A 270,058-nucleotide genomic window follows, 5' to 3' on the forward strand; every position below is an offset into this window, starting at 1 on the left:
GTTAATCTCACGAAAATCCAGACAAGGACGTAAACCGCCGTCCTTTTTTTTTACAAAAAAAAATCCAACCGCCACAGGAGACTTAGAGGGCCTAATGTGACCGGCGGCCAAACTTGTCTGTATGTATTCCTCCAAAGCCTTCCTCTCAGGAATAGTAAGGTTAAATAAACGACTTTTAGGAAGAGTCGCTCCAGGGACAAATTCAATAGAACAATCATAGTCTCTATGGGGAGGCAAAACCTGCGATTCTTTCTCAGAAAAAACTCTCCAAAAATCCTGAATAGGAACAGGCAATTCTCCCCTATCCAAAGCTGCAATACGCCCGTTACAACACTTGTCATAACATTTATGGCTCCAGGATTTAATTTCACTGGTAGACCAATCCAGTACAGGATTGTGACATTTTAACCAGGGCAATCCCAATATTACTGGAGAAGGCAAGTTATTCAACACTACCAAATCCAATTTCTCATGGTGAACACCATTAATAGTGAGAGGAAATTCACAGACCTTGAGAGTAATATTCTTCAAAGGGGAACCATCCACAGAAACCACAGCAATGGGGGATGATAAAGGTTCAGGTTTTAAATTGAGTTTTTCCACGAATCCCCCATCAATTACATTCAGTGTAGACCCGCAATCAACAAACACCCGAAATTCCATTAATTTTTCCTGAGCAATCGTGGAAGCAGCTAAAAATATACCCTTGGAATTTAAACAGGCAATACGGGCGTGACTGACCATTTTTTTTTCTTTCTTCATACGAAGCTCACAGCCTTTAATCAAATGACCAGATTTTCCGCAATAGAAACACAAGCCTTTCGAAAAACGACGGTCTTTTTCTTGAGAGCGAGGTGCCACCGATCCAATCTCCATCGGTTCACCACTGTTAGTACACACATTATCATAACCAGAAACTGACATAGCAGAGGATTTGCTCTCATTAACCCTAGCACGCAGTCTTCTATCCACCCGTATAGCTAATTGCATAGCCTGTTGCAAATCCTCAGGTGTAGGATAAGCAATTAGCAGGTCTTTAACCCTTTCACTGAGCCCAGCAAGAAATAGACTTTTCAGAGCAGAATCGTTCCACCCTGTTTGAGTGGACCAACGACGAAAATGAGTACAATATTTTTCGACATTACCTGATCCTTGTTTTAAACGTCTCAACTCAGTCTCAGCTGATGCGACACGGTCAGGATCATCATATAATAGTCCTAAAGCAGAAAAAAAACTATCCACTGATCTGAAGCATGTATCACTAGGTTGCAAAGAAAAGGCCCACTCCTGAGGCTCTTTGCGCAAAAGTGACATTATGAACCCTACGCGCTGGGATTCATCCCCAGAGGACTTGGGTCTCAAACGAAAATACAATAAGCAAGCATTTTTAAATGAAAAAAATTCTCGATGTTCACCAAAAAATAAATCCGGCAAACATACCTTAGGCTCCAAGAAATGTGCTCCAGAACAGTTACTCACGTGCTGACGGAGCTCGGCCACTTCCAGAGAGAGTCCCTGCAGGTGTTTAGCCAAATCCTGAACCGACACCATGATGGAACAAAAAAAATCTTTCCTTAGAGAATTTGCTGGCTGGACTTACTGTTATGTTCTGCTACCAGAGCTAAGGAAAGAGAGGAGATCTGTCCCTACGATAGAACTCAGCTGAATCCCTACGATGTAACAGGGAACCTGATCCTGCGATCAGACCTGCTAAAGTCCTAAGCTAGTCTGTACGAAGACCTATAGATGTGGGGGAGGAATCCCTACAAGTACTAAGGACTGGGAGGAATATGGGACACCTCCTAACAGAAATAGTAGCAGACAGACGAACAAACAAAATATATAGAACATAGAGGTCAGTAAACCAAGCAAACTAACAGAGCAAGACACAGAGCACAGGCTAGCTAGAAAGTAGATATACAATGAAGTCCAGCAAAGCCAGAAGGGCGGAGCAGGATTAAATAGGCCAACAAGGTCATGTGACCAGCAAAGGAAAAAAAACCTAACAGCAAGGTTCTAACAGCAGGGTGGCACTATGTCACTTTTTTTCTTCGACTGATGTAGTGTAGAAGTCGGGGGAAAAGTGGGAATGTGCTCTAGAAAAGATCAGTTACTAATTATTGTGTGTTATTTTCTGCAGAGATGAGTCATGGCTGGAAGAAGTGATGGCGGTCTGTGTCAGATGAAGAAGAAAAGCGAATATGAAGGACTTAATCTAGAGACGTTACTGGTGAGTCAGTGTATTACACGTGCACTTACACTATATAGTATATCAAGAGCTCCTGTGTATGTCACTGGTGACCACTATATTAGCTATACACTATATACAGAGCTCCTGTGTATAATGTCACCGATGATCACTGTATTACCTGTACACTATATACAGAGCTCCTGTTTATAATGTCACTGGTGATCACTGTATTACCTGTGCACTGACACTATATACAGAGCTCCTGTGCATAATGTTGCTTGTGGTAATAACAGTGTTGTTAGTATTGTGGTTTGTATTCATGATCAGTATTGTAGTATTTGGTCACTATGTGGTGGTAATATGTGGTCTGGTCAAAGTGTGGCAGTATTTGTTCCTTGTATGTGGTATTGTTCGGTCACTTTGTGGTGGTAATATGTGGTCCGGTCATGGTGTGGTGGTATTTGTTCCTTGCATGTGGTATTATTCAGTCACTTTGTGATGGTAATATGTGATCTGGTCATAGTGTGGCAGTATTTGTTCCTTGTGTGTGGTATTATTTGGTCACTTTGTGGTGGTAATATGTGGTCTGGTCATGGTGTGGCGATATTTGTCCCTTTGGTATGTGGTATTATTGGTGTTGGTATAGTGGATTGTGTTGTGTATGGCGGTTATTTGTTCTCGCTGATATTAACTAGGAGAAGATTTTTTTCCATTAGGACACAGCCCCCCTATCAGTATATGGTCAGTATTCAGTCAGTATGTTTTCTCAGGAGTGGGAGCCAAAACCAAGAGTCCGTGATAAATGCAGAATTGGTGACTTGTTTCTATTATACCTTTTCTCTGATTGTTCCTCACCTGGTTTTGGCTCCCACTCCTGAGAAAAAATACTGACTGAAACTGACCAAATACTGATAGTGGGGCCGTGGCCTTAGAGATTAAATACTTGGACCAGAGTGGCAGAGATGCACTTACAAAGGAAATTGGAAGAATGTGGAGCTTTTCTCCTCATTAGACTGGAGCTCATTTGCGACTCGACCGCTGATCCATTCATTCCCTCAGTGGCTGTGAGAGCTGCTCTTTTTGGAAGCCTCAAAGAGAATGAATGGAGCTGCGGTCAGACGTCCCACCTGTCGCTGCATTTTAAAATGGGGATAAGTGTCCTGTCAGGGATAAAACTTCCCCATTCTTACAATTGGTGCGGTTTCCAATGTTAGGACCCAAATGACAAATAAGTTATCACCTATCCTATGTAGCCCATGGATCGGGGATAACTTGTTTTAACCAAAGAAGCTCTTTAATGCAAACTACCGTAATTGTACATCCCAGTTATGGTGGTGCACAGTAGATGTGCAGGAGCCGCCAGTCAATGCTCCACTATAACAGGGATAGCGGATAACAGATATTTGTATATTGCTGTAGGTGAGCCCCAAGAGTCAATTCTCCCTGTGGGCCCCAGACATCCCAGTCCGACCCTGTTCAGGACCAACTTTGAGCAGTGGGTCCAAGGACTGTCAGTCACCACCTTCGAGGGCCTGAAGGATCTGATGGTGAAGGACCAGTTTCTTCGTCTTTTCCCAGTGGAAGTGCGAGTTTGTGCTTGACCAGGAGTCAAAGGAAGCTGCTAAAGCAGCCCAGATCACAGATGCCTATGAGGCGTCGCTAGCTGGAAAGGGGGTAAACCGACAGCCACCCCCAGTGTTCCAGCCAGCTGGCTCTCAGGGGGTTCTGCCCCATATTCCAGCACCCGGCCTACATTTGACTCCTGTAAGTGTTATATTTGTGACCAAACGGGTCACATCAGCCTTGTCTGCCCAGAGAGGCAGAAGATGAACCCCACACCTGAGGCCCCAAGGCCTACTGCAGCCATTCTTTTTGTGGGTGGGGAGATTTGGAAGGGCCCGGGAGAACTCACAACCAGTTACGATGGGCAACACCATTACTGTTGGGCTTAAGGACACTGGAGCCGAATGGACCCTCATCCGCCCTGAGTTTGTGTTACCAGAAGAACTCATTCCTGGGAAGACCCTGAATGTCACCGGGTTTGGGGGTATTCGCTGTCCCATACCGATGTCTTGAGTTTTACTGGACTGGGGTGCAGGTAGGGGGTTAAGGGAAGTGGGGGTTTTGGAGAATCTCCCCACTAATGTGCTATTGGGAACTGATCTGTGACGGTTGGTTGCCCGATACATCCCTGACAACCCTCCCAGATCTGATATGTCATGTAATGCCACTGTCAGTAATGTCAATGTGATGCATAATGAAAATGTGTGCTGTGGTAAAAGAGAACTAAGCCACATCACGCCATGGGGTGATGCTGCTGAGGATCCCCTAAAACGAGCCAGCATAAGTGCTATGGGCAATGGGAGCAGGCACGGACACCAGGAAGCAAATCGTCCCGTGCAGCTGGCCGGTGTCATGACAGATGGTAACATGGTCGGTGGTAGCTGCCCCATGACTAGCACGGCTCCTGAGGTAACGGGAAAGAATGGGGAGAAACATGGGGATCATAAGGAAAATGGTCCCGTGCAGCTGACCAGTGTCACGCCAGATGGGGACGTGGTCGGAGGTAGCTGCCCCAATGAACACGGCTCCCAAGGTAAAAATGATGGCAGGAAAGGTAGGCCCCACAACCGGGCAAGGTAAAAGAAATGTGTGTTCCACAGTCTGTCAAGAGTATGGGATTAAGGTACCCACAGCCTGTCAGAGGAGTGGGAAAAATGTACCCCGAACCGGTCAGGGTGATCAGAAAGCTGGATCCCCAGTTGGTCAGGGTGGTGGGCTAGTTGGGTCCATGGCTTGTCGGATTAGCAGGAAGGAGGAGCCGTGAGGTAGGCTTAGGGGGCGATCAGTAAATCGGCCCCTATGCTACCTCAAAGAGGAGGAGATGCCATAGAAAATATTAAGAATTTCTCTCCCCCCACCAAACCCCTCCCCTCCTCTATATTATTTGTCAGAGTAGAAGAGCTGGCAATCTAAGGAGCTGTCTCTATGCAAATCGCCATACACAGGAGAGGTGGCAAGCTCAGTGTCCATTCTAATTAACATATGAATGTAGTTGTAATAGCTGAGGCCTGTGATAGACAAATTAGCATATGGGATTGAAAGAAGAGGAAATCGCTCCTTTAAACTTCAAAGGAATGCTGTCACAAGACTCAAAATAGCTAGGACAGTCCCAGCTGCAATCTCCAGACCTTTAGGCACCGAGACGAAATATGGAATATCGGAAGTTCTATTCTTCCGATAATAATGGGACACATATTTTTAGTGGAAGGGTCAGCTAAGGAACAATACGCCTAATTTTCCGAATCTGTACGCCCTTCCGGTGAGCTGCAATGCAAAAGTACAAAATAACTGACCGCAACTATGCCATGTGTGGTCTCTAAAGAAAGGTAAATTCGTAATGGAAAATATATATCACTTGCGAGCTTCTGCGATCAACCCGCGAAAAGTTATACTAGAAGTTAGAGTTTTTAATAAAAATATGAAGGGTGGAGCCCTGCCCACATGAGGTCATCACATGGGGGTGTGTGGGCAGGTCCCCCCTTTGGCATAAAAGACCCAGCTGAAGATGGGTCCGTAGTCATGTTGGAAGTTACATATTTATGTGTAGCACGGGTCCCGTTCGATAACGGTCAGAATTGGAGTGCTTCCTTCCAGCTAAACTGAATCGTCTCTGCGATCTTTCTAGCAAGTTCTTCTTTAATCCCATTTATTTTGTGTCACTGTATACACCTACAGCCCTGCCGTGCACCCAAACAATAGTTTTACCCCACATATGGGGTATCTGCGTGCTCAGGAGAAATTGCACAACAAATTTTGGGGTCCCTTTTTTCCTGCTATCCTTGTGAAAATAAAATAATTTGGGACTAACAGAACTTTTTGGTGAAAAAAGGTGATTTTTTTTTTTATTTTCACGACTCATAGTTATAAACTTCTGTAAAATACTTGGGGGGTTCAAGATGCTCATCACACATCTAGATAAGTTCCTTAAGAAGTCTAGTTTCCAAACTCAAAAAATCAAATGGCGCTCCTTCCCTTCCAAAACTTTGCTGTGCGCCCAACCAGTAATTTTCCTTCACATATTGGGTATCGGGGTACTCCCAAGAAATTGCACAACAAATTTTATGGTGCAGTTTCTCCTGTTACCCTTGTGAAAATGCAAAATTTGGGGCTAAAAAACATTTTTGTAGGAAAAATGTAATTTTTTTACTTTCATGGCTCATTGTTAGAAACTTCTGTGACGCACCTGGGTCTAAAGTAAAATTTGTGTGAAAAAAAGTCAAATATTCATTTTTTCCTTCCACATTCCATTAATTCCCGTGAAGCACCTAAAGGGTTAACAAAGTTTTTGAATGTGGTCTTGAGCACCTTGAGGGGTGTAGTTTTTAGAATGGTGTCACTTTTGGGTATTTTGTGGTCCCTAAAAAAATGGTTTTGTAAATTTTGTTGGCCAGCTTTTAAACCTTATAACTTCCTAACAAAAAAAATTATGTTTCACAAATTGTGCTGATGTAAATTAGACATGTGGGTAATGCTATTTATTAACTATTTTGACTGACGTAACTGATTTAAGGCATAAAAATTAAAAGTTTGAAAATTGCAAAGTTTTCTAAATTTTCGCTTTTTTTTTCACATATAAATGCAAATCATATCGAATACATTTTTACCACTATCATGAAGTACAATATGTCCCTACCTGTCAGGGTAACACTAACGGCCCTATACACATGAGATAAGTGTTGGCTGAACGATCATTCGGCTGACGGCTCTCTCTCCTGACTCCCCCATACACACAAACATTCATATAGGCGACTGGTGGTGATGTAGTCAGTGATGGACTCTGGTCAAATATGTTTAGAGTTCTGTAGTAAAAAATTAAGATGTCGTCCTCATCATGAAGTAGTTATTTCTTATGTCACGTGTAATGAATATCTCCTGCTGTATTGCTAATGCTGATTCCAGTGTTGGTAATAACACTAGATGTTAGGAAACATTCTTTCCTGTATAATGATTTGTATATAAGGCAAAATTAAAAAGACGAAAAAAAAAACGTCTCCTCCACCCCTAAATAGCCTGGCCATCTCTCACCGTATTTCCCTGTCACCTATTACTACAGTAAATGACATAGTAGAGGGGGAAATAAAACTACACCAACCAGTAAATGTAATTTTAACATTTTGCTACCTTTTCTGGGCATGTGGTGTGTGTGAGATGGTCAAACATATCCTGTTTAGTTTATGAAGGAGAGACTCTGAAACTCACAAAGCCTATTCGGACAATGCAAAAACTGTCAAAAATTAGGACGAAGAGGGACTCCGATACACACTGGAATAAATGTAGAGAAGGGCCTCCGAAAATGTTTTTTTCCCATTTTTAAGGCCTCCTTTACACTTCTATGTGTCCGTTATGTGTGACAGTTTTCACACAAAGTGAAGACACTTACACACATAGACCCATTAAAATCTCTGGGGCTGCACAGGGATATGACCGTTTTTTCTGCCAGCACGGCTGTCAATATGTCCTGCACACGTGCACACGGATGACATAAAGTGTTAGATGTTTAGGTGGTAGATGTGCATAAATTAAGTTAGATAAATTAATGATAGATAGCTAGATATGGAGTAGATAGATAGCAAGATAGATATTTGTGAGAGATATAATTAGTGCTTTGGGTGTCTATTTTACTGTACCTATATTAAGCTAATAAATAAATAATTAAAAAAAACGATGTGGGGTCCTTCCTATTTTTGATAACCAGCACAGGTAAAGCAGACAGCTATGAGCTGATATTATCAGGCATGGTAAGTCTATGGATATTGGGCCCTTCCTAGTTTAAACATGCAAGCCCGCAGCTGCCCCAGAATTGGCGCATCCCATTAGGATTTTGGCACTTTGCCTGGCTCTTCCCAATTGCCCTGGTGTGGTGGCAACACCTTTTTTATTTTGGGAGCATGAATGATGATTGACCCATCTCAGAAGTACATTTGTAGATGGTGGCTTCCGGTGTTGAGTGTACCATTCTCGGATTTCGGAATCATGACGTCCAAAAATGGTAATTTGGTGGCATTAATCTCATAAGTGAACCGAAGTCCAAAAGAGGAGTTGTTGAGTGATTGTTCAAAATGCATAAACATGTCCTGTGTGTCCCTCCATAGGATAAACACATCATCAATTAATCTGACCCACAGGTCAACATGTGAGGTAAATTTAGATGTGTCTTTGGTAAAAACCACTGTATCCTCCCATCAGTGAGTGGGCTGTCCATGGCTATGCCCCTGCTGGTGATGGATTGTCCCTTTTGTGTAAATCTTATCATTTGATTTATTTGTCTTTTTTTAAGCACTGTACTTTATTTTTTATATATTAAATCTAAATATTAATACATTTGTCCCTTGCTGTTCTATATGTACCCACATCATAGAAAAGTATAGCTTGTTTTTTTTACCCAGTGTATGCCAAAGTGCAAGAAGGACCTATCTGGTGCTTTGAAAAGTTATCTGTGCATGCAAGCTAGTGTGCCACCCAGGGCAGGCACACTAGCTCACAGGTGGCCTGTCAAAATGGCGAATGGTGGCTGCAAGAAGTGTGGTGTGGATGTGTGTGATGACTGTGGGATGCATTTAGCTAATTTTCAGCCTATTGTGGTAGTTGAATGGACAAGTGATTGTGAGAAGTGGAGTCCCCCTTTGCAATCAATCACATCCAAGTCATGTGTACAGCAAGTGGGTGATGTTTATACGATCTGAGAATACATCTACATGTTCTATCTCCTCAAATGTTCTCCTTATTATCTCTTGTAATTGTGTTATTACCAGGGCTCTGGAGTCGGTAAGTCAAACCTCCCATTCCTCAATTTTTATGACACCAACTTCGACTCCACGACTCTGACTCCCTCATACATGGCTTATGTTTAAGTGATAAATTTACTGTAGCACAGATTCATCTCAGCTAAAAGTCTAGACCAGGGGTCTCAAACTCGGCTGGGTATATGGGCCGCACATGGAAAAAATTTGAATTTGGGGGGCCGCATTCTTTGTTCAATGTGACATTTTTAGTGATACCAATTTTTTTGTATACACCTTTTGAACATTTTTGCCGTGTTTATTTTTTTATGGCTTGGGTCGTTATGGATGTGGCGATAATAAACGTGCACTTTTTTGTGTTTACTTTAGTTTACATATAAAACAGCATTTTTAGTGCCCAATATTTTTTCATGCTTTATTTTATTTTTTATTTTTTTTACAATTTTATTTCCCCCAATTGGCCACATACAGTAATATTGTCTTACAATTAGCATCATATAGTAATAATGGAAAACATCTTGTAGTAATGTTCCCCATCCAAGTCCCCATCTTGTACTAATGTGCCCCATCCAGGTCCCCATCCTGTGGCTATGTGCCCCATCCAGGTCCCCATCTTGTGGCTATGTGCCCCATCCAGGTCCCCATCTTGTGGCTATGTGCCCCATCCAGGTCCCCTCTTGTGGCTATGTGCCCCATCCAGGTCCCCATCCTGTGGCTATGTGCCCCATCCAGGTCCCCATCTTGTGGCTATGTGCCCCATCCAGGTCCCCATGTTGTGGCTCTGGTCCCCATCTTGTGGCTCTGTGCCCCATCCAGGTCCACATCTTGAGGCTCTGTGCCCCATCCAGGTCCACATCTTGAGGCTCTGTGCCCCATCCAGGTCCCCATCCTGTGGCTATGTGCCCCATCCAGGTCCCCATCTTGTGGCTATGTGCCCCATCCAGGTCCCCATCTTGTGGCTATGTGCCCCATCCAGGTCCCCATCTTGTGGCTATGTGCCCCATCCAGGTCCCCATCTTGTGGCTATGTGCCCCATCCAGGTCCCCTCTTGTGGCTATGTGCCCCATCCAGGTCCCCATCCTGTGGCTATGTGCCCCATCCAGGTCCCCTCTTGTGGCTATGTGCCCCCTGTGTTGTTCTTCACACACATAAAATAGAAAAAAAAAAAGATGATTCTCACCTGTCCTCCGTTCCCTCGGCGGCCTTCCTGCAGATGTGGCCCGCAGGCACCACAGAGTCCGACCCCTTGACGATCCCGACCTGGTCCAGGAGGAGCCGCCGACAGCAGCGCTGAATTGCCACACAGAGACTGTCTCCCAGCACTGCATTTCCAATGCCAGCCGCTGGCCAATCAGAGGCCAGCAGCTGACATCTGCATATGGCAATGACGTCATACTCGCTGCGCCGACACGCAGATATCAGCTGCTGGCCTCTGATTGGCCAGCGGCTGGCATTGGAAATGCAGTGCTGGGAAACAGTCTCTGTGTGGCAATTCAGCACTGCTGTCGGCGGCTCCTCCTGGACCAGGTCGGGATCGTCAAGGGGTCTGTGCCTGCGGGCCGCATAAAGCAGCCTCAGGGGCCGCATGCGGCCCGCGGGCCGCGTGTTTGAGACCCCTGGTCTAGACCCTTAGATCAGGAATAGGACAGACATTTATAGGACATTTCATAACTTTCCCAAATTCTTATGAAAAAATATTCCCCACAAACTGCATTGAACTACTGTACCCAATTTATTATATATTTTAGGAGTCGGAGTTGGTCCATTTTATACCGACTCCGACTCCACGACTCCGACTCCACAGCCCTGGTTATTATATGGGATCTTTATGATGTTATATCGTCATCTTCTCCCCATTCAGGTCCCTACAATATTGGATCCTCTCAGTGGAGATCTTCTATATAAGAGAATTTTTCTGATTGACCCTACAAGGATGGATAGGGACAGGGACAAGATGGCGGAGAGGATATTACACCTCACCCTAGAGATCCTCTTCCTCTTACTGGAGAGGTGAGAGATTCTGATGACGTCACATTACATCATTCTTACCTATGGGAATAACAGATGGACAGAACTGGAGAGGTGAGGCCTCTGGAAATGTCTGTAGTGAGATTTATTAATGTCTCTCCATAACCAGGATTACACAGTAGTAAAGAAGACCTCTAGTGAGCGCTGTCAGGCCCCTGTGTCTGAGGATTTGAGAAGACCCGTGAGCCGAATCACGGGGCCTGCACCTTGCCCACTGATACATGAGGACATCAATGACCAGAAGATACGAGAACTCACCTATAAGATGATTGAGCTGCTGACTGGAGAGGTGACACTGCTGGGAATGCTGGGACATTTTATAGTAACGCTATGAAGGGATCGAGGGGATGACAATATCATTGTATGTGTCAGTTTCATATAAGGTGTCAGGATGTCACCTTCTATTTCTCCATGGAGGAGTGGGAGTATTTAGAAGGACACAAAGATCTGTACAAAGACGTCATGATGGAGGTTCCCCAGGCCCTCACGTCACCAGGTAATAGACAGGACTAAATACACACGGCCTATAATTATCTGTATGTAAAGAATGAATTCAGACCCAGTATGTGTTTTCTCTAGTTCTGTCCAGTAAGAGGACAACAGCAGAGAGATGTCCCCAACCTCTTCTTCCACAGGACTGTAAACAAGAAAATCCCAATGTTCCTCAGGATCATCAGGTAGATGGAGAGAAGGTGTCATGAGATCTCCCCTATGATGTGTAGACGGCTGTGAAGGTCTTGTGCTCAGTCTTGTTTTATCCACCAGTATTATATGTTTTATACTTGTGTAATGAGAATGGTGGAGATGGCAGGAGTAGAGCTGATCATAGATGTGACTTCTCCATCTGTCTGTGACTATTACATAATTAGTTTCAGTGTAAAAAACTGAAACCATAAGACGTTTCAGTATTTAATTCATTTATTTTTGTACTGTTTTTTTTCCGTGTGTGTAAATCTTAAATCATGTGTTATTTTTTCAGCACTGTACTTTATTTTTTTATATATTAAGCCAAAAGTTTAATAAGTTTGTTCCCTTGCTGTTCTAAACGTATCCACATCAAAGAGGAAAAGTATAGCTTGGTTCTTTTATCCAGTGCTGAGTGCTTTTCTACCCTGCTGAGTGCTTTTCTACCTGTTTAGTTTTATTGGGCTTTTTAAAACCTATTTTCTCACTACAGTTTTACAGTTTCTAAGTTTACTACCTGTGTATTTAAGGGTTAACTACATTGCACTAAAATCCTGAGGTGTAGCTATAGTCACAAGGGGTTAATTAAAGGGGAGGGGTCATAATTAAGGGTTTATAAGGGGCAGCTGGTTGGGCATCCAGTCCTTTGAAGTGCATTGAGCTGTAGGCTGCATTGCTGGAAAAGGGAAAAAAAAACAACTCTTTAAATCTCTTAGTTTGCGAGTGTGAACAAGCTGAGTGGGACCGGAGTGTAAGTGCGAACAAAAGTAAGTGTGTGACTTGTTTTTCAGTGACTTTGGATTCAGGGAGTTTGGAAGGGAGGACTTTGGACTGAATTGCAGTTTGTATTTTATTAACTCTTTACTTTTCTTTTTACTTAACATTCAGTCTATTGCAATCCCCATTAGAAAATGAGCTCCATTATTGACAATGCTATCCAGTGTACATCTTGCCACATGTATGCATTCCTTGAACTGCCGGTCGGGGTTGCTTACTGCTGCGCGAGATGTGTGCACGTTGTGCGTTTGGAAGCCCAGGTACTGGATCTAAATGAGCAGCTGGCAACACTGAGATCCATTGACAATATGGAAAGGAGTCTGCTGCTCACTGAGCAGCAGCTCACTGGGGTAGATGTGGGGGAGGGTGGTAGTCGGGAGCTGCAGGACAGTGAGGCCGCTAGTTGGGTGACAGTTAGAAGGGGGGGTAGAGGGAAGAGTGCCAGGGAGGCTAGTCCTGATCTGGCTCACCCCAATAAGTTTGCAAAGTTGGCAGATGAGGGGAGTGACGGTACAGGGGTAGCACTGCTGCAGCAAGGCATGTCCCCTGAAAGCCGGGGAAGTGTCAGCTCCAGTAAAGAGGGAAATAGGAGAGCAGGGCAGGCCAGGCAGGAGCTGGTAGTGGGGGACTCAATTATTAGGGGAACAGATAGGGCAATCTGTCACAAAGACAAGGATCGTTGAACAGTGTGCTGCCTACCTGGCACTCGAGTCCGGCACATCGCTGATCGGGTTGACAGATTACTGGGAGGGGCTGGTGAGGACCCAGCGGTCATGGTGCACATTGGCACAAATGACAAAGTTAGAGGTAGGTGGAAGGTCCTTAAAGATGATTTCAGGGAATTAGGCTGCAAGCTGAAAGCAAGGACCTCCAAGGTGGTATTCTCTGAAATACTACCGGTACCACGTGCCATGCCAGAGAGGCAATGGGAGATTAGGGAGATAAATAAGTGGCTCAAGAACTGGTGTAGGAAGGAGGGATTTGGGTTCCTGGAGCACTGGGCCGACTTCTCAGTTGGCTACAGACTCTACGCTAGGGACCGGCTGCACCTCAATGGGGAGGGTGCAGCTGTGCTGGGGGAGAAAATGGCTAGAAGGTTGGAGGAGTGTTTAAACTAGGGATTGGGGGGGTATTAATTTTATAGGTGGGGAAGATAGTGCAGATAGTGACCTGGGCACAAATAAAGAAATTGGGGGGTGGGGTTAGAACAGTCAATAAAGTAAGAAGGAATAGAGGTACAGAGAGATACATAAAATGCATGTACACTAATGCCAGAAGCCTCACCAACAAAATGGAGGAATTAGAATTCATTTTGCTGGAAAATAATTATGACATGGTAGGGATATCTGAGACGTGGCTGGATGAGAGCCATGACTGGGCAGTTAATTTACAGGGCTATAGTCTGTTCAGAAATGACCGTACAAACAAGCGAGGGGGGGTGTGTGTGTTTATATGTAAAATCATCCTTAAAACCCATCTTGCGGGAGGATATATGTGAATCTAATGAAAATGTAGAGTCCCTGTGGGTGGAGATAAGGGGAGGGGGAAAAAATAATAAATTACTGATAGGGGTTTGTTATAAGTCTCCATATATAAGAAGTACAGTGACAGTGTTGCTTACTGTACTTGTCATTTAGTGTAAAGGATTTATTTAAAAAAATAATAGTGTTTTCATGCACCGTCTCTTTAAGAAAGCCGGCCGGCAATTCAGCATCTGTACCCGACAATTTAGAATAGAAAGAATAGAGAATCACACATAGATTAGATAGATAGAAACATGTCAGTCACATATATATGAAGTACAGTGACAGTGTTGCTTACTGTACTTGTCATTTAGTGTTAAAATAAAGGATTTATTTAAAAAAAAATTGACGTGGGGTTCCCCTTAATTTTAGGCTCTAGCGGAGGTTAAGCAGACAGCTGGGGCAAATGTTTGAAGCCTGGGAAGGGGGTAATACCCACGGAGCTTCCCAGGCTACTAATATCAGCCCCCAGCTGAATACCTAGCCTTTACTAGCTATTAAAATGGGGGAACCCCCCCAAAAAAATGACGTGGGGTCCCCCCTAATTTAATAGCTAGCAAAGGCTAGGCAGACAGCTGGGGGCTGATATTAATAGCCCAGGAAGGGAGCCATGAATATTGGCCCCCTCCCAGGCTAGAAACACCAGCCGTCAGCCGCCCCAGAAATGGCGCATCCATAGGATGCGCCAATTCTGGCACTTAGCCTCGCTCTTCCACGCTGCCCTGGTGCGGTGGCAGGGGGTAATAGGGTTGGGGTTGATGTCAGCTTATAATGCCAGCTGACATCAAGCCCAGGTTAGTAATGGAGAGGCGTCTATAAGACACCCCCATAACTAACCCCATAGTCAAAGTTAAAAGAAAACACAAACACCCAGAATAAAGTCCTTTAATTGAAATAAAGACACAATTCTTTATTGTTCTAAATTAAACCATACTTACCATCACGCCCATTCCAGCTGAAGCCAACGATCTCCTGCAATAAAAGTAAAATAATAAAGCAACCTCATCCTTACCTTTCCATGGTTCCCACGACAGCTTCAGCTCTGCTACATCGAGATGACAGGCTGGACCGCAGCAGAACGCTGCCATCCAGCCTGTCATCCCGCAGACACTGAGAAGCGCAGGCATGCTTGCGCTCCTCAGTGTCTCTCTGTGACGTCATCCAGATGAGCCGAGTTCATGTCCAATGAACTCAGCTCACCTCATGCACGTCACTGACAGCGTGGGAAAATTCTCCTGCACTCAGCGCTTCAGCGTGAGAATTCTCCCACGCTGTCAGTGACATACATGAGGTGAGGTCATGTCCAATGAACTCAGCTCACCTCATGCACGTCACTGACAGCGTGGGAAAATTCTCACGCTGAAGTGCTGAGTGCAGGAGAATTTTCCCACGCTGTCAGTGACGTACATGAGGTGAGCTGAGTTCATTGGACATGACCTCGGCTCATCTGGATGCCGTCACAGCCAGACACTGAGGAGTGGAAGTATGCCTGCGCTTCTCAGTGTCTGCGGGATGACAGGATGGATGGCAGCGTTCTGCTGCGGTCCAGCCTGTCATCTCGATGTAGCAGAGCTGAAGCTGTCCTGGGAACCATGGAAAGGTAAGGATGAGGTTGCTTTATTATTTTACTTTTATTGCAGGAGATCGTTGGCTTCAGCTGGAATGGGCGTGACTGTAAGTATGGTTTAATTTAGAACAATAAAGAATTGTGTCTTTATTTCAATTAAAGGACTTTTTTCTGGGTGTTTGTGTTTTTTTTAAATACTTTACTAGAAATTCATGGTGGTCATGTCTAATATTGGCGTGACCCCATGAATTTCGGGCTTAGGGCCAGCTGATAATGCCAAGCTGGCCTTAACCCCTTTATTACCCAGTGAGCCACCGCACCAGGGCCCTGGATGAGTTGGGTACAGCGCCAGAAGATGGCGCTTCTATGAACGCGCCATTTTCCGGGGCGGCTGCGGACTGCAATTTGCAGCGGGTGGGGCCCAGAAAGCTTGGGCCTCCCTGCGCTGCGGATTCCAGCCCCCAGCTGCCTTGTTGTACCTGGCTGGACACAAAAATAGGGCGAAGCCCCACATATTTTTTTTTTAAATTATTTCATGAAATTCATGGAATAATTAAGAAAAAAAGGGCTTCCCTATATTGTTGTGTCCGGCTAGGTACAAATAGGCAGCTGGTGGTTGGGGGCAGCCCGTTCCTGCCTGCTGTACCTGACTGGACACAAATATAGGGCGAAGCCCCACATAATTTTTTTTTAATTATTTCATGAATTTCCTGAAATAATTAAAAAAAAATTGACGTGGGGCTTTGCACTATATTTGGGTCCAGCCAGGTACAGCAGGCAGGAACGGGCTGCCCCCAACCACCAGCTGCCTATTTGTACCTGGCCGGACACAACAATATAGGGAAGCCCTTTTTTTCTTAATTATTCCATGAATTTCATGAAATAATTAAAAAAAAAAAAACGTGGAGCTTCTCCCTATTTTTGTGTCCAGCCAGGTACAACTAGGCAGCTGGGGGATGGAATCTGCAGCGCAGGGAGGCCCAAGCTTTCTGCCCCCCGCTGAAAATTGCAGTCCGCAGCCGCCCCGGAAAATGGCGCGTTCATAGAAGCTGGATGCTGTACCTGGCTGGCATACAAAAATATGGTGAAGCCCACGTCAAAAGTTTTGGGAAAAATTAATTAAAAAATAAATAATAATTTAGGGACTGCATCTTTATTAACTCCTCAAATGTCATTTAGTGTTAAAATAATGGATTTATTTAAAAAAAAAATAGCGTTGGATCCCCCATAATTTTAGTCTCTAGCGGAGGTTAAGCAGACGGCTGGGGCAGATGTTTGAAGCCTGGGAAGGGGGTAAAACCCACGGAGCTTCCCAGGCTACTAATATCAGCCCCCAGCTGAATACCTAGCCTTTACTAGCTATTAAAATGGGGGACCCCCCAAAAAAAAATGACGTGGGGTCCCCCCTATTTTAATAGCTAGCAAAGGCTAGGCAGACAGCTGGGGGCTGATATTAATAGCCCAGGAAGGGTGCCATGAATATTGGCCCCCTCCCAGGCTAGAAACACCAGTCGTCAGCCGCACCAGAAATGGCGCATCCATAGGATGCGCCAACTCTGGCGCTTAGCCTCGCTCTTCCACGCTGCCCTGGTGCGGTGGCAGGGGGTAATAGTGGTGGGGTTCATGTCAGCGCCAGCTGCCATGAAGCCCAGGTTAGTAATGATGGGCGTCTATAAGACACCCCCATTCCTAACCTACAAAGTGTTAAAAAGAAAAAACACAATACACCCAGAAAAAAATAATTTATTTGAAATAAAACACACAATTTTATTTAATTCTTAGTTTACTAAAAATAATACTTACCTGTCCACGTTCCTGCGCTGATCTCCCATGCACAGCTGTCACATCTGGAGATGGTGACAGCTGTGCATGGCTGCTCTAAGCTCGCGCTGCCGGGAACACGTCCGCTCCCGGCAGCGGGAGCCACTGACTGAGGTCACCGGAGTGCATTCAGTCAGCGCAGCTCCGGAGACCTCGTTTACGGCAGTGCTGTACCGTGGGAATTTCTCACGATACAGCAGGGCCGTAAAGCAGCTAACCGGAGCACCGCTGCCTTAACTCTGGTGAACCCTTACGGCCCCGTCATTCTAGTGGCGGCAGCGGTTCAGAGCGGTCACATTCTATGTGGCTGCTCTGAACTGGAGATCTTCGTGGGACACTCGTGGACTGCTACGGAGGGGTAAGGATAAGGTTGTGGTTTATTATTTTATATTTTATTACAGGAGATCGATGGCTTCGGGGAATTAGGTGTCTTGGTGAGTATAGGTGTAGTTTTTTATTTTTTACTTTATTTTAGGTGGCGATCGGCGGGGACAGGTAATGTATGAACTAATTTCTTTTAGGTAACCACTGGCCACCAATGACATGTATTTAACATTTATTGGGGACACAGTAGGGCAATTTAAATAGCAGGATCAGGCTGATGGGAACTACTGCTCCCATCGAGCTGATCCTGCTGGCAGGAGTGGACGGGGGACAGACATAGGCCGATGGGAGTAGTAGTGTCACATCGGCCTATGTCTGCCTGCACGCACAGACACCGCGCACACCCGCACACATCGCACAGACACCGCGCACACCCGCACACATCGCACAGACACCGCGCACACCCGCACACACACCCCGCACACACACTAATCATGACGGGTCTGGGAGGTGAGGCTGACCTGGGCGGCCGTGGGAAAGTTCATGTGAGTTCATGCAGTCAAGCATGAACTCACATGAACCCTCTGAGGGCAACGCGGCGACTTCAAATGAACAGCTGATCGGCATCACCTGATACCTCAGCTGTTCATTTGAAATAACCGGCGGGAAAGCGCAGCACAGAACGGGAAAGCCGGCGGTGAAGTCTTTTCACTGCCGGCTTCCCCGCCCGGGTCCTTCGCTCCCCGCTCCTTGGAGCTGCGCTCCCCGCCCGGTCCTAACTTACTATCGGGATGGGAGGTGGCGAGGGGAGCGGAGGATCGGGGTGGGAGGCTGCGGGGAAGCAGTATGGGGCTGTGTGATTGTTTAAAAGCCGGCGGCTTTATACCGCCCGCCGGCTTTTAAACAATCAGGAGAATTCTCCCCCGCTGGGATGGCATTCTGATGACAGGCTGGATCGCGCTGCCATCCAACTTGTCATCCTTCACAGACACTGCAGAGCGCAGGCATTATGGGAACTTCCGATTCCGGTATCCGATATTGTAAAAGTATCGGAATTAAGTATCGGAATTCCGATACCGCGAATATCGGCCGATACCCGATATTACAGTATCGGAATGCTCAACACTAGTGATGAGGCATTAAATAAATATAGAAAATTAAATAAATTATGTAAAAACCAAATCAAGGCAGCAAAGATTGAGGCAGAGAGAATCATTGCCAGAGAAAGTAAAAATAACCCCAAAATATTCTTTAACTATATAAATAGTAAAAAACTAAAAAATGATAGCGTTGGCCCCCTTAAAAATAGTCTGGGTGAAATGGTGGATGAGGATGAGGAAAAAGCCAATATGCTAAATGATTTTTTTTCAACCGTATTTACACAAGAAAATCGCATGACAGAAAACATGATTAGTGATAACAAAAATTCTCCATTAAATGTCACTTGCTTAACCCAGCAGGAAGTACAGCGGCGTCTAAAAATCACTAAAGTTGACAAATCCCCGGGCCCGGATGGGATATACCCGCGAGTACTGCAGGAATTAAGTAACGTCATACATAGACCATTATTTTTAATCTTTAAAGATTCCATAATAACAGGGTCTGTACCACACGACTGGCGTATAGCAAATGTGGTGCCAATATTCAAAAAGGGGACAAAAACTGAACTTGGAAATTATAGGCCTGTAAGCTTAACCTCTACTGTGGGTAAAATCCTGGAGGGTTTCCTAAGAGATGCTATAATAGAGTATCTGAAGAAGAATAACCTCATGACCCAATATCAACATGGGTTTACGAGGGACCGTTCCTGTCAAACTAATCTGATCAGTTTTTATGAGGAGGCAAGTTCTTGACTGGACCAAGGAAATGCAGTGGATGTTGTGTATATGGACTTTTCAAAAGCTTTTGATACGGTTCCACACAAAAGGTTGATACATAAAATGAGAACAATGAGGATAGGGGAAAATATATGTATGTGGGTTAAGAATTGGCTCAGTGATAGGAAACAAAGGGTGGTTATTAATGGAAAACACTCAGACTGGGTCTCAGTTAACAGTGGGGTACCACAGGGGTCAGTATGGGGCCCCCTTCTTTTTAACATATTTATTAATGACCTTGTAGGGGGCATACAGAGTAATATTTCAATATTTGCAGATGACACTAAACTCTGCAGGGTAATCAATACAGAGGAGGACAATTTTATATTACAGGAGGATCTATGTAAACTAGAAGCTTGGGTTGATAAATGGTAATGCACTTGGGCAGAGGAAATAAAATGTATAATTATATGCTTAATTGTAAAACACTGGGCAAAACTGTAACTGAAAAAGACCTGGGTGTATTGGTGGATGACAAGCTCACGTTTAGTGGCCAGTGTCAGGCTGCTGCTGCAAAGGCAAATAAAATAATGGGATGCATTAAAAGAGGCATAGATGCTCATGAGGAGAACATCATTTTACCTCTATACAAGTCATTAGTGCGACCACACTTAGAATACTGTGTACAGTTTTGGTCTCCGTGTATAAGAAAGACATAGCTGAACTAGAGAGGGTGCAGAGAAGAGCGACCAAGGTTATTAGAGGACTGGGGGGTCCGCAATACCAAGACAGGTTATTACACTTGAGGTTATTTTCTGTGGAAAAAAGAAGGCTTAGGGGTGATCTTATTACTATGTACAAGTATATGAGGGGACAGTACAAAGACCTTTCTACTGATCTTTTTACTCTGAGGCCAGAGACGGGGACAAGGGGGCATCTTCTACGTCTGGAGGAAAGAAGGTTTAATCATAATCACAGACGGGGATTCTTTACTGTAAGAGCAGTGAGACTATGGAACTCTCTGCTGCATGATGTTGTAATGAGTGATTCACTATTAAAATTTAAGAAGGGCATGGATGCCTTTCTTGAAAAGTATAATATTACAGGTTATATATACTAGATTCCTTGATAGGGCGTTGATCCAGGGAACTAGTCTGATTGTCGTATGGAGTCGGGAAGGAATTTTTTTCCCCAATGTGGAGCTTAGTGTTTGCTACATGGGGTTTTTTGCCTTTCTCTGGATCAACATGTTTGGCTATGGGTTGAACTAGATGGACTTAGTCTTCCTTCAACCTTAAAAACTATGTATGTAGTGTATGCCAAAATGCAAGTAGTACCTGTCGGATACTTTGAAAAGTTAGCTGTGTATGTGAGCAAATGTGCCACCCAGGACAGGCATCTTCGTGGCCTATCAAAATGATGAGTGGTGGCTGTGAGAAGTGTGGTGTGGATGTGTGAGATGACTGTGGGGTGCGCTTAGCTCAGTTTCAGCCTATTGTGGTTGTTGAATGTACAAGTGATTGTGAGAAGCGGAGTCCCCCTTTACAAACACATCCAAGTCACGAGTGCAGCAAGTGGGTGATATTTATAACATTCCAGTTTATACAATCTGAAAATACAACATCTACATGTTATATCTCCTCATATGTTCCCTTATTATCTCCTGTAATTGTGTTATTACATGGGAGCTTTATGATGTAACATCGTCATCTTTTTCCCATTCAGGTCCCTACAATATCAGATCCTCTCAGTGGGAGTCCGGTAAATAAGAGAATTTTCGTGATTAATCCGTCAAGGATTGATCTGGAAAAGGACAAGATGGTGGAGAGGATATTACACCTCACCCTAGAGATCCTTTTTCGACTTACTGGAGAGGTGAGAGATTCTGATGACGTCACATTACATCATTCTTATCTATGGGAATAACTGATGTACAGAACTGGAGAGGTGAGGACTCTGGAAATGTCTGTAGTGAGATTTATTAATGTGTCTCTCCATAACCAGAATTATACAGTAGTGAAGAAGACCTCTAGTAATCGCTGTCAGGCCCCTGTGTCTGAGGGATGGGAAAGACCCCTGAGCCCAATGACCGGGCCTCCATCTCACCCCCTGATTCATGAGGACATCAATTACCAGAAGATCCTAGAAATCACCTACAAGATGATTGAGCTGCTGACTGGAGAGGTGACACTGCTGGGAATGCTGGGACATTATACAGTAATGCTATGAAGGGGTCGGGAGGAATGATAATATCATTGTGTGTGTCAGGTTCCTATAAGGTGTCAGGATGTCACCGTCTATTTTTCAATGGAGGAGTGGGAGTATTTAGAAGGACACAAAGATCTGTACAAGGATGTCATGATAGAGGTTCTTCAGCCCCTCACATCACCAGGTAATAGACAGGACTAAATACACATGGCCTATAATTATCTGTATGTAAGGAATGAATTCAGTCCCTGTATGTGTTTCCTCCAGTTCTATCCAGTAAGAGGACAACACCAGAGAGATGTCCCCGTCCTCTTCTTCCACAGGACTGTAAACAAGAAGATCCCAATGTTCCTCAGGATCATCAGGTAGATGGAGAGAAGGTGTCATGAGATCTCCCCTATGATTTGTAGAAGGCTGTGAAGGTCTTGTGTTCAATTTTGTTTTTGTTTTATCCACCAGTGTAGATGACAGGATTAGAGCTGATCATAGATGTGACTTCTCCATCTGTCTGTGACTTTTACAATATTTGTTTAAGGGTAAAGATCTGACCCATATTAATACTACAGAGACATATGTGAGGGGTGATGAGCGGTGTAAAGAGGCGATTCCTACAGATAACAGCCCTGGTGAGTAGTAACCTCTAAATGCAGAGGAGTCACAGTTTCTCGTCACTGGCTGTCACTGCTTCATCGGCGGTCTAGTCTGACCATGTCACCATTCTGCCACTATCCCACTGCATGCTCCTCCACCCAAAACTGTCCCTTTTAGTTTGAGCATTTACTTAAGAAATTGTATTGGAGCCATCCATTGTTGAATCTGCAAGGCCAGAAAATAAAAATTCCCCCTTATTAGTAGAGTAAATTAAATGTAATAATTTTTCATCTTGGCCAAATGTGAATCTCAGTACAGTGACTATTCAGTTTCTGTGAGAAAAGACGCGTCCAACTTCGAAGAGGTTCACGATAAACTACAATAAAACACATTACACCTAAGCCAGGATATATTTCTAAGTTGTGCGTGGTTGATGGCTGTAATGACTCCATTTCATGAATTTCATGAATTTCATGATGTTTTCTATACTAAGGAATGAAAATTAAAGAGTTTGTCCACAACTATTAGCAATGCCCCCATAGATTTAAATTGTGGCAACACGTCTTTTTGTAAATATCTTGTGTGTTCTTTATTGCCTGTGAGCGGCGCTATCGCTGGCTGCTCACCAGGCATCACGTGACCCCGACTGCAGCCGGCTCCGACATCTTCTAATGTCACGTCAAGTTCTGGCTGCAGCCGGGCGTGATCCAGTGATGCGCACCCTCCTGATTGATTCACCATGCGTCACAGCCCAGCATCCACTACGCACTTTCCGTCTCCTTTGCTTTCATTGGGAAAGCGCGCAGTGAATTCTGGTTTATTGCCACAATTTAAATCCATGGGGGCAATGTTAATTGTTGTAGACAACCTCTTTAATGCACAATCTCTCCTAAAATGGGAAGCAGTAATACTTTTTCTACCTTTCTAGTGAGGACTTATAGTCGCTCCAATGGTTCATCATAAATGAGAGCAACTCTGGTTTAGTGCACTATGTTGAAAAGTTCTCTCTAAATGTCTAATATGTCTTAAAGAAACGATCAAGCAGAAAATATTGTTACCTATGATAGTTTGGATTGCCAAATACTAGCATGTCACATACTCGAATTCAGGTGCACAAAATTTTTTGCTCCAACGGCCACATTGTCATACTGAACCTATCCCAAGGGCCACAAAAAAATTTAATGGGGTACTTACATGAATACATCACTAGAACCACCTTCCATTCTGCTCCAAAAAAAAATCAGTATGAACACACGCTAACTTAAACTGAGTTTTTGCGGCAGAAACTTACCAAATTCTCATAATTTCAGATGTTTAAGTTTTGAGGATTTTTAAGTTTTAACATAGCCATGAAGCACATTATGGATTGTTACATGTGTACAAGATCAGAATCCCCAGTACATGAATGCTGCATCGGAACCACCATCAGTACATGTATGCAGCACCAAGCTTAGTACAGCGATCAATTGTAATGTCAGGTCAGCCCCATATATAATTTTATTGCTTGAACCTACAATTCCCAGTAAGTCCTTAACAATGGTAAGAAAATATTGGGAGATTTTGTAACCAGCCATCATCAAACTGTGGACCATACAGGAGCCACAGTACTGAAGAGACACAGGCAGGATCACAAATAAACATTTACATCCAGGTACCTTATAGGTGACATCTTTTGGGGTCCATTTTTTCCTGTTACCCCTGCGAAAATAAAAAAAATTGGGTCTAAAGTAACATTTTTGTGAAAAAAGTTAAATGTTAATTTTTTTCATCCACATTCCAAAAATTCCTGTGAAGCACCTGAAGGGTTAATGCAGTTTTTTGAATGGTGTCACTTTTGGGTATTTTCTGTCATAAAGACCCCTCAAAGTGACTTTAAATATGATGTGGTCCCTAAAAAAATGGTTTTGTAAATTTTGTTGGAAAAATGAGAAATTGCTGGTCAAGTTTTAACCCTTATAGCTCCCCCATAAAAAAAAATTTTGGTTCCAAAATTGTGCTGATGTAAAGTAGACATGTGGGAAATGTTATTTATTAACTATTTTGTGTGACATATCTCTCTGATTTAAGGGCATAAAAATTCAAATTTTGAAAATTGCAAAATTTTTGCAAAATTTCCGTTTTTCCCACAAATAAACGCAAGTGATATCAAAGAAATTTTACCACTATCATGAAGTACAATATGTCACGAAAAAACAGTCTCAGAATCAGGGGGATCCGTTGAAGCGTTCCAGAGTAATTACCTCATAAAGTGACAGTGGTCATAATTGTAAAAATTGGCCTGGTCATTAACGTGCAAACCACTTTGGGTTGTAAAGGGGTTAAGGGAGGGTTATGAAAGGGGGCATAGTATAGTGAATGGTAAGGGAAGACTTTATGCATAGAGGCAGTGTAGGGAGATATTATAGAAAAGTGTAGTTTGGGGGGGACATTATGGAGAGCAGAAGTGTGACGGAACATTATGGAGAGGGGCAGAATTGGGTGAATAATATAGAGGGCCAGATATTATGGAGAGGGCCAATTTGGGGGAGACATTATGGAGAAGGGCAGTGGGTGGGGGACATTATGGAGAGTTGCAGTGGGATAGACATTATGGAGAGAGGCAGTTTGGAGGGGACATTATGAAGAGGGGCAGTAATGTGGAGATATTTTGTGCAGGAAGCACAATGAGGATGCAATTATATATTCAGGGGGCAGCATGAGAGATATTTATGTGTTTTTTTGAGAAGATGGAAGTCTGCAGAAACAAGCTCTGGGCCTGAAATCCCATCACAGCGTCAGTACTACATGGAGACAAAAAGTATTAGAATGACTTGAATCGATCGCAGCATTGCGGGGGTTAATGTGCCGGGAGCCGTGCGGGACCGCTCCCTACACATAGTACCGGGTGTCAGCTGTGACAATCAGCTGACACCCGGCGGCGATCGCGCCCGCACAGCCTGTGTGCGCGCGCGATCACTATGACGTACTAATACGGGTCAGGCTCTTAAGTCCCAGGGCACACACGCGTATTAGTACGTCATGGGCTTTAAAGGGGTTAATTGCCCCATAATGTATACTATTGTTCCATAATGTCCCTTGGAAAGTAATAGCGAACATAAAATAAACACATTTCACGTTTGGCTCCTTCTGGAGCGCTTACTGGTGCCCGCCGCGTCCTCACCACCTCTGTGGCCTGGTGCCAGCAGCAGTGTGTTAAAGGTCAGTAGCGGTACTGCTGCGCTGCTCCTGTCCTGTCCTGCTCTCCTATCCTGTCCTGTAAAGATGCAAATACATTTCTATATAAGAAAGGAGTGGCATCTCCCGGTCAGCTCCACAGCCCGCCCAACGTCCTTTGGTGTGCCATATGCCGGGCGTTATGCTGTGCCGGCCTGCTCTAATTATACCAGAGATGTCACAGTTTTTCTCTACAGTAGTTATTGCACAAGACACTCTGTTTTCTGCCCATATTTCTAATCTGACATGTCCCTTTATGAAGTAAATATCTTTAAAATGCTTAACCCCTTTACAGCCTGGGACGTATTAGTACACACCAAGCTGTCACCCCCTGTTCAGTGCGGGCTCCGGCGCTGAGCCCACACTGAACCGGGCACATGTCAGCTGATTATTACAGCTGACATGTGGCCGCAACAACCGCGGGTGGAATCGCGATCCACCCGTGGCTGTTAACATGTTAAATGCCGCTGTCAATCTCTGACAGCGGCATTTAACATTGCCGCGCCGGAAGTGCGTCACTTACCCCGCCCATTGGTGACCCCGTCACGTGATCGCGGGTCACTGATGCGTGGGCATGACAACCCTGGGTCTGCAGCAGACCCCAGTGGTTGTCATGTGCTGATCGCTATGAGCACCACCTAGTGGTTGGCGCTGATAGCACAGGAGCATTTCTGCTACATAGAGGTGACCTGCTCATCACCTCTATGTAGCAGAGGCGATCAGACAAGTGCTGCTTCTAGTCTCTTATGGAGACTATTGAAGCAAGCAAAAAGTGAAAAAAAAAATGTTTTTAAAAATATTTAAAAAATATGAAAGTTTAAATCACCCCCCTTTTGCCCCATTCAAAATAAAATAATAAAAAAAAAACAACACATACACATATTTGGTATCGCCACGTTCAGAATCGCCCGATCTATCAATATAAAAAAAGAATTAATCCGATTGGTAAACAGCGTAACGAGAAAAAAATTCTAAACGCCAGAATTAAGTTTTTTGGTCGCCGCAACATTGCAATAAAATGCAATAATGGGCGATCAAAACATCGGATGTACCCCAAAATGGTATCAATGAAGACTTCTGCTCGGCACGCAAAAAATAATCCCTCACCCAGCCCAAGATCCCAAAAAATGGAGACACTACTGGTCTTGGAAAATGGCACCATTTTTTTTTTAGCAAACTTTGGAATTTTTTTTCACCACTTAGATAAAAAAGAACCTATACATGTTTGGTGTCTACGAACTCGTAATGACCTGGAGAATAAGAATGGCAGGTCAGTTTTAGCATTCAGTGAACATGGTAAGAAAAAATCATCTGTGGTATTGCACTTTTTGCAATTTTACCGCACTTGGAATTTTTTTCCTGTTTTCCCATACACGATATGGTAAAACCAGTAATGTCGTTCAAAAGTACAACTCGTCCCGCAAAAAATAAGCCCCCACACGGCCATATTGACCAAAAAATAAAAACGTTATGGCTCTGGGAACAAGGGGAGCAAAAAACAAAAATGGAAAATCCCAGGGTTGCGAAGGGGTTTTAACCCCTTAAGCCCCGCGGGTGGTTTGCACGTTAATGACCGGGCCAATTTTTACAATTCTGACCACTGTCACTTTATGAGGTAATTACTCTGGAACGCTTCAACGGATCCCCCTGATTCTGAGATTGTTTTTTCGTGACATATTGTACTTCATGATTGTGGAAAAATTTCTTCGATATCACTTGCGTTTATTTGTGAAAAAAACGGAAATTTGGCGAAAATTTTGAAAATTTTGCAATTTTCAAAATTTGAATTTTTAAGCCCTGAAATCAGAGCGATATGTCACACAAAAGAGTTAATAAATAACATTTCCCACATGTCTACTTTACATCAGCACAATTTTGGAACCAAAATTTTTTTTTGTTAGGGAGCTATAAGGGTTAAAAGTTGACCAGCGATTTCTCATTTTTCCAACAAAATTTACAAAACCATTTTTTTAGGGACCACATCACATTTGAAGTCACTTTGAGAGGTCTTTATGACAGAAAATACCCAAAAGTGACACCATTCTAAAAACTGCACCCCTCAAGGTGCTCAAAACCACATTCAAGAACTTTATTAACCCTTCAGGTGCTTCACAGGAATTTTTTGAATGTGGAAGAAAAAAATGAACATTTAACTTTTTTCACAAAAATGTTACTTTAGACCCAATTTTTTTTATTTTCACAGGGGTAACAAGAAAAAATGGACCCCAAAATTTGTTGTGCAATTTCCCCTGGGCACGCAGATACCCAATATTTGGAGAAAAAACACTGTTTGGGCGCACGGCAGGGCTCGGAAGGGAAGGAGCGCCATTTGACTTTTTGATTGTAAAATTTGCTTGAATAATTAGCGGACGCCATGTTGTGTTTGGAGAGCCCATGTGTGCCCAAACATTGGAGCTCCCCCACAAGTGACCCCATTTTGGAAACTAGACCCCCCAAGGCACCTATCTAGATGCATAGTGAGCACTTGGAACCCCCAGGTGCTTCACAAATTGATTCGTAACAATGAAAAAGTGAAAAAAAAAACACTTTTTCATTTTTATGAATCAATTTGTGAAGCACCTGGGGGTTCCAACTGCTCACTATGCATCTAGATAGGTGCCTTGGGGGGTCTAGTTTCCAAAATGGGGTCACTTGTGGGGGAGCTCCAATGTTTGGGCACACAGGGACTCTCTAAATGCAACATGGTATCCGCTAACAAATTGAATGGAAAATCGGCTCAAATTGTTAGCGACACCATGTTGCGTTTGGAGAGCCCCTCTGTGCCCAAACTTTGGAGCTCCCTCACAAGTGACCCCATTTTGGAAACTAGACCCCCCAAGGCACCTTTCTAGATGCATAGTGAGCACTTGGAACCCCCAGGTGCTTCACAAATTGATTCGTAATAATGAAAAAGTGAAAAAAAAAACACTTTTTCATTTTTACGAATCAATTTGTGAAGCACCTAGGGGTTCCAAGTGCTCACTATGCATCTAGATAGGTGCCTTGGGGGGTCTAGTTTCCAAAATGGGGTCACTTGTGGGGGAGCTCCAATGTTTGGGCACACAGGGACTCTCTAAATGCAACATGGTATCCGCTAACAAATTGAATGGAAAATCGGCTCAAATTGTTAGCGGACGCCACATTGCGTTTGGAGAGCCCCTCTGTGCCCAAACTTTGGAGCTCCCCCACAAGTGACCCCATTTTGGAAACTAGACCCCCCAAGGCACCTTTCTAGATGCATAGTGAGCACTTGGAACCCCCAGGTGCTTCACAAATTGATTCGTAATAATGAAAAAGTGAAAAAAAAAACACTTTTTCATTTTTATGAATCAATTTGTGAAGCACCTGGGGTTCCAAGTGCTCACTATGCATCTAGATAGGTGCCTTGGGGGGTCTAGTTTCCAAAATGGGGTCACGTGTGGGGGAGCTCCAATGTTTGCGCACACAGGGACTCTCCAAATGCAACATGATATCCGCTAACAATTTGAGCCGACAATTTGTTAGCGGATATCATGTTGCATTTGGAGAGTCCCTGTGTGCCCAAACATTGGAGCTCCATCACAAGTGACCCCATTTTGGAAACTAGACCCCCCAAGGCACCTATCTAGATTCATAGTGAGCACTTGGAACCCCAGGTGCTTCACAAATTTATTCATAAAAATGAAAAAGTGTTTTTTTTTTCACTTTTTCATTTTTACGAATCAATTTGTGAAGCACCTGGGGGTTCCAAGTGCTCACTATGCATCTAGAAAGGTGCCTTGGGGGGTCTAGTTTCCAAAATGGGGTCACTTGTGGGGGAGCTCCAAAGTTTGGGCACAGAGGGGCTCTCCAAACGCAATGTGGTGTCCGCTAACAATTTGAGCCGATTTTCCATTCAATTTGTTAGCGGATACCATGTTGCATTTAGAGAGTCCCTGTGTGCCCAAACATTGGAGCTCCCCCACAAGTGACCCCATTTTGGAAACTAGACCCCCCAAGGCACCTATCTAGATTCATAGTGAGCACTTGGAACCCCAGGTGCTTCACAAATTGATTCATAAAAATGAAAAAGTGTTTTTTTTTTCACTTTTTCATTTTTACGAATCAATTTGTGAAGCACCTGGGGGTTCCAAGTGCTCACTATGCATCTAGATAGGTGCCTTGGGGGGTCTAGTTTCCAAAATGGGGTCACTTGTGGGGGAGCTCCAATGTTTGGGCACACAGGGGCTCTCCAAACGCAACATGGCGTCCGCTAACAATTTGAGCCGATTTTCCATTCAATTTGTTAGCGGACACCATGTCGCGTTTGGAGAGCCCGTGATGTGCCTAAATAGTGGAGCTCCCCCACAAGTGTCCCCATTTTGGAAACTATACCCCTCAAGGATTTTATTAAGGTGTATAGTGAACATTTTGAACCCAGAGGTACGGCACATTATTTGTTTACATTAGGTCATCATATTGAATAAGTTGTCATTATTCTTGAGCGCAAGTGCTCGCTACTTGAGTTTGCATCGGGTACTCAGGTATGCACCATGTACAGCGTGTGCTCGAGTGACATGCTCGAGTCCCTGCTCCGCATGTTTCACGGTTATTAGACACCCAAAAAAAAACATGCGGGGATCGCTCGTGCATGGCAGGCAATCCCCGTAAAGTTTTTTGGCCGCGAAGCATATGGGGCAGAGACTCGAGCATGTCACTCAAATACCCACGATACTCAATGCATACCAGAGCACCCGATGCAAACTCAAGTAGCGAGCACTTGCTCTCAACACTAGTCGCCATATCGTCATCTTTTTTTCTTACTTTTGAAAAAAATCCCAACCCCAGCCCTAACCCTAGCACAACCCTAGCCCCAGCACAACCCTAGCCCCAGCACAACCCTAGCCCCAGCACAACCCTAGCCCCAGCACAACCCTAGCCCTAAACCCAGCCCTAACCCTAGCCCAATCCTAACCCAAGAGTTTATTTTTGACGCCGTTCCTTGTGCGGTATAAGTGATTAGACGACTTTATTCTTCGGGTCGGTGTGATTACAGCAATGCCAGAATCATATGGGGTTTTTATGACTGACAGCTGTCACACACTAAAAGACGCATTTTTTGTAAAATCTAGTTTTTGCATCGCCATATTTTGAGAGCTATAAATTTTCCAGATTTTGGCAGACAGTCATGTGACGGCTCGTTTTTTGCGGGATGACTTGACGTTGTTATTGGTGCCATTCTCAGGCACGTGACATTTTTTGATCGCTTTCTATTCCGATTTTTGGGAGGCAGAATAAACAAAAACCAACAATTCAGGAATTGTTTTTTTTTTTTTATTCTGTTCCGCGTGTGGTAAAATTGATGAGGTAGCTTTATTCTTTGGGTCAGTACGTTTACAGCGGTACCACATTTGTATCATTTTTCTATGTTTTGGCGCTTATACACAATAAAAGCTATTTTATAGAAAAAAATATTTTTTAGTATCGCTTTATTCTGAGAGCTATAACTTTTTTATTTTTCGGCTCATGGAGCTGTATGGTGGCTTGTTTTTTGCGGGATGAGATGACGTTTTCAGCGGTATCAATTTTATTTATATGCGTCTTTTTGATCGCGTGTTATTCCACTTTTTGTTTGGCGGTATGGTGATAAAGCATTGTTTTTTGCTTCGTTTTTTTTTTTTTTTTTTACCGTGTTCACTGAAGGGGTTAACTAGTGGGACAGTTTTATAGGTCAGGTTGTTCCGGACGCGGCGATACCAAATATGTGTACTTTTATTGTTTTTTTTTTATTTTTTTTATAATAATATTTATTGATGGGTACATTATATTTTTATTTTTGGTGTATTATTTTTTTTATTTTTTTATAATATTTTTGCACATTTTTTTTTTTTTTTTTTTCCACTTTCACACAGTTTATACACTTTATTACTTTGTCCCACTCTGGGACTTTCACTTTTTTTTTTCTGATCGCCTGCATGGCACAGGAATGGAGCACCATCCCTATGCCATGAAGGCTGTCAGAAGTGCACAGTGTGAAGATTGCTTGGAGATGCACTGCGCATGTCCAAGCAATCTTCCTGCTCTCTGGTGACCCGGATGTTGTCATGACGACATCGGGTCGTCATGGCAACACCCGGGAAGCCTTTGCAGACTGCGCTGGAAGCCGGAAGAGGAGGTGAGTATCGCCGATCACCTCCCCTTGCCCCCGCAATGCCGCGATCGACTTCGATCGCAGCATCGCGGGGGTTAATGTGCTGGGAGCGGTGCAGGACCGCTCCCTGCACATAGTACCGGGTGTCAGCTGTGATAATCAGCTGACACCCGGCGGCGATCGCGCCCGCACAGCCTGTGTGCGCGCGCGATCGCGATGACGTACTAATACGGGTCAGGCTCTTAAGTCCCAGGGCACAGACGCGTATTAGTACGTCAGATGTTATTAAGGGGTTAACCTGATCCAAGTGTTTCTAAGATTGTTTTTCCCATGACACTGTGTATTTTTAGTTAGTTGTAATTTTAGGTTAATTTGTTTTGCGTTTCTTTATGAAAAAGCCTGAAATTTGCCAAAAAGTTTGAAGAATTTGAAAGGTTTGCATATAGGGAAAATATATATATTCTTGTACCGTGTTAACCAGTAGATAGAAAAATATTTAGATTTGAGAGTCCTCAGTGGTTGCACATACAGGGTCGCCATTAGTGTTGAGCCACCCCCGTAGTGTTCGGGTTCGGTTCGGTTCGTCGAACACCGGGATGTTCGAGGAACTGTTCGTCGAACTGTTCGTCGAACACCTTAGAACACCGTCGAACACCGTTAAAACCAATGGCAGGCAAACAAAAACACATAGAAACACATAGAAAACACCTGCAAAGGTGTCCAAAAGCTGACAAACTGCTCAGAAGACACTCTCTTTAAAAAAGCCGGCCGGCAAATTCAGCAGCGGCATACACCGGTACCCGACAATTTAGACAAGAAGGAATAGAGCATCACACATAGATTAGATAGATAGAAACATGTCAGTCACACATATAAGAAGCACAGTGACAGTGTTGCTTACTGTACTTGTCATTTAGTGTAAAGGATTTATCAAAAAAAATAATAGTGTTTTCATGCACCGTCTCTTTAAAAAAGCCGGCTGGCAATTCAGCATCTGTACCCGACAATTTAGAACAGAAAGAATAGAGCTTCACACATAGATTAGATAGATAGAAACATGTCAGTCACATATATAATAAGTACAGTGATAGTGTTGCTTACTGTACTTGTCATTTAGTGTAAAGGATTTATTTAAAAAAATAATAGTGTTTTCATGCACTGTCTCTTTAAAAAAGCCGGCCGGCAATTCAGCAGCGGTACCCGACAATTTATAACAGAAAGATAGAGCATCACACATAGATTAGATAGATAGAAACATGTCAGTCACATATATATGAAGTACAGTGATAGTGTTGGTTACTGTACTTGTCATTTAGTATTAAAATAAAGGATTTATTATTAAAAAAATTGGCGTGGGGTTCCCCTTAATTTTAGGCTGTAGCGGAGGTTAAGCAGACGGCTGGGGCAGATGTTTGAAGCCTGGGAGGGGGGTAATACCCACGGAGCTTCCCAGGCTACTAATATCAGCCCCCAGCTGAATACATAGCCTTTACTAGCTATTAAAATGGGGGACCCCCCAAAAAAAATGACGTGGGGTCCCCCCTAATTTAATAGCTAGCAAAGGCTAGGCAGACAGCTGGGGGCTGATATTAATAGCCCAGGAAGGGAGCCATGAATATTGGCCCCCTCCCAGGCTAGAAACACCAGCCGTCAGCCGCCCCAGAAATGGCGCATTCATAGGATGCGCCAATTCTGGCACTTAGCCTCGCTCTTCCACGCTGCCCTGGTGCGGTGGCAGGGGGTAATAGGGTTGGGGTTGATGTCAGCTTATAATGCCAGCTGACATCAAGCCCAGGTTAGTAATGGAGAGGCGTCTATAAGACACCCCCATTACTAACCCCATAGTCAAAGTTAAAAAAAACACAAACACCCAGAATAAAGTCCTTTAATTGAAATAAAGACACAATCCTTTATTGTTCTAAATTAAACCATACTTACCGTCACGCCCATTCCAGCTGAAGCCAACGATCTCCTGCAATAAAAGAAAAATAATAAAGCAACCTCATCCTTACCTTTCCATGGTTCCCACGACAGCTTCAGCTCTGCTACATCGAGATGACCGGCTGGACCGCAGCAGAACGCTGCCATCCAGCCTGTCATCCCGCAGACACTGAGAAGCGCAGGCTTGCTTGCGCTCCACAGTGTCTCTCTGTGACGACATCCAGATGAGCCGAGTTAATGTCCAATGAACTCGGCTCACCTCATGCACGTCACTGACAGCGTGGGAAAATTCTCCTGCACTCAGCGCTTCAGCGTGGGAGAATTCTCACACTGAAGCGCTGAGTGCAGGAGAATTCTCCCACGCTGTCAGTGACGTGCAGGAGGTGAGCTGAGTTCATTGGACATGAGCTCACCTTATGCACGTCACTGACAGCGTGGGAAAATTCTCCTGCACTCAGCGCTTCAGCGGGAGAATTCTCACGCTGAAGCGCTGAGTGCAGGAGAATTCTCCCACGCTGTCAGTGACGTGCAGGAGGTGAGCTGAGTTCATTGGACATGAGCTCACCTTATGCACGTCACTGACAGCGTGGGAGAATTCTCCTGCACTCACCGCTTCAGCTTGAGAATTTTCCCACGCTGTCAGTGACGTGCATGAGGTGAGATGAGTTCATTGGACATGAACTCGGCTCATCTGGATGTCGTCACAGAGAGACGCTGAGCAGCGCAAGCAAGCCTGCGCTTCTCAGTGTCTGCGGGATGAGAGGCTGGATGGCAGCGTTCTGCTGCGGTCCAGCCTGTCATCTCGATGTAGCAGAGCTGAAGCTGTCGTGGGAACCATGGAAAGGTAAGGATGAGGTTGGTTTGTTATTTTTCTTTTATTGCAGGAGATCGTTGGCTTCAGCTGGAATGGGCGTGATGGTAAGTATGGTTTAATTTAGAACAATAAAGAATTGTGTGTTTATTTCAATTAAAGGACTTTATTCTGGGTGTTTGTGTTTTTTTTAACTTTGACTATGGGGTTAGTAATGGGGGTGTCTTATAGACGCCTCTCCATTACTAACCTGGGCTTGATGTCAGCTGGCATTATAAGCTGACATCAACCCCAACCCTATTACCCCCTGCCACCGCACCAGGGCAGCGTGGAAGAGCGAGGCTAAGTGCCAGAATTGGCGCATCCTATGAATGCGCCATTTCTGGGGCGGCTGACGGCTGGTGTTTCTAGCCTGGGAGGGGGCCAATATTCATGGCTCCCTTCCTGGGCTATTAATATCAGCCCCCAGCTGTCTGCCTAGCCTTTGCTAGCTATTAAATTAGGGGGGACCCCACGTCATTTTTTTTGGGGGGTCCCCCATTTTAATAGCTAGTAAAGGCTATGTATTCAGCTGGGGGCTGATATTAGTAGCCTGGGAAGCTCCGTGGGTATTACCCCCCTCCCAGGCTTCAAACATCTGCCCCAGCCGTCTGCTTAACCTCCGCTACAGCCTAAAATTAAGGGGAACCCCACGCCAATTTTTTTAATAATAAATCCTTTATTTTAATACTAAATGACAAGTACAGTAACCAACACTATCACTGTACTTCATATATATGTGACTGACATGTTTCTATCTATCTAATCTATGTGTGAAGCTCTATTCTGTCTGTTATAAATTGTCGGGTACCGCTGCTGAATTGCCGGCCGGCTTTTTTAAAGAGACAGTGCATGAAAACACTATTATTTTTTTAAATAAATCCTTTACACTAAATGACAAGTACAGTAATCAACACTGTCACTGCACTTCTTATATATGTGACTGACATGTTTCTATCTATCTAATCTATGTGTGAAGCTCTATTCTTTCTGTTCTAAATTGTCGGGTACAGATGCTGAATTGCCGGCCGGCTTTTTTAAAGAGACGGTGCATGAAAACACTATTATTTTTTTTGATAAATCCTTTACGCTAAATGACAAGTACAGTAAGCAGCACTTTCACTGTACTTCGTATATATGTGGCTGACATGTTTATATCTATCTAATCTATGTGTGAAGCTCTATTCTTTCGGTTCTAAATTGTCGGGTACAGGTGTATGCCGCTGCTGAATTGCCGGCTTTTCATGTTTCACTGTTGGCACTGTTCCCATCGATTTGGGCAATCACTGTAATGCCACAACCACCATGGCTGTGGCATTACAGTGAGTGGCAGACAATCCCTGCATGATTGGTGCTCTAAATAGCGCCAGACATGCAGGACACGCTTTTGGCGCACGAACAGTTATCGAACATAACCTCGAACAGCCGAATTTTTTGCAAATCGTTCGGGTTCGTCGAACAACTCGAACACCGCCCAAAACAGCTCGAATTTGAGATTGGCGAACAGTTCTAGTCGAACACCGCTCATCTCTAGTCGCCATGTCCAGATCAGGTCCGACAATCAGACGACAGTAGCTTATATAAATCACCAGGGAGGAACAAGATCACGCTCCCTTATGGTAGTGGCAAACAGAATCCTGCATCTAGCAGAACAGCATCTCCTATCCCTCAGTGCTCTTTACATCCGGGGAGTAGAAAATTCTAGGGCAGATTTCCTCAGTCGCCACACTTTAAGACAAGGAGAGTGGGCTCTAAACCCAATAGTCTTCCAACAGATTATCCATCTATGGGGGTCACCGGACATAGATTTGTTCGCCACCAGGGCGAACAGGAAAGTGGAGAGGTTCTGTTCACTAAATCTAACAGAGAATCCCTATGCTGTAGACGCTCTCCAGATACACTGGAAGTTCAGGAGGGCCTACGCTTTTCCTCCGATAGTAATGATTCCGGCAGTTGTGAGGAAAATTCGGGAGGAGGGGGCGAGGATAATTCTGATAGCCCCCTTTTGGCCAAAAAGACCCTGGTTCTCCCTGCTTCACATAATGTCGATCTCGGATCCCTGAGTCCTGCCGGACAGGCCGGACCTTCTCATCCAGGGGCCGATGTTCCATGCACAAGCCAAAGGTTTCCATCTGGTGGCTTGGAATTTGAAAGGTTGTTACTGAGCAATAGGGGGTTTTCACCAGGCATAGTTTCCACTCTATTGGGTAGTAGGAAGCCCATAACAACTAAGATTTCTACCAGAATCTGGGGAATATTCCTGGATTTCATAGACTCCCCATTGTCAGATAAACCTCCAATTAAAGATGTCCTAGAATTTTTACAGAAGGAACGTGACCTGGGGTTAGCTACGGGGACACTTAAAGTTCAGGTGTCCGCCCTAGGGGTGCTCTATAATTGCAACCTGGTGGGGAACAGGTGGGTCTCTAGATTCATTAAATCCTGTTCCAGAGCTAAACCAGTTCGGGCTCTCAGAGTTCCTCCTTGGGACCTGAATTTGGTTTTAAACGCATTGTCTGGCGACCCATTTGAACCCCCGCAGGTTATCTCTCCAAAGTTCCTCACCCTCAAAACGATTCTCCTAGTGGCCCTTACGTCGGCCCATAGGGTGAGTGACCTGCAGGCCCTTTCTGTTGATCCCCCATACACCCAAATTCATGATGACCGGGTCGTCCTACCTACAGATCCGGCATACCTTCCGAAAGTAGTTTCCAGATTCCACTGAAATCAAGAGATTGTGCTTCCCTCATTCTGCAGTAACCCAAAAAACCCCGGGGAGGTTAGATTCCACAATCTAGATGTTAGAAGGGCGTTACTACAATACATAGACATGACTAGTCAGTGGAGGAAGGACAAGCCCTTGTTTCTGGCCTTTCAGGGGAGTAGGAAAGGTCACGGGGTATCAAAGGGAACTATTTCTAGGTGGCTTAGGGAGGCCATTTGTCTATCTTACACATCTATAGGTGTTCCGGCACCGGATGGTATTAAAGCTCTTTCCACCAGAGCTGTAGCGACCTCCTGGGCAGAGAGAGCAGACGTCTCAATTGACCAGATATGTAAAGCTGCTACTTGGTCTGCACCATCCACCTTCTACAAGCACTATCGGTTGGACCTATCCTCCTCTGACCTTACCTTTGGGAGAAGGGTACTTCAGGCGGTGGTCCCTCCCTAGGGTGCTCATATTCTCCAAAATTCTCTCAAGGTGTGCTGTCATGGGTGAGGGGAAAACACCAAGGTTACTTACCGGTAGCCGGTTTTTCCTGAGCCCATGACAGCACCCGTAGTTTCCCCCCCCTGTCTTTCTCACACCCTGGTGAACCACTTTACGTTTTGGTTGATAATATATATATATATATAGTATGTGTTGGTTATGTGTCTAACCTTTTCTGGAGGTCCTCTCAATGCTCTGCAATCCAACTGAAGCGAGCGAGAGGTATCGCCCTTTTATTTCAGACGGTTTCCTGTCCTTGGTGGGGCGGATCCCTCTCTCAAGGTGTGCTGTCATGGGCTCAGGAAAAACCGGCTACCGGTAAGTAACCTTGGTGTATCAACAAATGGAGTCTTACTAAACATCAAATATCTCACAAAGGGAGAAGCCATTATCATACGTAGAAGATGGGAAATGTTTTACTTGAAAATCATATTTTGTTGACCACAAAGGAAAACTCACACAGGTATAAACAATATATTTTTGAGAAACTTTACACGAAAACACATATCAAATTAACAACAAAGAAGTAAACGAGAAAGTAAGTTAGAACTTACATTTGAATTAAAATATATGAAGTTATTAATATACATCTGTTATCTAAAAATCTAATTAAATGAAATATTCCTTTGAATATTTCAGTTACATATTTATATATTCACTATATGGACAAGAGTATTGCAACACCTCCCAAAAAATACCCAATATTTACTTCTTCTTCCTAATGTAGTGCCGGCATCCCTTCACGTGGTCCCTTTTCCCCAGCAGGGATGCCAGCTCACTCACCGCTGAGGCCCCTGTCCTTCTCCTTCTGGGTTGGGTAGTGCCTGAGGTGCGCGCATGACACACAGTTTCCCGGGCAATGCGCTTAGGGTGTGCGCATGCCCCCGGCTCTTAAAGGGGCCACGCGTGCAGTCCTAAAGTGTCCCCAGCCAATAACTGGAGGACACTTACTATTTAATGCATCTCCTCCAGCATGGAGGTGCCCGAGCAACGTTGTATGTTTGTCACTAACACGCTTGCTAGTTCTCAGGTACCAGTGCTCGTATCCAGTATACCTGCCTGTCTATCAGCCGTGCCCGCCTGTGCTTGTCAAGTCTACCATTCCTGGCCGTTCCTGCCTCCTGTCCCTTGGGGATCAGCTGCCATCCACCCGAGTTCAGTCCTGGTGTAGCACCTGGTTCCGCCTCTCTCGTCTCTCCTCGAATCGCGGTATCGTCAGTCGCCATGCATCTGAGGTCGGACATGGTGAGGCACCTAGTCACACCCCTCCAGGCTCTCCTCGGATCATGGAAGAGTGGTTCCACCACCCAGTCTATTACAGCTAACTTGTAATCTCAGCGATCTGCCATTCATCAGTCTCTTTCAGTCCACAATCTCTGTGTGTGAACAAAGTCCTTAACTTTTCTACACTACTGTAACACTAATGCCGATTCCCCAGCATGTTACCCACTCCTCCTCCTGGCAGGGACACAGACATACTCACCACTGCAGTTGCTTGGCACCGTCTCCCTGTCTCGCCTTGGTCCCTGGCTCCCAGGTACTGGGCAATGCATGCAGGTCTTCCAGCGGCATGCCTAGTGTGCACGAATACTCCCCTTCTCTTGAAGGGGCAGCGTGCACATTCTGAAAATGCAACCAGCCCATAGCATCTAGTATTTAAGGCACACTCCCCAGCAGGGAGTTGTCTGCACAATGTCCTTGTGACTACACAGCGTTTATTCTTAATTATGCCAGATGTATTTTTCAGTAGGTCAAGGGATATGAGCCATTGTTTATATGAGCCTGTAAATTGACTCTTGTACAGTCATGGCCAAAAGTTTTGAGAATGACACCAAAATTATATTTTCACATGATCTGCTGGCCTCTGGTTTTTATTAGTGTTTGTCAGATGTTTATATCACATACAGAAATATAATTGCAATCATATTATGAGTACCAATAGGTTATATTGACAGTTAGAATGAGTTAATGCAGCAAGTCAATATTTGCAGTGTTGCCCCTTCTTCTTCAAGACCTCTGTAATTCTCCCTGGCATGCTCTCAATCAACTTTTGGACCAAATCCTGACTGATAGCAGTCCATTCTTGCATAATCAATGCTTGCATTTTGCCAGAATTTGTTGGTTTTTGTTTGTCCACCCGTCTCTTGATGATTGACCACAAGTTCTCAATGGGATTAAGATCTGGTGAGTTTCCAGGCCATGGACCCAAAATCTCTATGTTTTGTTCCATGAGCCATTTTGTTATCACCTTTGCTTTATGGCAAGGTGCTCCATCATGCTGGAAAAGGCATTTTTGGGCGCCAAACTGCTCTTGGACGGTTGGGAGAAGTTGCTCTTGTAGGACATTCTGGTACCATTCTTTATTCATGGCTGTGTTTTTAGGCAAGACTGTGAGTGAGCCGATTCCCTTGGCTGAGAAGCAACCCCACACATGAATGGTTTCAGGATGCTTTACAGTTGGCATGAGACAAGACTGGTGGTAGCGCTCACCTCTTCTTCTCCGAATAAGCTGTTTTCCAGATGTCCCAAACAATCGAAAAGGGGATTCATCAAAGAAAATGACTTTGCCCCAGTCCTCAGCAGTCCACTCCCTGTACCTTTTGCAGAATATCAGTTGGTCCCTGATGTTTTTTCTGGAGAGAAGTGGCTTCTTTGCTGCCCTCCTTGAAACCAGCCCTTGCTCAAAGAGTCTCCGCCTCACAGTGCGTGCAGAAGCACTCACACCAGCCTGCTGCCATTCCTGAGCAAGCTCGGCACTGCTGGTAGTCCGATCCCGCAGCTGAAACAGTTTTAAGATACGGTCCTGGCGCTTGCTGGTCTTTCTTGGGCGCCCTGGAGCCTTTTTGACAACAATGGAAGCTCTCTCCTTGAAGTTCTTGATGATGCGATAGATTGTTGACTAAGGTGCAATCTTTGTAGCTGCGATACTCTTCCCTGTTAGGCCATTTTTGTGCAGTGCAATGATGGCTGCACGTGTTTCTTTAAAGATAACCATGGTTAACTGAAGAGAAACAATGATACCAAGAACCAGCCTCCTTTTAAAGTGTCCAGTGATGTCATTCTTACTTAATCATGACTGATTGATCGCCAGCCCTGTCCTCATCAACACCCACACCTGTGTTAATGGATCAATCACTAAAACGATGTTAGCTGCTCCTTTTAAGGCAGGACTGCAATGATGTTGAAATGTGTTTTGGGGGTTAAAGTTCATTTTCTGGGCAAATATTGACTTTGCAAGTACAGTAATTGCTGCTAAGCTGATCACTCTTTGACATTCAGGAGTATATGCAAATTGCCATTACAAAAAATGGAGCAGTAAACTTTGGAAAAATTACTATTTGTCTCATTCTCAATACTTTTGGCCATGACTGTATGTTAATCTGTGGAATGCTTGCTGATAATGTATTGTATCAGCCCCCTGCGATTTACAAGTCTACACAATTTAGGACAAATAAGCAGGTTAATTGAACAATCGAACAATAAGGGTTTACGTCCACCCACCTTCCCCAATCCTGTGGGAGAATGCCCTGAATGGGAGCTGTGGGTACAAAAGGGGTCTGTTTCCCTCTCCAGAGAGACTCTACAGGATCAGCACAAGGAACCATGGATCCAGCTGGTGGAATATAGATCTGCTCCACTGCCCATCACTGAACTCACAAAGAGAACCCCTGTTTGGAGAACCCCTGTTGGGACTGTACTATATGTTGTTGCCGACTGGAGCTGGATATATGCGCTACGGTCATGGTAGCCTTCGTCTGGAGGAGCATGGGCTGTGACTACAGACTATTCCAGTGAAAGCTACAAAAGCTGTGGGCCAACCAAAAGTTGGGAGACAGTGGGTATTGCCTGGCATGGGTGCAGTGGAACTACCGGTTTGGGATCTTGTGAACTGGGGGCATAGCATTGTGACCGTCTACCCAGAGTTGCTGTAAGACTGTGGGCGTAAAGAATTAAAATACTTGCATTGTTTAACCTGCCTAAGTGATTATTACAATCCACAACCTCAGATCTTCACAGTCCTCCTTAGTATTAGTTGAGTAACCCTTGGCAGCTATTTGTCAGATTCCTTGATCCGGAGCCCCTGGGTCTGTGTGGCCAGGGCCTGAATCCGATCCCCTGCTGCTGATGATTCTTGTATGGCCAGGGCCTGAACCTGAAACCCATGGTCTTTGTGTGGCCAGAGTCTGAACTTGAAACCACATCTCTTAAGATCCACAATATGTTTCACATGTCCCTGCTCAAGATGTATGTGGTACTTCTTGAGTCCTCCCCCCTGCCGCCAATCATACTTGAGGGCAATTTGGAGTTACAAATTTCAAAGATTGTGGATTCTCGTCTTCAACGTCGTTCCCTTCAGTACTTTTTGTACTGGAGCGGTTGTGGTTCAGAGGAAAGGATGTGGGTTTAAGCATCAGAGGTGAAAGCCCCTAGGTTGGTTCATTCTTTCCATGCCTCTCATCCAGAGAAAACTGTTCCTGAGTGTCCGGAGGCCACTCTTAGAAGGGGGGGTACTGTCACGGGTGTGACAGCCAGTCATTCTGGATCCGGCTATAGAAGGTCGCTGCGCTTGGCCTTGCAGATACCTTCTTGATCCTTTCACCATCCCTCCCTCTCTAGGACACAGGGGTGAGCTTCACTTTCTGCTGCTAATTAACACACCCTTGCTGGACCTTTTAAATAACACCCAGTCTCTCCAGAGAATCGCTGGTGATAGCAGTATATTTCTCTGTTCAGACCTGGAGTTCTAGTAGTCGGCTAGTTTCTTCTTGGCATTCCTTTGTGATTGTTGTCGTGATCGCTCTGGTGTCTTCCCAAAGCTACGTGTATCCCCTTGTCTGTTTATCTTGTTTGTCTTTAGTTGCAGTGGGGCTGACTAATGCTCACCCCTCCCCCTTGCTACCTAGGGCCTAGCTCTAGGGTCAGTCAGGGATTTAGTATCCTGCTCGGCGATAGGTGAGGAACCTATTTAGGGACGATAGGGGAGCCAGGGTCTTGTAAGATCTACCAAAGGGTCTCCACTCTCCCTTTCCCTAGTTGCTGGGCTTCCCCCCTCTTCCCATCGTCGTACGCTGGGTCCTTCCCATACCTAGCATGACAGTACCTGTGCCTGAAGTCGCACCAGTGGCACCTGTACCCTGACACCTCTCCCTGTGGTGCCTGAAGCCGCACCAGTGGCACCTGAATCCTAACATCACTCCCTGCATTACCTGTGCCTGAAGCCGCATGGGCTGCACCAGAACCCTGAGCCTGAACCCACAGGGGTGGCACCTGAACCCAGAAGCCGCACCGGCAGTACTTAAACCCTGAAGCTACAACCCCTGTCAAAAATTATGGAATCACCGGGCTCGGAGGATGTTCATTCAGTTGTTTAATGTTGTTGAAAATAAGCAGATCACAGACATGGCACAAAACTAAAGTAATTTCAAATGGCAACTTTAGAGCTTTAAGAAACACTAAAAGAAATCAAGATTAAAAATGTGGTACTCAGTAAGGGTGATTTTTTCAGACCAAGCAGAGGGAAAAAAATATGGAATCACTCAATTCTGAGGAAAAAATTATGGAATCACCCTGTAAATTTTCATTTCCAAAACTAACACCTGCATCAAATTAGATCTGCTCGTTAGTCTGCATCAAAAAAGGAGTGATCACACCTTGGAGAGCTGTTGCACCAAGTGGACTGACATGAATCATGGCTCCAACACGAGAGATGTCAATTGAAACAAAGTAGAGGATTATCAAACTCTTAAAAGAAGGTAAATCATCACGCAATGTTGCAAAAGATGTTGGTTGTTCACAGTCAGCTGTGTCTAAAATCTGGACCAAATACAAACAACATGGGAAGGTTGTTAAAGGCAAACATACTGGTAGACCAAGGAAGACATCAAAGCGTCAAGACTGGAAACTTAAAGCAATATGTCTCCAAAACAGGAAATGCACAACAAAACAAATGAGGAATGAATGGGAGGAAACTGGGGTCAATGTCTGTGACCTAACTGTAAGAAACCGCCTAAAGAAAATGGGATTTACATACCGAAAAGCTAAACATAAGCCATCATTAACACCTAAACAGAAAAAAACAAGGTTACAATGGGCTAAGGAAAAGCAATCATGGACTGTGGATGAAAGTCATATTCAGTGATGAATCGCGAATCTGCATTGGGCAAGGTGATGATGCTGGAACTTTTGTTTGGTGCCGTTCCAATGAGATTTATAAAGATGACTGCATGAAGAGATCATACAAATTTCCACAGTCATTGATGATATGGGGCTGCATGTCAGGTAAGGGCAATGGGGAGATGGCTGCCATTACATCTTCAATAAATGCCAAAGTTTACATTGATATTTTGGACAATTTTCTTATCCCATCAATTGAAATGATGTTTGGGGATGATGACCTCATTTTTCAAGATGATAATGCATCCTCCAATAGAGCGAAAACTGTGAAAACATTCCTTGAAAGAAGACACATAAGGTCAATGTCATGGCCTGCAAATAGTCCGGATCTCAGTCCAATTGAAAATCTTTGGTGGAAGTTGAAGAAAATGGTCCATGACAAGGCTCCAACCTGCAAAGCTGATCTGGCAACAGCAATCAGAGAAAGTTGGAACCAGTCCACTTGGTGCAACAGCTCTCCAAGGTGTGATCACTCCTTTTTTGATGCAGACTAACGAGTAGATCTAATTTGATGCAGGTGTTAGTTTTGGAAATGAAAATTTACAGGGTGATTCCATAATTTTTTCCTCAGAATTGAGTGATTCCATAATTTTTTCCCTCTGCTTGGTCTGAAAAAAATTACCCTTACTGAGTACCACATTTTTAATCTTGATTTCCTTTAGTGTTTCTTAAAGCCCTAAAGTTGCCATTTGAAATTACTTTAGTTTTGTGCCATGTCTGTGATCTGCTTTTTTTCAACAACATTAAACAACTGAATGAACATCCTCCGAGCCTGGTGATTAAATATTTTTTGCCAGGGGTTGTACACTGGCGGTATCTGAACACTGAAGCCATTCCAGCAGTACCTGAACTAGCACTAGTGTCGCCGGGCTTACCTAGGAGGGGCATGGCTAAGCAGCTACCTTGTTTTTGCTAGAGCTCCTGATCGTGGAGTTAGACTTGAGCTGCAGGTGGTCGCCAGGTACCACTCCTAGGCAGTCCCTGGTACTGCAGTGGCTGACCCCAGGGGTCATGATCACAGACACAGTCTTGGGATTCACTGACAGGACTTGGACTCTGTTCAGACAACTGAGGTTCAGGGTCATTAGGCAGAACAGATACCTACACGGAGTCAGGTAAAACTGGATTTTTGAACACTAACCACCAGGACTTACACTGGTGCTGGTTCAGGTACCGCCAGAACGGCTTCAGGGTTCAGGTGACATGGGTGCGGCTTCAGTGTTCAGGTACCGCTGATGCGGCTTCAGGCTCAGGTACTGCAGGGAGCAGTGTCAGGGTTCAGGTGCCGCCGGTGAGGCTTCAGGCACAAGTACTGTGGGGAATGATGTCAAGGTTCAGGTGTGGCTTCAGGCACTGATACCGCAAGGAACGGTGTTAAAGCAGGATTGTGCTCAGCAAACTACATACACTGTTAGGTGGGCAACATTACACTGATTAAAATTATACTTTGGTTGATGAAATCCATCTTGTGGTTCTTGTGTAATCTTTACTCTCAGTTTGGAGATAATTAGATGCTCATTCTCTGGGGGCGGGCTTGTGGGGTGGGCTCTGTCTGGTGCTCTGCTTACATATTCATTTGTATGGTCTTATGACAGGTCACAGATCGTTCAGTGACCTGCCTCCTATTTTACATGATGATTCTAGTAGTGCAGGGCTAGGCTCAATAGGAGGCAGGTCAGTGAAGGATCAGTGACCTGTCATAAGAGCATACAGATGAATAAGTAAGCAGATACCAGATAGAACCCACCACACAGACCAGCCCCAAAGCATGGGCATATCATTATCTCCAAACTGAAAGTAAAGATTAAAACCACAGGGCGGATTTCATCAACCAAGGTATCATTTTAATCAGTGTAATGTCACCTACCTGACAGTATATATAGTTTCCTGAGCACAATCATGCTGACAGGTGCGCTTTAAGGTTCAGGTGTCGTCAGTGCGGCTTCATTTTCAGGGAGCGGTTTCAGGGTTGAGGTTCCGCTGGTGCGGCTTCAGGCTCAGTAAGCAGGGAGCAGTGTCAGGATTCAGGCTCTGGCTACACAAGGACCAGGGGGTTCAGGTTTAGGCTCTGGCCACACAAGGACCAGGGGGTTCAGGCTCTGACCTTACAAGGACCAGGGGGTTCAGGTTCATGCCCTGGCGCACAAGAACCAAGGGAATTCGTGTTCTAACAGGATAACCGCAGGATCCAGGCACCTGAAAACTAGATTGCAAGGGCTACTCAACTAACACTAAGGAGGACATTGTACAGGCTAAAAGGGAGTTTGCCTTAAATACTAGATGCCTCCCAGCTTATTGGCTGGGGACATATTCAGAGTGCGTGCGTTGCCCCTTTAAGAGACGGTGAGCGCACGTACTAAGCGCACCGCCGGAAGAGCCGCATGCCGTGGACAGGAAATGAGAACCGAGGACCGCGGTAGGACAGAGAGACTGCGGCGGTATGTCTGCATCCCTGCCAGGAGGAGGGTGTAACGCAAGGTGTGGGAAAGACTTGGTGCATCTCAGAGGGAAAGGGAGCCTAGACTATAGGGAAAGGGGGGAAGTGGAGATCTCCTCGGTTGATCTAGCGTCACCCTGTCTCCCCTAACGTCCCTGTATTGGCTCTTCACCAATCGCCGCACGCGTACCTCACCATGTCTTTGCCGGGCGTATGGCTCAGGCTAGGGAAGGGAGGAGATGAGCACTAGTTGATCTCCACTAAACACTATAGACAACAAGGAAGGACAAAAAGGGGGAAAATGCTTAGCTTTAGACGACTTTAGACAAATGCGCACACGTCCTCAAGCTCTAGAGAGGACGGAGGTAGCTGCTGGGTCCTAGAGACAGCCTCTAAGAAGATGTCTGTAATGCCCAACGTACAGATCTGCAACCAACTGAAGGGCGACTGTCACTTCTCACACACCTGTGACAGTACCTCCCCCCTCTTTGAGTGGCCTCCGGACACTCAGGACCGGGTTTTCTCAAGATAAGATAAGAGTTATGGAATGAGCGAACCAACCTGGGAGCGTTCACCTCTGACGCTGAAACCCACATCCTCTCCTCTGGACCATATCCTCTCCAGTGCACCAAGTATTGTAGAGAACAACATTGGAGACAAGAATCTACAATCCTCGAATTCTGGAACTCCAGATTACCATCAACCATTACTGGGGGCGGTGGTAGAGGTGAGGGTTCAAGAGGTTCCACATACTTTTTGAGTAAAGACCTATGGAACACATTGTGGACCTTAAGGGCCTGAGGAAGCTCAAGATAAAACGTTAATAACGGCTTTTATTTTAGAAGGACCAATGAACCTAGGTCCCAGCTTCCAAGAAGGAACTTTCAATCTTATATTCCTGGTAGACAAAGTCATTCACATTCAGGTCCGGACCTGGCAAGCGTTTTCTGTTAGCCATACGTTTAAACCTGTCTCCCATGATCTTTAAATTACTCAGAGCACCCTGCCATACCAAGGAGAGTGACGAAGCAAACCTTTCCTCCTCAGGAACTCCTGAAGCTCCTCCCCCACTAAAGTTACCAAACTGTGGGTGATAACCGTATGCACCGAAGAACGGTGACCTGCCAGTGGAATCTTGACGATGATTATTAATGGCAAATTCTGCCATCGGTAAGTAGAATGCCCAATCCTCCTGATTTTTGGAGACGAAACACCAGAGGTAGGTCTCCAAATTCTGATTGACACGCTCGGTCTGTCTATTCGACTGAGGGTGGAAGGCAGAGGAAAAGGACAGCTGCACCCCCAGTCAAGAACAGAATGCCTTCCAGAACTTGGAAACAAACTGGGTCCCCCGATCTGACACCACATCGGAGGGAACCCCGTGAAGTTTCACGATCTCATTTATGAGCACCTGAGCAAGTGTCTTGGCATTTGGAAGTGCAGGCAATGCGGTGTAGTGAACCATTTTACTGAACCTATCTACTACCACCAAAACCACCGTTTTGCCTGCAGATACCGGTAGGTCAGTATTAAAATCCATGAACAAGTGTGTCCATGGCCTACTAGGGATAGGTAGCAGAAGAAGAGTACCAGACAAGCGGGTATGCGAAACCTTACAACACTCACAAATACTACAAGCAGCTACGTGTTCAATCACATCCCGATGCAACCCCGGCCACCAAAAATGAAGAGAGAGGAGGTCCGCGGTTGCCTTACCACCTGGATGCCCAGCAAGCACAGAGTTATGATGTTCCTTAATTACTTTTCGGCGCAGATTAGATGGTACAAATAACCTTCCTGAAGGGCAGGAGACAGGGGCGTCCTCCTGAGCCTCCAACCCCTCACCCTCTAGTTCAGGAGACAGTGCCAAAATGACTACCCTTTTCTATAATATCGGGGTAGGGTTCTCATGGTCACCACCACCAGGGAAGCTCTGGGACAAAGCATCAGCTTTGACAATTTGGACCCCTGGACGAAAAGTGACTACAAAATTGAACCTAGTAAAAAACAGGGACCATCTGGCTTGCCTAGGGTTGAGACGTTTAGCTGACTGGAGATAGGACAGGTTCCTATGGTCAGTAATAACAGTAATAGGATGGAAAGCCCCCTCCAACCAATGTCGCCATTCTTAGAACACCATTTTGTTAGACAAAAGTTCCCTGTTACCCATGTCATAATTTGTCTGAGCCGAAAACAATTTTTTAGAAAAGAAGGCGCATGGATGCCATTTACCAGGGACGGACCCTGAGACAACACAGCCCCAACCCCGACATCCGACGCATCAACCTCCACAATAAAGGGATGACAAAACATCGGGTTGACTGAGTAGAGGTGCAGTGGCAAAATGATTCTTTAAAGAAGAAAAAGCCTGGAGGGAAGCATCCAACCATTTGGAAAAATCAGACCCCTTCTTAGTCATGGCAGTAAGGGGTTTCACAATAACAGAGTAATTTTGGATGAATTTCCCAAAAAACTGCACCTCCTGAACAGCGAAAACACATTTTTCCAGTTTGGCACAAACATTGTTATCCCTTAATATCTGGAGCACCTGCTTAACATGCCCCCGATGAGTCTCAAAATCAGGTGAGTAAACCAAAATATCGTCCAGATAGACCACCACAAATCTCCCCACCAAATGATGGAAAATATAATTTATGAAATGCTGGAATACCGCAGGTGCATTGGTTAAACCAAAAGGCATAACCTGATTCTCGAAATGTGCTTCCGGGGTATTGAATGCTGTTTTCCATTCGTCCCCTTCTCTGATTCTAACCAGATTGTAGGTCCCCTTAAAATCAACTTGGAGAATACCTTAGCTCATACAACCTGGCTGAACAAATCAGGAATCAGAGGAAGAGGGTATGGATCACGGATGGTAATTTGATTTATTTCCCGGAAATCTAAACAGGGGCGTAGACCGCCATCTTTTTTCTTCACAAAGAAGAACCCTGCCACCACGGGCAAAGATGAAGGTCTGATATGTCTCTTCTCTAAACTTTCCGCAATGAAATCCACTGGCTTGTCTCTCAGGGCCAGAAAGATTATACAGTCTGGACTTTAGTAGTTTAGCTCCGGGGGTCAGGTAACAAGACAGTCATAAGCACGATGAGGAGGCATATCCTGACACCCGCTCTCACGAAATACGTCCTTAAAACCAGACAGAAAAGCAGGTAATATTTCCGTAGAGACAGTAGCAAGGGAAATATCTAAACAGTTCTCATGGCAGTAAACTTCCCATTCAATAATCTCCCCGTCTTGCTTATCCACCAACGGATTATGTTTAACAAGCCAAGGAATACCCAAAACAATCGGTGTGGGAAGATTGTCCAGTATATAGTAAGGGATTATTTCACAATGAACTGAGCCCACCCTCAGTTTTACATTATGTACAATCTGAGGAAATGCTTTCTGTGCAAGTGGCACCGAGTCGATGGCAATGATGGAAATAGGTTCAGCTAAAGCACAGCAAGCAAGACCATGAGTTTTCACAAACTCAGCATCAATCATGCTGACTCTGGCTCCACTGTCAACAAACACAGAAATTTTCTCGGTTTTGCTCTCTAGCACCACCTCTGCTGACAGTATAAAACGGGAACTGCAGGTTGGTGACAAATACACCCCTTGTTTATCCAACTCCAGACTTCCAAGAGTAAATCGAGACTCCTTTTGTTTAGGAATTGAAGGACAAGTCCCAACAAAATGTCCTTTTTTCCCACAAAAAAAACATACGCCTTTTCTCCTGTGAATCTCCGGGGAGATGTATGATGTAGAGACACCCCCTAACTGCATGGGTTCCTCCACCTCCCTTAGTACCGGCTCAAACCCAGACTGCTCCCCCGGCAGAGGTACACAACCCCGACAAGAAGGCCCAGGAGAAGGTGGTCTCACCCGTCTATCCAGAAGGTGTCTATTAAGACGTATGACCAACGACATGGCAGCCTCCAAGGACTGAGGGGTTTCATATACTGCCAAGGCATCTTTCAACCTTTCCGTAAGCCCCTCACAAAATTGACTTCTAAGGGCTGAGTCATTCCATTTGGAATCCGTTGCCCATCTACGGAATTCTGAACTGTACATCTCCACTGACTGATTCCCCTGCTGAAGGTGACGTAGCTTATACTCAGCCAAGGCGACTCGGTCTGGGTCATCATAGATGAGGGCCAGAGCTCCGAAAAACCCCTCCACAGATTGGAGACAAACAGAGTCCTGCGGTAAAGAAAACGCCCACAATCAAGGATCTCCTTGCAGTAGAGAGATCACAATACCAACCCGTTGCTCTTCATTTCCGGAGGAGTAAGGACGAAGTTTAAAATACAGTTTGTAGGCCTCCTTGAATACAAAAAACTTGTCCCTACCTCCTGAAAACCTGTCCGGGAGGGCATCCTTGGTTTCAGGCTGGGCAGGCCTACCTGCAGAGACCCCCATATTAGCGACTTGTAGCCGCTGATGCTGCTGTTGAACCTCACAGCGGAGGTCATTCATCTCCAGAGACAAACAGCGGAACTGCTCTGCGAGCTCTGCAACTGAACCCATGCCTAGGGAGAAAGGAAAAAAAAGTCCACACCCAAAAACACACAGAGGGAAAAAAAACAAAGTGTTCATTTGTGTTTGTTTTTTTTTCCTTTTCAAAATATGCACGACCGGCGATAATGTCACGCAAGGTGTGGGAAAGACTTAGTGCAACACAAAGGGAAGAGGGAAAGGGAGCCCAGACTCTAGGGGAAGTGGAGACCTCCTAGGTTGATCTAGCGTCACCCTGTCTCCCCTAACATCCCTGTATTGGCTCTTCACCATTCGCCGCACACGTTCCTCGCCCTGTCTTTCTCTGGCGTATGGCTCAGGCTAGGGAAGGGAGGAGATGAGCACTAGTCGATCTCCAATAAACACTACAGATAACGAGGAAGGACAAACAGGGGGAAATTGCTTAGCTTTAGACGACTCCAGACAAATGCGCACACGTCTTCAAGCTCCAGAGAGGACGAAGTACTGCTCTTGCTAAAGCCTTCACAAGTAGTAATGAATATCGCTGGCACCTCTCTCTGGACACAGCAGGTATTTATACACCCATGCCAGGGTGCTAATTAGCCAGAGGAAGGTAGCCGCTGGGTCCTAGAGACAACCTCTAAGAAGATGTCTGTAATGCCAAACACAGAGACCTCCTGCAACCAACTGCAGCGCGACTGTCTGTCACTTCAGACACGCCCGTGACAGAGGGAGAGGCAACGTGCAGGGACGCCAGCATTAGCATTACATATGGATCAGCCCAACAGTAAGTGGTCTATACCTAACTACATTAAATATTCAATTTTCCAAAGAAGATAATAAATCTGTATACTTGATATTGAAAGATGTCACACCTATACCTAATCCCTCTCGCTAACACCTTAAAAGCTGGCTTTGTGCTGCAAAGTAATAAGGCCACGGGTTTAAAAGGGGCAGTCCTGCAACATTCTCTTTTCCATATTTAATCTCTGAATACATAGACGAGCCTAGTTAGGTATAAAACTTGAATGGCAAGCAGCCCTGTATATTCCACTCATCCTGTGCCCATCTTCTCTGTGGTTAATGGTTCCCTAAGCTTTGATGTTCTATCAGAGGAAGACGTCTGCATTGTGAAACAGGTGCACAGCATTTCCATGAACTAAGTGAATCTTGGTGGGATATAGCATGGCGTATTTGATATTCAGGTCTCGAAACTTCTTCATAGCTGCTGTGAATTTGACTCTGTCTTTCTGAATAGCCACTGAGAAACCTGGGTGTACTGGGATGTCTGCATTTTGCAGTGAAAGGTTGCGCAGTTGTCTAGTCATGTTGAGCACTGTATCTCGATCTCTGTAACTGAGCACTTTAGCTATTGTGACAAAGTCACTGGCAAAGTACTGGAGGGGAGATATGTTTCACTGAGGCTATTAGCTTCAGTGATGTGAAACCTAGAAGTTTTCTCCAGCACACTATGTGCTGAGAGGGGTTAATCAGACATTTTTAATGAGGCTAGGTTTTATGTGAACAGCTGTAGAGCGGGTGGGAGGCTGTTCACCATATCGCCACCCTGGGATGTGGTCTAGGATATAAATAGCCAGCCTGTTGAATCATGTTTTGTTCAGTATCTGGAGAGGCAAGCTTCAGGGAGACAGGAACTTGTGTTTGTGCTCACCTGAATCGTGGGTTTTGTTAAACCTGAGTGGCCGGACCACGGCCAATATTAGAGCTATGCTGTCTATTTTTATTTAGCTTTGCCGTTATGCCAGAAGGGCCGTGTTTATTTTTATGAACTCTGTATTGGTTTATGCCATCTTTTTAATAAACCAATCAGAAATTGAAAGAGACATCGTACAGTGTCTACCTCCATGTGCAACCGAGTGAACCTATCTACCACACTATGAACATGTGGGACACGGCCCCCAGAGGATTTAGTTTTGTCAAGACTCTGTATATGTTCTACAGTAAAGCTTGTAAACAACTTGTCTCAGCCAAATACTTCTGCACACTCAAGAAGGCCAACAAATCATAAGTTTGAGCTCCTCCGGTCAGTTTCCTGGTCATTAAGTTTTGCAATAGGCTCATTACTTGTAAAATCCATAAAGACATCTCCGAGGAGGAGACCTATCACCATCATATTGAACAAATGGGATTAATTCTAACTGGGGAAGTAACTATAGCTGAGGAAGTGAAAAGAGCTGACACTTCAACCTCCATTGAAGTAGTACCTCCTGCTGTGAACACGTAATTACTACAGCAGATTTGATGAAAACCAGCTAAAAGCATAGAGTTCATATAGTCAAATGCGGAGAAGTACAGGGGCTTCGTCTGTTCAAAGGAATTGTGTCAGATGCTCTGGAGCCAGTGGTCACCGATGAATATTGAGGTTTGCATTGATCCGATATTTATAGGAGATATATTTTTGACATTGTAGAGAATGAATGAACAGAACACATTTAGTCACATCACCATAAGGCCAGCCGAAGACCAACTTCATATCTTCATAGAAAGGTAAAATCGTGATCGGAAACATGACAACAATATCTCCTGCCTGAAATCTGCAGGGGCGAAGATATCCTGAAAGTTGGGGATCTCATAAAATTCTAAAAGACCTAGCACATTCTACGACATCCCACGACCAGCCCCCATATGAGTTCACCAAGAGGAGGTATGTGGGTGAAACCTTGATCTAATGAAAATCAGAGTTTTGGTTTTGGTCATTTGTCAGTCCTGGAAGGTACAGCTTGCTATATTTCTGTTTGTTTTCCTAAGGAGTACCGCTAAACTATGAGCCATTTCCATGACACAGGTATAGTACTTTTCTTTTGTTATCCCTTTTATTCTATTTAATTATATATACCATATTGTTTTGTACCCTTTTTTATCATCTTTGTATATTTTTTAAAAAAAAACACTTGTCTACCTTTTCGGATTAAATATATAAAATTTAATAGCTCCGTTCCTCTTGCTCTGTAAATTGCACCCCTGAAGCCATACGTTACCTGTAATGGGTGTCAAATCGGCCTGTATAAATGATTGATGGTGGCAGCTAGTAGTTCATTTTGTTATTGTGAAGTTGGCTATGATCGTATCAGGGTATATAAATATTCCATGCATTGGAATCGGAGGTGTATGTACCATACACTCACTGTGAGTTCCCCTATAACTGGCCTAGAAGTGGAAACAGCAGTGGCCTCATCCATCACTCGTCAGTCAATTGCGTAATTGTCCTGAGGCAGCGGAGTTGCGTCTCTTGACAAAGTGGTGGCAGCGGTGGGATATGTGCGAGCTCTTCGGTGTTCTCCATGCTAATTCTAGTTTCAGTTTCCAGGACTCATTAATGCAGTTTTTGCATATCTTGCCACATGGAAGAAATATCCATTGTGACCTTGCCGATTCTGTCAGTAATGAACGTACGGCTTTTTGCTATGGCTCTCTTGTAGCTGTTTTTCTCTGGCCCAAAGTCAGATTCAGGAAATCACCACTGAGGTCCAAATTGACAACTAAGCCCTCCAAATATCAAGCACTCGGAGAAAAGAATGCACACTTATGAGCAAAACAATTCGGTTTATTTCCATGAGTAGTTTTTATACCATTTACAGACAATGTAGTTCCCATTTGGAAATCACCTGTCGCCCCCTTCTGACAAACATCTTGTGATAACTTTTATTTATCTTTCTTTTCGCAGTACACTATCCATAACACAATCTTCTCAAAACAGTGCATATGAGATAGGAAAATATTAGACCAAGTATGAAACCTTGAATATGAGTTTAGTACTGTTACAGAGACCCTCTTTGTTTTAAGGAGAACTTTGGAATAGACAGTTAAGGGTCTTCACATTGCCAGTGAGATTCAAATTAAGATACTTCATCGATGAAGGAAGAGAGACAGAATACATGTGACATGCATTGTCAGCAGGTAGAGTCTTCTGGTGTGGCAACAAAGACTCACCATATTTATTAGCTAGACAGGACAGAACTTCATTGTTATATACAACTGAACAGAAAACCAAAATAGACTTATAAGTAACAAACACATATCCCTTGGCCAAGCGTAAACCTTCTTGTCAAGGACTTCACAGGAAACAAGTATCTTAGTCAGACATTCCACAATGTAAAATCAGAAAACATTCAAGCAGACTTCAGACATAGCAAAAATATAATTTTTTTTTCTAAATTAATAATGATATCTAGATATTAAAAAATTAAGCATAACAACTCCTCCCTTTTTATTATTTTGCAAAACAATTTATTCATCAGCTACTTCCCCATGCTATAAAAGCCTGGAGGGGACGAATCCCGTTCACCGACAAATATCTTGCTTGCAAATCTAATCATTTATGTTTATAGAAGTGGCATTATATTTTGCAGGCCTGTGATGCTTAATCTTGTGTGTGTTCTTGCATAGTCTCTTAATCTAATAGGAAAAGTGTAGTTACTTAAGTAAAACATTTTATTCAAAGTCACTGGAATAGCTAAATAAGGCATAGTATTGGAGGATATTGGACTATGGGTGCATATCCAACAGTTCTTAGGATGGTCATTAGAGTTCATGTCTTGGAGTAAGACTTGGTGATGCTTTAAGTACTTCATGGAGAGTTAAGGCAAAAGGTACGGTTGCTATCACCATAGTCCAAACAAACAGGGTCATCATCTTTGCTGCTGCTGGGGTTCAAAATCTTTTTTACAATGGCTGGCGTGGATCCAAGTGTCCTTGCCTTGAAGCTTGACCGAAGTGGCAGTGGTTAACAGCACTTGGAATGGTTCACTGTATCTGGGCTCCAGTGGTCTCCTCATATGTCTCTTTACCACGACCCAGTCTCCTGGTACCAAAGTGTGAGTGCCGCTGAGGCAATTGGGGTCTGGGATAGAGGAAAGAACACGATTATGAGTAACAGTCAAATGTTTATGCAACTCCAGAACATATTCAGTGAGAGAACCATAGGAGGCCTGCAGCTGCTGTGGGAAATACAACCCTGTCTTAGGGACACTACCAAACAGTATTTCATATGGGGACAGCTTCTCCCTCCCCCTTGGGGCGGTCCTCACTGAATACAATGCTATGGGCAAACAATCTACCCAGGACAAGTGTGTTTCTTCCATGCACTTTTGAATTTTTAGTTTCAATGTACCATTGAGACGTTCCACCTTCCCACTACTTTGTGGATGATAGGGAACATGGAAAGCCTGTTCTATCCCAAGAGTGACCATGATTTGTTTCATTAGTTCCCCAGTAAAGTGGGTTCCTCTGTCACTTTCCATAGTTTCGGGCACCCCATATCTACAAACCACTTCACTGATCAATTTTTTAGCAGTAGTTTTTGTGTTTGCTTTAGTCACCGCCCAAGCTTCTGGCCACCCAGAGAAAAGGTCAATGCATACCAGGGCGTATTCATAATTACCCACCTTAGGTAGCTGTATGTAGTCCACCTGCAGTCTCTGAAATGGGTAATCTGGTTTTGGTGTGCATTTTCGTGGGTCTCGAATAGGCCTACCAGGGTTATGTTTTGCACAAACTAGACATTCTTGAACATACTTTGCAGCCGTATTCGGGAACCCTGGGGCACACCAGTTTTGTAGCACAACTGTACACATAACACCCTTTGAGTTATGCACCGGAGAATGTTCAAGGGCAGCCATCATGGGGAACAGGCAGCGTGGAAGGCAAATACGTTTGTTTACCTGCCATACCACTGACACTGACTGTACGGCGCCCGCTTTGACACATGCATTCTGCTCGTGGGGGGGAGCCTGGGTCTGGAAGACCTGCAGTAGTTCGAGGTCCACGGCCACTGGGACCGGTGCAGGGGATGTCTCCTTATTTGAAAGGGGGCTTCTTGCACTCCCTGACTCTGAGTCTCCTGGGGTTCCCGCACTTGCGATAGCCAGTATCTCTGTCAGAGGTAATCGTGCTGCTTCCTTAGCCGCCTGGTCGGCCAAAGCATTCCCTACTGCAAGGGGAGTTTGTTCCCGAGTGTGTGCTGACACTTTGACTATGGCTGCCCTTCGGGAAAGGGTGAATGCTGTGAGTAGCTGCTCTACCACTTGCGCATTCCTTATAGGTTTGCCAGCAGAGGTCAAGAAATTATGGCTTCGCCAAATGGCGCCAAGGTCATGTGCAACACCATAAGCATATTGCGAGTCAGAAAATACATTAATTTCTTTATCTTTTCCCAGATTACACGCTGCAGCGAGTGCTTTAAGCTCTGCCTCTTGCGCAGAGCAGCTGGAGGGGAGTGGTTCTTGTATCACTGCCTTACCATTGTGGACTACCGCATACCCGGTGATGAATCGTCCTTGTTCACTGTCCCAAGCTCTGGATCCATCTACAAAATACTCAGCAGAGGAGTTAGTGAGTGGTACATCAGTAATATTTGCCAAGCCCTTTATTTCAGCTTCCATCTATGTCTGACAATCATGTTAATGTGCCATATCAAACTGAGCTTCCTCATCTGCTAATTTGAAAAACAGGGGCAAATCTTGGCTCATGGTCACTCCCTCTTCCCCATCCTGATACTTTCCTCCCTTTTCTAAATCCACTGGTAGTGTAGCTGGATTTACAACATTACAGCGTTTGATAGTTATATGGGGAGGTGTAAGGAGTGAGACTTCATATTTTGTCAACCTTGATGCTGAGAGGTGACGGGTCTGAGCCTGTTGAAGTATTTCAGATACAGCATGAGGAACTTGAAGTGTGAGGGGGCTTCCTAACACTATGTCCTCTGTCTTTTTAACAAGTTCTGAAGCAGCTGCCACAGCTCTAACACAAGTAGGAGAACCCATAATGACTGGATCAAGGGTTACAGAGTAATACCCTAGAGGGCGCTGCCTACCACCATGTTCTTGGGTAAGGACACCAGACGCATGTCCAGCCTGTTCGTGGCAGTACAAAGTAAAAAACTTGTCATAATTCGGTATACCTAGAGCTAGTGAGGTCAAAAGAGTGAGCTTGAGGGTCTGAAATGCATCAATAGCCTCAGAATTAATGGTGAAAGGCTCAGTTTTGAGGCATTGAAACAATGGGGCCGTAATACTAGAGGCATTTCGTATCCAGAGACGGCAGTACTGGACTAGGCCCAAGAATGCCCGAAGGGACTTGGTAGATCTTGGAAGGGGTATTTTTAGTATAGCCTCAATCCTCCCTGGGCTGAGATGCTTAATTCCTGGAGACAGGCAATGCCCATGGAAAGTGACTGTGGACTTGCACAATTGGGTGCAAAGCTTCTTTTGAAGCTTTGCACCCATTTTCTGCTAAGAATATCAGCAGAGATTGAGATTCATTGTGGCATATCTGGTCAGTGGTGCAGCAAAGGAGAAGGTCATCCACATATTGTAAGAGTATGGTGGATGAATCAAAGGGGCACCAGTTATCGAGTACAGTCTTTAGGGATGTGGAAAATAAGGAAGAGGAGTTAGCAGCTCCCCGAGGAAGGACTGCCCATGCATACTGGGCACCTCTGTGAGTGAAGGCAAAATAAGAGGTACACTCCGTTTACAAGAAGACAGAGAAAAAAGCATTGGCCAGATCAATCACTGTGAAACAGGTGGCTGTGGAGGGGACCTGATTCAGGAGAGTATGGGGGTTGGGTACAAGTGGAGTATGCACTATAGTTACTGCATTAACTGCCCTAAGATCATGTACCATACGATAGGCTACTGGCTGTCCAGGTGGGGTTTTCTTTTTGACGGGGTATAGGGGAGTGTTAAAATTGGGAGGTTATAGGAATAACTAGACCTCTTAACAAAAGCTCCTGGACATTCTCATGTATTGCTGCATCCTGATCAGCACTTAAAGGATACTGCTTTATACAGGGGGGGTTGGGCACCTGGTTTAAGTTTTACAGTCACCAGAGGGATGGGTAGTTTTCCCACATCAAGTTTGCTACATGCCCACAATTGACTGGGTATATCCTCAAGCCAAACAGGATGGGAATGAGGTTTAGAGTCTGTATTGTCTAGAACTGTGGGAATTGTTAGGGATAGAAGACTACACAATGTGTCATCATCCAGGGGGGTGGTCATCTTGGGGCCATTTGGAGTGAATTCTATGCAGGCCCCAATTTTCTGCAACACATCTGTTCCCAACAAATTAAAAGGCACATCAGGGGAAACTAAAACCTTGGTTACAATTGAAATTGAGTCATGCAAATTTAACCGGAGAGGATGAGTCATTTGTAATTTAGTAAGTCGTCCCTCTACTCCTTCACAAGTCACATAGTCGGGGGACAAAATGCCCTCTGGAACATGTTCTTGCATTAATACTGTACGGGCTGCTCCAGTGTCTACCATGAATGAAATAGTTTGTCCCTCCCCCAGGGACACGGGGACAGTGAGTGTGGGTCCCTGGGGGGTGACAACGGGGCAGAGGGAGATATCTGGATTGCCAGTTTCCTATGGAGGGGGCTGGGCAGTGGCTGTTGATTTTGCGGGGCATTTGATGGATAGATGTCCTTTTAGCTGGCAAGACCAACATTCTACATTGCTGTAATCTCTATTTCCTCCTTGGTGGTTACTTCCTCCTCTCCCCCACCCCCCATCTTCCCTTCCTGGGCTGCACAGGAGCCAAGTTAACCCTTTTCTTTGACAAGCTTTTTAGTTCAGCACCTCGGGCTATTTCCTTTAAATCAACCCATTGCATATTGCGCCACTCAGGGCGACTAGTGTGTTCTGCAGTCTGAACCGTAGGTTTAAGACCACTCATAAAACACTGCAACAATAATCTGCGATCCTTGTCATCATTATGCTCATATCCAAAATCCAACCATGTTTGTTCTAATACAGAGGCATATTCTGAGACTGACTGAGCGTTATCCTGTATTACAGTTTGTAACAGGTCTTGTTTTTTATCCTGCTCTGCCCGTGCCCAGTTTTGCATCCTTTGTAGAAACACCCGACCCGACTCTGATGTATTTTTAATGGCTGGTTCCTGGCCTGGAAGCATCTGAGTAATTTCCATAAGTAAGGGGTCACTGCCTTTCTGCAGAATGACAGAAACTAGATCATCCCATGTGGCCCGATATGCCTCCTGAACACCCTGGAGGCGCATTCTAAATGTTAAGGGTTTTTTTCAGGGATCTGGGAGCTGTTTAGCGAGGGCAATAAGTTCACTGGGGGACAAAGGCCGATATGTTTCTATTGGCCATACTTGGGGGGGGATCGTGTACCTGAACATTATCAACCATCCTAGGAGGTTGAAACTGTACATGACTAGTGGTCCTCATAGGGAACAGAGGCACCCTGGGTGTTGTCCCTGGGTGTGAAGACCCACAGGACCTGCAACAATTAACCCCAGGGGGATTCTGATGACCACAATGTCTGCAAGTCCATGCCATTGACCCAGCATAAGGCTGGGGTGCTGAAGGGGGTGCAGAATTTACATCAGTTACAGAGACTACAGGAGTTTGAGAGTTTTTCAAACTATCATAGATTACATAGACAGTTCCATGCCTGGTTTCCTCTGATTTATGTTCACCCATTGAGAGACGTTTTGCTACTTTTAACCACATCCTAGCCTGCTCTAGTTTGTTTTTTTCTTTCAACCATCCTTCCCAATTGCAGATATATTTCTCCCATTCCTTCTCCTCCAAAGTTCCCCACTTTCCCGTACCAAATTTCCTCAATATTATTTCACATCCCTCTACTGCTTCTTTCCCTTTCAGTCTCTCCACTATCTCACATGCTGGAACTGGGGCCACGCCCTTTAGGTTAGTCAATTCCTTAATGTTGCCAGTCCCCATGACTGCAACCACTGTGCCAGAGTTACCGCAGAACTCTCTTCAGCACACCTAGAGCCTCTAGTCTCAGACTCTAAATTTGATCCTGTCCCAGTCTCCTCTGATCCTCGAAAGACGGATCTGATCCTGTCCCAGTCTCCTCTGAGCCTCGGAAGACAGATCTTTAACCCCTTAAGCCCCGAGGGTGGTTTGCACGTTAATGACCAGGCCAATTTTTACAACTCTGACCACTGTCACTTTATGAGGTAATTACTCTGGAACGCTTCAACGGATCCCCCTGATTCTGAGATTGTTTTTTCGTGACATATTGTACTTCATGATTGTGGTAAAATTTCTTCGATATCACTTGCGTTTATTTGTGAAAAAAACGGAAATTTGGCGAAAATTTTGAAATTTTCAAAATTTTTATTTTTATGCCTTTAAATCCGAGAGATATGTCACACAAAAGAGTTAATAAATAACATTTCCCACATGTCTACTTTACATCAGCACAATTTTGGAACCAAAATTTTTTTTTTTAGGGAGCTATAAGGGTTAAAAGTTGACCAGCGATTTCTCATTTTTCCAACAAAATTTACAAAACCATTTTTTTAGGGACCACATCACATTTGAAGTCACTTTGAAAGGTCTTTATGACAGAAAATACCCAAAAGTGACACCATTCTAAAAACTGCACCCCTCAAGGTGCTCAAAACCACATTCAAGAACTTTATTAACCCTTCAGGTGCTTCACAGGAATTTTTTGAATGTGGAAGAAAAAAATGAACATTTAACTTTTTTCACAAAAATGTTACTTTAGACCCAATTTTTTTTATTTTCACAGGGGTAACAAGAAAAAATGGACCCCAAAATTTGTTGTGCCATTTCCCCTGGGCACGCAGATACCCAATATGTGGGGAAAAAACACTGTTTGGGCGCACAGCAGGGCTCGGAAGGGAAGGAGCGCCATTTGACTTTTTGATTGTAAAATTTGCTTGAATAATTAGCGGACGCCATGTTGTGTTTGGAGAGCCCCTGTGTGCCCAAACATTGGAGCTCCCCCACAAGTGACCCCATTTTGGAAACTAGACCCCCCAAGGCACCTATATAGATGCATAGTGAGCACTTGGAACCCCCAGGTGCTTCACAAATTGATTCGTAAAAATGAAAAAGTGTTTTTTTTTTTCACTTTTTCATTTTTACGAGCTAGGGAGATTCTTACACACAACCAAACAAATAACAATACCAAACCTACTGCTCCACCTACTATTGCAATTATTTCTGCATGATCATATAACATTTCCTAGTTCAAAGGTTCTCCTTCTACACCTTGTAAATGCACTGCGTGACAATTATATCTGCATTAAGTGTTACTTTTTATACTATATGTTTCCCAGTCTTGGTATACAGGCTAAGCAAGAACTCAGCTACTATGATTTTCCCTCTCTTGAGCTTACACAAAACAGAACACAGACACTGAGGACAGCGATTCTTAACAATACGTCAATCATTCAATGCACACTGCTCAATTGCTGATATTAATCCCCCTGGGCTAAAAACTGCATTCAGTTACCCCTCTCTTGAGGGTGCCCTTATCAATTTACAGGGGAATTCAATACCCTCAGAGTACTACCTTACTGTGAAGGATTCCTCTGTTATAGGTAATCACACTTCCCTGATCCTCTTACGGACCGATTTTCCTCTCCGCCACATGTGAAGGAACACACCTAACGGGATCCCTTATCAAGCAGAGACCGTAGTCCCTTATTGGTCAATCAAAAATCATTCAGTCCCATATTCAAGGATCCTCATAGTTTACAATATCATACCAGACATTTATGACGTAGACAAAACAAACAACATTAAACAATCCTCCGACTCCTGAAATGTACAGAAGAACTGCAGAGGTGCCTAATCCCGACACGCTGGGCAAGGTTGGTTACTTGTCACTTCATTCAATTATCATTCAACCATCATTCAATCGTCAATCATACATCTAAAAACCACATTGAAACATATAAGACAACAAATTCAATCACTGGCAAGGGTTCAAAAATGATTGTCTTGTTAGGACCACCAATTACCCATCCTGGAGCCCTCTAGGTAGTACTGAATTAGTAGTAATACAAGGGATTACTTACCGTGGATTTTATTCAGTAATTCCCAGAGAGCTCCTTGTTGACAGGTCCAGAGGAGGTCCGGTTATGACAATCCCGGGTTTCAGGCACCATGTACTGTTACGGAGACCCTCTTTGTTTTAAGGAGAACTTTGGAATAGACAGCAAAGGGTCTTCACATTGCCAGTGAGATTCAAATTAAGATACTTCATCGATGAAGGAAGAGAGACAGAATACATGTGACATGCATTGTCAGCAGGTAGAGTCTTCTGGTGTGGCAACAAAGACTCACCATATTTATTAGCTAGACAGAACTGAACTTCATTGTTACATACAACTGAACAGAAAACCGAAATAGACTTATAAGTAACAAACACATTTCCCTTGGCCCAGCGTAAACCTTCTTGTCAAGGACTTCACAGGAAACAAGTATCTTAGTCAGACATTCCACAATGTAAAATTAGAAAACACTCAAGCAGACTTCAGACATAGCAAAAATATAATTTTTTTTTCTAAATTAATAATGATATCTAGATATTAAAAAATTAACCATAACAGTACCCATAAGGAGGCTTCCTACCTGCTTTGCCCATCCACCCTCAGTGTGGACACCCACTCCCTGTTAGCAGTATTCATCTGGGGTCTATAATACACTACTGAAAGAGGGTTCAGTACTGGAACTCTCAATACATACGTTACTCAATAGCTTGGATAATACATAATTCAACGCTTTTACAGCTATGTAGAGCAATAAACAGAATGAAATTTGCATGTAAATCTGTACATTGCCAGAAAACCAACCTCCTAGGTCCTTAAACCAGTTGTATGGATTCAAAAAGGAGAATCAATTTTCTCACCAGGAGTCTTTGCATTGTGTTCTTGTAACTATTTATCCCTAAGTTCCTTTATTTTAAGTATATCTGCTGTGACCTGGAGATTGCCTGCAGGGTTAATAGCAACAGCAATTCACACATTTTCGCCTCTTTTACGGTTTTTGATCATCCAGTCAGTGGTCTCTACTAGCTTGTTCCACGTTTGTATTATGAAGGGGTATATGAAAGTAGCACTGAATATTTGCTTTCCCCATTTCTACTATATGAGGCTTACCATTTGGATGGGGTGTATTGTCTCCTTCATGCTTATACAAGGTGTGAATTGGGACCGCTGCTACATCTATTTTACTATGAGAAATTATGAAAGTGGCTGGTGTTACTTTGGCAAGTGTGCAAACCCCTCTTATGTCTAGGCTCACCCACTTGTAAGCCTGAAGTCCACAACTGAAGAATACTCCTGGGAGAATAAAAAAGTGCTTTGGAGTCTATATACAGTAGAATAGATTCAAAAGCCCCATCATGGTTTTATGGGCTCATCAAGTATTATTCATTTGTTTTCCCTCTATACGAAAGGTACACTTACCTCTCTCTCTCCTCATTAATTTACTGTTAGATGATGTTTTACCGTCTTCAACACCCTTTTTGCTTCAACACCGTTTTTGTACACTGTCTCAGTAACCTGAGTCAGATCATGTGTGTACATAAGAAAGCAATTGTTGTCTTTTCCAAAGGTATCTACACCAGTGTGTTGAAGACTTAAACATAGTCCATCATGGGAAATGGGGCCAGAATGAGGGATCTTAGTCCTTATTTTAGAAACTATACCCTCTGTGTTCGGCTCGTACTCCCACCACCACGTCTGTCCCTTAAGCTGTGTTACATTTAACTGGAACCAGAGATTAGTGACCCATACAGCTATAGTCAACGTGGCAGACAAATCACGAGGTCCATCTTTTCCTCAAAACCTAGACCAGTGGTTCTTAACCTTGTTTGAGGTACCGAACCTTCCAGTTTCAAATGCACATTCACTGAACCCTTCTTTAGTGATAAATCAAATATGATTTTTTTCCAAATTCAAGACATAGGTATATGTTTTTTTACTGGTACACAAAATGAACCGTGCATGAACATCACCTTAATCAAAGAACAAAACCAACACAGTGCATGAACTCACAACAAATTACATACCTGCAAATCAGTGTGACTTCTGCTGTTGTTTTTGAGAGACCAGTTCAGATATGCGTGGCTTCACCTTGGCAAGTGCTACTCTCATGTAATTTTCACAGCAAAGTGTGTTCCTTTTCTTTGTTTTTATGTTCAGCATCCTCAAAAAGGATTGTTCACAGAGATATGTTGTCACAAATGGTATAAAAAATTCCAGGGCTTTCTTAGCAATAATTGGGTACTTTTCCAACTGTCGACACCAAAACGTTGAGAGTGTTGTTGTTCTGAAGAGTTGTTGTTGAACCTGGCTCTGCTGAATTTCAATGATTTCGTCGAGGTATTCATAATTGACATCTGCTGTCTCAACAGCAAACGTGAACGGCTGTCTCACCCATGCTGGATATGACTCTCTTGTGGGGAAATATCCGTCGAGAGACTTTGCAAGCTCATCTAAGTGCGTGGCAATTGTTTGCTTCATTTCCATGGATACAGAAATGTCTCCGATTCCAGACACATCTTCGATTTTACTTACACAGTCGTCCAGAGGGGAAAGTTTGCAAAGTTATTGTTCTCTGTTCGTCGTTTCCATAACCGTAGGTTTTTTTGAAAAGTCTTCAGGTTTTCTTCTGCTTCCATGATGTTGACTCCACCACCCTGCATCTGTTGATTGAGATGATTTAGAGCTGCAAATATATCAGCCATGTACGCTAAAATGAGAATGAACTCAGGATTTTTGAAGCAATCTGCATGACAATGTTGGTGCTCTTGCAAAAACAGGGCTAATTCCACACGCATGGCAAAAAAACAATTCAGCACCTGTCCCCGGGATAACCACCGAACATTAGAATGGTACAGGAGTACCTCGAATTGAGAGCCTATTTCTTTACACAGCTCACTGAAGATGCGGTGCCTCAGAACACTATTTCGCACATAGTTCACACATTCCACTAGTTTTTAATACTTCTGCCATTTTTGGAGGCAAGGTTTTTGTTGCAAACGCATGCCTGTGCAGAATACAATGCGTAACAATGATGTGTGGTGCATCGGCTTTTACTAGCGCACCAAAACCAGACTTTCTTCCCAGCATGACTGGAGCTCCGTCCGTACAAACTGCAGAAACCATATCCCATGAAAGATTGTTGTCTCTGAGGAACTCATCCACAAGCTTCTTCACATCGGCTGCCTTAGTTGTAGTTGTAAGAGGCTTACAAAATAAAAACTCTTCTTTTATCATGTAGTCTTTCACATAGCGCACGAAAACAGCAAGCTAGCTTAGATTAGAAACGTCTGTGGTCTCGTCGAGTTGAAGGTTGAATTTTGCCGGACTTGAAATTAGATCTGCGACTACTTGAGCCAAGATGTCTCTACTCATGCACTCTATTCTGTCACTGATGGTGTCATTTGAAAGAGGAATTTGGGATAATTTACCTTCAGTCGCTGTTCCGAGTATCAGATTCGCCATCTTTAACACTGCTGGTTTTATGAGTGTTTCACCGATGGTGTGCGGCTTGCCCTGCTTTGTGATCAGGTAAGCAACTTCGTATGATGCGGTGAGGATCGGTTTGTTCACGGGTACAAATCCAAGAGCAGGCATAGTGGCCCTTTCATCGAATCTGGCTCTTTTCACCTTGAATTCAGCAAGCGTTGTGTTCTTGTATTCCCCATCTCCATGCAGCTTCAAGAAGTGTTCCTTCAGTTTTGCCGGTGCGAGACTAGAGTTGCTCAACTTGGCATTGCAAATCATGCAGATAGGACGCTGACTCCCATCACGTTCCGTGATACATGTGAATCCATGTTGTACATATTCGTCCGACCACTTTCTTTTTTTGCTCGACATAGTTAGTATGGATTAAAATATTAAGAAAGAAACCACACAACGTACGACTACGACAGTCACACGGTGACTACTGAGCACACTAAATTCCCCGCAGCACTGATTGGCCAATTAATGTAACGTGATCATCTGCAGCAAGTGATGGCCAAGCGGGGCGTGTCATCACGAATTTACTTAATGAGTCGGGTGTGTCTTGACCTCCGTGGCGGAGGCTCCGCCGAACCCGAGACCGACTCACCGAACCCCTAGGGTTCGATAGAACCCAGGTTAAGAACCACTGACCTAGACTGAGTCCAGATTTCACTGTATAAGCCGCGTGTTATTAATACCTCCCGCAGTTTCAGAGGTAAGGCTAAATAAAGCACAGTCTTTGAAGATATTGGACTGTGCGTGCAGATCCAACAGTCCTTTTGGATTTTCTCCTTCCATGTCTTCAGTAATGGAAGTTTAACGTCGAATAAGTTTATTGTCGCAATCCGTATGTAAAAGTTTATTCAGGTGCAAAAAAACAGCTACTTCCAGCAAGATAATTAGAAGAACAGTCATTCTGCCGGTGGAGTGACTGGGGTAGATCCAGCTGGGCTTTCCGCTCAAGTTTCACTGAGATGCATGTAGTCAGCTGGAGTTGGAATGGGCCATTGGATCTAAATGTAAAATATAAAAATAGTTGACACTCCGTTGCTGTTTTTATTCTTTCAGCGGTGCACGTGGAAAGGTAATATGCCAAGGTGAGAAAAGGTCCCAGCACTCACATATAGCGAATCAGTCATTATTCACATCAATTGACAAAAGCTCTGGTAGAGCTGAAACATTTTGTTGCTGATGTGAATAAATGACTGAGTGCTGGGACCTTTTCTGACTTTAAACTGTGGATCTAGGTTCCTTCTCACATGTCTGCCTATAAGCACCCAACCACCCAATTACCTGATGCACATTGGCACTTGCATTTGGATCTGAAATGGATGAAAACACATGTTTATGCACCACATTAAGGCTGTGTGCCCACGAAGCGTTTTTCAAGCGTTTTTGATGCGGAATTTCCGCAGCGGAAACGCTTGGTAACTCGCACCCCATGGTCCCCAATGGGATTCCGCAAGTTCTATGCACATGCTGCGGATTTTTCCGCAGCGTTCATGCTGCGTTCAAAAATCCGCAGCATGTCATTTAATTTTGCGTTTCCGCATGCAGAATTGCCTTTGTCCAATGCATAAAAAACGCAAGGCAATTCCGCATGTGGAAAACGCGTGATAAACGCGCGAAAAATGCGCGATAAACGCGTGCAGAATTCCGCATGCGTTTTTCCGGGAGAGGACTTGCAGAAATGAAGCAGAAATTTTCTGCTTCATAAATGCAACGTGGGCACATAGCCTTAGTCTTTCCTTCACATAGGCTGTCTTATTGTGTTGCATCTATAACACTTGCGAGAAGTACAGGCCTGTCATTGAGGCACTACCAAAAAGGACTTCAAAAGGGGGCAAGTGTGTGCGTATGTGTGTCTCTGACAGAAAAGAGTGCAAGGGATAAGCACTCTAGCAGTTCTTTCCTGTGTTTGCCATGGCCTTTTGAATTTTTAGCTTAAGTGTTCCATTTAATCTCTCCACTTTCCTACTGCTTTGTGGGTGATAAAGTGTATGAAATGCTTGCTCTATTCCCAGGGCCTGCATAATTTCCTTTATTATTTCTCCAGTGAAATGTGTACCCCTATCACTTTATATTGTTTCTGGGACACCATATCTGCAGTCTAAGGGTATGTGCCCACATAGCGTTTTACAAGCGTATTTGATGCGGAATTTCCGCAGCGGAAATGCTTGTAAAACGCTTGGTTATCCGCACCCCATGGTCCCCAATGAGTTTCCGCAAGTTCTATGCCCATGCTGTGGATTTTTCCGCAGCGTTTTTGATGCGCACAAAAACCCGCAGCATGTTAATTTTGCGTTTCCGCATGCGGAATTGCCTTTGCAATAAAAAAAGCAAGGCAATTCCGCATGTCGAAAACGCGCGATAAACGCTTGCGGAATTCCGCATGCGTTTTTCCGGGAAAGGACATGCAGAAATGAAGCAGAAATTTTCTGCTTCATTTCCGCAACGTGGGCACATAGCCTCATTCCTTCATTAGTTTGTCTGCAGTCACTCTAGCTTTGGCTTTTTTTTTTTTACCAGATAAGCTTTCAGCCCTGCAGAAAAGAGATCTACACATACCAGGACATATTCATACACTCCTACCTTGGGTAGTTGTATGTAGTCAATCTGCAGTCTCTGAAATGGAGTGGCCTGTGTGTTGCTTTCTTAGGGACTTTTTATTGTTTCACCTGGGTTGTGTTGTCCACAGATAAGGCAGGATTGTACATGTTTGGAGGCCACGTAACTGAAACAGGGAGCCATCCAGAAGGCATCTACCTGGTTACACGTGTGACTTTTTGAAGCGTGAACGGGGCCATCATTGGGAACAGGGACCTTGGTAAACACAACTTATCCTTGTTTTCCCATACTCCATTTGAGTTCAGCTTGGCTCCTAATTTTCCCTATTGTTCCTTCTCTGTTTGAGCAGCCTGATGCTGGAGGGATTTTAGAACATCTAGACTCACCATGGCTGGGACTTGCTGACTCCCCGCCACTGTCTTCTGCTCCCTAGGACCCACTGCCGCTGCTTTTGCAGCCTCATCCACCTTTCTGTTGCCCTCTACATCCAGGGAGTCACCTTTTGTGTGTACTTTCATTTTGATTATGCCTAACTGGACTGGTAACATCAGTGCCTCCATTAATTGCTTCACCAGCTCCGCATGTTTAATGGGCTTACCAGCTAATGTAAGAAAAGCTCTGCTTCTCCAGATAGGGCCATAACCATGTGATATAGTCCATGCGTAATTCAAATCTGTATAAGTAATAGCGGTTTTACCTGCAGCAGCTCTACACACCTTGGCTGTAAGCCATAATCATTAACAGAAATAAACACTTGAAATAGATCACTCTGTTTGTAATGACTCTATATAATATATGAGTTTCACTTTTTGTATTGAAGAACTGAAATATATTAACTTTATGATGATATTCTAATTTTGTGAGATGCACCTGTATATACAGAGCGCCGGTGTATAATGTCACCAGTGATCCCTGTATTACCTGTACACTGACACTATATACAGAGCTCCTGTGTATCAATATCACCGATCACTGTATTCCCTGTACATTTACACAATACACTGTATACTATGTATAGAGATCCTGTGTATGATGGCACTTATGGTAAGATTAGCATTGCGTTGTTTTTTTTATTAATGACCGAATAATACAATACTGATCATTATGTGGTGGTAATATGCGGCAGTATTGGTTCCTTAGGAAAATCAAAGTAAATTTTGTGTTCCAGCTCACCAGTCCTTTAGTATGAAGGTTTTTCTGGCTGTGCACGGACCAAATGGCTTGTGTCAGCAACAGTTGCATGCTCCTGACACAGCGCTTTTTATCATGAAATAATTAAAAAAAATTTCAATACATTTTTTTTTTTATAATTTTTTTTGCTTTTTTTCCATAGTGGGGGTGCTGGATCATACTTTTCCTTTAGTATTTGTTCCTTGTATGTGGTATCATTCGGTCACTATATGGTGGTAATTTGTGGTCCGGCCATGGTGGGATGGTATTTGTCCCTTGTATGTGGTATTATTCAGTCACTATGTGATGGTAATACGTGGTCTGGTCATGGTGTGGTGGCATCTCTTCCTTGTACATGGTATTATTCGGTCACTATGGTGTGGTAATAGGTGGTCTGGCGGTATGTGTTCCTTAAGCAACAATCAAAAAGGGACCCTCTACATATCTCACAGCAGGAAAGCAGAAAAAAAACAAGTGACAACTATAATAATTATTATTTCTATAGTGCCAACATATTCCGCAGCACTTTACATTTTAGAAGGGACTTAGACAATAAAAGACAATACAGAATAACGATAATCACATAAATCAACAAATACCAATAGGAGGGAGGACCCTGCTCGCAAGCTTACAATCTATGAGGAATAAGGGGAGACGCGAAAGGTGGATGGTAACAATTGCTTCTATTGTACAGTCAGCCATCAATGTAATAAAAAGGGTAATCACATAATGCTAAATGAACCGGTCACCAAACAGTATTTGAACAAGCACAGACACAGTAGTGTAAGTGATGGGGTGTGTGAACAGAAGATGTGGTATGTCGTATTATTCAGTCACTATGTGGTAATATGTCGTCCGGCCATGATGTGGCGGCATTTGTCCCTTGTATGTGGTATTATTCTGTCACTATGTGATGGTAATATGTGGTCTGGTCATGGTGTGGTGGTATTTCTTCCTTGTACAAGGTATTGTTTGGTCTCTATGGTGTGACAATATGTGGTCTGGTGGTATATGTTGCTTGTATGTGGTGGTAATATGTGGTCCGGCCATGGTATGACTGTATTCGTCCTTTGTATGTTGTTCATTTTAAAATGTATTTGACGCATTCCCGTAAATAAAAATAATCAGCACTAGGGTCCTGGGTTAAAATCCCACCAAGGATAACATCTGCAAATAGTTTGTATGTTCTCCCCGTGTTTGCGTGGGTTTCCTCTGGGTTCTCTGGTTTCCTCCCACATTCCAAAGACATACTTATAGGGAATTTAGATTGTGAGCCCCAATGGGGACAGTGCCGATAATCTCTGTAAAGCGCTATGGAATTAATGGCGCTATATAAGTGAGTAAAATAAATAAATAAGAGAGTATTGGATTTTTTAAGAAATTTTTAATAGGTTAGAGTAGAGTAGAGCCCCGCCAAAAGAGTCTACATTGTCATGGCCACGGCTTATAAAATCTTTTGGCCAAAACAAAAGCTGATGGCTATGTATGTGATATGGTGTTGGATGGGAACTGTTAATGTGTGATTGGTGAGAACGTGGTGCAGAAGTGGCGTTTTTCCAAGAGTGGGCGGTGAGACTGTGGAAGGTTTGAGGGGGTAGAGCCTAGGCGGAGACTCAAGGGGGCCCAAAAGTTTTGCCAGTATGGGACCCTGAAATTTCTGGTGCAGCTCTGACCCCATTAACCCCAAGCTGGGGAAGGATTAAACTGGTATCATGCCACCCTATAGGATGAACAAAATCTAGTTGCGATAAAAGCTTTATTTTGCAAGACTAATGGCAACTCTGCACCCTTGGAGCAAAAGCTAGGGGAGGTTGACCAGAGCCTAGAAAAAGAGGCCACCGGTCAGAAGAAAGGGGACCTGGATGGGCCCCATACCACGGATAACACTTCCTACGCCGAAAAATGCCATAACCCCGACAAAAAGCCATAGATAAGCATCAAGAAATTAGAAAGGGGCTGTAGAGGGGGAAAAGCGGGAAGAGGCGTCTTTTCCAGTCTTCTGCTTTACAGCCCCTTTGTGTATTTTCTTGACACTTCTCTATGGTGTTTTTCTGCGTCATCCTAGGAAGCGTTCTGTGGTATGGGGCCCACCCAGGTCCCCTTTCTTCTGACCGATGGCCTTTTTTTCTAGGCTCTGCTCAACACCCACTGGCTATTGCTCGGGATATGTCAAGTTGCCAGGTAGTCTTGCAAAATAAGGTTTTTATCGCAACTAGATTGCAATTTATACTTCTACTAGATGGTGGCCCGATTCAAACGCAACGGGTATTCTAGAATATGTATGCGGGCGACCGGGCGCAATCAGCACAGCGGTGTTTAAATTTGGCGCCAATATCGCTGATTGGTCGCGACCAATCAGCGAACCGTGTTAGTGAGGACCGGAGAGCGGTGTTTAAATTTGGCGCCAATACCAGCTGTTCGCAGCAGAAGTATCCCGACCGGCGGCGGCGCTCCCCGGTCCTCCCCTCACACTTGCCGTCGGGAGAGCAGCGGCCCTAGCCGCATGGAGGTCAGCGACGCCGCCGGTCGGGGTACTTGTGCTGCGAGCAGCCGGGAGATGACCGCCTAGCGCCGGTCAGCTCCCGGCTGCATCGCCGCTGACCTCTGTGCAGAGCGATGTTTAAATTTGGCCCTAACACGACCAATCAGCACAGCGGTGTTTAAATTTGGCGCCAATATCGCTGATTGGATTGTGGGGACACAAATACTCCACTTGGTGAAGAGATGACCAGTGGTGGAATGGCATCTGCAGGGCGGTGCTCTACTGTGGAGGCATGGGGAAAAAATGGTTGGGGAAATCCACAATACCCAGAATAAAATAGAAATAAAAACCATGCAGAAGACTCAATACAAGTCGTGGCAGACTCCTATGGACGCGAGGATAAAACTGAGCAGCACAGTGTCCGAGGAGAGGACACAGCTCACTATGGGGAGACAATGTATTCTTATACGCAGTGTGGAGCCTCCTGGTGGCCGGGTGTAAACCTGCAACGTGTGTCCCCCAATACTATTAATGAGAAAAACAGATTTATGTGCAAAACAGGAGTCAGTCCTCAGTGCAGCCCCCCAGGAAGAGGCTCATGGAAGGAATAGCAGCCCCCCACATCACAACCTTCCCTGTTCAGCCCCACACAGGTAACACTGCGCCCCCCACATGCAGCCCAATGCATGGGACAGCACACGTTATCCATGTAGCATCACTCCTTCCCCAGCACGCAGCCCCACACATACAAAATCCCCCTATTCCCTTTGCAGCCCCCATAACCCCTGACACCTCAGCAGCAGAACAATGCGACTTCCTGGTATCAGGTCTGCACTGGAAAGGAGACCCGCCCCTTCCGGTGACATCATCCCCTCACAGCAGCTGCTCTAGTCTACATGCTAGAATGTATAGGCTCCTGCCCGGGCCGGAGTGATGTCATTTCTGACACGTGTTGTGGGCGTGTTCCTGTTACCTCAGAGAGCCCCATTGAATGATCGTAGTAGAAAGTCGTGAGACGCCGGCTCCATCACTGAGCAGCAGTCATAGGTACAGAGGGGCGAAGTGTGGGGCCCTGAGAGTAGGGTCAGATTTGTGGGGGGATCCCTGTGTGGGATTTGGGGGGTGTACAGTGCTGGGGGATTTGTATTGTTTGGAGAGTTCATAAAGGGGCTTTTCCTCCGAAGGAGGCCTGCAGTAAGGTCAGCCTCAGTTATGGGGTCCTTAAGGGGAAAGTACTGCGATTTTTTTTATTTTTTATTGGTGTATTAACCCGTTCACGACCTTTGATGTATTGGTACGGCATGGCCATCGTGTGGGGCACAGCAGCTGTGAGCGCATTGTCGCATGACTTCGGCCATTTTAACCCCCTAAATCCTGCAATCTATATCAATCGCAGCATTTAAAAGGCGGCAAGAGGGAGGGTGCTCCCTCTCCCGTCCAATCAGCATCATCGCGAGGGCCCGATCGTTGTCATGGCAACCCGAGTTCGTCATGACAACATCCGGGTCCGCCGACTACGGCAAGCCTGTTAGATCATGCACAAGGCATGGTCTAAGAGGCTTCTGTTAGTGCAAACAAAAAAGTACACCTTTGGTATCGCTGCATCCGGAACTATAAAACTGCCACATTAATTAATAACTTCAGTGAACACCGTAAAAAGTGGCAAAAAACTGCTTTATCATCATACCGCCAAACAAAAAGTGGAAAAAACGCGATCAAAAAGTTGAATGGAAATAAGAATGGTATCTCTGAAAATTACATCTTGCCCCTCAAAAAACAAGCCGCCATACAGCTCAATCAGCGGAAAAATAAAAAACTTATCGCTTTAGCAATGCAAAAAATAATTCATTTTTCTATAAAATAATTTTCATTGTGTAAAAGCCCAAACATAAAGATATAAATGTAGTATCGTTGTAAACATACTGACCCGAAGAATAAAGCTGCCTTATCAATTTTACCACACGCGAAAGGACATAAAAAAAATCCTGGATTGTTCATTTTGTCTCCCAAAAATCAGAATAGAGAGCAGGACTGTGGAGTAGGTAAGCCAAAACTCAGACTCCTTAACTTGCCTGACTCCCGATTCCACAGCACTGCCTCAATATTGAGCATGTACATAAAGTGCAGCACAGATTCAACACAACTAAAAGCCGAGATCCTTAGATCAAGAACAGCACAGACTTTTATAGGACATTTCATAACTTTCCTAAATTCTTTTGAAAATTTTGTACAGCCCATCCTGCTTTGTACTACTGTACCAATTTATTATATGTTTTAGGAGTTGGTCCATTTTATACCGGCTTCACAGCCCTGATTAAAAATCGATAAAAAAATGTTATCAGACCAAAAATGGTACCAATAAAAATATCAACTTGTCCCGCAAAAAAAAAAAGTGCTCACATGACTGTCTGCAGGGATATAGGAAAATTATAGCTCTCAAAATATAGCGATGCGCAATAAAAAGCGTCTTTTAGTGTGTGACGGCAGCCAAACCGAAAAACCACTATAAATCTGGTATCGCTGTAATCACAACGACCCAAAGAATAAAGTAGTCTAATCGCTTATACCGCACGAGGAACGGCATAAAAAATGAATAAAAACAATTCTTTACCTGCTGTTCATTTGTTCATTCTACCTCCCAAAGATCGCAGTAAGGCTCAGCTCACATTTATCCTGTGCTCTGCACTGAGTGATTACACCAGGGTTTCCGTGTAAATCTCTGAAATAATACGTGATTCAGACAGAACCCCCAGTGAAAGATTCCCTAAAATGAGGCGGTTCGGGACACTGTGGACTCTCTCTGGCCTATGATCCATCGGTGTCCGTCTTTTTAAGCATGTATAAAAGCACAGTTGGCTACTCTTAAAAGAAGGACACCGGAGAACAGAGGCCACACGGAGGCCAGAGTAACTCTACTGCCTCATAGTGAATGGATACCTCGTGGTTTCATCTGAATCACGTCATTTGGAGATTTAGATGGAAACCTCGATGTAAATGCTCAGCGTAGAGCGCCGGATAAATGTGATCCAAAATGGTTTGTAAAATGTTCCCAACAAAAACTTCAACGCAGTCCACCAAAAAAAAACAAGAACCTACTCAGGTCTGTCATCCGTCAATAGAAATATAGAGGGCTTCCACATTACTCGTAGTAAAAAGGTTCTGGAAAACTGAAATTGCTCCCCCCAAAAGAAATCCAACGAATTCAGCGCTCACAAATCTTAATATATCTCCCTTCTGAGCCCCATAGTGTACCTAAACCACATTTAGCATAAGCATGTTTGGCATTTCTGTAGCGAAGAGAGCTCACCTAATTTACGGGGTCCATGTCTCCAGAAGCATGAGCTGGGCACTACAATGTGCTGGGCACAACACTGGTGGATTTGCAATTTTCACTCCGCAACATTCACTCCTGCTTGTTTCTGGAAAACACCCCGGAGTCAAAATCATCACTACACCTCTACATAAATTCGCAGAGGGGTGCAATTGTCAAAATGGAGTCACTTGAGGGGGGGGGGGTTCTGCTCTTCAGCAGAAATTGTGACATTTTTTTTTGCCAGTTTTACCCATTTACCCGTGTGAAAATGTTAAATTTGGGGCTAAAACAAAATTTTTGTGGTAAAAAATGTAATCATTTCCCAATAGTATAAAAGTTTTTCAAATGGTGTCACTTTTGGGTATTTTATGTCATGTATGCCCCTCAAAGTCACTTCAAATATGATGTGGTCCCTACAAAAATTGGTTCTGTAAATTTTGTTGGAAATTTTAGAAATTGCTGATCAATTTTTAAGCCTTCTAACTTCCTAACAAAATAAAGTTATGATTCAAAAATGGTGCTTATATAAAGTAAACATGTGGTAAATGATATTTATTAACTATTTTGTGTTATATAAATATTTGGTTTAAGGGCATAAAATTTAAAGTTTGAAAATTGCTACATTTTTGTCAAAATTCTGATATTTTCACATAGGCAAAAATATCTGCTTAAATGTAGCTCTATCATGAAGTACAATATGTCACAAAAAAAATCATTTTTAGAAACAATGGGATCCGTTGAAGCGTTCCAGAGTTATTACCACATAAAATGACACTGATCACAATGGTAAAATTTGGCCTGGTCAGGGAGGTGAAAACAGGCTGGGTGGTGAAGGGGTTAATAATTATTGATTATAAAATCAATAATTTTTAATACAAAATGAACTGCACTTTTTTAACAGTTTTTCATTAGTTTTTTTCACCAGCCACTGGGGTGCAATTCGAAATAGCTGGTGTGTAATTGTCTGAGCATGACACTTACCTCAAATACAGCAGCTCCTGTACATAGGAGCCTGCAATCAGTGTCTGACCGCATCTCCTACAATATGGCTGCCCCCTGCCGTGACCTTGGCACGCCCTTTGGGCTGTCCAAGTCACAGCTCAGAGGAGATCAGCGCCATCTTAAAGTCTTCAGCAATGCTGCGAGCTTCACCTCTTCCTGTCATTGCTCAGTGCCAGGAAATGTAGAAAGATGCTGAGATTCGGCGTGAGGCAAGTATCCGCAGTGGTATTCACAGCCTGACTCCAGAAGTACAGTACAGGCTGCTGATCCCCGCTCCCCAGCGCCACTGTGTTCAGAGCACATCAGTGTAATCACGCTGCTGTGCACTGATCACTGACTCAGCTCTGATATGTCACTGCCAAGACTCTGAATGGGGCTTATAGTGACATAACAGACCATGTATCTTATCCCATCACATGTGATGCCCCCCCAGAGCCAAGTATATAATCCCCATTGTAGCCAGTTTAAAGCAAGGGTCTCAAATACACTTATTGCATGTACCCCATTAGGCGGCATTCTGCGGCCATCGGGGCATCATACCTCCCGGGGGCATAACGATCGGTGCATTTGCAAGCCTGTGGAGGAAGATGACCGCCAATGCCAGTGACCTTTCAGATGAAATTTATTGTGGTGGCACTGCAACACCTATACAAGCCACCGACCAATGAGAAGTCGGCATGACCGTCACAGGTGCCACCGTGCCATCACCCGACACTTGCTTTGGACAAGGAAGACAACGATGTGGGAGTGAGGACAGGTCAGAATTTTTATTTTTTTAAACTGCATCTTTGAAGAGCAGGGTGTGGTATATTATTACAGGTTGAGGCTAGGATGGAGAACATAATAAAAAACATTAAACAGAATGGGGAACATTATAAGCGTTACACGTTTTTAGGAGCAAATGGGGGCCATGATTACTGTAGTGGGCAAATTAGGGGACAATACTACTGTAAGGCCATCTGGAGGGCAAAAATAAGGGAAAAAATATATAAAAACTAAAAATAAAGTATGAAAAAATAATTGAAAAACAATTTGACACTAAAAATGCTGTTAAAAAAATGAAAGCAAGCCAAAAAACAAACACATTTAGTATCAATGTGTCCGGATCAATTCAAGGATATGATGAACACCATAAAATACACCAAAATTGTAGCTTTTTAATTATACAGACACACAAAAAGTGTAATAAGTGATCAAAAAGTTGCATTTGAAAAAAAAATGGTATAACGGAAAATGTAATGTCGTCCTGTAAAAAATGCGGCCCGTCCAGTTTAAATTTTTTCTATGTGCGGCTCATTTACCCTGTCAAGCTTTGAGACTCCTGGTTTAAAGGGAACTTGTCATCAGATATATTCCCCATTGGTTAAAAATGCTCCTTAAATTGAACCTCACACGAAACTTATGCTGGCCAAATCTAGGCCACGTGAATCATCGTCTGCCTGCATTATTGTAGCCATGTATGTGTTACTCTGAAACATACCGTATTTTAAAAAGCTGACCAGGAACTAATGGGCCAATTTATTAAGCATGACACACCATTCTTAATGAGGGGCGTGCTGGAGTAAGATGTGCCTAATTCATTAAGAAGGACACGCCACTTAATATTTTAGTTGCACCTCAAAGCTGTTGTGTGCCTCTGCCGGAAATGTTGCTCCAATCAGGGACTTGAGAGTGTTTCTGGCGTTTAGTTAATCAAAAATTTTATTTCATTATTCCAGCCCTGACTCTCCCCATTTTGGTGAAGCTAGCCAGCTCTAGAGTAAAAATGCCAAAAATTGCTACATTTTTACACAAATTATGAGTTGTTCAAAAATTTCGTGACTTCACGTGTTTTACGGCAGAATTCTGACATACAACACCTTAATGGGATGTCCAGGTTTGGCACTAAAGTTTGCAGTCACTGTATGTGACTGCAGACTTGTGAATCTTCACAGCGCGAGCTGTCAGGATTCTCTGGTGCCAGGAGCAGGCAGGTAAATGTAACCACAAGATATGCATACTCCTGGCCACATTCCGACTAGATGTGCGCTGCCTCGCTCAATCCATTTGTATTGAACGAGGCCGCGCTTGTTGGAATTTGGTCGGGAGTATGCATATCGCATACTTGCGGTCACATGACCGCTTGCTCAAAGTTCCGGAGAATCCTAATGTGTGGATTAACAAGTCTACAGGCACATAGAGTGACTGCAAACTTTCCTGTCAAACTTGGACAACCCTTTTAATGACTCAAAGCCGGTCCCTGGCAGGTTCTCCCAAATCTGTCTCCCTAAACTCTGTCTCTCCCTATACATACATGCATGGCGCAGCTACTGTCTGATTCATGTTACTTGTGATTTGGACAGTATAAATCTCAGGACAAGTTCCCATTAAAAATGCTAAGAGAAGTGTTATTACTTTTCTAATGAACATTAAAGGGGTGGGTTGCCTGGTCGTATGATGACATTGATGACCTATCCATTGCATAGTTCATCAATATCAGATACTCATCACCTCCACAAATCAGCTATTATCAGCCACTGCCAAGTATTGCACTTCTCCTCCAAGTCAAAAGAGCTGATAACAGCTGGTTGTTGGGGGGTGTCAGAACTTAACTAATCGGATATTGATGACCTATCCCAAGGCCAGGTCATTGATATTATATTATTGGATCCTGGGAACTGAGCCATACAGAGCCTTGAATTGAGCGGTGGTGTGTATGCTTGACCTCCACTCCAATCTTTGCCTGTAGGATTGCTGGAGGAAGTCAAGTACAACACTTGTTTATCAACAATCCCATACACAAAGACAAATTCCAAAACAAGAGACCTGACATCCAATGAGTCCTAGAGAGCCATGAATAGTGATCCTAAATACAGTTCCCTCAGCAAACAATGTCAACTTATACTGTGTCAAAGTCATAGTAGCCCCATCAATAGGATCCTTTAGTTAAGTTTTTCTATTTTTTCTGGTGCACTCACGAAGATCATAGTACACGGCAGACTGGCTTCGGATAGTACACGTCGGACTGGCTTCGGTAGCAGCAAGACTTCAGAAGACACATCCTTTCCATAGCAGACAGCGGCACTTCTATGAAGCTAAACAGTGTTGCCACGAGCCAATGCCACTGCACATGGTGTCCATAGTGTTACATAGGCTTGCTGGAAACAATTACATTATCTGTAGTCAGAGCATTATCACTGTGTTATCTGTGGTGTTAAATAGGACTGCAGGTGACATCTACAACATTATCTGTACTCAGAGAGTTATTGTTGTGTTATCTGTGCGTAATTTTTTATTAAGGTGAGGGAAGGCACAAAATATGCATTGGGGCTTGGGCCCCTGATCTTTTCTGACCCTAGTAACGCTCCTGCAGAGCCGTGAATCTCAATCCCCATCATGTGTGATACGACCAGGGTCCGTGTATCTAATGCCCGTCACCTTGCATTACGACTCCCATAAAGTGGACGGAACTGAGTCACATATTAAACTACTGATCCCATGGAAGTGTACGGAACGGTGGACTGTTTTTTTTACCCAGTGTATGCCAAGTGCAAAAAGTACATATCGGGTGCTTTGAAAAGTTAGCTTTGCGTGTGAGCTAGTGTGCCACCCAGGGCAGGTGTCTTATCAAAATGGTGAGTGGTGGCTGCGAGAAGTGTGAAAGTGTGGATGTGTGAGATGACTGTGGGGTGTTGTTGTGGAAGTTAAATGGACAAATAATTCTGAGAAGCGGAGTCTCCCTTTACAGTCACATCCAAGTCACGAGTGCAACAAGTGGGTGATGTTTATGACATTCCAGGTTATGCGATCTGAGAATACAACATCTACGTTCTATCTCCTCATATGTTCAACTTATTATCTCCTGTAATTGTGTAATTACATGGGATCTTTATGATGTTACATCATCATCTTCCCATTTTGGTCCCTACAATATCGGATCCTCTCAGTGGAGATCTTCTGTATAAGAGAATTTTCCTGATTGACCCATCAAGGATGGATAGGGACAGGGACAATATGGCGGAAAGGATATTACACCTCACCCTAGAGATCCTCTTCCAGCTTACTGGAGAGGTGAGAGATTCTGATGACGTCACATTGCATCATTCTTATCTATGGGAATGACAGCTGGACAGAACTGGAGAGGTGAAGAGTCTGGAAATGTCTGTAGTGAGATTTGTTAAAATGTCTCTCTATAACCAGGATTACACAGTAGAGAAGATGACCTCTAGTGAGTGCTGTCAGACCCCTTTGTCTGAGGGATTGGGAAGAACCCTGAGCCCAATCAAGGGGCCTCCATCTGACCCCGATACATGAGGACATCAATGACCAGAAGATCCTAGAACTCACCTACAAGATGATTGTGCTGCTGACTGGAGAGGTGAAACTGCTGGGAATGCTGGGACATTATACAGTAACGCTATGAAGGGATCAGGGGTTGACTGTATCATTGTGTGTGTCAGGTTCCTATAAGGTGTCAAGACGTCACCATCTATTTCTCCATGGAGGAGTGGGAGTATTTAGAAGGACACAAAGATCTTTACAAGGACGTCATGATGGAGGTTCCCCAGACTCTCACACCACCAGGTAATAAGACAGGACTAAATACACACGGCCTATAATTATCTGTGTGTATGGAATGAATTCAGTCCCTGTATGTGTTTTCTTCAGTTCTATCCAGTAAGAGGACAACACCAGAGAGATGTCCCCATCCTTTTCTTCCACAGGATTGTAAACAATAAAATCCCAATGTTCCTCCTCCCTCAGGATCATCAGGTAAATGGAGAAAAGGTGTCATGAGATCTCCCCTATGATGTGTAGACGGCTGTGAAGGTCTTGTGCTCAGTCTTGTTTTATCCACCAGTATTATATGGTTTATACTTGTGTAATGAGAACGGTGGAGATGGCAGGATTAGAGCTGATCATAGATGTGACTTCTCCATCTGTCTTTGACTTTTACAATATTTGTTTTAGGGTAATATTAATACTACAGAGACATATGTGAGTGGTGATGATTGGTGCAAAGAGGAGATTCCTACAGATAACAGCACAGGTGAGTAGTAACCACTAAATGCAGAGAAGTCACAGATTCTCCTCAGTCACTGTCTGTCTCTGCTTTATTGGCGGTGTAGTCTGACCATATCACAATTAAAGGTCACCATTTTGCCACTGCATTCTCCTCCACCCAAAACTGTCCCTATTATTTTAAGCATGTACAGTATGTAAGAAATTGTACTGGAGCCACCCATTGTTTTATCTGCAAAGCCAGAAAATAACAATTACCACTTATTGGGGCACGTGGCAGAGCTCAGAAGGAAAAGAGCACAATTTGGCTATGGAAGTTCAGATTTTGCTGGAATAGTTTACCGGCACCATTTGTAGATCACCAAAGGCGCCAGAACGGCGGAAAAATATAACAGTAAAAACCTGCATTCAGTAACTGTATTACCCTCATGGAATTCATCTTTAGGAGGAGTGACAATTTTGACTCCACAGGTAATTTCTGGAAACTAACAGGCAGTGGATGCTGGAAAGTGAAAATTGCATATATGCCATTTCAGTGCCCAATAAGTGGTGCCCAGTTTGTGCTTCAGGAGACATGACTACAATACATTTTTAAGTGGCTTCTTCCTGCTACAGCAATGCTAAAAATGTGGACAATAACAGTATTTGGGCACACAGCAGGACCCAGAAGAGAGTGGAATACTGGGCTTTGGGAGGACAGAGTTTGCTGAATTGGTTCATGGAAGCCATGTTGCTTTTCAAGGTCTACTGTTAAATTGTTAACTGATTTTGTCTTGGTAAATAATCTAATTTTGCTACATAACTTGCAATTTCTTTGGGTATTTTAGAAATATTATAAAAATATAATTCAGCATAATTTATTAAAAAATAATCTGTACTCTTGGCAGGTGACTGCACCAAGAGATCAGAGGGACAACTGACATCTTCAGTTTTTAAATCAGATGACCTTGAAATCATTCAAGATATAACTGATGTCTATGCCACTATTCCAGAAATACAGTCCCCTTTTCACAGCAAAGATATATCATTTGATCCTTTTAAACAGGTACTATCTTCTGATTCATAAGACTATTAAGAAAAATAAAAATAAAAAAGAGGCATTAAAGATCTAACTGCTCTTACAGCAAACAAGCCATTTTCAAGTGTAGAATGTGAAAAACGTTTTTCCCTCAAAATGTCTTTTGTTACACATCCAAAAATTCACAAAGTGGAGAAAAGATTTTCTTCTTCTGAGTGCGAGAACTATTTTAACCTGAAATTAGAGACTGTTAGGCTATGTGCCCACGATGCAGAAATGCTCCGGATTTTTTCCTGAGCGTTTCTGAATCTCCCTGGCAGAAAAAAACGCATGCGGATTGTACATGCGTTTTTCCTGCAAGGGACATGCGGAAGTGAAGCGTTCTTCACTTGCATTTCCGCATGCGGGTGTCAAGCGCTTTTAGCATCACTTGGAAAGTGCTTGACAACTTGGTCACACTATATAAATCCATGCAAACATGGATTTATATAGTGTGACCCGAGAGAATGGTAAAAAATAAAAAATAAATATATACTTACCTTCTGATGGCCCCTGCAGTCTTGCTGCGCTCCTGTGCTGGCTGCCGGCAGCTCGCTGTGCCCTGTACTGAAGGACCTGCCGTCACATGACTGTGACGTCACCGCAGGTCCTACAGTCCTTCGCGATCTGCCAGCAAGCATAGAGAAGGAGTCCGGGTGCCGTCGGAAGGTGAATATAATCTTTATTTTTTATTTTATTCTTTTTTTTACTGGTTCTATGGTACCTGGGTGTGGAGGAGAGTCTCCTGTCCTCCACACCCGGGTACCATCCGCACATTAGAACGTATGGAATGCGCATCTGCAGATGCAGTGATGCGCTTTTCATGCGTTCTAATGAAAGTCAACGGCGGCGAAAACGCAGCGCTTCCGCAAAATTAATGGACATGCTGCGGATTTTTGAGCGCAGGATAAACGCTGCGGAAAAATCCGCAGCATGGGCATTGACATTGCAGCTTGTCATTGGGGACCATGGGGGATGGATTACCAAGCGTTTCCGCAGCTTAAATTCCGCAGCATAAACGCTTGGAAAGCGCATAGTGGGCACACAGCATTAGACAAACAAGAGTTCACGCAACGGGGAAACCATATTCGTGTTCAGAATGTGGGAAGTGTTTTGCAAGTAAGAAAAAACTTGTTACACATCAGAGAACTCAAGCAATAGAGAAGCTATATTCATGTTCAGAATGTGGGAAACATTTTAACAAGAAATCACTTAATAAACATATGATAACTCACAGGGAGAAGACATTTTCATGTTCAGAATGTGGGAAATGTTTTGCAGATAACTCAAATTTTATTAAACATCAAATAACTCACACAGGAGAGAAGCCGTATTCATGTTCAGAATGCGGTAGATGTTTTACAGAGAAATCATATATTGTACACATCAGAGATCTCACACAGGTGAGAAGCCATTTTCATGTTTAGAATGGGGGAAATGTTTTGCAGATAGATCACATCTTGTTAAACATCAGAGAGCACACATAGAGTAGAATTAATTTTCATTCTAAATGTGAGAAATATTTTATCAACGAAAGGAATCTTACTAAACATCAAATATCTCACAAAGGGAGAAGCCATTATTATACCTAGAAGGTGGGAAATATTTTACTTGAAAATCATATAATATTGACCACAAAGGAAAACTCACACAAGTATAAACCATATATTTTTGACACACTGTACAAGAAAACACATATTAGAGAGTCAAAGTAAGTTATTACTTACATTTGAATTAAAAATATAAATTTATTGATACACATCTGTTGTCTAAAAATCAAATAAAAAATATAACAATGGGACTACCAACCATATAATAGAAAATCTAGCAGGGTAGAAGGTATAATAAAATATAACTTTTAATGAAAATATATATTAAAAATGACCATATGGCTCAAATTTAAAACCAGACAATGAACAAAAAAACACAGAAAACGACACATATCAAATAAGGTCATAGACCTGATGGGTAGGGTAAAAGAACCCTAATATTGTGACCCCCTTACAGTGCGGCCATGACATAAATGTAAATGAGAAAGGAACGATCTCACCATTTGTTGGAGTATAGCCTTACTCAGAACAGAAAAAGATCCCCAAATAGCCGGTAATTCATCCGGAGAGACACGATCCACAGAGGAGATGCAGACAGATGGGGGGGGGAATAAAATACTCACACAATACCCAAAAGAAAAATATCTCATGTATAGATAATGTTCAGGGGATCCATTGCACATGTCCCAAAAAGTTTCCCATTCCCTACGCGTTTCGTTAGTTACTCATCAGGGGAGAGTGGGGGACAGGGGACCGCTGCACTGACTCAGCAGGAAAAAATTCCCAAAATTAGAATAAGGAAATGCATGTGCCCATGAACATTATCTATACATGAGATATTTTTCTTTTGGGTATTGTATGGGTATTTTATTCCCCCCCATCTGTCTGCATCTCCTCTGTGGATCGTGTCTCTCCGGATGAATTACCGGCTATTTGGGGATCTTTTTCTGTTCTGAGTAAGGCTATACTCCAACAAATGGTGAGATCGTTCCTTTCTCATTTACATTTATGTCATGGCCGCACTGTAAGGGGTCACAATATTAGGGTTCGTTTACCCTCCCCCATCAGGTCTATGACCCTATTTGATGTGTGTCGTTTTCTGTGTTTTTTTTGTTCATTGTCTGGTTTTAAATTTGAGCCATATGGTCATTTTTAATATATATTTTCATTAAAAGTTATATTTTATTATACCTTCTACCCTGCTAGATTTTCTAAAAATCAAATTAAATGCAATATTCCTTTGAATATTTCAGTTACATATTTATATATTCACTATATGGACAAGAGTATTGCAACACCTCCCCTTAAACCTCCCAAAAATGACCCAATATTTCCTCCTCTCTCTTCTTCCTAACTCCCAATCTGAGCGATCTGCCATTCATCAGTCTCTTTCAATTCAAAATCTCCATGTGTGAACAAAGTCTTTATCTTTTCTATACTACAATAATAAACATGTTCATATTGTAAATTAATATTTACTTGTACGATCCATTCCTTCTTTGTTAGAACATCTGATGTTATCCATTCCAATTAAAATAAAATATCTCCCTCTCCTCACCTCTATTATCTAAATTTGTAATGCTGGGGTAAGATTATCTATACAGAGACCTCATGTACGGAATTATTAGGGTTACAGCAACATCACATATTTTATACAGAAGAATAGCGCTATCTCCATAGTTCTTTATACAATTACATATAGTTTAGATAAGGTCCTCGTATTTAGGCAGTTTCTATTTTACTTGAGCGCTCTGTATATCAACAAGATCAGTGAGTCTCATACCCAGTAGAGAAGCTCCAGGGACAAAGACCCCGTCTCGCACTAACACATTGGAGGCCAGGCCCGAAGTATCCAGCCATGGTGCCCGAGTCTTCTCATTTTATTCTAGCGTTTCTTTTAGAATAAATCACTTTCTCATACAGTACTGTAGTTAATGAATTTGTTAATCACGTTTTGTAGGAGGATTCATCTGAATCAATCTAAATGTTATCAATTCATGTGCAAGAAACAATAAATGTCCTACTACAGTTTTACCATGTGTGTCCAGTGTCAGTTCTTCTACATTCCCTAATATATAAAATACCTGAGGGGAAAAAAAAATCTAGTCTGAACCACTGTCTGAAGCACAATCATATTTGGAAGAGAAGCTGTTACTCCAACTGAATGAATAGTCAGATACCGATGTAGAACTGAGAAATTTTAATAATTAAAAAATCATTCTTGTAGTTTATTCCATGAGGTTGCTTGGAATTGAGTTTGAGTATCCACAAAGCTTCACATAATGCTAATTGTTTCTGCCAATCCCCTCCCCTTATTGAACAAAAAATGTTTTCTATAGTATGAAACAACAACTTGAAGAGTTGCTTCATTGTACCAGAATAACTGGCACTACCACTCTTAATATTAGGATGGCTGAAGGAGGTGGTAAGGGTGACGGTTACGATGATGTAACATAATTTTTTTTAGCAACGATCTATGAAACACATTGTGGATTTTAAGTGCTTGCGGTAACTCAAAAGCCACAGGATTAATGATGGCGACCATTTTATACGGACCAATGAACCCAGTTTCCAGTAAGGAACCTTTAACTTAATATTTTTGGTAGACAACCACACATAGTCATTTACACGCAGGTCTGGACCAGACATACAATTTTTATCAGCTACACGTTTATATGTGTCCCCCATAACCTTCAGGTTGTTCTGTACCCATTGCCATACAGAAAAGAGCAATAAAGAAAAACGTTCCTCACCAGGAATCCCCGAAGATCCTTCCCTAACTAAGGGTGAAAACCATATGCACCAAAAGATGGTGACTTACCAGTGGACTTATGACAACAATTGTTTAACAAAAATTCTGCCAAAGCGAAGTAAGATGACCAATTTTCCTGGTTTTCTGAAATGAAACATCTAAGGTAGGTCTCTAAGGTTTGATTTATGCGTTCAGTCTGACCGTTCGATTGAGGATAAAGGGCCAAGGAAAAAGATAGATAAACCTCCAGGCAGGAACAAACAGCTCTCCAAAATTTAGATATAAACTGAGCTTTGTATCTTCACGATCTCATTGATAAACACACTGAAGAGGAAGCGTGTTCACAGCAGGGTGACACTCAAAACAGCTCACGGGCATCCCAAGCGTGGCTTGGGGGAATACAGAGTACCCAGACGATACACCTCTCACAGAGGACAGCTTGTTGTTGCCTCTGACCAGCCTGGCACGCATGAGCCAATACATGCTGCGATGCCTGCTCAACAGCCGCCGAGTTGCCCGGATTGTTACCAGTACTATTATTGGGTGGCCACCATGCTGCATCCCTGCTACAAGGACAATGTACCATCCTTCTGTCATTGGAGTGGGATTGGAAAATGCTTGAATACAAGTGCACATTGTTAGACGCACTACTGAAGGCATTCCCACCAGACAGCAGGGGCTCAGTGGAAGCACAAGGCAGAGGCGGTGGAGGAAGTCGCCAATGCAGATGTGGCAGCCGCATCTCCTCAGAAGGGAGGGTTAGCACAGCTGAAATGTAGAAAACCTTCCTCAGCACACAACATCCGGCACCACAATCTAATATGGTCCGTATTAGCAGATGGCAGCGTTTCAGCAACATGGTGGAAGAATAAGGGTTCACATATCTCCACGCACTAACTGATGGGTCTGCCCCATTTAACTTCTGGGTCTCCAAATTGGACACATGGCCTGAGCTTGCCCTTGAAGCCTTGGAGGTGCTGGCCTGCACTGTGACAAGTGTACTGTCAGGACGTGTGTTTAGCATGGCAGGGGATGTGATCACAGACAGGCACATCCGCCTGTCCACAGCCAACGTGGGCAAGCTCTAATTAAAATGAACCAGGTGCGGATCTCACAGGACTTGTCCATTCTTTTGGCTGACTAGAGAAGTAGACTAGTCACATACTCGTCCATTGTTATACTGCACCACAGTTTGTTCGTTTGAATTGCCATTCCCAATGTTTTGGGGCCTTCCCAAATAAAAAAAAAATAAAGTGTTGGCTACTTACTCCTTGTCTTTTCCATCTACACTGCCACTTCCTCCTCAACCTACTTCTCCACTTGGACTTTCGCCTACTGGTTCAATGTTGTTATTTTTTTTTTTATTCTATGTTATTTTAAAGAAGTCCCATGAACAAAGTTGATTTTAATCAGCACATCTTGGAATAATAATAATTTCCACAATTGGATGTGATTAAAAAATGTTTCTGTGCTGAGATAATCTTATAAATGTGCCCCTGCTGTTTACTGTGTAATGGCTGTGTCTGACTGTACAGGAACATGGTCTGATCATACCACAGCTCCTGGGCAGGGGAGGAAGGAAAAAAGTATACAGACAGGACAGCAGGGGATTCTTTCTTTGAGGTAAAACATTTTTTTAAAAACAGGCAGGGAAATGCTTTATCTCACAAAAAGAATCAGCTGTGATCAGGGGTGGATTAAGAGTAACAAGGGCCCATGCAGTTTAGAAGGCGTGGGCCCCACCACACACACACACACCTGATGTATCACGTGACATGTCACATGATCCCCTTTGATAGGTCATGTGATAGTTCATGTGAAATTAATTCTGAACAATATTAATATATTAATTATATTTTTTTTTACATTAATTGTATGACTTAATATTGAGCACAATTAAGTATGCTGACATTCCCCTATATACAGTATAAGACCCTACATACTATATAAGCTGCAACATAATCCTCCTATACACAGCAGGAGGCCGCGCGTAGCCATCTATACACAGCGGGAGGCCGCACGTAGCCATCTATACACAGCAGTAGGCCGCACGTAGCCATCTATACACACAGCAGTAGGCCGCACGTAGCCATATATACACAGCAGGAGGCCGCACGGCGCCATCTATACACAGCAGGAGGCCGCACGTAGCCATCTATACCCAGCAGGAGGTCGCACGGAGCCATCTATGCACAGCAGGAGGCCGCACATAGCCATCTATACACAGCAGGAGGCAGCACCCCGCCATCTATACACAGCAGGAGGCAGCACCCCGCCATCTATACACAGCAGGAGGCAGCACCCCGCCATCTATGCACAGCAGGAGGCCGCACGTGGCCATCTATACACAGAAGGGGGCCGCACATAGCCATCTATACATAGCAGGAGGCCACACGTAGTCATCTATACACAGCAGGAGGCAGCACGGCGCCATCTATACACAGCAGGAGGCTGCACGGAGTCATCTATACACAGCAGGAGGCCGCACGGCGCCATCTATACACAGCAGGAGGCCGCACGGCGCCATCTATACACAGCAGGAGGCCGCACGGCGCCATCTATACACAGCAGGAGGCCGCACGACGTCATCTATACACAGCAGGAGGCCGCACGGCATCATCTATACACAGGAGGCTGCACGTGGCCATCTATACACAGCAGGAGGCCGCAACCGCCATCTATACACAGCAGGAGGCCACATGACGTTATCTATACACAGCAGGAGGCCGCACGGCGTCATCTATACACAGCAGGAGGCCACACGTAGCCATCTATACCCAGCAGGAGGTCGCACGGAGCCATCTATACACAGCAGGAGGCCGCACATAGCCATCTATACACAGCAGGAGGCAGCACCCCGCCATCTATACACAGCAGGAGGCAGCACCCCGCCATCTATGCACAGCAGGAGGCCGCACGTGGCCATCTATACACAGAAGGGGGCCGCACGTAGCCATCTATACATAGCAGGAGGCCACACATAGTCATCTATACACAGCAGGAGGCCACACGGAGTCATCTATACACAGCAGGAGGCAGCACGGCGCCATCTATACACAGCAGGAGGCTGCACGGAGTCATCTATACACAGCAGGAGGCCGCACGGCGCCATCTATACACAGCAGGAGGCCGCAAGGCGCCATCTATACACAGCAGGAGGCCGCACGACGTCATCTATACACAGCAGGAGGCCGCACGGCGTCATCTATACACAGGAGGCTGCACGTGGCCATCTATACACAGCAGGAGGCCGCAACCGCCATCTATACACAGCAGGAGGCCACATGACGTTATCTATACACAGCAGGAGGCCGCACGGCGTCATCTATACACAGCAGGAGGCCACACGTAGCCATCTATACCCAGCAGGAGGTCGCACGGAGCCATCTATACACAGCAGGAGGCCGCACATAGCCATCTATACACAGCAGGAGGCAGCACCCCGCCATCTATACACAGCAGGAGGCAGCACCCCGCCATCTATGCACAGCAGGAGGCCGCACGTGGCCATCTATACACAGAAGGGGGCCGCACGTAGCCATCTATACATAGCAGGAGGCCACACATAGTCATCTATACACAGCAGGAGGCCACACGGAGTCATCTATACACAGCAGGAGGCAGCACGGCGCCATCTATACACAGCAGGAGGCTGCACGGAGTCATCTATACACAGCAGGAGGCCGCACGGCGCCATCTATACACAGCAGGAGGCCGCAAGGCGCCATCTATACACAGCAGGAGGCCGCACGACGTCATCTATACACAGCAGGAGGCCGCACGGCGTCATCTATACACAGGAGGCTGCACGTGGCCATCTATACACAGCAGGAGGCCGCAACCGCCATCTATACACAGCAGGAGGCCACATGACGTTATCTATACACAGCAGGAGGCCGCACGGCGTCATCTATACACAGCAGGAGGCCGCACGTAGCCATCTATACCCAGCAGGAGGTCGCACGGAGCCATCTATACACAGCAGGAGGCCGCACGACGTCATCTATACACAGCAGGAGGCCGCACGGCGTCATCTATACACAGCAGGAGGCTGCACGTGGCCATCTATACACAGCAGTAGGCCGCATGTAGTCTTCTATACACAGCAGGAGGCCGCACATAGCCATCTATACACAGCAGGAGGCAGCACCCCGCCATCTATGCACAGCAGGAGGCCGCACGTGGCCATCTATACACAGAAGGGGGCCGCACGTAGCCATCTATACATAGCAGGAGGCCACACATAGTCATCTATACACAGCAGGAGGCCACACGGAGTCATCTATACACAGCAGGAGGCAGCACGGCGCCATCTATACACAGCAGGAGGCTGCACGGAGTCATCTATACACAGCAGGAGGCCGCACGGCGCCATCTATACACAGCAGGAGGCCGCAAGGCGCCATCTATACACAGCAGGAGGCCGCACAGCGTCATCTATACACAGGAGGCTGCACGTGGCCATCTATACACAGCAGGAGGCCGCAGCCGCCATCTATACACAGCAGGAGGCCACATGACGTTATCTATACAGCAGGAGGCCGCACGGCGTCATCTATACACAGCAGGAGGTCGCACGTAGCCATCTATACCCAGCAGGAGGTCGCACGGAGCCATCTATACACAGCAGGAGGCCGCACGACGTCATCTATACACAGCAGGAGGCCGCACGGCGTCATCTATACACAGCAGGAGGCTGCACGTGGCCATCTATACACAGCAGTAGGCCGCATGTAGTCTTCTATACACAGCAGTAGGCCACACGGCGCCATCTATACACAGCGGGAGGCCGCACTTAGCCATCAATACACAGCGGGAGGCCGCACTTAGCCATCTATACACAGCGAGAGGTCGCACGTAGCAATCTATACACAGCAGGAGGCCGCACGTGGCCATCTATACACAGAAGGGGGCCGCACGTAGCCATCTATACATAGCAGGAGGCCACACGGAGCCATCTATACACAGCAGAAGGCCACACGGAGCCATGTATACACAGCAGGAGGCCGCATGTAGCCATCTATACACAGCAGGAGGCAGCACAGCGCCATCTATACATAGCAGGAGGCCGCATGGTGCCATCTATACACAGCAGGAGGCTGCACGGAGTCATCTATACACAGCAGGAGGCTGCACGATGCTCTCTATACACAGTAGGAGGCCGCATGATGCCATCTATACACAGCAGGAGGCCGCACGGCGCCATCTATACATAGCAGGAGGCCACACAGCACCATCTATACACAGCAAGAGGCCGCACGGCGCCATCTATACACAGCAGAAGGCCGCACGGCGCCATCTATACACAGCAGGAGGCCGCACGGCGCCATCTATACACAGCAGGAGGCCGCACGGCGCCATCTATACACAGCAGGAGGCCGCACGTAGCCATCTATACACAGCAGGAGGCGGCATGACGTCATCTATACACAGCAGGAGGACGCACGGTGCCATCTATACACAGCAGGAGGTCGCACTACGTCATCTATACACAGCAGGAGGCCGTACGGCATCATCTATACACAGCAGGAGGCTGCACGTGGCCAACTATACACAGCAGGAGGCCGCACGACGTCATCTATACACAGCAGGAGGTCGTACGGCATCTATACACAGCAGGAAGTCGCATGGCGCCCCCCAGATACAGCAGGAAGCCACACGGCACAATCTATACACAGCAGAAGGTCACACGGCGCCCCCCAGATACAGCAGGAGGCCGCACGTAGCCATCTATACACAGCAGGAGGCCGTACGGCACCCCCCAGATACAGAAGGAGGCCGGACGGCGCCCCCCAGATACAGGTCACTGCATGATGACACGCTAGCGGACACAGCTGCGCACAGGGCCGTGTCTCCTAGCTGTGATGTGGCCGGGCTAGCACACAAGCAAGTTTACAGGTGCAGTGCTGGCCCAGCCGAAGAAGAAGCAGGGCCCCTGCGCAGCAACTGGGGGAGCGGTTCGGGAGCCTCTGCCTGCTGGGATATGTATGCCACATTGGCGCCGCAGACATTATAATGAGGGAAATCTGGCCATGGGCCCCCCTGGATCCTCGGGCCCCGGGTGGTAGCCCTGATTGCCCTCATTATAATCCACTTATGAGGGGCGTGTCTGAAGGCCGAAGGAGACGGACGTGTGGAGCGGAGCTCCTGCTGATACCCGCATCCTATCTTGGCCCTACCTGGCTGCTTACCGCTTCATCCTCCGGGAACAGCACCGAGTGGACGTCGGGAGTCGGTGGAGACGTCGGGCATGGGTCCGGAGCTCTTGAGGGGCCGTTGTGGAGCACTGCGGAGTCGGAGGCCTGGTCGGGTGGCCTCCTGGATCACTGCTTCCGCCCGCTCTCCCCCCGGAGCGGTCCGTCACTCGGTGAGCTCTACGGTCTCTGGGAGATCAGAAGTAGCGGAGGTGACTGCGGGGACCGACACCGGAGTCCTGTGTTCGGAGTCGGTGGTGGTGAGTGAGGAAGTCAGCCGGGGAGAAAGAAAAGACGGCTGCCATCTTACTCGGTCCCTCTCCTCTGGATGCGGAGAGCGGGGTTTGCAGCACTCAGCTCCCCATTCCTCAACAAGGGCTAGACGGGCCAGAACTGTAAGCGCGATTTAACCGCACATGGGTTGGACCCCCACTTTGTTTGTTTTTTTAATTTACTCCGTGGTTCCATCCCTGTGGAGACAGCTGCGTGGAGTTGCCTATGTTGTGAGCTATAGTCTCTACGCTATTGCTGTGAGACTCTCTCCCTGAGTTTTCTAACACAAGTCTGCCATCTGCTGGAGCTTTTGGGAATAGTAGATAATACCAAGACATTCCCAATATATAGTAACATGACTTTGTCCAGCGCTTAACCCACCATGTTAGCCCCAAGATGAGGTGACTCCTACTGCATAGACCTCTAAAAAAGCGGCACGACGCATTTCTTCTCACAGAGAACAGTGAAGCTAAGCTAATTCTCCAAGACAGAGAACACGTTTAATATTTTTATATCTTGATCCCATTAATAAAACCAAAAATGACCAGGGGCAGACCTCGTAAAACAGCGTCCCCTACTAAACTGACTGAATTTTTCCCACGAGGAGCGGCACATTCTACATCCAATCTGAGCGAATCCCAACGAGTCTCCTCGCCACCCTCTGGTTGCTCCTCCTGTGAAAGTTCAACTACGGGAGAGGACCCAGGGACTGCAGATGCTCCATTAACCAAAAACACGATGCAAGAACTACTGAGCACTCTGCGTAAGTCTTTAAAAGATGACATGAAACAAATGGTGAGTGCCTTGAAAAAAGATGTGAAAAACCTGGAGGAACGTACCTCATGGTTAGAGGACAAAATGGTGGATTTTGCAGATTCTCACAACTCTCTGGTCGATGCATATTACGAACTAAAAGATACCTCAGAGTATCTCAGAAATAAAATAGGAGACCAGGAGGACAGGTCTCGTAGGAATAATGTGAGACTTCGTGGGATTCCTGAAAGCGTTAAAAACTCTGATTTATCCCAATTTTTTTACAATCTTCTGCAGTCCGTACTCACAGACGCATCAAACTCTGAGTTGGTAGTGGACAGAATTCACAGGGTTCCTAAACCTAAACATGTAAATCCCTCACTGCCTAGAGACACTCTGGCAAGGATTCACTTTTTCACCATCAAAGAAAAATTTCTACGCTGCATCAGAGATAAACCAGATCTACCTGCTCCGTTTCAAGGGATTACTATTTTTCAAGATCTATCAGCCGCCACTTTAGCAAAACGCAAAGAGTTTGCTCCTTACACAGCAATTTTGAGAAACGTCGACATTCCCTACCGATGGGGACACCCAGTCAAATTGTTAATCATTAAAGATGATGATGTGGCGGTCTGCCTATCACCGCGACATGCAGAAAAACAACTCGCCAAATGGAAGCTCCTTCCGGAGGGGGTTGTTTCACTTCTCTCCTCAGATCAACAGTATAAAAAAATCCCAACTGATTGGATCACTGTAAATCGTTGAGGTCTGCAATTTTTCCTTTTTAGGAGTTCACCTCTAATCTCGGAATCTGTACTTGCTGTTTCCTTTGTTGCCTTCCGGCACGGGAGTACGGTACTGACAACCTCCGTTGTCCTCTTCTGTTTTGGCCGTGCTCTTTGAACACCCCCACTCGATAGCGTATATCCAGATGGTTCGCTATCATTTGAACATTTATTCCATATATGTGTTTTTAGTTGCTCTATGTTATTTTTTCCCTAAATGTGTTTATGTTTGGTTAATTAACCTTCAACCATTGGGTCCCTATTCTCCAAATACACAATATTGTATTGTTCTATTTCTCTCCATGTCAGTAATATGTATTGATGTTCAAATGCTTTACTCTTTGATCATATTCGAGAACTTTGAGCTCCACCATGGGTATTAAGATCTTATCTCTTAATGTAAGGGGTTTAAATTCCCCCTTTAAAAGGTCTCTCCTTTGGAAAGAGATAGGATCTTCGAAATGTGAAGTTATCTGTTTACAGGAGACCCATTTGCTTTCCCAAGACGCACCTAGATTATCTAACATGCACTTCCCCACAATAATTCAGGCTAATGCTCCACATAAAAAAAGCGGGTGTTGCGATACTCATAAAACATCATCCTCCATGTTGTCCCTTTATACTGATCCCAGAGGGAGATATATAGTCCTATCCTGTTTACTAAATAATTCCAAATACACGATTGTGACCTTATATAGCCCTAATGATAAGCCCCAAATTTTCTTCTCTAAAGTTCTTAAAAAAATTCGTTCCGTTTCTCAGGGAACATTGATAATTTGCAGAGATTTCAACGCCTCTGTATTTAGAGATTTAGACACGGATTCGGTTCGAAATACGGGTCGGGAGGAGTTAAAAGGTATTATATCAGAAGAAGCTCTCCACGATGTCTGGAGATACCATCATGCTAACGAAAGGGACTATACGTACTTTTCCCCTAGATTTTCATCACTTTCTCGAATAGACTATTTTTTTAGTAAATAAAACAGCCTTACCATTATGTAAATCCTCACATATAGGTTCAATAACCTGGTCTGATCATGCCCAAATTACATTGGAACTCGCTGATGGCGGCTCTCCATCCTCTGCGTTTACTTTTCTTTTAAAATCTGCTCATAATGGGGAATATCTCTCTAATGAACTGAACCATTTTTTCAAAATTAATGACAATGGAGAAGTTTCCAATGAAACTTTATGGTTATCGCAAAAAGCATTAATGAGAGGTTTATGTATAAAATTGGCTTCACGAGAAAAGAGGCGCAGAGAGTGCGAAGTGCAATCAGTCATAAATAAAATTAAAATCTTGGAGATCAACCAAAAACAAAACAAGTCCCCAGCACTTAATAATGCTTTGCTGGAGAGTAGAAATGACCTTCGGAAACTCTTATTATTCAACTATGAACATAATCTAAAGCGGGTTAAAGCAAAATACTATGCTTTGGGTGACAGAGCAAGCGCTGTACTGGCCCGTAGAGTGAAAATACTGACTGCTAAGGGGAGGATTGACCATTTGCTACAGCCAAACGGGGATAAAATTTATGACCCAATAGAGATTGCCAACGCATTTGCGGACTATTATTCTCATCTGTACAATCTGAACTCGGACCATACCATCCGTTACCCCTCGACTCCACATATAGAACAATTTCTAAAATCTATAGATTTACCGAAAATCTCACAATCCCAACTTGAATCTTTGAACTTGCCTATACAGATTGGTGAAATAAAAAGTGCAATTAAAGCGTCTAAACTACACTCCACTCCAGGGCCAGATGGCTTTGCTAACAAATTTTATAAACTGTTTTCGGAGCAGTTATTCCCATCATTGCAACGTCTATTTTTACACTGGAGAAACAAGGGTAAAATCAACCCATTATTCTTGGAAGCAACTATTGTTACCCTCCCAAAACCAGGCAAACCTCCAAATAGACCTGAGAATTTTCGACCTATTTCACTACTGAACTGTGATCTTAAATTGTATTCTAAGATCTTAGCTCAAAGAATTAATACGGTCCTCCCTCAGCTGGTAGCGCCTGATCAAATGGGTTTTGTGCCGGGGATGCAAACTAGAGACGCCACTCGACGGGTTCTAAATCTGATCCACAGAGCAGAAAAATCTGGGGTCCCCAGTGTGCTCGTTTCGTTAGATGCAGAAAAGGCATTCGATCGAGTACACTGGGGATACCTCCAAGCAGTCTTGACTAAATTCGGGTTAATTGGACACATACAGAAGGATATAATGGCGTTATACTCCTCCCCGAGTGCGAAGGAATTAGCAGCAGGCTTTAGCTCAGATCAGTTTCATATCTCGAATGGAACCCGCCAGGGGTGCCCGTTATCGCCTGCAATTTTTGCGTTGGTAGTGGAACCCTTGGCGCAGGAAATTCGTACTTGTAAAGATATCTTCGGAATAAAAATAGGGTCTGTGGCTCACCCAGTTGGTCTGTATGCAGATGACGTAATTATCTCTGTAACACACCCCGAAACTTCCCTCCGAGCACTGCTTTCCATTTTTTATCAGTTCTCAGAAGTTTCCCTTTACAAATTGAACTCCGCGAAATCAATGGCCCTTCCAATTGATTGTCCCCCAGAATTAATTTCAAATTTAAAAAAATCTCTGCCATTTACATGGGCTAAAAACTCTATTATCTACCTAGGAATTCACCTAATCTCCCCCTCAAAAAACTTAGTCACTAAAAATATTTCAGAGCTACTAAATTCAATCAAGCCAGAGCTCAAAAGACAGAGCACCTTAGAACTTTCTTGGATGGCCCGTATACAAACGTGTAAAATGACCTTTTTACCCAAAATTCTATATCTTCTAAGATGTATACCACTTCCCATACAAAAAAAACTACTAGACGAAATCCAAACTCTACTACTTCGTTTTATTTGGGGTGGCAAAAAATCTAGATTCCAGAGCTCCTTGCTGTTTTATAAATTGGGAGAGGGAGGTTTGGGACTACCGAATATCCACCTTTACTATAAAGCATGCACGATTGATGCTCTTAGAGAGTGGTGGGACACTAAGTCCAATCTCTCTTGAGTTCAAATGGAAAAATCGGATACCAAATCTCATTCCACTAGACTCATGTTGGAAGCGGAATTTCTGCTCCCGAAGTCTCAATCTTGCTCCCTCCCTACAATGACACATGCTCTTAAAATGTGGAGAGAGCTGATTTTTAAAAACATTATACACATTCCGTTGAAATATATCTCGCTTAGGAGCGTTGATTTGGTGATCCCATTCTCCCACTTCCACCGTTGGGAATATTACGGCATTCCTAATTTACAATCTATGTTCTCAGCTAGTTCTATCAAAGCGTTTGACGAATTATCCTCCATATATCAACTCCCCAGTAATTTTCCTATGTTCAACTGAAGAGTTTTCTATCTTCTTCTCCAACAATTGTGCCACGGCTAGCTCCATCCACAATACAACACTTTATTTTGGGGAAGAAAGGATTCTCCAGGGGTGTTTCGGTAGCATATAACTTTCTCAATTCTCCTACTAATAATACTAAGCTCCCGTACATGGTTAAATGGGAATCGGATTTGGGCACTTCATTTACTTTTGATCAATGGCAATTAGCTTTATCATGGCCCCTTAAAAGTTCATCATTAGTGTTGAGCGATACCTTCCGATATCAGGAAATATCGTATCGGATTGGATCGGGCCGATACCCAAAAAGTATCGGATATCGCCGATTCCGATACCGGAAACCAATGCAAGTCAATGGGACACAAATATCGGAATGAAAATAAACCCTTTCTTTCCTTGTAGGTTAATTCTACATGAAGTAAAACAACTAAGAATAATGTAGAATGACATGAAAAGCCGGCAATTCATCAGCGGCATTCACCGGTACCCGACAATTTACAACAGAAAGAATAGAGCTTCACACATAGATTAGATAGATAGAAACATGTCAGTCACATATATATGAAGTACAGTGACAGTGTTGCTTACTGTACTTGTCATTTAGTGTAAAGGATTTATTAAAAAAAATATTAGTGTTTTCGTGCACCGTCTCTTTAAAAAAGCCGGCCGGCAATTCAGCATCTGTACCCGACAATTTATAACAGACAGAATAGAGCTTCACACATAGATTAGATAGATAGAAACATGTCAGTCACATATATAAGAAGTACAGTGACAGTGTTGCTTACAGAACTTGTCATTTAGTGTAAAGGATTTATTTAAAAAAATAATAGTGTTTTCATGCACCGTCTCTTTAAGAAAGGCGGCCGGCAATTCAGCATCTGTACCCGACAATTTAGAATAGAAGGAATAGAGAATCACACATAGATTAGATAGATAAAAACATGTCAGTCACATATATATGAAGTACAGTGATAGTGTTGATTACTGTACTTGTCATTTAGTGTTAAAATAAAGGATTTATTTAAAAAAAAATTGGCGTGGGGTTCCCCTTAATTTTAGGCTCTAGCGGAGGTTAAGCAGACAGCTGGGGCAAATGTTTGAAGCCTGGGAAGGGGGTAATACCCACGGAGCTTCCCAGGCTACTAATATCAGCCCCCAGCTGAATACCTAGCCTTTACTAGCTATTAAAATGGGGGACCCCCCAAAAAAAATGACGTGGGGTCCCCCCTAATTTAATAGCTAGCACAGGCTAGGCAGACAGCTGGGGGCTGATATTAATAGCCCAGGAAGGGTGCCATGAATATTGGCCCCCTCCCAGGCTAGAAACACCAGCCGTCAGCCGCCCCAGAAATGGCGCATCCATAGGATGCGCCAATTCTGGCACTTAGCCTCGCTCTTCCACGCTGCCCTGGTGCGGTGGCAGGGGGTAATAGGGTTGGGGTTGATGTCAGCTTATAATGCCAGCTGACATCAAGCCCAGGTTAGTAATGGAGAGGCGTCTATAAGACACCCCCATTACTAACCCCATAGTCAAAGTTAAAAGAAAACACAAACACCCAGAGTAAAGTCCTTTAATTGAAATAAAGACACAATTCTTTATTGTTCTAAATTAAACCATACTTACCATCACGCCCATTCCAGCTGAAGCCAACGATCTCCTGCAATAAAAGAAAAATAATAAAGCAACCTCATCCTTACCTTTCGATGGTTCCCAGGACAGCTCCAGCTCTGCTACATCGAGATGACAGGCTGGACCGCAGCAGAAAGCTGCCATCCAGCCTGTCATCCCGCGGACACTGAGAAGCGCAGGCATGCTTGCGCTCCTCAGTGTCTCTCTGTGACGTCATCCAGATGAGCCGAGTTCATGTCCAATGAACTCAGCTCACCTCATGCACGTCACTGACAGCGTGGGAAAATTCTCCTGCACTCAGCGCTTCAGCGTGAGAATTCTCCCACGCTGTCAGTGACATACATGAGGTGAGGTCATGTCCAATGAACTCAGCTCACCTCATGCACGTCACTGACAGCGTGGGAAAATTCTCACGCTGAAGTGCTGAGTGCAGGAGAATTTTCCCACGCTGTCAGTGACGTACATGAAGTGAGCGGAGTTCATTGGACATGACCTCGGCTCATCTGGATGCCGTCACAGCCAGACACTGAGGAGTGGAAGTATGCCTGCGCTTCTCAGTGTCTGCGGGATGACAGGATGGATGGCAGCGTTCTGCTGCGGTCCAGCCTGTCATCTCGATGTAGCAGAGCTGAAGCTGTCGTGGGAGCCATGGAAAGGTAAGGATGAGGTTGGTTTATTATTTTTCTTTTATTTCAGGAGATCGTTGGCTTCAGCTGGAATGGGCGTGGTGGTAAGTATGGTTTAATTTAGAACAATAAAGAATTGTGTGTTTATTTCAATTAAAGGACTTTTTTCTGGGTGTTGTGTTTTTTTAAATACTTTACTAGAAATTCATGGCGGTCATGTCTAATATTGGCGTGACCCCATGAATTTTGGGCTTAGGGCCAGCTGATAATGCCAAGCTGGCCTTAACCCCTTTATTACCCAGTGAGCCACCGCACCAGGGCCCTGGATGAGTTGGGTACAGCGCCAGAAGATGGCGCTTCTATGAACGCGCCATTTTCTGGGGCGGCTGCGGACTGCAATTTGCAGCGGGGGTGGCCCAGAAAGCTTGGGTCTCCCTGCGCTGCGGATTCCAGCCCCCAGCTGCCTAGTTGTATCTGGCTGGGCACAAAAATAGGGCGAAGCCCCACGCATTTTTTTTTTAAATTATTTCATGAAATTCATGGAATAATTAAGAAAAAAAGGGCTTCCCTATATTGTTGTGTCCAACCAGGTACAAATAGGCAGCTGGTGGTTGGGGGCAGCCCGTTCCTGCCTGCTGTACCTGGCTGGACACAAATATAGTGCGAAGCCCCACGTCAATTTTTTTTTAATTATTTCATGAAATAATTTTTTTAAAAAAGGGCTTCCCTATATTGTTGTGTCCGGCCAGGTACAAATAGGCAGCTGGTGGTTGGGGGCAGCCTGTTCCTGCCTGCTGTACCTGGCTGGACACAAATATAGGGCGAAGCCCCACGTCAATTTTTTTTAAAATAAGTCCTTTATTTTAACACTAAATGACATTTGAGGAGTTAATAAAGATGCAGTCCCTAAATTATTATTTATTTTTTAATTAATTTTTCCCAAAACTTTTGACGTGGGCTTCGCCATATTTTTGTATGCCAGCCAGGTACAGCATCCAGCTTCTATGAACGCGCCATTTTCCGGGGTGGCTGCGGACTGCAATTTTCAGCGGGGGGAGGGGGGGGGGCAGAAAGCTTGGGCCTCCCTGCGCTGCAGATTCCATCCCCCAGCTGCCTAGTTGTACCTGGCTGGACACAAAAATAGGGAGAAGCTTCACGTATTTTTTTTTTTAAATTATTTCATGAAATTCATGAAATAATTAAGAAAAAAAGGGCTTCCCTATATTGTTGTGTCCAACCAGGTACAAATAGGCAGCTGGTGGTTGGGGGCAGCCCGTTCCTGCCTGCTGTACCTGGCTGGACACAAATATAGTGCGAAGCCCCACGTCAATTTTTTTTAAATCATTTCAGGAAATTCATGAAATAATTTAAAAAAATTGATGTGGGGCTTCGCCCTATATTTGTGTCCAGTCAGGTACAGCAGGCAGGAACGGGCTGCCCCCAACCACCAGCAGCCTATTTGTACCTAGCCGGACACAACAATATAGGGAAGCCCTTTTTTTCTGAATTATTCCATGAATTTCATGAATTTAAAAAAAAAAAAACGTGGAGCTTCGCCCTATTTTTGTGTCCAGCCAGGTACAACTAGGCAGCTGGGGGCTGGAATCTGCAGCGCAGGGAGGCCCAAGCTTTCTGGGCCCCACCCGCTGCAAATTGCAGTCCGCAGCCGCCCCGGAAAATGGCGCGTTCATAGAAGCGCCATCTTCTGGCGCTGTACCCAACTCATCCAGGGCCCTGATGCGGTGGCTCACTGGGTAATAAAGGGGTTAAGGCCAGCTTGGCATTATCAGCTGGCCCTAAGCCCGAAATTCATGGGGTCACGCCAATATTAGACATGACCACCATGAATTTCTAGTAAAGTATTTAAAAAAAACACAAACACCCAGAAAAAAGTCCTTTAATTGAAATAAACACACAATTCTTTATTGTTCTAAATTAAACCATACTTACCATCACGCCCATTCCAGCTGAAGCCAACGATCTCCTGCAATAAAAGAAAAATAATAAAGCAACCTCATCCTTACCTTTCCATGGCTCCCACGACGGCTCCAGCTCTGCTACATCGAGATGACAGGCTGGACCGCAGCAGAACGCTGCCATCCAGCCTGTCATCCCGCAGACACTGAGAAGCGCAGGCATACTTCCACTCCTCAGTGTCTGGCTGTGACGGCATCCAGATGAGCCGACAATGAACTCGGCTCACCTCATGTACGTCACTGACAGCGTGGGAGAATTCTCCTGCACTCAGCGCTTCAGCGTGAGAATTTTCCCACGCTGTCAGTGACGTGCATGAGGTGAGGTCATGTCCCATGAACTCGGCGCACCTCATGCACGTCACTGACAGCGTGGGAGAATTCTCACGCTGAAGCGCTGAGTGCAGGAGAATTTTCCCACGCTGTCAGTGACGTGCATGAGGTGAGCTGAGTTCATTGGACATGACCTCGGCTCATCTGGATGACGTCACAGAAAGACACTGAGGAGCGCAAGCATGCCTGCGCTTCTCAGTGTCTGCGGGATGACAGGCTGGATGGCAGCGTTCTGCTGCGGTCCAGCCTGTCATCTCGATGTAGCAGAGCTGAAGCTGTCCTGGGAACCATGGAAAGGTAAGGATGAGGTTGCTTTATTATTTTACTTTTATTGCAGGAGATCGTTGGCTTCAGCTGGAATGGGTGTGGCGGTAAGTATGGTTTAATTTAGAACAATAAAGAATTGTGTCTTTATTTCAATTAAAGGACTTTTTTCTGGGTGTTTGTGTTTTTTTTAAATACTTTACTAGAAATTCATGGCGGTCATGTCTAATATTGGCGTGACCCCATGAATTTCGGGCTTAGGGCCAGCTGATAATGCCAAGCTGGCCTTAACCCCTTTATTACCCAGTGAGCCACCGCACCAGGGCCCTGGATGAGTTGGGTACAGCGCCAGAAGATGGCGCTTCTATGAACGCGCCATTTTCCGGGGCGGCTGCGGACTGCAATTTGCAGCGGGTGGGACCCAGAAAGCTTGGGTCTCCCTGCGCTGCAGATTCCAGCCCCCAGCTGCCTAGTTGTACCTGGCTGGACACAAAAATAGGGCGAAGCGCCACACATTTTTTTTTTTAATTATTTCATGAAATTCATGGAATAATTAAGAAAAAAAGGGCTTCCCTATATTGTTGTGTCCGGCTAGGTACAAATAGGCAGCTGGTGGTTGGGGGCAGCCCGTTCCTGCCTGCTGTACCTGGCTGGACACAATTATAGGGCGAAGCCCCACATAATTTTTTTTTAATTATTTCATGAATTTCCTGAAATAATTAAAAAAAAATTGACGTGGGGCTTCACACTATATTTGTGTCCAGCCAGGTACAGCAGGCAGGAACGGGCTGCCCCCAACCACCAGCTGCCTATTTGTACCTAGCCGGACACAACAATATAGGGAAGCCCTTTTTTTCTTAATTATTCCATGAATTTCATGAAATAATTAAAAAAAAAAAAACGTGGAGCTTCTCCCTATTTTTGTGTCCAGCCAGGTACAACTAGGCAGCTGGGGGATGGAATCTGCAGCGCAGGGAGGCCCAAGCTTTTTGCCCTCCCCCCCCCCCCGCTGAAAATTGCAGTCCGCGGCCGCCCCGGAAAATGGCGCGTTCATAGAAGCTGGATGCTGTACCTGGCTGGCATACAAAAATATGGCGAAGCCCACGTCAAAAGTTTTGGGAAAAATTTATTAAAAAATAAATAATAATTTAGGGACTGCATCTTTATTAAGTCCTCAAATGTCATTTAGTGTTAAAATAAAGGATTTATTTAAAAAAAAAATGGCGTGGGATCCCCCATAATTTTAGTCTCTAGCGGAGGTTAAGCAGACGGCTGGGGCAGATGTTTGAAGCCTGGGAAGGGGGTAAAACCCACGGAGCTTCCCAGGCTACTAATATCAGCCCCCAGCTGAATACCTAGCCTTTACTAGCTATTAAAATGGGGGACCCCCCAAAAAAAAATGACGTGGGGTCCCCTCTATTTTAATAGCTAGCAAAGGCTAGGCAGACAGCTGGGGGCTGATATTAATAGCTCAGGAAGGGTGCCATGAATATTGGCCCCCTCCCAGGCTAGAAACACCAGCCGTCAGCCGCCCCAGAAATGGCGCATCCATAGGATGCGCCAATTCTGGCACTTAGCCTCGCTCTTCCACGCTGCCCTGGTGCGGTGGCAGGGGGTAATAGTGGTGGGGTTCATGTCAGCGCCAGCTGCCATGAAGCCCAGGTTAGTAATGATGGCCGTCTATATGACACCCCCATTACTAACCTACAAAGTGTTAAAAAGAAAAAACACACTACACCCAGAAAAAAATAATTTATTTGAAATAAAACACCATTTTATTTAATTCTTAGTTTACTAAAAAAATAATAGTTACCTGTCCACGTTCCTGCGCTGATCTCCCATGCACAGCTGTCACATCTGGAGATGGTGACAGCTGTGCATGGCTGCTGTAAGCTCACGCTGCCGGGAACACGTCCGCTCCCGGCAGCGGGAGCCACTGACTGAGGTCACCGGAGTGCATTCAGGCAGCGCAGCTCCGGAGACCTCCTTTACGGCAGTGCTGTACCGTGGGAATTTCTCACGATACAGCAGTGCCGTAAAGGAGCTAACCGGAGCAGCGCTGCTTGAACTCCGGTGAACCCTTACGGCCCCGTCATTCTAGCGGCGGCAGCGGTTCAGAGCGGTCACATTCTATGTGGCTGCTCTGAACTGGAGATCTTCGTGGGACACTCGTGGACTACTACGGAGGGGTAAGGATAAGGTTGTGGTTTATTATTTTATATTTTATTACAGGAGATCGATGGCTTCGGGGAATTAGGTGTCTAGGTGAGTATAGGTGTAGTTTTTTATTTTTTACTTTATTTTAGGTGGCGATCGGCGGGGACAGGTAATGTATGAACTAATTTCTTTTAGGTAACCACTGGCCACCAATGACATGTATTTAACATTTATTGGGGACACAGTAGGGCAATTTAAATAGCAGGATCAGGCTGATGGGAACTACTGCTCCCATCGAGCTGATCCTGCTGGCAGGAGTGGACGGGGGACAGACATAGGCCGATGGGAGTAGTAGTGTCACATCGGCCTATGTCTGCCTGCACGCACAGACACCCCGCACACACACCCGCACACACACACCCCGCACACACACACACCCCGCACACACACACACACCCCGCACACACACACACCCCGCACACATCGCACACACACCCCGCACACACTAATCATGACGGGTCCGGGAGGTGAGGCTGACCTGTGCGGCCGTGGGAAAGTTCATGTGAGTTCATGCAGTCAAGCATGAACTCACATGAACCCTCTGAGGGCACCGCGGCTACTTCAAATGAACAGCTGATCGGCATCACCTGATACCTCAGCTGTTCATTTGAAATAACCGGCGGGAAAGCGCAGCACAGAACGGGAAAGCCGGCGGTGAAGTCTTTTCACTGCCGGCTTCCCCGCCCGGGTCCTTCGCTCCTTGGTGCTGCGCTCCCCGCCCGGTCCTAATTTACGATCGGGATGGGAGGTGGCGAGGGGAGCGGAGGATCGGGGTGGGAGGCTGCGGGGAAGCAGTATGGGGCTGCGTGATTGTTTAAAAGCCGGCGGCTTTTTACCGCGCGCCGGCTTTTAAACAATCAGGAGAATTCTCCCACGCTGGGATGGCATTCTGATGACAAGCTGGATCGCAGCTGAGCGCTGCCATCCAGCTTGTCATCCTTCAGAGACACTGCAGAGCGCAGGCATTATGGGAACTTCCGATTCCGGTATTCGATATTATAAAAGTATCGGAATTAAGTATCGGAATTCCGATACAGTGAATATCGGCCGATACCCGATATTTCAGTATCGGAATGCTCAACACTATTCATCATGCATAAACCACCTAGAAATTGCAAAAAAAATCAAAGTCCGTTGGTATTTACCACCAAACCGCATAGCTCACCTTTCCCAGGGAACATCTCCCTTATGCTGGAAAAAATGTGGAGGAATGGGTTCACTTTTGCACTCTTGGTGGTCATGTCCTAATCTAAATAGCTTTTGGAAAGATGTATTTAAGATATTATTATCTTGTGCGGGAAATGACGTCCCAATAAATCCAGCATTGGCCCTACTGAACATTGGCATTACCGACCTCCCGTACAAGAACAGATGGCTTTGCTCTTTTGTATTAACTGCGGCCAGACAAGCCCTCGCTTCCAAGTGGAAATCCCAATCTGCTCCATCAACGGATGACATCTGGTGGAGAATGGACTCATATAACTCTTATGAAATGATTCTGTCATTGGACGCTTCGAAAAAAGACAAGACCCAACAACGGTGGTGCGCATGGCCGGAAGTTAAAGCATTTTTTCTTGGCCAAAAATCTTAGGTGTAATTTGTTCTCTGTTACCGGTATACCATATTTTGCTTTTCCATGGAAACTAGTTCTGACGGTATTTATTTTGGAAAATATACCCTTTCCTGTTCTTCCCCCTCCCTTCCCTCCTCCTCTGCTGAGAGGTTGGTGTACATTTTGCCGCCTTTCCTCTCTTGTTCCCCAGGTTCATAACTCTAGAAGTTTCTCGGTATTTTCTCTCAGATGCGTTATTATACTCTAAATGTCACATGTGATGTACCTGATACCCTTTTCCCATGTTATGTTGAAAAATTTCAATAAAAATTTATTGTTAAAAAAAAAAAAAATTATAATCCGCTTATGGCTGTGATCCCCTTCTGTAATGTCTGTATACTCTCTTTTGCTTACCCCCCTGCACTGGAACTGGGGTCTGATCAGACCATGCCCCTATATGGTTAGACACAGCCATTGCACAGTACACAGCAGGGCACATTTATCAGATTATCTCAGCACAGGAACATTTTTTAAACACATCCAATTGTGGAAATTATTATTATTCCAAGAGGTATTGATTAAAATAAACTTTAAAATTAACTTTGTTTTAAGTCATTTGCCTATTCACATTCTTTGCACCCCAAAAAAGTGTAGAGTATTACATGGCCTGTATACAGAGTGGCTAGCAGATTACACTGCCTGTATGTAGAATGCCCCCACAGAGCCTGTTTACATAGTACCCCCAAAAAATGAAAACAAAAACAGAGTTGGCTACCTCCTCTGCCTCTTCCACCTACACCACAATCTTCACCTCTTCCTTAACCTCCTCCTCCACTTGGACCTCCGCCTCCTGGTTGAAGATTATTATTTTTATTTTTTTTTATTCTATGTTATTTTATGTAATTTCCCTATCATCATTTGTTTGCAGCAATTGTCCTGCTCTTACCCCCTAGCCCACTGACAGGCTGTATCAGATGGCCTCAGATATAATGGAGGAGGCTCTATCTCTGTCAGTAACCTCAGATATAATGGAGGAGGCTCTATCTCTGTCAGTGACCTCAGATATAATAAAGGAGGTTCTATCTCTGTTAGCGACCTCAGATATAATGGAGGAGGCTCTATCTCTGTCAGTGACCTCAGATATAATGAAGGAGGTTCTATCTCTGTCAGTGACCTCCGGTATGATGGAGGAGGCTGTATCTCTGTCAGTGACCTCAGATATAATGGAGGAGGCTCTATCTCTGTCAGCGACCTCAGATATAATGGAGGAGGCTCTATCTCTGTCTGTGACCTCAGATATAAAGGAGGAGGCTCTATCTCTGTCAGTAACCTCAGCTATAATGGAGGAGGCTCTATCTCTGTCAGTGACCTCCGGTATGATGGAGGAGGCTGTATCTCTGTCAATGACCTCAGATATAATGGAGGAGGCTCTATCTCTGTCAGCGACATCAGATATAATGGAGGAGGCTCTATCTCTGTCTGTGACCTCAGATATAATGGAGGAGGCTCTATCTCTGTCAGTGACCTCAGCTATAATGGCGGAGGCTCTATCTCTGTCATGATCTCAGATATAATGGAGGAGGCTCTATTTCTGTCAGTGACCTCAGATCTAATGGAGGAGGTTCTATCTCTGTCAGTGACCTCAGATATAATGGAGGAGGCTCTATCTCTGTCAGTAACCTCAGATATAATGGAGGAGGCTCTATCTCTGTCAGTAACCTCAGATATAATGGAGGAGGCTCTATCTCTGTCAGTGACCTCAGATCTAATGGAGGAGGCTCTATCTCTGTCAGTGACCTCAGATATAATGGAGGAGGCTTTATCTCTGTCAGTGACCTCAGATATAATGAAGGAGGCTCTATCTCTGTCAGTGACCTCCGGTATGATGGAGGAGGCTGTATCTCTGTCAGCGACCTCAGATATAATGGAGGAGGCTCTATCTCTGTCAGTTACCTCAGATATAATGGAGGAGGCTCTATCTCTGTCAGTGATCTCAGATATAATGGAGGAGGCTCTATCTCTGTCAGTGACCTCAGATATAATGGAGGAGGCTCTATCTCTGTCAGTGGCCTCAGATATAATGGAGGAGACTCTATCTCTGTCAGTGACCTGATATAATGGAGGAGGCTCTATCTCTGTCAGTGGCCTCAGATATAATGGAGGAGGCTCTATCTCTGTCAGTGACCTCAGATATAATGGAGGAGGCTTTGTCTCTGATACCCCAGATATAATGGAGGAGGCTTTGTCTCTGTTAGCTCAGATATAATGGAGGAGACTCTATCTATGTCAGTGACCTCAGATATAATGGAGGAGGCTCTATCTCTGTCAGTGTCCTCAGATATAATGGAGGAGACTCTATCTCTGTCAGTGGCCTCAGATATAAAGGAGGAGGATCTATCTCTGTCAGTGACCTCAGATATAATGGAGGAGGCTCTATCCCTGTCAGTGACCTCAGATATAATGGTGGACGCTCTATCTCTGTCAGTGACCTTAGATATAATGGAGGAGGCTCTATCTCTGTCGGTGACCTCAGATCTAATGGAGGGGCTCTATCTCTTGTCAGTGACCTCAGATATAATGGAGGAGGCTCTATCTCTATCAGTTACCTCATATAATGGAGGAGGCTCTATTTCTGTCAGTTACCTCAGATATAATGGAGGAGGCTCTATCTCTGTCAGTTACCTCAGATATAATGGAGGAGGCTCTATCTCTGTCAGTGACCTCAGATATAATGGAGGAGGTTCTATCTGTGTCAGTGTCCTCAGATGTAATGGAGGAGACTCCATCTCTGTCAGTGACCTCAGATATAATGGAGGAAGCTCTATCTCTGTCAGTGACCTCAGATATAATGGAGGAGGCTCTATGTCTGTCATGATCACAGATATAATGGAGGAGGCTCTATTTCTGTCAGTGACCTCAGATCTAATGGAGGAGGTTCTATCTCTGTCAGTGACCTCAGATATAATGGAGGAGGCTCTATCTCTGTCAGTAACCTCAGATATAATGGAGGAGGCTCTATCTCTGTCAGTAACCTCAGATATAATGGAGGAGGCTCTATCTCTGTCAGTGACCTCAGATCTAATGGAGGAGGCTCTATCTCTGTCAGTGACCTCAGATCTAATGGAGGAGGCTTTATCTCTGTCAGTGACCTCAGATATAATGAAGGAGGTTCTATCTCAGTCAGCGACCTCAGATATAATGGAGGAGGCTCTATCTCTGTCAGTTACCTCAGATATAATGGAGGAGGCTCTATCTCTGTCAGTGACCTCAGATATAATGGAGGAGGTTCTATCTCTGTCAGTGACCTCAGATATAATGGAGGAGGTTCTATCTGTGTCAGTGACCTCAGATATAATGGAGGAGACTCCATCTCTGTCAGTGACCTCAGATATAATGAAGGAGGTTCTATCTCTGTCAGTGACCTCCGGTATGATGGAGGAGGCTGTATCTCTGTCAGTGACCTCAGATATAATGGAGGAGGCTCTATCTCTGTCAGCGACCTCAGATATAATGGAGGAGGCTCTATCTCTGTCTGTGAACTCAGATATAAAGGAGGAGGCTCTATCTCTGTCAGTAACCTCAGCTATAATGGAGGAGGCTCTATCTCTGTCAGTGACCTCCGGTATGATGGAGGAGGCTGTATCTCTGTCAGTGACCTCAGATATAATGGAGGAGGCTCTATCTCTGTCAGCGACCTCAGATATAATGGAGGAGGCTCTATCTCTGTCTGTGACCTCAGATATAATGGAGGAGGCTCTATCTCTGTCAGTGACCTCAGCTATAATGGAGGAGGCTCTATCTCTGTCATGATCTCAGATATAATGGAGGAGGCTCTATTTCTGTCAGTGACCTCAGATCTAATGGAGGAGGTTCTATCTCTGTCAGTGACCTCAGATATAATGGAGGAGGCTCTATCTCTGTCAGTAACCTCAGATATAATGGAGGAGGCTCTATCTCTGTCAGTAACCTCAGATATAATGGAGGAGGCTCTATCTCTGTCAGTGACCTCAGATCTAATGGAGGAGGCTCTATCTCTGTCAGTGACCTCAGATATAATGGAGGAGGCTTTATCTCTGTCAGTGACCTCAGATATAATGAAGGAGGCTCTATCTCTGTCAGTGGCCTCAGATATAATGAAGGAGGTTCTATCTCTGTCAGTGACCTCCGGTATGATGGAGGAGGCTGTATCTCTGTCAGCGACCTCAGATATAACGGAGGAGGCTCTATCTCTGTCAATTACCTCAGATATAATGGAGGAGGCTCTATCTCTGTCAGTGGCCTCAGATATAATGGAGGAGACTCTATCTCTGTCAGTGACCTGATATAATGGAGGAGGCTCTATCTCTGTCAGTGGCCTCAGATATAATGGAGGAGGCTCTATCTCTGTCAGTGACCTCAGATATAATGGAGGAGGCTTTGTCTCTGATACCCCAGATATAATGGAGGAGGCTTTGTCTCTGTTAGCTCAGATATAATGGAGGAGACTCTATCTATGTCAGTGACCTCAGATATAAAGGAGGAGGCTCTATCTCTGTCAGTGTCCTCAGATATAATGGAGGAGACTCTATCTCTGTCAGTGGCCTCAGATATAAAGGAGGAGGATCTATCTCTGTCAGTGACCTCAGATATAATGGAGGAGGCTCTATCCCTGTCAGTGACCTCAGATATAATGGTGGAGGCTCTATCTCTGTCAGTGACCTTAGATATAATGGAGGAGGCTCTATCTCTGTCAGTGACCTCAGATCTAATGGAGGGGCTCTATCTCTGTCAGTGACCTCAGATATAATGGAGGAGGCTCTATTTCTGTCAGTTACCTCAGATATAATGGAGGAGGCTCTATCTCTGTCAGTTACCTCAGATATAATGGAGGAGGCTCTATCTCTGTCAGTGACCTCAGATATAATGGAGGAGGTTCTATCTGTGTCAGTGTCCTCAGATGTAATGGAGGAGACTCCATCTCTGTCAGTGACCTCAGATATAATGGAGGAGGCTCTATCTGTGTCAGTGACCTCAGATATGATGGAGGAGGCTTTGTCTCTGATACCCCAGATATAATGGAGGAGGCTTTGTCTCTGTTAGCTCAGATATAATGGAGGAGACTCTATCTATGTCAGTGACCTCAGATATAATGGAGGAGGCTCTATCTCTGTCAGCGACCTCAGATATAATGGAGGAGGCTCTATCTCTGTCTGTGACCTCAGATATAAAGGAGGAGGCTCTATCTCTGTCAGTAACCTCAGCTATAATGGAGGAGGCTCTATCTCTGTCAGTGACCTCCGGTATGATGGAGGAGGCTGTATCTCTGTCAGTGACCTCAGATATAATTGAGGAGGCTCTATCTCTGTCAGCGACCTCAGATATAATGGAGGAGGCTCTATCTCTGTCTGTGACCTCAGATATAATGGAGGAGGCTCTATCTCTGTCAGTGACCTCAGCTATAATGGAGGAGGCTCTATCTCTGTCATGATCTCAGATATAATGGAGGAGGCTCTATTTCTGTCAGTGACCTCAGATCTAATGGAGGAGGTTCTATCTCTGTCAGTGACCTCAGATATAATGGAGGAGGCTCTATCTCTGTCAGTAACCTCAGATATAATGGAGGAGGCTCTATCTCTGTCAGTAACCTCAGATATAATGGAGGAGGCTCTATCTCTGTCAGTGACCTCAGATCTAATGGAGGAGGCTCTATCTCTGTCAGTGACCTCAGATATAATGGAGGAGGCTTTATCTCTGTCAGTGACCTCAGATATAATGAAGGAGGCTCTATCTCTGTCAGTGACCTCAGATATAATGAAGGAGGTTCTATCTCTGTCAGTGACCTCCGGTATGATGGAGGAGGCTGTATCTCTGTCAGCGACCTCAGATATAACGGAGGAGGCTCTATCTCTGTCAATTACCTCAGATATAATGGAGGAGGCTCTATCTCTGTCAGTGATCTCAGATATAATGGAGGAGGCTCTATCTCTGTCAGTGACCTCAGATATAATGGAGGAGGCTCTATCTCTGTCAGTGGCCTCAGATATAATGGAGGAGACTCTATCTCTGTCAGTGACCTGATATAATGGAGGAGGCTCTATCTCTGTCAGTGGCCTCAGATATAATGGAGGAGGCTCTATCTCTGTCAGTGACCTCAGATATAATGGAGGAGGCTTTGTCTCTGATACCCCAGATATAATGGAGGAGGCTTTGTCTCTGTTAGCTCAGATATAATGGAGGAGACTCTATCTATGTCAGTGACCTCAGATATAAAGGAGGAGGCTCTATCTCTGTCAGTGTCCTCAGATATAATGGAGGAGACTCTATCTCTGTCAGTGGCCTCAGATATAAAGGAGGAGGATCTATCTCTGTCAGTGACCTCAGATATAATGGAGGAGGCTCTATCCCTGTCAGTGACCTCAGATATAATGGTGGAGGCTCTATCTCTGTCAGTGACCTTAGATATAATGGAGGAGGCTCTATCTCTGTCAGTGACCTCAGATCTAATGGAGGGGCTCTATCTCTGTCAGTGACCTCAGATATAATGGAGGAGGCTCTATTTCTGTCAGTTACCTCAGATATAATGGAGGAGGCTCTATCTTTGTCAGTTACCTCAGATATAATGGAGGAGGCTCTATCTCTGTCAGTGACCTCAGATATAATGGAGGAGGTTCTATCTGTGTCAGTGTCCTCAGATGTAATGGAGGAGACTCCATCTCTGTCAGTGACCTCAGATATAATGGAGGAGGCTCTATCTCTGTCAGTGACCTCAGATATAATGGAGGAGGCTCTATCTCTGTCATGATCACAGATATAATGGAGGAGGCTCTATTTCTGTCAGTGACCTCAGATCTAATGGAGGAGGTTCTATCTCTGTCAGTGACCTCAGATATAATGGAGGAGGCTCTATCTCTGTCAGTAACCTCAGATATAATGGAGGAGGCTCTATCTCTGTCAGTAACCTCAGATATAATGGAGGAGGCTCTATCTCTGTCAGTGACCTCAGATCTAATGGAGGAGGCTCTATCTCTGTCAGTGACCTCAGATCTAATGGAGGAGGCTTTATCTCTGTCAGTGACCTCAGATATAATGAAGGAGGTTCTATCTCTGTCAGCGACCTCAGATACAATGGAGGAGGCTCTATCTCTGTCAGTGACCTCAGATATAATGGAGGAGGCTCTATCTCTGTCAGTTACCTCAGATATAATGGAGGAGGCTCTATCTCTGTCAGTGACCTCAGATATAATGGAGGAGGCTCTATCTCTGTCAGTGACCTCAGATATAATGGAGGAGGTTCTATCTGTGTCAGTGACCTCAGATATAATGGAGGAGACTCCATCTCTGTCAGTGACCTCAGATATAATGGAGGAGGCTCTATCTCTGTCAGTGACCTCAGATATAATGGAGGAGGCTCTATCTCTGTCATGATCACAGATATAATGGAGGAGGCTCTATTTCTGTCAGTGACCTCAGATCTAATGGAGGAGGTTCTATCTCTGTCAGTGACCTCAGATATAATGGAGGAGGCTCTATCTCTGTCAGTAACCTCAGATATAATGGAGGAGGCTCTATCTCTGTCAGTAACCTCAGATATAATGGAGGAGGCTCTATCTCTGTCAGTGACCTCAGATCTAATGGAGGAGGCTCTATCTCTGTCAGTGACCTCAGATCTAATGGAGGAGGCTTTATCTCTGTCAGCGACCTCAGATATAATGGAGGAGGCTCTATCTCTGTCAGTGACCTCAGATATAATGAAGGAGGTTCTATCTCTGTCAGTGACCTCCGGTATGATGGAGGAGGCTGTATCTCTGTCAGCGACCTCAGATATAATGGAGGAGGCTCTATCTCTGTCAGTTACCTCAGATATAATGGAGGAGGCTCTATCTCTGTCAGTGATCTCAGATATAATGGAGGAGGCTCTATCTCTGTCAGTGACCTTAGATATAATGGAGGAGGCTCTATCTCTGTCAGTGGCCTCAGATATAATGTATGAGGCTCTATCACTGTCAGTGACCTCAGATATAATGGAGGAAGCTCTATCTCTGTCACTGACCTCAGATATAATGGAGGAGACTCTATCTCTGTCGGTGACCTCAGATATAATGGAGGAGGCTCTATCTCTGTCAGTGACCTCAGATATAATGGAGGAGGCTCTATCTCTGTCAGTGGCCTCAGATATAATGGAGGAGGCTCTATCTCTGTCAGTGACCTCAGATATAATGGAGGAGGCTCTATCTCTGTCAGTGACCTCAGATCTAATAGCGGAGGTTCTATCTCTGTCAGTGACCTCAGATATAATGGAAGAGGCTCTATCTCTGTCAGTGACCTCAGATATAATGGAGGAGGCTCTATCTCTGTCAGTGACCTGAGATATAATGGAGGAGGCTTTGTCTCTGATACCTCAGATATAATGGAGGAGGCTTTGTCTCTGTTAGCTCAGATATAATGGAGGAGACTCTATCTATGTCAGTGACCTCAGATATAATGGAGGAGGCTCTATCTCTGTCAGTGTCCTCAGATATAATGAAAGAGACGCTATCTCTGTCAGTGACCTCAGATATAATGGAGGAGGCTCTATCTCTGTCAGTGGCCTCAGATATAAAGGAGGAGGATCTATCTCTGTCAGTGACCTCAGATATAATGGAGGAGACTCTATCCCTGTCAGTGACCTCAGATATAATGGAGGAGGCTCTATCTCTGTCAGTGGCGTCAGATATAATGGAGGAGGCTCTATCTCTGTCAGTGGCCTCAGATATAATGGAGGAGGCTCTATGTCTGTCAGTGACCTCAGATATAATGGAGGAGGCTTTATCTCTGTCAGTGACCTCAGATCTAATAGAGGACGTTCTATCTCTGTCAGTGACCTCACATATAATGGAAGAGGCTCTATCTCTGTCAGTGACCTCAGATATAATGGAGGAGGCTCTATCTCTGTCAGTGACCTCAGATATAATGGAGGAGGCTTTGTCTATGTTAGCTCAGATATAATGGAGGAGACTCTATGTCAGTGACCTCAGATATAATGGAGGAGGCTCTATCTCAGTCAGTGTCCTCAGATATAATGGAGGAGACTCTATCTCTGTCAGTGACCTCAGATATAATGGAGGAGGCTCTATCTCTGTCAGTGGCCTCAGATATAAAGGAGGAGGATATATCTCTGTCAGTGACCTCAGATATAATGGAGGAGGCTCTATCCCTGTCAGTGACCTCAGATATAATGGAGGAGGCTCTATCTCTGTCAGTGGCCTCAGATATAATGGAGGAGGCTCTATCTCTGTCAGTGACCTCAGATATAATGGAGGAGGCTCTATCTCTGTCAGTGACCTCAGATCTAATAGAGGAGGTTCTATCTCTGTCAGTGACCTCAGATATAATGGAAGAGGCTCTATCTCTGTCAGTGACCTCAGATATAATGGAGGAGGCTCTATCTCTGTCAGTGACCTCAGATATAATGAAGGAGGCTTTGTCTCTGATACCTCAGATATAATGGAGGAGGCTTTGTCTCTGTTAGCTCAGATATAATGGAGGAGACTCTATCTATGTCAGTGACCTCAGATATAATGGAGGAGGCTCTATCTCTGTCAGTGTCCTCAGATATAATGGAGGAGACTCTATCCCTGTCAGTGACCTCAGATATAACGGAGGAGGCTCTATCTCTGTCAGTGACCTCAGATATAATGGAGGAGGCTCTATCCCTGTCAGTGACCTCAGATATAATGGAGGAGGCTCTATCTCTGTATCTGACCTCAGATATAATGGAGGAGGCTCTATCTCTGTCAGTTACCTCAGATATAATGGAGGATGCTCTATCTCTGTCAGTGACCTCAGATATAATGGAGGAGTCTTTATTTCTGTCAGTTACCTCACATATAATGGAGGAGGCTCTATCTCTGTCAGTTACCTCAGATATAATGGAGGAGGCTCTATCTCTGTCAGTAACCTCAGATATAATGGTGGAGACTTTATCTCTGTCAGTGACGTCAGATATAATGGAGGAGGCTCTATCTCTGTCAGAGACATCAGATATAATGGAGGAGGTTCTATCTGTGTCAGTGACCTCAGATATAATGGAGGAGACTCTATCTCTGTCATGATCACAGATATAATGGAGGAGGCTCTATTTCTGTCAGTGAGCTCAGATCTAATGGAGGAGGTTCTATCTCTGTCAGTGACGTCAGAAATAATGGAGGAGGCTCTATCTCTGTCAGTAACCTCAGATATAATGGAGGAGGCTCTATCTCTGTCAGTAACCTCAGATATAATGGAGGGGGCTCTATCTCTGTCAGTGACCTCAGATCTAATGGAGGAGGCTCTATCTCTGTCAGTGACCTCAGATCTAATGGAGGAGGCTTTATCTCTGTCAGTGACCTCAGATATAATGAAGGAGGTTCTATCTCTGTCAGCGACCTCAGATATAATGGAGGAGGCTCTATCTCTGTCATGATCACAGATATAATGGAGGAGGCTCTATCTCTGTCAGTGACCTCAGATCTAATGGAGGAGGCTCTATCTCTTTCAGTGACCTCAGATCTAATGGAGGAGGCTTTATCTCTGTTAGTGACCTCAGATATAATGAAGGAGGTTCTTTCTCTGTCAGCGACCTCAGATATAATGGAGGAGGCTCTATCTCTGTCAGTGACCTCAGATATAATGAAGGAGGTTCTATCTCTGTCAGTGACCTCCGGTATGATGAAGGAGGCTGTATCTCTGTCAGCGACCTCAGATATAATGGAGGAGGCTCTATCTCTGTCAGTTACCTCAGATATAATGGAGGAGGTTCTATCTCTGTCAGTGATCTCAGATATAATGGAGGAGGCTCTATCTCTGTCAGTGGCCTCAGATATAATGTATGAGGCTCTATGACTGTCAGTGACCTCAGATATAATGGAGTAAGCTCTATCTCTGTCACTGACCTCAGATATAATGGAGGAGACTCTATCTCTGTCGGTGACCTCAGATATAATGGAGGAGGCTCTATCTCTGTCACTGACCTCAGATATAATGGAGGAGGCTCTATCTCTGTCAGTGGCCTCAGATATAATGGAGGAGGCTCTATCTCTGTCAGTGACCTCAGATATAATGGAGGAGGCTCTATCTCTGTCAGTGACCTCAGATCTAATAGAGGAGGTTCTATCTCTGTCAGTGACCTCAGATATAATGGAAGAGGCTCTATCTCTGTCAGTGACCTCAGGTATAATGGAGGAGGCTCTATCTCTGTCAGTGACCTCAGATATAATGGAGGAGGCTCTATCTCTGTCAGTGGCGTCAGATATAATGGAGGAGGCTCTATCTCTGTCAGTGGCCTCAGATATAATGGAGGAGGCTCTATCTCTGTCAGTGGCGTCAGATATAATGGAGGAGGCTCTATCTCTGTCAGTGGCCTCAGATATAATGGAGGAGACGCTATCTCTGTCAGTGACCTCAGATATAATGGAGGAGGCTCTATCTCTGTCAGTGGCCTCAGATATAAAGGAGGAGGATCTATCTCTGTCAGTGACCTCAGATATAATGGAGGAGACTCTATCCCTGTCAGTGACCTCAGATATAATGGAGGAGGCTCTATCTCTGTCAGTGGCGTCAGATATAATGGAGGAGGCTCTATCTCTGTCAGTGGCCTCAGATATAATGGAGGAGGCTCTATGTCTGTCAGTGACCTCAGATATAATGGAGGAGGCTTTATCTCTGTCAGTGACCTCAGATCTAATAGAGGACGTTCTATCTCTGTCAGTGACCTCACATATAATGGAAGAGGCTCTATCTCTGTCAGTGACCTCAGATATAATGGAGGAGGCTCTATCTCTGTCAGTGACCTCAGATATAATGGAGGAGGCTTTGTCTCTGATACCTCAGATATAATGGAGGAGGCTTTGTCTATGTTAGCTCAGATATAATGGAGGAGACTCTATGTCAGTGACCTCAGATATAATGGAGGAGGCTCTATCTCAGTCAGTGTCCTCAGATATAATGGAGGAGACTCTATCTCTGTCAGTGACCTCAGATATAATGGAGGAGGCTCTATCTCTGTCAGTGGCCTCAGATATAAAGGAGGAGGATATATCTCTGTCAGTGACCTCAGATATAATGGAGGAGGCTCTATCCCTGTCAGTGACCTCAGATATAATGGAGGAGGCTCTATCTCTGTCAGTGGCCTCAGATATAATGGAGGAGGCTCTATCTCTGTCAGTGACCTCAGATCTAATAGAGGAGGTTCTATCTCTGTCAGTGACCTCAGATATAATGGAAGAGGCTCTATCTCTGTCAGTGACCTCAGATATAATGGAGGAGGCTCTATCTCTGTCAGTGACCTCAGATATAATGAAGGAGGCTTTGTCTCTGATACCTCAGATATAATGGAGGAGGCTTTGTCTCTGTTAGCTCAGATATAATGGAGGAGGCTCTATCTCTATCAGTGTCCTCAGATATAATGGAGGAGACTCTATCCCTGTCAGTGACCTCAGATATAATGGAGGAGGCTCTATCTCTGTCAGTGACCTCAGATATAATGGAGGAGGCTCTATCCCTGTCAGTGACCTCAGATATAATGGAGGAGGCTCTATCTCTGTATCTGACCTCAGATATAATGGAGGAGGCTCTATCTCTGTCAGTTACCTCAGATATAATGGAGGATGCTCTATCTCTGTCAGAGACATCAGATATAATGGAGGAGGTTCTATCTGTGTCAGTGACCTCAGATATAATGGAGGAGACTCTATCTCTGTCATGATCACAGATATAATGGAGGAGGCTCTATTTCTGTCAGTGACCTCAGATCTAATGGAGGAGGTTCTATCTCTGTCAGTGACGTCAGAAATAATGGAGGAGGCTCTATCTCTGTCAGTAACCTCAGATATAATGGAGGAGGCTCTATCTCTGTCAGTAACCTCAGATATAATGGAGGGGGCTCTATCTCTGTCAGTGACCTCAGATCTAATGGAGGAGGCTCTATCTCTGTCAGTGACCTCAGATCTAATGGAGGAGGCTTTATCTCTGTCAGTGACCTCAGATATAATGAAGGAGGTTCTATCTCTGTCAGCGACCTCAGATATAATGGAGGAGGCTCTATCTCTGTCATGATCACAGATATAATGGAGGAGGCTCTATCTCTGTCAGTGACCTCAGATCTAATGGAGGAGGCTCTATCTCTTTCAGTGACCTCAGATCTAATGGAGGAGGCTTTATCTCTGTTAGTGACCTCAGATATAATGAAGGAGGTTCTTTCTCTGTCAGCGACCTCAGATATAATGGAGGAGGCTCTATCTCTGTCAGTGACCTCAGATATAATGAAGGAGGTTCTATCTCTGTCAGTGACCTCCGGTATGATGGAGGAGGCTGTATCTCTGTCAGCGACCTCAGATATAATGGAGGAGGCTCTATCTCTGTCAGTTACCTCAGATATAATGGAGGAGGTTCTATCTCTGTCAGTGATCTCAGATATAATGGAGGAAGCTCTATCTCTGTCAGTGACCTTAGATATAATGGAGGAGGCTCTATCTCTGTCAGTGGCCTCAGATATAATGTATGAGGCTCTATGACTGTCAGTGACCTCAGATATAATGGAGTAAGCTCTATCTCTGTCACTGACCTCAGATATAATGGAGGAGACTCTATCTCTGTCGGTGACCTCAGATATAATGGAGGAGGCTCTATCTCTGTCAGTGACCTCAGATATAATGGAGGAGGCTCTATCTCTGTCAGTGGCCTCAGATATAATGGAGGAGGCTCTATCTCTGTCAGTGACCTCAGATATAATGGAGGAGGCTTTGTCTCTGTTAGCTCAGATATAATGGAGGAGACTCTATCTATGTCAGTGACCTCAGATATAATGGAGGAGGCTCTATCTCTGTCAGTGTCCTCAGATATAATGGAGGAGACGCTATCTCTGTCAGTGACCTCAGATATAATGGAGGAGGCTCTATCTCTGTCAGTGGCCTCAGATATAAAGGAGGAGGATCTATCTCTGTCAGTGACCTCAGATATAATGGAGGAGACTCTATCCCTGTCAGTGACCTCAGATATAATGGAGGAGGCTCTATCTCTGTCAGTGGCGTCAGATATAATGGAGGAGGCTCTATCTCTGTCAGTGGCCTCAGATATAATGGAGGAGGCTCTATGTCTGTCAGTGACCTCAGATATAATGGAGGAGGCTTTATCTCTGTCAGTGACCTCAGATCTAATAGAGGAGGTTCTATCTCTGTCAGTGACCTCACATATAATGGAAGAGGCTCTATCTCTGTCAGTTACCTCAGATATAATGGGGTAGGCTCTATCTCTGTCAGTGACCTCAGATATAATGGAGGAGGCTTTGTCTCTGATACCTCAGATATAATGGAGGAGGCTTTGTTTCTGTTAGCTCAGATATAATGGAGGAGACTCTATCTATGTCAGTGACCTCAGATATAATGGAGGAGGCTCTATCTCAGTCAGTGTCCTCAGATATAATGGAGGAGACTCTATCTCTGTCAGTGACCTCAGATATAATGGAGGAGGCTCTATCTCTGTCAGTGGCCTCAGATATAAAGGAGGAGGATATATCTCTGTCAGTGACCTCAGATATAATGGAGGAGGCTCTATCCCTGTCAGTGACCTCAGATATAATGGAGGAGGCTCTATCTCTGTCAGTGGCCTCAGATATAATGGAGGAGGCTCTATCTCTGTCAGTGACCTCAGATATAATGGAGGAGGCTCTATCTCTGTCAGTGACCTCAGATCTAATAGAGGAGGTTCTATCTCTGTCAGTGACCTCAGATATAATGGAAGAGGCTCTATCTCTGTCAGTGACCTCAGATATAATGGAGGAGGCTCTATCTCTGTCAGTGACCTCAGATCTAATGGAGGAGGCTCTATCTCTGTCAGTGACCTCAGATATAATGGAGGAGGCTCCATCTCTGTCAGTGACGTCAGATATAATGGAGGAGGCTCCATCTCTGTCAGTGACGTCAGATATAATGGAGGAGGCACTATCTATTGTCAGTTACCTCAGATATAATGGAGGAGGCACTATCTCTTGTCAGTTACCTCAGATATAATGGAGGAGGCACTATCTCTTGTCAGTTACCTCAGATATAATGGAGGAGGCACTATCTCTTGTCAGTGACCTCAGATATAATGGAGGAGGCTCTATTTCTGTCAGTGACGTCAGATATAATGGAGGAGGCTCTATCTCTGTCAGTGACGTCAGATATAATGGAGGAGGCTCTATCTCTGTCAGTGATTTCAGATATAATGGAGGAGGCTCTATCTCTGTCAGTGACCTCAGATATAATGGAGGAGGCTCTATCTCTGTCATTGTACCTCCAGATATAATGGAGGAGGCTCCACCTCTGTCAGTGACGTCAGATATAATGGAGGAGGCTCTGTCTCTGTCAGTGACCTCAGATATAATGGAGGAGGCTCTATCTCTGTTAGTGACCTCAGATCTAATAGAGGAGGCTCTATCACTGTCAGTGACCTCAGATATAATGGAAGAGGCTCTATCTCTGTCAGTGACATCAGATATAATGGAGGAGGCTCTATCTCTGTCAGTGACCTCAGATATAATGGTGGAGGCTTTGTCTCTGATACCTCAGATATAATGGAGGAGGCTTTGTCTCTGTTAGCTCAGATATAATGGAGGAGACTCTATCTATGTCAGTGACCTCAGATATAATGGAGGAGGCTCTATCTCTGTCAATGTCCTCAGATATAATGGAGGAGGCACTATCTCTTGTCAGTTACCTCAGATATAATGGAGGAGGCTCTATCTCTGTCAGTGGCCTCAGATATAAAGGAGGAGTCTCTATCTCTGTCAGTGACCTCAGATATAATGGAGGAGGCTCTATCCCTGTCAGTGACCTCAGATATAATGGTGGAGGCTCTATCTCTGTCAGTGACCTTAGATATAATGGAGGAGGCTCTATCTCTGTCAGTGACCTCAGATCTAATGGAGGAGGCTCTATCTCTGTCAGTGACCTCAGATATAATGGAGGAGGCTCTATTTCTGTCAGTTACCTCAGATATAATGGAGGAGGCTCTATCTCTGTCAGTTACCTCAGATATAATGGAGGAGGCTCTATCTCTGTCAGTGACCTCAGATATAATGGTGGAGGCTTTATCTCTGTCAGTGACGTCAGATATAATGGAGGAGGCTCTATCTCTGTCAGTGACCTCATATATATTGATGGAGGCTGTATTTCTGTCAGTGACCTCAGATATAATGGAGAAGGCTCTATCTCTGTATCTGACCTCAGATATAATGGAGGAGGCTCTATCTCTGTCAGTGACCTCAGATATAATGAAGGAGGCTCTATCTCTGTCAGTTACCTCAGATATAATGGAGGAGGCTCTATCTCTGTCAGTGACGTCAGATATAATGGTGGAGGCTCCATCTCTGTCAGTGACGTCAGATATAATGGAGGAGGCTCTATCTCTGTCACTGACCTCAGTTATAATGGAGGAGGCACTATCTCTTGTCAGTTACCTCAGATATAATGGAGGAGGCTCTATCTCTGTCAGTGACCTCAGATATAATGGAGGAGGCACTATCTCTTGTCAGTTACCTCAGATATTATGGAGGAGGCTCTATCTCTGTCACTGACCTCAGATATAATGGAGGAGGCACTATCTCTGTCAGTGACCTCAGATATAATGGAGGAGGCTCGATCTCTGTCAGTGACCTCAGATATAATGGAGGAGGCTCTATCTCTGTCAGTGACCTCAGATATAATGGAGGAGGCTCTATCTCTGTCAGTGACCTCAGATATAATGTAGGAGGCTCTATCTCTGTCAGTGACCTCAGATATAATGTAGGAGGCTCTATCTCTGTCAGTGACCTCAGATATAATGGAGGAGGCTCTATCTCTGTCAGTTACCTCAGATATAATGGAGTAGGCTCTATCTCTGTCTCTGTTACCTCAGATATAATGGAGGAGGCTCTATCTCTGTCAGTTACCTCAGATATAATGGAGGAGGCTCTATCTCTGTCAGTGACCTCAGATATAATGTAGGAGGCTCTATCTCTGTCAGTGACCTCAGATATAATGGAGGAGGCTCTATCTCTGTCAGTTACCTCAGATATAATGGAGTAGGCTCTATCTCTGTCTCTGTTACCTCAGATATAATGGAGGAGGCTCTATCTCTGTCAGTGACCTCAGATATAATGGAGGAGGCTCTATCGCTGTCAGTTACCTCAGATATAATGGAGGAGGCTCTATCTCTGTCAGTGACCTCAGATATAATGGAGGAGGCTCTATCTCTGTCAGTGTCCTCAGATATCACGAAGGAGGCTCTATCTCTGTCAGTGACCTCAGATATAATGGAGGAGGCTGTATCTGTGTCAGTGACCTCAGATATAATGGAGCAGGCTCTATCTCTGTCAGTGTCCTCAAATATAACGGAGGAGGCTCTATCTCTGTCAGTGACCTCAGATATAATGGAGGAGGCCTTGTCTCTGTTACCTCAGATATAATGGAGGAGACTCTATCTCTGTCGGTGACCTCAGATACAATGGAGGAGGCTTTGTCTCTGTCTGTGACCTCAGATATAATGGAGGAGGCTCTATCTCTCTCGGTGTGTTGATTTGAAGGATTTTCTATCTTCGTGCTTTACTGTTATACTATATAAATGGAACCTGCTTTTTTCTGTCTTCATCAAGAATGGAAAATGTTCTTTTAGTTCTTCTAAGTCAGAACAATAGGCGAACAGTCAGGATAATGTGGCGTCCTCTCTTCTATTATCTACCTGAAAGGACTGACCGTCATGCGGCTTACTCTCTTACATCACTTCTCAGTCTCCTTCCACTTCTTGTTTCACTTCCTGTTGTTAATATGAGATGTAGTTTTTCCACATGCAGGTTTATTTAACCCTTTAATAATCTGGCTAATTTGTATTTTATGGGCTTTCTTTTTTTCCTCCTTGTGCTCCAAGAACCATCATTTTTTTTAAACTATTTTTCTATCGATGCCTGGCCGCATCCTGCAAAAAATGTGCAAAAAAAGACGAAAAATAGTGTATAAGATATATACAACACATGAGGTATTGGTCGATATTTTAGCCAAAAAACACAAGCTCGCAACCCAAACATCAAGGGTCCTCATACTTGCGAGTCCTAACACTAAACATTAAAAATGGTGAACAATGGACATAATTTCCAAAAATATCACAGTAAAAGATAATGCCTTACCAACACCAGGTCAGATTACCAATGCACTGCAGGATGCAGACTCCATCTTTGTGCATGTATAATACTACACAGCCACCCCCTCCATGAATTGGTAGGTTAGTGAGTGGCTGTCTGCATCAGTATTTTGCACATGTGCTGCCCCGTCTTTATCATGGAGGCTTGCTGCATCCTGCAGTGCTTTGTTAGTCTGACCTGGTGTTGGTAAGGCATTATCTTTTACTGTGATATTTTTTCCATTATTATCAGAATTATGAAACTTCCAATATTCCATATTTTGTGTCTGCTTCGGCCCGTCTTCCAGACCTCTGTTTAATTCCCTTTGACGTCCTGGGAATGAAACTTCCTCAGCTAGATGTAAATTGGTGCAGGTCTGTGCCAGAGGAAAGCACACTCACATTTTAATTGGGTTTGCAGCACCTCTAGGCTGGAATCTGCTTACAAGGCATTTCTCATGTGTGTGTTAATTTGCTTTCAGACAGATGATTGACTGTCAGCTTTCCTCCTGTGGCAAATGGTGGATAAGGGAGGGGAGATAGGGGCTTCAGGGGGAGAAAAAATATTTTCAATATTTCTATGACAGGCTGACTCTCAGGACCCGAAATATTATATAGCCTGCTGTTTGGCAACTTGGCTCAACAATTAATTGTGCAATCATAAAGGTGGTGAGGTGACAGTTCCTGACACTCTTGTTCCAAAAAACATCCTTGAAATCAGACAAGTACTCCAGTAGGGACCTGTTAGCTACCATGGATATATGGGTGTTCATGCAGTTATTTAGACAGTAATTGCTCCACCTCACTACCTCTTGTGCCTGCCAATCCACTACAGGATTGTGTAGCGTCAGCCAAGGAAGGCCAAGAACCATCGGGGAGGGCAGACCCTCTAGCACATACATTTGATGGATTCAGTGTGCATGGCCCCTACCTAACGACGTAAATCCTGAACGACCTGAGTGAAATACCCCTGACTCAGGAGTGCAGAATCTATAGCGATTATGGAAATAGGCTTAGGCAATTTATGAGGAGTAAGGCCCTGGGTACGGATGAACTGGGCGTCAACAAAATTAAATCCCACCCCACTATCTAAAAGGGCGGAAACAACCACCTTTTTTCCACCTAACAGACCTCGACTGGCAAGGAAAATTGCAACATACCAACGGAGTACATATGTACACCCAGGTTGATAACCTCCAAACAACCTGGGCTCCTTAGTTCTTTTGACGACTGTTTATGGTTATGTATTAAGGGGCAGATACCAACAAAATGACCCATACGGCCACAAAAAAAAAAAAACTTCTGTTTTGCGCCGAATGGCTGATGGACCAGTACAATGAGTTGCCCCACCATCCCCCAACTGCATTGGTTCCTCAGTGGGCTCCAACCTAGGTTTATTAAGCTCAAGTTCCCAGTAGATAACAGTATTTCCTTAAATCTTTCATGGAGATGGCAATCCACACAGATAGCTAAGGACATGGCGGCCTCCACGGAAACAGGTGCTTCGTACAGGAAGAAGGCGGCATTTACGCTCCCAAAAAGACCTTGACAAAAATTACTCCAGAGGGCAGGGTCATTCCACTCGGTGTCTGTGGAACATCGGCAGCACTCCTCTCCTGGCCGGTCTCCCTGCTGAAGCTGACGTAGTTTGGATTCAGCCAGGGAGACATGGTCGGGATCATCATAAATGCGTCCCAGAGCACTAAAAAATTCCTCAAGCATTTGGAGTGACAGAGACCCAGACAGAAGCGAAAAAGCCCAGGCTTTGGGGGTCCCCCTGGAGGAGGGAGATGACTATCTACACCTGCTGCTCCTCGGTACCTGTGGAATGCGGTCACAGCCTAAAATACAGTTTGCAGGCCTTCCTAAACATCACAAACTTGTCCCGACCTCCAGAGAACCTATCTGGCAAAGCCAGTCTAGGTTCAGACGGGAGTTGCCCAGTAGTAGCAGCCGCTAAAGCCGGAGTCAGAGGTAGGCGCTGCAATGCCACAGAACACAGGTCTGCCACCTCCACACATAGCTTTTGCAACTGCATTGCCACAGAGTCCATTGTAGAACCAAATAAGGTGTGGCCAGTGACAATGTCATGCTCCACTAAGGAGCCACATGGCACATGGCGAAACGGATGAGATGGGAAGCAATGCAACTAGGGAAAGATTATAGGGGCACCCCTGAATCTTGCCCTGTGTAACCCTGAGCTGCCTGACATCCCTAGATGGGTTCTTTAACCCCATGTGGCATGATGTTCCTAATCCCTGTCTTTCCCTTAGCACAACCCTGGCTAGTGCGTGGGGCAGCAGGAACGCTAGTCATGATCTTTAATATAGACACATAAGGAGACAGACAAGGGTAAAGAAAACAGCAATCACTCTCAGTGCACACAGACTAAGGAATGGTATATAACGGTAGAGAAAGGATGAGGCAGTGAAGGTCTTGTGCTCAGTCTTGTTTTATCCACCAGTATTACATGTTTTATACTTGTGTAATGAGAACGGTGGAGATGACAGGATTAGAGCTGATCATAGATGTCACTTTTCCCTGTCTGAGCCTTTTACAATATTTTTTTTCAGGGTAAAGATCTATCTAGATGCAAAGTGAGCATTTGGAACCCCCAGGTGCTTCACAAATTGATTCGTAAAAATTAAAAAGTGTTTTTGTTTAGGCACATCAGGGGCTCTCCAAATGCAACATGGTGTCCGCTAATTATTCAAGCAAATTTTACAATCAAAAAGTCAAATGGCACTCCTTCCCTTCCGAGCCCTGCCGTGCGCCCAAACAGTGTTTTTTCCCCACATATGGGGTATCTGCGTGCCCAGGGGAAATTGAACAACAAATTTTGGGATCCATTTTTTCTTGTTACCCCTGTGAAAATAAAAAAAATTGGGTCTAATGTAACATTTTTGTGAAAAAAGTTAAATGTTCATTTTTTTCTTCCACATTCCAAAAATTCCTGTGAAACACTTGAAGGGTGAATAAAGTTCTTGAATGTGGTTTTGAGCTCCTTGAGGGGTGCAGTTTTTAGAATGGTGTCACTTTTGGGTATTTTCTGTCATAAAGACCTCTCAAAGTGACTTCAAATGTGATGTGGTCCCTAAAAAAATGGTTTTGTAAATTTTGTTGGAAAAATGAGAAATCGCTGGTCAAATTTTAACCCTTATAGCTCCATAACAAAAAAAAAAATTTGGTTCCAAAATTGTGCTGATGTAAAGTAGACATGTGGGAAATGTTATTTATTAAGTATTTTGTGTGACATATCTCTCTGATTTAAGGGCATTAAAATTCAAATTTTGAAAATTGCAGCATTTTCAAAATTTTTGCCAAATTTCCATTTTTTTCACTAATAAACGCAAGTGATATCGAAGAAATTTTACCAAAATCATGAAGTACAATATGTCACGAAAAAACATTCTCAGAATCAGGGGGATCCGTTGAAGCGTTCCAGAGTAATTACCTCATAAAGTGACAGTGGTCAGAATTGTAAAAATTGGCCTGGTCATTAACGCGCAAACCACCCTCGGGGGTTAAGGGGTTAATATACAAAAATTAGCACCCACGATACGCTGATTTAATCCTTTCCCACAGCCAGTTTTGTGTTCCTAACCAAGCCCCATTTTTTTATATCAGACATGTCCCTTTATTTGGGAATAACTTTCATGGTGTCCCTTCATCATTTTTAGTACGTTAGAAGGATTAGATTGTTTACGAGCCTAAATGAAAAAAGATAGGGAAAGCTAGCTCACCGTAGATGAATGTAATCCAGCATGCATGGAACCACGTTCTGACAAGACGTAAGCAAAAGTAGGAAAATGGAAAAACACATATGCAAGATAGGAAAACAGAAAACAAGCCACGCGTTTTGAAAGCAGTACAGCGCTCTTTATCAAAGCCTGAATACCATCGTGGACAAATCCATGGGGAATTAGCAATCACATGATATACTAATTAAATAAGGGAAGAGAGGAAAACAATCAACAAGGAGAAAAATGCAAAGGATAAAAATAAAATAACCAGGTTAATAAAAAAAAAGAAAAATTAGAAAAATAAAGAACGACCAAGGTCAATGAAATCAAACAAATTGGTAATACATTTTGTACATTAAATATTAGTAGTGAAACATAATTCACGGTGGCTCAGTGGTTAGCACTGCAGCCTTGCAGTGCTGGGGTCCTGGGTACAAATCCCACCAAGGACAACATCTGCATGGAGTTTGCATGTTCTCCCCATGTTTGCGTGGGTTTCCTCCAGGTTCTCCAGTTTCCTCCCACACTCCAAAAAAATACTGATAGGTACTGATAGGTAATCTAGATTGTGAGCCCCAATGGGGACAGTGATGATAATGTCTGTAAAATGCTGTGGAATTGATTGCGCTATATAAGTGAGTAAAATAAATAAAGATAAATAATTTCACGGTGCAGGTTAAGGCAATCGGGAAACCTGGTTCCTAGGTTAAATATCCAGAAGGCTTTTCGAATTAACAGCCATCTCTTTATATCTGACGCGCCCCCTGGGCCAGTGTTGTTAGGGATACCCGGAGCTGGATCAGATGGGGGTTGTAGTCTCCGAGTGGCTGTGACCCGGTCCGTGCCCAGGGTGTCAAGCTCAGTGTGTGGCAGTCCTTACTGATGTTACTAAAGTTCTTTATGTCGACTACGCCACCCGTTGAATTGTGGTCACTATGGCCGCCGCTGCAGCAGGGTCCGCTGAGGCTGATGGTGTTTGTGCAGCTTTGGTAGTATAACCCCCAACGGGAGGGGTATAGCCTCAGGGGGGTCAGGTGCAGAGGATGGTGGTTGTGGAGGTGCAGGGATGATGGTAATGAGAGTCAGAGTCGGGTTGTGCAGTTCAGGGTTCTTTACTTACTGCAGATGTTCCGGTCACTCCGGCCTTGAGTGACCACCCGAGCCGTGCTGCGTCCACCAGGTCCTGGACTCGGCCAACCCCCAAGTAGTTCTGGAGCGTGGTTCTGAGCTCCCGTTCTGTCCTGTCCTCGTCTCTGGCCTTCCCCACCAGGGATCCACCTATGTCCGGCTCCCTCGGGCCTCTTGTTGGTGAACCCTTGTTTCTGGGCTCCCTGACCCTATTCGTGGTCTGCCTTCCGGGTGGATATAGTGGGTGGCCGTGGCAGATCAGTCCTGCCCACGACCTCCGGTTCCTGGCTAAGGTGTGCTGTAGCCTCTGCCAGCTTGGGATCCGGTACCCTGTTGCCAACTCTTCACCCTGTGGTTGTATTTGGGGTCTCAGAGTTCCTTCTTTCTCCCCCTCTGGGTCTTTCTTGCTCTCCTCTCTCACTCTTGGGCTGGGGCTGCTCTGCTCTTCTGCTCTCTTCCACTGCTCTGCAAAAGGCTGACTTCTCACAGACTGACTGTGGCTGACTGACTGTGGCTGACTGACCCTGATCTTAGATGGTGCCCACCTTATATACTCCCTCTATGTGTGAGCTCAGGTGACCAGCACCCAATGAGCTCCTACCTTTACCCAGGCTGCTCCCCCTATCTGCCCCTACACTACTGGGATGTACCACCCCCCTCCCACTCCAGCCAGGAACAGACTCGGTCGTACCTGCACATTTCTAAGTGGGAGTACCGTTGGTCTGCTCCTCGGAAATGGGATGTGTGTAGTGCATGCAGCTTTCTGAGCTCAGTTCCACACTCCATCCTTACCCGGGAGTGGAATATCACACCTCTGGGTTGAGGTGCAATACCCCTGTAGCAGCCGAATCCTCAGGGTGCTACATTCCCCCCTGGTAAATCACAGCACGTCCTCGGGCTGTAAGATATAAAAAACACCAAAACATACAATTTTTTTTTTTTTATAAAACATAATAAACATCATATATACTATCAGCATAAAACTTTTTATAAATAACATTCTTGTTTCTGGTACCTCCGGTCACGGTGCAACTTGTGACCGGGTAAAGTGCGACAGTCTCTTGAAGAAACACGGTTTCCTATAAAACCGGTAGGGGGCGCTTTAGGAAGCGCAACTATATACAAGGGAATTATGGCCGCTCTCAGTCCTCGGCCAGGTATTAGGAAGGAACGACCGCTCTCAGTCCTCGGTCAGTGGGATTAGGGACACACGGGTTAACAGTTCAGTTCTCTGGTCCCAACGGGGACTATATTAGCAGCAACGGTTCACTGTGCCCCGACGGGCAACTATATACAGTCTCTATACTACCGTACTCAACGACGGCGTCCTCCTGCTCTTTCTTTGTGATTGGTTCCAGGTTCTGGTTCAGACCCGTCCGGGTCCTCTTGCTCCTCCTCACACCGCAGCTCCTCCTCCGTCAGGCGATGCACATGGAGAGCGTAGGGTCCTTTGGCACACTTGTGCCGGGTGAAGGTGACCTCGTTCCCTAAATACAGGTCACGTCCTCTGTGTCCCTCCGGTAGGTGGGACTCAACGTCTCTCCTGGTCACGAAGACGTCGCCTGGGGTGCGGTGATCCCTGATGAAACCCCACCCATGCTGCAGATTAAATTTTATCACAGTCCCGATGGTACGGGGACCATGCGCTGCACGGGGGTCTCTCCTGGTCCGGCTCTTCTGCTCCGCGCTCCTGACTTGGGCTTGCTGTTCCCGGACCCGCCTCTCTCTCCGCTCCCTCTCAAAGACCTCGAGCTGCTGGCGGCAGCACTCTGCACGCTCCGCTGCGGCTGCCCGAGTCTCCTGAGTGAACCCCATGAGGTCTTCTCCGGTGGGATCCCACTCAAACTGGGTCTCTTCTAGCGGGGGCGAGATCCTCTTTATGGGCTTTGGAGCCGGGATCAGGGGTTCGTCTAGGGGTCTCTCTTTCCGGAGTCGGGGATGGTGAAACTCCGGTGGCCATATGAAGGGCTGCCCATCCGGGCACGTATGTTGGGTGAACAGGTCTTCACCCAGGGGCGGCACTCTTGATGTTACGGGCGCTGTGGTGGTAGCGGCGCCCGGGTTGACCAGGCCTTGCGACCAGGCCTGGGGCACCTTGAAAGTAAAGGGCACCGTAAGAACGGCGGCGCCCTGTGTTACTTGGCCCTGCGACCAGGCCGGTGGCTCCGCGGAGGTAGGGGGCGCTGTTGGTATTGCGGCGCCCGGGGGTACTAGGCCTTGCGACCAGGCCGATGGTACTTCCTGCTTGGCCACGCTCGAGGTCGAGGCGTGTGACGTCACAGGGGTCGCGGCTTCCATTTGAGGCCTAGTCTGCGGCGGTGACGTTGCAGCGACGGGCACGGCAGGGGGTACTTCGGGCTCTGCGACGGGGAGCTGGGGCAGGCACGCGGTTTCCCGGCTCGGGGTAGTGACGTCCCCTTTACCTGCCTCCATTCGTTCGGCTCCCTTCTCGGCGCCATCTCCGGCCTTCAGTACTCCTGCGCCATCCTCAGAGGCGGTCTGTCTCCTCGTCTCGGGTGGCGTGCTCCGCTGACGGGTTCTTGTCTGCTGGGCCATCTCACGGCTCCATTCTGCTAACATCTCTCGCTGCACCCGGGCCATCCTCCGTGCGAGGCCCTCCAGCGCAGTCTGTGCACACTCCCGATCTCGGGGGAGCTGTGCCAAGACCTCCACTAAGCCTAGTGGGGTCGTTGCTTCTAGCAGGCTCCTGACCAACGGGTCGGTGCTGCTCTGCTCTCCTCCCGCTGTCTCCAGCCGGCCTTCTGGAATGGCGACCGGCAACAGGCTCCTGACCACTGGGTCGGTGCTGCCTGGAGTGGCGGCCCGCATCAGGCTCCTGACCACGGGGTCGGTGCTGCCTGGCTCTCCCTCCATCTCCGGGTGTGCTTTCTCTGGACTCTCCAGGCGACACCCATCTTTGCTCTCTTCTTCTCAGTCCTCCCACTTCGAGGGCGGTCCCGGGGCCACTTGGTGATTGTCAGCTCCAGGGGCAGTTCTTTCACGCTGACAGACACCTCTAGCATCACAGTCTCTGTTGGTGGGGGCGGTTTCCACTTTTGGCGCCATTTTCGGTCCTGGCCCACGATGGGAGGCGGCCTCTTGCCATCCTCTGGTACGCCCATAATGGCGTCCGCTCTGACAAGGCGGGAAACCTTTGGAAATGGCGGGAATCGTCTCCCAGTGGCGGGAAACTCTGCAGATGGCGGGAAAAAGCTGTTAATGGCGGACAACCGGCGGGAATCGATCTGTGATGGAGTCCGATGGCGGGGACCCTCCAGGACCGGCGGGAGACTTCTTTTTGAGGTAAACTTGTTCTTTTCTTCAGGCACGCAGTACCCGGTTGTTGCGGGCACGAGATCCTGCCGGCTACGCCAAAATTGACGCGCCCCCTGGGCCAGTGTTGTTAGGGATACCCGGAGCCGGATCAGATGGGGGTTGTAGTCTCCGAGTGGCTGTGACCCGGTCCGTGCCCAGGGTGTCAAGCTCAGTGTGTGGCAGTCCTTACTGATGTTACTAAAGTTCTTTATGTCGACTACGCCACCCGTTGAATTGCGGTCACTACGGCCGCCGCTGCAGCAGGGTCCGCTGAGGCTGATGGTGTTTGTGCAGCTTTGGTAGTATAACCCCCAACGGGAGGGGTATAGCCTCAGGGGGGTCAGGTGCAGAGGATGGTGGTTGTGGAGGTGCAGGGATGATGGTAATGAGAGTCAGAGTCGGGTTGTGCAGTTCAGGGTTCTTTACTTACTGCAGATGTTCCGGTCACTCCGGCCTTGAGTGACCACCCGAGCCGTGCTGCGTCCACCAGGTCCTGGACTCGGCCAACCCCCAAGTAGTTCTGGAGCGTGGTTCTGAGCTCCCGTTCTGTCCTGTCCTCGTCTCTGGCCTTCCCCACCAGGGATCCACCTATGTCCGGCTCCCTCGGGCCTCTTGTTGGTGAACCCTTGTTTCTGGGCTCCCTGACCCTATTCGTGGTCTGCCTTCCGGGTGGATATAGTGGGTGGCCGTGGCAGATCAGTCCTGCCCACGACCTCCGGTTCCTGGCTAAGGTGTGCTGTAGCCTCTGCCAGCTTGGGATCCGGTACCCTGTTGCCAACTCTTCACCCTGTGGTTGTATTTGGGGTCTCAGAGTTCCTTCTTTCTCCCCCTCTGGGTCTTTCTTGCTCTCCTCTCTCACTCTTGGGCTGGGGCTGCTCTGCTCTTCTGCTCTCTTCCACTGCTCTGCAAAAGGCTGACTTCTAACGGACTGACTGTGGCTGACTGACTGTGGCTGACTGACCCTGATCTTAGATGGTGCCCACCTTATATACTCCCTCTATGTGTGAGCTCAGGTGACCAGCACCCAATGAGCTCCTACCTTTACCCAGGCTGCTCCCCCTATCTGCCCCTACACTACTGGGATGTACCACCCCCCTCCCACTCCAGCCAGGAACAGACTCGGTCGTACCTGCACATTTCTAAGTGGGAGTACCGTTGGTCTGCTCCTCGGAAATGGGATGTGTGTAGTGCATGCAGCTTTCTGAGCTCAGTTCCACACTCCATCCTTACCCGGGAGTGGAATATCACACCTCTGGGTTGAGGTGCAATACCCCTGTAGCAGCCGAATCCTCAGGGTGCTACATATCAAGCCTTTCGCATTGGTTCATTAACCCTTTAATGCCAAATGCCCGAAATGAAGACGCCTGCGGTTGGTGATGAGAGAGAGAAAATGTTTTAGCTGCGGAAGAAGTGTGTCTACTGGTACTCTTGACACTTGAAAAATAATTTAAATGTTTTGTTCTGCGTGCTTTCAATTTACGACTGGTGCACCCGATATAAACTAAATGGCCGGACATACAATTAATAGTATATAGAACATTTTTGGAATTCCAATTGACATATTGATTAATATTATAGGACTGTGAGTTGTCTTTGCATACCTACATGTTTTACTGCTTCTCGCTCCACATTTGAAAAAAAAACCCTTGTATTTAAGCCAAATTGGATTTGGGCGATGGGACCTGAAAAAACTAGGTAAAAGAATGTTCCCAAGGGATGGAGACTTCTTAGCTACAATGTTACAGCCTGATTTCAGAATACAAGTGAGAGTATCGTCTTCAAACAATACAGGTAAGTATTAAAGCGATGATGTGTTTAAGTGTTAATCTGAGGGTTACATCTCGGTTCATCTTTGTTCGTCTCAGGTCAGGTCATGTGATCCTTGACTCTTCCCCTTCATGTGACTGATCACATGATTGTGACATCATCACAGGTCCTGTATTCACATACGGCTGCCGCTGGTACTAGGAAGAGCTGATCGGTGAGAGTGCCAAGAATCGAACTCCCACTGACCTGTTATTGATGACCTAGCCTAAGGATAAGCCGATAAGCCATCAATATAAAGTACTGGACATCCCCTCTAAACTCTACAGTACTGAGCTATAACTTTTACTAAGGAAAGATATCTGGATACAAGGTATATGTTCAATCTTTCCATTATTCATTGCATATATAACCACTATGGAGTGTGTCCAGGTGTATGGATTGGGCTCAGACGATCCACAAAGGGCAGTTGGGTGTCCACTGTGTTATGCTGCCGGCATCTGTGTCTAACAGTTGTGATCGAAGCGAGCTCTGATTGCTGCTGTTTAACTCCTTAAAGAAGATGTACTGTACTTTATTTCCCTCCTCAATGTATCCCCCGGGCCCCCTAAGACTTATTGTAAATACCTTCTGCTGCTGATAATGCCTGTGAGCAGCGCTATCGGTGGCCGCTCACAGGCATCACGTGACCCTGTGCTGACATCACGACAAGTGACGCTGGGGTCCCCGCGGTGGCTGCTGGGTTGTGGGCGGGGTTACCCCCGTGTCACACCCAGAATCCACCGCGCGCTTTCCCAGTGAATGGGGAGAGGCAGAGCGCGCGGTGGATGCTGGGTGTGACTCGGGGGGTAACCCCGCCCACAGCCTGGCATCCACCGTGGAATCAGGAAGATCGTGACCCCCGGCTGCTGCCAGCACTTGTGGTGACGTCAGCGGATGTCAGAGCCGGCTGCAGCCGGGGGTCACGTGATGCCTGTGAGCGGCCAATGATAGCGCCGCTCACAGGCATTATCTGTAATGGCAGGTATTTACAAGAAGTCTTAGGAGGCCCGGGGGGGATACATGAGGGGGGGGGGAATATAAAGTAGTGGACAACCCCTTTAAATGCCCCAAAGCACAAACCATTTTTTCAGTACATTAATGAAGTCATTCAGAACTACAAGTCATCCCAAAGAAAACAAATCCATGTATGGCTATATAGATAAAAAAATAGAAAAAAGGTAATGGCCTTGTGAAAAGAAGAGGGACAAATTAAAATGCAAAAATGAAAATTGGGGTATATTTAACTTACTTTATAACTTTTTTTGTTGGGGAGAATAACAATAAAGCGTTTGTAGAAATCTTTGTATAACCTGTAAACTACAGTGGCATTTTTCATGTTTTGCTACCTCCCAACCTGGAATTTCATTTTTTTTTTCGAGTTTGCATCAGTTCATGTAAACAACATGTTTACGACTGAAATAACTGAAAACGTCAGTGTGCATAACTATCCCTCCCCCCAAAAGTCAGTAATTTGTAGAGCCTCCCCAAATTACAACTGCAATTTGCTTTCGATAAGTCTCTATGAGTTTTCCACATCTTGCCACTGGGATTTTTGCCCATCCCTCAAGGCAAAACTGCTCCAGTTCCTTCAAGTTAGATGGTTTCCTCTGGTGAACAGCAATCTTCATGTCTGACCACAGATTCTCAATTGGATTAAGGTCTGGGCTTTGACTAAGCCACTCCAAAACATTTACACGTCTCCCATTAAACCACTCGAGTGTTGCTTTAGCAGTATGCTTTGGGTTATTGTCTTTTTGGAAGGTGAACCTCCGTCCCAGTCTCAAATCACTTACAGACTGAAACAGGTTTTGCTCAAAAATATCCCTGTATTTTGCACCATCCATCTTCCCCTCAACTCAGACCATTTTCCCTGTCCTTGCTGCCAAAAAACATCCCCATGATGCTGCTACCAACATATTTGACTGTGGGGATGGTGTTCTTGCGGTGATGAGCTGTGTTGGTTTGGTGCCAGACATAGCGTTTACCTTAGTTGCCAAAATTTTGGTCTCATCTGACCACAGCACTTTCCTCCATACATTTGGGAAGTCTCCCACATGTCTTTTGGCAAACTCAAAACAAGCCTTACAATTTTTGTGTGTCAGTAAAGACTTTTTTATGCCCACTCTTCCATAACAGCCATCTCTTGTCATGGGTGTGTCAGGTGTAACAGACAGTCGCTATGGATCTGGCTGTAGAAGGTCACTGCACTTGGCATTGTAGATGCCTTCTTAATCCTTCTTCCTTTAGGACCCAGCGGCAACCTCACTCCTGCTCTGATTGACACACCCTGGTCTGGGTGTTTAAAAACACTCAGTTTGCTTCAGGGAATCGCCGGTGATATTTCTATTTACCTTTGTGCAGGCTTGGTGCAATAGCAGTCGGCTAGCTTCTTCTCTGGAGCCCTTGGAGGACATTTGGTGTTATCTCTCTGGTGTCTGCTCAAGCTAAGTTTATCCCCTTTGTTTGTCTACATTGTTGGCTTTAGTTTGTAGTGGGGTGTGACCAGTGCTCACCCCCCTCCCTATGTAGAGCCTAGCTCTAGGGATATACAGGGATTAGGTTTCCTGTTCGGCAATAGATGTGTAACTTATATATGAATGGTAGGATAGGCAGGGTGATATTAGATCTGCCTAGTGGTCTCCACTCCCCCTTTCCCTAGTGTTTGGGATACCTTCTGTGCTTCCCTTTGTGTTGCACTTAGTCTTTCCCACACCTTGCGTGACACCTCTATGGAGTGTACAGCTTATTGTGGTCGTATGGACAGATACACCAGTCTCTGCTTGGGAACTGTGCAGCTCCTTCAGGATTACCTTTGGTCTCTGTGCTGCCTCTATGATTAATGCTCTCCTTGCCCGGGCTGAGAGTTTTGGTGGGAGACTCTCTCTTGGCAGGTTTGTTGAGGTAGCATGTTATTTCCATTTGATGATAATGGATTTGATGGTTCTCTAGGAGATCATCAGAGATTGGGATTCTTTTTATAACCCAACCCTGACTTGTACTTCTCAAAAACTTTGTCCTTGACCTGTTTATAGATCTCCTTGGCCTTCATGTTGTTGTTTGGTTAGTGGTGCCTCTTGCTTAATGGTGTTGCAGCCTCTGTGGCCTTTTAGAAAAGGTTTGTATATACTGACAGAGCATGTGACACTTAGATTGTGCACAGGTGGACTTTCTTTCACTAAGCATGTGACTTATGAAGGTAATTGCTTGCACCAGATATTTTTAGGGGCTTCATTGCAAAAGAGGTGAATACATATACAAATGCCAATTTTTAGTTATTTGATCCCCAAAATTTAATTTATGCCTATATTTTCTTACTTCATCAATTTTAGACTATTTCTAGTACTGATGCATCACACACAATTACTATTAAAAAAAATAATTAAAAAAATGATCGTCAGACAGAAGCAGGGGCAACACAAAAGAATGATCCCCTTTATGTTAAATAATTACCTCCCAAAGAGAATAAAGTGGCAGTATGCTATTACTAATTCAAATCTCAGACATACTACATTAGCATATTTTGTACAAAGTGGATATTATTCCTACTATGATCTCTAATACATTGGTGTGTACAGAAAATGTCATAAATTGCCATGATCTTTCATGTTAAACAGAATAATCATGCATCTATGCCATGCATTATATAACAGTGGACTATGTCATGCATAAATATTATATAACAATGAACTCAGACCTACTTACATACACAGCTTGCAAATGTGTGAGAAAAAGCCTATAGAAAATATTTCACTTCAAAGTACAATACAGATACAATCACAGATGCCAAAAAAAAAACACATATTAACGTAGCTAAGTGCCCTGTAATGTAACCTATGAGGAGACATACAAGAAGGAGTATTAAAACCTGTGTGGGCCCTTCAGGAAGTACCCCTGACGCGCGTTTTGCTTCTTCCACGGAGTGGCCCCTGCTTCTGTCTGACGATTTCTTGTTTTTATTGCTTTTAATTGTTCTTTTATATATCATTATGTAACTAATAAGTTTTGTTCATTTTTATTACTGGTGTAGCACTCCTGTTTTGTAGGATTTAGGAAATTCACATTGCTGTTCATACAACTGTGGATTTATCATCCAAGGACTTGAAAAACATTTTAATAACGTCATGTTCCTTATGTAAGCCGTTTCCACTTGGAAACAATTTTCAGTAACCATACATGGATTATTCCTAAATAGTAGTAGTAAACATCGACATGTTACATTGCCTCATATATTTCTCTTTATTATCTCCATTAATTGTTTTATTACATGGGATTCTTTCTGATGTTACACCTTCAGCCCCTTCAGGTTCCTACAATATCAGATCCTCTCAGTGGAGATCTTCTATATAAGAGAATTTTCCTGATTGACCGTCAAGGATGGATAGGGGCAGGGACAAGATGGTGGAGAGGATATTACACCTCACCCTAGAGATCCTCTTCCAGCTTACTGGAGAGGTGAGAGATTCGGATGACGTCACATTATATCATTCTTTTCTATGGGAATAACTGATGTGCAGAACTGGAGAGGTGAGGAGTCTGGAAATGTCTGTAGTGAGATTTATTAATGTGTCTCTCCATAACCAGGATTACACAGTAGTGAAGAAGACCTCTAGTAAGCGCTGTCAGGACCCTGTGTCTGAGGGATGGGGAAGAACCCTGAGCCCAATCACGGGGCCTCCACCTCACCCCCTGATACATGAGGACATCAATGACTGGAAGATCCTAGAACTCACCTACAAGATGATTGAGCTGCTGACTGGAGAGGTGACACTGTTGGAAATGCTGGTACATTATACAGTAACGCTATGAAGGGATCAGGGGGATGATGGTATCATTGTATGTGTCAGGTTCCTATAAGGTGTCAGGATGTCACCGTCTATTTCTCCATGGAGGAGTGGGCGTATTTAGAAGGACACAAAGATCTGTACAAGGATGTCATGATGGAGGTTCTCCAGCCTCTCACATCACCAGGTAATAGTCAGGACTAAATACACACGGCCTATAATAATCTGTATGTAAAGAATGAATTCAGTACTTGTATGTGTTTCCTCCAGTTCTATCCAGTAAGTGGACAACACCAGAGAGATGTCCCCGTCCTCTTCTTCCACAGGACTGTAACCAAGAAAATCCCAATGTTCCTCAGGATCATCAGGTAGATGGAGAGAAGATGTCATGAGATCTCCCCTATGATGTGTAGACATCTGTGAAGGTCTTGTGCTCAGTCTTGTTTTATCCACCAGTATTATATGTTTTATACTTGTGTAATGAGAACGGTGGAGATGGCAGGATTAGAGCTGATCATAGATGTGACTTCTACATCTGTCGGTGACTTTTACAATATGTGTTTCAGGGTGAATATCTGCCCCATATTAATACCACAGAGACATATGTGAGGGGTGATGAGCGGTGTAAAAAGGAGGTTCCTACAGATAACCGCACAGGTGAGTAGTGACCAATAAATGCATTTTTTTAAAAACTGGTGTTGTCTAAGTGACAATTCATAGATGTCAGCTGAATACTTGTTCGGTCAACTTCTGACCTCCCCTCAGACATGAATGTTTGGTGAAGCCGAGAACTCTGGCTCAGGCTTTTCTCCTGGAGAACAAAAGGATTGGATAAAAAAAGGAATGTATCTTAAAAATTTATCAAAAGTATTAATGATTTTTTTTAAATATTAACATATTTTTAATGGTATAATATATGATAAATAATTAAAAAAATGTATTGTTCAGCCATCATCGGCCTTTAACAGCTGTGGGTGGAGTGGAGCGGGACATCGATGGGTTACCATGACAGCTGGGGGTCTGCTGAAGACCTCCATGCTTGTCATGATGGTTCTTCTGTGAAAGGCAGAGTTTAGCTGACATTCATAGGAGACCATGATTTTTGCTATATATAGTAGTGCTCTAGCTCTGCTGTGTATAGTAGGAGCGATCAGAGCATCACATATTCAAGTCCCCTAAGGGAACTAACAAATACAGTGAAGAGTGAAAATTTAAAAAAAAAAAATGAAAAAAATAAAAGCTGCCCCATTAAAAAATAAAGCAATTAAAAAAAACATATTTGGAATCGCTAAATTCATGAAAGTCTATCAAGATATAAAATAAATTAATCTGATCGGTAAACGGCATGACGAGAAAAAATCAAACCACCAGAATTACTTTTTTTGGACACCGCAACATTACAATAAAATGCAATGGGAGACGATCAAAATATCATATCTTTGAATCTACCACAAAATGGTATCAATCAAAGCATCAGCTCAGGGTGCAAAAATAAGCCCTCACACAGCTCCATTTCCTGAAAAATAAAAATGTTATGGGTCTTGGAAAATGGCGACATAAGCAAATTTTTTTTTTTTTTTACAAAGGTCAGTTTTACCGCAGAGTGAACATGATAACTAAAAAATAATTGTGGAATTAATATTTTTTTGCAATTTCAACGCATGTTGAGTTTTTTCCCGCTTTCCAGGTCACCACATGATAAAATGAATGGTGTCATTCACAAGTATAATTCATCCCACAAAAAAACAAGCTTTCATATGGCTATGTGGACCGAAAAATAAAAAAGTTCTGGGTTTTAGAAGAAGGGGAGGAAAAACAAAGTTGGCTGCGGCGTGAAGGGGTTGAACACTAGGGGGAGCAGCAGCTGAAATCCTGGAATGCAGATATCAGTGAAAACAGTGAATGAACGGGGAGGATGGGCGGGGGGGGGGGGCTATTAGCTAGCACTCGCATCAGTGAGCCTGTGCGTCTGATATCGGAATAGGTGCGATGATGTCAATGCATCTCCTAGCTGTGCCTCAGTACACAGCACAGTCCGGAGTAGCGGGAGATTTTTTGGGCAGTACATTTTGATAAACTGTGGGGATATAATATCGTGTCAGGGGACTGTGTGGGAACATACTGCTGAGCAAGGGGGACATCATACTGCATGGAGGACTGTTTGGAGATATCACATTGTGCAGAGAGGCTTTGTCGGGACATCATACCATGTATGGGGGCTGTCTGGGGACATTTTACTATGGGGGGTGAGCTGTGTGTGGACATAATGCTGTGTAGGTGTCACGGGTGTATCAGAGGTGACAGACAGTCGCCCTGCAGTTGGTTGCAGGAGATCTCTACGTTTGGCATTACAGACATCTTCTTAGTTGAGAGGCTGTCTCTAGGACCTAGCGTCTACCTCCCTCTAGTCAGTTAGCTCCCTGGCCTGGGTGTATAAATACCTGGTGTGTATGAGAGGGAGGTGCCGGCTATATTCATTTCTACATGTGAAGGCTTAGCAAGAGCAGTACTTCGTCCTCTCTGGAGCTTGAGGCAGAGTGCTCATTTGTTTGGAGTCATCTAAAGCGAAGCAATCTCCTCCTGTTTGTCTACCCTTGTTGTCTATAGAGTTTAGTGGAGATTGACTAGTGATCATCTCCTCCCATCCCTAGCCTTAGCCATACGCCAGGGAAAGACAGGGCGAGGCACGCGTGCGGCGATTGCTTGAAGCGGCAAAATAGGGACGGTAGTTGAGACAGGGTGACACTAGACCAGACTAGGAGGTCTCCACTTCCCCCCTTTCCCTAATGTCTGGGCTCCCTTTCCCTCTGTGTTGCACTAGTCTTTCCCACACCTGGCATGACAGTAGGTGGGACTGTTTTATTTATAGGACACTTGTTATCTGTTTTCAATGCTAATGTATAGGGGAGTTTCCTTCCCTCTAATATATTTTTGTTTTTCTGTTTTACGATGGTCTAGATTATTTAATAATACACTATAAGAAAACACATTGCTGACCTTACATGTGAGGTATATTATGAGTTACACTTATCAGTTTGTATATAGTTTTAATTGGTGTATTGGTATATGACCTAATAATAGGTTAGCGTTCATTAGGGACAGCCGAAGACGAGCGGGGGAGCCACTTTCGTTATTCTAGGGTGTCAGCCTCCACGGCTCATGTAGAAATTATTTTTAGGGAAAGATTGAAGTTTTCTGGGACCAATTAGGCATTCCCTTGAGGACTATAAGTGTAGTGACGATATAAATTTTATATCATCCCCATTGGGTGTATTGATCATTTGTTGAGGGGAAAAACGAGTATAGCACTTTACATACAGTACAGACCAAAAGTTTGGACACACCTTCTCATTTAAAGATTTTTCTGTATTTTCATGACTATGAAAATTGTACATTCACACTGAAGGCATCAAAACTACGAATTAACACATGTGGAATTATATACTTAACAAAAAAGTGTGAAACAACTGAAAATATGTCTTATATTCTAGGTTCTTCAAAGTAGCCACCTTTTGCTTTGATGACTGCTTTGCACACTCTTGGCATTCTCTTGATGAGCTTCAAGAGGTAGTCACCGGAAATGGTTTTCACTTCACAAGTGTGCCCTGTCAGGTTTAATAAGTGGGATTTCTTGCCTCATAAATGGGGTTGGGACCATCAGTTGTGTTGTGCAGAAGTCTGGTGGATACACAGCTGATAGTCCTACTGAATAGACTGTTAGAATTTGTATTATGGCAAGAAAAAAGCAGCTAAGTAAAGAAAAACGAGTGGCCATCATTACTTTAAGAAATGAAGGTCAGTCAGTGCGAAAAATTGGGAAAACTTTGAAAGTGTCCCCAAGTGCAGTTGCAAAAACCATCAAGCGCTACAAAGAAACTGGCTCACATGAGGACCGCCCCAGGAAAGGAAGACCAAGAGTCACCTCTGCTTCTGAGGATAAGTTTATCCGAGTCACCAGCCCCAGAAATCGCAGGTTAACAGCAGCTCAGATTAGAGACCAGGTCAATGCCACACAGAGTTCTAGCAGCAGACACATCTCTACAACAACTGTTAAGAGGAGACTTTGTGCAGCAGGCCTTCATGGTAAAATAGCTGCTAGGAAACCACTGCTAAGGACAGGCAACAAGCAGAAGAGACTTGTGTGGGCTAAAGAACACAATGAATGGACATTAGACCAGTGGAAATCTGTGCTTTGGTCTGATGAGTCCAAATTTGAGATCTTTGGTTCCAACCACCGTGTCTTTGTGCGACGCAGAAAAGGTGAACGGATGGACTCTACATGCCTGGTTCCCACCGTGAAGCATGGAGGAGGAGGTGTGATGGTGTGGGGGTGCTTTGCTGGTGACACTGTTGGGGATTTATTCAAAATTGAAGGCATACTGAACCAGCATGGCTACCACAGCATCTTGCAGCGGCATGCTATTCCATCCGGTTTGCGTTTAGTTGGACCATCATTTATTTTTCAACAGGACAATGATCCCAAACACACCTCCAGGCTGTATAAGGACTATTTGACCAAGAAGGAGAGTGATGGGGTGCTACGCCAGATGACCTGGCTCCACAGTCACCAGACCTGAACCCAATCGAGATGGTTTGGGGTGAGCTGGACCGCAGAGCGAAGGCAAAAGGGCCAACAAGTGCTAAGCATCTCTGGGAACTCCTTCAAGATTGTTGGAAGACCATTTCCGGTGACTACCTCTTGTAGCTCATCAAGAGAATGCCAAGAGTGTGCAAAGCAGTCATCAAAGCAAAAGGTGGCTACTTTGAAGAACCTAGAATATAAGACATATTTTCAGATGTTTCACACTTTTTTGTTAAGTATATAATTCCACATGTGTTAATTCATAGTTTTGATGCCTTCAGTGTGAATGTACAATTTTCATAGTCATGAAAATACAGAAAAATCTTTAAATGAGAAGGTGTGTCCAAACTTTTGGTCTGTACTGTATATTAATATTTTTATGTGTTTTGGTTATTCAGGTATTTTTAATATTTATACAATAAAGCTGTTTTTAGGGGAATTTATGGAATTAGATTTCAATTTTACACACAGGTACAAATATACTCCCTGATCATGGATATATCCATAGATTCTCCAAAACTAGAATTATAATACTAAAAAACCCCGTAACATATTGTTTTACTTTGTCTCAGCTAAGCAGTACAATCAGAGCAGCTACACAAGGTTAAACATTGATGCTCCTGTGCTTAAAGTGAACCTGTTAGCTGATACATGCTGCCCAACACCACAGCGTTTCAGAGTCAAACATACCTGGCTGAGATAATACAGACAGTGCCTGGTACATACCACTCAATCTGTGAGTAACATGTATCAGCTAACATGTTTACATTAGCACATATGTGCATATGAAAGGCATACAGGGACACATCTTCTGGCCCAAATGGTTATTCAACATTGACAGTTACCTGTTATTTACTATTTATCAAACTCCATGTCTGCTTTTCATCAGATAACCTGCTCCAATTACTTGTTCACAGTGGGGGGTGGAGGCAGAGATCCAATGCCCCCAGCCTTGGATTTGTATAACTCGTAACTCGACTTATGACACATTCTCTCAATCCAAAAAATCTCATGGCAGCTCTATTCAGTTGTCCCCTTCTTGAGACTTCAGGGTGAAAATTGGTGGAAATGATCATTATTTGACATAACTGCATATAAAATGGTTGTAAGTACACAGTTGTTATCGATCAGTTTGATATTTGCTATACACCAAGTGTTATTAAAATCCTGCTTAATATAAAATTTTCAACAATTTTTGAGGGAAAAAAGAAAAACTAATCAATGTTGTCTGAATGGAATATGATTTTCTGCAGCTTGAGCTAAAAAATAAATTTAAAAAACGTCATGAGCAAATCCAGCCTTACACTTGTTTCAAAGTTATGGCTTCCTCATAGATGACATTACTGTTCCCATATCCATCTTACTCTGTGCTAAAGTGCATGTAGGGAAAGAATAAGATGGACAACACCTGAATCAAAAGACCTTTTATGTTTCTCTGCTGGGCACACTGAAACATGAAACAATGAAGATTCTTGGTTCAGCAAAGAGTTGGAAATCAGAGCTGAGAAGCATGGCAGCCTAACATCACATCATACCTAAGTCCTTGTGCTGACATCTACTGTTGGATAGTGATTTGCTTTGTGATTAGTGCTCACACTTCTAAGGCTATGTGCCCTCGTAGCAGATTTGATGCAGAGCGTTTTTGCCTCTCTCTGGCAGAAAAAAACGCATGCAGATTTACATGCGTTTTTTCTGCCAGAGAGAAGTGTTTTTTCAGCGTTTTTACATGCGTTTTCGCATGTGTTTTTTCAAGCTGTTTTCCAAGCGATTTTGAGCATCACTTGGAAAAGTGCTTGACAAGTTGGTCACACTATATAAATCCATGCAACCGGCATGGATTTATATAGTGTGACCAAGTAATAGTTAAAAAAAAGAATAAGAATGGTAAAAAAAAAAAAAAAAAAAGATCATACTCACCTTCCGGTGTCTTCCCGGTGTCATCTCTGCTGCGTCCGGTCTCTTGCAATGCTCGCGGTGGTGTAAAGGACCTGCGGTGACGTCATTGAGTCATGTGATGGGTCACATGACTCAGTGACGTCATGGCAGGTCCTTCATAACAGCGCGAGCATTGCAAGAGACCGGACGGCGTGGACAAAACACCGGGAGGACATCGGAAGGTGAGTATAAACTTTATTTTTTATTTTAAATTCTTTTTTTTTACAGATTCTATGGTACCCGAGTCTGGAGGAGAGTCTCCTCTCCTCCAGACTTGGGTACCATCCGCACATTAGAATGCGCCAATTACGCAAGTACAGATGCAGTCTTGCGGAATTGGCGCGTTCTAATGCAAGTCAATGGCGGCGATTACGCTTCGTGTCCGCAAAATTGATCGACATGCTACGTATTTTTGAGCGCAGCATAAATGCTGCAGAAAAATACGCAGCATGAGAATTGAAAGTGCGGAATTGCATTGGAGACCATGGGGGAAGGTTTACCAAGCGTTTCCCAAGTGTTTACGCTGCGGAAATTCCGCAGCATAAACGCTTGAAAAATGCATCGTGGGCACACAGCCTAAGATAAGCGTTGAACAAATGCTTGTTTGGCCAACAGCTATTTCCCTCAACTTCACCATACACTTCATTTTGGTTCTGAATCAAGTCTCTACCAGAAATCTCTGGTGGCTTATGTTCCAGGAGAACAAAATAATAGGACATTCAATATATTATATTCATACACGTTAGATGGATAGTTTGTCCTGCCCAAATTGCAAAGTTTTTCCTCCAATGTAGTTGGGGGGCCCTAGGTAAGATATTAATAGGAAATTTGCTGTATGTTTTGCAATTTATGTTGACGTTTTAATTCATAAATGTTATTTAGAAAATTATAATTTTTTGGTCCTAGAATTTAAAAAAGTAATACCAATTTTTTTTCTTGTCAGAAGACTATGCAAGAAGCTTAGAAGGACATCTGATATCTTCAGATTTTATAACAGATGATCGTGGTACGATAGAAGATGTGCATGAAATGAATTTATTCCTTCCAGCTATACCTTCAACCCTTCAAAGCAAAGATTCCTCATCTGATCATTTTCAACAAGTCCTATCTACTAATTCATTACATACTGTTAAACAAGATAATCGTCACCAAAGGAGTGTTGAACATCAAAAGGTTTACAAAGAAGAAAGACCATTTTCATGTTCAGAATGTGGCAGACGTTTTACAATTAAATCAAATCTTGTGAAACATGAGAGAATTCACACTGGGGAGAGGCCATTTCCATGTTCAGAATGTAGTAAATGTTTTAACCAGCATTCAGATCTTATTAGGCATCAGAGAATTCACACAGGGGAGAAGCCATTTACATGTTTGGAATGTGGAAAATGTTTTACAGATAAATCAAATCTTGGTAAACATGAGAGAAGTCACACAGGGGAGAAGCCATTTTTATGTTCAGAATGCGGGAGATGTTTTCACCAGAATGCAGATCTTGTCCGACATCAGAGAAGACATACAGGGGTGAAGCCTTTTTCATGTTTAGAATGTGGAAAATGTTTTACCGATAAATCAAGTCTCAGTAAACATAGGAAAAATCACACAGAGGAGAAGCCCTTTTCATGTTCAGAATGTGGGAAATGTTTTGGTCACAAATCCCATCTTGTCGCGCATCAAAAAATTCACTCAGGGGAGAAGCCATATTCATGTTCAGAATGTGGAAAAACTTTCAATTGGAGATCATATCTTGTCAATCATCAAACAACACACACAAAGGAGAAGCAATTTTCATGTTCAGATTGTGGGAAATGTTTTAAACGGAAATCTTCCTTTGTTTCTCATCAGAGAATTCACATAAGGGCAAAGTAATTTTAGTCTTGTGAACGTGGGAAACATTTTAGTGTAAATTCACTTTTCTTACGCATCAAAGAACTCACCAATTGAAGAAGCCATTTTCATGTTCAGATTGTGATAAAACAATTTTATTCAGAAATCAAATCTTATCGGCAATCAAAAACCTCACACAGGGGAGAAACCATCTTCCTGCTCTAAGTATGGGAAATATTCATAGAAATCAGGTCTTGTTAAAAACCAAAGGAGATACTGTATGAGGTAAATGGTTTATCAAAACATTTTTTGTTTTTTTATTTTACTTTATTTATTTTATTTGGCATCAGTGGCAGAAAAATTAACCTCTTTGCAAAGAAGTAGACAAAAAATTACACTAGCAGCTCCTGTATCCCTGGTGAAGCCTCTGGAAGCTTAAGAAGATAAGCGAAAGCCACTTTGGATCATAATGCTAATGCAATTAATATTGCTAAGTGTCGAAATATGATTTGAACATTTGTGAAATGTTTTCTTTAGGCAGCTGGTATATATGTTTTGTTAGAATGTCACCAGATAAAAGTTCCAGGATCCTCTTCTTTACCCACTGTATCCTCCTTTCTTTTTTTTTGTCAGGCCAGCTAATCCAAAGAAGATCCGCAGATTCTGATAAGTAAGAGTCAGTTGTCAGGGCTCCCATCCAGGGACCACTGAATACTGAATACTGACCTGGCCACTGAACCAGGGCCCTGACAATTTATTAGCTCATCTCAACTTTTAGTCACAATAGACACAAATTGTTGTGCTGTACATTCATGTCCAAAAGGTTTTAGACTGACCCAAATTTTGGTTTTCACAAAATTTCTGCTTCAGTGTTTTTATCGTTACTGAAGTACATTTTATAAAAATTTCATTTTTTTAAACTTTTATTAACAAATATATCAAGTTTATGCAAAGATTCAATATTCAGTGTTGACCTTTATTTTCGAATGTCAGTCTGTTTTTGATATTTTTTTTCTTGGAGAGAAAGTTCTTCTTTGCTAGCTTTCTTAAGACCAGACCAATCACCAAAAGCCTTTGTACTGTTTGTACAGATACTTCGGTAACTGCCTGCTGACATTCCTGAGCAAGCTCTGCACTAACATTAAACCAATCTCATAGCTGAATTCTGTTAAAAAGAGACAGTCCTGACACTTGCTGGACCATAAGAAGATCATTTTGTGGCAGGACTAAAATACAGTGGAAATATTTTTTTGTGATTTGGTTAATTTTCTTTTCAATTCATCTGATCACTTTTCATAAGAGTCTAAAATTACCGTATTTACTCGAGTATAAGCCGACCCGAGTATAAGCCAAGGTACCTACTTTTACCTATAAAACTGGGAAAACGTATTGACTCAAGTATAAGCCTAGGGTGGAAAATGCAGCAGCTACTGGTAAATTTCTCCATCATGATATGCATTGTTCTTTCATCCCCAATCCTGGTATGCATGGCCCCTTCACCACAATCCTGGTATGTATGGCCCCCTCATCCCAATCCTGATATGCATGGCCCCCTCATTTACAATCCTGGAATGCATGGTCCCCTCATCCCCAATCATGGTATGCCTGGCACCCTCATCTCCAATCCTGGTATGTATGACACCTTCATCTCCAATTCTGGTATGTATGGCACCCTCATCTCAAATCCTGGTATGCTTGGCCCCCTCATCCCAATCCTGATATGCATGCCCCCCCTCATCTCCAATCCTGGTATGCATGGCCTCCTCATCCCCAATCCTAGTATGCATGGCCCCCTCAGAACCAATCTTGGTATGCATGGCCCCCTCAGACCCAATCCTGGTATGGATGGCCCCCTCAGACCCAATCCTGGTATGTATGGCACCCTCATCTCCAATCCTGGTATGCATGGCCCCCTCATCCCCAATCCTGATATATATGGCCCCCCTCATCCCCAATCCTGATATGCATGGCCCCCCTCATCTAAAATCCTGGTATGCATGACCTCCTCATCTCCAATCCTGGTATGCATGACCTCCTCATCCCCAATCCTGGTATGTATGGCCCCCTCATCTCAATCCTGATATGCATGGCCCCCTCATCTCCAATCCTGGTATGCATGGTCCCCTCATCCCCAAATCCTGGTATGCCTGGCACACTCATCTCCAATCCTGGTATGTATGGCACCTTCATCTCCAATCCTGGTATGTATGGCACCCTCATCTCCAATCCTGGTATGCATGGCCCCCTCATCCCCAATCCTGATATACATGGCCCCCCTCATCTCCAATCCTGGTATGCATGGCCCCCCTCATCTCCAATCCTGGTATGCATGGCCCCCTCAGATCCAATCCTGGTATGCATGGCCCCCTCTGACCCAATCATGGTATGCATGGCCCCTTAGACCCAATCCTGGTATGCATGGCCCCCTCAGACCAAATCCTGGTATGCATGGCCCCCTCAGAACCAATCCTGGTATATATGGCACCCTCAGACCCAATCCTGGTATGTATGGCAACCTCAGACCCAATCCTGGTATGCATGGAACCCCTCTTCCCCCAATCCTGGTATGCATGGCCTCCTCATCCCCCAATCCTGGTATGCATGGCCTCCTCATCCCCCAATGCTGGTATGTATGGCACCCCTCATCCCCCAATTCTGGTATGCATGGCCTCCTCATCCCCCAATCCTGGTATATATGGCCCTATCACTGCACTCATAAAAAAAATAAACACTTATACTCACCTTCCTTCCTCACCTCTGCTCCAGTGCTGTGTCCTGTTCTGCAGCAGCTCATGTCAGCATTTGAGCAGCGCATGGCGTCACTGCCATGCACTCTCAGATGCTGATGTGGGCTGCCGCATATTCACTCCTCTCCACGTCAGTACTACGGGCGTGGCGAAGAGGGAATAAGCGCACATGGAAGCTGCAGCAGCGGCTACTGTGTGTGCCCCGCTTCTCCATCGTTGCAACCCCCCCCCCCACTATCCACCAACGGAATGTCTAAGTACTCGAGTGTATAAGCTGAGGGGGGCTTTTTCAGCACAAAAAACGTCCTGAAAAACTCAGCTTATACTCGAGTATATACGGTAATACAAATTTTCACTATACAAACTAAAGCAGCAAACTTTTTGAAAATCAAAATTTGTGCAAATTTGTCTCAAATCTTAGCCATGAGTGTTCAGCTCAAATGGAATCTTGAACTAAAAGAGGGAATTCAGAAATCTGTCAACACTTGTTTCTTCTTCTGTGTAACAGGGAAGGAAGATGAATCTCCAAATTAATGGTCAAGGTCAATCACATGAAATGTGCTGTCAAATTTAATAAGTGGGTATAACATTTAGATGTTGTTTGTAGTGGTGGGTGCCTCGTTATTTGGAGTGGTTTGCAGCCCAACCTAGGGCGTTATTCAAACTCAACATCCTCTTTGGCCTTATAGAAGTAGCCAAACTTCTGCATGTACAACTTCATGGACTCTTGTGTGTTCTTGTCAAGCTAGATATCTAATTTATAGTAGATGTTTCTTGTCACTGTAATTTAATCTCTGGGTTTTAGCTAAAATATTATTTACAGTGTCCTTTGAAAAAAAACTTCTCCAACACTTAGCACACATATTGATGATTTAAAGAAAATGAAATATTTTATGATAAGCCCCTTACATGATGATTGCTTTTTCAAACAACTTCTTCTACTCTTCTCTAGTAAATTTGTATATTAGAATTCATTTTTCAGTTTTTGATATGACAATGGGAAGGTGGATTAACAATATTGGAAAAGTATTCGTAATATGTCTTTATTAGTGTTGAGCGAGCACTAAAATGCTCGGGTGCTCGAAGCTCGGGCCGAGCTCGCCGTGATACTCGGGTGCTCGACCCGAGCAACGAGCCCAATGTTAGTCTATGGGAGACTCGAGCATTTTTGCGGTGGCACCCCCGGCAGTCTTTTAAAAGCCTAACAAGTGCCCAAAACGATAGTGACACTGCTCAAATGACATGGGGACAGCATGGGGATCGCCCCAGGAAGCATTTCTGACCCCCAGGTCACTGCTGTCAACAACGTGGTCAGAGGTATTAAGCCACTTTTACAGGCTCACAATAAAACGTTCAAAAACGAAAGTGAAACTTTTTTCCTGTGAAATATGTTAAGGAACATCCTTTCCAGGGTAAAGACTTGTGTATAAGTTAAAATAAATGACCAAAAACAAAAATACTCCTCCACACCTTCGGCTATGTTCACAAGTAGCTTTTTTTATGCCTTTTTGCACTTTTGTATTGCTTTCAACTATGACAAATGCATTCACCGTGAAATGTCATTTTAACATTTTACAACCTTATCTGGTCATGTGCTGTGTGACACATGCATAAAGTGCTGAAAAGACAAGGGAACAGCATGGGGAAGACCCCTGGAAGCATCTCTGACTCCCAGGTCACTGTCTAAAAGTGTGCCCATCATAAGTGATCCTTACCGCATCAGAAGATGCAGACTTGCAACTATCCCCATGCAAGTTCTAGTCCCAGGGCAGTGTTCAATTGTACCTCCCCCATTCCTTGCAATACAAGCTCAAGTATGCAGCCTGCCACCCACCCACCCACCCCCAGGCTGCAATACCATACTGCTTGCTTGCTTGAACTTGAAATTGGGCCTTTTAGGCATGTGGAGGCGGAATCTGGCCACCACGTCATGGCTGTGTTGGCGGCCTGGAATCCATACTCAGTCCCCAGCCGCCCGGCGGCCGGGTGTCCATACTCGGTCCCCAGCCGCCCCGTGGCCGGGTGTCCACACACGGTCCCCAGCCGCCTGGGGGCAGCCGGGTGTCCATAAACGCTCCCCAGCCGCCCCTATTTCTCCTTGGAACATCCCCCCACACACTTTTCTTAGCCCGGCCTGCTTTAGGCAGCATTGGACGAGCCCACCAGAGAACCAGACTCCTCCGGTGGGCCCTGACTTCTCCATCGGTGGAGTTGAGAGTGCCAAGGTGAGGAGCATGATGATGATGACAGAAGTTAGCATCTGCTATGTTTTCTTTTAATGCAAGTGTAAGTGTGCAGCCTGCCACCCACCCACCCCCAGACTGCAATTCCATACTGCTAGCTTGCACTTGAAATGGGGCCTTTTAGTTTGGAGGAGGTCAAAGCTGGCCACTACCTCATGGCTGCTTCGGCAGCGAGGTATCCATACTCAGTCCCCAGCCGCCCATATTTGTCCTGGTGTGCCTTATACATAAGATTAAGCGTGTATACCAAAACATTACCTGTGCCCTCCCCAGTGCATTTAGTGGGAAGGAGAGCCTATTCCGCTGTAGTGTGTGCATGCCAAACCCCTGTTCATGGTACATGCGAAGATGCCTCCCACCTTGCACCTGTCGTTGCAGACTTGCAACTATCCCCATTCAAGTCCTTGTTCCAGGGCAGTGTTCAATTGTACCTCTCCCATTCCTTGCAATGCAGGCGCAAGTATGCAGCCTGCCACCCACCCACCCCCTGGCTGCAATACCATACTGCTTGCTTGCACTTTAAATTGGGCCTTTTAGGCATGTGGAGGCGGAATCTGGCCACCACGCCATGGCTGTGTCGGCGGCCTGGTATCCATACTCAGTCCCCAGCCGCCTGGTGGCCGGGTGTCCCCGCTTGCTCCCCAGCCTCCAGGGGGTGGCCGGGTGTCCATACTCGGTTCCCAGCCACCCCTATTTGTCCCGGTAACCTTTCCCACACTTTCCTTAGCTTGGCCTGCTTTAGGGCAGCATTGGCCGAGCCCACCGGACTATCAGACTCCTCCGGTGGGCCCTGGCTTCTCCATCAGGGGAGTTGAGAGTGCCAAGGTGAGGAGCATGATGAGGATGATAGAAGTTAGCATCTGCTTTGTTTTGTTGTAATGCAAGCGCATGTATGTAGTAGAGGCTAGGCCTGAGGTGGTCAGCGTTTTGGCGCATATCCTACCTCCTCCGAGGATTGCTGGATGTTTTCCTGCTACTATCCAAGTTAAAGACTCCCGTTAAAACAAAGCTTCAGGTGATAAATGATGGATGAGGTAGTGGCAAAGGAGAAAGAGCAGGAGGAACAGGGACCATTCACATCAATATCAGGCCAGTCAACCAGATATGTCTTGTAGGATGTGTTTCTGTAACAAAAGAAGCGGTTCGGCTACACAGTTATAGGGCATACAGTGAGTGCAATGCCTACCAAAAATTTCGAGCCACTCCAATGCCCCTTGGAAATGACATGGAGGTCAGAGGGCGTTAACTAAACCTTTTTTTCCATTTATAGCAACTGGGTCTCCCGTGCACTGTTGGCCTAAGCAGTGAATGGAAGGCTTTACAAAAATTATGAGGAACTGCAATGCCCCTTACAAGAGCCATGTGTGGCACCCCAGGGGTCTGGTCACCACAGTAATAGAGATATTACGTCGGAGAGCAAGTGAGAGGTTTCCTGGTCAGGATCCCTTAAACATGCAACATCCTCCTGCCCCAATCCTGGGAGGGGAGAATTCTGCCCTTATAAACTGGATCTGGGGCGGGGTTGAGTGAGTCAGAGAACAGTCAGAGTCAGAGTGAGAGCAAGGGAAAGTAACAGCAAGGAGCTCTGTAGGAGCTAGGAGCTAAAGACCAGGGGCTGGAAGCTGAGCAGAGCTCGCCCTGGCAGAAGACAATAGGAACCGGACACAGGAGTCCGAAGCTGTGAGGACTTATATATCCAGCAGCAGAAACCAGCCGGTAGGGGATTTCAGGTCCTCTGGCCATAGAAGCCCGGAGGCTCAGTCACAAGCAAGGGACCAGCACCGCCGTCGTGGAGCGGAGGCTAACAGAAGGCCCCAAGTCACCAGCCATACGGGTGAGCACTACACGGTGCACTCAGGGACGTGGGCTACTTCTACCCGCTTACAGCAAGGTAGCCAGGAAGAGTGCAGACAGATGGGGAGGCCTACAACTCCACCTGGCCAGGGGAACTCCTGCTTACTCACAGACTGACCAGGCCTCTTATGCTAGCCAGTACTCCCGGGAGGGTCTACCTTATAATCATCAGTAAAGACCCTGAACTGCACTGCAAAGACTCTGAGTCATTCCTGCTGCGCTCGTGCACCATCACCCCCATCATCCACACTCACTGCCCTGAGGCTATACTCCTCCCGAGGGGAGTTATCCCATTCTATGCTGCGCACACAACACCAGCCTCAGCGGTCTGCCTCGCAGCGATGGTACTCCCTGACTGCAATCCACGGGTGGCGCAGTCGGACAATTAACCTCAAAACCTAAGAAAGACTGCCACTGGTTTGACCAGCCTGAGCCACGGGACCGGGTCACCGCCACGGAGACTACAGACTCCAGAGACCCGGCACCGGGTATCCCACACACGTGTACACACGGCCCAGGGGGCGCGTCACATGCAGTACAGCATATTACAAACATAAGTCCCATTATTGGGGAGTGGGTGTCCCATGGTATTTGCTTATGCTTTCCAAGCAAAAGCTGCCAAAAATTAGGACGGAGCAACTTGCAATGCCCCTTACAAGAGCCATGCAGTAAAGCATATTACAAACATAAGTCCCATTATTGGGGAGTGGGTGTCCCATAGTATTTGCTTATGCTTTCCCAGCAAAAGCTGCCAAAAATTAGGACGGAGCAACTTGCAATGCCCCTTACAAGAGCCATGCAGTACAGCATATTACAAACATAAGTCCCATTATTGGGGAGTGGGTGTCCCATGGTATTTGCTTATGCTTTCCCAGCAAAAGCTGCCAAAAATTAGGACGGAGCAACTTGCAATGCCCCTTACAAGAGCCATGCAGTACAGCATATTGCAAGCATAAGTCCCATTATTGGGGAGTGGGTGTCCCATGGTATTTGCTTATGCTTTCCCAGCAAAAGCTGCCAAAAATTAGGACGGAGCAACTTGCAATGCCCCTTACAAGAGCCATGCAGTACAGCATATTGCAAGCATAAGTCCCATTATTGGGGAGTGGGTGTCCCATAGTATTTGCTTATGCTTTCCCAGCAAAAGCTGCCAAAAATTAGGACGGAGCAACTTGCAATGCCCCTTACAAGAGCCATGCAGTACAGCATATTACAAACATAAGTCCCATTATTGGGGAGTGGGTGCCCCATAGTATTTGCTTATGCTTTCCCAGCAAAAGCTGCCAAAAATTAGGACGGAGCAACTTGCAATGCCCCTTACAAGAGCCATGCAGTACAGCATATTACAAACATAAGTCCCATTATTGGGGAGTGGGTGCCCCATAGCATTTGCTTATGCTTTCCAAGCAAAAGCTGCCAAAAATTAGGACGGAGCAACTTGCAATGCCCCTTACAAGAGCCATGCAGTACAGCATATTACAAACATAAGTCCCATTATTGGGGAGTGGGTGTCCCATGGTATTTGCTTATGCTTTCCCAGCAAAAGCTGCCAAAAATTAGGACGGAGCAACTTGCAATGCCCCTTACAAGAGCCATGCAGTACAGCATATTGCAAGCATAAGTCCCATTATTGGGGAGTGGGTGTCCCATAGTATTTGCTTATGCTTTCCCAGCAAAAGCTGCCAAAAATTAGGACGGAGCAACTTGCAATGCCCCTTACAAGAGCCATGCAGTACAGCATATTACAAACATAAGTCCCATTATTGGGGAGTGGGTGCCCCATAGTATTTGCTTATGCTTTCCAAGCAAAAGCTGCCAAAAATTAGGACGGAGCAACTTGCAATGCCCCTTACAAGAGCCATGCAGTACAGCATATTACAAACATAAGTCCCATTATTGGGGAGTGGGTGTCCCATAGTATTTGCTTATGCTTTCCCAGCAAAAGCTGCCAAAAATTAGGATTGAGCAACTTGCAATGCCCCTTACAAGAGCCATGCAGTACAGCATATTACAAACATAAGTCCCATTATTGGGGAGTGGGTGTCCCATAGTATTTGCTTATGCTTTCCCAGCAAAAGCTGCCAAAAATTAGGACGGAGCAACTTGCAATGCCCCTTACAAGAGCCATGCAGTACAGCATATTACAAACATAAGTCCCATTATTGGGGAGTGGGTGTCCCATAGTATTTGCTTATGCTTTCCAAGCAAAAGCTGCCAAAAATTAGGATGGAGCAACTTGCAATGCCCCTTACAAGAGCCATGCAGTACAGCATATTACAAACATAAGTCCCATTATTGGGGAGTGGGAGTCCCATAGTATTTGCTTATGCCTTGCAAGCAAAAGCTGCCAAAAATAAGGACGGAGGAACTTGCAATGCTGGCACCCTGGTGGTATAGTGGTGGTGGAGGCTGAGGATAAGGAGAAGAAGATTAAACAGCCGAAACGAGGAAGCGTATACCCATGTGTGGGTGTGAAGCGGTGCATGTGAATACACCTCCCGAAATAACACAGTGGATTTGACTTTATGTTACTCTGCTGTCATTTGGTGGTGATGAGAAGTCTGGCCCAATCCAGCCCTTGTTCATTTTGATAAGGGTCAGTTTGTCAGCATTGTCAGTTGACAGGCGAGTGCGCTTATCAGTTATAATTCCCCCAGCGGCACTAAAAACACGCTCTGATAACACGCTAGCGGCAGGGCAGGCCAGGACCTCCAAGGCGTACAGAGCGAGTTCATTCCAAGTGTCCAGCTTGGGTACCCAATAATTAAAAGGCACAGAGGAATCACGGAGGACGCTGGTACGATCGGCAAGGTACTCCCTCACCATCTTTTGAAACTTTCCACTCCTTGTGAGAGTACCCCGCGCCTCAGGGCCTGTAAGCTGGGCGGGTGTCAGAAAACTGTCCCAGAACGTTGACAGTGTTCCCCTGCCTCTGCTGGATTGGAGTTGCATCTCTCTCGCCTGTACGCCTTGGTTGGGCAACGAACTGTGACCTCTGCCGCTAGCGTGTTCAGATGGGAATTTTTTTAAGAGTTCTGCAGCAAGGGCCTTCTGGTATTGCCCCATTTTTGTAGACCTCTCCACCTCAGGAATAAGAGAGTGAAAGTTCTCCTTGTAGCGGCGGTCTACAAGTGTCACCAACCAGTAATGACTGTCAACCAACATTTTGACAACGCGAGGGTCACGGTTAAGGCAGCGTAACATAAAGTCAGCCATGCGTGCCAAACTGGTAACGGGCAAGATTTCCGTGTCCTCACCAAGATGACGACTGACCATGCTCTCCTCCTCCTCTTCCTCCTCCCCCCTGTCCTCAGGCCACCCACGCTGAACCGACGGTATGACACTTGTACAGGTACTACCGTCTACAACGCATGATAGCAGCTCCTGTTATTCCTCCTCCTCCTCTCCCTCATTGTCCCCCAATGCACGTTGGGATGAGATGAGGCTGGGCTGTGTGTAATCGCCCGCTACGGCTTCTTGATCCATCTCATCATACTCTGGCTGCAATGCCTCCTCTTTAATTTTCTGCAGAGAGCATTGCAAAAGACAGACAAGTGGGATGCTGACACTAATGATGGCGTCATCGCCACTCACCATCTTGGTGGCCTCCTCAAAGTTTGTCAGGATGGTACATATGTCAGACATCCAGGTCCACTCCTGAGGTCTTATGTGTGGAGTCTGACCTGAATATCGACGGCCTTGTTGCAGCTGGTACTTCACAACTGCTCTCTTCTGCTCACAAATCCTTTGCAACATGTGGAGGGTAGAGTTCCAACGTGTGGGGACATCACACACCAGTCGGTGTGCCGGAAGCTGCAAACGCTGCTGCAACACAGCAAGGGCGGCGGAAGCTGTAGCCGACTTGCGAAAATGAGCTGACAGGCGGCGTACTTTCACGAGCAGATCTGGCAACTCGGGGTACGATTTAAGAAACCGCTGAACCACGAGGTTAAGCACATGAGCCAGGCATGGTACGTGTGTGATCTCACCTCGCCTCAGAGCCGCCACCAGGTTACGGCCATTGTCACACACGACCATGCCTGGATGTAGGTTCAGCGGTCTCAGCCACAGATCTGCCTGCTCTTTCACAGCTGTCCACAACTCACAAGCAGTGTGAGGTTTATCACCTAAGCTTATGAGTTTCAGCACAGCCTGTTGCCGCTTGGCAGAGGCAGTACTGCAATGCTTCCAGCTTGTAACTGATGTGGTGATATCTGAGATGGAGGCTGAACATGAGGAGGAGGAGGAGGAGGATGCGCAGGAGCTGTACACTGTGGGGGCAACTCTGACTGACATAGGGCCGGCAATCCTCAGTGTGGGGAGGATGTGTTCTGTCCCAAGGTCCGACTGGGTCCCGGCTTCCACTATGTTTACCCAGTGTGCCGTCAGAGAGATGTACCGTCCCTGGCCACAAGCACTTGTTCACGTGTCCGTTGTCAGGTGGACTCTCCCAGTAACTGCGTTGTTGAGGGCACGGCAGATGCTTTGGGACACGTGCTTGTGTAGTGCGGGGATGGCACACCGGGCAAAATAGTGTCGGCTGGGGACCGAGTACCGAGGGACGGCCACCGCCATAAGATTGCGGAAGGATTCCGTCTCCACCAGCCTAAAAGGCAGCATTTCCAATGCAAGCAGTCGTGAAATGTGCGAATTTAGGACTGTGGCCTGTGGGGCGTTAGCTGCGAATTTCCGCTTTCGTTCAAAGGTCTGGGATATGGACAATTGAACGGTGGGACGTGGACGTTTATGCTGTTTCTTGAGAAACTGCCATAACAAGTGAAGACTGAGAGGAGGGGGCATCTTTACATGCAGTATGGACAGGGGATTGCCTTGCACACACAACAGGGGGTTCTATTGCACGCACAACAGTGGAAGAAGCAGTGGTGACACCCGCTGACACTGGTCGTGGACCCTGGGTTTCGCCCCACAAAGTCGGGTGCTTTGCTGCCATGTGCCTGATCATGCTGGTGGTGGTCAGGCTGGTAGTTTTGTCACCCCTGCTGATGCTGGCATGGCAGGTGGAACATATGGCCTTTTTGGGGTTATCAGCAGAGTCTCTAAAAAAATTCCAGACTCTGGAAGACCTACCGCTTGTACTGGCAATGTCCCTCGTGTTGGTGTTACGGGGAATGGTTGCTTGCCTTCTGTCTGCGGCCACCACACTGCTTCTTCCTGCCTGTTGGGGTACTCTGCCTCCCTCCCCCTGTGTGCTGCTGGCCTCACTCTGCATGTCCTCCTTCCACGTTGGGTCAGTTACTAGATCATCCACCACCTCCTCCTCTTCCACTTGCGCACCACGATCCTCCTCCTCACTTCCTGGCAATTGTGTCTCGTCATCGTCCACCTCTTGTGACAGATTGCCAACGTCGACTTCCTGTGGCCGTGGCTGTTCAAATATTTGGGCATTGCAACATGGGATCTCCTCTTCCACCACTTCAAGCGTATCAGGCTAGGGGCCTAAATATGGAAATGGACCAGTGAACAGCTCTTCAGAGTGTCCAAGTGTGGGATCACTTGCTGTCTGACGACACTCGGCATGGTGGGAGGAAGGAGCATCAGAGTGAGGAGGAGTATGCGGTCGAGACTCACGACTACTAAGAGTTGACCGTGTGGAAGACAGACCGGAGGTGGTGGTGCCCAGGTAACTGGAAGTATTATCTGCTATCCAATTAATAACCTGTTCACACTGATCAGTTCTCAATACTGGTGTTGTTCTGTGCTTCCCTAGTAATTTGGTCAAGAAGTGGGAGAGAGAAGATGTGGCTGTTGGTTGTGGCACATTTTCACCTTGGCCACGGCCCCGTCCTCTGCACGAACCATCACCAGAACGTCCCCTTCCACGTCCCTTGCCACGCGCCTTGCCCATTGTAAATGAAGTAAAATAGCTTACACTTGCACTATCAATGTAAAAAGGGTAATAAAGAGTAGATTAAAACCGTGGAAGAGGAAAACCACAGTTATTGTTTACTGGGGTATACCTCACTTTTTTAAATAGAGATATTTGCGGCTGAACAGTGAGCGACACACTCAAACTGCTTTTTTTTTAGATGCCAAAGGCCCAAAACTGGATAGTACAGCGATTTGACCCGTGGAACTGCGAAACCACACTGGGATGTCGGGCCTACACAAGACTATTTTCAACAGATATATTTTTGTGTCACAACAGTCAGGAGACACTACTGTTTTTCTTTACGGAAAAAACTACCAAAAGCTGAATAATAGAGATTTTTTACCGTGGGATGGCAAAACCACAGTTATTGTTTACTGGGGTATACCTCACTTTTTTAAATAGAGATATTTGCGGCTGAACAGTGAGCGACACACTCAAACTGCTTTTTTTTTAGATACCAAAGGCCCAAAACTGGCTAGTACAGCGATTTGACCCGTGGAACTGCGAAACCACACTGCGATGTCGGGCCTACACAAGACTATTTTCAACAGATATATTTTTGTGTCACAACAGTCAGGAGACACTACTGGTTTTCTTTACGGAAAAAACTACCAAAAGCTGAATAATAGAGATTTTTTACCGTGGGATGGCAAAACCACAGTTATTGTTTACTGGGGTATACCACACTTTTTTAAATAGAGATATTTGCGGCTGAACAGTGAGCGACACACTCAAACTGTTTTTTTTTTAGATACAAATGGCCCAAAATGGATAATACAGAGGTTTGAACCGTGGAAGTGCAAAACAACACTTCTGTTTCTCTAGCCTACATCAGACTATTTTCAACAGTTATATTTGTGTCTGAAAAATCAGAGACATGCTTTTTTTTTTGGGGGGGGGGGACGGACACCAAAAGGTTAATAAGACGGGTATTTGTACAGTGTGAAGGAGGAAAAAAAAAGGAGGATTTAGATGAAAAAAAAAGGATTTTTCCTGGCCCCCGACACCTGGTGCTAAGTCCAGCAATTTCAGCAACAGGAGCACACAGGACTGTAATGCAGCGTTTGCTGGTATAACCACTGTGTCTCCTATACAGCCTGCCTGCCTGGTATCTGGGATGGATATTAGTCCTGAAAAGGACTGTTTGTTTGTTCTGACAGCCTTTACAGACCCTACACTAACTATTTCGCAGTTTATATCTCTCCCTAAATCAGCAGCGCTGTCCCTACACTGTCTAATCCGGAGTGACTGTGTCCAAGATGGCGGCGCCCCGTTTTAAATACTCGAGGTGACGCTGTGCGGCCAGCCAATCACTGTAATGCCCACAACCAACATGGCTGCATCATTACAGTGACTGGCTGGCAATCCCTGCATGTTCATTGGCTCTGTAAAGAGCGCCAAACATGCAGGGCGGAGACCCGAGCTCCCGCCCGAGTAACCCGGAAATGCTCGGTGCTCGCCGAACATCCCGAGTAGCGTGATGCTCGGGCGAGTACCGAGCAGTATCAAGCATGTTCGCTCAACACTAGTCTTTATCCCTTTTAAAGAGTTTACCAGGTTATAGAGAAATAGGAATACATCTTGTTGTATAGGGATTGCTGGTTTGATTTCAATGGGGTTCTTAGCTGAAGGTGCATATAGTATATACAGTCATGGCCAAAAGTGTTGGCACCCATGAAATTGTTCCAGAAAATGAAGTATTTCTCAAAGAAAATTATTGCAATTAAACATGACTCGTTATACACATGTTTATTTCCTTTGTGTGTATTGGAACAACACAAAATAAACAGAGAAAATTAAGCAAATCGGACATAATTTCACACACAACCCCAAAAATAGGCCAGACAAAATTGTTGGCACCCTCAACTTAATATTTAGTATTTTGGTACTTTAGAATAAACAAATCAATCGCTTCTTATAACCATCAACACGCTTCTTATACCTCTTGACTGGAATTTTGGACCACCCTTCTTTTGCAAACTTCTCCAGGTCTCTTATATTTAAAGGGTGCCTTCTCCTAACAGCATTTTTAAGATCACTTCACAGGTGTTCAATGGGATATAGATCTGCACCCATTACTGGCCACTTCAGAACTCTCCAGCACTTTGTTTCCATCCATTTCTGGGTGCTTCTAAAAGTATGTTTGAGGTCATGGTCCTGCTAGAAGACCTAGGCTGCAAAACCAGCTTTCTGACACTGGGCACTACATTGCGACCCAAACTCCTTTGGTAATCTTCAGATTTCATGATGCTTTGCACACAGTGAAGGCACCCAGTGTCATAGGCAGCAAAGCAACCCCAAAAAATCTTTGAACCTCTACCATATTTGACTGTAGGTATTGTGTTCTCTTCTTTGTAGGCCTCATTGCGTTTACGGTAAACAGTAGAATGATGTGCTTTACCAAAAATCTCTATCTTGTTCTCATCTGTAAACAAGACCCTTTACCTAAAGGATTTTGGCTTACTTGCGTACATTTTGGCAAACTGCAGTCTAGATTTTTTATGTACAGTTGTCCTCAAAAGTTTACATACCGCGGCAGAATTTTTCCTTTCTTGGCCTTGTTTAAGAGAATATGAATGATAACAAAAAACTTTTTCTCCACTCATGGTTATTGGTTGGGTGAAGCCGTCTGTCTGGATCCCAGAAACTCACTCAGCTTTTATGCACACACACTGATTAGAAGCAAACAGGTCACAGGTGAGGATGTTACCTTTAGTAGCCATTCAAACCCATTTGTGTCAAATTCTGTGCATGTTATCAGGCCAAAATCACCAGAGTATGTGAACTCTTGATCAGGGTCATTTGGATGTTTTTGGTTGTCATTAAGATTTAAAAAGAGAAAACACAGTAGTTTGACAATAAATGGCTTCACCCAACCAATAACCATGAGTGGAGAAAAAGGTTTTTTTTGTTATCATTCGTATTCTCTGAAACAAGGCCAAGAAAGCAAAAATTCTGCCGGGGTGTGTAAACTTTTGAGCACAACTGTATGTGTTAGTATACTAGGTCTCCTACGTCCTAGGTCTCCTACCATAGCATTTAATTTCATTCAAATGTCGACGGATAGTTCGCACTGACACTAATGCAACCTGAGCCTGAAGGACAGCTTGAATTTCTTTGGAACTTGATTGGGGCTGCTTATCCACCATCCGGAGTATCCTGTGTTGCAAACTTTCATCCATTATTCTCTGTTGCCCACATCCAGGGAGATTAGGTACAATGCCATGGGTTGTAAACGTCTTGAGTATGTTGCATACTATGAACAAAGGAGCATCAAGATCTATGGAGATGGACTTGTAACTTTGAGATTGTTGATATTTTTCAAAAAATTTTGTTTTCGAGTTTCCAGACAGTTCTCTTCTCCTCTTTCTGTTCTCCTTGCTTAGTGTGGCACACACAGACATACAATGCAAAGATTGAGTCAACTTCTCCCTTTTTTATCTGGTTTCAGGTGTGATTTTCATATCGCCCACACCTGTCACTTGCCACAGGTGAGTTTGAACGAGTATCACATGCGTGAAACAAAGTTGTTTACACACATTTTTGGAAAGGTGACAACAATTTTGTCAGGTTGTCAGGTCTATTATTATGGTTTAGTGTGAAATTATGTCCAATTTGCCTTTTTATCTTTTTTTTGGTATTGCTCTAATACACACAAAGGAAATAAACATGTTTATAACAAAACGTGTAATTCCAATAATTTTCTGGGAGAAATACTTAATTTTCTGGAACATTTTTAAGGGTACCAACAGTTTTGGCCATGACTGTATTTATATTGATCTTTACGTTGAAAGTTTTTGTGCAACATGTTTTTTATTCAAAAGTACAGTATGTAATATCCTTTCTGCGAGGAAACATAAAAAATGTTCCATTAACCACTTCCAGTTGCATCCAATCTTGTCCCTCTGCATAGTGCCCCATTTTTTTTCAATTTGACATGTCCCTTTATGTGATTAAATAAGTGTTATAATCTGCAACAAGTACTAAGGAAATATAGGGGAAAGCTGTCCCTACAGTAAGACTAAGCTGAATCCCTACAATGTTGCGGGCTGACTGTTCCTAGCGAACAGACCCGCCTTAGTCCTTGGCTAGTCTGAACGAAGACCTATAGCATAAGGGGAGGGGTCCCTAAAAGAACTAAGGACTGGGACAAAAATGGGACACCTCCTAAACAGAGAAGTTGTTGCAGAACACAAAAAGACAAACTGACAAAAAGGTACTAGCGTTAGAACCCTCCTGTTAGTTTTTTCTATTTTGCTGGTCACATGACTTTTTGCCTATTTAATCCAGCTCCGCCCTCCTGGCCTTGCTGGACTTCAGTGTTACATTTACTCTTAAGCTAGCCAGGTGCCTTGTACCTTACTCTGTAGTTTGCTTGGTCTTTTGACCACTAGTACTTCTGTTTGTTTGTTTGTCTTTGCTCTGCTACAATTTCTGCTAGGAGGTGTCCAACTATATCCCAGTCCTTAGTTCTTGAAGGGACCCCTCCCTTATTTCTATAGGTCTGCGTTCAGACTAGCCGAGGACTTAGGCGGGTCTGTTCACAAGGAACAGGTTCCCCGCTGCATCGTAGGGAATCAGCTTAGTCCTATTGTAGGGACAGTTTTCCTATCTTTCCTTAGTGTTTGTAGCAGTTCATAACAGTAAGTCCAGCCCAAAAATAAAACACTCTAAGGAAAGAAATCCTGATTTCAGCATGGTGTCGGTTCAGGAGTTGGCTCAACGCCTGCAGGGACTGTCTCTGGAGGTGGCCGAGCTCCAGCAACACGTGAGTAGCTGTCCTGGAGCGCATTTTGTCGAACCGAAGGTAGGACTGCCAGATTTTTTTTATGGTAAACGGCAAGATTTTTTTTCCTTTAAAAACGCTTGTTTATTATATTTTCGTTTAAGACCCAGATCCTCGGGGAATGAATCACAGCGCATTGGATTTAAAATGTCACTTTTGTGCAAAGAACCACAGGGATGGGCCTTTTCTCTACAACCAAATGATCCGTGTTTTAGATCTGTGGAAGATTTTTTTTCTGCTATGGGGTTGTTGTATGATGATCCTGATCGAGTCTCATCTGCTGAAACTGAATTAAGACGTTTGAAGCAGGGATCAGGTGATGTGGAAAATTATTGTACATACTTCAGAAGATGGTCGGCTGAAGTGGAATGGAATGACTCAGCATTAAAATGTCTGTTTCTTGATGGTCTAGGTGAAAGGGTTAAGGATCTGCTGATTGCCTTCCCAAAACCTGGAACCTTGCAGGAGGCAATGCAATTAGCCATACGTGTGGACAGGAGACTGCGTGCTAGGAGTAATGAAGAGAAATCTACTGCTATGGCATCTCCTAGTTTTCAGAGGGTCTGTTCGGAGGGTGGAGAACCAATGGAGATTGGGGCGATGTCACCCCACTCTCAGGAAAAAGACCGCAGGTTTGCTAAAGGATTGTGTTTTTATTGCGGTAAATCTGACCACTTTTATTAAGAACTGTGTGCTTTGTTTGAACAAAGAAAAAAAAAAGAGGTCAGTTACGTCCGCATAGCTTGTTTAACCCCTTAACCCCCGAGGGTGGTTTGCACGTTAATGACCAGGCCAATTTTTACAATTCTGACCACTGTCACTTTATGAGGTAATTACTCTGGAACGCTTCAACGGATCCCACTGATTCTGAGATTGTTTTTTCATGACATATTGTACTTCATGAGTGTGGTAAAATTTCTTTGATATCACTTGCGTTTATTTGTGAAAAAAATGGAAATTTGGCGAAAAATTTTGAAAATTTTGCAATTTTCAAAATTTGAATTTTTATGCCCTTAAATCAGAGAGATATGTCACACAAAAGAGTTAATAAATAACATTTCCAGATGTCTACTTTACATCAGCACAATTTTAGAACCAAAATTTTTTTTTGTTAGGGAGCTATAAGGATTAAAAGTTGACCAGCGATTTCTCATTTTTCCAACAAAATTTACAAAACCATTTTTTTAGGGACCACATCACATTTGAAGTCACTTTGAGAGGTCTTTATGACAGAAAATACCCAAAAGTGACACCATTCTAAAAACTGCACCCCTCAAGGTGCTCAAAACCACATTCAAGAACTTTAATAACCCTTCAGGTGCTTCACAGGAATTTTTGGAATGTGGAAGAAAAAAATGAACATTTAACTTTTTTCACAAAAATGTTACTTTAGACCCAATTTTTTTTATTTTCACAGGGGTAACAAGAAAAAATGGACCCCAAAATTTGTTGTGCAATTTCCCCTGGGCACGCAGATACCCCATATGTGGGAAAAAAACACTGTTTGGGCGCACGGCAGGGCTCGGAAGGGAAGGAGCGCCATTTGACTTTTTGATTGTAAAATTTGCTTGAATAATTAGCGGACGCCATGTTGCGTTTGGAGAGCCCCTGATGTGCCTAAACATTGGAGCTCCCCCACAAGTGACCCCATTTTGGAAACTAGACCCCCAAGGCACCTATCTAGATGCATAGTGAGCACTTGGAACCTGTAGGTGCTTCACAAATTGATTTGTAAAAATGAAAAAGTGCAAAAAAAACACTTTTTCATTTTTACGAATCAATTTGTAAAGCACCTGGGGGTTCCAAGTGCTCACTATGCATCTAGATAGGTGCCTTGGGGGGTCTAATTTCCAAAATGGGGTCACTTGTGGGGAAGCTTTAATGTTTGGGCACACAGGGGCTCTCCAAACGCAACATGGTGTCCGCTAACAATTTGAGCCGATTTTCCATTCAATTTGTTAGCGGACACCATGTTGCATTTGGAGAGTCCCTGTGTGCCGAAACATTGGAGCTCCCCCACAAGTGACCCCATTTTGGAAACTAGACCCCTCAAGGCACCTATCTAGATGCATAGTGAGCACTTGGAACCCCCAGGTGCTTCACAAATTGATTGGTAAAAATGAAAAAGTGTTTTTTTTTCACTTTTTCATTTTTACCAATCAATTTGTGAAGCACCTGGGGGTTCCAAGTGCTCACTATGCATCTAGATAGGTGCCTTGGGTGGTCTAGTTTCCAAAATGGGGTCACTTGTGGGGGAGCTCCAATGTTTAGTCACACAGGGCCTCTCCAAACGCGACATGGTTCCAATTTGTTAGCGGACACCATGTCGCGTTTGGAGAGCTCCTGTGTGCCTAAACATTGGAGCTCCCCCAGTAGTGACCCCATTTTGGAAACTAGACCACCCAAGGCACCTATCTAGATGCATAGTGAGCACTTGAAACCCCCAGGTGCTTCACAAATTGATTCGTAAAAATTAAAACGTGTTTTTTTTTCACTTTTTCATTTTTACGAATCAATTTGTGAAGCACCTGGGGGTTCCAAGTGCTCATTATGCATCTAGATAGGTGCCTTGGCTGGTCTAGTTTCCAAAATGGGGTCACTTATGGGGGAGCTCCAAAAGTTTAGGCACGCAGGGGCTCTCCAAATGCAACATGGCATCCGCTAACAATTTGAGCCGATTTTCCATTCAATTTGTTAGCGGACACCATGTCGCGTTTGGAGAGCCCCTGATGTGCCTAAACAGTGGAGCTCCCCCACAAGTGACCCCATTTTGGAAACTATACCCCTCAAGGATTTTATTAAGGTGTATAGTGAACATTTTGAACCCAGAGGTACGACACAGAATTTGATAACATTAGGTCATCATATTGAATAAGTTGTCATTAGTCTCCAGCGCAAGTGCTCGCTACTTGAGTTTGCATCGGGTACTCAGGTATGCACCATGTACTGCGTGTGCTCGAGTGACATGCTCGAGTCCCCGCCCGGATGTTTCACGGTTATTAGACACCCAAAAAAAAACATGCGGGGATCGCTCGTGCATGGCAGGCAATCCCCGCAAAGTTTTTTGGGCCGTGAAGCATATGGGGCGGAGACTCGAGCATGTCACTCAAATACCCACGATACTCAATGCATACCAGAACACCCGATGCAAACTCAAGTAGCGAGCACTTGCGCTCAACACTAGTCGCCATATCGTCATCTTTTTTTCTTACTTTTGAAAAAAATCCCAACCCCATCACAACCCTAACCCCAACCCCAGCCCTAACCCTAACACAACCCTAACCGTAGCACAACCCTAACCCTAGCACAACCCTAACCTGAGAGTTTATTTTTTACGCCGTTCCTCATGCGGTATAAGTGATTAGATGACCTTATTCTTCGGGTCGGTGAGACTACAGCAATACCAGAATCATATGGGGTTTTTATGACTGACAGCTGTCACACACTAAAAGACGCATTTTTTGTAAAATCTAGTTTTTGCATCGCCATATTTTGAGAGCTATAATTTTTCCAGATTTTGGCAGACAGTCATTTGACGGCTTGTTTTTTGCGGGATGAGTTGACGTTGTTATTGGTGCCATTTTCAGGCACGTGACATTTTTTGATCGCTTTCTATTCCGATTTTTGGGAGGCAGAATAAACAAAAAACAACAATTCAGGAATTGTTTTTTTTCTATTTTTTTTATTCTGTTCCGCGTGTGGTAAAATTGATAAGGCAGCTTTATTCTTCGGGTCAGTACGTTTACAGCGGTACCACATTTATATCATATTTCTATGTTTTGCACTTTTACATAATAAAAGCAATTTTATAGAAAAAATTATTTTTTAGCATAGCTTTATTCTGAGAGCTATAACTTTTTTATTTTTCGGCTGATGGAGCTGTATGGCGGCTTGTTTTTGGTGGGACGAGATGACATTTTCAGCGGTACCATTTTTATTTATATTTGTCTTTTTGATCGCGTGTTATTCCATTTTTTGTTTGGCGGTATGGTGATAAAGCATTGTTTTTAGCTTCGTTTTTTTTTTTTATTTTTTTTTTACCGTGTTCACTGAAGGGGTTAACTAGTGGGACAGTCTTATAGGTCAGGTTGTTCCGGACGCGGCGATACCAAATATGTGTACTTTCATTGTTTTTTTTGTTTGTTTTTTTATAATAATATTTATTGATGGGTACATTATATTTTTATTTTTGGTGGATTATGTTTTTTATTTTTTTTTTTTATATTTTTACAATTTTTATTTTATCTTTTTTTTCACTTTCTGATAGTTTTTATACTTTATTACTTTGTCCCACTATGGGACTTTCACTTTTTTTTCTCTGATCGCCTGCATGGCACAGGAATGCAGCACCATCCCTGTGCCATGCAGGCTGTCAGCGCTGGACAGGGAGAAGATTGTTTGGAGATGCACTGCGCATGTCCAAAAAATTTTTCTGCTGTCTGGTGACCCGGATGTTGTCATGACGACATCGGGTCATCATGGCAACATCCTGGAAGCCACGGCAGACAGTGCTGGAAGCCGGAAGAGGAGGTGAGTATCTGCGTTCACCTCCCCTTGCCACCGCAATGCTGCGATCGACTTCGATCGCAGCATCGCGGGGGTTAATGTTGCTGGGAGCGGTGCGTGACCGCTCCCTGCACATAGTACCGGGTGTCAGCTGTGACAATCAGCTGACACCCGGCGGCGATCGCGCCCGCACAGCCTATGTGCGCGCGCGATCGCCATAATGTACTAATACGGGTCTGGCTCTTAAGTCCCAGGGCACAGACGCGTATTAGTACGTCTAATGTTGTTAAGGGGTTAAACTCAAAAGGAGTATTTCTTTCTGGAAGCACCTCATTCCAGGAGGAGTTGATTGAATTTCGGGTATTTGTGGATTGTGGTTCTACACTCAGTGTGATTGATGAGGGTTTTTTGGAAAAATTTAAATTAGAATCCAAACTTTTGTCATCTCCTATTTCTGTGGTTGCTGTTGATGGCTCTCCCTTGAAAGGTATTACTCACAAGGTTTTTGAATTTCCCCTCACCATTAATGGTATCCACCAAGAGAATTTGGATTTGGAGGTATTAAATAATTTGCCTGCTCCAGTGGTTTTGGGGTTACCTTGGTTAAAATTGCACAATCCTGTACTGGACTTGTCTACCAATGAAATTAAGTCTTGGAGTCCTAAGTGTTATGATAGATGTTGCAATGGTAGCATTGCTGCTGTGGAAAGAGGGGAATTACCTGTACCTATTCAGGATTTTTGGAAGTTTTTTTCTGAGGAGGAGTCGCAAGTTTTGCCTCCTCATAGGGACAATGATTGTACTATTGAGTTTGTCCCTGGAGCAACTCTTCCCAAGAGTCGCTTATTTAATCTTACTATCCCTGAGAGAAAGGCCTTGGAGGAATACATACAGACAAGCTTGGCCGCCGGTCACATTAGACCTTCTAAGTCACCTGTGGCTGTTGGATTATTTTTTGTAAAAAAAAAAGGACGGCGGTTTACGTCCATGTCTGGACTTTCGCGAAATTAATAAAATTACAGTACGCAATTCCTACCCACTGCCTTTAATTCCTCACTTGTTCAACCAGTTAGTGGGGGCCAAGTGGTTCTCTAAGATTGATCTCCGGGGGGCATACAATTTGTTACGTATGAAGGAAGGTGATGAGTGGAAAACTGCTTTTAACACTCCAGTGGGTCATTTTGAGAATCTGGTTATGCCCTTTGGTCTTACCAACGCACCAGCGTTTTTTCAGAACCTTATTAATGACATCCTAAGACCGTTGATCGGTAAGAATGTGGTGGTGTATTTGGATGACATTTTGATTTTTGCGCCGGATCTGGAGTCTCATTGGCAGAGCGTACGTGAGGTATTGCAGTTGTTAAGCGACAATTCACTTTTTGCTAAGCTGGAGAAATGTGAGTTCGCTGTGCAGAGAATTAGTTTTTTGGGCTACATTATCTCCAGCGAGGGATTTGAGATGGATCCGGTGAAGGTTCATGCGGTTCAGGAATGGCCTAGGCCTATTGGTTTGAAGCCAATACAGAGATTTTTGGGTTTCGCCAATTATTACAGAAAATTCATTAAGAATTTTTCTATAATTGTTAAGCCGCTGACCGATCTCACCAGGAAAGGTGCAAATACGGTCCAGTAGACTACTGAGGCCATTGAAGCTTTTGTGTATCTCAAGGAGAGGTTCAGTTCTGCCCCCATCCTTATGCAGCCTGATGAGACCAAGCCTTTTTTGGTCGAGGTTGATGCTTCTTCGGTGGGGGTCGGTGCTGTTTTGTCTCAGGAAAACAAGGATGGAGTACATCCCTGTGCTTTTTTTTAAAAAAAAATTTTCTGAGACCGAATTTAATTACCATGTCGGTAATCGGGAATTGCTGGCGATTAAACTCGCATTTGAACATTGGCGTCATCTCTTGGAAGGTGCTAAATTTCCCATTCAGGTTTTTACTGATCATAAGAATCTGATCTATCTTGATGCTGCCAAGCGCTTGAATGCCCGTCAAGCGAGGTGGGCACTTTTTTTTTCGCGGTTTAATTTTTCTGTTACTTACATTCCGGGTACCAAGAATGTAAAAGCTGATGCTTTATCTCGCAGTTTTTCTCCCATGGTTGGTACCGAGGAGGAGGAGAGCATTTTACAGGAAGGTGTTGTGATAGCAGCATTGGACTCCGTTTTGGAAGATGGGATTCTGAAAGCCCAGGAGGATGCCCCATCTAACACTCCCCATGGGAGGTTGTTTGTGCCTAGGAACTTTAGGAGAGATTTGTTTGTGGAGTGTCATGAGTCTCGGTTGGCAGGTCATCCAGGAATTTCGGAGACTAAGAGACTTGTAGGTCGCAGTTTTTGGTGGCCTGGGTGACAGAAGGAAGTCATTAAGTGGGTGCGTCAATGTACTGTATGTGCTAGATCTAAGTCTTCACATGCTCCTGCTGCGGGGTTGCTTTGCCCTCTGGAGGTTCCTAGTGCTCCTTGGACGCATCTTGCTATGGATTTTCTTACTGACCTTCCTGCCTCTGAGGGTTTCACTGTTATCTGGGTGGTCGTGGACCGTTTTAGCAAGATGTGTCACTTGGTTCCCTTCATCAAACTGCCCTGCGCCAAGACACTCGCTAAGGCTTTTGTTAAAGAAATTGTCAGGCTCCATGGCGTTCCTACCGACATTGTTTCCGATAGGGGACCTCAGTTCGTGGCTCGTTTTTGGCGTGCCTTTTGTAACAGGTTGGGAGTCCATTTGTCATTTTCATCTGGTTATCATCCTGAGTCTAATGGACAGACAGAAAGAAAGAACCAGGATGTTGAACAGTTTTTGCGTTGTTTTGTGGCTGACAATCAAGAGGGGTGGTCTGAGTTTCTGCCACTGGCTGAATTTGCTCTTAACAACCATACATCCTCTTCTGCTGGGTGTTCTCCTTTTTTTTGTTGTACTGGGAGACATCCGTCGTTTGGACTGATGTACGTCGTAACCTTCAAGAGGCTAACAAAAAATCCAAGAGGTACTTTGACAGGAAACGTCAAGAGGTTTTGTTTACAGTTGGTGACATGGTTTGGTTGTCCTCTAGGAATCTGCGGTTGAGGATTCCTTCTAAGAAATTGGGCCCGAAGTTTGTGGGTCCGTTTAAGGTGCTTCAGGTAGTTAACCAATCTGCTGTTAGGTTGGAGGTTCCTACCTCCTGGAAGATTAATCCGGTGTTTCATGTTTCCTTATTGAAAAAAGCTGATGTTTCTGATAGGGACGCCACTGTCTCTGTTCCTCCGGTGGAGGAAGACGGTGAATATGAAATTTCTCGCATTCTTAATTCTAGATGGCATAGAGGGAGATTGCAGTATCTCGTCGCTTGGAAAGGTTTCGGTCCCGAGGATAACTCCTGGGTAAGGGCGGATGATGTCTGTGCTCCTAGACTTGTCGGAGCGTTTCACAGGAGGTTTCCTGATAGACCTGGGCTGGAGGATCCGGAGGATCCTCATAGAAGAGGGGGTACTGTTAGAACCCTCCTGTTAGTTTTTTCTTTTTTCTGGTCACATGACTTTTTGCCTATTTAATCCAGCTCCGCCCTCCTGGCCTTGCTGGACTTCAGTGTTACATTTACTCTTAAGCTAGCCAGGTGCCTTGTACCTTACTCTGTAGTTTGCTTGGTCTTTTGACCACTAGTACTTCTGTTTGTTTGTTTGTCTTTGCTCTGCTACAATTTCTGCTAGGAGGTGTCCAACTATATCCCAGTCCTTAGTTCTTGTAGGGACCCCTCCCTTATTTCTATAGGTCTGCGGTCAGACTAGCCGAGGACTTAGGCGGGTCTGTTCACAAGGAACAGGTTCCCCGCTGCATCGTAGGGAATCAGCTTAGTCCTATTGTAGGGACAGTTTTCCTATCTTTCCTTAGTGTTTGTAGCAGTTCATAACAACTAGAGGTCCCAGGAGGACCAAGCGAACTGACAGAAAGGCACAGAAGCACCTGGCTAGAGAAACAGTCAAACACTGAAGTTCAGCCCAGCCAAAAGGGCGGAGCTGGAATATAAAGGCAGATGGTCACGTGACCGCAAAACACAAGATGGCAAAAAAAGCAGGCGGGTTCTAACAGTACCCCCTCCTTCATGAGGATCCTCCGGATCCTCCAGGCCTATCCGGAAACCTCTTGTGGAAAGCTTTAACAAGTCTAGGAGCAGAGACATAATCCGTCCTTACCCAGGAGTTGTCTTCGGGACCGAAACCCTTCCAGGAGACAAGATACTGTAATCTCCCTCTATGCCATCATATGCTATTCAAGATACGAGAAATTTCATATTCGCCGTCTTTCACCACAAGAGGAACTGTGACAGTGGCATCCCTATCTGATACATCAGCCTTTTTCAATAAGGAAACATGAAACACAGGATTAATCTTCCAGGAAGTAGGGACATCCAACCTAACAGCAGACGGGTTAACAACCTGAAGCACTTTAAATGGACCCACAAACTTAGGACCCAGTTTTTTAGAGGGAATTCTCAACCGCAGGTTCTTTGAGGACAACCAAGCCATGTCACCCACAGTAAACAAAACCTCCTTACGTTTCCTGTCAAAATACTTCTTGTTAGCCTCTTGAAGCTTGCAACGTACATTAGTCCAAACTCTCTCCAAATCACCGGAAAAATTCTCCTCCTCCGGCACCGCCGACCCCAATTTGGAGAATGAACCAAAAGACGGATGTCTCCCAGTACAACAAAAAAAGGAGAACACCCAGCAGAGGAGGATGTATGATTGTTAAGGGCAAATTCTGCGACAGGCTGAAACTCAGACCACACCTCTTGATTGTCCACCACAAAACAATGCAAAAACTGTTCAGCATCCTGGTTCTTTCTTTCAGTCTGTCCATTAGACTCAGGATGATAACCAGACGAAAATGACAAATGGACTCCCAACCTGTCACAAAAAGCACGTCAAAAGCGAGCCACAAACTGAGGTCCTCTATCAGAAACAATATCTGTGGGAACGCCATGGAGCTTGACAATCTCCTTAACAAACGCCTTAGCGAGTGTCTTGGCGCAGGGCAACTTAATGAATGGAACCAAATGACACATCTTACTAAAACGGTCCACGACCACCCAGATGACAGTAAAACCCTCGGACACAGGAAGATCAGTAATAAAATCCATTGTGAGATGCGTCCAAGGCGCACCAGGAACCTCCAGAGGGCAAAGCAACCCCGCAGCAGGAGTATGTGAAGCCTTTGACCTAGCACACACAGTACATTGACGCACCCACTTGATGACTTCCTTCTGCATTCCAGGCCACCAAAAACTGCGACTGATAAGTGTCTTTGTCTCTGAAATTCCTGGATGACCTGCCAACCGAGACTCCTGACACTCCTCAAACAAATCTCTCGTAAAGGCTCTAGGCACGAACAACCTCACATGGGGAGTGTTAGATGGATCATCATCTTGAGCTTTCAGAATCCCATTCTCCAAAACGGAGTCCAATGCCGCCACCACAACTTTCTGTAAAATGCTCTCCTCCTCGTCGGCACCGACCGTAGGAGAGAAGCTGCGAGATAAAGCATCGGCTTTAACATTCTTAGTACCAGGGATATAAGTAACAGAAAAATTAAACCGAGAAAAAAAAAAGTGCCCACCTAGCTTGATGGGCATTCAAGCGCTTGGCAGCATCCAGATAGAGTAAATTCTTATGATCTGTATAAACCTGAATAGGAAATCTAGTGCCTTCCAAAAAATTACGCCAATGTTCAAACGCGAGTTTAATAGCCAGCAACTCCCGATTTTCAATTCAGTTCGGTTTGCGAATTTTTTTTCGAAAAGAAGGCACAAGGATGTACTCCATCCTTGTTCTCCTGAGACAAAACTGCTCCAACCCCCACCGATGAAGCATCGACCTCGACCAGAAAAGGCTTGGTCTCATCAGGCTCCATAAGGATAGGGGCAGATCTGAACCTCTCTTTGAGATACTCAAACGCTTCAGTGGCCTCAGTAGTCCACTGGGCCGTATTCGCACCTTTCCTGGTGAGATCGGTCAGAGGCTTAACAATTATAGAAAAAATCTTAATGAATTTCCTGAAATAATTCGCAAACCCCAAAAATCTCTGTATAGATTTCAAACCAATAGGCCTAGGCCATTCCTGCTCAGCCTGAACCTTCACCGGATCCATCTCAAAGCCCTCGCTGGAGACTATGTAGCCCAAAAAACTAATTTTCTGCACAGCGAACTCACATTTCTCCAGCTTAGCAAAGAGTGAATTATCACTCAATAACTGCAAAACTTCACGTACACTCTGCCAATGGGACTCTAAATCTGGTGAATAAATCAAAATGTCATCCAAATACACAACCACATTCTTACCAATCAAAGCTGTCAGGATGTCATTAATAAGGTTCTGAAAAAATGCAGGTGCATTGGTAAGACCAAAAGGCATCACCAGATTCTCAAAATGACCTACCGGAGTGTTAAAAGCAGTTTTCCCTTCATCACCCTCCTTCACTCGTAACAAATTGTATGCCCCGCGGAGATCAATTTTAGAGAACCACTTGGCCCCCACCAACTGGTTAAACAAGTCAGGAATTAACGGCAATGGGTCCTTTTTTTTTAACAAAGAAAAATCCAACTGCCACAGGCGACTTAGAAGGTCTAATGTGACCAGCAGCCAGGCTAGTCTGTATGTACTTCTCCAAGGCTTTTCTTTCAGGAATAGTCAGATTAAACAAGCGACTCTTGGGAAGAGTAGCTCCAGGAACAAACTCAATGGCGCAATCATAATCCCTATGAGGAGGTAAAACTTGCGACTCCTCCTCTGAAAAAACCCTCCAAAAATCTTGAATAGGTACAGGTAATTCCCTTTTTTCCATAGCCGCAATGCGACCATTACAACATTTATCATAGCACTTCGGACTCCAAGACTTAATCACATTAGTAGACCAGTCCAGTAAAGGATTGTGCAGTTTTAACCAAGGCAAACCTAAAACGACCGGAGAGGGTAAATTATCTAATACAACCAAGTCCAAAATTTCTTGGTGAACTCTATTGATAGTGAGGGGAAATGCAGCAACCTTGTGAGTAATACATTTCAAGGGAGTGTTCAAAATAGCAATCACAGAAATAGGTGATGACAAAGGTTTGGATTTCAATTTAAGGTTTTCCAAAAGCCCTTTATCAATCACATTAAGTGTTGAACCACAATCCACAAATACCTGAAATTCAATCAAATTTTCCTGCAAAGTAGTACTCCCAGAAAGAAATACTCCTGTAGAGCGTAAACAAGCTATACGGGCGTAACTGACCTTTTTTTTTTTCTTTACTTAAACGAAGCTCACAATACTTAATCAAATGGTCAGCTTTACCACAATAAAGACACAATCCCTCGGCGAACCTCCGGTCTCTTTCCTGAGCGCGGAGTGACATCGCCCCAACCTCCATCGGTTCTCCGCCATCAGAGCAGATTTTCTGGGGACTAGGACCTGACATTACAGGAATCTTTACCTCATTCACCCTGGACCTCAGTCTCCTGTCCACACGAACAGCTAACTGCATGGCATCCTGCAGAGTCTCAGGTGCGGGGAATGCAATTAGCAGATCCTTAACCCTTTCACTCAGACCAGCAAGAAATAAACATTTCAGTGCAGGATCATTCCATTTGACTTCTGAAGCCCATCTCCTGAAGTGTGTGCAATAATTTTCAACATCACCTGACCCCTGATTCAAACGCCTGAGTTCTGCCTCAGCAGATGAGATTCTATCAGGATCGTCATATAATAGCCCCATAGCAGAAAAAAATTCTTCTACAGACCTTAAACACAGATCATTAGGTTGGAGAGGAAAGGCCCACCCCTGTGGTTCATTGCGCAAAAGTGACATAATAAAACCAATGCGCTGTGATTCATTCCCAGAGGACCTTGGTCTCAAACAAAAATATAACAAGCAAGCATTTTTAAAGGAAAAAAAATCTTGCTGTTTACCATAAAAAAACATCATGCAGTCATACCTTGGGTTCCACAAAATGCGCTCCAGAACAGCTACTCACATGTTGCTGTAGCTCGGCCACCTCCAGAGACAATCCCTGCAAGCGTTGAGCCGAATCCTGGACGGAAACCATACTGATCCCCAAATTTCTTTCCTTTTAGTTTTTTGGGCTGGACTTACTGTTATGATCTGTAACAAGTACTAAGGAAAGATAGGGGAAAGCTGTCCCTACAGTAAGACTAAGCTGAATCCCTACGATGTAGCGGGCTGTTCCTAGCGAACAGACCCGCCTTAGTCCTTGGCTAGTCTGAACGAAGACCTATAGCATAAGGGGAGGGGTCCCTAAAAGAACTAAGGACTGGGTTGTTGCAGAACACAAAAAGACAAACTGACAAAAAGGTCCCAGAGGTCCCAGAAGGACCAAGCGAACTGACAGAGAAAGGCACAGAAGCACCTGGCTCGAGAAACAGTCAAACACTGAAGTCCAGCACAGCCAAAGGGGCGGAGCTGGAATATAAAGGCAGATGGTCACGTGACCGCAAAACACAAGATGGAAAAAAAAACAGGAGGGTTCTAACAATAAGATTAGTAAATAAATAATATTTACCACCTTTCCATTGCCATCGTTATTTTATACATCCTTTCATGCTTTTACGATGTTAGGAGGCTTCAAAGTTTAGAAGAAATTTTCTATATTTTCAAAGAAATGTCCAAAATCTTTTTTATGGAGGATTTCAGTTTTGAAGCGGCTTTGAGGGGCTTATGTGTTTGAAATTCCTCAAAGGTGACCCCATATTAAAAACTGCATTAAGGAAGTTTGTTAAAGGGCTTGTTCACTACTCAGACAAGCCCTTCTCAATAGCTATATTCACTCATATAAAATAACAACAGCCTATGCTTCCCATTGGTGCAGGTGGTGTTCCAGCAACTATGGCTCCTTCAAACATAACTGATATGTGGAGGAAGCCAAAGAGCAGCAGCACGCTCTCACTTGTGTCAGTTTCATCCGAAGAAAGTGAGAGTGAAGTAGCAGTTGATTGGCTGCAAGGCTTGCATGACATAACAACATCAAATGAGCCCCAGGAAAGCAGGCGCCTACATTGCTGGAAAAGTGACGGCACCGGAGGTGAGAATAGACTGTTGTTATTTTATAACAAGGTAACAAGGAATACAGCAATTGGCAAGGGCTTTTTCGAGTAGTGGATAACCTCGTTAATACTTAAGGTGCTTGTCAGAAATTTAAGTAAACATGAAAAAAATTTTTTTTCCACTAATATGTGCATTTAACCCAAATGTTTTTATTTTTACAATAAGAGTTATGAAAATAAACAGTTAGGAAAACAAAGTACAGCTATGCTCAATAACTACTAATGATGTTTTAGCACACGGCAGGGTTCAGAAGAGAAGGAGCACCATACAGAGCACATATTTTGTTGCAATAGTTAGCAGATGTTATGTTCCATTTTCAGGGCCCCTGGAGTGTAAGAAAAGCACAAGGCCCCAAAGTGACCACTATTTGGAAACTACCCTTCAAAAAATTAATCTAGGTGCGCAGTAATCACTTCACAGTTCTTTCATAAGATTTCTCTAGCTTTGGGCTGTGAAAATAAACGTTTCCTTTAGTTCTTGCCCAAGTCTGTCGCTGGACAACATTGAGTTTCAGCTCCCTCCAAAGATTTTCTATTGGGTTCAGGTCTGGAGATTGGCTACGCCACTCCAGGTCCTTGAAATCCTTCTTATGGAGCCACTCCTTAGTTTCCCTGGCTGTGTGTTTCGGGTCATTGTCATGCTGGAAGACCCAGCCACGACCCATCTTCAATGCTCTTAGTGAGGGAAGGAGGTTGTTAGCCAAAATGAAATGTCGTGATGCATGACCCCAACCATCCTACCTTCAATATGGTGCAGTCATCCTGTCCCCTTTGACAAAAATCACCCCCAAAAGAATGATGTTTCCCCCACCATGCTTCATGTTTGGGATGGTGTTCTTATGATTGTACTCATCCTTTTTCTTTCTTCAAACACGGTGAGTGTTGTTGATACCAAAAAGTTATATTTTGGGCTCATCTGACCATAAGACCTTCTCCCATGCCTCTTCTGGATCATCCAGATGGTCATTGGCGACTTCAAATGGGCCTGGACATGAGGAGGAGGACCTTGCGTGCCGTGCCGGATTTTAATCAATTACGGCATAGTGTGTTACTAACGATAATGTTTGAGACTGTGGTCCCAGCTCTCTTCAGGTCATTGACCAGGTCCTCCCGTGTCCTCCTGTGTAGTTCGGGGCTGATTCTTGACCTTTTTCATAATCTTCCTTGCCCCACAAGGTGAGACCTTGCATGGAGCCCCAGACCAAGGAAGATTGACAGTCATCTTGGTTTCTTCCATTTTCTAATAATTGTGTCAACAGTTGTTACCTTCTCACCAAGCTTCTTGCTTATTGTCCTGTAGCCCATCTCAGCATTGCGCAGGTCTACAATTTTGTCCCTGGTGTTCTTATACAGATCTTGGGTCTTGGCCATGGTGGAGAGGTTGTAGTGTGATCGATTGAGTGTGTGGACAGGTATCTTTTATACAGGTAACGAGTTCAAACAGGTGCAATTAATACAGGTATTGAGTGCAGAGTAGGAAGGCTTCTTAAAGAAAAACTAACAGGTCTGTGAGAGCCAGAATTCTTGCTGGTTGGTAGGTGATCAAATAATTAAATTGCATGGAATATGTAAAAATCATACAGTGTGATTTTCTGGATTTTTTTAATTTTTCATCACTCAAAGTTGAAGTGTGCCTACGATAAAAATTACAGACCTCTCCATTCTTTGTAGGTGGGAAAACTTGCAAAATCGGCAGTGTATGAAATACTTATTTTCCCCACTTTATATGGTTGTACACTACTATTTAGGCACATGGCAGAGCTCAGAAGGGAAGGGTAATCTTTTGGCTCTTGGAGCACAAATTTTGTGGCAATGTTTTTTGGTAGCCGCATGCGATTTGCAAAGCCTCTAAGCTACTAGTAATTTTGGAAACTACACTCCTCATGCAATTCATCTAGGGGTGTAATGAGCATTCTTAAACCAAATTTCTTGATCATTGGGCTGTGTCGTGGTAGTCCCTTCCAAGAAGAGCTAATTCGGGTTGAGATACAAATGATCTCCAGATCTGCCGTTATTTGTTCAAATAAAATAAATACGATGCTTAGGAGATAAGAAAATAACACACATCCAGTGTCTGAGTGTACAATTCTTGTCTGCCTTCAGATCCCAAACAAGTATTTTATTACACTCCCAGAAGAAAGGGGAATGGCTACGTACATTACCTAACAAAGAAAGTATTTTAGTTTGAAATAACAGAGTCGTAAATTATGGATTCTCCAGAAATCCTTGAAAGCTGGTTCTGTCAAGTTTCCTTCTGTAACAAAGTAAACTTAACACAAAGACACCTCTATGTCAGAGACAACGCCTTTTCTTATTGCTTTTATGCATAATTTTGTATTTTAGTATTAGCTTTATAAATGTTATCAAAGATATATAGGTAGATTTAATTGTCTAAATAATAATCAAAGCAAAGTATAAATATTTACCATAACAATTCCTCCCTTTTTATTATTTACAGACAATTTATCCATCAGCTACTTCCCCATGCTATGGGAGCCTGGAGGGTACAAATCCCGATCTCCGACAGATACCTTGTTTGTAAATCTCATCATATATGTTTACTGGAGGAGCACTGTGATATTTTGCAGAAGTGTTAACTGACAGACTACGATGTCTGATCTTGCGCATCTCTTTACATAGTGTCGTCATAACAAATATACCCGTTCTTGCGGTTACATACACTAGTAGAACTAACATTTATGTAATGAAAGGGTAAATGCATATACTCTTATTCCCTATCCCCATTTCCACTATATGAGGTCTACCATTTGGTCTGGGGCGATCGTCTGCAGCTCATTTATATCTACATTTATATCTACATCAGAAGTAAGAAGGTAGCAGTTGTGTTAAGGTACAGGTTCCTTCTGCACCCGGGAGAAGCCTTTTATAGGGCTGGTGACCACATACTAGATATAAATCCTTATGCAATATGCAGAGTATTGGGTCTCCCAAGACAAAATATATAAGTCAAAAGTCCTTGCATCGGAAGTTTGGCACACCAAGCTCGGTTGTTTTGGAAACCAACCTCATTCCTCAGCATGTCTTAGACTCAGAAGGGCTAAGTCGTTCACAAGTCTGGGCAGAATCTGTAAACCATAACTTGCTATTATCCAAATTTCCATGATTATTTTTCTGAAAACATCTATCATCACGAGTCATAGAAGTTCTCTCACACCTTTCCTAGGACTCACAGTGTGGGCATCGTCAGCTTTACTGGAACCTCCCCTACTGGAGACTTCTTAGCCCTGTGATATAAATTTACCTTCTACTAGGTCCAGCTCATACCAACATTTTAAGCTACCCGTAAGATTTATCTGTATCCATGGACTCTCCACGCACCCCACAATTTGGACTGGAACGACATGGCTGCTGGTAAGGTTTCCTCCGTCATAACGGACAGTATCAAAAGTCTCTTTGTGGAAACAGCTATAGTTGAAAGCCTCATATGGGGTTAGGGGCACTGCGAGATATGACATAGTATCAGAAGGTATTGGGCTATAAGTGCATATCTAGCAATTTTTAGAAAATTCTTTAAAAACTATGTCTCGCAGCAGGACTTGGTGATACTTAGCAGTTTGATGTCCCACAGTTGATTTCTTCACACCAAGCAGCTTGCCTATTGCCTTGCAGATTCAGTCTTCCCAGCCTGGTGCAGGGCTACAATTTTGTTTCTGGTGTCCTTTGATAGCTCTTTGGTCTTCACCATAGTGGAGTTTGGAGTGTGACTGTTTGAGGTTGCGGACAGGTGTCTTTTATACTGATAACAAGTTCAAACAGGTGCCAGTACTACAGGTAATAAGTGGAGGACAGAAGAGCCTCTTAAAGAAGAAGTTACAGGTCTGTGAGAGCCAGAAATCTTGCTGGTTTGTAATTGACCAAATACTTATTTTCCACCAAAATTTGAAAATAAAGTCTTTCCAAATCAGACAATGTGATTTTCAGGATTTGTTTTCTCATTTTGTCTCTCATAGTTGAGGTCTATCTATGATGTCAATTACAGGCCTCTCTCATCTTTTTAAGTGGGAGAACAATTGGTGGCTGACTAAATACTTTTTTTCCCCATTGTATGTGCTGCTTATGCAGTTGGGGTCTGGGATGGAGGAAAGAACACGGTTATGAGTAACAGTCAAATGTTTGTGCAACTCCAAGACATATTCAGTAATGGAACTGAAGGAGGCCTGCAGCTGCTGCGGGAAATACAACTCTGTCTTGGGGACACTACCAACCAATATTTCATACAGCTTCTCTCTGCCCCATTGGGGCGGTCCTCACTGAATACAATGCAATGGGCAAACAATCTACCCAGGACAAGTGTGTTTCCTCCATGCTCTTCTGGATTTTCAATTTCAGAGTACCATTAAGGCATTCCACCTTCCCACTACTTTCTGAGTGATAGGGAATATTGAAAGCCTGTTTGATCCCCAGAGTGGCCATGATCTCTTTCATCAGTTCTCCAGTGAAGTATGTGCCTCTGTCACTCTCTATGGTTTCGGGTACCCGATATCTACACATCGCTTCCTGCACTTTCGGTCACTGAGTCTCCTAGCGGGGCCGTGTCTGCTATGGCCAGTATTAAAGTCAGAGGTAGTTGTGCTGATTCCTTAGCGATCTGGTCGGCCAAGGCAATCCCTACTGCAAGGGGAGTTTGTTCCCGTGTGTGCTCCAATAACTGCCCTTCAGGGAAGGGTGAGTGCTGTGAGTAGCTGCTCTATTGCCTCATAAGTGGGCCAGCAGACGCCAGAAAATTACGGCTCCACCAAATGGTGCCAAAGTCATGAGCGACCCTTTAAAATATATCTCAAGTCCAAAAATACATTAATCTCTTTACTTTTTGCAGATTGCACGCTGCAGGGTGTGCCTTCAGCTCAGCCTCTGGCGTAGCGCAGCTGGAGGAGAGTGGTTCATGTATTACTGCCTTATCATTGTGTACTACTGCATACCCGGTGCTGAATCATCCTTGATCGTTGTTCCAAGCTCTGGCAGAATCTACAAAATACTCAGCAGAGGGGTTAGTGAGTGGTACATCAATGATATTTAACAAACCTTTTGTTTCTGCCTCCATCAATGCCTGACACTTATGTTCATGTGTCAATGTCACACTGAGCTTCCTCATCTGCTAGTTTGAGAAACGGGCAGATCTTAACTCGTCTCTCCCTCTATCCCATCCTGATATTCTCCTCCCTTTTCTAAATCCACTGATAGTAGTGTAGCTAGATTTAGAACATTACAGCAGCTTTTGATAGTTATATGGGGGGGATATTAGACGGGGAGGTTATAGGGACAATAAGACCTCCTCTCTGGAGCTCTCAGATGTTATCATGTATCACCGCATTCCGGACAGTACTTATATTGTACTACTTTATATCTATGGTTGGACACCTGGTTTAAGTTTCACTGTCAACGGGGAATGGGTAGATCTCCCAAATCAAGTTTGTAACATGCCCACAGCTGGCTTGGCATGTTCTAGAACCAAGTAGGTAGGGAATGGGTTTCAGAGCGTGTACTCTCCAGGGCTGTAGGAAGTCTCAGGGAAAAGAGACTACACAGGATGCCTTCGTCTTAGGGGGTAGTCATCTTAGAGCCATTTGGAGTTAATTCTATGCAGGCTCCAATTTTCTGCAACACATCTGTACCTAACAAATTAAAAGATTCATCAGAGAAACTAAACCTGGGTCACAATTAAAATTGAATCATGCAGGGGCTGAGTCATTTGTAATTTAGTAGCTCATCCCTCTACCCGTTCACAAGTTACATATTCGGGGACAGTATGCCTTCTGATTTGTGTTCTCACATTAAAACTGTACTGGCTGCTCCAGTGTCTATCATGAATGAAACAGATTGTCCCTCCCCAGGGAAATGGGGACAGTGTAATAGACATATTGGGGTTTTTTTTCGCTTTTTTTTTTTTTTTTACACAAAATAATCTATGAAACAATCAAGGCACGTCGTCGGGCTTAGTAAGCGCCAGAAGCACCCAGGATGATCGCTCCATTCAGAAAACCGGTTGCAATGGAGGACTGTACTGGACACCTGACCAGAGCAGAATTAATCGAATTGCTCATCTCAAATGTATTAGACCTGTCAGTTTTACACTGAAACAGACTTTTAGATCATACACTAGCAACCATCGGTATTCTGAGATAGGAATGTGGTGAGGTCAATCGGCTAAAAGAGGAAGCCCCTCATACACACACTGCTCCTTACACATAGTAAACATACATGACTCTACTCTATACACTTCCTACTCACACGGCTACACTCTGTACACGTCGCACACACACGACTCCGCTCCGTGGACATTGTATACACCTGGCTCCGCCTGAGACACGTCATACTCATGCCGCTCTGCTCCATACACACATAGCTCCGCTCCTTAGACGTGCAGCTCCGCTACCTACACCTTGTACACACGAGGCTCCGCTCCGTACACCTCGCAAACACGCGGCTCTGCTCCGTACACCTCGTACACGCGTGGCTCCACTCCATATACCTCGTACACACGCGGCTCCTCTCTGTACACCTCGTACACGCGTGGCTCCACTCCGTACACCTCGCACACACGCAGCTCCGCTCCGTACACCTCGCACACACGCGGCTCCGCTCCGTACACCTCGCACACACGAGGCTTCGCTCCGTACACCTCGTACACACGCGGCTCCGCACTGTACACCTCGTACAAACGCGGCTCCGCTCCGTACACCTCATACACGCGAGGCTCTGCTCCGTACACCTCGTACACGCGTGGCTCCACTCCATATACCTCGTACACACGCGGCTCCGCTCCGTACACCTCGCACACACGCGGCTCCGCTCCGTACACCTCGTACACACGCGGCTCCGCTCCGTACACCTCGTACACACGCGGCTCCGCTCCTTACACCTCGTACACACGCGGCTCTGCTCCGTACACCTCGTACACACGCGGCTCCGCTCCTTACACCTCGTACACACGCGGCTCTGCTCCGTACACCTCGTACACACGCGGCTCCGCTCCGTACATCTCGTACACACGCGGCTCTGCTCCGTACACCTCGTACACACGCGGCTCCGCTCCGTACACCTCGTACACACGCGGCTCTGCTACATCCACACTGTAAACCCCTCCTGACCCCACACATAACCTTCACCTCATCCAGCACCATGACAACCAGCACAGCAGAGTCCTGCATCCACTGAGGCCCCTGATCATGTGACCCCTGACTCCTCCCCTCCTGTGACCTCATCACAGGTCCTGTGCGCACAGAACAGCCATATATGTGGTGGCGGCTCTGCAGGTATGTGGAGACCCCCATTACTGGGCCCTTCCCCCAGTTCTGCCATGTGTATATGTACAGTAATATAACGCTGGATGTGCTCATGTATACAGGGGACATTAACCCCTCCATTCCTGGAGATAGTGTCCCCTTCCCCCAGTTCTGCCATGTGTATATGTACAGTAATATAACGCTGGATGTGCTCATGTATACAGGGGGCATTAACCCCTCCATTCCCGGAGATAGTGCCCCCTTCCCCCAGTTCTGCCATGTGTATATGTACAGTAATATAACGCTGGATGTGCTCATGTATACAGGGGACATTAACCCCTCCATTCCTGGAGATAGTGTCCCCTTCCCCCAGTTCTGCCATGTGTATATGTACAGTAATATAACGCTGGATGTGCTCATGTATACAGGGGACATTAACCCCTCCATTCCCGGAGATAGTGCCCCCCTCCCCCAGTTCTGCCACGTGTATAAGTACAGTAATATAACGCTGGATGTGCTCATGTATACAGGGGACATTAACCCCTCCATTCCTGGAGATAGTGCCCCCTTCCCCCAGTTCTGCCACGTGTATAAGTACAGTAATATAACGCTGGATGTGCTCATGTATACAGGGGGCATTAACCCCTCCATTCCCGGAGATAGTGCCCCCTTCCCCCAGTTCTGCCATGTGTATATGTACAGTAATATAACGCTGGATGTGCTCATGTATACAGGGGGCATTAACCCCTCCATTCCCGGAGATAGTGCCCCCCTTCCCCCAGTTCTGCCATGTGTATATGTACAGTAATATAACGCTGGATGTGCTCATGTATACAGGGGACATTAACCCCTCCATTCCTGGAGATAGTGCCCCCTTCCCCCAGTTCTGCCATGTGTATATGTACAGTAATATAACGCTGGATGTGCTCATGTATACAGGGGACATTAACCCCTCCATTCCTGGAGATAGTGTCCCCTTCCCCCAGTTCTGCCATGTGTATATGTACAGTAATATAACGCTGGATGTGCTCATGTATACAGGGGACATTAACCCCTCCATTCCTGGAGATAGTGCCCCCCTCCCCCAGTTCTGCCACGTGTATATGTACAGTAATATCACGCTGGATGTGCTCATGTATACAGGGGACATTAACCCCTCCATTCCCGGAGATAGTGCCCCCCTCCCCCCAGTGCTGCCATGTGTATATGTACAGTAATATAACGCTGGATGTGCTGATGTATACAGGGGACATTAACCCCTCCATTCCCGGAGATAGTGCCCCCTCCCCCCAGTTCTGCCATGTGTATATGTACAGTAATATAACGCTGGATGTGCTCATGTATACAGGGGACATTAACCCCTCCATTCCCAGAGATAGTGCCCCCTTCCCCCAGTTCTGCCATGTGTATATGTACAGTAATATAACGCTGGATGTGCTCATGTATACAGGGGGCATTAACCCCTCCATTCCCGGAGATAGTGCCCCCTTCCCCCAGTTCTGCCATGTGTATATGTACAGTAATATAACGCTGGATGTGCTCATGTATACAGGGGACATTAAACCCTCCATTCCCGGAGATAGTGCCCCCCTTCCCCCAGTTCTGCCATGTGTATATGTACAGTAATATAACACTGGATGTGCTCATGTATACAGGGGACATTAACCCCTCCATTCCCGGAGATAGTGCCCCGTTTCCCCAGTTCTGCCATGTGTATATGTACAGTAATATAACGCTGGATGTGCTCCTGTATACACGGGACATTAACCCCTCCAGTCCCGGAGATAGTGCCCCCCTTCCCCCAGTTCTGCCATGTGTATATGTACAGTAATATAACGCTGGATGTGCTCATGTATACAGTGGGCATTAACCCCTCCATTCCTGGAGATAGTGCCCCCCTTCCCCCAGTTCTGCCATGTGTATATGTACAGTAATATAACGCTGGATGTGCTCATGTATACAGGGGGCATTAACTCCTCCATTCCTGGAGATAGTGCCCCCCTTCCCCCAGTTCTGCCACGTGTATATGTACAGTAATATAACGCTGGATGTGCTCATGTATACAGGGGACATTAACCCCTCCATTCCCGGAGATAGTGCCCCCTTCCCCCAGTTCTGCCATGTGTATATGTACAGTAATATAACGCTGGATGTGCTCATGTATACAGGGGACATTAACCCTTCCATTCCCGGAGATAGTGTCCCCTTCCCCCAGTTCTGCCATGTGTATATGTACAGTAATATAACGCTGGATGTGCTCATGTATACAGGGGACATTAACCTCTCCATTCCTGGAGATAGTGTCCCCCTCCCCCAGTTCTGCCATGTGTATAAGTATAGTAATATAACGCTGGATGTGCTCATGTATACAGGGGACATTAACCCCTCCATTCCCGGAGATAGTGCCCCCTTCCCCCAGTTCTGCCATGTGTATATGTACAGTAATATAACGCTGGATGTGCTCATGTATACAGGGGACATTAACCCCTCCATTCCTGGAGATAGTGTCCCCTTCCCCCAGTTCTGCCATGTGTATATGTACAGTAATATAACGCTGGATGTGCTCATGTATACAGGGGACATTAACCCCTCCATTCCTGGAGATAGTGCCCCCCTCCCCCAGTTCTGCCACGTGTATAAGTACAGTAATATAACGCTGGATGTCCTCATGTATACAGGGGACATTAACTCCTCCATTCCTGGAGATAGTGCCCCCTTCCCCCAGTTCTGCCATGTGTATATGTACAGTAATATAAAGCTGGATGTGCTCATGTATACAGGGGGCATTAACCCCTCCATTCCCGGAGATAGTGTCCCCTTCCCCCAGTTTTGCCATGTGTATATGTACAGTAATATAACGCTGGATGTGCTCATGTACACAGGGGACATTAACCCCTCCATTCCTGGAGATAGTGCCCCCTTCCCCCAGTTCTGTCATGTGTATATGTACAGTAATATCACGCTGGATGTGCTCATGTATACAGGGGACATTAACCCCTCCATTCCCAGAGATAGTGCCCCCCTCCCCCCAGTGCTGCCATGTGTATATGTACAGTAATATAACGCTGGATGTGCTGATGTATACAGGGGACATTAACCCCTCCATTCCCGAAGATAGTGCCCCCTCCCCCCAGTTCTGCCATGTGTATATGTACAGTAATATAACGCTGGATGTGCTCATGTATACAGGGGACATTAACCCCTCCATTCCCGGAGATAGTGCCCCCTTCCCCCAGTTCTGCCATGTGTATATGTACAGTAATATAACGCTGGATGTGCTCATGTATACAGGGGACATTAACCCCTCCATTCCCAGAGATAGTGCCCCCTTCCCCCAGTTCTGCCATGTGTATATGTACAGTAATATAACGCTGGATGTGCTCATGTATACAGGGGGCATTAACCCCTCCATTCCCGGAGATAGTGCCCCCTTCCCCCAGTTCTGCCATGTGTATATGTACAGTAATATAACGCTGGATGTGCTCATGTATACAGGGGACATTAACCCCTCCATTCCCGGAGATAGTGCCCCCCTTCCCCCAGTTCTGCCATGTGTATATGTACAGTAATATAACACTGGATGTGCTCATGTATACAGGGGACATTAACCCCTCCATTCCCGGAGATAGTGCCCCGTTTCCCCAGTTCTGCCATGTGTATATGTACAGTAATATAACGCTGGATGTGCTCATGTATACAGGGGACATTAACCCCTCCATTCCCGGAGATAGTGCCCCGTTTCCCCAGTTCTGTCATGTGTATATGTACAGTAATATAACGCTGGATGTGCTCATGTATACAGGGGACATTAACCCCTCCATTCCCGGAGATAGTGCCCCGTTTCCCCAGTTCTGTCATGTGTATATGTACAGTAATATAACGCTGGATGTGCTCCTGTATACACGGGACATTAACCCCTCCAGTCCCGGAGATAGTGCCCCCCTTCCCCCAGTTCTGCCATGTGTATATGTACAGTAATATAACGCTGGATGTGCTCATGTATACAGTGGGCATTAACCCCTCCATTCCTGGAGATAGTGCCCCCCTTCCCCCAGTTCTGCCATGTGTATATGTACAGTAATATAACGCTGGATGTGCTCATGTATACAGGGGGCATTAACTCCTCCATTCCTGGAGATAGTGCCCCCCTTCCCCCAGTTCTGCCACGTGTATATGTACAGTAATATAACGCTGGATGTGCTCATGTATACAGGGGACATTAACCCCTCCATTCCCGGAGATAGTGCCCCCTTCCCCCAGTTCTGCCATGTGTATATGTACAGTAATATAACGCTGGATGTGCTCATGTATACAGGGGACATTAACCCTTCCATTCCCGGAGATAGTGTCCCCTTCCCCCAGTTCTGCCATGTGTATATGTACAGTAATATAACGCTGGATGTGCTCATGTATACAGGGGACATTAACCTCTCCATTCCTGGAGATAGTGTCCCCCTCCCCCAGTTCTGCCATGTGTATAAGTATAGTAATATAACGCTGGATGTGCTCATGTATACAGGGGACATTAACCCCTCCATTCCCGGAGATAGTGCCCCCTTCCCCCAGTTCTGCCATGTGTATATGTACAGTAATATAACGCTGGATGTGCTCATGTATACAGGGGACATTAACCCCTCCATTCCTGGAGATAGTGTCCCCTTCCCCCAGTTCTGCCATGTGTATATGTACAGTAATATAACGCTGGATGTGCTCATGTATACAGGGAACATTAACCCCTCCATTCCTGGAGATAGTGCCCCCCTCCCCCAGTTCTGCCACGTGTATAAGTACAGTAATATAACGCTGGATGTCCTCATGTATACAGGGGACATTAACTCCTCCATTCCTGGAGATAGTGCCCCCTTCCCCCAGTTCTGCCATGTGTATATGTACAGTAATATAAAGCTGGATGTGCTCATGTATACAGGGGGCATTAACCCCTCCATTCCCGGAGATAGTGTCCCCTTCCCCCAGTTTTGCCATGTGTATATGTACAGTAATATAACGCTGGATGTGCTCATGTACACAGGGGACATTAACCCCTCCATTCCTGGAGATAGTGCCCCCTTCCCCCAGTTCTGTCATGTGTATATGTACAGTAATATCACGCTGGATGTGCTCATGTATACAGGGGACATTAACCCCTCCATTCCCAGAGATAGTGCCCCCCTCCCCCCAGTGCTGCCATGTGTATATGTACAGTAATATAACGCTGGATGTGCTGATGTATACAGGGGACATTAACCCCTCCATTCCCGGAGATAGTGCCCCCTCCCCCCAGTTCTGCCATGTGTATATGTACAGTAATATAACGCTGGATGTGCTCATGTATACAGGGGACATTAACCCCTCCATTCCCGGAGATAGTGCCCCCTTCCCCCAGTTCTGCCATGTGTATATGTACAGTAATATAATGCTGGATGTGATCATGTATACAGGGGGCATTAACCCCTCCATTCCCAGAGATAGTGCCCCCTTCCCCCAGTTCTGCCATGTGTATATGTACAGTAATATAACGCTGGATGTGCTCATGTATACAGGGGGCATTAACCCCTCCATTCCCGGAGATAGTGCCCCCTTCCCCCAGTTCTGCCATGTGTATATGTACAGTAATATAATGCTGGATGTGCTCATGTATACAGGGGACATTAACCGCTCCGTTCCCGGAGATAGTGCCCCCTTCCCCCAGTTCTGCCATGTATATATGTACAGTAATATAACGCTGGATGTGCTCATGTATACAGGGGGCATTAACCCCTCCATTCCCGGAGATAGTGCCCCCTTCCCCCAGTTCTGCCATGTGTATATGTACAGTAATATAACGCTGGATGTGCTCATGTATACAGGGGACATTAACCCCTCCATTCCTGGAGATAGTGTCCCCTTCCCCCAGTTCTGCCATGTGTATATGTACAGTAATATAACGCTGGATGTGCTCATGTATACAGGGGACATTAACCCCTCCATTCCCGGAGATAGTGCCCCCTCCCCCCAGTTCTGCCATGTGTATATGTACAGTAATATAACGCTGGATGTGCTCATGTATACAGGGGACATTAACCACTCCATTCCCGGAGATAGTGCCCCCTTCCCCCAGTTCTGCCATGTGTATATGTACAGTAATATAATGCTGGATGTGATCATGTATACAGGGGGCATTAACCCCTCCATTCCCAGAGATAGTGCCCCCTTCCCCCAGTTCTGCCATGTGTATATGTACAGTAATATAACGCTGGATGTGCTCATGTATACAGGGGGCATTAACCCCTCCATTCCCGGAGATAGTGCCCCCTTCCCCCAGTTCTGCCATGTGTATATGTACAGTAATATAATGCTGGATGTGCTCATGTATACAGGGGACATTAACCGCTCCGTTCCCGGAGATAGTGCCCCCTTCCCCCCGTTCTGCCATGTATATATGTACAGTAATATAACGCTGGATGTGCTCATGTATACAGGGGGCATTAACCCCTCCATTCCTGGAGATAGTGCTCCCTTCCCCCAGTTCTGCCATGTGTATATGTACAGTAATATAACGCTGGATGTGCTCATGTATACAGGGGACATTAACCCCTCCATTCCCGGAGATAGTGCCCCCTTCCCCCAGTTCTGCCATGTGTATATGTACAGTAATATAACGCTGGATGTGCTCATGTATACAGGGGACATTAACCCCTCCGTTCCCGGAGATAGTGCCCCCTTCCCCCAGTTCTGCCATGTGTATATGTACAGTAATATAACGCTGGATGTGCTCATGTATACAGGGGGCATTAACCCCTCCATTCCTGGAGATAGTGCCCCCTTCCCCCAGTTCTGCCATGTGTATATGTACAGTAATATAATGCTGGATGTGCTCATGTATACAGGGGACATTAACCGCTCCGTTCCCGGAGATAGTGCCCCCTTCCCCCAGTTCTGCCATGTATATATGTACAGTAATATAACGCTGGATGTGCTCATGTATACAGGGGGCATTAACCCCTCCATTCCTGGAGATAGTGCTCCCTTCCCCCAGTTCTGCCATGTGTATATGTACAGTAATATAACGCTGGATGTGCTCATGTATACAGGGGACATTAACCCCTCCATTCCCGGAGATAGTGCCCCCTTCCCCCAGTTCTGCCATGTGTATATGTACAGTAATATAACGCTGGATGTGCTCATGTATACAGGGGACATTAACCCCTCCGTTCCCGGAGATAGTGCCCCCTTCCCCCAGTTCTGCCATGTGTATATGTACAGTAATATAACGCTGGATGTGCTCATGTATACAGGGGTCATTAACCCCTCCATTCCCGGAGATAGTGCCCCCTTCCCCCAGTTCTGCCATGTGTATATGTACAGTAATATAATGCTGGATGTGCTCATGTATATAGGGGACATTAACCGCTCCGTTCCCGGAGATAGTGCCCCCTTCCCCCAGTTCTGCCATGTATATATGTACAGTAATATAACGCTGGATGTGCTCATGTATACAGGGGGCATTAACCCCTCCATTCCTGGAGATAGTGCTCCCTTCCCCCAGTTCTGCCATGTGTATATATACAGTAATATAACGCTGGATGTGCTCATGTATACAGGGGACATTAACCCCTCCATTCCCGGAGATAGTGCCCCCTTCCCCCAGTTCTGCCATGTGTATATGTACAGTAATATAACGCTGGATGTGCTCATGTATACAGGGGACATTAACCCCTCCGTTCCCGGAGATAGTGCCCCCTTCCCCCAGTTCTGCCATGTGTATATGTACAGTAATATAACTCTGGATGTGATCATGTATATAGGGGGCATTAATCCCTCCATTCCCGGAGATAGTGCCGCCTTCCCCCAGTTCTGCCATGTGTATATGTACAGTAATATAACGCTGGATGTGATCATGTATACAGGGGGCATTAACCCCTCCATTCCCGGAGATAGTGCCCCCCCTTCCCCCAGTTCTGCCATGTGTATATGTACAGTAATATAACGCTGGATGTGCTCATGTATACAGGGGGCATTAACCCCTCCATTCCTGGAGATAGTGCCCCCCCTTCCCCCAGTTCTGTCATGTGTATATGTACAGTAATATAACGCTGGATGTGCTCATGTATACAGGGGACATTAACCCCTCCATTCCCGGAGATAGTGCCCCCTTCCCCCAGTTCTGCCATGTGTATATGTACAGTAATATAACGCTGGATGTGCTCATGTATGCAGGGGACATTAACCCCTCCATTCCCGGAGATAGTGCCCCCCTTCCCCCAGTTCTGCCATGTGTATATGTACAGTAATATAACGCTGGATGTGCTCATGTATACAGGGGACATTAACCCCTCCATTCCTGGAGATAGTGTCCCCTTCCCCCAGTTCTGCCATGTGTATATGTACAGTAATATAACGCTGGATGTGCTCATGTATACAGGGGACATTAACCCCTCCATTCCTGGAGATAGTGCCCCCCTCCCCCAGTTCTGCCACGTGTATAAGTACAGTAATATAACGCTGGATGTCCTCATGTATACAGGGGACATTAACTCCTCCATTCCTGGAGATAGTGCCCCCTTCCCCCAGTTCTGCCATGTGTATATGTACAGTAATATAAAGCTGGATGTGCTCATGTATACAGGGGGCATTAACCCCTCCATTCCCGGAGATAGTGTCCCCTTCCCTCAGTTTTGCCATGTGTATATGTACAGTAATATAACGCTGGATGTGCTCATGTACACAGGGGACATTAACCCCTCCATTCCTGGAGATAGTGCCCCCTTCCCCCAGTTCTGTCATGTGTATATGTACAGTAATATCACGCTGGATGTGCTCATGTATACAGGGGACATTAACCCCTCCATTCCCAGAGATAGTGCCCCCCTCCCCCCAGTGCTGCCATGTGTATATGTACAGTAATATAACGCTGGATGTGCTGATGTATACAGGGGACATTAACCCCTCCATTCCCGGAGATAGTGCCCCCTCCCCCCAGTTCTGCCATGTGTATATGTACAGTAATATAACGCTGGATGTGCTCATGTATACAGGGGACATTAACCCCTCCATTCCCGGAGATAGTGCCCCCTTCCCCCAGTTCTGCCATGTGTATATGTACAGTAATATAATGCTGGATGTGATCATGTATACAGGGGGCATTAACCCCTCCATTCCCAGAGATAGTGCCCCCTTCCCCCAGTTCTGCCATGTGTATATGTACAGTAATATAACGCTGGATGTGCTCATGTATACAGGGGGCATTAACCCCTCCATTCCCGGAGATAGTGCCCCCTTCCCCCAGTTCTGCCATGTGTATATGTACAGTAATATAATGCTGGATGTGCTCATGTATACAGGGGACATTAACCGCTCCGTTCCCGGAGATAGTGCCCCCTTCCCCCAGTTCTGCCATGTATATATGTACAGTAATATAACGCTGGATGTGCTCATGTATACAGGGGGCATTAACCCCTCCATTCCTGGAGATAGTGCTCCCTTCCCCCAGTTCTGCCATGTGTATATGTACAGTAATATAACGCTGGATGTGCTCATGTATACAGGGGACATTAACCCCTCCATTCCCGGAGATAGTGCCCCCTTCCCCCAGTTCTGCCATGTGTATATGTACAGTAATATAACGCTGGATGTGCTCATGTATACAGGGGACATTAACCCCTCCGTTCCCGGAGATAGTGCCCCCTTCCCCCAGTTCTGCCATGTGTATATGTACAGTAATATAACTCTGGATGTGATCATGTATATAGGGGGCATTAACCCCTCCATTCCCGGAGATAGTGCCCCCTTCCCCCAGTTCTGCCATGTTTATATGTACAGTAATATAACGCTGGATGTGATCATGTATACAGGGGGCATTAACCCCTCCATTCCCGGAGATAGTGCCCCCCCTTCCCCCAGTTCTGCCATGTGTATATGTACAGTAATATAACGCTGGATGTGCTCATGTATACAGGGGGCATTAACCCCTCCATTCCTGGAGATAGTGCCCCCCCTTCCCCCAGTTCTGTCATGTGTATATGTACAGTAATATAACGCTGGATGTGCTCATGTATACAGGGGACATTAACCCCTCCATTCCCGGAGATAGTGCCCCCTTCCCCCAGTTCTGCCATGTGTATATGTACAGTAATATAACGCTGGATGTGCTCATGTATGCAGGGAACATTAACCCCTCCATTCCCGGAGATAGTGCCCCCCTTCCCCCAGTTCTGCCATGTGTATATGTACAGTAATATAACGCTGGATGTGTTCATGTATACAGGGGACATTAACCCCTCCATTCCCGGAGATAGTGCCCCGTTTCCCCAGTTCTGCCATGTGTATATGTACAGTAATATAACGCTGGATGTGCTCATGTATACAGGGGACATTAACCCCTCCATTCCCGGAGATAGTGCCCCCTTCCCCCAGTTCTGCCATGTGTATATGTACAGTAATATAACGCTGGATGTGCTCCTGTATACACGGGACATTAACCCCTCCAGTCCCGGAGATAGTGCCCCCCTTCCCCCAGTTCTGCCATGTGTATATGTACAGTAATATAACGCTGGATGTACTCATGTATACAGTGGGCATTAACCCCTCCATTCCTGGAGATAGTGCCCCCCTTCCCCCAGTTCTGCCATGTGTATATGTACAGTAATATAACGCTGGATGTGCTCATGTATACAGGGGGCATTAACTCCTCCATTCCTGGAGATAGTGCCCCCCTTCCCCCAGTTCTGCCACGTGTATATGTACAGTAATATAACGCTGGATGTGCTCATGTATACAGGGGACATTAACCCCTCCATTCCCGGAGATAGTGCCCCCTTCCGCCAGTTCTGCCATGTGTATATGTACAGTAATATAACGCTGGATGTGTTCATGTATACAGGGGGCATTAACCCCTCCATTCCAGGAGATAGTGCCCCCTTCCCCCCAGTTCTGCCATGTGTATATGTACAGTAATATAACCCTGGATGTGATCATGTATACAGAGGACAGTAACCCCTCCATTCCCAGAGATAGTGCCCCCTTCCCCCAGTTCTGCCATGTGTATATGTACAGTAATGTAACGCTGGATGTGTTCATGTATACAGGGGGCATTAACCCCTCCATTCCAGGAGATAGTGCCCCCTTCCCCCCAGTTCTGCCATGTGTATATGTACAGTAATATAAGCCTGGATGTGATCATGTATACAGAGGACATTAACCCCTCCATTCCTGGAGATAGTGCCCCCCTCCCCCACTTCTGCCATGTGTATATTGTGACAGCGTCACTTGTATGATATATGAGGGGAGGTATGTGTCGCACAGGTTGCTAGCCTGTGTGAACTGAAACCAATGAACTTTCTGCCAGCATGTTATATGCTGGTGGGTTAACTCACTTAAAGGGCGTGGTTTTAGGGGAATGACAGTGATGAGAGGGACGTCATTCCCCATACCTCCACCTCAGGGTGTGGCTGAGGATCGTTTAAATGTTCAGCCCTGTTTTTTTTTCTGTGTGTTGTGTTTGGAGAGGCAAGGTCTCCAGACTGGACAGCCATAGCTCAGGAGGGAGCTGAAGTCTGGACATAACCGATGTGTGTGACTTGCACACACACATATATGGACTGTGCTATAGTTTATCTTTTGTTTTGTGGTTTAGCCAAGTAAAGCTGTATTTATTTTGCTGGAGTACACAGCTTTATGCTGCTAATAAAGCCTGCAAAGAAAACCCGGGTTCCTGAGTCTACTTCTGGAAGTGGCCGAGCGAGTCGTCCTACCACAGTTTGGTGCGAGAGTGCGTGCAAGATTCCAGGAACACGTGTACCTGCCACTGAGACCATCGGATGTCCTGGGTAAAGGCCGCTAGCCAACCAGAGAAGTCCGGCAGCATGGAGGAGCTTGTTAAGCACCTGGTACAGATTCAGCAGAGCATACAGCAGACCCAGCAGAGCATGCAGCAGCAGCACCGAGTGCAGCTACAGCAGCAACGGGAGCAGCAGCAAGAGACAAATAAACTCCTGATACAGCAAATCCAGCAGCAGCAATGACAGATGGAGCTCCTAACAGCGGAGATCCGTGGCAGGACATCCGCTCCACCCCCAGATCCAGGTGAGGACGCACACGTCAGGAAACCGGTAAGCAGAACCTTACAGAAGATGACCCCGGGGGATGACGTTGAGGCATTCCTGACTGTTTTTGAAAGGGTGGCGGAACGGGAGACATTACCTCAGGAGCAGTGGGTGGAGGTTCTGGCGCCATATTTGACCGGGGAGCCACAGAATGCCTATTATGATTTGACTTTACAAGACGCAAAGGAGGTTTTATTGGCCAGGATGTCATTGGGAAATCTTAAACTATTGTAGGTCCTGCCCCACCTGCCAGATAACCGTGCCCACCTCCCACTTCCGTAGTCCATTATTTCCACTACCTGTCATAGAGGTTATCTTTGAGAGGATTGCCATGGACCTTGTGGGTCCCTTAGTTAAATCGGCCCGGGGCCACCAATACATCCTGGTGGTCATGGACTATGCGACCCGGTACCCCTAAGGGGAGAGAAAGTTCATATTTTTGCTCGGACAGGTCTGCCAAATGAGATTTTGACAGACCAAGGAACCCCCTTCATGAACAAGGTGATGAAGGATCTATGCAGAGCCCTTCAGATAGCCCAGATTCGGACCTCAGTTTATCATCCGCAGACTGACGGCTTAGTGGAACGCTTCAATAAGACTTTAAAGGCGATGCTCAGGAAGGTCTTTGAAAATGATGGGTGAGACTGGGACTGCCTGCTCCCATTTCTGCTTTTCTCTGTCAGAGAAGTTCCTCTAGCCTCCACTGGCTTCTCTCCATTTGAGCTCCTGTATGGACTGCATTCAAGAGGTCTCCTAGACATCGCCAAGGAAACCTGGGAGGCCGAGGTCACACCCCACCAGAGCATCATCGAACATGTCGCCCAGTTACAGGAGAGAATGGCGAAGGTGATGCCCATCGTGAAGGAACATCTCCTCCAGGCGCAGGAAGCTCAGGCGAGGGTGTATAACCGGTCGGCAAGGCTGAGGCAGTTCCAACCTGGGGATCGTGTCCTGGTTCTTATTCCCAACGTTGAAAGTAAGTTTCTGGCCAAGTGGCAAGGCCCATATGAGGTGGTGAAGCTCTGTGAAGTGAACTACAGAGTCCACCAACCTGGCTGAAGAAAGCCACAACAGGTGTACCATGTAAACCTGCTCAAGCCGTGGCGAGATCGGGAGCCCGTGGGAACTCCTTGCTTGGCAGCTACTCCCGAAGGCCAGGTGGAAGATGTCACGATAGCGGAGACCCTTTCGCCAGCCCAGAAGCAACAGTGTCGAGAACTGCTCCAGCAGAATCGGGACCTGTTCTCAGAGTTGCCGGGGCATACCCAGGTGGTAGAACATGATGTGCTAACAGAGCCACATATAAGGGTGAACCTGAAGCTGTACAGGATTCCTGAAGCACGCTGGGAGGTGATCTCGGCTGAGGTGAAGAGGATGTTAGACCTCGGTGTGATAGAGGAGTCAAAGAGTGGATGGTCGAGCCCCATCGTCCTCATGCCAAAACCCAACGGAGAGTGGAGGTTTTGTAATGATTACCGCCGGCTGAATGAGGTGTCTAAGTATGACGCGTACCCGATGCCCCGCTTCGATGAACTCATCGAGAGGCTTGGACCGGCGAGGTATATCACCACTCTGGACCTGACGAAGGGCTACTGGCAGATCCCCATGTCCCAGACAGCCAAAGAGAAGACTGCTTTTCCCCTCCCCCATGACAGCACACCTTGAGAGAGGATCCGCCCCACCAAGGACAGGAAACCGTCTGAAATAAAAGGACGGCACCTCTCCCTCGCTTCAGTTGGTTTCCTGTCCTTGATGGGGAACCTGTCTGGAAGAAAGAAGACTTACCTGGGGCTGTCCCAGTGTGGAAGAGCGGGCACTGGCCTGTGCACCGGGTTCAGTATCCCAGAAGCGCCGTCCGCAGCTTCCCCTGGGGTCTCGGCGCACGCGGTGAGGCAGGCTCTGTCCTCCCAGAGACCGCGGCGCCGTCCTCCCCCTGCAGTGTGGAACGCTTCCGGGTGTGACGCGCCTGACGTCACGGCGCAGGGCACGCTGGGAGCGGCGCACTGGGTGACGTCAGGAGGCGGCGCCGATCCAAGATGGCGGCGCCCATCGGAGCATCCCAGGCCGTTTTTTTTTTTTTTTTCAACGGAGCTCCGGCCTGAGGAAGGGGGAGGGCCCACAGACCGGAGGAGGCTGGATGGCCCTATATTTAAGGGGGGGGGGGAGCTATCCTGGAAGCGTGGTACGCTTCTGAGACATGGCTGATCCAGATAGCCAGGAGCAGCAGCTTACCCCCCCACCTCAGCAACAGAAAAAACAGAGGGATGCATCGTATACGGACAGCCGCTCGAGTAATCGTAGTGGCAGCTGCAGGAGTAAGGCTTCGAGTGCCTCGGGATCATCCAGAATGGAATCATCGGTTCCGCAACAGCCTCCGAATCCGGTACCCGTTTGTGACCTCTGGGGGTGAGTGAGCTTCGTGAATGTCACTGGTTAGTAACGGGAAGTCTCTTATGTGCTTCCTTTTTTTAGGAGCCTAAGAAGAGTAGTGCCAAGCAAAAGCATAGAATATGTGCCCTTTGCCAAGCTTCTCTCTCAGTAGAGTGGCAGAAACCACTTTGCCAGGGCTGTGTGACCAAAACCATAGCTGAGAATTCCCGGGATTTTGCTGCAAATTTAAAGTCCATAGTACATGCAGAAGTTCAGGGGTCCCTGAAAGGGTTCTTTAGAGGGAAGAAAAGACCCCGTAGAGAGGTTTCCTCCGTCTCTGATTCCTCCCAGTCCGAGGAGCAGTGGGATTCATCGTCCTCTTCCTCATCGGGGGGCGGTAGACCCTGCTTCCCCATTGAGAATACAGACAGACTGGTTAGGGCAGTAAGATCAACCATGGGTCTGGAGGAAGAGAGAGCATCTAAATCCCGGGAGGACATCATGTTTGCGGGCTTGGGAGAGAAGAAGAGACTCTCATTTCCGGTTAACAGTAAAATTCAGGGCCTCATTGACCGGGAGTGGAGGAGACCTGAGAGATCAGGGGCTTTACCCTCCTTCTCCAAAAGAAGGTATCCCTTCGAAGAGAAGGATGCGGAACCTTGGGATAAGATCCCCAAGGTGGACGGGACTGTGGCAAGGTCATCGAAAAGATCTTCCCTGCCCTTGGAGGACTCTGGCGTCCTAAAGGATGCACTGGATAAAAGAGCTGACTCCTTCCTGCGCCACACGTGGGAGGCGGCGGCAGGCGGCCTAAAACCAGCGGTGGCTAGCACCTGTGTGGCGAGGTCCTTGATGGTGTGGCTCCAACAGCTGGAAGACCAGCTTAAAGATAAAAAGGTCTCCAGACAGGCAATACTTGCAGAGCTACCTCTAATACAAACAGCATCGGCCTTCCTGGCCGACTCTTCAGCTGACTCGGTCAGACTGTTAGCTAGGGCAGCGGGACTATCCAACGCAGCCAGGTGGGCCTTGTGGCTCAAAGGTTGCCCTGGCGACCTACCTTCGAAACAGAAACTGTGCTCCCTCCCGTGTGACGGTAGACTCCTGTTTGGCCAAAAGTTAGAAAACCTGTTAGAAAAAGCAGGCGATAAAAGCAAAGGGTTCCCGGGATTTTCGGGGGAACCAAGAAGATTTAGTTTTCGGAGGAGAAAATTTAACCGGGGTCGTCCTCCGGGAGACAAAAAGAGATGGGAAGCCAAGTCCAAAAAAGAATCGGGCTACATGTTTGGCGGACCATCCTCGAGTTCGAAGAGATCCTCCCAATGACGCCAGGCTGGAAGTGGGTGGAAGGCTTTCCCACTTTTTTCCAGCTTGGGACGCGATAACAACAAACCCCTGGATTCTGAAAATTATCAGTGGGGGCCTGAAGATCCGGTTCAGCCAGACCCCCTGGCGGACCTTTGTGGTTACCCCCCTACGAAAGGTCCAGGAAGAACAATTAGCCCTGGAAACAGAAGTGTTAGAGTTAGTAGGAAAGCAGGTCCTTCTCGAAGTACCAGCAACACAGAGAGGGAGGGGGTTCTATTCCCCACTATTCATGATAAAAAAAACAAACGGGTCCTTAAGGACCATCATCAACCTCAGGAGTCTGAACCAAGTAGTAGAAAACCAGACTTTCAAGATGGAGTCAGTAAGCTCGGCAGTGAAGCTCTTACATCGCAACTGCTTTATGGCTGTAATAGACTTGAAGGACGCATATTATCACGTCCCAATCCATCCGGAGTATCAGAAGTATCTGAGAGTAGCCCTGTTTATTCAGGGGAAGCTGAGGCATTTTCAGTTTGCTGCCCTACCCTTTGGCCTCTCCATTGCCCCGAGAATATTTACGAAACTAATAGCAGAAGTGACAGCCTTCCTATGGATCAAGAATGTAGTGATCGTGCCATATTTAGACGACTTCTTGATAATAGGGAAAACAGAAGCCCACTGCTCCAGTCAGCTCCTAGTGGTCACGGAAGTGTTGCATCAGCTGGGGTGGTTAGTAAATTTCCAAAAATCAAGACTAACCCCCTCCAGGACTCAGACCTTTCTGGGTCTAATCCTAAACTCTCGTCGCCAAACCTGCTTCCTCCCAGAGGACAAAATCTGCAGGTTGATTGCATTAGTCTCGAAGGCCATTCAAGCTCCGGAGATGTCTCTGAGAGAGGCAATGTCCCTCCTGGGTTCTATGACGGCCTGTCTCCCAGCAGTAATGTGGGCCCAGGGGCATATGAGGCGGCTTCAGTGGGAGGTCCTGTCAGCACAGAGGTCCTGCAACGGGCATTTAAAAGGCAGGATCTCTCTCTCCCCAGAAGTAGTAGATTCCCTTTCATGGTGGACAGTCAGGGGAAATCTGACCGCAGGCGTTCAATGGTCCAGACCAGTAGATCGGGTAATTACGACCAACGCAAGCAGTTCCGGATGGGGGGGTCATCTGGCAGAACTCTCAATACAGGGTCACTGGGCTTACCATGAGAGGGGAGAATTCTCAAACTTAAAGGAGCTTTGGGCAGTAGAAAGATCCCTCAGGGGCTTCCTCTCTCACATCCAAAATCACCATGTCCAGGTCAGGTCCGACAACCGGACAGCAGTAGCCTATGTGAATCACCAGGGAGGGACAAGGTCACGCCCTCTGATGGTGGTGGCAGACAGGATCCTTGGTCTAGCAGAGCGAAACCTCCTATCCCTCAGCGCCCTTCACATAAAGGGGGTAGAAAACGTGAAAGCAGATTTTCTAAGCCGCCATACCCTAAGACAGGGGGAGTGGGGGTTGAACCTGGAGGTCTTCCATCAGATTGTCCAGTTATGGGGGCAGCCAGACATAGACCTGTTCGCCACAAGGGCAAACAGAAAGGTGCAGAGATTTTGCTCCCTAAATTCGGCAGAAAATCCCCATGCCATAGATGCCCTCCAGATTCCTTGGGGGTTCAGGAAGGCCTATGCCTTTCCGCCATTAGTGATGATTCCAGTAGTGGTGAGGAAGATCCGGGAGGAAGGCGCCAGGGTGATTTTGATAGCCCCTTTTTGGCCCAAGAGGCCTTGGTTCTCTCTGCTTCAACTAATGTCGGTGTCAGATCCCTGGATTCTACCAGAGAGGCCGGACCTTCTCATGCAGGGACCAGTATTCCATGCCCAGGCCAGGGGTTCCATCTTTCGGCATGGAATTTGAGAGGTCGCTATTGAGTAGCAAGGGGTTTTCACCAGGCTTAGTTTCTACTTTATTGGGGAGTAGAAAACCAATTACAACCAAGATTTATAGCAGAGTTTGGGGTAAATTCCTAGAGTTTATAGATATCCCGCTATCGAGCAAACCTCCGATCAGGGGGATCCTGGAATTTCTGCAAAAGGGGCGGGACCTGGGTCTAGCTACAGGGACCCTTAAGGTTCAAGTTTCAGCTTTGGGAGCACTCTACAATTGTAATCTGGCTGGGAATAGGTGGATCTCGAGGTTTATCAAGTCCTGTGCCAGAGCAGGACCGGTTAGGTCCATGGGTGTTCCTCCTTGGGACCTGAATTTAGTCTTGAACGCTCTAACTAGTGAACCATTCGAACCCCTACACAAGGTTTCTCCAAAAATTCTCACCCTTAAGACCATCCTCCTAGTGGCCTTAACGTCAGCCCGTAGGGTGGGTGATCTGCAGGCCCTCTCGGTTAATCCTCCTTACACACAAATCTTTGAGGATAGGGTCACCTTGCGGCCAGATCCAGCGTACCTTCCCAAGGTGGTATCTAGATTTCACCGTAGTCAGGAGATTGTGCTACCCTCGTTCTGCAGCAATCCCAAGAACCCAGGGGAAGTCAGGTTCCATAGCCTAGATGTTAGGAGGTCCCTGCTACAGTACATTCACATGACTAGTCTGTGGAGGAAAGACTGTTCTCTGTTCCTGGCCTTTCAAGGGTGTAGGAAAGGTCACGAGGTGTCCAAGGGTACCATCTCTAGGTGGCTCAGGGAGGCCATTTGCTTAGCTTATATGTCCACAGGGGTTCCAGCCCCGGACAATGTGAGGGCTCATTCCACCAGAGCCGTTGCAACCTCCTGGGCAGAGAGAGCAGACGTCTCGATCGAGCAGATATGTAGGGCTGCTACTTGGTCTACACCATCCACCTTCTTTAAGCACTATCGGTTGGATCTGTCCTCTTCTAATCTCACCTTTGGGAGAAGGGTACTTCAGGAGGTGGTTCCTCCCTAGGGTGCTCATAAATTCTCTAAAATTCTCTCAAGGTGTGCTGTCATGGGGGAGGGGAAAACACCAAGGTTACTTACCGGTAGCCGGTTTTTCCTGAGCCCATGACAGCACCCGTAGTTTCCCCCCCTTATTTTTTCTATGTTTCTCACACCCTGGTGTGCACTGTTTGGGGTGGTGTGTATATGTATATTGTGGTGTTGGTTATGTGCCTAACCTGTTTAGGGAGGTCCTCTCAATGCTCTGTAAACAACTGAAGCGAGGGAGAGGTGCCGCCCTTTTATTTCAGACGGTTTCCTGTCCTTGGTGGGGCTGATCCTCTCTCAAGGTGTGCTGTCATGGGCTCAGGAAAAACCGGCTACCGGTAAGTAACCTTGGTGTTTCTCAACACCTGATGGGTGCTTTCAATACACCCGGATGCTTTTCGGACTACAGGGGGCCCCAGCCACCTTCCAGAGGGCTATGGATCGGATCCTAGCCCCACATAAGAAGTATGCCGCAGCCTACCTTGACGACATTGTAGTCTTTAGCCCAGACTGGGAAAGTCATCTACCTAAACTACAGGCCGTTCTGGATGCTCTAAGAAAGGCGGGATTTATAATAAATCCCCAAAAATGCGTCGTTGGAAAAGAGGAGGCCAAGTACTTGGGCTATGTCGTCGGGAGAGGCAAAATAAAGCCGCAAGTTAATAAAGTGGAGGCAATCCAGACCTGGCCAAAACTGCTCTCCAAGAAGCAAGTGAGGGCATTCCTGGGAATGGTGGGATATTACCGGCGGTTTATCCCAAATTTTGCCATGATGGCCGCGCCACTGACGGATCTCCTAAAAGACACCAGATCAACTATGGTGAAGTGGACGGAGGAAACAGAGACTGCTTTTCAACTATTGAAGTCAGCACTGTGTAAACAGCCGATCCTGGTCGCACCAGACTTCAAGAAAGAGTTCGTGGTCCAGACAGACGCTTCAGAGGTTGGTCTAGGAGCCGTACTCTCTCAAAAGATAAATGGAGAAGAACATCCCATTCTCTATCTGAGCAGGAAGCTTTCGTTCTGCGAGAAAAACTGCGCAATAGTAGAAAAAGAGTATCTAGCCATAAAATGGGCCGTAGATACTCTAAGATACTACCTATTAGGCCGGAAGTTTAAGTTGGTATCAGACCATGCCCCGTTGAGGTGGTTGAGGGAAAAGAGGGGTAAAAATGCCAGGGTAACTAGATGGTTCCTAGCTCTTCAGGACTTCAACTTTCACGTAGAGCATAGGCCTGGGAAGTTACACGGGAACACTGATGCCCTTTCTAGAATTCCCTGTCTGGCATCGGAAGGTGCTCAAACCCCCGACTTTGGGCAGAGGGGGGGGGGGATATGTGACAGGATCACTGGTATGATATATGAGGGGAGGTATGTGTCGCACAGGTTGCTAGCCTGTGTGAACTGAAACCAATGAACTTTTTGCCAGCATGTTATATGCTGGTGGGTTAACTCACTTAAAGGGCGTGGTTTTAGGGGAATGACAATGGTGGGAGGGACGTCATTCCCCATACCTCTGGTATATATTTTTCACTGCTTGTGTGATCTGTCCTGAAAACTGCATTATATCTCCATGCAATGCTCTGCAGCCTATCAATTTCTGGTATATATTTTTCACTGCTTGTGTGATCTGTCCTGAAAACTGCATTATATCTCCATGCAATGCTCTGCAGCCTATCAATTTCTGGTATATATTTTTCACTGCTTGTGTGATCTGTCCTGAAAACTGCATTATATCTCCATGCAATGCTCTGCAGCCTATCAATTTCTGGTATATATTTTTTCACTCCTCTAGCTTTTTTATTCCATGATACTTAAAGGTCATCACACTTACTTTAAGAGTTTATGATCCATGCCGAGTTTACTAGTCTGTTTTTTTTTTTTTTTTTCCCTGCACTTTATGGTCTCCTGTTGTCTTTTAAGCTAGTGATTGATTGTTAATGAGTTAAATCTGTGCAGATCTAAGCAGATACGTCCCTATATATTGAGACTTAGTTAAGGGGAGGCATTTATGCGGGGGCATTTATGCATACTTTATCGAAGTGCCATAATTTAGCAAAGTGCCCTGGCAGTTAGATATGGCAGTTGGACAGGGCAGGAGACAGGTAAGACATGCAAGACAATTAAACAAACTTGCTTCCAGGTCATCTTTTTGGCAAACAGTATTCACCATTTGTATCTGTGCCATTTATACTCTGGTTGCTACAATCATCCACATTCACCGTTCTCCCACAAATGCGGCACACTTCATCCATATTAATCCCTCACTCCTCTCTTCTCCTATGTACAGTTGTCATGCTCTCTTCACAATGTTATGTCGGGGAAAAAGAGAATATATATATTTGTAACTTTTATACTTTTGTAACTTTTATACGCTTTTTTGCTAATGTACTAACCACCATTTTGTGTCATATAACAATAAGCTTTCCTTGCTACGTAATACTCAAATCGAAACTTAAACTAACACATTTCCAGCGTTGCCAAGACTTATTTCAGAGAAACGAAACAAGATTATAAGCTGACGGCTGCAATATCTGCCCAGAGACTGAGATAAGGAGATGTGGACCAATCAGGAGTGGCCAGACATTGGACTTTCATGGCTTACCCCGCCCCGGACAACCCCTTTCCCCTCCCATTATGTAGTGTATTTAGATTTGTGCATGTAAAAAATAAATTCAGAACATTGCTGAGGACGTTGTCTGTAGTAGCCTTCTGAGCATGCTCTGAGCTTGAACCAGCTTGTTGTCTGACTCATTCTTTGAATGGTTGACCCATGCTCATAGTTTGAATTTGGAGTGACTGGAGGACGAGTGGAATGTCATCACGACCCTCACAGTTATACCACGCAGATCCATTCATTCCCACCATACAACGCAGGAAACGCTCTCACAAATCACTCAATCATCTGCTCACTCTCTGTATCTTCCTTCTATTAGTCGCAGGTGATATTTCTCCCAACCCAGGACCCTCCAGTAATAATAACACTAACTCTTTCCCTGTTACATTCAGAAACCCTGCTAATCTCATTAATATTCCCTGCATATCTTCTGTCTCATTCAACTGTGCCCTTTGGAATGCACGCTCAGCTTGTAATAAACTCTCTTACATCCATGACTTTTTCCTCTCTAATTCCCTCAACCTTCTGGCTCTCACTGAAACCTGGATCCAGCAGTCGGACACCACCGCCGCTGCAGCTCTCTCCTATGGTGGCCTACATTTCTCTCATACCCCGCGACCTGACAACAGATCAGGTGGAGGTGTTGGTCTGCTTCTTTCAACAAAATGTACTTTTCAGGTTATCCCCCCTGTACCCTCCCTTATCTTCCCGTCCTTTGAGGCCCACACAGTCGGACTCTACCGGCCCTTCTCCCTGCGAGTGGCGGTTGTCTATCGCCCCCCAGGTCCCCCCCGTCAATTCCTGGATCACTTTGCTGCCTGGCTTACAAATTTTCTATCCTGCGACATCCCCACGATAATCATGGGAGACTTTAACATCCCAATTGGCGATCCTCTTTCCCCATCTGCCACGCATCTTTTATCATTAACCTCCTCCTTCGGCCTTTCACAGCTTGCTAATTCTCCTACACATGAGGACGGGAACACATTGGACCTGATCTTCTCCCGGCTTTGCTCAGTACATGACTTTACTAACTCTCCCCTTCCACTCTCTGACCATAATCTTCTTTCATTCTCTGTCAAGAACTGTGACTCTACTCAAGACACTCCCACCGTCCACACTTATAGAAATTTACGCGCCATTAACACCCAGAAATTTATAAAAAGGTTGCAATCATCATTGGCCCCAATCTCCTCCCTCTCATGTCCCGAATCTGCATTGAAGCATTATAACAAAATAATGCTATGCGCCCTGGATGAAGCCGCACCTCCTACACAAAGAACAATTCGGCATAGACGGCGACAACCCTGGCACACGCCTCAAACACGTCTTCTCCAGAGGTACTCCAGGTGCGCTGAACGGCTGTGGAGAAAATCAAATCTGCCCGAAGATTTCCTCCACTATAAATTTATGCTGAAAACATATAACTCTGCCCTTCACCTCTCCAAACAAACCTACTTTAACAACCTCATCATCTCACTTTCCAATAATCCTAAACGACTCTTTGACACGTTTCATTCTCTCCTCAATCAAACAGCACAGGCCCCGACCACCGACCTCAGCGCTGACGATCTGGCTAACTATTTCAAAGAAAAAATTGACCATATCCGACAGGAAATTTTCTCCCAATCCCCAAATGTTATGCATGCTCCCCCCCACCACATTGTATCTTGCTCATTTTCTGACTTCGAACCAGTCACGGAAGATGAAGTGATCAGGCTCCTTGCATCTTCTCGCCCTACCACCTGCACCAGCGACCCTATTCCCTCACATCTCCTTCAGTCCCTTGCTCCAGCTGTCACCTCTCACCTAACTAAAATTTTCAACCTTTCCCTCTCATCTGGTATCTTTCCCTCTTCTTTTAAACACGCCAGCATACAACCATTACTTAAAAAACCATCCCTCGACCAGAACTGCACGGCCAACTACAGACCTGTTTCCAATCTTTCCTTTATCTCTAAACTCCTGGAACGCCTGGTCCACTCCCGTCTAATCCGCTATCTCTCAGACAACTCTCTTCTTGACCCTTTACAATCTGGTTTCCGCTCTTTACATTCTACTGAAACTGCCCTCACTAAAGTCTCTAATGATTTACTAACAGCTAAATCTAATGGTCACTACTCCCTGCTGATTCTCCTGGATCTCTCTGCAGCATTTGACACTGTGGATCATCAGCTCCTCCTCACTATGCTCCGCACTATTGGCCTCAAGGACACTGTTCTCTCCTGGTTCTCCTCTTATCTCTCTGACCGCTCCTTCTCTGTGTCTTTTGCCGGCTCCTCCTCCTCCCTACTTCCTCTTACTGTCGGGGTTCCTCAAGGATCAGTCCTAGGCCCCCTTCTTTTCTCCTTATACACCGCTCCTATTGGACAAACAATCAGTAGATTCGGTTTTCAGTACCATCTCTATGCTGATGACACCCAATTATACACCTCTGCTCCGGACATCACCCCTGCATTACTACAAAAGACCAGTGATTGTCTTTCTGCTGTGTCTAACATTATGTCCTCCCTCTACCTAAAACTGAATCTGTCAAAAACTGAACTACTCGTCTTTCCTCCCTCCATTAATCTACCTGTGCCCGATATTGCCATCTCCGTTTGTGGCTCAACCATTACTCCCCAGCTACAAGCCCGCTGTCTTGGGGTCATTTTTGATTCAGATCTTTCTTTCACTCCTCACATCAAATCACTCGCTCGTTCATGTCATCTACACCTCAAAAACATCTCAAGAATCAGGACTTTTCTCACCTTTGACTCGGCAAAAACTCTTACTGTCGCTCTTATTCATTCTCGTCTTGACTATTGCAACGCTCTACTAATCGGTCTCCCTCTTACTAAACTCTCCCCTCTCCAATCCGTCCTGAACGCAGCAGCCAGGATCATATTCTTCGCCAACCGCTACTCAGATGCCTCTTCCCTGTGCCAGTCATTGCATTGGTTGCCCATCCAATATAGAGTTCGTTTTAAACTTATCATGCTTACCCACAAAGCGCTCCATGCTTCAGTACCCCCCTACATCTCCTCCCTTGTCTCAGTCTACCACCCTACACGTGCCCTCCGTTCTGCAAATGACTTGAAACTAAAATCCTCCATAATCCGAACTTCCCACTCTCGTCTCCAAGATTTCTCGCGTGCTGCGCCAATTCTCTGGAATGCACTACCCAGGACAGTTCGATTAATTCCCAATACCCACAGTTTCAAGCGAACCCTAAAAACACATTTCTTTAGACTGGCGTATCACCTAAACACACTCTGTCCATCCCAGCTTTCCCCCATATTAAAATCTTCTTCAACTTCGGGTTCAAACCAACCATGCACATAAAAGCCTCTGTCAGGACTGCACACATACTGGCTGGCGACCAGTCCATGTATTATTTATCCTATTCAGTATATCAAGGCTGCATTATACAATATATGTACTTTTTACCTTTTGTGTCTCCCCCACTTCCTCATAGACTGTAAGCTCGCGAGCAGGGCCCTCACTCCGTTCGATATGAGATATGCTTATTCTGTATTGTCTGTATAAGTCCCCCCTAAAATTTGTAAAGTGCTGCGGAATATGTTGGCGCTATAAAAATAAACTATTATTATTATATTATTATTATATACCTCCACCTCAGGGTGTGGCTGAGGATTTTAAATGTTCAGCCCTGTTTTTTTTTCTGTGTGTTGTGTTTGGAGAGGCAAGGTCTCCAGACTGGACAGCCATAGCTCAGGAGGGAACTGAAGGCTGGGCATAACCGGTGTGTGCGACCCGCACACACACACATATATGGACTGTGCTATGGTTTATCTTTTGTTTTGTGGTTTAGCCAAGTAAGGCTGTATTTATTTTGCTGGAGTGCAGAGCTTTATGCTGCTAATAAAGCCTGCAAAGAGTCTACTTCTGGAAGTGGCCGAGCGAGTCGTCCTACCACAATATGTACAGTAATATATAATGCTGGATGTGCTCATGTGTATATAGGGGACATTAACCCCTCCATTCCCAGACATAGTGCTCCCTCCCCCCAGTTCTGCCATGTGTATATGTACAGTAATATAACCCTGGATGTGCTCATGTATACAGGGGTCATTAACCCCTCCATTCCCGGAGATAGTGCCCCCTTCCCCCAGTTCTGCCATGTGTATATGTACAGTAATATAACGCTGGATGTGCTCATGTATACAGGGGTCATTAACCCCTCCATTCCCGGAGATAGTGCCCCCTCCCCCAGTTCTGCCATGTGTATATGTACAGTAATATAACGCTGGATGTGCTCATGTATACAGATGACATTAACCCCTCCATTCCCAGAGATAGTGCCCCCCTCCCCCAGTTCTGCCATGTGTATATGTACAGTAATATAACGCCGGATGTAATTTCCCTAATTTCCCTAATTTTGGCTGTAAATTTCCCTAATTTTGGCTGTAATAGTTTAGAATAAAGGGATTTCCCATGAGATGTCTGTGGCGTCGGTCCTGGAATGAGGACACTTATCCTGGAGGAGGAGATTGTGGAGCAGAATATGGGAGAAAACAAGAACTCGTTACATTGTAGTAAACGCCATGGAATGAATGGCGCTATAATAATAATTGTAGGATCGGATTGGGGATTTTATACCAAGATGGAAATTTATGGAGAAAATGTTGGGGCCTCGTTTATCATAATTTCTAAAATAAGAACTCTTTTCCTACAGCAACCAATCAGAGCTCAGCTTTCATTTCTTGAACTACTCTGGTAAAATGAAAGCTGGAATATTATTAGTTGATAATAGCAACAAGGAAACTATGTGCACAATAATAGCAGTGTGTTTAAAACTACTTAGAAAAAGCTCAATCCTAAGGGTGCGTGCCCAATTTCCGCAGCGAAAACGCTTGGTAATACGTGCCCCATGGTCCCCAATGATAATCCACATGTGCTGTGCACATGCTGCAGAAATTTCCGCTGCGGATTATCATTGCGGAAAAATACGCAGCATGTCCGTTAATTTTGCGAACACGCAGCGTAATTGCCGCCATTGACTTGCATTGAAACGCTTAATATCCGTGTCAGCACATTTGCACACACGGATATTAAGCGATTCTATGTGCGGATGGTACCCGGGACTGGAGAAGAGGAGACTCTCCTCCAGACTCGGGTACCATAGAACCTGTTAAAAAAAGAATTTAAAACAAAAAATAAAGATTATACTTGCCTTCCGATGTTCCCCGGCCTCCTCAGCGATGCGTCCGGTCTCTTTTACAGCTTGCGGTGGCGTGAGGACCTGCCATGATGTCACAAGACTCAATGACGTCACCGCAGGTCCTTTCACACCACCGCGACCCATACAACAGACCGGACGCGGCGGAGAAAATACCGGGGGACATCGGAAGGTAAGTATAATCTTTATTTTTTATCATTCTTATTCTTTTCTTTTAACTATTACTTGGTCACACTATATAAATCCATGCCAGTTGCATGGATTTATATAGTGTGACCAAGTTGTCAAGCATTTTTCCAAGTGATGCTAAAATCGCCTGGAAAGCGCTTGACAACCCGCATGCAGAAATACATGCAAAAACACTTGACAAACGCTTCTACCTGGCGGGAAAAACTCATGTAAAACCCGCATGAGTTTTTCCTGCCAGGGAGAAGCGTAAAAAATATGCAGCATTTCTGCATCGTGGGCACATAGCCTTATAATAGCATTAATTTGCATATGCACAAAGGCTCTGGGAGCTGCACATTCAATTTTAAATGAAAACATGAACAAAGTATCAATTTTTAAACTGAAACTGATAAAAAAGGAATAATCGGTTGTTCAAAAAAATTACAGTTTCTGCATTTTCATTTACAAATTCAAATTTTTCCAGTATAAACTGAAATTTGTTAACAGATTTAGATTTTCTGGTAATCACTGATTTAGTTTTATAACCTTTATTTCTGATAACTGCTTTACATCTGTGTGGCATGGAGTCACCTAACAACTGACAGCTGTGACCAGATATTCCAGCTCAAGCTGACTGCACTACATTCCACTGTTCTTTTGAATTCTTAGGTTTTCATTTTTGATGTCACTCCATAAATTCCCAATGAGATTGAGGGCTGGGGATTGGGCTGGCCACTTCATAACATGAATCTTGTTCTGGTATGCAATAAATGAACCCAACTCCATACTACGAGAAAAATCCCCAAACCTTTATGCTTGCACCTCCATGTTTTACAGTCTTCACAGCGTACTGTGGCTTGAATTCAGTGTTTATGGATCGTTTCACAAACTGTCTGTGGCCTCACTACTTTTACATTGATGCCCTATCCGTAGGAGGTCATCAATGTATGATCGGCCAGGGTCCCTCATGCCGCACCCCCACCAATCAGCTGTTACCTGTGCCAGCGGCCGTCGGCCGGAAGTGCTCACCTGCGGGGCTCCGCCGTCAAGTGGTAGTGGCCGCCGCGGTATACTGCAGATCTGCCTCCTATTCAATTGAATGGGAGGCGAATCTTCAGTACACCGCGGCGGCCACTACCAGTTGACGGCGAAGCCCCGCAGGCGAGCACTTCCGGCCGGCGGCCGCCGCCAGCTCCGATAACAGCTGATCGACGGGGGTGCCGCGTACGGGGCCCTGGCCGATCATACATTGATGCCCTATCTTACGCATAGGGCATCAATGTAAAAGTAGTGGCCAACCCCTTTAAAGGGAATCTGTCACCCCCTGGGACTTGCCTGACCTCTAATATGCACATACAGGTGATAGAAATGTAAATCTATACTTACCTGTATGCCTCATATTAGAGGTCTGGTTGCTGTGAAATGTCTTTTTATCCATTGAAGTTTCTGATGCTTGTGGGCTCGGGGCCGGGAAGAAGTCCCTGTCTACTGTGATAATTACAATGTTTCCACCCCCTCCCCTGCATGTCACAGTGCCCTGTGACGTGCAGTCTCCGTGGCCTTATCCCACGTCTGCGCACTTCACTTTTTACAGAAGGCGCACTTGTTTGCAGGCACCAGGAAGTCACAGTGAAGACAGAAGACACAGTAAGGCTAGGTGCACACTGCATCTGTGCATTTAGCCTACAGGCTTTTTACAGGCATTCAATTAAATGGGAGGTGGATGTGCATTTCCTCCTCGGCGACCACTACAGATGGACGGCCAAGCACCGCAGGCAAGGACTTCCGGCCGCCGGCACCGATAACAGCTGATCGACGGGGATGCCACGTGCAGTACCCCGGCCGATCATACAATGATGCCCTATCTCACGGATAGGGCATCAATGTCAAAGTAGTGGACAACTTCTTTAAGCCTCTGTCTGGTAGGTATATGTCTGTACACAGTTTGCTTTAACTGTATAGTACAGTATATTTTTATACAGTGTTTTATTTTTTTGTTTTACAGTGGGTCCTTATTGTGGACGGATCCCTTGGATGTCATCTGAGTGTGGTTCGATATTTTCCACAGACCCATAGACTTGCATTGCCGATTTTTATTCGATACTCGGATCAAAATTGGGTATCTCACGATTTTTTTCCTCTAACTACTAGGTCACAGAAAAAAGAAATTGGCCATACGCACGGCCCAATAGAACAACATGGATGGATAGCACTCCTCCGATTTAAACGGTCGTCTGCACTCTGCACCAGCCCTTGTATACTCTAAGCACAAAAAAATCGTAGGCGGCAAAAATCAGCATCGGTACCAAAGAAGATACTCCAAGAAAATTATCGCCAGCATATCCAACTCTGTGGATACGCTGGCATCTAAAAAAGTGCAGTGTGTGCATACCCTTAATCTGTAGTTTGTTGTAAAGATCCTTCTGCCAATGTCTAGAGGATAAAAAAAGGTATGAAAGCAGTGCTTATTTAGGGGTCTGTAATCATGGGAGGCAGCACTATTGGATGAAACTAGCATTGATCTTAGTGACTATCCTGGAGTCCAGGGCCTTCTGATCTATTCATGATCAGGTTTCTCATTCACACACAGTAGTGACCAAGTGATTTTCAGGATGCTAAAGGGATTGTCCAGCCAGATGACTTAGGATAGGTCATCAATATCATATCGGTGGTGGTCCAGCACGCTGCATCCCCACAAATCAGCTGATGTCAGCTCTTAGATAGGAGCTGATCTGCAGTACCCAACAGGCCAAGTTCACACTGGTGTCTGAAGTTCCAAACTGAATAGCAAAAAATAGGTCTTGATGTTTGCATTTTAACAGGAAAAAAGTGCATCATCCTGTCTTACATTTTTCCGGTAAGGCCGCTTTCAAATATCATTTTGATGGCCCATCTTCTTCTCATTCAGGTCCCTACAATATCGGATTCTCTCAGTAAAGATCTTCTATATAAGAGAGTTTTCCTGATTGACCCTTCAAGGATGGAGAGGGACAGGATGGTGGAGAGGATATTACACCTCACCCTAGAGATCCTCTTCCGGCTTACTGGAGAGGTGAGAGATTCTGATGACGTCACATTACATCATTCTTATCTATGGGAATAACAGATGGACAGAACTGGAGAGTTGAGGACTCTGGAAATGTCTGTAGTGAGATTTATTAATGTTTCTCTCCATAACCAGGATTGCACAGTAGTGAAGAAGACCTCTAGTGAGCGCTGTCAGGTCCCTGTGTCTGAGGGATCGGGAAGACCCCTGAGCCCAATCACAAGGCTTCCACCTCACCCCCTGATACATGAGGAAATCAATGACCAGAAGATCCTAGAACTCACCTACAAGATGATTGAGCTGCTGACTGGAGAGGTGACACTTCTGGGAATGCTGGGACATTATACAGTAATGCTATTAAGGGATCGTGGTGATGGTGATGATGATATCATTGTGTGTATCAGGTTCCTATAAGGTGTCAGGACGTCACCGTCTATTTCTCTATGGAAGAGTGGGAGTATTTAGAAGGACACAAAGATCTATACAAGGACGTCATGATGGAGGTTCCCCAGCCCCTCACATTACCAGGTAATACACAGGACTAAATACACACTTCCTATAATTATCTGTATGTAAATAATGAATTCTCTGTATGTGTTTCCTCTAGTTCAATCCTGTAAGATGACAACACCGGAGAGATGTCCCCATCCTCTTCTTCCACAGGACTGTAACCTAGAAAATCCCAATGTTCCTCAGGATCATCAGGTAGATGGAGAGAAGGTGTCATGAGATCTCCCCTATGATGTGTAGACGGCTGTGAAGGTCTTGTGTTCAGTCTTGTTTTATCCACCAGTATTATATATTTTATACTTGTGTAATGAGAACGCTGGAGATGGCAGGATTAGAGCTGATCATAGATGTGACTTCTCCATCTGTCTCTGACTTCATACAATATTTGTTTCAGGGTAAAGATCTGACCAATAATAATAATAATAATACAGAGACATGCGTGATAGATGATGAGCGGTGTAAAGAGGAGATTCCTACAGAAAACAGCACAGGTGAGTAGTAACCAATAAATACATTGAATAGTCTCATGTCTTTTAAAAACTGGTATTGTATAGCCAACGTGACTCTCACAAATGAGAGATGTTAGCTGAATACTTGCTCGGTCAAATTCTGCCCCCCCCCCACCTTACGCATGAATGTTTGGCGAGGCCGAGACCTCTGGCAGAGGCTTTTCTCCTGGAGAAAAATGATTGGATAATAAAAGGGAATGTATCATCACTTTTTTTTCAGCAATTGAAAAAATGTATTAATCTTTTCTTTATAAAAAAAAATAATTTTAAAAAGGTTTGATATTCCACTTTTAAGCCCCTAGTCGACATATGACGTACAGTTACATAATTTGTCTGGTCGCTGACAAGCCGCATCTTTCCCTGCAGATGATGAGTGTATTATTCAGTCATCATCTGCCTTTAACAACCATGGGTAGAGCGGAGCAGGTTACCTTAACAGCAGGGGTCTGCTGAAGAACTCCATACTTGTCATGACGGAATACTGTGAAAGCCAGCGTATAACTGGCATTCATAGAACATGATTTTCACTATATATAGTAGTGCTGTAGCCCTGCTGTGTATAGTAGGAGCGATTAAACTTCTCTAAGAGAACTAACAGATACAGTACAATGTGAAAAAAAAGATTTAAAAAAAATATAACTTGCTCTATTAAAAATAAATTAAATATACACATATTTGGACCCTGTTAAAAAAATTTTAAATACACATATTTGGAATTTCTAAATTCGCTAAAGTCTATCAAAATATAAAATAAACAAATCAAATCTGTAAACAGCCTAAGGAGAAAAAAATCAAACCAACAGAATTACTTTTTTTACCTACAGCAACATTACAATAAAATGCAATAAGAGATGATCAACATGTCTTATCTGCCCCAAAATGGTATCACTCAAAACATCAGCTCAGGTTGGAAAAAATAAGCCATCACAAAGCCCCAGATCTCGAAAATTGAAAATCTTATGGGTCTTGGAAAATGGCGACACAAGAATATTTTTTTTCCCCTTCTCCCATGACAGCACCACCTGAGAGAGAGAGTATCCGCCCACCAAGGACAGGAACCTACTGAGTAAAAAGGCGGTACCTCTCTTCCGCATCAGTTTTGGTTCCTGTCCTTGATGGGAGCCTCTCTAGTTGGTGCCTCGCCTACCTGTTCGTGGGATCTGGAGTGGATCCCAGGATCGATGCGGCCTGGAGGCCGTGAAGAGACAGCAGATGGTCCTCTGTTCCCAGCCCCATCTTGCTGTACCTGGGTCTGTGTGTGCGGGGGGGGGGGCGCCTTCCGGGGTCCTCTCCCGTGTGTGCTGGGTCGTGCGGCCGGGTCTGCGCACGCATGGTGGCCGTGGATGGGCGCGCCGGCAGGCAGGCCTTCCGGGCTGCGCACGTGCAGGGTCGCGTTGCGCCCTGTGACATAGTGCGCCGGAAGTCCTTACTGTGCACGCGCGGTGTCGTGTCACGCCCTAGCACGAGTTCGCCGGAAGCCCGGGTCTGCAATTGCTCTGCGTATGATTTCCAGGGTCATCCCCGTTTGCAAGTGCGCCGGGAGCTGCTGGGTCTGCGCACGCGCAGGAGGGATACTACGGCGTAGCGCGCCAGCTGGCTGGTAGAGAAGAAAAAAAAAAAAAAAAGAATATATATATATGTATTTTACTGTAAAATATAATATATATATATATATATATATATATATATATATATATATATATAAAAAAAGACTATAAGATGGAATTAAATGAAAAAGAGAGAGCACACTGCTGCCCGAAGGGGAGGGGCCCAAACGAGGTGGAGCCCCTTATGCTTTAAAAGGATGGGAAGCAGTCAAGATGGCGGTGTCTGCATTCCTGTCATCATGAGTGAGGAGCTGCAGTCACCTGGGCAGCAGCTGTCACCGCCACAGGAGGAACAGCTGCAGCCACAAGCGCCTAAGCAGCGTAAACAGCTCAAGCAAAATGTGAGACAACCGGAGCAACGGGAGTCTTCCCATCATCAGAGCCAAAGCAGTGGGGTTCGTACGAGTGCCGGCAGAACCGGTCAGAAGAAATCTCGTGAATCCACCTCCGCCAGATGGGAGCGTTCATGTGAACGGCAACCAACACGTCCGGTACCCTAGTCTGAACGGCAGTGTGGTGAGTGATCTTCGTGAAAGTTCACCTTTAGTAATGTGCTCTACTCTGTTTTTTCTCTTTTCTCTCCTTTCATTTCTTTCTGGTTGTTAGGAACCAAAAAAGAGTAGTTCCAAGAATAAGAATAAGGAGTGTGAATTATGTAAAGTTAGCCTTCCCAGCTCCTACGCTAAGAACCTTTACTCTGATTGTATCCAGAAAACTATAGCAGAGGAGTCCCCTAGTTTTTCTATGGATTTAAAAACCTTAATCCAGACAGAGGTCAGGGATTCCTTAAAGAACTTGACCTCTCGTAAGAGGAAGAAGCAGAAACGGGTTTCCTCGGACTCAGAGGAATCAGTAGAGTCCCGTTTCACGAAGGAATATCCTTCCCCCTCTGACCTCTCTTCATCGTCTTCATCAGAGTCTTCGGATGATGATAGGGGGGTAGGCCTTGTTTTTCGGTGGACAATACTGAGAGATTGGTCAAGGCTATTAGAGTGACTATGGGTATTGCCAATGCCAAAGCTCCCAGAACAGTTCAGGACGTCATGTTCGGGGGCTTAGATCAGAAGAGGAGACGCACATTCCCAGTTAACGAGAGGATTAAGACTCTTATAGATAGGGAATGGAAAAAAACAGAGAGGAAAGGCCAGCTGCCTTCTTCTTGTAAGCGGAGATACCCTTTTGAAGAGGAGGATGCAGCTAAGTGGGACAAAACCCCTAAAATTGATGTGGCCATCGTGAAGTCCTCGAAAAGATCCACACTGCCCTTTGAGGATTTGGGGACCCTAAAAGATCCGCTTGATAAAAAGGCGGAGTCTTTTTTAAAACAGGCCTGGGAGTCCTCTGCAGGGGCTCTGAAACCGGCAGTGGCAGCCACCTGCACCGCCAGGTCTATGATGATCTGGCTTCAACAGTTAGAGGACCAGATCAAAGGGAATGTCTCTAGAGAGAAAATTCTGTCGGGTCTTCCTCTTTTGCAGGGGGCGGCTGCATTCCTTGCAGATGCATCGGCAGATTCAGTTAGGCTGGCTGCCAGGTCAGCAAATCTTTCTAATGCAGCCCGTAGGGCATTATGGCTCAAGAGCTGGCCAGGGGATGTGCAGTCAAAATTTAAACTCTGCTCAATCCCTTGCGAAGGGGACTTTGTTTTCAGGAAGGCCTTAGATGACATCCTGGATAAGGCAGCAGACAAGAAACATGGGTTTCCTACTGTGTCTGTTCCCCAATATAAGAGCTCCTTTCGGAAGAGAAAATACAATCGGAGCAAGTTTCCCAGAGACCAAAGTGGTTGGAGAGACAGGAAGCCGAATAACAGAGGCTTCATGTTCGGGGGTCCATCCTCCGAGAGTAATAAAGCCCCTAAGTGACGAACATCCCCAGATGGGAGGAAGGTGTCCCACTTCCTTCCCGCCTGGGAAAAAATCTCGTCCAGTGCTTGGATTTTAGGGATAATCCGGAGGGGGCTTAAGTTGGAGTTCAAAAACATTCCCAGAAACATCGTCAGGATTTCAGCCCCCAGAGGCCTAAGGGAGCAGATGACCCTGCATCAGGAAGTACTCACTCTGGTTGTGAAGGGGGTTCTAGTAGAAACACCTGTACCCGAGCAGGGGAGAGGGTTTTACTCAACTCTCTTCCTAATAAAGAAGCCGGATGGCTCCTTCAGAACCACTGTCAACTTGAAGAAGCTGAACGACCATTTGATTTACAGGCCATTCAAAATGGAATCGATAAAATCTGCCATAAAAATGTTGTTTCCAGAATGCTATATGTGCGTCCTCGGTTTGTAGGACGCTTACTACCACGTCCCAATCTTTCCTGCACACCAACAGTTTCTGAGGGTGGCTGTACGGTTCGGCAAGCACATAAGGCATTTTCAGTTTGCAGCTCTTCCCTTTGGCATCTCCATGGCTCCAAGGGTTTTCACAAAGATTATCCTGGAAGTCACAGCGCATCTAAGGGAGAAACATATCCTAGTTATCCCTTACTTGGATGATTTTTTAGTGGTGGGCAGATCAAAACAGCTCTGCGCACTGGCTCTGGCGGAAGTCATGGCCAGTCTAAATGGCCTGGGATAGATGTTAAATTTAGAAAAATCGAGACTAGAACCAAAAAAGGTTCAATCATTTATAGTTACATATACATAGTTAGTAAAGCCGAATAAAGACTTGCGTCCATCAAGTTCGACCTGTTAGTTCTGTAATTGCTAAAGTTGATCCAGAGGAGGGCAAAAACCCCAAATGATTTAGCCAATCTTCACCTGAGGAAAAATTCCCTCCCGACTCTGAAACCAGCAGTCAGAATAAATCCCTGTATCAACCTACTATTTTATTTTATTTTTAAGTATATGCAGAAATGCATCCAGTCCCCGCTTGAACTGGTTTAGTGAATCCGACATTACCGTCTCCTCACTCAGTGAATTCCATATTCTCACTGCTCTTACCGTAAAGAACCCCTTCCTATGCTGGTGCTGAAACCTTTTCTCTTCCAGTCTTAGTGAATGCCCTCTTGTTACCGTAATATCCCTCCTTTTGAACAAATCCCGGCCAAGGTCTCTATACTGTCCCCTAACATATTTGTACACATTTATTATGTCCCCCCTCAACCTTCTCTTTTCCAGGCTGAATAGTCCTAGTTTTGCCAACCTCTCTGGGTATTGCAGTCCCTCCATTCCCTTTATTAATTTTGTTGCCCTCCTTTGTACCTTTTCAAGCTCATTTATATCCTTTCTATATAGTGGGGCCCATAACTGAGCACAGTATTCCAAGTGTGGTCTGACCAGTGCTTTGTACAGTGGAAGAACAATGTTCTCATCCTTTGCAGCTATACCTCTTCTGATACATCCCATTACCCTGTTTGCCTTTACAGCAGCCGCCTGACTTTGGGCACTCCAATTTAGTTTGCTATCAATCAAGATGCCCAAGTCCTTCTCCATCTCTGAATTCCCCAATGATTTCCCATTCAGTGAGTACTGGTGACTTCCATTTTTCCTTCCCATATGTATGACCTTACATTTCTCCTCGTTAAACCTCATTTGCCATTTAATGCTCCACCTACCCAGCTTATCCAAATCCCTCTGTAGGTCTGCACTGTCCTCTTTTGTATTAATTGTTTTACATAACTTTGTGTCATCTGCAAATATTGATATTTTACTATTTATCCCGTTGACTATGTCGTTAATAAAGATATTAAATAACATTGGGCCTAGTACAGACCCCTGTGGTACCCCACTAGTGACGCTTACCCAATCTGAGTATATTCCATTTATAACCACCCTCTGCCTTCTATCCTTTAGCCAGTTAGCTACCCACTTGCAGACATTTTCCCCCAGCCCCATCATTCTCATTTTGTATACCAACCTATTATGTGGCACGCTATCGAACGCTTTTGAGAAGTCGAGATACACGACATCCACTGGTTCCCCCTGATCTACTCGAGAGCTAACCTCCTCGTAGAAGTCAATCAGGTTTGTTTGGCAGGAGCGATTCCTCATGAATCCATGTTGGTTCGGGATTAAAAGATTATTAGCATCAAGATGCTCCGTAATTGCCTCTTTAATGAAGCTTTCAAAAATTTTGCCCACAACGGACGTCAGACTCACCGGCCGATAGTTTCCGGCGTCACTTTTCGCTCCCTTTTTGAATATTGGCACTACATTCGCCTGTCGCCAATCAAGTGGCACAGACCCAGTCTCAACAGAGTCCTTAAATATAAGATATAAGGGTCTGTCTATCACATTACATAGTTCCCTTAGTACCCGTGGGTGTATGCCATCAGGTCCTGGTGATTTGTTTATTTTAATGTTACTGAGGCGTTTCTGTACCCCAGCTTGGGTTAGATTTGTCATACTTAGTGGAGGATTAAGTTTGTCACTTCTCATTTCTCCTGTTAGTTCTTTTTCCTTTGTGAAAGTTGACGAAAAAAATTTATTTAATAGATTAGCTTTATCCTCATCTTTCTCTATGATTTTGCCTTCATCACTTTTTATCGGTCCAATATTATTCGATTTAATCCTTTTACTATTTATATACGTAAAGAACAGTTTGGGATTTGATCTACTTTCCCTAGCAATACGTCTCTCTGTTTCCTCCTTTGCTATTTTTATTTGTTTTTTGCAGGTTCTCGTTTTTTCCTTGTAACACATTAGTGCCTCCTTGCTGTTTTCCTGTTTTAATCTCTTGAATGCCTCTTTTTTGCTATTTAACGCCCCTTTTACGTTCTTGTTCAACCATATTGGTTTCCTCTTATTTCTGGCCCTTTTATTCCCATACGGTATATACCTCTCGCACTGAGTATTCAGAATTCTTTTGAAGGTTTCCCATTTACTATTCGTATTTCCTTGATTAAGAACTTTGTCCCAGTCTATAAGTTGAAGGTTTTCTTTCAGCTGATCAAACTTCGCCCTCCTAAAGTTTAATGTTTTAGTTGTTCCCTTATTGATAACCCTACTGAAGGGCATTTTGAAATTGATAATATTATGATCGCTATTACCTAGGTGCCCCCCTATCTGTACCTCAGTTATTCTATCAGGCCTATTAGTCAATATTAAGTCCAACACGGCCTTCCCTCTCGTTGGTTCCTGCACTAGTTGGGAGAGATAATTATTCTTGATATTTGTCAAGAACCTTTTTCCTTTCTGCGATCTACAGGTTTCTGTTTCCCAGTCAATATCCGGGTAGTTGAAGTCCCCCATTACAATCACCTCATTATGTTTTGCTACTTTGTCTATTTGTCCTAATAGCAGTTTCTCATTCTCCTCTGTTATATTGGGTGGCTTATAGCAGACCCCCAGTAATATTTTATTATTATTTTTTGCCCCCTCTATCTCTACCCACATGGACTCGACCCCCTCTTCTCCCTCTCCTATATCTTCCCTTAGTCTGGGCTTTAGACGTGACTTTACATATAAGCAGACTCCTCCGCCCTTCCCCTGTTTCCGGTCCCTTCTAAATAAACTATAATCTGTTAAATTTACCGCCCAGTCGTAGCTATCGTCTAGCCAAGTCTCTGTTATACCTACGATGTCATACCTCTCCTCCGATATAAGCGCCTGCAGCTCATCCACCTTATTGGTCAGGCTTCTTGCGTTGGTCAGCATGCAAGATAAAACTTTGGGGTTATTTAGCATCCTATTCTTCTCTAACGATCTAACTGTACTATCCCCACCCCCCTCTCCACCCTCATTATATTCACTTCTCCCCTTCCCCCTTGCTTGCCTCACATCCCACCTATTTCCTTGGTTCCCCCCCCGTCTCTAGTTTAAAAACTCCTCCAACCTATTAGCCATCTTCTTCCCCAGCACCGCTGCACCCTCCCCATTGAGGTGCAGCCCGTCCCTACGGTAGAGCCTGTAGCCGACAGCGAAGTCGGCCCAGTTCTCCATGAACCCAAACCCTTCTGCCTTGCACCAACTCTTTAGCCACTTATTCACCTCCCTAACCTCCCGTTGGCGCTCCTGTGTGGCTCGCGGGATTGGTAGTATTTCTGAGAAAACTACCTTGGAGGTCCTTGCCCTAAGCTTCCTACCTAGATCCCTGAAATCATTTTTAAGGACCCTCCATCTACCACTCACTTTGTCATTGGTGCCAATGTGGACCATGACCGCTGGGTCTTCGCCAGCCCCACCCAGTAACCTGTCAACCCGATCCGCGATGTGCCGGACTCGAGCGCCAGGGAGGCAGCACACCGTTCGGCGATCCCGGTCTTTGTGACAGATTGCCCTGTCTGTCCCCCTAATAATAGAGTCACCCACTACCAGGACCTGTCTAGCCTGCCCTACACTTCCCCCCTCCCCCTCATTACTGGAGCATACACTCCCCCGGCGGTCAGAGGATCTGTCGTGCTCCAATAATGCCGGTTCTGAACCAGCCTTCCTATACTTCTTCCCTCTATCCCTTCTAACTGTTACCCAGCTCCCTGCCTGTTCAGCCTGCGCTTCCCCACTAAGCTCCACCCCCAGTGTTGACCCATTGAGTGTCTGCTCGGTGAGCAGCAAACTCCGTTCCATGTTGTCGATGCTCCTCAGTACCGCTATCTGGGCACTTAGATCCAGGATTTGGGCTTCCAAGTGCACGATATGCTCACATCTCTCGCAGCAGTATGGATCCCTGAGCGGTAGCTCAGGGAATGCATACATTGCGCAAGATGTACACTGCACGGCTCCGGCCAACATGGACGTCATTCTAAATATGGGGATACAGTCAGTATATATGTACAAGTACAAAACACAATTATTTATATATAGGTGTATGGACGGGGATCAATTAGGGATGTGCAAGTGTATCGATTAGATATCGGCGCGGGATCAGTTAAGTATGGACGGAGGATCAATTAAGTATCAATTAAGTATGGACGAGGGATCAGCTGAGTGGGTCAGGTGGATTAATTAAGTATGGACGGTGTGTCAATTAACTATGGACTGGGATCAATAAGTATGAACTGGGGAAATAATTAATTGTGGACTAGGGAATCAATCAATTAATTATGGACAGGGGGTTTAATTAAATAGGATGGGGGTAAAGCAAATAAATAGGTATGGACGGTGGGTCAATTAACTAAGGACTGGGGATCAATAAGTATCAATAATATCAATAAATATGGACTGGGGAAATAATTAATTGTGGTCTGGGGAATCAATCAATTAATTATGGACAGGGGTTAATTAAATATGGTGGGGGATAAGGCAAATAGATAGGGACTGGGGATGAGTAAAAGTGGACAAGGGGAATCTATTAAATAGGACAAGGGGGATCACTCAATTATGGGCTGGGGGGGTCAATCATTTAAATGTGGTCAGGGGGATCACTTTAATATGGACGGGGGTGGTCGGGGATCAATTAAATGAGGACGGGGGGGTCAATTTAATGTGGTCAGAGGGATCAGTTAAATATGGACGGGGGTGTTCAGGGGAATCAATTTAAATATGGACGGGGGTGATCAATTAAATATGGACGGGGGGGTAATCAATTAAATATGGACTAGGGAATACAATACAATTACAATACAGATACAAATACAATACAGTACAGTACACACTTGGGTTCAGTAGGGCCGCTTATCGCGGCCTCCTGCCCCTCACTCACCTCCTCTAGGGACGCTGCACGCTATCACAGCGCGCTTGTCCCTCTGGTCGCCTCTTACCGGTCCTCCTGATCACCTCCTGGGTCTCATTTTGGACTCGGAAAACCAGACTTGTCTTCTGCCAGAGGACAAGAAACTGAAGATCAGTTCCCTCATATCACGCGTAATCAGCAATCCATCCATGACATTGAGGAATGCAATGTCTCTATTGGGTACAATGACATCTTGTATCCCAGCAGTTCAGTGGGCCCAGTTCCATTCCAGACGTCTTCAGCAGGAGATCCTGACAGCAGACAAACGGCTCAGAGGTCGCCTGGATGGAAAAATATCCCTTTCAAGTTTAGTAATCAACTCGCTGGACTGGTGGATGAATCCGGTAAATCTATCTCTGGGGGTTCCTTGGTCTTTTCAGGTGTTGGATACGATTACGACAGACGCAAGCGCAGAAGGCTGGGGAGCTCACCTGAGAGATCATTCAATACAAAGCCTCTGGTCGGACAGCGAGAGGGGTCTCTCCTCCAACATGAGGGAGCTGTTGGCAGTCAGAAATGCTCTAGTAGAGTTCAGTTCTCTTCTTCAGGGTCATCACATCCGGATAATGTCGGACAACCGAACGACAGTCGCCTACATCAATTGTAAGGGGGGTACCAGATCCCTTCCTCTGATGTTAGTAGCGGACCAGATCCTTCGCTTTGCGGAGAGTCCTCTATTTACACTCTCGGCACTGCATATAAGAGGAGAGGAGAGCGTAAAAGCCGATTTTCTAAGTCGACACATCTTGAAACAAGGAGAATGGGAATTGAATCCAGCGGTATTCCAGCAGATTGTTGGCCGATGGGGACAACCTCGTATAGATCTGTTTGCGAACAAACACAATCGGAAGACCAAAATCTTTTGTTCCCTGAATCCAAAGAAGATGCCTTTGCGGTCGACGTGCTGCAAATTCCTTGGGACTTTACCCTGGCCTATGCCTTTCCCCCTCTAATGCTGATCCCTACTATCCTGAGGAAGATCCGAGAAGAACAGGCGAGGGTTATATTGATCGCCCAGTTTTGGCCCAAGAGACCATGGTTCACTTGGATGAAGAGAATGTCCCAAGCGGATCCATGCGTTCTTCCGGACACCCCAGATCTCCTCAGGCAGGGCCCAGTCTTCCATCCCCAAAGATCGGGCCAGCATTTGACGGCCTGGATTTTGAAAGGTCACTACTAATGCAGGAGGGGTTCTCTCCAGGTCTAGTTACTACTCTACTGGCGAGTAGGAAGCCGGTGACGACTAGGATCTATGGCAGAACCTGGGCTAAGTTTCTGTCTACCTCGGGTCAGTCCGCCAAAGGGAGGGTTCCTATTGGGGCCATCCTGGAATTCCTTCAGAAAAGCTTAAGCATGGGGTTAGCCACTAGTACCCTTAAGGTACAAGTATCAGCTCTGGGGGCACTATATAATTGCGACTTGGCAGTGAATAGGTGGATCATCAGATTCATTAAAGCTTGCAGTAGATCTAGACTTATTCCTACTCCATGGATGCCTCCTTGGGACCTTAATCTGGTTCTAGAAGCACTAACCAAGTCCCCCTTTGAGCCCTTAGAGGAAGTTTCGGAGAAATTTCTCACCTTAAAAACAGCCATGCTGGTAGCTCTAACGTCAGCTCGTAGGGTTAGTCATCTGCACGCGCTGTCAGTTAACCATCCGTTCACTCAGGTGTGTATGGATAGAGTAAACTTAAGACCAGACCCGGCCTATCTTCCAAAAGTGGCCTCCAAATTCCATGGGACCCAAGTAATTACTCTCCCTTCCTTCTATCCTGACCCTAGAGATTCAGAGGAACAAAAACTTCACACTTTAGATGTTAAGAGGGTATTAGTCCAGTATTTGGAGGTAACGAAGGCCTGGAGAAAAAGTGACGCCTTATTCATCTCATTTCAGGGTTTCAGGGGGCTAGGAAAGGGCTTAAGGTTACAAGGGGGACCATAGTAGGTGGGTCAGGGACACCATTGGCTTAGCATACTCTTCTAGCAATCTGCCAGTTCCAGAGAACCTGAAGGCCCACTCCACCAGGGCGGTAGCTGCTTCCTGGGCTGAGAAGGCGGATGTGTCCATTGACATCATATGTAAGGCGGCAACTTGGTCATCCCCCGCTACATTTTACAAGCATTACCGTCTTGACCTTTCCTCTTCTACTGATCTGTCCTTTGGGAGGTAGGTGTTGCAAGCGGTGATCCCTCCCTCTGGTGTCTGATCTCTCTAAATCTCTCAGGTGGTGCTGTCATGGGAGAAGGGGAAAAGATCCTAGCTACTTACCAGTAACAGGATTTTACAGAGCCCATGACAGCACCCTATTAATTCCCTCCCCTTGTTTCACTTATGGTGTGCACTTCTTAGGGTGTTTTATTAAGAAATGTTTAGGTGGTAGTTATGTACTAACCTATTTTTCGGAGGTCCTCTCATGCTCTGAAACAAAAACTGATGCGGAAGAGAGGTACCGCCTTTTTATTCAGTAGGTTCCTGTCCTTGGTGGGCGGATACCCTCTCTCTCAGGTGGTGCTGTCATGGGCTCTGTAAAATCCCGTTACCCTTAAGTAACTAGGATCTTTTTTTTTTACAAAGGTTAGTTTGAAAAATAGTGGACATGGTAAATAAAAAACATATATGGCTATGTGGACGGAAACATAAACTTACGGCTTTTAGAAGAAGGGGAAGAAAAAATGAAAGCGAAAAGAACAAAATTGCCTGCGGCATGATGGGGTTAAACACTGAAATACCGGGATGCAGATACCGGCGAACAGAATGAAGGAATGGGGGGGCTATTAGCTAGCACTTCCTTCATCAAGCCTGTGTGTCTGAGATCGCAATAGGTGCAATGACATCAGTACATTTCCCCAGTTGGGCCTCTGTACACAGCACAGTACCGAGCAGCGGAAGGATTTTTTTACAGTACATTTTTGTAAACTCTGGGGATATAACACTGTGCCAGGGGACTGTGTGGTGACATACTACTGAGCAAGGGGCTGTGTGGGAACATAATAGTGTGCCAGGGGTCCATGTGAGGGACATCATACTGCATGGGGGGGCTGTTTCGAGACATCACACTGTGCAGGAAGGCTTTGTGGGCACATCATACCATGTATGGGAACATTATACTATGTAGGTGGGCTGTGTGCGGACATTATACTGCGTAGGTGAGCTCTGTGGGGATATTATACTGTGTAATTGGGCTGTGTGTGGACATTATAATGTGAAGGGGGCTGTATGTGGACATACTATGTAGGTGAGCTGCATTGGGACGTAGTACTGTGCAAGGAGACTGTGTCGGGACTTTATACTATGCAAATGGGCTCTGTGGGGATAGTACTGTGCAAGGGGGTTGCATCGGGACATCATAAAACGTATGGGGGCTCTGTAGTTACATACTGTGCGAGGGAACATCATACTGTTTGAGGGGACTGTGGGGGCATCATATTGTGTTTAAAGTTATTGATCAATGCAAAGGGCTGAATAACAGTGTGTACTGTTTTATATAAACTTTATAAAAAGCTATAAATTATACTGTTTTGCTTAGCTACTACAGGTAGGGCATATTGTAACTTGTATCTTTTATCGTCACATGTATTAACAGTAGCAGCTAGTCAGTAGACATAATTCTGCTCAACATTAAGTGATAAAAATTAATGTAAAACAATAATAATGAGCAGAATTAAGTGTGACCGGTTGGTTCAGCCCTCTACAATAACCAGTCTCTCATGTGGCTTATTATACAGTCAGAGCAGCTACACAAGGTGAAGCATTGATGCCCCTGTGGTTAAAGTGAACCTGTTAGCTGATACATGCTGCCCAGCGCTGCAGCGTTTCAGAGTCAAACATACCTGGCTGAGATAATACAGCCAGTGCCTGGTACATACCACTCATTCCGTGGGCAACATGTATCAGCTAACAAGTTCACTTTAACACATATGTGCAAGTGGAGGCATACAGGAACACATCTGCTGGCCCAAATGGTTATCCAAAATTTACAGTTTCTTGTTAATTACTACGTATTCTCACTTCATGTCTGGTCTTCTTCAGATTACCTGCTTCAATTATATGTTCACGGCAGGTTGTGCACAAAGTGATCCAATGCTCCCAGCCTTGAATCTGTGTAACTCATAACTCCAATTATGACACATTCTCTAGACCAGGGGTCTTAAATTTGGCTGTGTATGTGGGCTTCACATAGAAAAAAATAGAATTTGGGGGTCCACATTCATTTCAGGACAAAGTAACATTTTTAGTGATAGCATTTTTTTCTATACACCTTTTGATAATTTTTTTATGTTTTTGGCATGTGTATTTTATTTTTTTAAAATGGCAATCATGTTATGGGCTATGGTACAGTTTTATCTCTTGGGCCGTTGATATGGCTATAACAAATGTGCGCTTTTTTTGTTTACTTTAGTTTATATATAGAACAGCATTTTTGGTTTCAAAATATTTTTAATGCTTTATTTAGAATTTTTTTTTTTACAATTTTGTTTCCCCCAATTGGCCACATGCAGTAATATTGTCTTTCAATTGGCACCATATAATAATTCTGGCCAACATCTTGTAGTAATGTGCGCCATCCTGATCCACGTCTTGTAGTAATGCCCCATTCTGGTCCCCTTTTTGTAGTAATGTCCCATCCTGGTCCCCTTTTTATAGTAATGTCCCATCCTGGTCCCCTTCTTCTAGTAATGTCCCAATCTTGTTCCCATATTTTTGTAATGTCCCATATTGTTATGTTCTTCACATACACATAATAATAATAATATTTTTTATTTATATAGCGCCAACATATTTCGCAGCACTTTACAATTAAGTAGGGACATATACAGACAATATAAACAATACAATGTATCCCATTTCAAGAGTTACAGGAGGATTGAGGGCCCTGCTCGCAAGCTTACAATCTATATGGAAATGGGAGCACACAATAGGAAGAACATGGTCATCTGTCTGTCTAAGGGCAGTTACCATGTGGTATTTGGTGCTTGGAGGATGTGGAGACAGATGAATACGCAGGGGCAGATTAATATTAACATTTAGAAGGGAACAGGGAAGAGTTAGGTTGGTGAGTTGAGGTGATGTGCTTTAAAATCACATCTGTTTAGAGAAGCCTATTTAAAGACATGGGGGCTAGATATCCGTTGGATCGTTTGGGGAAGCGCATTCCAGAAAACTGTTGCGGCATGAGAGAAGTCTTGGAGACGGAGGTGTGAGGTTCGGATTAAGGAGGATGTTAGTTTTAGCTCAGTTGCAGAACAGAGGGAACGGGAGGGGCGATAGACGGAAATGAGGGATGAGCTAAATGGCGGTGCAGAACTGTGGAGAGCTTTGTGGGTGAGAGAGATGAGTTTGTATTGCATTTTGTGGTGACTGGGTAACCAGTGCAATGACTGGCACCAGGTAGAGGCGTCGGTGAAGCGGCCTCATAGAAATACGACCCTGGCTGCTGCATTCAGAATGGATTGGAGAGGAGAGAGTTTGTTTAGAGGGAGACCGATTAGAAGAGAGTTGCAGTAGTCCAGACGAGAGTGATTAAGAGCGACAGTAAGAGTTATTGCAGTATCAAAGGTGAGAAAAGGTCGGATTCTGGGGATGTTTTTAAGGTGCAGGTGACATGAGCGAGTGAGTGATTGAATATGGGGAATAAAGGAAAGTTGTGTGTCAAATATGACTCCAAGACAGCGAGCTTGCTGCTTGGGATTTATGGTGGCGCCACCCAAGGAAATTGAAAAGTCATATATAGGTTGGTTAGTAGAGGGAGGAAAAATAAGGAGTTCAGTTTTTGAGAGATTCAGTTTCAGCTAGAGGGAGGATGTGATGTTAGAGACAGCGGACAGACAATCACTGGTATTTTGTATTAGAGTGGGGGTGATGTCAGGTGAAGAGGTGTATAGTTGGGTGTCATCAGCATAGAGCTGATACTGGAAAAAATCAAATCTGCTGATGGTTTGTCCAATAGGGGCAGTATACAAGGAGAAGAGGAGGGGGCCTAGGACTGATCCTTGTGGAACCCTGATAGTAAGGGGAAGATTAGAGGAAGAAGATCCGGCAAAAGATTCCGTGAAGGAGCGATAGGAGGAGAACCAGGAGAGAGCGGTGTCCATGAGGCATAATAACAACAAATAATTAAGACATATATAAAAAAAAATAATTCTTCTCACCTGTCCTCCTTTTCCTCGGCGTCCTTTCTGCACATGCGGCCTGCAGGCACTGTAGACCCCTTGACGATCTTGGTCCAGTCCAGGGGTCTGCTGATGGCAGAGCTTTATTTCAGTTGAAAATACCAGCTCCCAGCCAATCAGAGGTCAGCAGCTGACATTGATGTGCCGTAGCATTGCAGTGATGTCATAAGCCGGTGTGCCGATATCAGCTGCTAGCCTCTGATTGGCCATCGGGTGGCATTGGTATTTGTTATGCACACGCCCGGGCTAAGCGGCGTGTGCGTGTGATTGGTAGTGATTCCACTGGACCGTGCCGGAGAGTGAATGCCTGGAGGGGCGTGACTAGGTATTCACCCGATCCGACCAGGGTCGCACGACGGCATACGACGCCAGTGCACCAAGGAGGAACCGAGCAGAGGGACCAGGTGCTACTCCAGGACAGACCCCGGACACGGCTGTTGACCCACACAGGGGAATACAGGAACAGGCTGGTAGGCTGGCACACAGACTGGTGGGTATAGGCAGGCACGACTGGTATGCAGGCAGGCGGGTATGCAGGCAGGGGGGTAAAGGCAAGCACAGCTAGAGTGCAGACAGGGAGGCACTAGCAGGTAGGAACACAGGCGGGATAGGACCCAGTACACACCGGGACTCAGGAACAATACAGGCAGAAGGGTACAGGCAGGGCAGGACAGGACTGCCGGAGCAGCGGGCAGAAGCAGGGCAGGACAGGACTCTGTTCACACGGAACAGACAGGAAGGGAAAGACAGAGCCAGACACCCACAGGGTACTTGCAGTGAAGTAGCGAGTGGACCACAAACTCACAAACGGGAGTACAGAGACAACAGGCAGGAGTTAGGTACGAGTTCAGACTCTGCAGAAAAAGGAAGGGAACGGACATAGAGGAAAAACAGGTAAAGGATAGGAGAGAGTTCAGACTGGAACTGAGTGTACGGAGGAGACCGACACTGCAGCGGGATACAGGAGCGGGTCTGGGAATACTGCCCCCAGAGAGGCGGAAAGAACAGGCAAGGAGCGTGTTCAGACAGGACAGACAAGATACACAGAAAGGACTCAGTTCAGACACGGGAACTAATACCGCAAAGCAGGAGACATACAGGACACAGTTCAGACAGGCCTGGAAATACAGCCTCCAGGAAAGGCAGACAAGGAAACAAAGACGGGACCTGGCACCTTCAGAGTGCAAAAACACACTGAAGGAAAACACTATGCTCAGGCAGGGATAGAAGGGAGCTGCTGAGCTATATACCAAGTGTCAGACAGCAATAGGCTGAGGACGCACAAGGGGCGTGACCCACAGCAGGTACAAAGAGCAGGAAGTGATCGGGCGCCGCCCTTAAGCAGCAGAGACAGACACAAACAGACAGCATGGAGGGAAGCCAGAGAGACATTCTGGACAGGAGATCAAGTGCGCTCTCTTGCACAGTGGGAGATGGACCACCATGCAAGGACGCCGCCAGGTATGTTACAGTACCTCCCCCCTTACGCCCCCTCTTCTTCAGGCCTGCCAGAATCTTCCGCAGGGAATTCGAGGGCCAGTCGTTCACTGGGTTGGAGGGGGACAGAGACTTAAGGGTAATCTCTGCTTCGAGGTACATCTTGTCAAGCTCACAGGAAGAAATAGACGGGTTATCAGGTACATAATGAGGAAAAGTCACTGTCTCTTTGTTATCTGGTGGTATCCTGGAGGATTCAGGAAACAACTGGAGGTCCTCCGCCGGGTCAGAAGAGTGCAGAGGCTCAGAGAAAACAACTGCTTCAGAGTACACTAGGTCGGACTCACTGGAGGAAGCAGGCGAGGTATCGGGTACCGAGTATAGGAAAGTCTCTGTCCATTCACCACCAGGTGGCACCCCGAAGGGTTCTGGAGACAGCTGGCGGTCCTCCGCCTGGTCAGAGGGGTGTAGAGACTCACGGGTAACCTCTGCTTCAGAGTACACTAGGTCGGACTCACTGGAGGAAGCAGGCGAGGTATCGGGTACCGAGTATAGGAAAGTCTCTGTCCATTCACCACCAGGTGGCACCCCGAAGGGTTCTGGAGACAGCTGGCGGTCCTCCGCCTGGTCAGAGGGGTGTAGAGACTCACGGGTAACCTCTGCTTCAGAGTACACTAGGTCGGACTCACTGGACGAAGCAAGCGAGGTATCAGATCCAGGATATAGGAAAGTCTCTGTCCATTCACCACCAGGTGGCACCCCGAAGGATTCTGAACACAACTGGAGGTCCTCCGCCTGGTCGGAGGGGTGTAGAGACTCAGGAGTAACCTCTGCTTCGGAGTACACTAAGTTGGACTCACTGGACGAAGCGAGCGAGGTATCAGGTACAGAGTATAGGAGAGTCTCTGTCCTTTCGCTACCAGGTAGCACCCCGAAGGGTTCAGGAGACAACTGGAGATCCTCCGCCTGGTCGGAGGGGTGTAGAGACTCGGAGGTAACTACCACTTTGGGGTACCCATTGTCAGGCTCACAGGACGAAGCGGACAAAGTATTGAGTACCGGGTGTAGAAAAGTCTCTCTCCATTTGTCATCGAGTGGTATCCCGGAGGGTTCAGGAGGCAACAGGGGATCCTCCGCCAGGTAGTAGAGGTGCACAGACTCTGAGGTAACCACAGCTTTGGAGCATCCTTGGACATGCACACCGGTTAAAGAGAAAGAAGCATCTGATGCCGGGTGCAGGAAGTTCTCCTGTGTGGAGTCTGGATGGGCAGAAGTCTCTTCGGCCAGGAGAACTGGTGCACTACCCACGCACATTACCCATTGGGGTTTCTCCGGGATACAGGGAGATGAAGCTTCAGTAGGGACTTCAAGGTTGGGGTCAGGAGGTCTCAGGGAGGACAGACCCTGGCGTGACGGCTTGCCTCTAAGTCTAGCACGTCTGGACTGCCTCTTGAGGTTGAGAGAAGTATTCCGGAAAGCGTAGTCACCCTGTGAGGATTCTGGGTGGGCAGTAGTCTCATTGGGCTGGAGGACTATTGCGCTACCCACACACATTACCCGTCGGGGCTGCTCCGGGATATTGGGAAGTGAAGCTTCAGCAGGGGCTTCAGAGTTAGGGTCCTCGAAGACCATACGAAAGGCCACCAGGAAGGCCTGCAGGTCAAGGATGACAGGATCCCATGCTTCCCATAGGGGGGTGACCCATTTCAAGGCATCACCCGCTAGGTAGTCAATCATAAAGGCCACTTTAGCCCAATCGGAAGGAAAATAGAGAGGGTAGGCCTTAAAGTGTAGCATGCATTGCTCCACAAATGCACGACACTGTCTTGGATCCCCATAGTAACGTGGCGGATCCGCAGGAACGAGAGCTGATAGATCCATCTGGACGGGTGCGTAATTCGCCTGGAACTCAGCTAAAGGGGGAAAAAAAAAATTATTTATTTATTTTAATGCATGTATTCGCTGGAAAAACTTCTCAAAGAGCGAAGGCCGTGGGGCTCAACGGGAACCATGGCCTGAGCATGCTGTTATGCACACGCCCGGGCTAAGCGGCGTGTGCGTGTGATTGGTAGTGATTCCACTGGACCGTGCCGGAGAGTGAATGCCTGGAGGGGCGTGACTAGGTATTCACCCGATCCGACCAGGGTCGCACGACGGCATACGACGCCAGTGCACCAAGGAGGAACCGAGCAGAGGGACCAGGTGCTACTCCAGGACAGACCCCGGACACGGCTGTTGACCCACACAGGGGAATACAGGAACAGGCTGGTAGGCTGGCACACAGACTGGTGGGTATAGGCAGGCACGACTGGTATGCAGGCAGGCGGGTATGCAGGCAGGGGGGTAAAGGCAAGCACAGCTAGAGTGCAGACAGGGAGGCACTAGCAGGTAGGAACACAGGCGGGATAGGACCCAGTACACACCGGGACTCAGGAACAATACAGGCAGAAGGGTACAGGCAGGGCAGGACAGGACTGCCGGAGCAGCGGGCAGAAGCAGGGCAGGACAGGACTCTGTTCACACGGAACAGACAGGAAGGGAAAGACAGAGCCAGACACCCACAGGGTACTTGCAGTGAAGTAGCGAGTGGACCACAAACTCACAAACGGGAGTACAGAGACAACAGGCAGGAGTTAGGTACGAGTTCAGACTCTGCAGAAAAAGGAAGGGAACGGACATAGAGGAAAAACAGGTAAAGGATAGGAGAGAGTTCAGACTGGAACTGAGTGTACGGAGGAGACCGACACTGCAGCGGGATACAGGAGCGGGTCTGGGAATACTGCCCCCAGAGAGGCGGAAAGAACAGGCAAGGAGCGTGTTCAGACAGGACAGACAAGATACACAGAAAGGACTCAGTTCAGACACGGGAACTAATACCGCAAAGCAGGAGACATACAGGACACAGTTCAGACAGGCCTGGAAATACAGCCTCCAGGAAAGGCAGACAAGGAAACAAAGACGGGACCTGGCACCTTCAGAGTGCAAAAACACACTGAAGGAAAACACTATGCTCAGGCAGGGATAGAAGGGAGCTGCTGAGCTATATACCAAGTGTCAGACAGCAATAGGCTGAGGACGCACAAGGGGCGTGACCCACAGCAGGTACAAAGAGCAGGAAGTGATCGGGCGCCGCCCTTAAGCAGCAGAGACAGACACAAACAGACAGCATGGAGGGAAGCCAGAGAGACATTCTGGACAGGAGATCAAGTGCGCTCTCTTGCACAGTGGGAGATGGACCACCATGCAAGGACGCCGCCAGGTATGTTACAGTATTGCTGTGCAGAGACCTTGCGCAGCAATACATTTCGATTGAATGTGCGTCTAGGGATGCACATTCAACTGAAATAAAGCGCTAACGTCAGCGACTCCTGGACTGGGCCGCGATCATCAAGGGATCTACAGTGCCTACATGCAGCCCCTGTGTTTGAGACCCCTGCTCTGGACCCAAAAAATCCCATAGCAGCTCTATTCTTGAGACACCAGGGTGAAAATTAGTGGAAATGGTCATATTTTGTCATGACTGCATAAAAACTCAAAAGTCCCTTCATGCTTTACTGCTGGATACACTGAGTGACCACAGGCACACTGAAACATGAAACAATGAAAATTCTGGGTTCAGCAAAGAGTTGAAAATCAGAGCTGAAAAGCATGGTGGCCTAACATCATGTCATACCTAAGTCCTTGCGCTGAGATCTACTGTTGGATAGTGATTTTGTTTTGTGATTAGCGCTCACATTTCTTAGAAAGCTGTTGGACAAATGCTTGTTTGGTGAACAGCCAACTCCCTCAACTTCACCATACACGTCATTTCAGTTCTCAGTCAAGTTTCTACCAGACATCTCTGGTCGCTTGTCTTGCAGGAGAACAAAATAATAGGAAACTCAATATATTCTATTCATACACGTAGAATGGATAATTCATCCTGCCCACATTTCAGAGTTTGGGGAGATTTTTCTCCAATGTAGTTAGGAGCCTTAGGTCAGGTACTAATGGGAAATTTGTTACTATTTTTTTCAATTTATATTGAAATTTTAATTTAGAAATGTTACTTAAATGATATTTTTTTTGGTCTTAGAATTGAAATAAATAATACTACATTTTTCTTCTTGGCAGGAGACTATGCAAGAAGCTTAGAAGGACATCTGATATCTTCAGATTTTATAACAGATGATCGTGGTATGATAGAAGATGTGCATGAAATGAATTTATTCCTTCCAGCTATACCTTCAACCCTTCAAAGCAAAGATTTGTCATCTGATAATTTTCAACAAGTCCTATCTACTAATTCATTACATACTGTTAAACAAGATAATCATCACCAAAAGAGTGTTGAACATCAAAAGGTTTACAAAGAAGAAAGACCATTTTCATGTTCAGAATGTGGGAAACGTTTTACAATTAAATCAAAACTTGTGAAACATGTGAGAATTCACACCAGGGAGAGGCCATTTCCATGTTCAGAATGTGGCAGATGTTTTAAAATTAAATCAAATCTTGCAAAACATGAGAGAATTCACACCGGGGAGAGGCCATTTCCATGTTCAGAATGTAGTAAATGTTTTATCCAGCATTCAGATCTTGTTAGGCATCAGAGAATTCACACAGGGGAGAAGCCATTTACATGTTCGGAGTGTGGCAAATGTTTTACAGATAAATCAAATCTTAGTAAACATGAGAGAGGTCACACAGGGGAGAAGCCATTTTTATGTTCAGAATGTGGGAAATGTTTTTACCAGAATGTAGATCTTGTCCGACATCAGAGAAGACATACAGGGGTGAAGCCTTTTTCATGTTCAGAGTGTGGAAAATGTTTTACTGATACATCGAGTCTCGGTAAACATAAGAGAAGTCACATAGAGGAGAAGCTATTTTCATGTTCAGAATGTGGGAAATGTTTTGGCCACAAATCAGATCTTGTTGCGCATCAGAGAATACACTCAGTTGAGAAGCCATTTTCATGTTCAGAATGTGGAAAATCGTTCAATTGCAAATCACATCTTGTCAGTCATCAAAAAACTCACACAAAGGAAAAGCAATTTTCATGTTCAGATTGTGGGAAATGTTTTAAACGGAAATCTTCCTTTGTTTCTCATCAGAGAATTCACATAATGGCAAAGTAATTTTAATCTTCTGAATGTGGGAAACAGTTTAGTGTAAATCCACTTCTCTTCTCTTACACATCCAAGAATTCACAGATTGAAGAATCATTTTCATGTTCAGATTGTGGTAAAAAAATGTTTTTATTCAGAAATCAAATCTTAGTTGGCAATTAAAAACCTCGCCCATGAGAGAAACCATCTTCCTACAAGAAATCAGGTCTTGTTGAAAACCAAAGGAGATACATAGGGAAAAAATCTATTTTAATGAACTGTATGCAGTAAATGGTTTAACCAAAAATATTTTTTTTTAACTCCTTTCCTTTATAAATACTACAAGAAAAAATACAACATTGCATTAAAGTCATAGGTCATCAAAAGATGTACTAATTGGTGAGGACAACTGTTTCGGCTGAGCTTGGTTTATCTGACATCTAACCAGTGGCTTTAAAAAATGTCCATTTCTAACTTAAAATTCCACTTCTTGTGGAAAACGGCCACTAACCTTTGGCCGTACAATGGTCAAATTTGGTCTGGCATCAGTGGCACCAAAACTTAACCTCTTTACAAGGAAGCAGACTCAAAATTACCCCAGCAGCTCCAGTATCCCTGGTGAAGCCTCGGAAACTTAGGAGAATGATTTGCTAAAACCGCTGTACAGCATCTAAACAGTGTCTCGTAGCCATCACTGCCTACCAGACTGCTCCGTCATCAAGCTGAGCTGATATACTTTTCCTTAATAAAAAAAGCTGTAACATTTCTTGCACTGTGATAAAGTCATTTTCATAATTATGTATGTTATCAGAAACATACTTGTTTTTTAGTGATTGGAATAAGAAGTGCCCAAAATGTATCTGTACTCTGCACACCCATGCATTAACTCTTGATCACAATGCAAGTCATATTGTTAAGTGGGGAAATGTGATTTGAATATTTGTGAAATGTTTTCTTTAGGCAGTTGCCTATTTTTGTTTTATTGGAATGGCACTAGATAAAAGTTCCAGAATCATCTGCTTTATCCACTGTATCCTCGTTTCCCTATTTTTTTTAACCAGGCCGGCTAATCAAAAGAGGAGCCGCAGATTCCGGCAAGTAAAAGACAGTTTTCAAGGCTCGATCCAAAGACCACAAAATACTGACCTGGCCACTGAACCAGGGCCCTGCCAATTTATTAGATCATCTCAACTCTTAGCCACAATAGCCGCAAATTGTTCTGCTGTACAATCATGGCCAAATGGTTTAAGACTGACCCAAATTTATTTTTCACAAAATTTCTGCTTCAGTGTTTTTATCGTTACTGAAGTACATTTATAGCAATTTCAGTTTTTTATCTTTTATTAACAAATACATCAAGTTTATGCAAAGACTCAATATTTACAGTGTTAACTGTTATTTTTCCACACAATTTGCTCTCACAAATTCTGGGCTAAATCCTGACTGATGGCAACCTATTCTTGTCTAATCACTGCTTGGAGTGATTTCTGTGTTTTTGTTTGTCCACCCTCTTTTTGAGGACTGACCACAGGTTCTCAATGGGATTGAGATCGGGAAAGGTTTTTGGCCATGGATCCAAATTGGCAATGTTTCTCTAGTGGCCAGTTAGGTCCACACGTGTTTTTCTGCTGCTGCCCAGCTTATTATTTTCTATTTATGACCACAGGCTGTGTTTAGACTACTCTTCTGCATGACGCTTCTGTTCCTGATGTCCTAGTATTGACGTGGCTTTCTGACCATCCTCAGGTTGCTCCATCATTCAGAAGCAACTCCGTGAACCCAACACCTGAAGGAGTCCCAGCTAAAGTACAGATCCTTGTACAGGGGTTAAATGGTGAAGGCCAGGAAACCCCCTAGGGGTCTGCTAGAACGAGTGGCTAATTTTTTCTTCTCTCATAGCCCCAATACAGTGGCATGTAAAAGTTTGGGCACGTCTGGTCAAAATTACTGTGATTGTGAACAGTTAAGTAAGTTGAAGATCAATGTGGCCCTGCAGCTGTTGCAAAACTACAACTCCCATTATGCTTGGACAGGTTGGTATGAGTTGGGAGCTCGCATCTTTCCTGGCACATGACAGCTGATTAGATCAGCTGTCATGTGCCTCCAACAGCCACGGGTGGAGTCATAATCCACCCGCAGCTGTTAACATGTTAAATGCGGCTGGCAATAACTGACAGCGGCATTTAACTCGCGCCCGGCGGAAGCGTGTCATAAGACATGGCCATTGACGTCCCTGTCACATGATCGAGGAGTGCCAATGGGTTCTCATGATAGCTGGGAGTCTGCAGAAGACCCCCGTGCTTGTCATAGGAGATGATGATTTCAGCTGAAGCCCTGCTACGTGTAGCAGAAGCGATCGGATGATCGCAGCTTCAAGTCTCCTAAGAGGACTATTGAAGCAAGTAAAAAATAGAGAAAAACCTGTTTTAAAAAATATAAAAGTTCAAATCACCCCCTTTTGCCCCATTCAAAATAAAACCATAAAAAAACACATATTTTGTATCACGTTCAGATCTATCAAAATATAAAAAGAATTAATCCGAATCGGTAAACGGCATATAGAGAAAAACAAAAATATAAAAACGCCAGAATTATTTTTATGGTTGCCACAACATTTCAATAACAGGAGATCATAAAATTGTATCTACTCCAAAATGGTATCAATAAAAAGGTCAGCTTTGGGTGTAAAAAATAAGCCCTCACCCAGTGCTAGATCCTGAAAAATGGAGACTCTACAGGTCTCGGAAAATGGCATCATTTTTCTTTCTTTTTTTTTTTTTTCACCACTTAAATAATCTTTACATATTTGGTATCTGCGTACGCGTTCTGACCTGAAGAATCATATTGCTAAGTCAATTTTATCATTTAGTAAACATGGAAAAAAAAATTGTGGAATTGCACTTTTTTGCAATTTCATCGCACGTGCAATTTTTTTCTCGATTCCCTGTATACTATATGGTACTATGGTACTATTTCCAGCAGTTTAAAAGTGCAACTCGTCCCCCAAATAACAAGCTCTCATACTGCCATATTGACGTAAAAAAAAGTTATGGCTCTGGGAAGAACAGGATCAAAAAACGAAAGCGCAAAAATGAAAAATGGCACAGTCGTGAAGGGGTTAAAATATGGACTTTGTAATAAAGAATACAGTTTATATACTGAACAATAAAGAATACAATTATGAACTGTACAATGTCTATAAGCTATAATTTATCCCAAAGGAGAAGCTGAAGACCAAATAACGTCAGATGATGAGGATTGGACCTGTGATTGCTTTGATTTAGAGAAGTATAATTATATATTTTATATGAATATTAGTCACAGCTTACCATAACATGAATTCACACCATTATGTTATTGAATATGTATAACAATAATCCGTTATCGATATTTATTGTTATTATGGGCATCAGAACTATTTCGGAGTCGTGGAGTAGGACTGGTGGTTTGGCTTACCGACTCCACAGCCCTGTCAACAACTATATCCTGGACTTTGACACTAATGGATAAGCAACTGACACGTGTTTCTTTGGCCTACTGTAACTTGGACAATCACTCATGGACAAACAGCCGATAAAACTTCTACACAGGATCCAGAGAAAGATGGATGAATAAACTGCAACTAACCTAATGAACTAGCCATGGGACTAATCCACAAATTTTATACTTTGCTGCAATTAATCTTTTTGGTGGACAATTCAATAAACCACTAGATTGTTTTATGAGAAAAATGGTGACATTTTCTTTGGAGTATCCAATCTGGTAAGAAGTCCTGAATAAATAAATATACCAAAATATGTATATTTCACATCATGACAACCTCCAGGTCAGCCATCTACAGTAAGCCTGTTAGACGTTGCTTCGAACATGGTCTAAGAGGCTTCTGTCAGTGCAGCACTGACATGTATTATGCATTGCAGTGCTGTTGCATTGCAATGCATTATACCAGCAATCAGAGTAAAAAAAGTTAAAGTCCCATAGAGGGACTAAGTAAAAAAAAAAAAAAAAAAAAGTGGTAAAAATATTTTTTAAAAATCACAATAAAGATGCGCCCCTCTCGGTGGAGGAGCTAGAAGTAGCATTGATCACTCTCCAAAACAATAAGGCCCCAGGTACGGACAGGATCCCATCTGAATTATACAAAGAAATGGGTTCAGTGTTACTGCCTAAGCTACTGGAGGTGTTTCAAGAGGCATTCAGAGTGGGGACATTACCAGATTCCATGTGTGAGGCTGCAACAGTTCTAATCCCTAAACCAGAGAAAGATCCAACATGTACAGACTCATATAGGCCCATTTCATTATTGTCAGTGGATATAAAAATTCTAGCCTAGGCACTGGTTTTGAGATTTCTTAAAGTCATCACACATTTGGTACACGGAGACCAGACAGGATTCATGCCCACGAAAATCGACCTTTAATAAACCTGAGACGTCTATACATTAACCTCCAGATTAGTGGATAAATGTGGGAGAGAGGGCTGTGCTCTCACTCGATGCAGCGAAGGCTTTTGACAGCGTCAAGCGGGAGTACCTTTGGTCGGTTATGAGGGCTATGGCCTTTGGAACATCCTTCCTCTCAAGGAATAAACTGTTATATTGTAATCCTAGAGCTAAAATCAGAGCTAATGGCTCCTACTCAAACTCCCTTAAATTGTGTAGGGGGACTAGACAGGGGTGTCCTCTCTCTCCCTTGCTATTTGCCTTTGCTATAGAGCAACTTGCTGTTAAATTACGAGCTAGTAGAGAGGTGAAAGGCTTTATCTACAATACAGTAGCGGAAAAAGTTGCATTGTATGCAGATGACCTTCTGATGTTCCTTGGGGATACTGATAGTTCCCTGGTAAACACTATTGCAACTGTAAATGAATTTGGAGATCATTCGGGACTTCGAATCACTGGGATAAGTCTATATTAATGCCGGTAGATGAATTATCTCAAAACTCTAAAGTACACCAAACACGCTTGACAGTGGGACAGGAATTTAAATATCTAGGAATTCATATATCTGTTAATATTAGAGCCTTTATATCTTTGAATCTGGTCCACTTATACGCCAAGTTTCAACAAAAAATCAATACCTGGTGCAAAATACCCTTATCGGTCATTGGATGAACGAACCTGGTTAAGATGATACTGATGCTTTATATGCTTTTATATTATCCATAATACCCTGGTATGGCTTCCCCTGAAACACTTTTACAAATTTCAGGCTATGTTTAGGGAACTGATATGGATGGAATGGAGTGCTCGCATTAAATATAACACGTTGCAGAGGGAAAAAGAGGAGGGAGGTCTAGCTGCACCAAATCCATGGCTGTATTTGTTAACGATGCAACTTCAACAGTTCAAACTACTGCAGGGTAATATTGTGACCGTGCTGCAAGATCATACATTAGGTATCCCGATTATCCCCTTTTTGGAGGTTGGCTACCAGAGGAGGCAGCAAAAGAAGCTTCCAACGGTGCTTCTTATGATAAAGACATGGGAAAAAGCTAAGCAGTTGTTAGATATAGATGGATATACACTGTTTACCCCTATATGGCAAAACCCTAGACTTCCAGAGATGTTTAGATTAGAGGGCTTTAGCCTCTGGAGAAAAGCTGGTCTGGCTACTATTGCCCAACTCCAGATAAGTGGGATATTTAAAAGTTTCCAACAGCTAAAAGAGGAATTTCTTCTCCCAAATAAGTATTTCTTCCAAAATCTCCAAATACGACATGCTTGGCTTCAACAAGACAAAATCAAAAAACTTAAAATAGATAATCATTTATTATTCTCTATGGTTACAAACCAGAGCCATATAAAAAGAGCAATCTCTAGATTCTACAGAATACTACTAGAACACTTTATTTCAAAACATTCATTAAGCCTTAAAGAAAAATGGGAGAAGGATATTGGTATAATTGATCCTGATCATTGGGACATAATAATGTCCTCAGTTCCACAGCTGTCCACTAGTGAAGCTCAGAGATTGTCACAGTTATACCTATTACACCGGGTGTATAGAACTCCTAAATTTCTCCATAAAATAGGAGTGAGAGCAGATGATGTATGTCCAAGGTGTGGGATGGGTCTCGCTGATATTTTACACATGTTTTGGGTATGTAGCTCTCTTGAAAATTTTTGGAAACGCACTGTTGGTTACGTAAATTGTGTATTTGATGTAAGTATCCCAATGCAACCTATAGTTTGTGTGCTGGGATATGTAGACAGAGTAATTGAAGATGAAAATGAAAGATTGGCGATTAAAAGGGCACTTTACCAAATAAGAAAAATGATAGCAGCACACTGGTTAAGTAATTCTCCCCCAAAATTTAGAGAATTTAGTGAGAAGATGCATTTATTGATTCGGCTAGAGGAAGGGGTATACAAAAAAGGAAAGCTTTGCACAAATATTATAAGATATGGGGAAGATGGAAAGCCTATCATGGTGCATCAATTTAGTCATTACTAGGTTCTATATCTGGGTAAATTTCTCACTTTTAAATATGCTATACATTGGAAAGTTTCATTAAAGGGGTTGTGTAGTACTTTATGTTACCCCCTCCCCCATGTATCCCCCCCCCAGGTCCCTAAGACTTTTTGTAAATACCTTCTGCTGTTGATAATGCCTGTGAGCGGCGCTATCGGTGGCCGCTCACAGGCATCACGTGACCCCGCACTGACGTCACGACAAGTGAGGCGGGCGTGACTCAGTGCTGGGATCCCCGCGGAGGCTGCTGGGTTGTGGGCGGGGTTACCCCCCGCGTCACACCCGTCATTCACCGCGCGGTTTCCCAATGAATGGGGAGAGGCAGAGCACGCTGTGGATGCTGGTTGTGATGCGGGGGGAGGGTAACCCCGCCCACAGCCTGGCATCCACCTGGAACCAGGATGATCATGCTGCCAGCAGTTGTCGTGACATCAGCGGATGTCAGAGCCGGCTGAAGCCGGGGGTCACGTGATGCCTGTGAGCGGCCACCGATAGCGCCGCTCACAGGCATTATCAACAGCAGAAGGTATTTACAAAAAGTCTTAGGGACCTCGGAGGGGGATACATGGGAGGGGGTGTAATATAAAGTACCGCACAACCCCTTTAAATATATAACAACCTAAGTTACACAGGATGAATATGGGTATATGGAAAATGGATGTGAGCACACCACGAATGCTAGAGTACAACAATCTGAGCCCACGTTTCTATGTACATGCTTATTGTCTTTTTATTGATAATGTGATAAATAGTATAGGTGTAATTAACTTTGTAAAATATTGCAGCATCTAATTTTTGTACCACTGATTATTAAATTATACCAACAAGGTCTAGAACGAACAAAGAGTGTGTGTGTGTGTGTGGAGGGGTTATATGGGAATTTGTGTTACTGTTTGTTTATGTTGTATTTGGAAAAATTCAATAAAAATCTTATCTGAAAAAAAAAATCACAATAAAAATAAAAATATATACCGATAAATAAACATATCTACATAAGATAAAAATGTAAACATATTTATTATTGCCACGTCCGGAACAACCCGACCTATAAAACTGTTACACTACTTATCCCTTTCAAAATTCCCTATAATGAGGCAGATGGAGGCACTGTGGACGCTGTCTGACCTGTGATCCAGTGGTGTCTGTCTTTTTAGATGTGCATAAAAGTTCTGTCCGCCTCAGTTTTGGGCAATTTTGAAAAGAAGAACAATGCTGAACAGAAGCAAGATGGAGTCCAGAGTAACTCTGTGCCTCATTATAGCGAATGGATCCCTCAGGGTTTCATCTGAATCACGTCATTCGGAGATTTAGATGGAAACCCCGATGTAAGTGCTAAGCGTACAGCGCAGGATAAATGTGATCCAAAATGTTCCCAATAAAAGCTTCAAATCAATCCACAAAAAAGCAAGTCCCCACTCAGGTCCATCATCTGTTAACGGAAATATAGAGGGTTTTCATGTTGCTGGTAGGACAAAGACTCTGGAAAAGCTCTATGGCTCCTCGCCCCCAAAAAGAAATCCAGAGAATTTTGAGCTCCCAAATCCCCCCACCGCCCTTGTGAGCTCCACAGTGTGCCTAAACCACATTTAGTGTCCACATGTTTGGCATGTTTCTGAAGCAATGAGAGCCCGTCTAATTTACAGGGTCCATGTCTCCTGAAGTATGAGCTGGGCACTACAACGTACTGGGCACTTACATGGCAGATTTGCAATTTTCACTGAGGTCAACATACACTACTGCTTGTTTCTGGAAGCTATACATGGAGTCAAAATCGTCATTACACCAGTAGATAAATTACCAGAGGGGTCTAATTTCCAAAATGGGGTCACTTAAGGGGGATTCTGCTCTTCGACACTTAGGGGCTCTGTATATGAAGCTTGCAAACTATTTTACAATTTGATCTCCATGGGAGTGGATTGTAGTGAATATTCATGCTCTTTAATAGCGGGCACGCAGACCGCAGAGCGGCAGCAGGAGCCGTGCTGCGGGTACAGTGTGCACGCTATTAAGGAGAGTGAAAAAAAATCAGCTGTGACCCCCTGCTGTCTTGTCTGTATACTATTTTACATTTTCCCCTGCCCAGGAGCTGTAGTATGATCAGACCATGTTCCTGTAAGGTTAGACACAGCCATTACACAGCACACAGCAGGGGCACATTTATAAGATTATCTCAGCACAGGAACTTTTATTTTTAAACACATCCAATTGTGGAAATTATTATTATTGCAAGATATGTTGATTAAAATATACTTTTGTTCGTGGCACAACCCCTTTAAGAGTGTGGTTGTTTAGATTTTACAATTCAGTTTGGAGCAGGCACCATATCTCAGAACGTCTCCCATTATGTGGCGACTACTCTAGCAGTCATCGGCATTCTAAAATAGGGCTGTGGTGAGGTCTATGGGCTAAAAGAGGAAGCCCCCTCATACATACACAGGGCTCCTTACACATAGTAAACATACAGTACAGACCAAAAGTTTGGACACATCTCATTTAAAGATTTTTTTGTATTTTCATGACTATGAAAATTGTACATTCACACTGAAGGCATCAAAACTATGAATTAACACATGTGGAATTATATACTTAACAAAAAAGTGTGAAACAATTGAAAATATGTCTTATATTCTAGGTTCTTCAAAGTAGCCACCTTTTGCTTTGATGACTGCTTTGCACACTCTTGGCATTCTCTTGATGAGCTTCAAGAGGTAGTCACTGGAAATGGTTTTCACTTCACAGGTGTGCCCTGTCAGGTTTAATAAGTTGGATTTCTTGCCTTATAAATGGGGTTGGGACCATCAGTTGTGTTGTGCAGAAGTCAGGTGGATACACAGCTAATAGTCCTACTGTATAGACTGTTAGCTGCTTTTTTCTTGCCATAATACAAATTCTAAGAAAAGAAAAATGAATGGCCATCATTACTTTAAGAAATGAAGGTCAGTCAGTCCGAAAAATTGGGCAAACTTTGAAAGTGTCCCCAAGTGCAGTTGCAAAAACCATCAAGCGCTACAAAGAAACTGGCTCACATGAGGACCGCCCCAGGAAAGGAAGACCAAGAGTCACCTCTGCTTCTGAGGATAAGTTTATCCGAGTCACCAGCCTCAGAAATCGCAGGTTAACAGCAGCTCAGATTAGAGACCAGGTCAATGCCACAGAGAGTTCTTGCAGCAGACACATCTCTTCAACAACTGTTAAGAGGAGACTTTGTGCAGCAGGCCTTCATGGTAAAATAGCTGCTAGGAAACCACTGCTAAGAACAGGCAACAAGTAGAAGAGACTTGTTTGGGCTAAAGAACACAAGGAATGGACATTAGACCAGTGGAAATCTGTGCTTTGGTCTGATGAGTCCAAATTTGAGATCTTTGGTTCCAACCACCGTGTCTTTGTGCGACGCAGAAAAGGTGAACGGATGGACTCTACATGTCTGGTTCCCACCGTGAAGCATGGAGGAGGAGTTGTGATGGTGTGGCGGGTGCTTTGCTGGTGACACTGTTGGGGATTTATTCAAAATTGAAGGCATACTGATCCAGCATGGCTACCACAGCATCTTGCAGCGGCATGCTGTTCCATCCGGTTTGCGTTTAGTTGGACCATCATTTATTTTTCAACAGGACAATGACCCCAAACACACCTCCAGGCTGTGTAAGGACTATTTGATCAAGGAGAGTGATGCAGTGCTACGCCAGATGACCTGGCCTCCACAGTCACCAGACCTGAACCCAATCGAGATGGTTTGGGGTGAGCTGGACCGCAGAGTGAAGGCAAAAGGGCCAACAAGTGCTAAGCATCTCTGGGAACTCCTTCAAGATTGTTGGAAGACCATTTCCGGTGACTACCTCTTGAAGCTCATCAAGAGAATGCCAAGAGTGTGCATGAAAATACAGAAAAATCTTTAAATGAGGTGTGTCCAAACTTTTGGTCTGTACTTTACATGACTCCGTTCCGCACACGCAGCTCTCCTCCGCTCACGTCACACACCTCGTACACACGCGGCTCCGCACACGTCACACACACACGACTCCGCTCAGCACACGTCACACACATGTCTCCGCACACGTCGTACACACGCGGCTCCGCTCCGTACACCTCATACGCGTGCGGCTCCGCTCCGTACACCTCATACACGACACGCGGCTCCGCTCCGTACACGCGCGGCTCCGCTCCGTACGCCTCGTACACGCGCGGCTCCGCTCCGTACGCCTCGAACACGCGCGGCTCCGCTCCGTACGCCTCGCACACGCGCGGCTCCGCTCCGTACACCTCGTACACGCGCGGCTCCGCTCCGTACACCTCGTTCACGCGCGGCTCCGCTCCGTACACCTCGTACACGCACGGCTCCGCTCCGTACACCTCGTACACGCGCGGATCCGCTCCGTACACCTCGTACGCGCGCGGCTCCGCACAGCTCGCACGCACGCGGCTCCGCTCCGTACGCCTTGTACGCGCATGGCTCCGCTCCGTACACCTCGTACGCGCGTGGCTCCGCTCCGTACACCTCGCACGCGCGCGGCTCCGCTCCGTACACCTCGTACACGCGCGGCTCCGCTCCGTACACATCGTACACGCGCGGCTCCGCTCCGTACACCTCGTACACGCGCGGCTCCGCTCCGTACACCTCGTACACGCGCGGCTCTGCTCCGTACACCTCGTACACGCGCGGCTCCGCTCCGTACACCTCGTAAAATAGCTGCTAGGAAACCACTGCTAAGGACAGGCAGCAAGCAGAAGAGACTTGTTTGGGCTAAAGAACACAAGGAATGGACATTAGACCAGTGGAAATCTGTGCTTTGGTCTGATGAGTCCAAATTTGAGATCTTTGGTTCCAACCACCGTGTCTTTGTGCGACGCAGAAAAGGTGAACGGATGGACTCTACATGTCTCCGTACGCCTCGTACACGCGCGGCTCCGCTCTGTAAGCCTCGAACACGCGCGGCTCCGCTCCGTACGCCTCGAACGCGCGCGGCTCCGCTCCGTACACCTCGCACGCACGCGGCTCCGCTCCGTACGCCTCGAACACGCGCAGCTCCGCTCCGCACACCTCGCACGCGCGCGGCTCCGCTCCGTACACCTCGTACGCGCGCGGCTCCGCTCCGTACACCTCGTACGCGCGCGGCTCCGCTCCGTACACCGCGTACGCGTGCGGCTCCGCTCCGTACACCTCGTACGCGCGCGGCTCCGCTCCGTACACCTCGTACGCGCGCGGCTCCGCTCCGTACAGCTCGCACGCACGCGGCTCCGCTCCGTACGCCTCGTACGCGCGTGGCTCCGCTCCGCACGCCTCGTATGCGTGCGGCTCCGCTCCGCACGCCTCCGCTCCGTACGCCTCGTACGCGCGCGGCTCCGCTCCGTACACCTCGCACGCGCGCGGCTCCGCTCCGTACACCTCGCACGCGCGCGGCTCCGCTCCGTACACCTCGTACTCGCGCGGCTCCGCTCCGTACACCTCGTACACGCGCGGGTCCGCTCCGTACACCTCGCACACGCGCGGCTCCGCTCCGTACACCTCGTACACGCGCGGGTCCGCTCCGTACACCTCGCACGCGCGCGGCTCCGCTCCGTACACCTCGAACGCGCGCGGCTCCGCTCCGTACACCTCGTACTCGCGCGGCTCCGCTCCGTACACCTCGTACACGCGCGGGTCCGCTCCGTACACCTCGTACTCGCGCGGCTCCGCTCCGTACACCTCGTACACGCGCGGCTCCGCTCCGTACACCTCGTACACGCGTGGCTCCGCTCCGTACACCTCGTACACGCGCGGCTCCGCTCCGTACACCTCGTACACGCGCGGCTCCGCTCCGTACACCTCGCACACGCGCGGCTCCGCTCCGTACACCTCGCACACGCGCGGCTCCGCTCCGTACACCTCGTACACGCGCGGCTCCGCTCCGTACACCTCGTACACGCGCGGCTCCGCTCCGTACACCTCGTACACGCGCGGCTCCGCTCCGTACACCTCGCACACGCGCGGCTCCGCTCCGTACACCTCGTACATGCGCGGCTCCGCTCCGTACACCTCGTACACGCGCGGTTCAGCTCCGTACACCTCGTACACGCGCAGCTCCGCTCCGTACACCTCGAACACACGCGGCTCCGCTCCGTACACCTCGAAAAATTGGGCAAACTTTGAAAGTGTCCCCAAGTGCAGTTGCAAAAACCATCAAGCGCTACAAAGAAACTGGCTCACATGAGGACCGCCCCAGGAAAGGAAGACCAAGAGTCACCTCTGCTTCTGAGGATAAGTTTATCCGAGTCACCAGCCTCAGAAATCGCAGGTTAACAGCAGCTCAGATTAGAGACCAGGTCAATGCCACAGAGAGTTCTTGCAGCAGACACATCTCTTCAACAACTGTTAAGAGGAGACTTTGTGCAGCAGGCCTTCATGGTAAAATAGCTGCTAGGAAACCACTGCTAAGGACAGGCAACAAGCAGAAGAGACTTGTTTGGGCTAAAGAACACAAGGAATGGACATTAGACCAGTGGAAATCTGTGCTTTGGTCTGATGAGTCCAAATTTGAGATCTTTGGTTCCAACCACCGTGTCTTTGTGCGACGCAGAAAAGGTGAACGGATGGACTCTACATGTCTGGTTCCCACCGTGAAGCATGGAGGAGGAGTTGTGATGGTGTGGCGGGTGCTTTGCTGGTGACACTGTTGGGGATTTATTCAAAATTGAAGGCATACTGATCCAGCATGGCTACCACAGCATCTTGCAGCGGCATGCTGTTCCATCCGGTTTGCGTTTAGTTGGACCATCATTTATTTTTCAACAGGACAATGACCCCAAACACACCTCCAGGCTGTGTAAGGACTATTTGATCAAGGAGAGTGATGCAGTGCTACGCCAGATGATCTGGCCTCCACAGTCACCAGACCTGAACCCAATCGAGATGGTTTGGGGTGAGCTGGACCGCAGAGTGAAGGCAAAAGGGCCAACAAGTGCTAAGCATCTCTGGGAACTCCTTCAAGATTGTTGGAAGACCATTTCCGGTGACTACCTCTTGAAGCTCATCAAGAGAATGCCAAGAGTGTGCAAAGCAGTTATCAAAGCAAAAGGTGGCTACTTTGAAGAACCTAGAATATAAGACATATTTTCAGTTGTTTCACACTTTTTTGTTAAGTATATAATTCCACGTGTTAATTCATAGTTTTGATGCCTTCAGTGTGAATGTACAATTTTCATAGTCATGAAAATACAGAAAAATCTTTAAATGAGGTGTGTCCAAACTTTTGGTCTGTACTGTACATGACTCCGTTCCGCACACGCAGCTCTCCTCCGCTCACGTCACACACCTCGTACACATGCGGCTCCGCACACGTCACACACACGCGACTCCGCTCAGCACACGTCACACACATGTCTCCGCACACGTCGTACACACGCGGCTCCGCTCCGTACACCTTATACGCGTGCGGCTCCGCTCCGTACACCTTATACGCGTGCGGCTCCGCTCCGTACACCTCATACACGCGGCTCCACTCCGTACACGCGCGGCTCCGCTCCGTACGCCTCGTACACGCGCGGCTCCGCTCCGTACGCCTCATACACGCGCGGCTCCGCTCCGTACGCCTCGAACACGCGCGGCTCCGCTCCGTACGCCTCGCACACGCGCGGCTCCGCTCCGTACGCCTCGTACACGCGCGGCTCCGCTCCGTACACCTCGTACACGCGCGGCTCCGCTCCGTACACCTCGTACACGCGCGGCTCCGCTCCGTACAGGTCGCACGCACGCGGCTCCGCTCCGTACGCCTCGTACGCACGCGGCTCCGCTCCGGACGCCTCGTACGCGCGCGGCTCCGCTCCGTACACCTCGTACGCGCGTGGCTCCGCTCCGTACACCTCATACGCGTGCGGCTCCGCTCCGTACACCTCATACACGCGGCTCCGCTCCGTACGCCTCGTACACGCGCGGCTCCGCTCCGTACGCATCGAACACGCGCAGCTCCGCTCCGTACGCCTCGTACACGCGCGGCTCCGTACACCTCGTACACGCGCGGCTCCGCTCCGTACACCTCGTACGCGCGCGGCTCCGCTCCGTACAGCTCGCACGCACGCGGCTCCGCTCCGTACGCCTCGTACGCACGCGGCTCCGCTCCGGACGCCTCGTACGCGCGCGGCTCCGCTCTGTACACCTCATACGTGCGTGGCTCCGCTCCGTACACCTCGCACGCGCGCGGCTCCGCTCCGTACACCTCGTACGCGCGCGGCTCCACTCCGTACACCTCGTACACGCGCGGCTCCGCTCCGTACACCTCGTACACGCGCGGCTCTGCTCCGTACACCTCGTACACGCGCGGCTCCGCTCCGTACACCTCGTAAAATAGCTGCTAGGAAACCACTGCTAAGGACAGGCAGCAAGCAGAAGAGACTTGTTTGGGCTAAAGAACACAAGGAATGGACATTAGACCAGTGGAAATCTGTGCTTTGGTCTGATGAGTCCAAATTTGAGATCTTTGGTTCCAACCACCGTGTCTTTGTGCGACGCAGAAAAGGTGAACGGATGGACTCTACATGTCTCCGTACGCCTCGTACACGCGCGGCTCCGCTCTGTACGCCTCGAACACGCGCGGCTCCGCTCCGTACACCTCGTACTCGCGCGGCTCCGCTCCGTACACCTCGCACACGCGCGGCTCCGCCCCGTACACCTCGTACACGCGCGGCTCCGCTCCGTACACCTCATACACGCGCAGCTCCGCTCCGTACACCTCGCACACGCGCGGCTCCGCTCCGTACACCTCATACACGCGCGGCTCCGCTCCGTACACCTCGCACACGCGCGGCTCCGCTCCGTACACCTCGCACACGCGCGGCTCCGCTCCGTACACCTCGTACACGCACGGCTCCGCTCCGTACACCTCGTACACGCGCGGCTCCGCTCCGTACACCTCGTACACGCGCGGCTCTGCTCCATACACCTCGTACACGCGCGGCTCCGCTCCGTACACCTCGTACACGCGCGGCTCCGCTCCGTACACCTCGAACACACGCGGCTCCGCTCCGTACACCTCGAAAAATTGGGCAAACTTTGAAAGTGTCCCCAAGTGCAGTTGCAAAAACCATCAAGCGCTACAAAGAAACTTGCTCACATGAGGACCGCCCCAGGAAAGGAAGACCAAGAGTCACCTCTGCTTCTGAGGATAAGTTTATCCGAGTCACCAGCCTCAGAAATCGCAGGTTAACAGCAGCTCAGATTAGAGACCAGGTCAATGCCACAGAGAGTTCTTGCAGCAGACACATCTCTTCAACAACTGTTAAGAGGAGACTTTGTGCAGCAGGCCTTCATGGTAAAATAGCTGCTAGGAAACCACTGCTGAGGACAGGCAACAAGCAGAAGAGACTTGTTTGGGCTAAAGAACACAAGGAATGGACATTAGACCAGTGGAAATCTGTGCTTTGGTCTGATGAGTCCAAATTTGAGATCTTTGGTTCCAACCACCGTGTCTTTGTGCGACGCAGAAAAGGTGAACGGATGGACTCTACATGTCTCCGTACGCCTCGTACACGCGCGGCTCCGCTCCGTACGCCTCGAACACGCGCGGCTCCGCTCCGTACACCTCGAACTCGCGCGGCTCCGCTCCGTACACCTCGCACATGCGCGGCTCCGCTCCGTACACCTCGCACATGCGCGGCTCCGCTCCGTACGCCTCTTACACGCGCGGCTCCGCACGCCCCGTACACGCGCGGCTCCGCTCCGTACGCCCCGTACACGCGCGGCTCCGCTCCGTACGCCCCGTACACGCGCGGCTCCGCTCCGTACGCCTCGAACTCGCGCGGCTCCGCTCCGTACACCTCGTACATGCGCGGCTCCGCTCCGTACGCCCCGTACACGCGCGGCTCCGCTCCGTACGCCCCGTACACGCGCGGCTCCGCTCCGTACACCTCGTACACGCGCGGCTCCGCTCCGTACGCCTCGAACTCGCGCGGCTCCGTTCCGTACGCCTCGCACATGCGCGGCTCCGCTCCGTACGCCTCGTACATGCGCGGCTCCGCTCCGTACGCCTCGTACACGCGCGGCTCCGCTCCGTACGCCCCGTACACGCGCGGCTCCGCTCCGTACGCCTCGTACACGCGCGGCTCCGCTCCGTACGCCTCGTACACGCGCGGCTCCGCTCCGTACGCCTCGTACACGCGCGGCTCCGCTCCGTACACCTCGTACACGCGCGGCTCCGCTCCGTACACCTCGTACACGCGCGGCTCCGCTCCGTACACCTCGTACACGCGCGGCTCCGCTCCGTACACCTCGTACACGCGCGGCTCCGCTCCGTACACCTCGTACACGCGCGGCTCCGCTCCGTACACCTCGTACACACGCGGCTCCTCTCCGTACACCTCGTACACGCGAGGCTCCGCTCCGTACACCTCGTACACACGCGGCTCCGCTCCGTACACCTCGTACACACGCGGCTCCTCTCCGTACACCTCGTACACACGCGGCTCCGCTCCGTACACCTCGTACACACGCGGCTCCGCTCCGTACACCTCGTACACACGCGGCTCTGCTACATCCACACTGTAAACCCCTCCTGACCCCACACATAACCTTCACCTCATCCAGCACCATGACAACCAGCACAGCAGAGTCCTGCATCCACTGAGGCCCCTGATCATGTGACCCCTGACTCCTCCCCTCCTGTGACCTCATCACAGGTCCTGTAAGGACAGAATAGCCATATGCAGGTGCATCTTACTAAATTTGATGATATTCTAACAGTTCATTTATTTCAGTTCTTCAATACAAAAAGTGAACCTCATATATTAGAGTCATTATAAACAGAGTGGTTTATTTCTGTTAATGTTGATGATTATGGCTTAGAGCCAATGAAAACACAAAGGTCATTATCTCAGTAAATTAGAATAATTAACAAAAAACACCTGCAAAGGCTTCATAAGCGATTACAAATGTCCCTTAGTCTGTTTCAGTAGGCTCCACAATCATGCGGAAGACTGCTGACTTGACAGATGTCCAGAAGGCAGTCATTGACACACTCCACAGGGTCCCAGAGTCTGGAGGAAGAGTGGAGAGGCCACAATCCAAGCTGCTTGAGGTCTAGTGTGAAGTTTCCACAATCAGTGATGGTTTGGGGAGCCATGTCATCTGCTGGTGTAGGTCCACTGTGTTTTATCAAGACCAAAGTTAGCGCAGCCATCTACCAGGAAATTTTAGAGCGCTTCATGCTTCCCTCTGCCGACAAGCTTTTTGGAGATGGAAATGTCATTCTCCAGCAGGACTTGGCACCTGTCCACACTGCCAAAAGTACCAATACCTGGTTTAAAAACAACAGTATCACTGTGCTTGATTGGCCAGCAAACTCTCCTAACTTTAACCCCATAGAGAATCTATGGGGTATTGTCAAGAGGAAGATGAAAGACAACAGACCCAGCAATGCAGACGACAGAGAGGGGGCAAGGTGAGGAGGTAGTGTGGGAGTGGGAGATGCTAAATGTGCGGTTAGAAAGGTATGAGGAGATCCAAGATAGGGCAAGGTCTTTGACGCCAACTGATGCAGTAATTGATGTAAAAGGAGCCCCGACCAAGTATTGAGTGCATTAACTGAACATACATTTCAGTAGGCCAACATTTTGGATTTTAAAATCATTTTTCAAGCTGTTATAAAGTATTCTAATTTACTGAGATAATGACTTTTGTGTTTTCATTGGCTGTAAGTCATAATCATCAACATTAACAGAAATAAACACTTGAAATAGATCACTCTGTTTGTAATGACTCTACAAGTTGTGCTCAAAAGTGTACATACCCCGGCAGAATTTTTGCTTTCTTGGCCAAGCTGTCATTGATGTTAAAGGAGCCAATACATGGTATTAAGAACTGGGGTATGTGAACTTTTGATCAGGGTCATTTGGATGTTTTTGGTTGTCATTAAGATTTAAAAAGAGAAAAACACAGTAGTTTGACAATAAATGGCTTCACCCAACCAATAACCATGAGTGGAGAAAAAGTTTTTTTTGTTATCATTCATATTCTCTGAAACAAGGCCAAAAAAGGAAAAATTCTGCCGGGGTATGTAAACTTTTGAGCACATCTGTATATAATATATGAGTTTCACTTTTTGTATTGAAGAACTGAAATAAATTAACTTTTTGATGATATTCTAATTTAGTGAAATGCACCTGTATGTCCCTCATTATGGTATATCTCCCTTACCTTAGAGCCCCATACTGGTATATGTCCCCCGTTCTTGTGCTGTTCTTTAACGTATAGAAAAAAAGTAAAGCATTATATTCCCCAGGGGTGAATATAGAAGTCATAGTGCCCCATAGTCCCCCCTTCAGTATAATGCTCCTACATATAGTATAAACCCCATAGTCCTCCATACAGTATTTTGCACAGCCCATAGTCCTCCCTATAGTATAATGCACTTCCCATACTTCTCCATATAGTATAATGCACCCTCAATAACCCTCCATACAGTATAATGCGCACCCTATTGTTATCCATGTAGTATAATGCACAGCCCATAGTCCTCTGTATAGTATAATGCACAGCCCATCCTGGTATATGGCTCTCGTGCTGTGCCCCATCTTGGTATATATCCCCCATCCTGGTATATGGCCCTCATCCTAGGCTCCATACTGGTATATTACCCTAATCCAGGGCCCTCATGCTGTGCCCAATCCTGCTATATGTCCCTCATCCTGGTATATGGCCCTCACCCTGGGCCCCCATTCTGATATATGGCCCCGCTGTTTGTCAATACACAGAAAAAAAAACAATAAATGCTGCTGCTCACCTTCCTAGCACTCACCATGCTGTGCAGCATCCACATCTGAAGCTGGCAGCTGATTTCGGCATGCAACGGGACTGCACAACGTCACTGCCATGCGCCCCCGGTCGCCTCTGATTGGCCGGCGGCATGTATTGCGGAGCACGGATCCGGCAAGTGTTTGTGCTGCAATACACTTCAACTGAATGTGTGCCCGCGGACGCACATTCAGCTGAAGTAGGGGGACGCTTCGCCCCTGATTCTGATGATCTATTGTATACCTGGCAGGAGCCCATATATTCTGTTGCCTTCACTAATATATACCACCAGGAAACCCATACACTCTAGTGTCTTTAACAGTGAAATGGCTAGAATGTATAGGCCGCAGTCAGGACCTGGAAGGCGACCATACATTGTAGGCTACATTCTGCTAGCTTCACTAACATATTTCTGGTAGGAGCCCATACATTCTACTGCCTCTAATAATATATACCTTACAGGAGCCCATAGATTCTGCTGCCTCCAACAATATATACCTGACAGGAGCCCATACATTCTCCTGCCTCCAATAATATATACCTGACAGGAGCCCATACATTCTGCTGTCTCCAATAATATATACCTGACAGGAGCCCATACATTCTGCTGCCTCCAATAATATATACCTGACAGGAGCCCATATATTCTCCTGCCTCCAATAGTATATACCTGACAGGAGCCCATAGATTCTGCTGCCTCCAATAATATATACCTGACAGGAGCCCATACATTCTCCTGTCATTTTGAAGCTTTTTTTTTAAGCTTTTTTCACTGTTTTCAGAACATTAACAATAAGAACATGGAAGAGCCCAGGAGCCATTTGGTGAGCTGCATATCCTGCTACATGTTCACAGACTTGCCAGTGGAAAAGCCAAACTTCACATGCCAGAAATGCAAGCTTGTGTCCCTGTTGGAGGAAAAGTTGCGAAATCTAGAAGAGAGGTTAACTACCTTGAAAATCATTAAGGAAGGTGAAGAGTTCTTAGACAGAGCAGAATTATCTCTTCATGATTCAGAAAGAGAAGAAATTCGAACTGCACCTGACGAAACAGAGGAATGGAAGCATGTGACCCACAGAAGCAGGAGGATCGAGAGGCAGTCAGCACCATACTGCTCAGGAACCAGTACCAGGCTCTCACGCAGGAGAACCATGAAGAAATACAGCAAAATAAGACTTTGCCAACAATGAATAACCTTGTAAGCCCTCAGAATCCTCCTGGATGGAGAAAGAAGAATGCTGTGAAGAAAAAACGGAGAGTGGTGGTCATGGGGGATTCCCTGTTAAGAGGAACAGAGGCCGCTATCTGCAGACCAGACATAACCTCAAGAGAAATGTGCTGTCTTCCAGGAGCAAAAATTAAAGATGTGTCTGACAGGATATCAAGACTCTTCAGACCTACAGATCACTACCCATTCCTGCTAATACATGTGGGGACAAATGACACCGCAAGAAAGGACCTGGAAACCATCTGCAGTGACTTTGAAGACTTAGGCAAGAAAGTGAAAGAATTGGGAGCGCAGGTGGTCTTCTCATCCATCCTCCCAGTGGATGGCCATGGAACAATGAGGTGGAATAAGATTCTACAGGTGAACAACTGGCTACGTCGATGGTGCCGTCAACAAGGATTTGGATTTCTGGATCACGGAATGAATTACCTATACGATGGACTACTTGCTAGAGATGGGGTGCACCTTACGAAGACTGGAAAACATGTATTTGGAAGTCGCCTTGCTACACTCATCAAAAGAGCTTTAAACTAGAACAATGTGGGAAGGGAAGCAAAAGGCCAGAAAAAGCCATACAGCTGACAAATACTATTGAGATCTCTGCTACTGGAAGTGGAAAGGAAGAACAAAGACAAAACAATTTAAATAATAAAAATATGGGAGGAAGAGAAACCAATCACAAACTAAAATGTTTTTATACAAATGCACAAAGCATGGGCAACAAACAAGGAGAATTGGAACTACTAATGCAGGAAAAGGAATATGATGTCATTGGAATCACTGAAACTTGGTGGGACGATACACATGATTGGAATAAAAGGCTAAAAGGATACAACTTATTTTCAAGAAACAGACTTGATAAACGAGGAGGAGGTGTTGCATTGTATGTTAGAAAAGCGTATATCTGCACAGAGATTGAAGCTTCAGAGACTGGGAGTTCTGTGGAAACTGTTTGGGTAAGAATACAAGGAGAGAACAACGGAAAGGACACCATTGTAGGCATTTACTACAGGCCACCTGGGCAAGCTGAAGATATGGATGAACTCTTTATGTATCAAATGACCAAGTTCTCCAAAAAATATGACGTAGTGGTCATGGGAGATTTCAACTATCCAGACATTTGTTGGGAATCTCTCTCAAGTAAAACTAACAGGTCAAGCAAATTCTTATCCTCTCTTGCTGACAACTTTATCTTCCAAAAGGTAGGGGAGAAAACAAGGGGATCTGCTACTTTGGATCAAATCCTTATAAACAGGGAGGAAATGGTTGAGGAGATAAAGGTGGCTGGGACCCTAGGAGGCAGCGATCATGCTATTATAGAATTTTGGATAACTAGAGGAGGAAGACATGTGAAGACTCAAACTTCAAGGTTAGATTTTAGAAAGGCAGATTTTAAAAGACTCAGAAAGAGAATAGGAGGGATCCAATGGCTGGATGTCCTTAAGGACAAAAATGTCCAGGAAGGATGGGAAATTTTTAAAAATGAGATTCTCAAAGCACAATCGTTAACAATCCCGAAAAGTAGGAAGAATGGGAAGCATTTAAGGAAACCAGGATGGATGAACACAGAACTTAAACACATGCTAAAAAGAAAGAAAGAAATGTTTATTAAATGGAAAGAGGGAGGCATATCTAAAGAAGATTATAATGCAGTCTGCAGATCCTGCAGGGCACGTATCAGGTTAGCTAAAGCTGACAATGAATTAAGGCTTGCAAGAGATGTCAAAAGCAATAAAAAAGGATTTTGGGGGTATGTCAAAAGTAAAAGAAAAGTCAAAGATGCTATAGGATTTTTACAGGATGAAAATGGAGAAATGGTAAGAGAGGATGTTGAGAAGGCCGAACTTTTTAATTCCTATTTTGCATCTGTTTTCTCTCAGAAAGAAAATGTAACATCAACTGATCTTCACTGTCCTTTTAAAGGAATAGAGGAATCCAAGTTATCTGTAAACAGAAAGATTGTGAGGGAATATTTAGCTAACATAAATGAGTTCAAATCTCCAGGTCCAGATGAATTACACCCCAGAGTACTGAAGGAGATCGTAGAAGAAATTTTAGAACCACTCTCCATAATCTTTGAAAATTCTTGGAGAACAGGAGAAGTCCCAGAAGACTGGAGAAGAGCAAATGTTGTTCCTATCTTCAAAAAGGGGAAGAAGGTGGACCCAGGGAACTATAGGCCGGTGAGTCTGACTTCTATACCAGGAAAGATCTTTGAACAAATTATTAAACAACATGTATGTAAGTACATGGATAAGAATGAAGTGATTAACCAAAGTCAGCATGGGTTTGTAACTAACAAGTCATGTCAGACTAACTTAATTTCCTTCTATGACAGAATCACTGACTGGGTGGATCAGGGAAATGCTGTAGATATAGTATATCTTGACTTCAGCAAAGCATTTGACAAAGTATCTCACACCATCCTTATTGAAAAAATGACCAAGTATGCAATGGACCAGGCAACTGTTAGGTGGATTCATAACTGGCTTAGTGATCGGACTCAAAGGGTGGTTGTAAATGGCTTCACATCCAGCTGGATGAATGTCTCAAGTGGGGTACCACAGGGCTCCGTCCTGGGACCTGTATTGTTCAACATCTTTATCAATGATTTAGATGAAGGAATTGAGGGTAAACTGATTAAATTTGCTGATGACACAAAGCTAGGAGGGATAGCTAATACTAGAGAAGAGAGAGAGAGGATTCAAAAAGACCTAAATAAACTGGAGCAGTGGGCAGCAACCAACAGAATGGTTTTTAACAGGGAAAAATGCAAAGTACTACATCTGGGCAATAAAAATGAAAAAAGCATATACAGAATGGGAGGAATAGAGCTAAGCAACAGTACATGTGAAAAAGACTTAGGTATACTAATAGATCATAGACTGAACATGAGTCAACAGTGTGATGCAGCAGCAAAAAAGGCAAATACAATTCTGGGATGTATTAACAGAAGCATACAGTCTAGATCACGTGAAGTCATTATCGGTCTTTACTCCTCTTTGGTCAGACCTCATCTGGAATACTGTGTACAGTTTTGGGCACCACATTTTAAAAAAGACATAGACAAACTGGAGCAAGTTCAGAGAAGAGCGACCAGAATGGTGACTGGTCTGCAAACCATGTCCTATGAGGAACGGTTGCAGGATTTGGGAATGTTTAGCTTGCAAAAAAGAAGACTGAGAGGAGACTTAATAGCTGTCTACAAATATGTCAAGGGCTGTCACATTGTAGAAGGATCATCCTTATTCTCATTTGCACAAGGAAAGACTAGAAGCAATGGGATGAAACTAAATGGGAGGAGACACAGATTAGATATTAGAAAAAACTTTTTGACAGTTAGGGTGATTAATGAGTGGAACAGGCTGCCGCGAGAGGTGGTGAGTTCCCCTTCAATGGACGTCTTCAAACAGAGGCTGGACAGACATCTGTCTGAGATGATCTAGTGAATCCTGCTTTGAGCAGGGGGTTGGACCAGATGACCCAGGAGGTCCCTTCCAACTCTACCATTCTATGATTCTATGATTCCTGCCTCCAATAATATATACCTGACAGGAGCCCATACATTCTGCAGTCTCCAATAATATATACCTGACAGGAGCCCATACATTCTCCTGCCTCCAATAATATATACCTGACAGGAGCCCATACATTCTCCTGCCTCCAATAATATATACCTGACAGGAGCCCATACATTCTCCTGCCTCCAATAATATATACCTGACAGGAGCCCATAGATTCTGCTGCCTCCAACAATATATACCTGACAGGAGCCCATAGATTCTGCTGCCTTCAATAATATATACCTGACAGAAGCCTATAGATTCTCCTGCCTCCAATAATATATACCTGACAGGAGCCCATACATTCTCCTGCCTCCAATAATATATACCAGACAGGAGGCCATACATTCTGCTGCCTCCAATAATATATACCTGACAGGAGCTCATACATTCTGCTGCCTCCAATAATATATACCTGACAGGAGCCCATACATTCTCCTGCCTCCAATAATATATACCTGACAGGAGCCCATACATTCTGCTGCCTCCAATAATATATACCTGACAGGAGCCCATACATTCTGCTGGCTACAATAATATATACCTGACAGGAGACCATAGATTCTCCTTCCTCCAATAGTATATACCTGACAGGAGCCCATAGATTCTGCTGCCTTCAATAATATATACCTGACAGGAGCCCATAGATTCTGCTGCTTCCAAGAATATATACCTGACAGGAGCCCATACATTCTCCTGCCTCCAATAATATATACCTGGTAGGAGCACATAGATTCTGCTGCCTCCAATAATATATACCTGGTAGGAGCCCATAGATTCTGCTGCCTCCAATAATATATACCTGACAGGAGCCCATAGATTCTGCTGCCTCCAAAAATATATACCTGACAGGAGCCCATAGATTCTGCTGCCTCCAATAATATATACCTGGTAGGAGCCCATAGATTCTGCTGCCTCCAATAATATATACCTGACAGGAGCCCATAGATTCTGCTGCCTCCAGTAATATATACCTGACAGGAGCCCATACATTCTGCTGCCTCCAATAATAAATACCTGACAGGAGCCCATACATTGTCCTTCTTCTAATAATATATACCTGACAGGAGCCCATACATTCTCCTGCCTCCAATAATATATACCTGACAGGAGCCCATACATTCTCCTGCCTCCAATAATATATACCTGGCTGGAGTCCATACATTCTGCCGCCTCCAATAATATATACCTGACAGGAGCCCATACATTCTTCTGCCTCCAATAATATATACCTGACAGGAGCCCATACATGCTGCTGCCTCCAATAATATATACCTGACAGGAGCCCATACATTCTGCTGTCTCCAATAATATATACCTGACAGGAGCCCATACATTCTGCTGCCTCCAATAATATATACCTGACAGGAGCCCATAGATTCTGCTGCCTCCAATAATATATACCTGACAGCAGCCCATAGATTCTCCTGCCTCCAATAATATATCCCTGACAGGAGCCCATACACGCTCCTGCCTCCAATAATATATACCTGACAGGAGCCATAGATTCTCCTGCCTCCAGTAATATATACCTGACAGGAGCCCATAGATTCTGCTGCCTCCAATAATATATACCTGACAGGAGCCCATAGATTCTGCTGCCTCCAATAATATATACCTGACAGGAGCCCATAGATTCTGCTGCCTCCAATAATATATACCTGACAGCAGCCCATAGATTCTCCTGCCTCCAAAAATATATCCCTGACAGAAGCCCATACATTCTCCTGCCTCCAATAATATATACCTGACAGGAGCCCATACATTCTCCTGCCTCCAATAATATATACCTGACAGGAGCCATAGATTCTTCTGCCTCCAGTAATATATACCTGACAGGAGCCCATAGATTCTGCTGCCTCCAATAATATATACCTGACAGGAGCCCATACATTCTGCTGCCTCCAATAATATATACTTGACAGCAGCCCATACATTCTGCTGCCTCCAATAATATATACCTGACAGGAGCCCATAGATTCTGCTGCCTCCAATAATATATACCTGACTGGAGCCCATACATTCTGCTGCCTGCAATAATATATACCTGACAGGAGCCCATACATTCTCCTGCCTCCAGTAATATATACCTGACAGGAGCCCATACATTCTCCTGCCTCCAATAATATATACCTGACAGGAGCCCATACATTCTCCTGCCTCCAATAATATATACCTGACAGGAGCCCATACATTCTCCTGCCTCCAATAATATATACCTGACAGGAGCCCATACATTCTGCTGCCTCCAATAATATATACCTGACAGGAGCCCATACATTCTCCTGCCTCCAATAATATATACCTGACAGGAGCCCATACATTCTGCTGCCTCCAATAATATATACCTGACAGCAGCCCATACATTCTGCTGCCTCAATAATATATACCTGACAGGAGCCCATACATTCTGCTGCCTCCAATAATATATACCTGACAGGAGCCCATAGATTCTGCTGCCTCCAATAATATGTACCTGACAGGAGCCCATAGATTCTCCTGACTCCAATAATATATACCTGACAGGAGCCCATACATTCTCCTGCCTCCAATAGTATTTACCTGACAGGAGCCCATACATTCTGCTGCCTCCAATAATATATACCTGACAGGAGCCCATACATGCTGCTGCCTCCAATAATATATACCTGACAGGAGCCCATAGATTCTGCTGCCTCCAATAATATATACCTGACAGGAGACCATACATTCTGCTGCCTCCAATAATATATACCTGACAGGAGTCCATACATTCTGCTGCCTCCAATAATATATACCTGACAGGAGCCCATACATTCTCCTGCATCCAATAACATATATCTGACAGGAGCCCATACATTCTGCTGCCTCCAATAATATATACCTGACAGGAGCCCATACATTCTCCTGCATCCAATAACATATATCTGACAGGAGCCCATACATTCTCCTGCCTCCAATAATATATACCTGACAGGGGCCCATACATTCTGCTGCCTCCAATAATATATACCTGACAGGAGCCCATACATTCTCCTGCCTCCAATAATATATACCTGACAGGAGCCCATACATTCTCCTGCCTCCAATAATATATACCTGACAGGAGCCCATACATTCTGCTGCCTCCAATAATATATACCTGACAGGAGCCCATACATTCTGCTGCCTCCACTAATATATACCTGACAGGAGCCCATACATTCTCCTGCCTCCAATAATATCTACCTGACAGGTGCCCATACATTCTGCTGCCTCCAATAATATATACCTGACAGGAGCCCATACATTAACCTGCCTCAAATAATATATACCTGACAGGAGCCGATACATTCTGCTGCCTCCAATAATATATACCTGACAGCAGCCAATACATTCTGCTGCCTCCAATAATATATACCTGACAGGAGCCCATACATTCTGCTGCCTCCAATAATATATACCTGACAGGAGACCATACATTCTGCTGCCTCCAATAATATATACCTGACAGGAGTCCATACATTCTGCTGCCTCCAATAATATATACCTGACAGGAGCCCATACATTCTCCTGCATCCAATAACATATATCTGACAGGAGCCCATACATTCTGCTGCCTCCAATAATATATACCTGACAGGAGCCCATACATTCTCCTGCATCCAATAACATATATCTGACAGGAGCCCATACATTCTCCTGCCTCCAATAATATATACCTGACAGGGGCCCATACATTCTGCTGCCTCCAATAATATATACCTGACAGGAGCCCATACATTCTCCTGCCTCCAATAATATATACCTGACAGGAGCCCATACATTCTCCTGCCTCCAATAATATATACCTGACAGGAGCCCATACATTCTGCTGCCTCCAATAATATATACCTGACAGGAGCCCATACATTCTGCTGCCTCCACTAATATATACCTGACAGGAGCCCATACATTCTCCTGCCTCCAATAATATCTACCTGACAGGTGCCCATACATTCTGCTGCCTCCAATAATATATACCTGACAGGAGCCCATACATTAACCTGCCTCAAATAATATATACCTGACAGGAGCCGATACATTCTGCTGCCTCCAATAATATATACCTGACAGCAGCCAATACATTCTGCTGCCTCCAATAATATATACCTGACAGGAGCCCATACATTCTGCTGCCTCCAATAATATATACCTGACAGGAGCCCATACATGCTGCTGCCTCCAATAATATATACCTGACAGGAGCCCATAGATTCTGCTGCCTCCAATAATATATACCTGACAGGAGCCCATACATTCTGCTGCCTCCAATAATATATACCTGACAGGAGCCCATACATTCTGCTGCCTCCAATAATATATACCTGACAGGAGCCCATACATTCTCCTGCATCCAATAACATATATCTGACAGGAGCCCATACATTCTGCTGCCTCCAATAATATATACCTGACAGGAGCCCATACATTCTCCTGCATCCAATAACATATATCTGACAGGAGCCCATACATTCTGCTGCCTCCAATAATATATACCTGACAGGAGCCCATACATTCTCATGCCTCCAATAATATATACCTGACAGGAGCCCATAGATTCTGCTGCCTCCAATAATACATACCTGACAGGAGCCCATAGATTCTCCTGACTCCAATAATATATACCTGACAGGAGCCCATACATTCTCCTGCCTCCAATAGTATATACCTGACAGAAGCCCATACATTCTGCTGCCTCCAATAATATATACCTGACAGGAGCCCATACATGCTGCTGCCTCCAATAATATATACCTGACAGGAGCCCATAGATTCTGCTGCCTCCAATAATATATACCTGGCAGGAGCCCATACATTCTGTTGCCTCCAATAATATATACCTGACAGGAGCCCATACATTCTGCTGCCTCCAATAATATATACCTGACAGGAGCCCATACATTCTCCTGCATCCAATAACATATATCTGACAGGAGCCCATACATTCTGCTGCCTCCAATAATATATACCTGACAGGAGCCCATACATTCTCCTGCATCCAATAACATATATCTGACAGGAGCCCATACATTCTCCTGCCTCCAATAATATATACCTGACAGGGGCCCATACATTCTGCTGCCTCCAATAATATATACCTGACAGAAGCCCATACATTATCCTGCCTCCAATAATATATACCTGACAGGAGCCCATACATTCTCCTGCCTCCAATAATATATACCTGACAGGAGCCCATACATTCTGCTGCCTCCAATAATATATACCTGACAGGAGCCCATACATTCTGCTGCCTCCAATAATATATACCTGACAGGAGCCCATACATTCTCCTGCCTCCAATAATATATACTTGACAGGAGCCCATACATACTGCTGCCTCCAATAATATATACCTGACAGGAGCCCATACATTCTGCTGCCTCCAATAATATACACCTGACAGGAGCCCATACATTCTCCTGCCTCCAATAATATATACCTGACAGGAGCCCATAGATTCTGCTGCCTCCAATAATATATACCTGACAGGAGCCCATACATTCTGCTGCCTCCAATAATATATACCTGACAGGAGCCCATACATTCTGCTGCCTCCAATAATATAAACCTGACAGGAGCCCATACATACTGCTGCCTCCAATAATATATACCTGACAGAAGCCCATACATTCTGCTGCCTCCAATAATATACACCTGACAGGAGCCCATACATTCTCCTGCCTCCAATAATATACACCTGACAGGAGCCCATACATTCTGCTGCCTCCAATAATATATACCTGACAGGAGCCCATACATTCTGCTGCCTCCAATAATATATACCTGACAGGAGCCCATACATGCTGCTGCCTCCAATAATATATACCTGACAGGAGCCCATACATTCTGCTGCCTCCAATAATATATACCTGACAGGAGCCCATACATTCTCCTGCATCCAATAACATATATCTGACAGGAGCCCATACATTCTGCTGCCTCCAATAATATATACCTGACAGGAGCCCATACATTCTCCTGCCTCCAATAATATATTCCTGACAGGAGCCCATACATTTTCCTGCCTCCAATAATATATACCTGAGAGGAGCCCATACATTCTCCTGCCTGCAATAATATATACCTGACAGGAGTCCATAGATTCTGCTGCCTCCAATAATATATACCTGACAGGAGCCCATAGATTCTCCTGCCTCCAATAATATACACCTGACAGGAGCCCATACATACTGCTGCCTCCAATAATATATACCTGACAGGAGCCCAGGGGCGGAACTACCGCCCGTGCAGCCGGTTCATTGAACGGGGGCCCCGAGGGAGAGGGGGCCCCTCCAGCCTCCAGCAGGGCCGCCATCAGGGCAGACAGACTCCAGTGTGGGGCCCAGCCGGTAGGGGCCCCTTTGGAGCCCCGTTGGGGGACCCCTCTTGTTAGTCTCTCTCCTCATGGGGCCCCCGGCCCCATGCTAAGCGCCGGGTCCGGGACATCTCAGCGCTGCGCTGCGCTCCTGCGGCAGCTCCTTCATGATTCCCCTGATTTCCGGTCATGTGACGGCGCCGTCACATGGCCGGAAGTCAGGAGAACCTGCTGTCAGCGATTTGGACGAGCGCCAGGATTCTGCAGGGATCGCATGGGGGTAAGTATAACAAGTTTTGTTTTTTTCAAAATACAATTTACTAGGAGTGGGGGGAATGGGAGGTGTGTGTGTGTGTGTGATAAGAGATGCACATGGGGGGGGGAGATGATAAAAGATGCACATGGGGTGGGGGGGATGAGAGAGGTGCACATGTGGGGGGAGGGGGATGAGAGAGGTGCATGTGGGGGGAGGGGGATGAGAGAGGTGCACGTGGGGGGAGGGGGATGAGAGAGGTGCACGTGGGGGGGAGATGATAAAAGATGCACATGGGGTGGGGGGGATGAGAGAG

General features: G+C 45.5%; 1 protein-coding gene, 1 long non-coding RNA gene and 1 pseudogene across 2 annotated transcripts; all 3 read left to right on the plus strand.

Annotated features, from left to right (window-relative positions):
* The first annotated feature begins 2,182 nt into the window (after nucleotides 1-2,182).
* Nucleotides 2,183-152,215, plus strand: LOC141271437 (uncharacterized; annotated as a pseudogene).
* LOC141271942 (uncharacterized) lies at nucleotides 73,102-81,947 on the plus strand. The gene is made up of 4 exons (XR_012321947.1): nucleotides 73,102-73,309; nucleotides 80,757-80,934; nucleotides 81,017-81,329; nucleotides 81,528-81,947. It is a non-coding gene; the product is annotated as an uncharacterized lncRNA (long non-coding RNA).
* A 34,246-nt stretch (nucleotides 152,216-186,461) lies between the features above and the next one.
* On the plus strand, nucleotides 186,462-242,880 carry LOC141271921 (uncharacterized). Its single transcript, XM_073682163.1, has 7 exons — nucleotides 186,462-186,537; nucleotides 216,082-216,225; nucleotides 216,355-216,534; nucleotides 216,624-216,747; nucleotides 216,827-216,924; nucleotides 217,124-217,220; nucleotides 238,173-242,880. Exons 2-7 carry the CDS (start codon nucleotides 216,154-216,156, stop codon nucleotides 239,177-239,179), a joined length of 1,578 nt encoding a protein of 525 aa, XP_073538264.1. The 5' UTR covers nucleotides 186,462-186,537; nucleotides 216,082-216,153; the 3' UTR covers nucleotides 239,180-242,880.
* The last annotated feature ends 27,178 nt before the right edge of the window (nucleotides 242,881-270,058 follow it).

The sequence above is a fragment of the Phyllobates terribilis genome, unplaced genomic scaffold (genome assembly GCF_046119375.1).
Source record: "Phyllobates terribilis strain yellow unplaced genomic scaffold, ASM4611937v1 Scaffold_5__5_contigs__length_657084704, whole genome shotgun sequence".
NCBI classification, from domain to species: Eukaryota; Metazoa; Chordata; class Amphibia; order Anura; family Dendrobatidae; genus Phyllobates; species Phyllobates terribilis.

Bases quoted from the DNA above. Each gene is read 5' to 3' on its own strand.
- LOC141271921 (XM_073682163.1), top strand. From the start codon at position 216,154: ATGGAGAGGGACAGGATGGTGGAGAGGATATTACACCTCACCCTAGAG. The intron at 216,535-216,623 runs GTGACACTTCTG...TGTGTGTATCAG, and splicing joins TTGAGCTGCTGACTGGAGAG to GTTCCTATAAGGTGTCAGGA. The intron at 216,748-216,826 runs GTAATACACAGG...TGTTTCCTCTAG, and splicing joins CCAGCCCCTCACATTACCAG to TTCAATCCTGTAAGATGACA.